At 46.3% G+C, this 282,621-nt stretch overlaps 7 protein-coding genes and 1 non-coding gene across 28 annotated transcripts; 3 read left to right on the plus strand and 5 right to left on the minus strand.

Moving 5' to 3' along the window:
* Positions 1–758: 758 nt before the first annotated feature.
* On the minus strand, positions 759–59,725 carry EFR3A (EFR3 homolog A). 8 transcript variants are annotated; one of them, XM_058176800.1, is made up of 26 exons: positions 59,656–59,723; positions 55,859–56,053; positions 52,633–52,703; positions 51,519–51,573; positions 43,295–43,371; positions 42,321–42,448; positions 41,520–41,670; positions 40,698–40,819; positions 35,830–35,979; positions 35,210–35,344; positions 34,462–34,540; positions 32,633–32,768; positions 27,060–27,224; positions 24,432–24,546; positions 23,356–23,407; positions 22,279–22,451; positions 20,419–20,494; positions 18,773–18,934; positions 18,447–18,578; positions 14,864–14,931; positions 10,388–10,515; positions 8,148–8,236; positions 7,253–7,301; positions 5,624–5,727; positions 3,842–3,891; positions 759–3,080 (listed from the first exon to the last, which is right to left on the minus strand). In XM_058176800.1, exons 4-26 carry the CDS (start codon positions 51,529–51,531, stop codon positions 2,975–2,977), a joined length of 2,460 nt encoding a protein of 819 aa, XP_058032783.1. In that variant the 5' UTR covers positions 51,532–51,573; positions 52,633–52,703; positions 55,859–56,053; positions 59,656–59,723; the 3' UTR covers positions 759–2,974. The 8 variants fall into 8 exon arrangements, with proteins under 8 accessions (XP_058032783.1, XP_058032780.1, XP_058032785.1 ...); XM_058176797.1 differs by lacking the exon at positions 52,633–52,703; XM_058176802.1 differs by lacking the exon at positions 55,859–56,053 and having other exon boundaries at positions 59,656–59,692.
* Positions 59,726–61,377: 1,652 nt separating this feature from the next.
* Positions 61,378–61,450, minus strand: TRNAR-CCG (transfer RNA arginine (anticodon CCG)). The gene has a single exon. It is a non-coding gene; the product is annotated as a tRNA-Arg (tRNA).
* A 34,603-nt stretch (positions 61,451–96,053) lies between these two features.
* Positions 96,054–136,599, plus strand: SLC39A4 (solute carrier family 39 member 4). Its single transcript, XM_058178181.1, has 12 exons — positions 96,054–96,438; positions 115,809–116,093; positions 121,268–121,472; positions 123,574–124,124; positions 124,638–124,809; positions 126,962–127,134; positions 128,466–128,630; positions 131,343–131,456; positions 132,471–132,528; positions 132,749–132,901; positions 133,633–133,820; positions 134,757–136,599. The coding sequence occupies exons 1-12, from the start codon at positions 96,238–96,240 to the stop codon at positions 134,883–134,885; spliced, it is 2,394 nt and encodes a 797-aa protein (XP_058034164.1). The 5' UTR covers positions 96,054–96,237; the 3' UTR covers positions 134,886–136,599.
* Positions 136,600–139,590: 2,991 nt separating this feature from the next.
* CPSF1 (cleavage and polyadenylation specific factor 1) lies at positions 139,591–177,133 on the plus strand. Of its 3 annotated transcripts, none has more exons than XM_058176520.1 (38): positions 139,591–139,664; positions 141,438–141,594; positions 142,736–142,763; positions 144,192–144,325; positions 145,078–145,158; positions 145,891–146,042; positions 147,809–147,955; positions 149,613–149,752; positions 150,039–150,149; positions 151,756–151,849; positions 152,392–152,479; positions 155,227–155,349; positions 156,248–156,299; positions 157,042–157,136; positions 157,534–157,608; positions 158,583–158,663; positions 159,037–159,132; positions 159,569–159,682; positions 160,696–160,837; positions 161,471–161,649; positions 162,918–163,054; positions 163,853–164,027; positions 164,832–165,038; positions 166,143–166,232; positions 166,434–166,577; positions 166,847–166,999; positions 167,254–167,370; positions 167,705–167,795; positions 168,584–168,668; positions 170,142–170,283; positions 171,492–171,644; positions 172,620–172,796; positions 172,901–172,967; positions 173,248–173,295; positions 174,290–174,445; positions 175,128–175,257; positions 175,370–175,508; positions 176,904–177,133. In XM_058176520.1, exons 2-38 carry the CDS (start codon positions 141,451–141,453, stop codon positions 176,949–176,951), a joined length of 4,335 nt encoding a protein of 1,444 aa, XP_058032503.1. In that variant the 5' UTR covers positions 139,591–139,664; positions 141,438–141,450; the 3' UTR covers positions 176,952–177,133. The 3 variants fall into 3 exon arrangements, with proteins under 3 accessions (XP_058032503.1, XP_058032504.1, XP_058032502.1); XM_058176521.1 differs by lacking the exon at positions 139,591–139,664 and adding an exon at positions 139,718–139,880 and having other exon boundaries at positions 144,195–144,325; XM_058176519.1 differs by lacking the exon at positions 139,591–139,664 and adding an exon at positions 139,719–139,880.
* A 1,433-nt stretch (positions 177,134–178,566) lies between these two features.
* ADCK5 (aarF domain containing kinase 5) lies at positions 178,567–206,792 on the minus strand. 3 transcript variants are annotated; one of them, XM_058176524.1, is made up of 15 exons: positions 206,741–206,792; positions 202,861–202,961; positions 201,970–202,119; positions 200,797–200,872; positions 195,457–195,657; positions 193,928–194,068; positions 193,198–193,311; positions 191,325–191,456; positions 188,711–188,794; positions 188,069–188,150; positions 184,888–184,966; positions 183,959–184,050; positions 181,801–182,059; positions 180,315–180,431; positions 178,567–179,330 (listed from the first exon to the last, which is right to left on the minus strand). In XM_058176524.1, exons 1-15 carry the CDS (start codon positions 206,756–206,758, stop codon positions 179,216–179,218), a joined length of 1,761 nt encoding a protein of 586 aa, XP_058032507.1. In that variant the 5' UTR covers positions 206,759–206,792; the 3' UTR covers positions 178,567–179,215. The 3 variants fall into 3 exon arrangements, with proteins under 3 accessions (XP_058032507.1, XP_058032508.1, XP_058032509.1); XM_058176525.1 differs by lacking the exon at positions 195,457–195,657; XM_058176526.1 differs by lacking the exons at positions 200,797–200,872; positions 201,970–202,119; positions 202,861–202,961; positions 206,741–206,792 and adding an exon at positions 200,631–200,758 and having other exon boundaries at positions 195,457–195,652.
* Positions 206,793–210,743: 3,951 nt separating this feature from the next.
* Positions 210,744–222,033, minus strand: MFSD3 (major facilitator superfamily domain containing 3). Of its 3 annotated transcripts, none has more exons than XM_058176539.1 (6): positions 221,289–222,033; positions 218,110–218,795; positions 214,459–214,564; positions 213,292–213,395; positions 212,172–212,281; positions 210,748–211,345 (listed from the first exon to the last, which is right to left on the minus strand). In XM_058176539.1, exons 2-6 carry the CDS (start codon positions 218,774–218,776, stop codon positions 211,193–211,195), a joined length of 1,140 nt encoding a protein of 379 aa, XP_058032522.1. In that variant the 5' UTR covers positions 218,777–218,795; positions 221,289–222,033; the 3' UTR covers positions 210,748–211,192. The 3 variants fall into 3 exon arrangements, with proteins under 3 accessions (XP_058032523.1, XP_058032522.1, XP_058032521.1); XM_058176538.1 differs by having other exon boundaries at positions 210,758–211,345; positions 214,459–214,606; positions 221,289–221,727; XM_058176540.1 differs by lacking the exon at positions 212,172–212,281 and having other exon boundaries at positions 210,744–211,345; positions 214,459–214,606; positions 221,289–221,737.
* Positions 222,034–225,234: 3,201 nt separating this feature from the next.
* RECQL4 (RecQ like helicase 4) lies at positions 225,235–260,914 on the minus strand. Of its 2 annotated transcripts, none has more exons than XM_058176523.1 (25): positions 260,866–260,914; positions 257,563–257,672; positions 257,369–257,402; positions 256,493–256,602; positions 253,734–253,877; positions 252,080–253,152; positions 251,847–251,946; positions 250,650–250,773; positions 248,992–249,114; positions 248,671–248,817; positions 247,413–247,505; positions 245,845–245,981; positions 242,952–243,035; positions 241,599–241,787; positions 240,358–240,540; positions 239,210–239,408; positions 238,255–238,532; positions 236,553–236,690; positions 235,242–235,398; positions 234,005–234,134; positions 230,450–230,622; positions 228,927–229,113; positions 227,802–227,961; positions 226,630–226,738; positions 225,235–226,222 (listed from the first exon to the last, which is right to left on the minus strand). In XM_058176523.1, the coding sequence occupies exons 2-25, from the start codon at positions 257,644–257,646 to the stop codon at positions 226,101–226,103; spliced, it is 4,278 nt and encodes a 1,425-aa protein (XP_058032506.1). In that variant the 5' UTR covers positions 257,647–257,672; positions 260,866–260,914; the 3' UTR covers positions 225,235–226,100. The 2 variants fall into 2 exon arrangements, with proteins under 2 accessions (XP_058032506.1, XP_058032505.1); XM_058176522.1 differs by having other exon boundaries at positions 250,644–250,773.
* A 121-nt stretch (positions 260,915–261,035) lies between these two features.
* LRRC14 (leucine rich repeat containing 14) lies at positions 261,036–277,997 on the plus strand. Of its 7 annotated transcripts, none has more exons than XM_058176529.1 (6): positions 261,546–261,915; positions 266,765–266,893; positions 271,491–271,779; positions 272,951–273,311; positions 274,804–275,439; positions 276,749–277,996. In XM_058176529.1, the coding sequence occupies exons 4-6, from the start codon at positions 272,989–272,991 to the stop codon at positions 277,317–277,319; spliced, it is 1,530 nt and encodes a 509-aa protein (XP_058032512.1). In that variant the 5' UTR covers positions 261,546–261,915; positions 266,765–266,893; positions 271,491–271,779; positions 272,951–272,988; the 3' UTR covers positions 277,320–277,996. The 7 variants fall into 7 exon arrangements, with proteins under 7 accessions (XP_058032515.1, XP_058032513.1, XP_058032516.1 ...); XM_058176527.1 differs by lacking the exon at positions 261,546–261,915 and adding an exon at positions 272,059–272,183 and having other exon boundaries at positions 261,938–266,893; positions 276,749–277,997; XM_058176528.1 differs by lacking the exon at positions 261,546–261,915 and adding an exon at positions 261,938–265,233 and having other exon boundaries at positions 265,338–266,893.
* The last annotated feature ends 4,624 nt before the right edge of the window (positions 277,998–282,621 follow it).

The raw sequence follows: 282,621 nt of genomic DNA on the forward strand, positions 1-282,621 counted from the left end.
TATTTTTTGAATTGCAGGCTGGGGTTGCTGAAAGCTGAGTGGGGCAACAAATCCTCTCCCTCCCTCCCTCCCTCCCTCCCACACACACACACACACACACACACACACACAACACACAGGTGCACTCCTCTTCTTGGCCTGCCCCCTGGTGGGGCTGTCCATGGTTTCTAGATCAAGAGTGATGGAAGTTGTCCAATGCCTCTGGTGGGTTTGGTACTGGGGCAAAGGGGACAAGAGAGAGTTCTGCCTTGTACAAATGTGGGGGGGTGGGCGTCTTTGAGGTCCACTGAGTTCACTCAGGTTGCCAGCAGTGGTCTCCCAGCAGGCTGAAAGAAACATGAAGTTCAAGAATTTGGATGTAAAACTGATATTGTGTCCAAGGGGTCGGTGGGCACCTTTTCTTGTGGCTGGAAACTTATTCACTCCATTTTTTTATGGCCAGTCAAGGCCATGTGGAGCAGAATAGCAAGCCCCACGGATGTGACTGGTGAAGGGACAAAATATACGACTTTTCCCCCTCAGGTTGGGTATTTTTAAAAGAGGAACATTAAGCAACTTTGAAGACCTTTGCAGACACTCAAAAAGGTCAGTGGGGGTGTAGGTTGCCCACCCCTCTTGCACTTTCCCTCTCAAAAGGCAAATGCTTCACTAGCACACTACTTAAATTGTTTGTCAATGATTTTCATTACCTAAATCATTATTTATTAAATGTCAACAAAAGCCTTAAAATAGGAGGAAAAAAAATCATATTTCATGACTCTTCCTTTATGTAAATTTTATTGCTTACAAGTGGATTTGCACAGTGTTCTTACATTTAACCGAACAGCTTGTTACAGAGTATGCAGAAATCTACCGATCTACTGAAGCGTCGGTGAAACAGACAATTCGGTGGTTAACGACAGTCTTCTGCAGTAGAGCAATTTTCATTTTTTTGCGTTAAAATGCCAACGGAAAGCTATACATTCTTTCAAAAGGAACAGCTGAAATGCTAAGGAACAGACTGGCCTACTTAAAACTACCAGCAGGACTTTCGAGGGACAAAAACATTCGAACGACACCAACACGGCCACGAGCACGGGTGATCAAGTACGCAGGCCTTTGTATCGGGTGTTTCTGAAGCGCGAGGGATTGTTACAGAATCAGCAACATGGCTTCGTGGACTTCCGCTTTTCCCCACCAGCATAATGCACCGCGTGAGGAATGTTTTCAGACCCAGGAGGCAGCCTGTCCTCTTTTTGCATGTTTTCCCCGCCCCGCTAAACGCTACACAAGAGCCACGAGAGTTGTGGAAATGTCGCAGTTCCACTGTGGACTATAACAACCAAAGATGGAGGCAGCCCAGCAGATGAGGCATGAAAGGCCAGGCGTCTGTTGCATGCAGAGCAGTGGGGGAAGCAGCTGGACGGACAGCAGGACCAGTCAGACTGCATGGGGTGAACATGGCAGAGCATTTGGCCTTCCCTTCAGGGCTGGCGCGTAAGCAGCCACACTTTGGAAAAAGACAGAGGGGCCTTCCCTTGGCTTTTTGCTCTTCAGGAAGACGCCCCTCGGATGACATCAGACGCCCATACAGCTTACCTTCCAAAACCAAAAAGGGGGAGCTAAGGGTGCCAAGGGAGGGGGGCGCGGGCGTCCTGCGAGGGGCGCTGCCTCTCGTCTGAGCAGGCCGGAGCAGCTGCAATCACAGGGGGATGCTGTACCAGAGAGGCGGTTTCGTCCTCCTCTAAGAGCTGTGATTGCGCTGTCAAACTGAAAAAAAGGCCTTGGTTACAGTGAGCACGTCCAGAGTTCGGCTCTTTTAACAGGCTGGCCAAAAAATCAAAAAATATATAAATTCCCTAGGACTTCTCCCCAATTTGTGTCCCCGGGCCACACGTATCAGTCACCCCCGTCAGCAAGCTGGCAACTACAGTACATGTTAAATTACCAAAGCTTGCCTGCTGTTTATTGAGCTTTTGAAGTTATTTGTGGGACAGGCTAAACATTTAAAATCCACCCCCCTTGTGCAATGGGTGTTAATGAAAAGGCGTCAGAAAATGGGAATATCTTGACTAGGAGGCCTCAGCCAGGGAAATGGCAGTTGGCAGATGAAAAAAAAGGAGCATGTACATTACATTAAAAATTCTAAGTTGCCTAGGGGCGCGATCCATATTTTTTGTTTTTCAGTTAATAAAATATCACTATCATCGCTATATTACAGAGAGAAATAGTTCATAGAATAACCAACTCTTCTATTACAATTTCAGAAATGTGTTTTTAAAAACCCTCTCATTTTAAAATGCCCTTAATATCTTGTGCTATACTAAATATATTTATATCCTCTATATACCGCTCTGCAGCAAAAATACACTTCCCCCAAAGTATGGGCTTTAAACTAGACATTTTTTTTAAGACGTGAAAAAATACTGCAGGCTTTAAAGCTCAAAATGAGGCTTTTTTTTATCAGAACAGTGCGTGTGACAACTATTTGCAGAAGCACAGAATTTTGAGAAAGCAAAACTATGGTTCAGATTAGCCATTGTGGGCACGTGCCAGTTTTTCAACGTGGCCTACTATTTAGCATCATCCTTCAGTTAATGATAGCAAAGTGCCCACCTCGTATTGTTTAAGGTGCTCAAGATTTACATTACGAAAAAGGTTTTGACGGGAAACGAGCCAGCCCAGAATTGGATAGTTAGCATTGTCACTTCTAGACAAAGTGGAAGAATAAACCTAGACACGCCCTTATTTCCAAATCGTAAAACCAGCTGCCCAAAAATAAATTGTTTTTCATTTTTCTTCGCAACAGCTTCGAGAACAGCGTGTACAAAATAAAGATATTTCGGGTGCAATCCCAGCCTAACTGCCCTTCATGTTCATGGCCGTTTTTGAAAACTCGATTAAATTGCGGCAAAGAGTGAAGAGAGCAAGGAACTCCTTCTGGACCTTACACAGTGTGTGCTCTAAGACTAAAATAATTCCCAGCAGAGGACCCTCAATACACACAAAGATCCGGAAACTTCATCTCATAGACAGGAACAGATTGGTAATGGGGGCAGCCGGCCGTGATGGTCAGGGTCCCCGAAGGACTGGGAGGGGGCCTGTAAAAAGAAAGACCTCGGGGTTACACACTGCAGACTTTCAGCTGGAGATTCTGCCTTTCGGGCTGGCTTGGGACCCCGACTTTAATCAAGTCAGATCCAAAACGGTTTCAATTGAGGAAATGTATTTCTTCCTATGTTGTCATTCTTATTGTCTTCTGATGGCTACTGGAGACAGTTTGCAAACTAATAATATTTGAACAGTAAAAAATACATGGTGGGAAAGCAATTGAAGCCAACAGAGACTAACACAAACTCTGGTTAATCCGGCAATCGTCACTGAGAATCAACTTGTCAGAACAAAATATTGCAGGTAGTCCTTGCTTAGTGACTGCAGTTGGGACTGGCGACTCCATTACTAAGTGAAACAGTTGTAAAGTGAAACATCCTGTGACTATGTTTGACTGATGAGTCTGCAGTTGTTAAATGAGCATGGTTTGTGACTTCCTGCTGGCTTCCCCAATGACCGCTTGTCAGAAAGTTGCAAATGTGACCAGCGAATTCTGCAACCATTGTAAATTCATACCAGTTGCTAAGCACCCAAATTGCGATGCCGCATCGGTCATGAGTGTGGAAAACCAGTCCTAAGTCACTTTTTTTCAGTCCTGTTGTAAGTTTGATCAATCACTAAACGAACTGTTGTAAATTGAGGACGTACTTGTATTGTCCTTTGGTCATCCCTGAATTTCCCACCCTTTCACCTCGTGACTCCCAAATTCCCACCCTCCAATATTCCCAGCCAAAATCCAACTAGTCCTTACCGAATGGTGAGCTCCAGTATCTGAGCCAGTCGGTCATGGAGGAGGTTTGCCTGGAGAGAGAAAAGAGATCGGGTGACAGTCAAGGCGAGATTCCTTTCGGTGGGACAACCTGCCTCACAGAGTTGTGGGGGCTCCAGCGCTGGAGGTCTTCAAGAATAGATTGGACAACTATTTTTTCAGGGATGTATGTATAAGGACTTGTGCTCTGGAAGGGGGTTGGACTAGAAGACCTCCAATGTCCCCCTTCCAGCTTTCGGATTCTGTTACTCTTAGAATTGTAATAATATAAGTCTAACAAAGAGAAGGGCCAGGGGACACATGACAGCAGTCTTCCAATATTTGAGGGGCTGCCCCAGAGAAGAAGGGGTCCACCTATTCGCCAAAGCCCCTGAGGGCAAGACAAGAAGCAACGGATGGAGATTAATCGAGCAGAGACGCAACCTGGAAGTAAGGAGAAACTTCCCGACAGTGAAGACAATCAGTGGAACTCCTTGCCTCCAGAAGTAGTATGAGCTCCATCACTGGAGGCTTTTAAGAAGAGACTGGACAGCCACTTGTCTGGAATGGGGTAGGGTCTCCTGATTGGAGGGTTGGACTAGAAGACCTCCAAGGTCCCTTCCAACTCTGTTATCCTGTATCCTATTCTGTATTCTCTTCTTGAGGCATCCCATATCCCAGATTATCCCCCACTGAAGGCCCCCGATAAAGCTGGAAAAATCCCCTCTGGGAGAAAAATGCTGTCACATGGCCGCCTTCTCTCTTCTTACGCCTCCCCAGGAGAAACGGAAGTGTTGGGTCACCAACTACAACCCCTTTCCTACCGTATCATCAAGCAGAAACCTTTCACAGGGAGTTTCCTTCCTCAGCCAGGGGTTTCAATCTGGTAGCCCTACTCTGGATGCCAGTTCCCATCCACAAGAGGGACAGTGAAAGGGGTCTGCTCCCACTCCCCACGCTTTGCCCACTCGTCTGCCCTGATCTCACACTTCATTACGCAGAGGAAAACACGGCAATGCAAAGTCTACTTTGCACCAGGTTGTTCCTCCCAACCCTCATAGGAGAAGGTGGGACCATGAGCAATGCAAGCGGAGAAGAGAGACCCCAGCTTAGCTTGTGCTGTAGACCCTCCAGCTGTTGTGTCTTGTCCGCTCTCACCGCAGCCAGGGTCTGCTTATCTGCTCCCGAACACGGAGGAATGTATGCCTCCCGGCTCCAGTTCTGGCTCCATGCCCAGACAAGCTGCAGAGGAGGGGGCACCTCCCGGTCCCAGCCCTGGCTCCATGCCCAAGCAGGCTGCAGAGGAGGGAGCACCCCCCGGCCCCAGCCCTGGCTCCATGCCCAGGCAAACGGAGCAGCTAGACCCCTCCCCCTCCTCCACAGCATGTGAGCCTGAGGAAGGTTTATTTCCAATAGCTGCTGATTGGAGTGATCCTCGCATCAGAAGATTGGATAGGCAGAGGCAACAGAAGGAAGGGAGGGGCAGGCCTTAATGAGTGCTGAGTCATGGAGCCACACCCCATGGCCTATATAAAGGATCTGCTTTCTGGCAGTCTCTGAGTCAGGCAAAGTCGAACTTATCTTGCTGAAGTCACTTTCTGGTCTCCTGCCTGCTCTGAGGACTTTGCTAGGACTTTGGGCAGAGCTGCAGAGGCAAGCCTGATTCGGATTTCCCTGACCCGGCCGTCAGCGGAGGAGTGGGACACGACACCAGCTGCGTTGCAAGGCTATCTGGGCATCACCAAGCAGGGGGCTGTTGTAGAAAATGTTGCTTGCTTGGCTCACCTTGGTCTCGCACTGTGCTGCGATCTCTTCAAAGGGGGCTTTCTGAAACTTCTCAATGACCAGGCGCCTCTTCTCCTTCTCCTGCTCTTCAAGGCCGGTATTATCTTGGGAAGTTGATATTTTTTTTAAAAAATGAAGAAAGAAAGAGAGAGGAAAGTAAAGGCCCCGTTCCCAAAACATGCGATGAGACGGCTTCCCCAAACGCCCTGGTTGAAGCCCTCGGCCTGGGACACCCTCTCAGCCTGGCTGTGGGCAGCTGGCTGGCTATGCCAGAGACTGCAAGGTCTCCGTGAGAGTAAAAGCATCGGTGGTCTCCCGGGGGGCTAGAGACCCCCCCCCCAAGAATTCTGTCCATTCGTATCTGAATAAATGGGCACTTCTGAATTACTCACTTTAGGCACTAGGCTGTATTTTGCTATGCCGTGTGAAATAAATGGCTTAGGACCTGGGTACTTACGGGACCGCCTGCTGTTACCATACGCCTCCCACCGACCCGTACGCTCCCACAGAGAGGGACTTCTCAGGGTGCCGTCCGCCAAACAATGTCGGCTGGCGGCCCCCAGGGGAAGATCCTTCTCTCTGGGGGCTCCTACCCTCTGGAACGAGCTTCCCCCGGGTTTACGCCAAATACCTGACCTTCGGACATTTCGTCGCGAACTCAAGACTCACCTTTTTATCCGCGCGGGGCTGGCTTAAATTGGGATTTTAATCTTAAATTTATTAATTTTAAATGGGGTTTTAGTAGGGTAAATTTTAATCATTGGGCTAATTTAAATAAGTTTTTTAAATCGTATTTTAAATTTGTATATTGTATTGCCGGTTTTTTATTATGCCTGTACACCGCCCTGAGTCCTTCGGGAGAAGGGCGGTATAAAAATCAAATAAAATAAATAAATAAATAAATAAATAATAATAATAAATAAAAACTTAAGAAGTGCAAAGCTTGTTTTTAGTTGGAGAAATATTAGTTCAGACTTTAGTGGATGGACCTGATCCAGTTTGGAGCCCAATTCGTCACATCATTAATATTAACTGAGCTATTAAACATGCAATCGTTATTTTCTCACCCCGATTGTCCCAAAGGTGCTTTTTCCAAAACACAACTAGACTTTCTTGGTTTTTTTTCCTTGAAAACGTTTTGCTTCTCATCCAAGAAGCTTCTTCAGTTCTTCGGAATATACTAGCCTGAATGTAGTTTTAAATTGGATTTTTAAAAAAGGGGGTTTAAATGAGGTTTTAAATTTGTATTTAAAAGTTAGAGCATTAATTGAATTTAACTATCTATTCTTTAGCTGTTTTTTATCTATTATATGTTTTCTGTTATTTTTTGTCTGTGAACATACAAATATACAAATATACAAATATAATAAATAATAATAATAATAATAATAATACAATTCCACTACTGCAGAACTGAAGAAGCTTCTTGGAGAAGCCCCTTTGGGAAAGCATGACCTGGATGACTGAGAATCTCCAGAGATATTCCTGGTTGTTTAACTGAGGAGAAACTATCCATAGTAGCAAGGATTATGATTACGTTTGGGGGGGGAATTCTGCTTATTAAGAGTACGATATAACAAGGAATGGGGGCAGGATACGTATTTTACTATATAATGTGATGCATTTTACCTATCGCCTTCTTCAGTGCTTCAAAGGTAATTTCCTCTGTGCTGTTAACCTGGGTGGGGAGGGGAGAAATATTTTGTTTAAATACACCAACAGTTGAACAAATAAAGAAAAGAAAATAATTTACTCTGTTTTGCAGCTGTAGTTTAACAAGAGGGAAAGAATGAATTGGCCACATAGAAGCCATTAGATGCTTGAAAGGAGAAGCCTGCAAGGAGGCTCAATAATATTTCTGAGTTACAGAATCTGCCAGAAAACGTGGGAAAACAACCCAAAAACCAAGATGAGAAAGCTGGTCAGAGGGGATGATATAAAGGGCTGATTAAAAGAACATCCAAGCTTTTGCACCTGCCATATTCATACTTCATTATGTTCAATCTGTCAACAGTTACACCTAATTGTATGTGGAGAGACAATCTGGTGTAATGGTGAGGGTGCTGGCCTAAAAACCAGGAGACTGGGAGTTCTAATCTTGCCTTAGGCACGAAAGCCCTCTGAGTGACTGGGCCTATCACCAGGAGACAGTGAGTTCTAGTCCCACATTTGGCATGAAAGCAGCTGGGTGACTTTGGGCCAATCAGCAGGAGGAAGTGAGTTCTAGTCCAGCCTTGAGCATGAAAGCTGATGGGGTGGCTTTGGCCAGGCGCAAATTGATGGAAGGATAGGTGCAACTGATAGGGTTAGGGTTAGGTGAGATTACTAAGGACAAGGCCTTCCAGGCTTGGCAACTTTAAGACTTCTGGACTTCAACTCCCAGAATTCTGGGCATTGCATCCCCCCCATTGAATTCTGGGAGTTGAAGTCCATAAATTGCCAAGTTTGGAGAGTCCTAGCCTTAAAGCGATGAGAAAGAAGAAAAGCTTTTCTGAAGCTGCACAATGTCCATGATCAAACTTACTTTATCTTCTGCGCCGTTTCCAGGAAGGAGGTCCACCTGAATGGACACAGTGTCCACGATACTCTTCCTTCGTGACAGCCGGTCCTCATCTGTATATGGAACATCAGAAAAGTTCATATTTCTCATTGTGGGTGATACAAATTATAGCATACAATATATCCCATTCTGGTAAGTTAGGCATGGATGGATGGGTAGCTAGACAGAAAGAAAAGAAAAGAAAAGAAAAGAAAAGAAGGAAGGAAGGAAGGAAGAAAGGAAGGAAGGAAGGAAAGAAAGAAAAAGAAAAAGAAATTGATATAGATTGATGATGGATGGATAGATAACATAGGTAGATAAGATAGATAGATAGATAGATAGATAGATAGATAGATAGATAGATAGATAGAAAGAAAGAAAGAAAGAAATAGATTGATGATAGGGATGGATGGATGGATAGATAGAGAGAAATAGATTGATAGAGATGGATGGATGGATAGATGATAAATTGATGATAATTAGAAATAGAATGATAGAGATGGATGGAGATAAATAGAAAGATAGAAAGAAAGAAAGAAAGAAAGAAAGAAAGAAAGAAAGAAAGAAAGAAAGAAAGAAAATAGATTGATGATATGGAAGGATAGAGAGAGAGAGAGAGAGGGAGAGAGAGAGAGATATATAGATGACAGTGTTAGGTGGATAGAAATAGATGAGAGAGAGATGGATGGATAGATGATATATACAGAGAGAGATGAGAGGTAGGTAGGAAGGTAGATAGATAGATAGATGGATAGATAGATAAATTGATTATAGGTTTCAGGAATTAGGAGAATGATCAAAACCTGTAGAGAATGCAGATAAGTCCTTGAATTACGACCGGTCACCTAGTGACCATTCAAAGTTCTGACAGACCTACCTGGGCAGTTCCTCATGGCCTGAATTTCAAGTTGTGCTGGTCACCCACATCCTCCAGTCACATGACTGCACTCCAGGCCCGTGGCAACCAGGCGCATTTATGGCCATTTGCAGTGTCCCGCGGATGCTAATTGTTGTAAAACTCCTGCATAGTATTTTACATTTCGTGGTCTGGTCTACTTAGAAGAACAAAGTTGGAAGGGACCCTGTAGGTCATCTAGTCCAACTCAGTGGAGCTGATCATAACAGACAGCTGGTCAAACGCAGGTGGAGGTATGAGAACTGTGACCCAAAGGGCCACGCGGTGCTTCTGGCCATCCCCCTTTCCACCATTTATGTGGTATAGTGCAGGGGTCTCCAACCTTGGTGGACTTCAATGCCCAGAATTCCCCAGCCAGCAAAGCCAGGGCTTCAAGTGGTCGAGGCTGGAGACCGCTGGTGGTCTCCTGGGAAAGCGGAACAGCCTGCTTCCTCTCAAAATGGCTGCCTGGGGGAAACGAAATCTGAAGGGACAGGTGTGTAGAAGAGAAGCAAGGAGTCCCTGGCTGCCCTCTGGAACAGCCCCCAAGGTATCTTCAAGAGGGCCGCAAGGATGGCGGCCTTAAAGCTCCAGGAGAGCCAGTGTCGTGTCCCACTCCTCCGCTGACGGCCGGGTCGGGGGAGTCCGTATCAGGCGTGCCGCTGCAGCTCTGCCAAAGTCCTATCAGCGTTCTCAAGGCAGGCAGGAGACCAGAAAGTGACTTCAACAATCCCAGTTAGACTTTGCCTGACTCAGAGAATGCCAGAAAGCAGATCCTTTATATAGGCCTTGGGGTGTGGCTCCATGACTCAGCACTTATCCAGGCCTGCCCCTCCCTTCATTCTGCTGACACCGCCTATCAATTCTCCGGAAGCGAGGATCTCTCCAGGCTCCAACTGTTGGCAATTCACATTCCTCAGGCTCACATGCTGTGGGGGAGGGGGAGGGGTCTAGTTGCTCCATTTGCCTGGGCATGGAGCCAGGGCTGGGGGCTGGAGGCACGTCAGGCCCTTCTTCTTGCTCGGCCTGTCTGGGCATGGTGCCAGGGCTGGGGCCTGGAGGCATGCCAGGACATTCCTCAGCGTTCGGAAGGAGATAAGAGGGGCCCAGCTGCGGGGAAAGCGAGCGAGACACAACAGCCAGGTGCTGTGGGAGTTGTAGTTCAGCAACATCACCGCTCAGCCATCATTGGCCGATCGCAAACGGAAGCGGTTTTATCCCACCTGTTCAACAATCCAGGTCCCCAAACCGAGCGGTTTCCTCTCTGGGCTGTTGCGGTCAACAATTGCCAGGCATGCGTCTGCTGGAAAGACTCCATCCAAAGACTCACCTGTCACCTGCGGCACGTAAGGGACCGACAGCCTTTCCACGCTGTAGCCGCTGCCGCCTAAGGATTCCACAATCTTGTGAGTCAGGAAGAACAAGCTCTTCTCGTCCTTATCGAAGTTCGAGGGAATGCTGTAAAAAAAAAAAAAAAACTTTGTTCGAAATAAAAATCAATGAGATTGTAAGCGGATCCCTAACAAAACAGAATCGAACAGAGCTGGAAGGGACCTTGGAGGTCTTCTAGTCCATCCCCCTGCCCAAGCAGGAGACCCTAGACCATTCTGGACAAGTGGCTGTCCGGTCTCTTTTTTAAAAATCTCCAGTTGTGGAGCAACTCCTGGAGGGAAGCCCTTCCAAAGATAAATCATTCTTACTTATTGCCTTAACAATATCCTTCAAATTTCCCCCTGAATTTTCAAAGTTCTCCTGTCCATCTTCTCAACTTCCTTCCTCTTGGCTGAAAGGGAATTTGGCTGAAATCTTTAATATGTGACACCTCTCCTGCGCGGTTTGCACTGGCTTCCGGTGGTTTTTCGGGTGCAATTCAAGGTGCTGGTTACCACCTTTAAAGCGCTCCATGGCTTAGGACCGGGCTATTTACGGGACCGCCTACTGCCACCAACAGCCTCCCATCGACCTGTGCGCTCCCACAGGGAGGGCCTCCTCGGGGTACCGTCAGTTAAACAATGTCGACTGGCGGCCCCCAGGGGGAGGGCCTTCTCTGTGGGGGCTCCTGCCCTCTGGAATGAGTTGCCTCCGGGGCTTCGTCAACTCCCCGACCTCTGGACCTTCCGCCGTGAGCTGAAGACTCTTTTATTCCATCGAGCAGGGCTAGCCTAAAAATGTAGTTTTAAATGGGGTTTTAGCTTTATTGTTATTGTTAGTTTTTAGTATTTTGGCCATAAATTATATTAATTTTATATTGTTTTTAACTTGCATTATATTGTGTTTTTAAACTGGCTGTTAACCGCCCTGAGTCCTTCGGGAGAAGGGCGGTATACAAATTCGATTATAAATAAATAAATAAATAAAATATCTTAAACTGTACTGAAATCTTGGTTGAGTTGGGTTTTTTTTAATTGATAATATCCTACGAGGCCCATCAAATCTAACCTCAGTTTTAGTAAAACTGCTGCAGGTTTCTCTTTTGGAATGCGACTGTAAAAATGAAACTGCTCTACTGCATCGCTGGGCTTTGAGCAATCAGGCCAGTGAGAATAAGACATTTCTCAAGAGAAACGGAAATGAATACAAGAAAAGATGGCAATACAGGCGCTTCACTGCTGAAATGTCCCTCTCCAGGAGGGCCTTTTACCAAGTTCGCTTGGTCCACCAGTTGCGCCCCTTCCTTGACCGGGATGCCTTATGCACGGTCACTCACGCTCTGGTTACGTCTAGGTTGGATTACTGCAATGCTCTCTACATGGGGCTGCCCTTGAGGTGCACCCGGAGGCTGCAGTTAGTCCAGAATGCGGCTGCGCGAGTAGTAACGGGAGCCGCTCGTAGCTCCCATGTGACACCACTGCTCCGTAGTCTGCACTGGCTTCCTGTGGTTTTTCAGGTGCGCTTCAAGATTTTGGTTACCATCTTTAAAGCGCTCCATGGCTTAGGACCCGGGTACTTACGAGACCGCCTGCTGTTACCCTTTGCCTCCCACCGACCTGTACGCTCTCACAGAGAGGGTCTCCTCAGGGTGCCGTCCGCCAAACAGTGTCGGCTGGCGGCCCCCAGGAGTAGGGCCTTCTCTGTGGGGGCAGTGACGCTCTGGAACGAACTTCCCCCTGGCCTGCGTCAAGTGCCTGATCTTCGGACCTTCCGTCGTGAGCTTAAAACATATTTATTCATTCAAGCGGGATTGGCATAATAGCGTTGAATTTTAATTGGGTTTCTTAACATTTCTTATTATTTTTAAAATTTAAAATTTAAATTTTTAACTATCAGCCTTTATAATTTGCTTTGTTTTAAATGTTGTTTTAATTGTATATATTCTGTTTTATTTTGGCTGTACACCGCCCTGAGTCCTTCGGGAGAAAGGCGGTATAAAAATTTAATAAAATAAATAAATAAATAAATAAATAAAGGGCCTTTTTTTCCAAAAAGCAACTGGATTTTCTTGGGTTTTTCTTTTCCTTTGAAAATGTTTCATTTCACATCCCAGAAGCTTCTTCAGTTCATGAAGAACTCAATGAAGACCTGAAGAAGCTTCTGGGATGAGAAGTGAAACGTTTTCAAAGAAAAAAACCCCCCAAGAAAGTCCAGTTGATTTTGGGGGTGGGGGGGCAACCACGACCTGGATGATCTCTGAGAATCCCCACAGATGCCGCTGAAATGGCTCTTGGGCGATACTTGGAGTCGCTTTGGTTTTGGGCATCTTTTCCCCACCGTTTCTGAAGAGGGTCCCTGTGGGATGTGTGGCCCTTTGCAAATGCATCATCAAAGTGTGTTAACAATATGCTTTTATTCTGTTTGCACGTCGATCAAATTCTTTTTTTCACACATCTTTCATCATTCGAAAGAGGGAGAGGGAGTTTTCCCCAAAATAAGACCTCCCTGATACTAAGCCCAATCGGGCTTTTGAGCGCATGGCAATAAGGCCAAGCGCTTATTTCAGGGCTCCAAAAAATATAAGACAGGATCTTATTTTCAGGGAAAGACGGTCCCGTGTATTATAAGTTGGGATCTTTCAGAGAAGAAATGTATCCTTGTAGGCTATGGAAGCATCCAAACTACGTGGGGACCAAGGACTTGGGCTTTGGCGATGATTATTCCCCTTGTCTCTCGGTTAATGAATGAGAGCGGGCTATAATGTTTAATTTCTGGGGTCCTGCGTGATCTCTGTCCTGAGACATTCTCTTGCAATTTTCTTGCAGATCAAGATGTTACCTCGTTCGGTCATAAAACATCCACAAGAAAACAAGCTCACAGAGTACCAAGGACCCCACAGTCCTCCTCTTCCTGCTCTCCGCAAACCCCACTAACACTGATGATGTTACCTCGCTGGGTGATGAAACATCTGCACGAAGACAACCAAGAGAGCACCAACAACCCGACAGTCCTCCTCCACTCCGCAAATCGTGTTCCCTCCCAGCACCCATGATGTTACCTATGGTAGCTGGGTATGTCAAACTATTATCTTTCTCACTTTTCCCATTACTTATTCTCTTAGCATCTTATCCTTATAATTTTGTTGTTTGTACCTTATGATTAATACTGATTGCTTTTATTTAGTATCCCGTGATTATTACCGAGTGTTGTATCTTATGATTTATGATGATGGTATTTTATGATTATAATCATGACTTATCATTTGTTTGTATGTTCACTGAGAGCTTCTCAGTGAACATACAGCGAATATGTAAACATACAACGAGCTCAGTGAACATACAGAACATACAAATTCCTTGTGTGTCCAATCATGCTTGGCCAATAAAGAATCTCCTCTCCTCTCCCTCCCTCCATCTTTTCTTTCCTTCATAACCCTATCTTCCTTCCTTCCTTCGTCCCTCCCTCCCTCCTTCCTTCCTCCTTCCTTTTTCCCTTCCTTCCTTCCTCCTTTTTATTTATTTATTTTATTTATTTATTTTGTTACAACATTATATACAAGCACATATATTGAAAGGAAACAATAGGACAGGAACAATAGGGTAGGCACTTTGTGCACTTATGCACGCCCCTTATTGTCCTCTTAGGAATGGGGTGAGGTCAATGGTAGATTTTGGTTAAAGCTTTTGGGATTATGGGAAGAGACCATAGAGTCAGGTAATGCGTTCCAAGCACTGTTACAGAAGTCATATTTTCTGCAATCAAGTTTGAAGCGGTTGACATTAAGTTTGAATCTATTGTTTGCTCTTATATTTTTATGATTGAAGCTGAAGTAGTCTTTAATAGGAAGGACATTGTAATAGATGATTCTGTGTGTTAAACACAGGTCTTGTCGGAGTCGGCGGAGTTCTAAATTTTCTAATCCCAGGATTTCAAGTCTGGTGGAATAAGATATTTTGTTGTTTACAGAAAAGTGGAGAACTCTTCTTGTAAAATACTTCTGGATTCGTTCCATTGTATTAATGTCAGAGATGTGGTATGGGTTCCAGACAGGTGAGCTATATTCAAGAATGGGTCTGGCAAATGTTTTGAATGCTCTGATTAGTAGTGTAGTTTTTTTGGAAAAGAAGCTACGCAAAATTAGGATTACAACTCTTAGAGCCTTTTTTGCTATGTAGTTGCAGTGGGCTTTGGCACTTAGATCATTAGATATGAAAACTCCATGGGGGGTCATCTGTTAGGTAATGTCCATTCCTTCCTTCCTTCCTTCTTCTCTCCATCCCATCCCATCCCATCCCATCCCATCCCATCCTATCCAACATCTGTAAGAAAGCCACCCAGCTCAAAGAGCGCCAAGGACCCCAAAGTTCAATGCTGAGTGACAAACCTTCTCTTCCAAAGTTTCGCTTCCTTTATCAGCCAAACCTGAGACATTTACCTGCACTTATCTCGAAGGATGGTTTCCGGCAAAAAGTAGGGAGCTTCCACGGTTCTGGTTTCAATCACCTGCGGAAACAGTGGCAGCAAAAAGCCCTTTTCAGAGCCCTGGTTAACCGAGCAGAATGAAATCTCTGGCTCACTTTCTTGGCAGAGAACATGAAGCTAAAATGCCCCGCTGGCAAATACAGCTGGATTACCACCTTGAGGAGCCTGGTTTCTGAGAATGTCCGTATCCCAACGATTCTCCCCTTGTTCCTGGAGCAGAGGGCTGGGTAAAATTTGGTGGCCCCTGAGCTCCAGGGCATCCTCTGGCTCTGTGACTCCTTGATAAACAGCCAGGGCCATCGGGGAGTGAGGTGAGGACTCCGGAGCCTCCAGAGGCTGACAGTAGTGAGGCAGAGGAACAGGAGGAGCCTGTTCCTAATGCACGCATGAGAAGAGCTGCCAGAAGGCAAGAGCAGCTCAAGCAGAGAGGACGACTCAGGAGTAAGGCCAGGAGATGATTGGCCCCTCCCATAAGGCTTAAAAGACCAGCAACGGCATTTGGGCTGTTTGTCAGAAAACAATGTTGATAGAATTGCTCCTTGTCTCGCTGCATTTATTTCTGCTTTTGAGCTTTTGCCAAGAAAAGCCTTTGGCAGTTTGCCTAATTAGAGCAAGGTTGGTGATAAGACTGAAGAATTGTGTTACGAAGGATTTGCTTTGATTTAGTTTGGACGACGCTGAGAATGAGTTAATTCTCAGCTGTTCTAATACAGTCTGTTTGTTTTTGAACTGATTGTGTCAACTACCACCTACTTGGGCCTGGGTCACAAAAATGCCCAAATGTGGGTGACGACCACACAGACGCCCTGGATGAGCTTTCAGAGGAACGGATTACAGGGAGTCCTCGGCTTACGACCCACAATGGAGCCCAGAATTTCTGTTGCTAAGTCAGTCATTTGTTAAGCGAGTTTTGCCCCGTTTTACGACTTTTCTTGCCACCGTTCTTAAGTGAATCACTGCCGTTAAGGTGGTCACACGGTTGTTAAGGGGTCCTGGCTTCCCCTTTGACTTTGCTTGTTAGAAGGTCACTAAGGGGGAATGACGTGACCCCCGGGACGCTGCGGCTGTCATAAATACGAGTCAATTGCCAAGTATCTGAATTTTGATCACATGACCGTGGGGATGCTGCAACGGCCATAACTGGGAAAAATGGTCCTAAGTCGCTTTTTTGAGTGTCGTCGTAACTTTGAATGGTCATTACTTGAACCGTTGTAAGTCAAGGACTTGCCTGTAACTCCTTTCTGAAAGCCCAGGAGAGTGGGGTCTGCCTCTCTTCCAAGGGGAGAATATTCCACAGGGCAGAGAAGGCTCTCTTCCTAGGGGGACACACACACACACCCTATCGGAGTTTTTTAACTGACAGGTTCTGCAAGATACACTCCCTACCTGACTGGGTGGGACAGGCTAAGGTGATGGGATGAAGACTTGCTATGTAGGTAGCCTGGCCCCATAGCATCTAGGGATATATATATACAGTAGTGGCCAAAATTGTGGGAACCTTTTTGGAAAAGTGTATTTTTGAGGTTTGATGGCTAATAAAACCACTGTTGTTTTTTTGAGTTTCAAGATAATCCTATTCCACTGCTGGAATGGCCTGGGAATAGCCCAGATCTTCACCCAATGGAAAATTTATGGGGCCGACTAAAGAAACTGGTTAGTCAGAAGCGACCCAGCAATAAAACCCAGTTCATAGAAGCCATCCTTCAGTCTTGGTTTCACATGATAACAGCTGCAGAACCGAAAGACTTGGTTCACTCCATGGGAAGACGTTGTAAGGCCGTAATTCATGCTAGAGGTTACCCAAGTAAGTATTCACTGACATGGGGATCATTTTTGTGTATCTTATTTTTTCTATGGTGATAATTTGTGTATATTTCCTTTTTTCTACATGTTTCGCTTTTCTTTTTTATACTGTAACTGCTATTCTAATAGCAAATCCTTCATAAAGGTTATTGCATGACATTCTTGATTAAATTATCTTTCCACTGATATATAATTTTATGGTACTACTCCCCCCAAAAAAGTGGTGTTATTAGCTACTTTTAGAAAATTTCCCAAAAGGTTTCCACAATTTTGGCCACTACTGTACATCCCAACCCACCCCTTGAATTAAACCCAGAAGGAAACTGGCACCCAATGCAGTTTGTGCATCAAAAAGTTTGTCCCAAAAGGGTTTTTTTTTTTCCCAAGAAGCAACTGAACTTTCTTGGTTTTTTTTTTTCTTTGAAGACAATTCACTTTTCATCCAAGAAACTTCTGCAGCTCTGACTGGATGGTGGGGAATGGAAATATTTATACTCCTTGTAGACACCTGGTACTTTGCATCCTTTGAGAGAATCACTGAGCCCACCTGGAGGCTTGTGTGTTTCTTCAGGGTCACCTGAGTGGTGCCAATGGGGGTGGAGCCTTCTCTACCGGGTTACTTACGGGACCACCTACTGCCACCGTTTGCCTCCCACCGACCCGTGCGCTCTCACAGAGAGGGACTCCTTAGGGTGCCGTCAGCCAAGCAATGTCGGCTGACAGCCCCCAGGGGAAGGGCCTTCTCTGTGGGGGCTCCCACCCTATGGAACGAACTTCCCCCTGGATTTCGACAACTTCCTGACCTTCGGACCTTTCGCCGCGAGCTTAAGACGTACCTATTTTTCCGCGCGGGACTGGCATAGAATTTTTAGATGTTTTTATGGGTTTTAATTTTTAATTAGTTTTTTGGGATTTTAAATGTATTTTAACTTTGGGCCAAATTTGAATAAGTTTTTTAGCTATTGTTTTTATCTGTATTGTGTGTATTTGATTGTTGTTTTTATTTGGCTGTTCACCGCCCTGAGTCCTTCGGGAGAAGGGTGGTATACAAATTAAAATATTATTATTATTATTATTATTATTATTATTATTATTATTATTATTATTATTATTATTATTATTATTATTTTTTTTTTTTTTTTTTGAACTGCTGAAACATCCTGCAGAAAGCCCAGCTCCACAACATAGTCCTCCTTTCAGCAGTTCCAAGAAGGCTCCACATCCATTGGCATCACTCAGGTGACCCTGAAGACACAGATAAACCTCCAGGTGGCCTCAAGGACTCTCTAAAACAGGGGTCTCCAACCTTGGCAACTTTAAGCCTGGAGGACTTCAACTCCCAGAATTCCCCAGCCAGCTTTGCTGGCTGGGGGATTCTGTGAGTTGAAGTCCACCAGGCTTAAAGTTGCCAAGGTTGGAGACCCCTGCTTTAAAAGGATGCAAGGAATATACACCCTTCCATTCCCCACCATCCAGTCAGAGCTGAAGAAGCTTCTTGGATGAGAAGCGAAACATCTTCAAAGAAAAAAACCAGAAAGTCCAGTTGCCTCTTGGAAAAAGCCCCTTTGGGACAGCCGTGACCTGGAGGACCGAGAATCTCCGTGGACCTCCAAAGGATGACATGGCCCTTCTTTGGGGCACCCAAAACGGCTCTCTGCCTGCTGCGTGGGCCCCCCAGCTCCGAAATGTTCCAAGGAAGAAGGGCCCCAAAAGGAATAAAGGGAGCTACCCACCTTGCTGATGTGCTGACAGAAAGCTGGGATCGCAATCATCTGGCTCAGGAAGTTGAGGTACGCGGCAACCAGCCCCATGAGGCTGCAGCGGTTGAACATCGGCAAATTGTCCTCGTTAAGAATGGCGATGTCCTTCCGGAGAAGACAATAAGATATTAGAACCAGACACACCAAAATATTTCCTTCCAGGCAGGCAGGTGTGCATCGTTGCCTGCGTTTTATTTTTCTTTCGCGGATATTCTTCTATGCCTCTCGTCGCCCCCTAAGTAGGCTCTTCCCCCTGCCCCCCCCAACCCCCTGGCCTTCCTCCCCCACCTCCCAGGTACCTGCAGGGCGATGGCCAGGCGGATGAGGTCGGTGACCACTTCTTCATTGGCCAGCTCAATGGTGATCAGGGCCAGCGACGTGTAGAGCAGCTCGAAATTCTTGTGGACGTTGTCCTCTTCTTTGCAGCCCAAGTAGACGTGTCGGTACAGCTGCTGGGCATGCTGCTCCAGGAGGAGGGAAGGGGACACAAGGCAGCGGAAGGATGGGATGTGTGAATGCCAAAACATGGGGGATTTATGCTTCCTCCCACCTCCCCTGCTCTGCTCTTTTCCTTCCTTCCTTCACTCCTTCCCACCCTGTTTCCATTCCTCCCTCCTGTTCTTCCTTCCTTTCTTCCCACTCTGCCTCCATTCTTCCCTCTTCTCAATTCCTCCTTCCCCTCCTCCTTCCTTTCCTTCTTCCCTCCACTCTCTTCTTCCCTCTCTCCCTCCATTCTTCCCCCTTCTCCTTCTTCTCCCTTCCTTCCTTCCCATCCTGCCTCGATTCCTCCCACTTCTCAATTCCTCCCTCCCGTCCTCCCTCCTTTTCCTTCCTTCTTCCCTTTCTCCTTCCCTCCTCTTCTTTCTTCCTACTCCCTCTCTCCCTTCTTCCCTTCCTTCCCACCCTGTCTCCATTTCTCCCTTTTCTCCCCCCCTTCCTCCCATTTCCTTCCCTCTCTCCCTCTTTTCTTCCTCCCTCCTCCCTCCCCTTCCTTCCTCCCTCCCTCTCTCCTTCCCTCCTCTTCTTTCTTCCTCCTCCATCTCTCCCTTCTTCCCTTCTTTCCTTCCCACCCTGTCTCCATTCCTCCCTTTTCTCCCCCCTTCCCTCCCATTTCCTTCCCTCCCTTCTTCCCTCCCTCTTTTCTTCCTCCCTCCTCCCTCTCCTTCCTTCCTCCCTCCCTCTCTCCTTCCCTTCTCTTCTTTCTTCCTCCTCCATCTCTCCCTTCTTCCCTTCTTTCCTTCCCACCCTGTCTCCATTCCTCCCTTTTCTCCCCCCTTCCCTCCCATTTCCTTCCCTCCCTTTTTCTACAGCCACCTATCTCAATCAATCACTTTGGGCAGCTTACAATTCCCAAAGTATAAAAACAATTAAAGCAATGCAAATCATTACAAAAACAATAAAGAAACATCCCTACACAGCAGCCAAGAGAGTTTGCCAGTCAAGCCAGGCAACAGTGAAGCCCGGATGCATTTGGGGCCCCAGGCTTTTTAAGCCTTGCCAAGTGCCCACCAGGGCAGAAGATTCCACCCAGGGGAGCCACTGCAGAGAAAAGGCCCCTCTTCCCCTGCCAGCCGACCCTGTTTGACCTGCAATGGGTAATCTGTTGGATCTCCACATGTGGCCACTTTAAGACTTTGTGGATGTGGTTAATTGGATTGGAAGGGAAAATTTTATTCTATGTTTGGTTTATGTATAACAATACCTTGTGATTGACCCGGAAGCCGAGAAAGGTTTTTTTTTTTTTGGGAGGGAGGGGCAAAAAAAGGGGGAAAAATGTTTTTGTTTTTTAAAACTCTTTCAATAAAAAAAAAAAAAGACTTTGTGGACGTCAGCTCCCAGAATTCAACTCCCGCAGGGGTTGAAGTCCACAAAGTCTTAAAGTGGCCACGTGTGGAGAGCCCTGCGCTAGACTGAATTTGAACGGGAGTCTTCTTCATAAATTTACCTTCTTCATAAAGCTCACGTCTTGCCGGGAAATTTTGTCTCGCTTTATCTTCAGATCAGACACGTCTGGGATGATTCTAGAAAGTGGGGGGAGGGGGGGGAAGGCTCGTTTCTTATGAAAACAAACAACAAGTGACAGCCACAACAAACAACTTGCAATCAAGGAAGCGCTTGGAGGAGAGTGGAAACTCTTTGCAAACTACACGGGCGTTGCACCTCCCGGCAAAGCTTGCTTTCCACTGCCATCAGTTGTACCAAAGCCTTAGACTTTGCTTCAGTCAGGAGGTCGCAAAAGGGGATCATGTGACCCCCGGGATACCGTGACTGTCATAAATACGAGTCAGTGGCCAAGCACCTGAAGCCCCTTTTTTCAGTGCCTCATCACTGTAAATAAATAAATAAATTTGACAGGTTCGATGCATGGGAGACTCTGCAGGAGAGCAAGGCTAATCTGTAGTTAATAACAGAGTTGGAAGGGACCTTATAGGTCATCTAGTCCAACCCCCCACCCAAGCAGGAGACCCTACACCATTTCTGACAGATGGCAGTCCTGTCTCTTCTTGAAAGCTTCCAGTGATGAAGCTCTCGCAACTTCTATCTATCTATCTATCTATTTATGTATCTATCTATCTATCTACCATCATCTATCTACTTATCTATCTATCTATCTATCTATCTATCTATCTATCTATCTATCTATCTACCATCATCTATCTATCTATCTATCTATCTATCTATCTATCTATCTACCACCAACTAACTATCTATCTATCTACCATCATCTATCTATTTATCTATCTATCTATCTATCTATCTATCTATCTATCTATCTATCTATCTATCTATCTATCTACCATCAACTATCTATCTATCTATCTATCTATCTATCTATCTATCTATCTATCTATCTATCTATCTATCTATCTATCTATCTATCTATCTATCTATCTATCTATCTATCTATCTATCTATCAACTATCTATCTATCTATCTATCTACTATCTATCTATCTACCATCATGTATCTACTTATCTATCTATCTATCTATCTATCTATCTATCTATCTATCTATCTATCTATCTATCTACCATCATTTATCTACTTCTATCTACCATCATCTATCTACTTATCTATCTATCTATATCTATCTATCTATCTATCTACCATCATCTATCTACTTATCTATCTATCTATCTATCTATCTATCTATCTATCTATCTATCTATCTATCTATCTATCTATCTATCTATCTATCTACCACCAACTAACTAACTATCTATCTATCTATCTATCTATCTATCTATCTATCTACCATCATCTATCTACTTATCTATCTATCTATCTATCTATCTATCTATCTATCTATCTATCTATCTATCTATCTATCTATCTACCATCATCTATCTCTCTATCTATCTACCATCATCTACCTATCTACCTATCTACCTATCTACCTATCTACCTATCTATCTATCTATCTACCATCATCTACCTACCTACCTACCTGCCTGCCTGCCTGCCTGCCTGCCTATTTCTCTCTCTCTCTCTCTTTCTCTCTCTCTCTCTCTCTCTATCTATCTATCTCTAACAGATTAACAGAAGGTCATCTAGTCCAACTCCCTACCCAAGCAGGAGACCCTACACCATTTCTGACAGAATTGGTTGGTTGTTCTCACTGTCAGAAAATTCCTCCTTATTTCCAGGTTGAATTTCCCCTTGGTCAGTTTCCGTCCATTGTTCCTTGTCTGGCCTTCGGGTGCCTTGGAGAATAGCTTGACCTCCCCCACCTCCTCTCTGTGGCAGCCCCTCAAATATAGTCCATTTCCCCGTTCCGGCTACCCAGAGGCCAGACCATCCTTACCGTATCCCTCGAAGCTTCGCTCGGTTGTCGTGCCGGTCAATCAGATTGTGTAGGATCTCCAAGACCAGCTGCCGCAGCTCGGAGTCCTCCATGAGGGAAGTGGACAGCAGAGGGTCCAGGAAGGGCGCCGAGAGGACCGAGGCGATGCTCTTCGCGTTGTAGCCGGAGGTCACCTGCCGAGGAGGCCGACAGAAAACAAGGCGTCCCCAATTGGTCTTGCATAGGCACGACTGGCAGCTGCTTGAATGGGCCAAAGGGCTCCTCAAGGCAGAGGATTCAAAGATACAGGGAGTCCTCGTCTTATGACCACAATTGAGCCCAAGATTTCCGTCGCTAAGCCAGACAGTTGTTAAGTGAGTTTGGCCCCATTTTGCAACCTTTCTCGCCACGGTCGTTAAGTGAATCTGCTTTTCCCTATTAACTTTACCTGGTCTAATGTTCGATATCTTTGTTTTTGGATTAGCCCTTGGGCCGTATCAAAGGGCAGAGTTCCAGAAACAAATTATTACTAAAATATGGGGAAAAAAGCAATTTAAAATGGAATTGGATAAAAATAGTGTAAGCCGCCCTGAGTCTTTGGAGAAGGGCGGGATATAAATGCAAATAATTTTAAAAAATGCAATTTAAAATGAAGTTGGAATAAAATGCAATTTAAAATGAAATAAAACACAATTTAAAATGAAATTGGAATAAAATACAATAATTTGAGATATAGGCAAAATATGATAAAATTATATTTCGGTGACACCCCTGCAAACTACCCCCAATCAGCCCCACGTAGGGGGGAAGGGAGGGGGGAAGGGGGTTTTCTGGGAGGGGGGGGAAGGGGGGAAAATTTGTTTTTTTAAAACTTTTTCAATAAAAAAAAAAAAGATGGGTCTTAAAACTCCCAGAATTCTTGTGATTCAATTTGTGAACTTCAACTCCCAGAATTCCCCAAGTCTTAAAGAGGCCAAGGTTGGAGATCCCTGCTCTTAATAAGACGGAATTCTTGCTATTAGGAATTAGGGGAGAAGCCACCCCTGAAATCTGGCATCTCATCCCACGCCCCCCTCCCATCCCAAAGTCCCTTTTTACCATCAGCAATGACCGCAGAAGCATGATCTGAATCCTCCTGGTTCCCAAATCCCTGCGAGAGCAGAAAGAGCAAAGAAAATATTATCTCCTGGAAGAAAACGGGGGGGAAACTCCAAGACTGTGGCTTGTCAATCAAGGCTGGGGCTGCCCACAAATCAAGCAGGATTCCTGGCTGGAAAACCATCCAGCGGGATAAGACACTGTCAATTTGGGGGCCCTGACCTCACCAGCCCCTCCCTCTCTCTCGCTCTCTCTCTCTCTCTCTCTCGCTCTCTCTCCCACTCTGGAAGACTTTTTAAAAAGGTCTCCAAGACAGAATTTGCAGAAGCAAAATACGCCCAGAAGGGACCTGCTTTCAAAAGCCATCTGTTAATATTTCAGAGCAGGGAGGGGAGGGGGTTGCAGAGAGGAGGAGGACTGTGGGGTTCCTGGTGGTCTCTGAAGTTTGGCTGTTTTCTTGCAGATGGTTCATGACCCAAACTAGGTAACATCATCGGTGCTAGACGGAAAGGAGGTTTGCACTTTGTAACACTGATGATGTTACCTAGTTGGGTCATGAAATGTCTGCAAGAAAACAACCAAGCTCAGAGGGGACCAAGGACCCCATAGTCCTCCTCCTCCTCTTCCTCTCCACAAACCCCACATCCTTGTAGTACTGATAACATTGCCTAGTTATGTCATGAAATGTCTGCAAAAAACCCTACCAAGCGCAGAGAGCACCGAGGACACCTCATTTCAACCCTGGCCTAAAAGATTCTCCTATATTAGTCAAGGCATCTTAATAATTCATATTAACAGCAGTGCCCTTAATAGCACTTAGACAGCTTCCCAGTGCTTCCCATCCCTCTCTAAACGGTTTGCAGAGTCAGCCTCTGGCCCCCAACAATCTGGGTCCTCATTTTACCTTGGAAGGACAGAAGGCTGAGTCAACCTGGAGCCTGGTGAGATTCGAACTCCCGGCAGTGGGCAGTGTCAGCCTTCAATGCTGCATTCTAACCACTGTGCCACCAGGGCTCCTCCTATTACTAATACCAGAGATTGCAGAAAGGCAAAGAGAACAGAATGAGGAGACGAACCCGAGCTCGCTGGTGTCCAAGGTGTGGGAGGTCACCCCAAAGACAGGGACTTTCCCCATGATGAACATCATGATCTCTGACCGCTGGTAGTCGGGCAAGTTGCTTCCGAAGAAACCTACGAGCAGAATGAAAAGCAAACGGAGGGTGAAACCTTTCCAGCTACCCCTAAAACAGGGAACAGCAATATAGACTTATATCCCGCTTCACAATCCTTTCCATCCCCCTCTGGGTCCTCATTTGACCCACCTCGGAAGGATGGACGGCTGAGTCAATCTTTAATGCAAGAATAATGGCAAGGAATTTTTCCACATCTTTTTTTTTAATTTGCATTTATATCTTATTTATATCTTATTTCATCTTATGAAATCATTGGACCACTTTTTAAAACTATCCCTTAAAAACAGTTCCTGAACCGTGGCCATTTTCAAATGGGTGGACTTCAACTCCCAGAACTCCCCTTTGCTGGGTGGGGAATTCTGGGAGTTGAGGTCCACCCATCTTAAAGTGTCCACGGTTGAGGAGACGTTGATTACCTTTTCAACAATTGCTTGAAAACCATGTCTTGGTTATTTATTTCATTCTGAGGATTCCTGCGTTATTTTTTATCCATTAGTTTAGTTTGTTAACCGAGGGTCTTGAAACTTTAATCCTGTCTTTCTTATTTGCATTGTTCTTCCTGTTCCATGTGCTCTAATATAGTACACAGCCGTTGGGCTAATAAATTGCAAATAGATTTAGCAGTTTAAAATTTGGGGGGGAGGGGGGTTGTTTCCCAAGGGGTGGGAAACGAATATTCCTTTAACATGTTAGAATAGAATAGAATAGAATAGAATAGAATAGAATAGAATAGAATAGAATAGAATAGAATAGAATTTTTTATTGGCCAAGTGTGATTGGACACACAAGGAATTTGTCTTGGTGCATATGCTCTCAGTGTACATAAAAGAAAAGATACGTTCATCAAGGATCATAAGGTACAACACTTAATTATAGTCAAAGAATAGAATAGAATAGAATAGAATAGAATAGAATAGAATAGAATAGAATAGAATAGAATAGAATAGAATTTTTATTGGCCAAGTGTGATTGGACACACAAGGAATTTGTCTTGGTGCAGATGCTGTCAGTGTACATAAAAGAAAAGATACGTTCATCAAGGTACAACATTTACAACACAATTGATGGTCAATATATCAATATAAATCATAAGGATTGCCAGCAACAAAGTTACAGTCATACAGTCATAAGTGGTAAGAGATTAATCAGTATTCAGCTAGGGGGAATAAGATGTCTGTCTGTGTTAGGGTTTTTTGTAATGCATTGTTCAAGGTCTTTTTTTACCTGTTTTTAAAAGTTTTGTATTTATATTTTAATTTTTTTTAACAAAATAAAAATTAGAAGGATGTGAATAAAAAAACCCCCTGTATTCCTCAACCTTGGCTAGGGAATTCTGGGAGTTGAAGTCCACCCATCTTAAAGCAGGCATGGTTGAGAAACACTCCTTAAAAAGCAGGAAATGAAGGCAAGGCCAACCCAGGACCCTTCCTAGTTCCCCCTAAATTGGAGTTACCCGCAAGAGCTAAGTTGCCTTAGAAAGAGTTTTTAAAAATCCAAATAAGAAACTAGAACCAGATTTTTAATTATAACAGGTATGCTTGATTTGCAAATAAATCAGAGATGCAAGTGATTCACTCTGTCAATCAAAATTTTTGTCAATCATCAGAACACAAAGTGGCCCGATTTTATGCTAGGAGAGGTGTATTCATGGTGGGGTGCAGAAGGAATTGGGGTGAGCTTTAAGGGGAAGGGGGGAGTGCTTGGATGACCTGGGGCACAGGCAGTTCAAACCGCCCTTTTAGTGCTCCAAATTTCTCCCACGTTTCTGGCAAGTCCCAGAGCAAAGTGATCTCTCTCCCACACACACACCTCAAGCAGCCTCTGGCTGCAAACAGTCCAGCCCGAGGCTGTGAGCACCGTGGCTGCAAAGCAAGAAATCCAGAAGGAATGCAAGGAATCCAAGACAGTTCAAAAGTCGGCACTCAGCACTCCAAGAATTCAGTGTTTGTTCCTGACAAATGCCCCACCCCACAGCGCCTCCTTAAGTGTCAGTCCCCAGGTGTGCCTTGTGAAGACGAGCGAGGCGCTCTCTTCCCAAATAGTTAGGTCAGTTTGTGCTGTTCTCGTCTTCTCTCCACTCTCCGTGCTCGAGGATCAGGAGGGGGCGGTCCTTGCTCATCACCTGAGCTCTATCTCTCATGTTGACTGCTTAGCCTCTCTTGGTCATCCTGCCCCGCTTCCTCCCTGCCTACAAGCCATCCCAATCCTGAAAGGCCCTGGCCTCACTCTGCCTGCTCTTCCCCAAATTCCTCCGAAGCCAACAAAGAAGCCGCCCCCCTCAATTTCCGTCAGCTCCAATTCCGGCTCGCCTTCCTCCCTTCTTTGTAGACCAGAAATATTTCAAGGTTGGGACACCATTTGCAGCCATAACATTCGTCGGTTTGACTCATTTATACAGCGGTCATAGAGAGGAAATACCGGAGGGGGAGGGGACCCTTATTTTGCACCAGGGACTGAAAAGGTACAAAAAGAAAATGCGACACCAGGTGAGATTCTACCCCGGACACTCACCGATGGTTTGAATGATGGCATTCTGGACGATGCGTTCGTCGTTGTCCTTAGAGGGGGCAGTGAGGGCAGCGTGGCCGTGATTGCCCCTCGTGTTGCCCAGTTCAAAATCCACACTCAGGCTCAGGTGCTTCAGCAGGGTGTTGAAAACCTCCAGGACGGTAGGTCCTGGCCAACGAAAGCGTGGTAAAAAAAATATATATATTTATTCATTTATATCCTGCCTTTATTGCTTTTACAAACAACTCAAAGTGACAAAACATATCCAGCACATTTTCTTCTTTCTTATTGTCCCTGTAACAACAACCCTGTGAGGTGGGTTGGGCTGGGAGAGGGCGACTGGCCCAGAATCACCTAGCTGTCTTTTATGCCTAAGGCGGAACTAGCACTCATCATCTCCTGGTAATTGGCCAAAAGTTACCCAGCTGGATTTCACGCCTAAGGCGCAACTAGAACTCACTGTCCCCTGGCGATTGACCCAAAGTCTAGTGGTTAAGGCACCAGGAAGAAAGCAGGAGGCTGTGTGTTCAAATCCTACCTTAGGCCCGAAAGCCAACTGGGTGACTTTGGGCCGATCACCAGGAGACGATGCATTCTAGCCCCATCTTAGGCTCGAGTGACTCTGGACCAGTCCCTCTCTCTCTCTCAGCCCAACCCACCTCCCTTCTTCGTAGCCAGCTTCCATGACAAAGGAAGGACTAGAACTCATGGTCTCCCACCTGTTAGCCTTGCGTTTTCACTCAAACCAAACGGAGGTCAGAGTCTCAAACCCCACTCCCTTCTAGCACTGATAATGTTCCCTAGTTGGGTCATGAAACATCTCCAAAAAAAACCCTGCCACACCAAACACAGAGAGCATCGAAGAAGCCACGTGTCTATGGAGATTCTCTAGTCATCCAGATCACCGTTGTCCCAAAAGGCAATTTTCTGGTTTTTCCTTGAAGACGTTTTGCTTCTCATCCAAGAAGCTTCTTCAGCTCTGATAAGAACAGAAACGTCTTCAAAGAAAAACCAGGAAGTCCAGTTGCCTCTTGGAAAATGCACCTTTATTTATTTATTTATTTATTATTTAAACTTATATACCGCCCTATCTCCCAAAGGATTCAGGGCGGTTTACAGGCATATAAAAAACATCAATATACAAATTAAAATAATCATTAAAAGACTTATTCTAATGCCAATAGTTAATAATACCAATTGTTAAAAATAGAAATATAAATATTAAAATATTTATAAATATAAATATTAAATTCTTTGGTAGAAAGAAGCCACAGTTCAACCCACAACCAGAAATATTTTCTTGGTAGCCTTCCGTTTTCCTGGCAATGTCTTCTGACATTTTCCCAAGGCTAAGAGAGGGGGACTGGCCCAAGGTCACCCAGTGGATTTTGTGCCTAACCCTGGAGGGAATTTCATCATTTCCCAAGCTCCTAATCTGGCTCTTAACCTCTAGCCCAGGCTGGCCTTCTGGACAAGCCCAGGCAGTTCTCCATTTCCAGAGGAGCATCGACTGTCCAGTGAAGGCTATTTTCAGAGCTTCACTGCTGCCACACTACAGCTGAGGGCTAGGGAGGGGGGAATAGGGATTGTAGCCAAAACAAAATATTTTCTCTTGGGAACCAAGGACATTCCCACAGGTGGTCGGAGAGAGGAGGAGCAAAGTTACCAGGCAACTGGAAGACACAATGATTGGACCATGTGACTGATTGTTTGGGAAAGGGGGAAAAAACTTTTATTTTTAATTAGGTGAAAACCGCGGGAATAGTCAGAGTCGGTTTTCACCAGCCTGTGCCAATACGATATAGCCAATAAACCAATTCTTTGAGGAATCTACCTGCCTCGGAGTTCTATTTATTACGGGTGAATTACTTGGAAGCCTGACATTGGTTTCTTCCTAGAACTGAAAGAAAGCTGACTCACCCAAATGGCCTTTTTGCCTAAGGCAGAACTCGTACTCGAGTCTTCCCATCCCACGTTTGGCACCTTACTCACTAGACAAACTGGCTCTGTAAGCTACAAGCCCCAAATCAAGCACCTCTTTACGTCATGACGGGTTCACCTGACCCAATCCATCACTGCCAAAATTCCTTATGATGGAACCTCTTTGTCTCCGCTTAGGAGAAAGTTCACTTGCTGACTTGTTATGAACCCAAAACGGTTCTTCTAACTTTAATAAGAAAAAGACGCTAGCAGTAGCGAGGTAGAAAATACAGGTGGTCCTCAATTTATAACCGTTCGTTCAGTGCCCGTTCGAAGCTACAATGGCACTGAAAAAAATAACTTATGATGGTGTTTCACACTTATGACCGTTGTACCATCCCTGCGGTTATGTGATCAAAATTCAGAGGCTTGGCGACGGACTCATATTTATGACGGTTGTGGTGTCCCGGGGTCAGGTGCGTATGTGACCCTTCACCTAAGCAAAGTCAAGGGGGAAACCAGATTCAGTCAACAACCACGTTACCAGTCTGACAACCGCGGTGATCCTCTTAACAATTGTGGCCATAAAAGTCATCAAGACTCAACCAATCTCTTGCTTAGCAACCTCCATTTTCAGGTCTATTGTGGTCATAAGTCTAGGACAAACCAAACGGACGCAGAATTTGTGATGGCATTTGAAAGAAACAAGGCAAGGAAATGCTGCTTAGAGGATGGTCAGATAATTCTCAGGCTGTAAAAGAGACAGCGGGAGATTTGCACTCTCAAACCTGAAAGATTCTGTTAACGTAGCCTTACAACAAAGTCGGGTTAGTTCATTTGGTTGTGTTTTCTGTCTGGTTTACCACTAACACAATGACAGCTCTCGGCTTTTTTAAAACAAAAAAAAAGATAAAAGAAAATGAGGGCCACGAAAGACCAACTTCACAACCGAGAATCTTTTTGCTTTCCGTAGGCGATCTCTTGCAACGAGGTCACCCCCAATTCAAAACGTCTCTGGAGATCCTCCGTCATCCAGTTCACGGCTGTTCCCAAAGGGGCTTTTATTTAAATATAAATTAAAATATTATATTATTATTATTATTATTATTATTATTATTATTATTTCAAGAGACAACTGGACTTTCTGGTTTTTCTTTGAAGACTTTTCACTTCTCTTCCAAGAAGCTTCTTCAGCTCTGACCGGATGGCGGTTGACAGTCCCTGACCAGCTGTCCTCAAGGAGTATCAATCCTTCCGTTCCCCCCAACCCCCATCCAGTCAGAGCTGAAGCAGCTTCTCGGATGAGAAGCGAAACATCTTCAAAAGAAAAACCAGAAAGTCCAGTTGCCTCTTGAAAAGAAAAAAAAAACATACCTTTGGGACCCAGTTAAAAATATTCCATGGAATAGTTAAGAGCAGAAGAATGTGAAATAATTCATACTTTAGAACCAGTTCTAATTTTTAAATAAAAGAAAGAACAAGGGGGTGGAAAAAACAAGTACATTTTCTGCCTTATCTAAGCGGGAACCACTGAACAAAACAATCTTTTGCTCTGGGAAAAATCCTCACCATCTGGATTTTCCCTCTTGACTTCCTGGCACCGTTTGCCATCCTGGGCTGCCATTTATGGCCCAATTCTGTTTTCTCCCAGCGCTTCTTCCTCTCCCAACGCTGCCTGTCCTTCTCAATTCAAGATCCTGCCGCCTCTCCACTGCCAGAAGTCAGCTAAGATGAGCCAGAAGTTCCCGGATCTCATCGCCAGCTCAATTATCCCTAATTAGCCTTTAATAACATGGTCCACATTCTTGCTTACTCAAGTGGTTCCCGTCTCAATTCCCTGACGATTGGAGTAACTTTAGCACCTGAATCCCCGCAGGGAGGATCATTTTATACCGGGAGGAACAGCAGACTGAGTCCTCGGCTTACGGCCACCACTGAGCCTAATAGTTCTGTTGCTAAGTGAGACACCCGGTAAAGTGAATTTTAACCCATTTCACGATCTTTCCTGCCACCGGTTGTTGAGCGAAATGACAGCAGTTCTCAATTTGGTGTGAAGTGAGCTGAAAACGCATTTATTTATTCAAGCGGGACTGGCTTAAAAGTTTTATTGAATTTTAATTGGGGCTATTTATGAATTTTAGGGTTTTAAATTGATTGTTTTAAATTTCGGCCATTTATGTAAATATGCTTGGTTTTAAGTTTCTGTTTTAATGTGTATATTGTGTGGTTTTATTATTTGGCTGAGTCCTTCGGGAGAAGGGCGGTATAAAAATCTAATAAAATAAATAAATAAATAAATAAATAAATAAATACATAAATAAATAAATAAATAAATAAGTCCCTCTGGCTTGCCCATTGGTCAGGAGGTCGGAAAAGGGGATCACGTGACCGTCATAAATGCGAGACAGACGTAAAGCATCCATATCTAAATCACTTGACCACAGGGATGCTGTGACCGTCATAAATGTGAGTCAGTTGTCCAATGTCTGAATTTTCATCACGTGGCTGTGGGGGATGCTGCAATGGTCGTAAGTGTGAAAAACGGTCATAAGTCTCTTTTTTCAGGGTCGTCGTAACTTTGGTCATTAAATAAACTGTTGTAAGTTGAGGATTGCCTGTAGATAGTCTTCAACTTAAGACCGTAAGTGAGCCCAACCTTTCCATTGCTAAGCAAGACAGTTGTTAAGTGAATCATGCGGTCATTAAGTGAATCCAGCTTTCCCTGTTCACTTTGCTTGTGAGAAGCCACCTAGGAAGGTCACACAAGTGGTGAGCCCAAGACAGTGCAACCATCATACAGGTAGTCCTCACCTTATGACCACAATTGAATATGACATTTCTGTTGCTAACCAAGACAGTTAAGTGAGTTTGGTTCCATTTTACGACTTTTCCTGCCACAAGGAATTTTTCACAAACCATCACAAGTTGGTAGTTTATACAGGTAGTCCTTCACTTACGACCACAACTGAGCCCAAAATTTAGGTTGCTAAGCGAGACTTTTGCTGAGTTTTGACCCATTTTATGACTTTTCAAGCAACCTAAAACCACGGTAAGAAGAAATTCCACGAGGACAATTAAACCAGTGGAACGACTTGCCACCAGAAGTTGTGGGAGCTCCATCACTGGAGGTTTTTAAGAAGGGATTGGCCAGCCATCTGTCTGAAATGGTATGGGGTCTCCTGCTTGAGCAGGGGGTTGGACTAGAAGACCTCCAAGGTCCCTTCCAGCTATATTGGGTTGGGTTGGGTAGCCTGTCTTATCCTGTCCTGTCCTGTGATTTAACCTGGTTGTTAAGTGAATCCGGCTTCCCCCATTGACTTTGCTTGTCAGGAGGTCATACAAGGGGATCACACGACCCTGGACCACTATACCATCATAAATATGAGTCCCTTGCCAAGTGTCTGAATTTTGATCATGGGACCCTAGGGATGCTACAACTGTTGTAAATGTAAAAAATGGTCATAAGTCACCTTTTTCAGTTCCGTTGTAACTGAAAAGTCAAACGGTCACTAAAAGAATGTTGTAAGTTGAGGACTACCTATCAACCGGAAGAAGCCACATGTCCGACTGCACATTCCTAACAACCAACCAGCCCTTTGTGTCCCTCTCTCAAAACTGCAATGCCAGCCGGGCGGGGCGGATCTGATTGGACTCACCGATGGATCCCTTGGCCGCGATGGCCACCGCCTCCAGCAGGACTTGGATGATCCCAGCTCGAACGCGGGGAGAGTCTCGCTTGCAGCTGTCCAGATGTGCCAGAATCTCCTGTATCACGTGGTGCGAGTATTGGGCCTTGGAAGGAAGCGGAAACAAAAGAACACAACATTGGCACCACTTCCGGGGTAGTAGTAGTGAAGTCACAGTTCTCCCCCCTCCAGGAAAGGCAAATGAAATTTTTGCGCCTCTGAGGCCAAATGAGAAACGGGAACAGTAGAACAGGTTTGGGGCATCCCAAAAAATGAAGAGGAACAGAATAATCTTGGAAAGTTAAAGGGATAATGTCTAAAACAGTGTTGGTCAACCTTGGAGACTTGAAAATGGGTGGACTTCAACTCCCAGAATTCCCCAACCAGCGTTGTTGGCTGGGGAATTCTGGGAATTGAAGTCCACCCATCTTTAAGTCTCCAAGGTTGACCAACACTGCTTTAAAAGTTGACCAACACTGCTTTAAAAGTTGACCAACACTGCTTTAAAGATTGACCAACACTGCTTTAAAAGTTGACCAACACTGCTTTAAAAGTTGATCAACATCGCTTTAAAAGTTGACGCACACTGCTTTAAAGATGCACAACCACAACTGAGCCCATCATTTAGAATAGAATAGAATAGAATTTTCTATTGGCCAAGTGTGATTGGACATACAAGGAATTTGTCTTGGTGCAGATGCTCTCAGTGCACATAAAAGAAAAGATACCTTCATCAAGAATCATAGGGTACAACGCAGAATAGAATAGAATAGAATAGAATAGAATAGAATAGAATTTTATTGGCCAAGTGTGATTGGACACACAAGGAATTTGTCTTGGTGCAGATGCTCTCAGTGTACATAATAGAATAGAATAGAATAGAATAGAATAGAATAGAATAGAATAGAATAGAATAGAATAGAATAGAATAGAATTTTATTGGCCAAGTGTGATTGGACACACAAGGAATTTGTCTTGGTGCAGATGCTCTCAGTGTACATAAAAGAAAAGATACGTTCATCAAGGTACAACATTTACAACACAATTGATGGTCAATATATCAATATAAATCATAAGGATTGCCAGCAACAAGTTATAGTCATACAGTCATAAGTGGAAAGAGATGGGTGACGGGAACTATGAGAAGATTAATAGTAGTGCAGATTCAGTAAATAGTTTGACAGTGTTTCTGTTTGTTAAGCGAAAGAAATTCATTGAGTTTTGTCCCATTTTACGACCTCTCTTCCACAGTTGTTAAGTGAATCCTTGATACAGTTATGTTACTAACAAGGTTGTTAAGTGAACCTGGCTTTCCCGCTGACTTGGCTTGTCAGAAGGTCGCAAAAGGGGATCACGTGACTCTGGGACCTCAACCGTCATAAGTACATGCCAGTTGCTAAGCATCTCAGTTTTGATCTGGTGACCATGGGGATGCAAGTGTGAAAAATGGTCGTAACACACTTTTTTCAGTGCCGCTGTAACTCAGAACAGTCACTCAACAAACTGTTGTAAGTCGAGGCATACTAGCTGTATGTCAAAGCATGGGAAAAAAGTCCCGTTTTCACTGGCTACTAAGAATGTGGCAAATAGGAAAGTTTTCAACTTTGTCCAAACTTTTAAAACAAAATTTCAGGCTTCAAGATGGCTGAACGTGTACACACACACACACACCCTAAAGATGACGTTAGCCAAAAGAAAAATTTCACACTGATGAAAATGCTCTCTGGTTCTGATGATATAAAAAAAGCACATCTGGCTGCGGAGGAGGTCTTACCTGGGTTTGAACAGGGCAGACTTACCTGGATGGAGTACATGATGATCTTAAAGCAATGGACGGCAAATTCATTTGGGTCCCATAGTTTGTGGTGGCCTAAATGTCTGTTAAAAACAAATGATTTTTCTCTCAGGGCTACGGTGTGTGCCGATGACGTTACCTAGTTGGGTCATGAAACATCTGTAACGAAACAAGCTCAGAGAGCACCAAGGACCCCTCAGTCTCCTCTCCCTTCCTCCTCCTCCTCCTCCTCCTCCCAAACTCCACCCCCTTCTAGCGATGATGTTACCTAGCTGAGTCATGAAACATCTGCAAGAAAACAGCCAAGCCCAGAGAGCACCAAGGACCCCCACAGTCATCCTCCTTGTCCCTCTCCTCCTCTTCCTCCTCCGCTCCACAAACTCCTTCCCTTCTAGCACTGATGATGTTACCTAGTCTGGGTAATGAAACCTCTGTGAGAAAACAGCCAATCTCAGAGAGCAACAAGGACCCTGCACTGTCCTTCCACGTCCCTTCCAGAGTTGATTCCAGAGGGAAAGTTAAGCAGCGAGGTGTGAGGCTGCCCAGTCTGTGGCCAGGCTCTCTCCACTACTCCACACCGCTTTTAGTTTTTTCTATGAGCCAGTCCAGTTTGCAAACATGGACCGACAAAGAATGAAGCAGAGATCAGAATGGCTCGGGAGGAGAACTTTGTTTCAGGAGCCGCAGCTGTCCTGCCTTGCTTATCTCATACTCCTAGCAAAACTCCAAAGATTCTGGAGGATCCCACTTACGCGAAGACTGGCCTGACGGCGTTGCTCATGTTCCCGTAGGTCGCACGGCCCAGCAGTTCTCGGAAGCAATTCTCGGCCAAGACAGCAGGGTTCTCCTCTTTCTCACCCGATGGAGAGGCTGGTGGTCCAATGCGACTGGAAGGGAAAGAGACGCTGCTGGGACAGGAATGCCAAGCCTGGCAGAGATGCTGAGAGTCACCAGCACTCCCAGAGGAGACATCGGGCTCCCCTGAGCATCTTTCCTTCTCGGCTGCCCCTTACTCATGGCTGCTGCCCCTTGGTTAACCAGGGAAACCTCACCCAGTGCTCAACATTGGTCAACATAGGACAAAAGAGGTTAACATTGGTCAACAGTGGTCAACATTGGTCAACAATGATCAACCAAAGTTAACATTGGTCAATGAAGGTCAACAGAGGTCAACCAAGGTCAGTAGTGATCAACCAAGGTCAACAGTGGTGAACATTGGTCAATTGACATGAAGAGAATTCAGTAGTGGTCAACATTAGTCAACTGAGGTCAACCAAGGTCAACAGAAGTCATGATTAATCAACATTGGTCAACTGAGATCAACCAAGGTCAAGGGGGGAAGAAGACATAGCCTTCTTCAAGGCAGACATACCCATCAGGGTCTTCTGTCTTCTGCATGTTGAAAAGCAGAGAGGGGACGATCTTGTCCATGTGCTGAGGCTCCCAGATGGTGGCCCGCAACTCATCATTCACAGTCTTCCGCACAACTCCCTGGATGCCCCTGATGCCAGCGATCCGGATCCTTATGGGAAGAGGAAGGGAAGGGGTGAATGTGTCACAATTGCCCTATAAGTCCTATTTCCAAATTAAATCCTTCTGTGCAGACAGACGGGACGGGGTCTAATGAAGTGATGTGGGGATGACAGACAGAAAACATGCCTACAAAAGTCAGCACACTGACTGCTCCCCAACCCACCTTTAGCAATACGTTACTAGCCCTCTGCTTTAAAGGTTGACCAACACTGCTTTAAAAGTTGTCCAACACTGCTTTAAAAGTTGACCAACACTGCTTTAAAAGTTGACCAACACTGCTTTAAAGGTTGACCAACACTGCTTTAAAGGTTGACCAACACTGCTTTAAAAGTTGACCAACACTGCTTTAAAGGTTGACCAACACTGCTTTAAAGGTTGACGCACACTGCTTTAAAAGTTGACCAACATCACTTTAAAGGTTGACCAACACTGCTTTAAAAGTTGACCAACACTGCTTTAAAAGTTGACCAACATCACTTTAAAGGTTGACCAACACTGCTTTAAAAGTTGTCCAACACTGCTTTAAAGGTTGACCAACACTGCTTTAAAGGTTGACCAACACTGCTTTAAAAGACTTTAAAGACTTTTAAAGACTTTAAAAGACTTTAAAGGTTGACCAACACTGCTTTAAAAGTTGACCAACACTGCTTTAAAGGTTGACCAACACTGCTTTAAAAGTTGACCAACACTGCTTTAAAAGTTGACCAACACTGCTTTAAAGGTTGACGCACACTGCTTTAAAAGTTGACCAACATCACTTTAAAGGTTGACCAACACTGCTTTAAAAGTTGACCAACACTGCTTTAAAAGTTGACCAACATCACTTTAAAGGTTGACCAACACTGCTTTAAAAGTTGTCCAACACTGCTTTAAAAGTTGACCAACACTGCTTTAAAGGTTGACCAACACTGCTTTAAAAGTTGACCAACATCACTTTAAAGGTTGACCAACACTGCTTTAAAAGTTGACCAACACTGCTTTAAAAGTTGACCAACACTGCTTTAAAGGTTGACCAACACTGCTTTAAAAGTTGACCAACACTGCTTTAAAAGTTGACCAACATCACTTTAAAGGTTGACCAACACTGCTTTAAAGATTCACAACCACAACTGAGCCCATCATTTAGAATAGAATAGAATAGAATTTTATTGGCCAAGTGTGATTGGACACACAAGGAATTTGTCTTGGTGCAGATGCTCTCAGTGTACATAAAAGAAAAGATACCTTCATCAAGGTACAACATTTACAACACAATTGATGGTCAATATATCAATATAAATCATAAGGATTGCCAGCAACAAAGTTGCAGTCATTCAGTCATAAGTGGAAAGAGATTGGTGATGGGAACTATGAGAAGATTAATAGTAGTGCAGATTCAGTAAATAGTCTGACAGTGTTTCTGTTTGTTAAGCGAAAGAAATTCATTGAGTTTTGTCCCATTTTACGACCTCTCTTCCACAGTTGTTAAGTGAATCCTTGATACAGTTATGTTACTAACAAGGTTGTTAAGTGAACCTGGCTTCCGTGCTGACTTGGCTTGTCAGAAGGTCGCAAAAGGGGATCACGTGACTCTGGGACCTCAACCGTCATAAGTACATGCCAGTTGCTAAGCATCTCAGTTTTGATCTGGTGACCATGGGGATGCAAGTGTGAAAAATGGTCGTAACACACTTTTGTTCAGTGCCGCTGTAACTCAGAACAGTCACTCAACAAACTGTTGTAAGTCGAGGCATACTAGCTGTATGTCAAAGCATGGAAAAAAAGTCCCGTTTTCACTGGCTAATAAGAAAGTGGCAAATAGGAAAGTTTTCAACTTTGTCCAAACTTTTAAAACAAAATTTCAGGCTTCAAGATGGCTGAACGTACAGACACACACACACCCTAAAGATGACGTTATCCAAAAGAAAAATTTCACACTGATGAAAATGCTCTCTGGTTCTGATAATATATAAAAAGCACATCTGGCTGCGGAGGAGGTCTTACCTGGGTTTGAACAGGGCAGACTTACCTGGATGGAGTACATGATGATCTTAAAGCAATGGACGGCAAATTCATTTGGGTCCCATAGTTTGTGGTGGCCTAAATGTCTGTTAAAAAGAAATGATTTTTCTGTCAGGGCTACGGTGCGTGCCGATGACGTTACCTAGTTGGGTCATGAAACATCTGTAACGAAACAAGCTCAGAGAGCACCAAGGACCCCCACAATCATCCTCCTTGTCCCTCTCCTCCTCTTCCTCCTCCGCTCCACAAGCTTCTTCCCTTTTAGCACTGATGATGTTACCTAGTCTGGGTAATGAAACCTCTGCAAGAAAACAGCCAATCTCAGAGAGCAACAAGGACCCTGCACTGTCCTTCCACGTCCTTCCAGAGTTGACTCCAGAGGGAAAGTTAAGCAGCGAGGTGCGAGGCTGCCCAGTCTGTGGCCAGGCTCTCTCCACTACTCCACACCGCTTTTAGTTTTTTCTATGAGCCAGTCCAGTTTGCAAACATGGATCGACAAAGAATGAAGCAGAGATCAGAATGGCTCGGGAGGAGAACTTTGTTTCAGGAGCCGCAGCTGTCCTGCCCCGCTTATCTCTTACTCCTAGCAAAACCCCAAAGATTCTGGAGGATCCCACTTACGCGAAGACTGGCCTGACGGCGTTGCTCATGTTCCCGTAGGTGGCACGGCCCAGCAGTTCTCGGAAGCAATTCTCGGCCAAGACAGCAGGGTTCTCCTCTTTCTCACCCGATGGAGAGGCTGGTGGTCCAATGCGGCTGGAAGGAAAAGAGACGCTGCTGGGACAGGAATGCCAAGCCTGGCAGAGATGCTGAGAGTCACCAGCACTCCCAGAGGAGACATCTGGCTCCCCTGAGCATCTTTCCTTCTCGGCTGCCCCTTACTAATGGCTGCTGCCCCTTTGTTAACCAGGGAAACCTCACCCAGTGCTCAACATTGGTCAACATAGGACAAAAGAGGTTAACATTGGTCAACAGTGGTCAACATTGGTCAACAATGATCAACCAAAGTTAACATTGGTCAATGAAGGTCAACAGAGGTCAACCAAGGTCAGTAGTGATCAACCAAGGTCAACAGTGGTGAACATTGGTCAATTGACATGAAGAGAATTCAGTAGTGGTCAACATTAGTCAACCGAGGTCAACCAAGGTCAACAGAAATCATGATTAATCAACATTGGTCAACTGAGATCAACCAAGGTCAAGGGGGGAAGAAGACATAGCCTTCTTCAAGGCAGACATACCCATCAGGGTCTTCTGTCTTCTGCATGTTGAAAAGCAGAGAGGGGACGATCTTGTCCATGTGCTGAGGCTCCCAGATGGTGGCCCGCAGCTCATCATTCACAGTCTTCCGCACAACTCCCTGGATGCCCCTGATGCCAGCGATCCGGATCCTTATGGGAAGAGGAAGGGAAGGGGTGAATGTGTCACAATTGCCCTATAAGTCCTATTTCCAAATTAAATCCTTCCGTGCAGACAGACGGGACGGGGTCTAATGAAGTGATGTGGGGATGACAGACAGAAAACATGCCTACAAAAGTCAGCACACTGACTGCTCCCCAACCCACCTTTAGCAATACGTTACTAGCCCTCTTCCTTTTTATTGCTGTAGCTGCCATTTACAGAATCCAAACTAAAAGGGTTGGAAGGGACATTGGAGGTCATCTAGTCCAACCCTCTGCTCAAACAGGAGCCCAAATGGCTGTCCAATCTTTTCTTAAAGGGCAATGGTGGCTCAGTGGTTAGAATGCAGTATTGCAAGCTAACTTTGCTTACATTGCCAGGAGTTCAATTCCCTCAGTCCTGACCGGCTCAAGACTGGCTCAGCCTTCTATGCTTCCAAGGTCAGTAAAATGAGGCCCCAGATTGTTGGGGCAAGAGGCTGACCCTATAGACCGCTTAGAGACGGCTGTGAAGCACTATGAAGTCGTATATAACTCCAAGTGCTATTGCGATTGCAATAATTTCCAGGTTGAATCTCTCCTTGATTGGTTTCCATCCGTTGCTTCTTCTCCTGCCTTCTGGTGCTTTGGAGAATAGCTTGACTCCCTCTTCTTTGGGGCAGCCCCTCAAATATTGGAAGACTGCTATCGTGTCCCCCCCATGTCCTTCTTTTCACCAAACTAGACCTACCCAGTTCATGGATTTAGCAGTCACAGCACAGCTAAACTTTTTCAGCTTCAGGTTTTGAAGCTGAGGAAAGGCTCCAGTGCAAACTAGATGCCTTGTAACATCAGGGGCTGTGGTGGAATGTGGCCTGGATTCCCGGGAAGGAGGGAGAGGTTGCATTCCAGAGGACCAAGAGTCAGAGAAGTTTAGTCCCTTAGATTTTGAAGCCATGATGTTCTTCTTCTGCCTGGACATTCTATTCTATTCTATTCTATTCTATTCTATTCTATTCTATTCTATTCTATTCTATTCTATTCTATTCTATTCTATTCTATTCTATTCTATTCTACTATACATGTATATATAAGTATATATACCATTTCTATATGTATGTGCACATATGTGTAGGGAGATATATATATATATATGTGTGTGTGTGTTCATTGGAAAAAGCGACGCTAAAGTTTATTTTATCTTAGAAAAAGAAAGACCACCGTGTTTGGCTGAGAGTCAGTGGAGAAGATTCTTGGTTCGCTAACTTAAGAAACAATTGGAAAGCTCACACTTGCTCTCACACACACTCCCGCACACACAACTTACTCGTTCCGTATTTCCGGATCGTCGTGGCAGGAGTGGCACATGGCACTGAAGCGGGACACGAAGAAGTCGTAGCGGCGGTGATAGGAGGGCGTGTCTTCCTCAATGTTTGCAAACTTGACAAACTGCAGGGAGGGGAAAGGAGGCGGCCGGACGCAAGATTAGGGGCAGAGCAATGACGAGCTCTGAAAAAGCACAGGGGGTCCCCACTTTACGACCAGGACTGAGCCCAGAATTTCTGCCTCCAAGCCAGACAGGCGTTCAGTGAGTTTTGCCCCGTTTTACGACCTTTCTTGCCACCGTTGCTAAGTGAATCACTGCAGTTGTTAAGTGAACAATGCGGTTGTTAAGGGAATCCGGCTTTCTCTCTTTCGGTCAGCTGAACCAAAGCAGAGTCAGGAAATCCTCGACTTACAACAGTTCATTTAGTGACCGTTCAAAGTTACAATGGCGAACTCAAAGCAACCTAGGAATGTTTTTCACATCTACGACCGGCCACAGGACCAAAATTCAGACGCTTGGCAACTGACTCATACTTATGACCGTTGCAGCGTCCTGGGGGACCATATGATCCCCTTTTGTGACCTTCTGACAAGCATGGTCAATGGGGAAGCCAAATTCACTTAACAACTGTGTGACTACCTTAATTGCAGTGATTCGCTTAACAACCGTGGCAAGAAAGATGGTAAATTGGGGGCAAAACCCACTTAACCCATGTCTCACTTAGCGACAGAGGTTTTGGCCTCAACGGTGGTCATTAAGTCAAGGACTATTTGTACACATCCCTGAATCAAATCCCCGAGGAAAAGCGGAGCGCTGACTTACGGAGTTGGTTCCTAGGACTTGCAGTTCGGGGTCTCCGGACTCCAGCAGTTTGGCCACCATGTGCAGGAAACTCTCCACGAAGGGCTTGATGCTCTGCGAGTGGCAGGCCATGAGCAGCTGGTCCAGGGCCTCCATTGCAATGAAGACGTACCTGGGTGGGAGGAGAGGAGAGGAGGAGAGATGCTCAGCGGAGGGGCTCCTCTGGACCCGTCTTGCACCCTGGCCAAGCAAGGGCCTCTTCCCCTGGGCCTGCCCTGCCCGTGGCTCCCTCTCTGCCAAAAGGACAGGCGCCCCTTTTACGAAAGTGGTCCCAAAAGATAAAGAGGAAAGGAGATATTTCGAAATTCTAAGGGCAAAGCAATAAGATTTTCTGCTCGGGCAGGGGGCTGGACCAAAAGACCTCCAAGGGCCCTTCCGGCCCTATGTTCCTAGGACTCTATGATCTTGGGGTTGGACTAGACGATCTCTAAGGTCTCTTCCAGCCCTAGGTTTCTACGATCTTGGGCAAGGGGATAGACTAGAAGATCTCTACGGACCCTTCCACTTCTAGGTTTCAATGGTCTTGGGTAAGGGGTTGGACTAGAGGATCTCTAAGGTCCCTTCCGGTCCTATGCTTCTATGATCTTGGGCAAAGGGTTGGACTAGAAGACCTCCATGGTCCCTTCAGGACCTAGGATTCTAGGAGCTTTCCAGCAGAAATTGGTGCTGAAACACACACACACAAAACACATAGACACCCCAGGAAGGATGCCAACGGTCACCCTTTGAGAAAGGGACCCGAGAAGCGCCGAGCCTTCTCACCCGTAGCGATGGCGGATGACATCCCGGCTCAGCCTTTCTGCCAAGTAGGCGCCAATCCGATCCAGCTTCTCTGGGGCAGAGACCGCGTAGAAGGTCAGCTTCTCCATGTCCGATTTGACCAGGCCATCCTGGGCAGCCAAGAGGACACGCGGGTTGGTCAAGAATCGATGGGGAGCTTTCCTCTTTTGGAGGCCTCAACACCCCCCCCCCCCAAAAGGGGCAACCATGCAAGGGACATGGACCTTTTTAAAAAGGGAGGGAGAGGAGGAGGAGGAGGAGGGAGGAAGATGGAGAGAGAGAGGAGGGAGGGAGGGGGGAAGGGGGAGGAAGAAAAAAGGAAGGAAGGGAAGGGGGAGGAGGAAGAGGGGAAGGGGGAGAGAGGGGAGGAGGGAGGGAAGGAAGGGAAGGAGGAAGAAGGAAGAGGGAAGGGGAGAGAGGGAAGGGGAGGGAGGCGGGAGAGAGGGAAGGAAGGGGAGGAAGAAAAAAGGAAGGAAGGGAAGGGGGAGGAGGAAGAGGGGAAGGGGGAGAGAGGGGAAGGAAGGAAGGAAGGGAAGGGGAAAGAAGGGAGGAAGAAAAGGAAGGGGGAGGGAGGGAGGAAGAGGGGAAGGGGGAGAGAGGGAGAAGGGAGGAGAGGGAGCCTTGCTACCTGTTCTAAAGAATCCTTCAAGGCTAAACACAGAAGAATGGAAAGGCAAAGACAGCTGTATGGCTGCCCACAAGTCACCTGGCCTTTGAAAAAAGACTGCAATTCCCAGCAGCCACAGCTCCAGCAAGAGGGGCCAAAGGGCTCAAGTCCTCCCAACGCAGCCAAGGTGAACAGCCCAGGCAGGGAATCAACCTGCCAAGCGCCCGTCTTGCCCAAAAGAAGGCAGGCAGGTCTCTGCGGATGCCCAGGTGTTTCCACGCCATCTCCCAACCACCTAGCAACAGAGCTGCAGATCGGGAGGTGTCCAGAGAGGGCCCCCCCCACTTACTTTGGGGTCCTCGGGGAAGATGTTATCCACCAGGCGCTTGTATCGCGGGCGCAGGGCGGCGCAGCAGCAGCAGACACCTGCGGAAAACACGGGCGGTGAGAAGGGGGATGGCAGGGAAAGAGACCTGCGTTGCCGAAGGAGGCGGTTCCGTCTGCAAACCGGAGAAGAGCCTCGCTCTCTTTGCAAGCTTACGGGGTGCAGAAAGGGCATCGGGACGGCCCTGCTTGGTATCTCCCCACAAGCCCCCCTAAGAGTCACTTCCAGACCATGAAATGGCAATTGGGCCACCATTTGGGATTGCAACCGGTTTACTGTGGGAAAGAGCTGCAGCCAGAGAGAGAGGGATAGAGATAGATAGATAGATAGATAGATAGATAGATAGATAGATAGATAGATAGAGATAGATAGATAGATAGATAGATAGATAGATAGATAGATAGATAGATAGATAGATAGATAGATAGATAGATGATGGAAGATAGATAGATGATAGACAGACAGATAGATTGGAAGATAGATAGATAGATAGATAGATAGATAGATAGATAGATAGATAGATAGATAGATAGATAGATAGATAGATAGATAGATAGATGATGGAAGATAGATAGATGATAGACACACAGATAGATTGGAAGATAGATAGATAGATAGATAGATAGATAGATAGATAGATAGATAGATAGATAGATAGATAGATAGATAGATAGATGATAAGATAAATAGATAGATAGATAGATGATGGAAGATAGATAGATGATAGACAGACAGACAGATAGATTGGAAGATAGATAGATAAATAGATTGGAAGAGATAGATAGATAGATAGATAGATAGATAGATAGATAGATAGATAGATAGAGATTTACTCTTCGTATACAATAAGTGCCTAGTGAACAGCCTACTGTCTGCGTCAGTTGGTTTACACAACAATATTAAACTGCTAATTTCTACCTCTATTTTTCAACCATTGATAAAACGAGTCCCAAGTTTGAAAATATTCTGTGTCTTCTTTTATCTTCATTGTTAATCTGTCCATTTCTGCACAGCCTCATTTTTTTTTAATTATCTCTTCTTCTGCAGGTTTTTTCCTCATTTTGCCAATATTGCACAAATACAATTCTTGCTGCTGACAAAACATGTAATATTAAATATACGTTCCCTTTATCATACTTTTCTGGTATTATGCCTAACAAAGATAATTCTGGATTGTAATCTATATGATGCCTTGGATCGTCTTCATGCTTAAGGAGGCTGGGCACATTTTAGTAACGTCCTACAAATGATGTGTCCCAGCAGCTGGTAGTCCCTGACTTATGACCGTAATGGAGCCCAACATTTCTGTCGCTGAGATGGCTGTTAAAGTCAGCTTTCTTAAGTCATAGGTCAATTTTTTCAATGTGTAAAACTTTGTTTTACACATTGTAACTTTGTTTTACAAATTGTAACTTTGAACAGTCACTAAATGAACTGTTGTAAGTCAAGGACTACTCGTACACGTGTACGTAGACCTTTAAACAGTGGTGGGATTCAGCCAGTTCGCACCTATTCGGGAGAACCGGTTATTAACTTTCTAAGCAGTTTGGAGAACCGGCTGTTGGAAGAAATCTTGTTTTGTTTTTTGCCCACTTTACAGGGCTAATCCTGTAAGGAAAGCAACATTCTGGTGGTGTTTCTAGCGTCATCTTTATTGCCCTGCTTACAGAAACTGCCTCTTGGGTTAACCCTTAGTACATTGTAACAGCTAAGGCGAAGCGCCCATCAAAGTGATGTTGAGTTGGCCACGCCCACAGGGTCACATGACCACCAAGCCACGCCTACCCAGCTGGTCATTAAGGCAGAGAACCAGTTGTTAAATTATTTGAATCCAACCACTGCCTTTAAATCACCCCAAGAATGAGATCTGATCCTGGCAGAGGGAGCAGGCATGAACTGGGAAGCCCCTGAGAATTGAGGGATGTTTTTTTTCTTAAATGAAAGATACTGTAGGGGAAACCGTGCAGACCTTCAAAGACTATCTAGTCAAACGGGGGGTGGGTGGAGGGGAATCCGCAAACAAGTTAAGGTGGCTTTGAAGGTTGAAGCCACCTTCAGACCAGCAGCATTTCCAGAAAATTTACACTAATCTCTGCTTGGCAGTGGATATTCCTAAGAGAAACATGGGTGAACATTCCTAAGGACGGCAATAAAATGCATGTCTGGCCCACAGCAGCTGCCAACAGCTGTCTCCAGATGTGTCTCACTAATAACTCAATTCCCTGGCAGCTATTGGGGTGAAAGGGGCCTCTGGTGGCTCAACAGACTAAGTCTGTCTGTTATTAATACAGCTGCCTGCAATTACTGCAGGTTCTAGTCCCACCAGGCCCAAGGTTGACTCAGCCTTCCATCCTTTATAAGGTAGGTAAAATGAGGACCCAGATTGTTGGGGGCAATAAGTTGACTTTGTATATAATATACAAATGGATGAAGACTATTGCTTGACACAGTGTAAGCCGCCCTGAGTCTTCGGAGAAGGGCGGGATATAAATGCAAATTAAAAAAAAACCAGATCAAATAAAGCTTTTTTTTTTTTAAAGAAAAAACTGGAGGTCTTTACGCTAACACCTAAACTCCTTCTTAATTCTCAAGAAATTCAGCGTCTGTCAATGAACTTGCAAAGGGAAAACATCTGGAGGAATTGTGAACTGCCTCCCCGAAAGTTTCAGCCTTTATCAATTCAATTATAATAGAAAAATGCAGAAAAAGCAAAGATTCTTCGAAGCACAGAGCGAATATACCAATATCCTAGATTAGAAGCAGCTGTTTTCGCTGCATTGGAGTATCTCCCCGCCAGGGACGCCTTTCCGTTACGTTGATCAGATTATTTTACGGTGCAGGGGGCGGGGAGGAGGAAGTTCTTGGGGGAATTTTATGCTCTTAGGTTCAGCGCCCGGAACGAAGTGATTGTGGAAGTATAAAAACCTCGTTAATATTTTTTTTCCGGATGTCGGAAAAAACACAAACCAATTTTATTTTATTTTGCAAATAAGCAAGCTGTTTCTGAACAGTTCTGCAAACAATAAGTCCAGGTGGCCCTGGGTGTATGTGGGCTGTCCTCTCCCCCAATTCCTGCCCCATTGCTTTATCTGGTCAGGGTGGGCCCGACTGGCTCGGGAATTCTGGGAGTTGAAGTCCACAGGTCGTCAAAGGGCCATTGTGGCCCATCCCAGATCTATGGGGTAAGCCCCACATTACCTTCCAGACTGCCGACAGGTTAGCTGCTTCTTGCACAACCACGACAAAAACAAAGAGGAAACTTCACAAAGTCCACATCCGTTTTGCGCGTCGCTGCTCTGACTTTGGAAGAATCTGATTTCCCATCAAGGGCTACCTACCAAAACACGAGCAGGGCCCCGGTTCCCAGGCGGGGTTGTAGTCGTAAGACCTGTCCGGATCGGCTACGGGAACAGCCGCATAGCTCTTCATCCTTGCCAGATTGTGTCACTCAGCCTTGCGGCTGCCTCTGACTCTTCCGCGGCCTTTCAGCATCGCTGAATTCGGACACCGGCGTTCAATCCGCAATAGATATCCACACCCAGGTTCCCCGGACACCAGAACAACGTGGCCACGTGTGCAATTCCATTAATAATGCAGGGCCCTGGAAAGAGGAGATCAACTGGCCGACCTCCCGTGGCCTCGTCCTTCTCGTGCGCTCGGAACCGTTTGCGCACTTCGCAGTGTGACTCGCGACTGGAGCCACAGAGTCTCTCCGGAGGAAAAAAACACGCTGGGATGCAGCGTTTATTCTGCGCAGCCGAGGACGAGCGGTAAACAACAAGCCCACCAACAAGTCGAAACACGTCCTGCGAACCGCTCGAGAAGAAAGATCACGGCTGCTCCCGAAACCTCTAATCATCATTAGAAGTTGTGCCAGCTCTGAAATGCGGCTTAGCTTTGCTGTGGCAACAGAGGTGAGTGCGATGCCTCCATGGGGATGCAAGCTTTCGGCCTTAAAGGGTCTGGATTTTCCATGGGCCGGCATTTTTCTCTTTATTTTTATTTATTTATTTATTTTGGCCAAGTGTGATTAGACGCACAAGGAATTTACACAGAAGCACTCAGTGTACTTGCAAAGCAACACAATATAATAATAATAATAATAATAATAATAATAATAATAATAATAATAATAATAATAATAATAATAATAATAATAATAATAATAGATCCTTGGGAAGTCGATAAATAAGAGAAATGCCAAATCCAATCTGAACATCTGGCTCACTGGATGAATAACAACAACTGGAGCACCACTTGAACATTCTTGGCATTGACAAATTCACCATCGGTCAATTGCAAAAGGCAGTTTCGCTCGGAACAGCTTCCATCCTGTGACGATACCTGCAAACACCCACACCTGCCTCTCCCAGGTCCTTTAGAAGGACTCAAGAGGTAGACAAAAATGCAAATCCAGTCTGAACATCTGGCTGACTGTGCAAAGAACCATAACAACAACATCTGGAGCACCACTTGAACACCAGCATGAGGCAGCTTTACTCGAACAGCTTACATCCTGTGATGAAATCTGTAACACCATCACATTTGCCTAATCCCAGGTCCTTAGAAGGGATTCGATAGCAATAGCACTTATATACCGCTTTACAGTGCTTTACAGTGTTTTACAGAGTCAGCCTCTTGCCCCCAACAATCTGGGTCCTCATTTTACCCACCTCGGAAAGACAGAAGGCTGAATCAATCTTGAGTCTCATCATGATTGAACTGCTGGCTGTGGGCACAGTTAATCCATTCGATAGCCGGATAAAAATGCCGAATCCAATCTGAGCATCTGCCGGACTGTGCAACCCATCACAACAGCAGCAACATACAAATGGTTGCTTTCATCCGTAGGAGGCCTACAGATTATTTTATTATTTTAGGGAGACTCTATATCATGAAGCTTCCTTGCCACGAAGCATCTGCAAGTCACCTTTAACCAAATCTCTCTTCACGAAAGCTTTGGGGACGACTCTGCTCTGACGCAAGAGATCTGAACCGAGCGCTCACATCCTGTCAGGAAGAGGGCCCTGCTGATAATGCAGAGGGACCCATGGCATCATGTAAGCCATCAACAAACTGGCCTCAACTCATGTAGATTGTCTCTCATCTGCATCTGACGCCCCACTGCCCTTCGGCTGCTCCGAAGGGTTCCAGCTCCTCCAAAGCAGAAGTCACATGGACCTATTTATTTATTTTATTTTTATTTTTCAGATTTATATACCGCCCTATCTCCCTAAGGACTCAGGGCGGTTCACAGGCAATTAAAAGCAAACATATAAATACAATTTAAAATAACACATAAAAAACTTATTCAATAGCCAAATTATTAAAACAATATAAATACTAAAAACCCCATTAAAACCAATAAATTTAAAACTAACCCAGCCCCGCAAATAAATAGGTGTGTTTTGAGCTCTTCACGAAAGCTTTGGGGACGACTCTTCTCTGACGCAAGAGATCTGAACCGAGCGCTCACATCCTGTCAGGAAGAGGGCCCTGCTGATAATGCAGAGGGACCCACGGCATCATGTAAGCCATCAACAAACTGACCTCAACTCATGTAGATTGTCTCTGATCTGCATCTGACACCCCACTGCCCTTCGGCTGCTCCGAAGGGTTCCAGCTCCTCCAAAGCAGAAGTCACATGGACCTATTTCAGTGTCCAAGGAAAGGAACCATCCTCTTTTAACGACCTCGTTATCCCTTGCGGGGTGGAGTCTGGGCAGCTGAATGGAGTGTTTACTGGCCGGATGCCTTTCCTGTTGCCAATGCGGAGTTTCATTCAGCAGATATATTCTCGTTGTGCCCAGAGAGAGAATTATCTGCCTCTACCTAGGATCGAACTCACAGCCTCCTGATTGTGAGGCGAGAGCTCCGCCTCTAGGCCACCGCACCGCTCCGTCCAAGGACAAGAATGCCTGTTTGATCAAAAGAAGCCAGTCCCTGGATCTCTAGTGGGAGCCAAGCAAGAGAGGCGACAAAAGGCCAGTGGAACCCATTCACACGAGACCCGGTATTGTAACGCTTCAAGCGGGATCCAAGTTTCATCCCCAGAAAACCTCTCGGGAAGACGGCGGTCCGAAGACTCAGGGCGGCTTACACTATGTCAAGCAATAGTCTCATCCTATTTGTATGTTTATATACAAAATCAACTTATTGCCCCAACAATCTGGGTCCTCATTTTACCCACCTCGGAAGACGGCGGTCCGAAGACTCAGGGCGGCTTACAGTGTGTAAGGCAATAGTCTCATTCTATTTGTATATTTACAAAGTCAACTTATTGCCCCAACAATCTGGGTCCTCATTTTACCCACCTCGGAAGGACGGAAGGATGAGTCAACCTTGAGTTTCATCATGATTGAACTGCTGGCTGTGGGCAGAGTTAATCCATTCGATAGCGGATAAAATGCCGAATCCAATCTGAACATCTGGCTGACTGTGCAAAGAACCATAACAACATCTGGAGCACCACTTGAACACCAGCATGAGGCAGCTTTACTCGAACAGCTTACATCCTGTGATGAAATCTGCAATCCATCACATTTGCCTAATCCCAGGTCCTTTGGAAGGACTCAAGAGGTAGACAAAAATGCAAATCCAGTCTGAACATCTGGCTGACTGTGCAAAGAACCATAACAACATCTGGAGCACCACTTGAACACCAGCATGAGGCAGCTTTACTCGGAACAGCTTACATCCTGCGATGAAATCTGCAATCCATCACATTTGCCTAATCCCAGGTCCTTAGGAGGGATTCGATAGCAATAGCACTTTGGTATATCACTTTGCAACCCTCTCTAAGCGTTTTACAGAGTCAGCCTCTTGCCCCCAACAATCTGGGTCCTCATTTTACCCACCTCGGAAGGACGGAAGGATGAGTCAACCTTGAGTTTCATCATGATTGAACTGCTGGCTGTGGGCAGAGTTAATCCATTCGATAGCGGATAAAATGCCGAATCCAATCTGAACATCTGGCTCACTGGATGAATAACAACAACTGGAGCACCACTTGAACACCAGCATGAGGCAGCTTTACTCGAACAGCTTACATCCTGTGATGAAATCTGTAACACCATCACATTTGCCTAATCCCAGGTCCTTAGAAGGATTCGATAGCAATAGCACTTATATCACTTTACAGTGCTTTACAGTGTTTTACAGAGTCAGCCTCTTGCCCCAACAATCTGGGTCCTCATTTTACCTACCTTATAAAGGATGGAAGGCTGAGTCAACCTTGGGCCTGGTTTATTTTATTTTACATTTATATCCCGCCTTCTCCAAAGACTCAGGGCGGCTTACACTATGTCAAGCAATAGTCTCATTCTATTTGTATATTTACAAAGTCAACTTATTGCCCCAACAATCTGGGTCCTCATTTTACCCACCTCGGAAGACGGCGGTCCGAAGACTCCGTGCCAAAGTCCCTCTGTGCCATTGCGAGGAGAGAAAAACAGCTACCGTTCCCATCAAACAATAATAATAATTGTTTTGGAAAAGAAAAGATGTTCGGAGACACTAAAAGCAAAAAAATACAGGCAATTCAGCTAAAATACCTGTTCCAAAGACTTTATACGATGAGCTCCTTCGCTGAAATTTTGAATTGGGCATCCGTTTTTGTCTTTTTTCCCCTTGGGTTTAAAGCAGGGGTCTCCAACCTTGGCAACTTTAAGACTTGTGGACTTCAACTCCCAGAGTCCACAAGTCTTAAAGTTGCCAAGGTTGGAGACCCCTGCTTTAAAGGGTGAAAATGTTTCTCAATCTCTTCTCCTTTTATCGAATGGAAAAAGGAGTCCCTGTATTTGAAGAATAAATATCCACATAATTCAACCACCATTCAGCCTATCAGCTTTCCCTGGAGCTGCAGAGAGACTGACCGCAAATTAAGGCAACCGTCACAATTCCCCTTCCTGATCGTTTTAACTGCCAAGCAAATAAAATTGTTAATATCTTTCCGGATAATAATTCTCTAGACTCTGGGGGGTTTCGGTGGATGTGAAGCCAGAAATTTATCTTCAGAAATAACCACCGAGTTTCCCGCATCACCACCATCACTTTTGCAAGGGGCTTAAAAGTCTCTGTGCACATAAATATTTAACAGATTTGATGGACAATAGTTTGTACATAAATATGATGTTGGAAAATGGAAATAAAAATTAAAAAAAAATATTTAACAGATTTCTGTACTCACGTCCTGGCATCATAAATCAGTCATTTGGTCTCTTTATTTCCCACAAGGTGATAATCTGCAAGAAAGAAAGACAGACAGACCACGTCAAGACTGTTCCACTGATAATTGAAAGCTTTACCACCAATTTTTATTTTTTTATTTTACATTTATATCCCGCCCGTCTCCGAAGACTCAGGGCGGCTTACAGTGTGTAAGGCAATAGTCTCATTCTATTTGTATATTTACAAAGTCAACTTATTGCCCCCCCAACAATCTGGGTCCTCATTTTACCTACCTTATAAAGGATGGAAGGCTGAGTCAACCTTGGGCCTGGTTTATTTTATTTTTATTTTATTTACATTTATATCCCGCCCTTCTCCAAAGACTCAGGGCGGCTTACACTATGTCAAGCAATAGTCTCATCCTATTTGTATGTTTATATACAAAATCAACTTATTGCCCCCAACAATCTGGGTCCTCATTTTACCTACCTTATAAAGGATGGAAGGCTGAGTCAACCTTGGGCCTGGTGGGACTAGAACCTGCAGTAATTGTAGGCTGCTGTGTTTTAATAACAGGCTTCTTACAGCCTGAGCCACACCGCGCGGCCCTGTGTGGACTTAATTATGTTAGTCCTCAACTTACAACTCTTTGCTTAGTGACCATTCAAAATTACAAAGTGACTTATGACCATTGCATCATCGCCATGGTCACGTGATCAGAATTCAGAGATGTTCGGCAACTGGCTCGTATTTATGACGGCTGCAGCGTCCTGGGGTCACGTGATCCCCTTTTGCGACCTTCTGACAAGCAACGTCCACGGGAAGCCAGATTCACTTAACAACCATGTCACGTGCTTGTTAAGTGAATCTGTTGACTTTGCTTGTCAGAAGGTCGCAAAAGGCGATCACGTGACCCCGGGACACTCAACCGTCGTAAGTACATGCCAGTTTCCAAGCATCTGAAGTTCGATCACGTGACTATGAGGTTGCCGCAGGTGTAAAAAACAGTCACAAGTCACTTTTTTCACTGTCGTTGCAACTTCGGTCACTAAACAAATTAATTGTATATTTGAGGACTGCTTAGGAAGCTTACTAATAACCGCATATTTAAAAATGAAAAAAATTATCCTCACAATTCTGTGAAATAGAACAATCTGAGACCTAAAGCGGGGAAGTCACGCGTCTCAAAGAGTAATTTTGCTGGCTAAAAATAAAGAAACAAAAGGAGAACATCAAAAGTAGGTTAGGAAACAGGTTAATTTCTACCTACCACTGCTTAAAGTAGAAACCTTCAAATTTCTGGGTTCTATCATATCGCAAGATCTCAAATGGACAGCTAACATCAAAAACATCATTAAAAAAGGACAACAAAGAATGTTCTTTCTGCGCCAACTCAGTAAGCTCAAACTGCCCAAGGAGCTGCTGATCCAATTCTACAGAGGAATTATTGAGTCTGTCATTTGCACCTCTATAACTGTCTGGTTCGGTTCTGCAACCCAACAAGAAAAACACAGACTTCAGAGGATAATTAGAACTGCAGAAAAAATAATTGCTACCAACTTGCTTTCCATTGAGGACCTGTATACTGCACGAATCAAGAAGAGGGCCGTGAAAATATTTGCAGATCCCTCGCATCCTGGACATAAACTGTTTCAACTCCTACCCTCAAAACGACGCTATAGAGCACTGCACACCAGAACAACTAGACACAAGAACAGTTTTTTCCCGAAGGCCATCACTCTGCTAAACAAATAATTCCCTCAACACTGTCAGACTATTTACTGAATCTGCACTACTATCAATCGTTTCATAGTTCCCATCACCAATCTCTTTCCACTTATGACTGTATGACTATAACTTGTTGCTGGCAATCCTTATGATTTATATTGATATATTGATCATCAATTGTGTTGTAAATGTTGTACCTTGATGAACGTATCTTTTCTTTTATGTACACTGAGAGCATCTGCACCAAGACAAATTCCTTGTGTGTCCAATCACACTTGGCCAATAAAAATTCTATTCTATTAAAGCAGGGGTCTTCAACCTTGGCAACTTGAAGACTTGTGGACTCCAACTCCCAGAGTTCCTCAGCCAGAAGTCCACAAGTCTTCAAGTTGCCAAGGTTGAAGACCCCTGGCTTAAAGCACCTTCAGTCAATACAGGAAGACCTCAACTTACACATGCTGGCTGGGGAATTCTGGGAGTTGAAGTCCACAGGTCTTAAAGGGGCAAGGTTGGACAGCCCTGAAGTGGACCGACACATTATGGTGACACAACTCACTTCTCAAAGATTGGCCAGGAAGAGAAAGGGAGGGTCACAACCAGGAAAAGAATCAGCAGTTCACAAACATCAGTTTCGTCGGAAAAATAGCATTTTTGCCCTGGGCAACCTTTCCACGTTGTTCCATGTAACTGAACAGGTGGGGATGTGGTGATTGATCTGCAAGGCGAATTCTTGCCCATTGGACAATCCAATATCAACCTGGCAACCGTATCTCGGTTAGTCCGCTCTGTTGCGTACCCCATGGCTATTTATGGCTGTGAAAGCCGGACCTTGAAAAAGCAAGACAGGAAGAAAATCGAGGGGTTTGAGGTGGGGTGTGGAAGGAGACCCTCCCTGGACAGCAAAGGTGACCAACAAACCAGTAATGGAGCAGGTGACACCAGACCTGTTCCTGGGAGGCAACAGTGCCATGGGGAGGAATTCACGGGAGAAAGCAATTAGGCTTGGAAGAATTAAGGCAGTCAAAGACGACGGGTGGCTGGACACCAAGAAACAGCACAAGATCAGAAGATGTAGAGAGACCACCTGGCCCTGAAGAATCGCCAAGAATCGGACTCAACTGAAGGGATCATCATTTTTTTCTCTCTTTTCTTTCTTTTCCTTTCCTTCCTTTCCTTTCCTTTCCTTTCCTTCACTCCATCTCCTCTCCTCTCCTTCCTTCCCCTCCCTCCCTCCCTCCCTCCCTCCATCTATATCTATCTATCTATCTATCTATCTATCTATCTATCTATCTATCTACCCTCTGGAATGAACTTCCCCCTGGTTTGCGTCAATTACCTGACCTTCGGACCTTTCGCCGTGAATTGAAAACGTACTTGTTCATCCAAGCGGGACTGGCTTAATTCTTAATTTTTAAATTTTGAATTTTTTGAATTTTAATAATTTTAAATTGGGGTATTCTGTTTTATCGGGTCAAATTTGACGGTTTTTAAAATTTTCGGCCATTATAGAATATGTTATTTTAATTTGTTGTTTTAAAATTGTATATTGTATTGTTTTAATCTGGCTGTACACTGCCCTGAGTCCTTCGGGAGAAGGGCGGTATAAAAATCTAAATAATAAAATAAATAAATAAATAAATAAATATCCTCTACCTACCCACCATCCACCCACTCATCTCCTTCCTTCCGTTACTATTAAGTTCCTTCCTTCCATTTCCTTCCTTCATTCCCTACCCTTTCCTTCCATCTCCTTCCTTCCTTCCTTCCTTCCTTCCTTCCTTCCTTCCTTCCTTCCATCCATCCATCCATCCATCTCTGAAAAAGGAAACCGGGCCACGAAAGAACACAAAGGCTGGAAACCATCAAAACTGAGGGTGGAAGTTCATTCTCAGAGCTTGTGGGGTGGATGTGTGTGTGTGTGTTCTGAATGCTTCATTTCCAGGCTAAGGAACCCCTTCAGCAGAATTTGGGGGTGTCCCTGGGGTTTTTTCTTCTGCTTACAAGGGCTTCATGTGATCTGATGGCCTGGTGATGGGTCTGGTGTGGGTTACGCCAGGTGAGGCTCTTCTGATGGGTCGGTCCATTCTGCTGAAGATGTTACCTAGCCTGGTACCAAAACCTTCAGAAACCAACCCACAAGCCTGGAGAACAAACCTCCAGCCTCATCATCCTACACCTGAGCTAGAGATATTCCCCACTATCTCAATCCATCAAAGCTGACACTAGCCAGGGCTTAGAATGACGCAAAGAAGAAGTGCAAGATGCCCAGAGAATCACCAAGAACCGGACACAACCGAATGGATCACCACCTCCTCCTCCTCCTCCTCCTCATCGCTCATCAATATCACCAGAGATTACTTGCAACAAAACAGAACGGAAACGGCAGGCGTGCAACGCGTAGAATTCAGGCCAGAGTCTCGTTTGAAAAGGATCTGCCTGCCTTCAATTTTTACTCACAAAAATTTTCCAGATTTAATTTAAAACATTCCCCCCCACCACACACACACAATCCGATGGGGGGAAAAAATACGCCATCCTATCATGATGGGGGCAAAAACGAGCAGAGCTTACGTTTGATTTCTCCCCCATGCGCCACGCAGCCAGGAGAAAGGCAGAAAGGAGCTTCTGTACCTTTGAAACTAGTCTCGTTCTTTAAAACGTGCAGAATAAACAGCTATGAGGGACCGATCAGTGGAGCCCTGGCATAAAAGACGGTTCTGCAAAACGAGCCATGGTTAACCTTGCTGCCTCAGGGTTGAATCTGGATCACCGAGTCCCTTTCAGGGAAGAGACGAAATTAGCTTCAGAAATTTGTCCTTTAACGTCCTAGGTAGAAAGAGGAGAGTTTCTCTCAAATACCAGCTGCTTGGGGACAGGCACGGATACTCCTTGAGCATTGCTGGCTCTGAACTCTCAAGAATGCTGTCATTTCTTTTAATTTTATTTATGTATTTTACATTCCTTTCAGCTTTCAGAATTACTGCTTGCAATTTATCTTTTCTACGCTGGTCTGTGACCATAAATAAGGATTTGATTCTTTAATGGGAACGACTAACAGCTGTTATCCTCAACTAGCTGTTTGCCAGTATGTTCCAAAACAGTTTCTTTCAGGAAACTGATAAAGGAGAATATCTGTAGGTCAGGGAAACCAGAAGGGACCTGGTTAATATTTCAGACCGGGGAGGGGCAGGGTGGTTGGAGGGAGGAGGAGGAGGAGGACTATGGGGCACTTGGTGGCCTCTGAGTTTGGTGGTTTTCTTGCAGACGTTTCATGACCCAAATTAAGTGACATCATCAGTGATAGATGGTGTTACCTAGTTCGGGTTATTGGAACTTCTGCAAGAAAACAACCAAGCTCAGAGAGAGGATGGATGGATGGATGGATGGAAGGAAGGAAGGAAGGAAGGAAGGAAGGAAGGAAGGAAGGAAGGAAGGAAGGAAGGAAGGAAGGAAGGAAGGAAGGAAGGAAGGAAGGAAGGAACAATGATAATGTTACCTAGTTGGGTAATGAAAGAAAACAACCAAGCTCAGAGAGAGGATGGATGGATGGATGGATGGAAGGAAGGAAGGAAGGAAGGAAGGAAGGAAGGAAGGAAGGAAGGAAGGAACAATGATAATGTTACCTACTTGGGTAATGAAATGTCTACAAGAAAACAACCAAGCTCAGAGAGGATGGATGGAAGGAAGGAAGGAAAGAAGGAAGGAAGGAAGGAAGGAAGGAAGGAAGGAAGGAAGGAAGGAAGGAAGGAAGGAAGGAAGGAAGGAACAATGATAATGTTACCTACTTGGGTAATGAAATGTCTACAAGAAAACAACCAAGCTCAGAGAGAGGATGGATGGATGGAAGGAAGGAAGGAAGGAAGGACGAAAGGGAGGGAGGGAGGGAGATCACTGGGGGCCATGAAACATCCCCAAGGGAAGAACGCAGCTCAGAGAGCCCCAAAGTTTCAGGAAAAGCTTGGCGTTCCGGTCTAAGGTATGCTTTGACCACAGATCCTCCCTGCAATTTCCGATGTGCTTCCTGAGGCGCTTTTTTGTGTCCTGATGTGCTTTTTGAGGAGAGTGTCACACTCAGCCCATCATGGAGTTGCTGCCTGGCGTCTCCCCCACCCCCCCGGCTGTGCCAGGATTGTATAAGGCACTTTATGGCGACCAGCCCTGACGAACCTTCCTGATGAACCATCCTCCAAGGGGGCGGGGGGGGGGGAAATGATGCTCTCAAGGAGAGGGTGTGGCAGGTTGCTGTTTCGCAGTCCTTTCATGACCCAGCTAGATGGGAGTGGGATTCGTGGAGAAGAGGAGGATGGGAGGAGGAAGACTATGGAGTCCTTTTTTCAGCTGGGTGGGGTTTTTTTTTGCAGACGTTTCATTACCAAACTAGATAACATCATCAGTGCTGGAAAGGAGGAGGAGGAGGAGAATGACTAGGACTGTGGGATCCTTGGGGCTCTCTAAGATTGGTGGTTTTCTTACAGTCCTTTAATGACCCAACCACGTAACATTCGGTTCTGCAACCCAACAAGAAAGACACAGACTTCAGAGGATAATTAGAACTGCAGAAAAAATAATTGCTACCAACCTGCCTTCCATTGAGGACCTGTATACTGCACGAATCAAGAAGAGGGCCGTGAAAATATTTGCAGATCCCTCGCATCCTGGACATAAACTGTTTCAACTCCTACCCTCAAAACGACGCTATAGAGCACTGCACACCAGAACAACTAGACACAAGAACAGTTTTTTCCCGAAGGCCATCACTCTGCTAAACAAATAATTCCATCAACACTGTCAGACTATTTACTGAATCTGCACTACTATTAATCGTTTCATAGTTCCCATCACCAATCTCTTTCCACTTATGACTGTATGACTGTAACTTGTTGCTGGCAATCCTTATGATTTATATTGATATATTGATCATCAATTGTGTTGTAAATGTTGTACCTTGATGAACGTATCTTTTCTTTTATGTACACTGAGAGCATCTGCACCAAGACAAATTTCTTGTGTGTCCAATCACACTTGGCCAATAAAATTCTATTCTATTCTATTCTATTCTATTCTATTCTAACATCATCAGCGCTAGAGGGGAGTGGGGTTTGCAAGGAGGAGGGGGAGGACTGTGGGGTCCTTGGTGCTCTTTGAGCTCAATGGTTTTCTGGAAGATGCTTCATAACCCAAACGAAGTCACATCGTCAGTGCACACGGTTACACTCTGCTTTCTAAGACTGATGAGGTTTCCTACTTGGGCAATGAACCGTCTGGAAGAAAAAACGAGAGCCTCATGGACCTGACAGTCCTTCCCCTCCTCTCCCCAAGCCCCTCTCCCTTCTAGCACTGATACTGTTACGGGGTTGGGACATGAAATGTCTGCAAGAAACCAGCCACGCTTAGAGAGCACCAAGACCTCCACCTCCTCCTCTCCACAAACCTCACAGCCTTCTAGCACTGATGCCCTTCCCTACTTGGGTCATAAAACGTCTGCAAGAAAACAGCCACGCTCAGAGAGCACCAAGGACCCCCCAGTTCAACCCGGAGCTACAAATACCATCACTTACTCCACACGCTGCCCAAGGGCTGCTTGTGAGGAGCAGGAGGGGGGGGGGCTGGGCCAGCCCCCTCCCTTCCAGAGTCCAGTTCTTCTGTTGGGTGGGGGAGAGAAGGAAATCCCAGGGGAGAGCCAAGATCCAAAGTCGGAGGGAAAATTCTTTTTCTTGGGATCCTACCCCCAGCCCCCAGTCTTCCCTCGATCTACCTGGTCCCTATCAGCTGGCCCGGACTGACTTCTGCCTGCTGCTGGGCTGCCTTGGGGGGGGGGAGGCAAAGAGAGCAGCAGCTGGTCCCCCTCCCGGGACCCTCCGGGAAGCCCCATTCATTGCATTTGATCCACCGATGCCATTTCTATGCCGCCCCCCAGTCCGGCCGAGAGGCGGCTTACGATCCGCAAAGGCAACAAAACGCTACAATGTTGCAATAAGCGACGCGTGAAAAATCCACACTCCGTATCTCTAAACGGCCCCGGGGAAAGGAATGGAGGGAGGGGCGGGGGGTGGGAGGGGAGGGCGGCTGGGCAACCGCCGTCCCGGGTCTGGGGCTCCGTTGGGACCCCCGGCTCCAACCCCCTCCCGCCCCCAGCCAGATCAGCCCCCAAGAGACCCCATTCCAGCCCAGCCAGGAGTGCAAACGGCCCCTCTGGTTGCTCCCCCCCCTCCCCTCCCCTCCCCCTTTTCTGCGGCAAGAGAAGCGGCCCGGGAGCCCCAGCGGAGCCTCTGCCGCCTTCGCCAACCGGGCGCCCTCCGGATTAGGGGGTCCCCTTAAACTGCTTGAGTGGGGGAGGGCGGCGGGGAGGGCCCCGTCTGTGGTGGTCCCGGGGGGCTCTTGGCTCTCGTTCCCCCCTCCTCCCCCTCCCCCCCCGTCCGCGGACTCACCCAGCGGCCGGACGCAGCGAGCGAAGCAGCCGCAGCTGCAGAGGCACCGCCGCCATCTTGGCCCTCCGCGCGGTGCATTGTGGGCGTGGTAGTTCTGCGCGCCTGCCTCCCCCTCCCTCTTTCCCTCCCCCCCAGTGGAGCGCGGAAGTGCGGGTTTGGAGCGTCGTGTGAACCCACCCGCGTGTTTAATGCGCTGCTTGACCTCCCGTCTCTGCCTCTCCCGGGAGTTTTTTTTGGGGGGGGCTTTCGGGGGTCTTTGTCCCGGTCCAGCCCTGCAGAAGTGCTGGGGACGGAGGGCGGGAGATGGGGGGAGTCCCGGAGGAGCCCCAGATTGCGAATCGGGGCTCTCTAGGGCAGGGCCTGGGGCCGTGCAGGAGCAGAGGTGGGGCATTCCCAGATCGCGGAGATCCCCGACCCAAATATTATTAATTTATTAAATTTATTTATTTATTAAATTTTTGATTGATGAAATTGATGATTCAATTTTTGATTGATGAATGAATTGATTGAATTATTAATTATTATTAATAATTCTATGGCTGACATTAATAATTTCATTATTGATAATGTAAGAACTCGGGTTCCCTGGGCAGATTGCAAAAGTATCTCGATTTTTAAAGAATAAATTGACGAAGGGGATGATTAAAAAAACCCATACAAATGGCTGAAATGGTCGGGGAGGAGAAAACGCTCATCCCGATGTTGCAAAGTACCTAAGCAACATTTCCTGGGCATCGTATGCTATATTTAGGATGACGCAGCTGTCCACGGGGGCTAAATGCATGCGGATAAGGGTTTCTGAGCATAAACAGAGCGTCTGCAAGAGGAAACTACGCAGAATCTCAAGGGGTAACTTCCAGTTATGACCACCAGGTGGGGCTGCTGCTCCGTGATAGGTTCCTTTGCCGTATGAATGACAGCTCCCATCATTTCCAGGGGGACTTTGGGGAGGGGACATTTGGAGACAATGGTGGGGGTCGGCAAACCCAGCTTTGTGTATTAAATTTTTATTTTATTTTTTATTTTGTCACAACAGTATACACAAACAATTGTCATAGATAAAACAACATGTATTGAAGAAAATATATAAGTAAAAATATGCATCAATAATATTAATTTGAAGGGAACAATAGGACAGGAATGGTAGGCACTATTGTGCTCTTGTGTTCTCTTACATTCTGCAAGGCCTGGGCCTGCTCTGCCCTGTCTCCTCTAGTTTGCAGGATTGGGGCCGAAAGTGATGCTCTCACCTGTGCCCAGGTGAGGGGAGGACTTCAACTCCCAGCATTCCCCAGCCAGCATGTTTTAAGGGGGGGGTTTCAAAATCCCAGAATTCTCCAACCAGCATGCTTCAAGAGGGGTGGACTTCAACTCCCAGAATTTCCTAGCCAGAATATTTTAAGGGGAGGGACTTCAACTCCCAGAATTCCCAGCATGCTTTAAAAGGAGGGGAGGACATCAATTCCAGGAATTCCCCAGTCGGCATGCTTTAAAAGGAAGGGAGGGGGCTTCAATTCTCAGAATAGCTGGCTGGGGAATTGAAGTCAAGTTCTCAAGCTTGGATACCCCTGGTAGAGGGTCTCCCGCTTGAGCAGGGGCAGGTTGGATTAGATTAGAAGATTTCCAAGGTCTCTTCCAACTCGATTCTTCTGTTCCTAGTCCCCTCTGGGGTTAAAGCCTCTTCTCAGTGCCTCTCCCTCCAATAATAAAATTGTGATTACGCGACCCAGGTGGGACTTGAACCCACAATCCCCAGCTCCGGAGGCTGATGCCTTATCCATTAGGCCACTGGGCCCCCTTCCTCAGCTCCTCTCTGCCACCGCTCCTGCAGCTAACAGCGGGGGTGGAGGGGGGGGGGCAGAGCCAGCTTTGGCACCGAAAGGGGATGCGTGGATGCCGTTGAATTCTCTGGTGGAGAGGAGAAGGCGGAAAAGCAGGGCTGGCACGCGGAGTGTGGAGGCTGCTACTGCAGTTGCTTTGATGACGTCATTGTGTGGATCTCAGGAGGTGAAGCCCGCTTGGGTTCTGCCTACCAAACAAGCTACGATGCCCATCTGGTCGTGAGCCAGCTTGCAAATCGGAATCCACCTCACCTGTTCAAGGGTTGCCAAGAGAAATCGCAGCCACAACGGTGGGAAATCAAAGCTCTTCCCTTTTTATCCGATGAGAGGCCATAAAAAAAAAACTGGCAGGCAAACCTCCTCTTCCAACGGTGTTCATTTAGTGACCATTTGGAGTTAACAACGGCACTACAAACAGCAACTTGGGACTGTTTTTCACACTTACGACCGTTGCAGAATCCCCGTGGTCACGTGGTTTATATTTGGAAGCTTGGCGACTGACTCACATTTATGACGGTGGCCACAACCCCCAGAGTCACGTGTTCATAATTCATACGCTTAGCCTATTTATGACGGCTGCAGTGTCCCTTGAATAGAATAGAATAGAATAGAATAGAATAGAATAGAATAGAATAGAATAGAATAGAATTTTTTTATTGGCCAAGTGTGATTGGACACACAAGGAATTTGTCTTGGTGCATAAGCTCTCAGTGTACATAAAAGAAATAGAATAGAATAGAATAGAATAGAATAGAATAGAATAGAATAGAATAGAATAGAATAGAATAGAATAGAATAGAATAGAATTTTTATTGGCCAAGTGTGATTGGACACACAAGGAATTTGTCTTGGTGCATAAGCTCTCAGTGTACATAAAAGAAATAGAATAGAATAGAATAGAATAGAATAGAATAGAATAGAATAGAATAGAATTTTTATTGGCCAAGTGTGATTGGACACACAAGGAATTTGTCTTGGTGCATATGCTCTCAGTGTACATAAAAGAAAATAGAATGGAATGGAATGGAATAGAATAGAATAGAATAGAATAGAATAGAATAGAATAGAATAGAATAGAATAGAATTCTTTATTGGCCAAGTATGATTGGACACACAAGGAATTTGTCTTGGTGCATACGCTCTCAGTGTACATAAAAGAAAAGGTACGTTCATCAAGGTACAATACAATTAATACAAGGTATTAATCCCCTTTTGCGAACTTTTGACAAACGAAGTTGACGGGGGAGCCGGATTCACTGAACAACCGTGTGACTCGTTTAACGACGGCAGGAATTCGCTTAACAAATGTGGCGAGAAAAATGTCATAAAATGGGGCAAACTCGCCAAGCAACTGTCTCGCGTAGTAACAAAAATTCTGCGCTCAGTTGCGGCCGTACGTCGAGGACCACCTGCGATGGATTGGGGGATGAGGAAATCAAGCTGGGATAGGAAACCATCACTATAGAAACCCACTGAGATACATCGTCCATCAGTTGTGGGTGATGCATGATGCTCTACTCAAAACCGTGTGATGTTCCACGGATTGATTGTCCTCATTGTCGGGAAATTCCTCCTTCGTCCCAGGTTGCTTCTCTCCTTGATACGTGTCCATCCGTGGCTTCTTCTCGTGCCTTCAGGTGCTTTGGAGAACAGAACAGAACTGAATAACAGAGTTGGAAGGGACCTTGGAGGTCTTCTAGTCCAACCCCTTGCTCAAGCAGGAGACCCTACACCATTCCAGACAAATGGTTGTTTAATCGCTTCGTAAAAGCCTCTGAAGCAAAGATCTCCAACCTTGGTCCCTTTAAGACTTGTGGACTTCAACTCCCAGAGTTCCTCAGCCAGCTTTGCTGGCTGAGGGACTCTGGGAGTTGAAGTCCACAAGTCTTAAAGGGACCAAGGTTGGAGACCCCTGCTCTGGAGATGGAGCACCCACAACTTCTGGTGGCAAGCTGTTCCTCTGATCAATTGTCCTCATTATCAGGAAACTTCTCCTTAATTCTAGGTTGGTTCTTTCCTTGGTTAGTTTCCATCCGTTGCTTCTTCAGGTGCTTTGGAGACCAGGTTGACCCCCCTCTCTTCTCTGTGCCAGCCCCCCAAATATTGATAGACTGCTATTGTGCCACCCCAGTCCCTTTCTTCATTAAAAACTAGACCAATTCCTGCAACCGTTCTTCATATGTTTTACCCTCCAGTCCAGTGGTGGGTTGCTTCCGTTTTGCACCGGATCGGGCAAAGCGGCAGCGGCAAAAGGCTCCACCCACCCACCCAGATACTTCTGCGCATGCGGAGAAGCGCCACGCGCAAACACACAAGAGCAAACCGGTAGCAATTTGGAACCCGCCCCTGCTCCAGCCCCCTAATCCTCTTGGTTGCTCTTCTCTGCACTCCTTCTCAAGTCTCAACATTTTGTTTTACAACATGGTGACCAAAATTGGATGCTGTATTCCAAGTGTGGCCTTACCAAGGCTTTGTAAAGTGGTATTAACACGTTGTGTGAAGCTTTATAAAGCTGTACTAGAACTTCACATGATCTTGATTCTTATTTATTTATTTATTTATTTATTTATTTATTTATTTTTGTCACACAGTATATATAAGCATAAGCATGAAATAACTGTACAATATATAAGCATATATATAAATATGGGTATGTAATAGAATAGAATAGAATTTTTTATTGGCCAAGTGTGATTGGACACACAAGGAATTTGTCTTGGTGCATATGCTCTCAGTGTACATAAAAGAAAAGATACCTTCATCAAGGTACAACATTTACAACACAATTGATGGTCAATATATCAATATAAATCATAAGGATTGCCAGCAACAAGTTATAGTCATACAGTCATAAGTGGAAAGAGATTGGTGATGGGAACTATGAGAAGATTAATAGTAGTGCAGATTCAGTAAATAGTCTGACAGTGTTGATGGAATTATTTGTTTAGCAGAGTGATGGCCTTCGGGAAAAAACTGTTCTTGTGTCTAGTTGTTCTGGTGTGCAGTGCTCTATAGCGTCGTTTTGAGAGTAGGAGTTGAAACAGTTTATGTCCAGGATGCGAGGGATCTGCAAATATTTTCATGGCCCTCTTCTTGATTCGTGCAGTATACAGGTCCTCAATGGAAGGCAGGTTGGTAGCAATTATTTTTTCTGCAGTTCTAATTATCCTCTGAAGTCTGTGTTTTTCTTGTTGGGTTGCAGAACCGAACCAGACAGTTATAGAGGTGCAAATGACAGACTCAGTAATTCCTCTGTAGAACTGAATCAGCAGCTCCTTGGGCAGTTTGAGCTTACTGAGTTGGCGCAGAAAGAACATTCTTTGTTGTCCTTTTTTAATGATGTTTTTGATGTTAGCTGTCCATTTTATTATTATTATTATTATTTATTAAATTTTTATACCGCCCTTCTCCCGAAGGACTCAGGGTGGTGTACAGCCAAAAAGATAAAAACTCAGTATATATACAATTAAAACAGAAATTTAAAACAAAGCATATTAGAAAAAAAAGGCCGATATTAAAAATTTAAAAATTTAAAAATTTAAAAAATTTAAAAATTTAAAAACCCTAACACAATAAAACTCCAATTAAAATTAATAAAAACTATTAAGCCAGTCCCGCTTAATAGTTTTTAGATTTTAGATCTTGCGATATGATAGAACCTAGAAATTTAAAGGTTTCTACTGTTGATACTGTGTTGTCTAGTATTGTGAGAAGTGGAAGTATGGAAGGGTTTCTCCTAAAGTCTACCACCATTTCTACAGTTTTGAGTGTGTTCAGTTCCAGATTGTTTTGGTTGCACCACAAGGCTAGTCGTTCGACCTCTCGTCTATATGCGGATTCGTCATTGTCTCGAATGAGACCAATGATTAAATTTTTTTTTTAATTTGCATTTATATCCCGCCCTTCTCCGAAGACTCAGGGCGGCTTACACTATGTTAGCAATAGTCTTCATTCTATTTGTATATTTATATACAAAGTCAACTTATTGCCCCCAACAATCTGGCTCCTCATTTTACCTACTATTAAATTAAATTAATAACTATATTAATTGAATATAACAAAAGGAAACAATAGGACAGGAATGGTAGGCACGCTTGTGCTCTTATGCGCGCCCCTTACAGACCTCTTAGAAATGGAGTGAGGTCAATAGTAGACAGTTTTTGGTTAAAGCTTTGGGGATTATGGGAAGAGGCCACAGAGTCAGGTAGTTTATTCCAAGCATTAACAACTCTGTTATTGAAGTCATATTTCTGCAATCAAGATTGGAGCGGTTCACATCAAGCTTAAGTCTATTGTGTGCTCGTGTATTATTGCAATTGAAGCTGAAGTAGTCTTCGACAGGAAGGACATTGTAATAGATGATTCTATGAGTTAAACTCAGGTCCTGTCGGAGGCGGCGGAGTTCTAAATTTTCTAAACCCAGGATTTCAAGTCTGGTGGCATAAGGTATTTTGTTGTATTCGGAGGAGCGGAGAACTCTTCTTGTAAAATATTTCTGGACACGTTCAATTGTATTGATGTCAGAAATGTGATCTGGGTTCCAGACAGTCGAGCTGCATTCAAGAATTGATGCAACCTAGGACTGCACTGGCTTTTTCCGCAGCTGCGGCACACCGATGTCTCATAGGTGTCCATTAGGGCACCTAGGAACCCCCTATTCATTCCAATAGACACACTTGTTGGGATGTCAATAGCTTTCCACGAACAATTCAAGAGGCTGCCTTTTACCCAGTAAAGTCCTTTGTGGCTTAGTTGGCACAGGGTACCTGTAAGACCATCGTCCTCAACCAGACTTGATGCATCCTAGATGTTCCTTCTGGAAGAAGATGCTCTACCTTCACGTACCAAGAAGGCCTGAAAAGGAAGCATTTCCCATTATGGCCCTAAAGCTCTGGAACAGCCTCTCCAAGGAAGTCAAACACATCCATTGTGTCACATCTTCACAAATTGGTGGCAACTGCGCTTCCGGAGGGCTGCAGGGGCAGATGGGGGATTGAGGGCTTGTAGTGTTCATTCTTTCTGGATTGTTTCCATTCTTTCTGGATTTCTTGATTTTTATCTCAGGTGCTTTAATTTATTTGTAATATTTTATGTGGTTACTACAATCGTTAGCCACTGGGATGGATCCAACACCATAGAAGTTCAGTAAAGAGGTAAGAAAAAACCAAATCCAATCTATTTTACACTTTTCAGAGAGAATAACAATTATTTATTTATCTGTATCCCACCTTTGTTATTTTTATAGATAACTTGAGGCAGCAAACATATCCATCCCACCTTCTTCCTCCTGTTTTCCCCATAACAACTGTCTGGGAGGTGGGTTGGGTTGAGACAGCAAAACTGGCCCACAGTCACCAGACTTTCATGTCTAGGGTGGGACTAGAACTCACCGTCTCCTGGTGGTTGGCCCAAACTCACCCAGCCAGCTTTCATGCCTAAAATGGAACTAGAACTCCCAGTCTCCTGGTCATCGGCCCAAAGTCACCCAGATAGTTTTCATGCCTAAGGCAAGATTAGAACTCACAACCTCCCGCTTTCTAGCCTGGTGCCTTCGCCTCTTCTAGACTAAACCGGCTCTCTTTCATGGAATAATGTCTATTTATCTTATTTTCATGCAAGACAAATTCTTGCATCATTGGCACATCTTTCGGTGCAAGTCATGGCTTAATTCTGTCTCGCCTCGAGTCCCAACACAAAGGCAAATATTTGTTTTCCAGACCAAGTGGGCCCGTTTGCTGACGTCTAAATTCCTGCGGTTACACCTGAGACGTTGTAGGAGGTCCGGCCGGCAGTGCGAGGTTTGGTTTGCGGTGGCAAAAGATTAGAAGGACCAGTTAGCACCGTTTCCCCAACTCACGCATTTCGTTTCAGGCTATCCTGCCAATCAGCCTTCGAATAAAGTTGCTGAGAGGAAAAATTGGCTCCCAGATTCCTTCGGATGCTTAGATCTTATATCCACACAGGTAAGTCCTCGATTTATGACCCACAGTCAAGCCCAAACATTCTGTTGTTCGTTAAGCGAGCTGGGCCCCATTTTGCAACCTTTTGCACCGCCGTTGTTAAGTGAATCACTGCTATTGGGTTGGACCTCCAAGGTCCCTCCAACTCTGTTATTCTGTTCTAATTGTTAAGGCAGTCACACACGGCCGTTAAGTGAATCTGGCTCCCCCCCTTGACCTTGCTTGTCAGAAGGTCACAAAAGACCCCTGGACGCATCACGTGATCATGGGCATGCTGCAACGGTCATAACTGTGAAAAATGGTCGTAACTCACCCTTTCGAGGGCCGTTGTAACTTTGAACGGCCACTAAATGAACTGCTGTAAATCGAGGAACTTCAACTCTCGATCCTAAGTGAGCCCAACCTTTCCATTGCTAACAAAAGTCAGTTGTTAAGTGAATCGTGCGGTCATTAAGTGAATCCGGCTTCCCCCGTGGACTTTGCTTGTCAGAAGCTGCCTGTGAAAAGTGTGAATTGACGGTGAAATCGTTGTGAAAAACGGTCGAACACTTTTTTCAGTGCCGTCGTAACTTTGAACGGTCACTAAACGAACGGTTGTAAGTGGAGGACTAGCTGTGCATTGTTCCTTTTGTGGACAGGTAGTCCTCGACTTCTGGCACTGAAAAAAGGGACTTACAACTGTTCCTCGCACTTACAACTGTTGCAGAACCCCTGTGGCCATGTGATCAAAATTTGGGCACTTGGCAACTGGCATGTACTTATGACCGTTTCCCTGTCCCGGGGTGACGTGATCCCCTTTTGCGACCGTTTGGGACCCCCAAGACCACTCTCACCCCAGGGAGCTACCGACGTCTGCAAAATGCCAATCTGGCAACAACCCAGGGACTCCTTTTGCGTCCAGGCTCAGAGCCTTCCAGAAGACCAGTTAATACAGGTAGTCCTTAACTTATCACAGTTTGCTTAGCGACCATTCAAAGTTAGCAACGGCACTGAAAAAAGGGACTTACGACCATTTTTCACACTTAGGACCACTGCAGCCTCCTCATGCTCATGTGATTTACATTCAGATACTCGACAGCTGACTCACATTTATGACGGTTGCACTGTTCCTGGGGTCACACGATCCTCTTTTGCGACCTTCTGACAAGCAAAGTCCACGGGTGAAGCCAGACCATGACCATGCTACTAATTTAACAACTGAAGGGATTCGCTTAACAACAGTGGCAAGAACGGCTGTAAAATGGGGCGGAACTCACTTAAATGAATGTCTCGCATAGCAGCAGAAATTTTGGGCTCCATTGTGATCATAAATCGAGGACTAGCTGTATTTATGACCGCCGCAGTGTCCCCAGAGGTCACACGATCCGTTTTTTTGCCACCTTTTGACCCGCCAAGTCAATGGTGAAACCGGATTCACTTAACGACCGTGTCACTAACTTAACAGCTGCAGTGATTCGCTTAACAACAGTGACAAGAAAGGCCGTAAAATGGGGCAAAACTCACTTAACAGATGTCTCCCTTAGCAACATAAATTTTGGGCTCCGTTGTGGTCGTAAGTCGAGGACCTTACCTGCATTTCTGCAGAAATAAGAGACGGAACGTCCCAGTCCGTTTCCCTGGGTCAATATTGGCTCAGATATTTATAGAAAAGGTGTCAACATGTCGATTTATATGCGGTTTCTTTCGCAAGTTTCGTTTTTACACTCCGGTTGACAAGGTTTGTTGTTTTCGGGGAAAGTTTACTTTTGTCAGATTCCGAAGTAATTTACTCACGGAGCCCCCCCCCCCTTGGGAAGCGTTCCTAATCTTATCGCCTTGCCAGAAATTTCCTGTGGCTTGTTTGTTCAGTTTCTCAAAGGGGAAGAGAGGCTTAGACCGTCCGGGGATCATTTAATCCCTTCTAAATCTGGGTGCCTTGTTACCACCTCGGTTGCTTCATTCCTGGCTGACTCGGTAGTTATTTATTTTCTGATAAATGGGATTCTTTTTCTATAGAACAGCGGCGTCCAATCTACCCGTCCAAAATGGTGTAGGGTTTCCTGCCTGGGCAGGGGGTTGGACTAGAAGACCTCCAAGGTCCCTTCCAACTCTGATATTATTATTACTATTATTATCTTGGCAACTTTAAGATTTGCGGACTTCAATTCCCAGAATCCCCCAGCCAGCATGTTTTAAAGGAGGGGAATTTCATCTCCCAGAATCCCCCAGCCAGCATGTTTTAAAGGAGGGGGACTTCAACTCCCAGAATTCTCCAGCCAGCATGTTTTAAAGGAGGGGAATTTCATCTCCCAGAATCCCCCAGCCAGCATGTTTTAAAGGAGGGGGACTTCAACTCCCAGAATTCTCCAGCCAGCATGCTTTAAGAGGAATAGACGCCAGCTCCCAGCATTCCCTGACTAGCATGCTTTAAGTGGGGTGGACTTCAACTCCCAGAATTCCCCAGCCGGCATGCTTTAAGAGGGGAGGAAACCTGAATTCCCAGAATGTCTGGCTGGGGAATTCTGGGAGTTGAAGTCCACAAGTCTTAAAGTTCCCACAGTTGCATTCCCCTGCTCTCTAGAACCGGGGTCTTCAACCTTGGCAACTTTAAGCCTGGTGGACTTCAACTCCCAGAATCCCCCAGCCAGCTGGCTGGGGAATTCTGGGAGTTGAATCCACAAGTCTTAAAGTTCCCACGGTTGTATTTCCCTGCTCTCTAGAAGTTATGGCTGTTGCTCTCTAGGATTTAAAGGGGACATTCCCTATTTCAGAATTCCAGTATTTTATATTCTTCAACTATCAGAGGGATTTTCTCCAGGCTGGCAGAAAAGGAGGGGAAGGCGATTCTTTCCTCCTCCTGGGTCTCTCAGAGGGGTGGGCAAAAAAAAAAACACAGAGGGGGGGGGCAAAAACAGTGGGAAATCATGCCCCCGCTCTTGATCACTCTCCCAGTCTCGTGGATCCAGGGCTTTTGACCATCTGGAGGTGCCTGGGTGGGAATTTCCAGATAAATCAGGATAATCCTTTTACTGGAAAGATCACACACACACACACACCCAGTCCCTGATCCGCGAAAGGGGGGGGGGCTGTGCCAAGTGGAGCAGAAGCAACTCATTGATTGCCCTTGCCAGAGGTCTGGACTGAGCTTTTGTGCCAGGACTGGCAACTAAACTGACCTGCTTGAAAACAGCCCCACCAACACTGACAGAGCAAGCCAAGCAAGGCTCATTCCTTGTAGCACTGATGATGTTACCTAGTTGGGTAGTGAAATGTCAGCAAGAAAGCAACTAAGTTCCTAGAACACCAAGGACTCCACAGTTGTCTCCTGTCTCCTTCCTCCTCCTCCTCCTCCTCCTCCTCCTCCTCCTCCTCCTCCTCCTCCTCCTCCTCCTCCTCTTCCTCTTCCTCCTTCTCCTTCTGATTCTGATTTTCCTTCTTCTTCTTCTTCTTCTTCTTCTTCTTCTTCTTCTTCTTCTTCTTCTTCCTCCTCCTCCTCCTCCTCTTCTTCTTCTTCTTCTTTTTCTTCTTCTTCTCGTCCTCCTCCTCCTCCCCCTCCTCCTCTTCTTCTTTTCTTCCTCTTCCTCTTCTTCTTCTTCTTCTTCTTCTTCTTCTCCTTCTCCTTCTCCTTCTCCTTCTTCTTCTTCTTCTTCTTCTTCTCCTTCTTCTTCTTCTTCATTCCAATTTAATTCTAATTTTTCTCCTCCTCCTCCTCCTCCTTATTCCTTTCTAGCACTCATGAAATTACTGAGTTAGGTAATAAAACGTCTGAAACAAAACTGCCAAGCTCAGAAAGGCCAAAGGCCCTACACAGTCCTCCTTTTCCTCCTCTTCCTCCCCCCCACTTTCTGTTTCTCCTCCTCTCCACAAACCCCACTCCCTTCTAGCACTGATGATGTTACCTAGATGGGTGATGGAACGTCTGCAAGAAAACGAGCTCAGACACCAAGGACGGCTCTCCTGCTTGAACAACGATGCTTTTAAAAAATATAATTAAAATTAGGTTTTATTTCCACCCAGCACTGAAGTGTCCAGTTGATACCGCACTATCATTACTGCTTCATTATCATCGCTAATGTACGACTGGTTCCCAACCCAACCTGGGTCTCCAGCGGAGGGGGCTGTGGCTTGGCTGCCCTTTGTGGCTTCCCTGCTTTGCTCCCCCCACCAAAAACCAGTGTTCTGTCCCCCTCGCCTCAGTCCGAGCGATGACTTAATTAGCCAGCAACTATCAGCTTCTGGCAGCAAACTAGCAAGCGTATGCCAAGTGTCTCCGTTATCTCTCTTGCTGCCTATAAGTCAACCAGGAACAAACAGTACTTCAGCTCTAGTTAAGCAGTTGATTGCCACGAAGGGGTATAGCAGCCCTCGCTGCCTTTATATCCTGTGGGGTGTGGCTCCATGACTCAGCACTTCCTAGGCCTGCCCCACCCTTGCTTCTGTTGTTCCCGCCTCTCCTGCCTAGGAACCTAGGGTCCAGCCAGGCCTGATTGCCATCAGCTGGGACTGAAGGTGTGGCCTGGGGGGAGGAAGAGTCAGGGGATGGAGGCCTCGTTATCTCCTCCACCTGACCTGCCTCTGGCTCCTGGAGCTGAGCCAGGGAAGCCGGTGCTCCCGAGGTAAGTCCTGATGGCCCTTCCCCCTCACTTTCCAAGTCACTTTCTGGCAGGGGCCCCGGCTCGGGGGGGGGGTGCAGACACAACAACCAGGCTCTTTCCTGAACGGTAAGTCCCACTACCCACCCCCCCACCAGGTGCTAAAACCTCTGCCAGGATCCAGCCTCAGCCTTTTTTTTATGATGCCTTATCAGTTCTTCTGGGATCAAGGGGCAATCGAGAGGCAGGGGGCAAAGGGCAAAGGGCTCCCAACTGGCAGAGGCAATGGCTTTAAGTTTATGGGGGTGGGTGGGTCAGAAGGAGATCTGCCCCCTCCCTGCAAGCAAACAACACCCAAGCAGGTTTCCTGTATTGTAGCAAAGGACAATATGTAGATTTCTTGCACTGTCAGCATAGAATCCTAGGGCTGGATGGGACCTTAGAGGTCTTCTAGTCCAGCCCCCAAGCAGGAGACCCTATACCATTCCCAACAAAAGGGTGTCCGGTCTCTTCTTGATGTCGAATGCTTGGTTAGTGTGAATTAATTAAGCTGGATGCTTAATGCTTGGAATGGAATCAATACAATGCGCCAGAGCTACAACTGAATGTGATTTGCAAGCTGAACTTAGAACAAGAATCCCAGATTCCCAGATTCCCAGGGCTGGAAGGGACCTTGGAGGTCCTCTAGTCCAACCCCTTGCCAAGGCAGAAGACTTATTGCATCGGGGACAAATCCTTGTCCAGTCTTATCTTGAAAACCTGCAGCAATGGAGCACGCACAACCTTCAGCAAACCCTACAACCACCGCCCCTAAATTTCTCCAGAGCCATGGTTCCCAACCTTTAAGGCGTGGGGACTTCAACTCCCAGAATTCCCCAATCACCCAGTGTTTCTGAAACCCAGCAACTTTTGAGATGCGTGGACTTCAACTCCCAGAATTCTGGGAATTGAAGTCCAGACACCTTAAAAACAGCCAAGGTTGAAAAACATGCCTCAGAATCTCCTTTGGTTTTGTTTTTTTAATTATTATTATTATTTTTGTCACAGCAGTATACACAAATATCGTCATAAATAAAAACAAGGTATCATGAAAGAAATGTATGTATATATAAATAAAAACATGCAACAGCTATGTTAATTTGATTTAATAAAGGGAATAATAGGACAGGAACGGTAGGCACTTTTGTGCTCTTATGCACACCCCTTATAGTCCTCTTAGGGTGAGGTCAATAGTAGACAGTTTTTGGTTGAAGATTTTGGGATTTTGAGTAGAGACTATGGAGTCAGGTAGTGAGTTCCAAGCGTTAACAACTCTGTTACAAAAGTCATATTTTCTGCAATCAAGTTTGAAGCGGTTGACATTAAGTCTGAATCTATTGTTTGCTCTTGTATTATTGCGATTGAAGCTGAAGTAGTCTTTAACAGGAAGGATATTGCAGTAGATGATTTTGTGTGTTAAACACGGGTCTTGTCGGAGTCGGCGGAGTTCTAAGTTTTCTAGTCCCAGGATTTCTAGCCTGTTGGAATAAGATATTTTGTTGTTTTCGGAGGAGCAAAGAACTCTTCTAGTAAAATATTTCTGGACGCGTTCGATTGTGTTTATGTCAGAGATGTGGTCTGGGTTCCAGACGGATGAGCTGTATTCAAGAATAGGTTGAACTCAGTTCCCAGTGGCTTCCCAACCAGATCCTCCTTTTTTTCTTTTTTCCTTGGAAAACAACAATTTTGCCAGCCTTGCACTTCTTCTTCTCGGCCGAGGGGATTCCCCCACATGGATGAATCAGTAATGAGACTTTGCGAACTCAGCTGCAGCCCAGCCAGAGTTTAGCTGCACAGGTCCTAACATTGATTGATTCTCAGGTGGGTTTTTCTCCCCTGCTTTTATTTTTTCCTGAAGGTAAAAGCGAAACGGGTGGTTGGTTTTTGATTTCCCCTTTTTGGCTTAAAGAAACAACTTGCAGCAGCCTGCAATTACTGCAGGTTCAAGTCCCACCAGGCCCAAGGTTGACTCAGCCTTCCATCCTTTATAAGGTAGGTAAAATGAGGACCCAGATTGTTGTTGGGGGCAATAAGTTGACTTTGTATATAATATACAAATGGATGAAGACTATTACTTAACACAATGTAAGCTGCCCTGAGTCTTCGGAGAAGGGCGGGATAGAAATGCAAATAAAAAAACAAAACACCCATTTTGCTTCCCCGACTCCCCCCCAAAAAGGGGAAAAGGCTGAAGGGGAAAAATGGCTTTTTCTGCCGTTTCCTTTCCCTGGAAATATTTTGGCGAGACCTTCGTCCTTGTGGCACAGGCAGCGTTCGACTTATGACCAAAACGGATGCCAGAACTTCTGTCACTAAGCGAGACGGTGGTTAAGTGAGTTTTGCCCCATGTTACGATCTTTCTTGCCGCCGTTGTTAAGTGAATCACTGCGGTTTTTCAGTTAGTACCACCGGTCATTAAATGAATCCGGCTTCCCTGCTGACTTTGCTTGTCGGAAGGTCACAAAAGGGGATCACGTGACTCCAGGACACTGAAACCGTCATAAGTACGAGTCAGTTGCCAAGTGTCCAAATGCTTATCATTTTTTTCAGTTGTAACTTCGAAGTTACCGACGGCCCTGAAAAAAGGGACTTATGACGCTTATTTTTCACACTTGCGACCGTTGCAACGTTCCCCAGGGTCGCATGATCAAAATTCAGACGCTCGGCAACCGATTCGTATTTATGACGGTCACAGAGTCCCAGGGTCACATGATCCCCTTTTGCCACCTTCTGCCCAGCCAGATTCACTAACGACCATGTGACTAACATAACAATTAACAACGGTGGCAAGAAAAGTCGTAAAAACGGGGCAAAGCTCACTTAATAAGTGTCTCGCTTAGCAGCAGAAATGTTTGGGCTCAGGTGTGGTCGTATGTCGAGGACTGCCCATCAATTCTCTTGCCTCGATTGGATCAGCCTGGAAGACGGGGAGCCTGGTGGTTTTCTTGTCTTGCTGAGGTGCTCCCAGGGGGGGCTGGCTGGAGGGCTGCAGGCCAAGGGACCCTCTGGGGCGGCTCGGCTTTCATGTAGAATCTCCCATCTATCTGTACAACAATTAAGCTGCAGGTGTCCCTCGTTTTCCTGCTGGGCGACATCTCCAGCTCCAGGTGAGGACAGCGGGGGACCCTTCCAAGGCTGGTCGCTGTCTCTGCAGGGGCTTCGTCCTGGCTGCTGGGATTTCCTCTGGTGGACGCCTTCCTCTCTCCTTGCCAACACAAAGACCCTGGAGTGCGGGAAGGCCTCGCGGCTGCCAAGGTTTCCCCATGTCTTCTGCCAGGAATTACGCTCTGTTCTACTCTAACGTCTCCCACGGACACCTATCACTCTCCAGGATGTGCAAAATCCTTCCTTCCTTCCCTCCCTCCCTCATTCCAATCTTCCTCCTTCCTTCCTTCCTTCCTTCCTTCCTTCCTTCCTTCCTTTTTTTCTCATTCCCATCTCCTTCCTTCCTTCCTCATTCCATCTCCTTCCTTCCTTCCTTCCTTCCTTCCTTTCTCATTCCCATCTCCTTCCTTCCTTCCTCATTCCATCTCCTTCCTTCCTTCCTTTCTCATTCCCATCTCCTTCCTTCCTTCCTCATTCCATCTCCTTCCTTCCTTCCTTTCTCATTCCCATCTCCTTCCTTCCTTCCTTCCTTCCTTCCTCATTCCCATCTCCTTCCTTCCTTCCTCATTCCATCTCCTTCCTTCCTTCCTTCCTTCCTCATTCCCATCTCCTTCCTTCCTTCCTTTCTCATTCCCATCTCCTTCCTTCCTTCCTTCCTTCCTTCCTGCCTGCCTGCCTGCCTGCCTGCCTCATTCCCATCTCCTTCCTTCCTTCCTCATTCCATCTCCTTCCTTCCTTCCTGCCTGCCTCATTCCCATCTCCTTCCTTCCTTTCTCATTCCATCTCCTTCCTTCCTTCCTTCCTTCCTTTCTTATTCCCATCTCCTTCCTTCCTTCCTTCCTTCCTTCCTTCCTTCCTTCCTTCCTCATTCCCATCTCCTTCCTTCCTTCCTCATTCCATCTGCTTCCTTCCTTCCTTCCTTCCTTTCTCATTCCCATCTCCTTTCTTCCTTCCTTCCTTCCTTTCTCATTCCCATCTCCTTCCTTCCTTCCTTTCTCATTCCCCTCTCCTTCCTTCCTTCCTTCCTTTCTCATTCCCATCTCCTTCCTTCCTTTCTCATTCCCATCTCCTTCCTTCCTTCCTTCCTTCCTTTCTCATTCCCATCTCCTTTCTTCCTTCCTTCCTTCCTTTCTCATTCCCATCTCCTTCCTTCCTTCCTTTCTCATTCCCATCTCCTTCCTTCCTTCCTTCCTTCCTTCCTTCCTTCCTTCCTTTCTCATTCCCATCTCCTTCCTTCCTTCCTTCTTCCTTCCTTCCTTCCTTCCTTCCTTCTTCCTTCCTTCCTTTCTCCTTCCTCCTCTCCCTCCTCTCCCTTCCTTCCTTCCTTCCTTCCTTCCTTCCTTCCTTCCTTCCTTCCTTCCTTCTTCCTCCCTCCCTTCCTTCTTTCTTTTCTCATTCCATCTCCTTCCTTCCTTCCTTTCTCATTCTCATCTCCTTTCTTCCTTCCTTCCTTTCTCATTCCCATCTCCTTCCTTCCTTCCTTTCTTCCTTCCTTCCTTTCTCATTCCCCTCTCCTTCCTTCCTCCTCCTCCCTCCCTCCCTCCCTCCCTTCTTCATTCCATCTCCTTCCTTCCTTCCTTCCTTCCTTCCTTCCTTCCTTCCTTCCCTCGCTCCCTCCCTCCCTCGCTCCCTCCCTTTCCATTTCCTAATCTTGGCCATGCACCTGGTGCTTGGCCTGGGCTTGGCCTCATTATGTTGTGGTGGTTGTTATCCACTAACATCACTTGAAAGATGTTCCTTGCCTCCTCAGAGCAGCTTCCTTTGAAGGCTCTTTCTACCGCTGTCCTTCCTCCTGCTTCCCTGACAGCCTGAAAGACGGAGGGACACTCAACCGAATCTCTTCCTGTCCTTTGTCCTCCTTTTCCATCAGGTCAAGAGGCCGCCGTCCTCACTGACTGGTTTCCCCCTGTAGCTCCAGAGGTGGAGCTGCCCTGATCCCCCACTCCCTCCGTCCTTCCCCCGGGCCTTTCTCTGCTCCCGAACAAGGCTGGATCCAGAACTGGACCTGCTGACCTGAAGGCTCAGAACAGTTGCTTTGTTCCTCAGAGCTTCATCTTCACTACTACAACCAGTCCTCGACGTGCGACCAGAATTGAGCCCAAAATTTCCATTGCTAAGTGAAGCATTTGTTAAACAAGTTTTTCCCTATTTTACGAGTTTTCTTGCCACCGTTTTTAAGTGAATCGCTTAGTCACAAAGTTGGTACGTGAATCCATCTTCCCTTTCAATGTTGCTTGTCAGAAGGTCGCAGAAGGGGATCACGTGATCCCAGGGACACTGCAAACGTCATAAATATGAATCAGTTGCCAAGCATGGCCAAGGGATGTGATCACGTGGCCAAGGGATGTGCAATGGTCATAAGTGTGAAAAACAGTCATAACTCCCTTTTTTCAGCACTGTTGTAACTTTTTGATGAACGTATCTTTTCGTTTATGTACACTGAGAGCATATGCACCAAGACAAATTCCTTGTGTGTCCAATCACACTTGACCAATAAAAAATTCTATTCTATTCTATTCTATTCTATTCTATTCTATTCTATTCTATTCTATTCTATTCTATTTATTGGCCATGAAATGAATAGTAAAACTAGAACCACCTATACAGTCCACCTGCTGAATGCCTGGGCTTTTAGAAGAGCTGCAGAGGCAATTTTTACTTAAAAGGTCTCTGTTTTTATGGCCCGCCTTGTGAGGTAGGTCAGCGTTATCCCGTAGCCCCATTTTGGGTCTCAGAAGGAACCGGAACAAATTGGCTTATTGTATCCAGCAACCTGTGAATTTGGAACTAGGACAGACTCAAAAGGACAATTTCTTCTTATTCCATTCACGTTCCTTGAATAAATATTTATTTATTCAAATACTTATTTGAATAAACATTTCCCCACTTTGAATAAACATTTGCCCTTCGAAGGATCAACATGAAACTTATCTTGCCACAAAAGAAAAATCTGAATGCTCAGTAAATCAAGCTTTACCTCAAAGGGTGGGTAATTATGACCCCTTTATGACCTGTGGACTTCAACTCCCAGAATTCCTGAGCTGGCCACAGCAATTTCACATATTCCTTCTTCTGCCCTCAGGTGCTTTGGAGAATAGGTGGACCCCCACTTCTTCTTTGTGGCAGCCACTCAAATATCAGAAAATTGCTATCATGTCACCCATAGTCCTTCTTTTCTTTAGACTAGACATACCCAATTCTTGCAACCGTTCTTCGTGTGATTTATCCTCCAGTCCCCTAATCATCTTTGTTGCTCTTCTCTGCACTCTTGGTAAAATCTCAACATCTTTTTTTTGTATTGTGGCAACCAAAACTGGACACAGTATTCCAAGTGTGGCCTTACCAAGGCTTCGTAAAGCAGTATTAACACCTTACCTGGTCTTGATTCTGTCCCTCTGTTGATGCAGCCTAGAATTGTATTGGCTTTATTGGCAGCCACTGTACACATCTGGCTCATATTTAAGTGATTTTCCAAGATCTCTCTCGCAGTTACTACTAGCTGAGCCAGGTTCCACCTATTCTATACCTATGCATTTGGCTGTCTTGTTAAGGTTGTAATGTCAAGCTTGTAATGTCAGGGTTAAATCCCGCCTGGACTACTGCAATGCTCTCTACATGGGGCTCCCCTTGAAGAGCACCCGGAAGCTCCAATTGGTCCAGAATGCGGCCGCGTGGGTAATAGAGGGAGCACCTCGTGGCTCCCATGTGACATCTCTCCTGCACTGGCTTCCGGTGGTCTTTCAGGTGCAATTCAAGGTGTTAGTTACCACCTTTAAAGCGCTCCATGGCTTAGGACCGGGCTATTTACGGGACCGCCTACTCCACAAACAGCCTCCCATCGACCTGTGCGCTCCCACAGGGAGGGCCTCCTCGGGGTACCGTCAGTTAAACAATGTCGACTGGCGGCCCCCAGGGGAAGGGCCTTCTCTGTGGGGGCTCCTGCCCTCTGGAATGAGTTGCCTCCGGGGCTTTGTCAACTCCCCGACCTCTGGATCTTCCGCCGCGAGCTGAAGACTCTTTTATTCCATCGAGCAGGGCTAGCCTAAAAATGTAGTTTTAAATGGGGTTTTAGTTTTATTGTTATTGTTAGTTTTTAGTATTTCAGCTATAAATTATATTAATTCTATAGTGTTTTTAACTTGTATTATATTGTGTTTTTTAAACTGGCTGTTAACCGCCCTGAGTCCTTCGGGAGAAGGGCGGTATACAAATTCGATTATAAATAAATAAAATAAATAAATAAAAAGGGTTCCAACTGACGACCCCAACCCTGACAGAGACGACCCAATCTCCTTGTGCAAAACTTTATTGAGTACATCATTTCAGCATCTTTGAAAAAAAACCCAGATCTAGCTGTTTCCCACGCAAGCCCATATAGTTAAAGTATAGATTCTCCCTCCCCCTATTAGACCAGGTCACATCCAGGGGTGGGTTGCTACTGTTTCACCCTGGTTCGGGTGAACCCGTAGTGACAGTGGCGTGAGGCTCCGCCCACATGCCCACTCACCCACTCACCCTGACGTCATCAAAAACACTCTGCACAGGAGGAGAACCTTCTGCACATGCGCATGAGTACCACATGCTCCCTATAACGAACTGGTAGTGCCAGGATTTGAATCCCACTACTGGTCACATTGTCCAATTGTTTTTCTTAATATTGTTATGAGAAAGTCTTCTTGGCTGTGGCAAACACCAGTTCGAGTGTCCTTGGTTCCCATGGCTGTTGTCTCATTGCTGGAAGTACACATTCCATTCTTTCTCTCCCTTTCCCCTCGGTTTGTTGGCAAGCTGAGAACCGAATACGGTTGAAACAGCAAAAGCAAATTTTGACAGATTCATACATGTTGATGCAACCCTGTTGGCTTTTTTTGGCTCACACTTAAGTGGTTGTCCACTAGGACACCAAGATCCCTCTCCAAATTATTACTGTTGAGCTTTGAACTCATGCCAAGAACCATGGGTGATTTCTTTATGATGACTTATTAGTACTTTTAAAAGCTTTCATCATTGTAATGGAATCTTAAAAGCTTTGAGGAGGACGACTGCTAAGTCCTATAAAAAAAAGTCAACCTGGACAGCAGCTGGAGACGTGGTTTCCTATGGCAACATCTGTCCGGCCGACTGAGCTTTGCTTGGCACCTCTTTGCCATGTGTCCTTGGCTGAGAGCCGTCTCTTAAGCCGCAACCTGATAAGGGCAAAAGGTGAGTGGAGAGGCTGGGAACATTTCCTCCCCCAGTGGCGATCCAAGCCCCTCTGGCGCACCACTCCCCGTCCCCTCCCAGGTGTTTGGAGAGGGGCTACGTCTTGGATGAGGTATCTCAGCTATGAGGAAGTGGGCAGGGGTGATGCCCTGGGGCAGCCCCCAAAGCCCAGGAGCACAATGGAAGGCGCCTACCTGCTGCCGAATATGGTGAATGTCTCACACTTAAGAGGCACAAATGATGCCAAAGTTTCTTTGCAACCTCTTGTAAATGGGAAGACTGACAAAGGAGGTTGATGGGAAGGGAAGGAGGCAGGTGCAGAACCAGGGCAGGTGGTTGGCTTTTTTTCCCCTTTCCTTTTCAATCTTTTTCTTTTTCTTTCTTTTATTATTTTATCATTATTTTATTTTACTTTATTATTTTACTTTCTTCCCCATTCCTCCCTCCCTCCCCATTCCCATCCTCTCCCTTCCTCCTTCCATCCTCTCCCCTCCTCCCCTCCCTCCCTCCTTTCTCCTTCCCCTCTACCATATCTCCCAATGACAAAATCCTTTTGAGTGGCGATGTCATATATCTTGAAGGTCATTTTGACTTTCCTCAAATATTTATGCAATCATCCCTAAATGTATAATGGTTTATTGTTGGTTGGCAGATAGAGTTAGGTATGAAAAGAGAATGGTGGGTGAAAGTATTGATTGGAAAAAGAACAACAGCCACTCCTACTCTGGGGTCCTTGTCTCTCTCTAAGCTTGGTGCTTTCCTTGCAGACATCTCATTACCCAACAAGGTAACATCATCAGTGCTAGAAAGGAATGATATTTACAGAGAGGAGATGGGGGAGAAGGATAGTGGGGTCCTTGGTGCTCTCTGAGCTTGGTTCTTGCAGACATTTCATGACCTATCTAGGGAACATTATCAATACTAGAAGGAAGTAGGGTTTGCAGAGAGGAGGGTGGGGTGGGAGAGGAGGACTATGAGGTCCTTTATATTCTCTGAACTTGATTGTTTTCTTGCAGACATCCAGTGCTAGAAGGGAGGAAGAGGAGGAGGAGGACTGTGGGTTCTTGGTATTGTCTGAAGTTGGTTGTTTTATTGAAGACATTTCATGATTCTTGTAGCCTTCTAGCACTGATGAAATTACCTAGTTGGGTCATGAAACGTCTGCAAGAAAACCTCCAAGCTCAGGGAGCACCAAGGACCCCACAGTCCTCCTCTTCTTCCTCCTTCCCTCCTCCTTCTCTTGATGATGTTACCCAGCTGGGTCATGAAACATCTGCAAGAAAACCCCCAGGCTCAGAGAGCCCCAAGGACCCCATAGGTCAACCCTAAGCTACAGATATTCTCGTCTGTGGGCCTCCAAGTCCTAACATCCCAACCAGATAACACTCTTGGACGGACCTGTGGGCAGGAGGAAATAAGCTTTCTGGAGGCCCAACTGGCAACGTCCAAACGGAGCGATCTTTCAGGGTGTCAGCATGCAAGAAAGGTTGTTTTGAACCCCAAGTCCGAGCTCTGAGGCTGGGAATGATGGGAGCCGGGAAACCAAAAGGGCCGGAGGATTGTCAACAGCGAACTCGCAGGGCAACAAAATGCAGGAAGTTCCGAAAGGATCGTGACTTGATTAAGAGGAATCTTTGATTTATCGTGGACGGTAAATAAAGGCACTCGCCCAGTTATGAGCCAATAAACCCCGATTGCCTCATTGTTTCCTAAAGAAAAACAAACTTTATCTCGGTTGATATCTTTATATTGGCAGCTCCTCTGGTGCTAAATAAGACAGGGGTGAAATCCAGGAATTGAGAGATAAAGTTGTAAACAACTCTGAACTTTAGGCTAAAATACCCGGCCCTTCATTTTTTTCTTCCTCTCAAGCCATTTTGGACCACCGTAGGTGTAATTATTCCCCATCTGGACCCACAGCGATGGGGTAGACTTGCACCAACTGACGGAGCAGGTCTATTAAGAATAGATTCCTCCTCCAGAGAGAAACCATCTTAAAAGCCCAGATTGTTTGAAGCAGAAAAACAAAATAATAATAATAATAATAATAATAATAATAATAATAATAATAATAATAATAATAATAATAATAATAATAATAATAATAATAATAGACAAATGCATACAAAGCCAGAATTGGGGAGGCAGCAACAGACAGTAAGTGCAACCTATGCAAAGAACCTGAGGAAACAATGGGCCACCTGGTAAACTGCTGCCAGAAGATCTCCCAGACTGACTACTAGCAGCGGCACAACCAAGTAGCAACAACGGTGCATTGGAAGATCTGCAAGAAATACGATTTGCCTGTAAGCAAAAACTGGAGGGACCATAAAATAGAGAAAGTCATAGAAAATGAAGACGTCAAATTGCTCTGGGACTTCAGAATCCAGACAGACAGGCACCTGCAACATAACACCCCGGACTTAACAGTTGTTGATAAGAAAGACAAAAAAGTCTGGAGAGTGGACGTGGCAGTGCCTGGAGACAGCAGAGTAGAAGAGAAAGAACTGGAGAAGATAACAAAATACAAAGACCTACAAATAGAGATAGAACGACTGTGGCAAAGATAAGCCAGGGTAGTACCAATAGTCGTAGGTGCCTTGGGCTCAATCCCGAAGCAACTGAAGCACCACTTGAACCCCATCATTGGCATTTGCAAATTCACCATCAGTCAATTGCAGAAGGCGGCTTTACTTGAAACAGCTTCCATCCTGCGAAGGTCCTTGGTAAGGACTTGACAGGTAGACAAAAATGCCAAACTCAGCCTGCACACCTGGCTGACTGTGTGAATATTCATGTCCAAAAATTTTACAAAATACATCAAGGAATTGCAGCTTCCTGCAATAACACCAGCAGAACTGCAAAAAACTGCGCTACTCGGAACATCATATATTTTAAGAAGATACTTGGTTGATACCTAGGACACTGGCAGCAACCCATATCAACCATTAGCACCAGTCAATGGTATTCATGACTCATTTTTAAATGTTCAGTTGACTGAGTTTCATGTTTAATGAATAAAATAGATAATAATAATAATAATAATAGTAATAATAATAATAATAGACATGACCGAGTTGCTAAATTAATCCAGTGGTCCTTATGTAAAAAATACGACTTGCCTGTATCCAAAAGGTCATGGGAACATAAAGTGGAAAAAGTTATAGAAAATGAGAAGGTGAAAATCTTGTGGGACTTTCGAATACAGACAGATCATCATTTGGAACACAACACACCAGATATCATAGTTGTTGAAAACTGAAACATACAATTTATTGACATCGCGGTGCCAGGAGATGCCAGAGTCGAAGAAAAAGAACTGGAAAAAAACCTGAAATATCGCAACCTGGCCACTGAAACTACGCAATTATGGATGAAACATGTAACAGTGATAACCATTGTCATCAGGGCACTTGGTACCATTTCCAAGAATTTTATAAGATACATCAACAAATTGCAGCTTCCTGCAATAACACCAGCAGAATTGCAAAAAAGTGCACTACTTGGAACATCGTATATCTTAAGAAGGTCCTTGGTTGATACCTAGGACGCTGGCAGCAACCCGTATCAACCATTAGCACCAGTCAATGGTATTTGTGATGCCTTTTTGAATGTTCAGTTGACTGAGTTTCATGTTTAATGAATAAAGATAATAATAATAATAATAATAATAATAATAATAATAATAATAATAATAATAATAATGATAATGATAATAATAATAATAGTTCTTGACTTAGGACCACAACACAGCCCGAAATATCCATTGCTAAGCAAGACGGTTGTTAAGTTAGAACGGAAGAAGCTTCTTGGATGAGAAGTGAAATGTTTTCAAAGGAATGAACCAAGAAAGTCCAGTTTTTAGAAAAAAAGCACCTTTGGTGACCTGGAATCTCCATAGACAGTTACTGAGTTTTGTCCCATTGTATGACCTTTCTTGCTGCAGTTCTTAAACGAATCACAGGAGAAGTTACGTTAGTCACACGGTCACTAAGCGAATCTGGCTTCCCCACTGCCTTTGCTTGTCAGATGGTCACAAAAGGGGATCACGTGATTCCACGGGACACTGCAACGGACTCATTTTTATGACAGCTGCAGTGTCCCGGGGTCATGTCATGTGATCCCCTTTGCGACCTTCTGAAAGGAAACTCAAGGGAGGATTCACTTAACAACCGTGTCACTAACTTCACCACTGCAATGTTTCGCTTAACAACGGTGGCAAGAATGATCGTAAAACGGGGGCAAAGCTCAACTGCTTCACGTAGCAACAGAGATTTGGAGCTTAATGGTGGTCGTAACTCGAGGACTGCCTGCATTAAAAGGTTGGAAGGCCATGCCCTTGGCCTTGTCGATGGCTGCATGGAAGCGCCATTGTGTTGGTTGTTGGCTTAGTTGGAAGGGAAAAGCTCCAGGGTGTATTGTGAGTTGGTGACATGCTTTGGATGGATGCCATCTTCCCAGGTGAGAAGTCCGAGGGCCGGGCTATATTGAATGGGGTTCTTGACCCTCCGTGGGGGACGGCAAGGATGGGTGATCAAAGTGAATTTTCCCACTTATTGTGGACTTGCGGTTGTGGTGACGAAAGCTGTTCTCCCAGCCTCAGGAGACAATAGATCCCGTCTGGGGAGCCTCCCTTCCTTGAACACACCTCCAGCTCAACCATTGATCTCTGAACAAAAGAGAATTCAGTGAGGGAACTGAGGCAAGCAGTTTGGAAAAGGATTTCTTGAGGAAACCGGAGTCAGTAGCCTCTTTTTTTATTTATTTATTTATTTATTTATTTATTTATTTATTTATTTATTTATTTATTTATTTATTTATTTATTTATTTATTTTGTCACAACAGTATATATAAGCATAAGCATGAAATAACTATACAATATATAAGCATGTATATAAGCATAAGTATGTAATAACTATATTAATTGGATATAGTAAAAGCACTTGTTTATCCAAGCGGAACTGGTTTAATTTTTTAAACTTTTGAATTTTAATAATTTTAATTGGGGTATTTTATGAATTTTATGGGTCAAATTTGACGGTTTTAAATTTTCGGCCATTTATAGAATATGTTATTTTAATTTTTGTTTTAATTTGTATATTGTACCGTTTTTTAATCTGGCTGTACACCGCCCTGAGTCCTTCGGGAGAAGGGCGGTATAAAAATCTAAATAATAAATAAAATAAAAATAAATAAAAGGAAACAATATTTTTTTTCTTAAAGAAAAAAAAACTATTTTCATACTATCGCTGAATTGTGACTGCGGGGCCGAAAAACAAACTACCCAACATAGAGTGCCAAAATACAGCCTATAAAGGAGATTTTGCTAATTTCGGGCTGTGACAAATGAAGCAAACATGTATATCTGTACAGTAAATTTGTGGAGTTGGAAGGAACCTCAGAGGTCTTCTAGTCCAACCCCCATTTCAGACAAGTGGCTGTCCAATTTCTGCTTAAAAACCTCCAGTGATGGAAGCACCCACAATTTCTGAATTTGTTCCAACTGGTTAGGTGTTCTCACTGTTAGGAATTTTCTCCTTAGTCCTGTTATCCGTAATCTAGACACACATTTAAAATATTTTACATTTTATATTTCATATGTTGTATTTTTATCTCTCATGTTTTCATAGAACTGTGATGTGAATGTGCCATATCATAAATAAATAAACATTAAAAGGCATATACGTATCATCCTCTTTTAACAACCCCATAATCCCTTTTGGGATGGAGTCAGGACAACTGAATGGAGCTAGCAGAGTGTTTTAATGGCTGGATGCCCTTCCTGTTGCCAATGCAGAGTTTTGTTCAGCAGATAATAGTCTCATTGTGCCCAGAGAGAGAAATATCTGCCTCTACCTAGGATCGAATTCACAGCCTCCTGATTGTGAGGCATATCCATGTGCTTAATGTTGGGAGCCACTGATATAATCATGATGTAATTATTCCATTTTCCCACTGGGTTCTATTGTGAAATGTTGCACAAATGAGAAATAATCTGAGCACCATAAATATATGCTTTGCTCTGGGATTGGAAATCTCCTGATGCAGCAACAGAGCCAAGTCAGGGAAGACCATCCATTAATTACAAATGGTCCTCACAAGCATTTGCTTAGTGACCGTTCAAAGTTACAATGGCAATGAAGAAAGTGATTTACGACTGTTTTTCACACTTAACAGATTAACAGAATTGGAAGGGATCCTATTGGTCATCTAGTCTAACCCCCTGTCCAAGCAGAAGACCCTACACCATTTCTGACAGATGGCTGTCCGGTCTCTTCTTGAAAGCTTCCAGGGATGAAGCTCCCACAACTTCTGAAGGCAACTTCTGTTCCATTGGTTGATTCTTCTCATTGTCAGAAAATTTCTCCTTATTTCCAGGTTGAATCTCTCCTTGATCAGTTTCCATCCATCATTTCTTGTCTGGCCTTCGGGTGCTTTGTAAAATAGCTTGACCCCCTTCTTCTCTGGGACAGCCCCTCAAATATTGGAAGATGCTCTCCTGTCTCCCCTGGTCCTTCTCTTCACTAGACTAGCCAGGCCCAGTTCCTGCAACCGTTCATCGTATGTTTTAGCCTCCAGTCCCCTCATCATCCTGGTTGCTCTTCTCTGCCCTCTTTCTCAACCTCTTTTTTTATAGTGTGGTGACCAAAACTGGATGCAAGATTCTAGGTGTGGTCTTACTAGGGCTTTAATTAGAGAGTGCTATTAGTACCTCCCTTGATCTTGATTGTATCCCTCTGTTAATGCAATTTAGGATCGCCTTTGTTTTTTTGGCTGCCACCGCACACAGCTGCCTCATATTTAACTGGTTGTCCACTAAGACTCCAAGATCCCTCTCACAGTTACTGCTGTTAAGAAACCTGGTTTCATTCAATCTATATGTGTACTTTTGGTTTTTCTTACCTAAGTGTAAGACGTGACTTTTCTCTCCATTGAATTTCATGTTGTTAGACAGGGCCCAGTGTTCAAGTCTGTCAAGATCCATCTGGATCTTCAGCCTATCTTCTAGGCGGTGTTGGTTATTCCTGCCAACTTAGTATCATCCGCAAATATGGTAAGTTCCCCTTCTCATCCCCCATGAGAATTCAGACATTTGAAAACTGGCATGTCCTTATGACGGCTGTAGTGTCCTGGAGTTGTATGATCCCCTTTTCCGACCTTTCTAACCAGCAAAGTCAGATTCACTGAACAGCCATGTTACTAACTTATCTGCAGTCATTCACTTAATAACTGTGGCAAGGAAGGTCACAAAACTGGCGCAAAACTTCCATAACAATTCTCTCTCTTAGCCACAGAAATTTTGGGTTCAGTTGTGATTGTAAATGGAAGCCTAACCGTCTTTGCAACTCTGCTAAAAGCCCAACAGGTGGACGATAACAGGTAGTCCTCGACTTACAACTATTTGTTTAGTGACCATTTAAAGTTACAACAGCACTCAAAAAACCGACATGGTTGTTTTTCATGCTCGCTTTGCAATGGCAATTTTGGGCTCCATTGTGGTCGTAAGTCGAGGACTCCCTGTCCGAATAAGAAAATAGCCCGAGTACCATCAACGTCTCAGCTCAGGAATTTCTTCAAGCTTTTTTAAAATTCAGCTCTGTAATTTAGGTGGAGAAGAGACTTCCTTCTCAAAGCGAATATGAAGAGAAAACCAGAAACTCTTCTTTTGGGTTTAATGGAAAAAGAACTTTGATCCTATATATGTTGATGGCAGTAAAGATGATTTTATGCACAAAAATGGATGGACGATTCAATCCCCACAATGGACAAATGGCTGCAGAAGTTGATGGAGTTAGCAGAAATGCTAAATGGCTAAATGGGCTGCTTTGATCAAAGACAGAAAAAAAACATAATCATTTTTGTTTCTGCTTGGAAAGTCCACTTCTGGACTTTGTGCTTAAGGTGGGGAAAAAAATGAAACTTTGATTGTGGGTTTTACTGATTAGATAGGTTTGTTGTTATAGAAATGGCTAGTTTATGCTACTATGTCAAAGTAAAAAAGTTCAGGTTTGATGTTATTATTTTATTCTTCTGCAATAAAAGGAGTCGGAAGTCAACACTTCTTTTTTCTTTTTCTCTTATTTTCTACATTTTCCCCTTCCTTTTTCCCTCCCCTATCTTTCCTACTATCTTCTTTTGTATTTCTATATCTTATAGTTTTAATACATAAAGAAATAAAACCTTGGTTGGAGAGAAGAGACTTCTATTGTTCTGGCCAAACAAAAATCAAGGATCCAACTGCAAATTACTCAGAAATTTAGTAGATCTGGGGATTATTATAAAGATACATTTTACTCTCAGCTGATTCAGTTCTACAGAGGAATTATTGAGTCTGTCATTTGCACCTCTATAACTGTCTGGTTCGGTTCTGCAACCCAACAAGAAAAACACAGACTTCAGAGGATAATTAGAACTGCAGAAAAAATAATTGCTACCAACCTGCCTTCCATTGAGGACCTGTATACTGCACGAATCAAGAAGAGGGCCGTGAAAATATTTGCAGATCCCTCGCATCCAGGACATAAACTGTTTCAACTCCTACCCTCAAAACGACGCTATAGAGCACTGCACACCAGAACAACTAGACACAAGAACAGTTTTTTCCCAAAGGCCATCACTCTGCTAAACAAATAATTCCCTCAACACTGTCAGACTATTTACTGAATCTGCACTACTATTAATCTTCTCATAGTTCCCATCACCAATCTCTTTCCACTTATGACTGTATGACTGTAACTTGTTGCTGGCAATCCTTATGATTTATATTGATATATTGACCATCAATTGTGTTGTAAATGTTGTACCTTGATGAACGTATCTTTTCTTTTATGTACACTGAGAGCATCTGCACCAAAGACAAATTCCTTGTGTGTCCAATCACACTTGGCCAATAAAAAAAAATTCTATTCTATTCTAGACTTATTCATTCATTTAATGACCGTTCACGCTAGAATGGCACTGAAAAAAGTGTCTTACAACCGTTTTTCACGCTTACGACCATTGTAGCATTCCTAAGGTCACGTGAACAAAATCAGACACGTGGCAACTGATTTCAGGTTTATGACGTGATCCCCTTTTGTAACCTTCTGACAAGCAACATCGATGGGGGAGCCGGGTTCACTTTACAACCGTGTGACTAACTTAACGACTGCGGCAAGAAAGTTCGTAAAATGGGGCAAAACTCACTTAACAACTGGCTTGCTTGGCAGGAGAAATTTTGGGCTCAATTGTGGTCATAAGTCGAGGACTACCTGTCCTATTACCAATAAGAAAAATAACCTGACCACCCTGAAGGAATTTCTTCAAGCTTTTTAAAATTCAGTTCTGTGATTTAGGCGGAGGCGAGACCTTCCTTTGTTCTGGCCAAACAGAAATCAAGAATCCAACTGCAAATCGCTCAGAGATTTACAAAAATCTGAAAGTTATTACAATGATTTGTTTTGCTCCCTGCTCCGAGATTAAAAATCCCCTTATGCAGCACCAGAGTCGAGTCAGTGAAACCTCACCCAACAATTACTGGCAGGATTAGGATTAGAAAAAGCTGCATTTTTGCAACGGGACGATTTCACAATCTCACCAAGCGACATAAAAAGAACTTCATTGTTGCGGGCCACGCAATCGAGAAAGGAGGAAAGCCCAGGAAAGTCCCAGAGATGATATTTGATGGAAAATATAAAGAGGGGCACTTCAAAAATTTTATATAGTCTGAGTTGAACAACCTGGCGGCGATAGTTTGGTTTGCAACCGATGCATGGATAGGTGACAGTTCATCGGTCCACAGAGGTCGTTCACCTTTATGGTGGCTATATATCAGAGGTCTTCAAACTTGGCAGCTTTAAGACTTGTGGACTTCAACTCCCAGAATTCTCCAGCCAGCATAGCACACAAGTCTTAAAGCTGCCAAGTTTGAAGACCTCTGATATATATTCATTGGGCGATTCCCATTTCCAGCGAGGAGGTGAAACGTATCAGAATAAGAGACTGAAGAATTCTCTTATCTCTTTGCAACCTGATAAATCTTGGAATGACTCTAAAAATCTTGTTTTTAATTATGCCCTTAAAAAACTATGCTTATTTACCAGTAATTACGTTCTATCCAGGGGTGGATTCTACTTACCTTTTTCTACCGGTTTGCAATGGGAGCACATGCTTCTGCGCATGTGCAGATCGTCAGTTATGTCATCTGGGCGGGTGGGTGGAGCCTCCTGCTGCTTTTACTACCGGTTCTAAAGAACCGGGCAGAACCAGGAGCAACCCACCACTGGTTCTATCACAGAGGTATTCCATGCTTGGCCACTTGAAGACCTGTGGATTTCAGCTCCCAGAATTCCCCAGCCAGCGATGGGAGTCGAAGTCCACAGGTCTTAAAATGGCCAAGCATGGAATACCTCTGTGCTAGGACATCGTATAGGGTTTCCTGCTTGAGTTGCGGGTTGATCTAGCAGACCTCCAAGGTCCCTTCCAACTCTGTTATAATGTATTCTGTAAAAGTTCAAAACTAGGGGTGACATGATAGCATTTTCCAATATTTGAGGGTCTGCCACAAAGAAGAGGGGGGGTTTCCACCTATTTTCCAAAGCATCTGAGGGCAGGACAAGAATCAGTGGATGGAAACTGATCAAGGAGAGAAGCAACCTGGAATTAAGGAGACACTTCCTAACAGTGAGACAATTAACCAGCGGAACATCTTGCCTCCAGAAGTTGTGGGTGCTCAATCACTGGAGATTTTCAAGAAGAGACTGGACAGCCATTTGTCTGAAACGGGATAGGTTCTCCTATTTGAGCATGAGATTGGACTAGAAGACCTCTAAGGTCCCTTCCAACTCTGGAGAATGACGTTCTGTTATTCAGTTCTGGTTATAAGTCAAGGATTACCTGCCCTTTCACTCTCTAAAGCCTAGCTATTAATTCATCTTCCAAGGAGATCAACTTTCTACTTACCTGTAAGTGAGAAGAGCCACACCTCCGTGCTTTCTTGATGCCCGGGTCGGGTCGGGCAGGAACAGTTTCTCCAAAAGATAATTATCTCAAGGGTGGGGCCCAATTATTAACCAGCTGAGCTGAATCGATTCTCTGTTTGTTGTCGGTGCTGCTGTATAAAAACCATAAAAATCAGGGGAAGTCCAAATGGGAGACTTAATCTTTGTGTCCGAGGTTTTTTTTTTTCCACTCAGGAAGGAGAGAGAAAAAACTTGGATTCCACCAGGTCATCGGAGAACCTTTGCAAAGTCAACACAACTTCTGGAGAACCTTTGCAGAGTCAACACAAACTCCAAGAGGATCTCAGAAAGGTCAAATCTGGATTTTTTTATAGGGACCTAGAGGTCATCGAGCCAACCTCCCTTAAGGCAGGAATCTAAATTATAGGTAGTCCTTGACTTATGACCACAATGGAGCCCCAAATTTTCATGGCGAAGCGAAAGAATTGGGAAGTGAGCCGTGTCCCATCTTATAACCTTTCCTGCCACAGTTGTTTGGCGAATCCCTGCGGCTGTTAAGCGAATCACACGGTCGTTAAGCAAATCTGGCTTCCTCCGTCGAATTTCCTTGTTGGAAACCAGCTGGGGAGATTACAAAGGTGACCCTAGGGACCCGGCAGCCGTCATAAGTGCAAGCATTCAATTTTTGACCACATGACCGGGGGGGAATTGGGGATGTTGCAATTGGGGCCAAAGTTTCCATCACTAAGCGTGGCGGTTGTTAAGCGAGTCACTCACACCCAATTTTGCCATGGCTGTTAAGTGAAACTGCAGTCCTTATGCGAATGTGAATCCCTGTGCTTGTTAAGTGTGCGTTTAGTCATTAAGTGAACCCAGCCACTCCCACATTGACTTTGCTTATCTTTGCCGGGAAGGTCATCAACAAGGATCACGTGACTGCAACCGTCGTAAATGCGGGTCACCAAGCCCCCGAATCTTGATCGTGTGTTCCTAGGGAGCACTGCGAGGGTCATAAGTGCGAGGACAGGTCATAAGTCGGGTTGTTTCCAGCGCCATTGTAGCTTCGGTCACTAAATGAACGGTTATGAGATCTGCCTGTTGATGGACTCTAGAGCCCATCACCCTGTGCTCTCCTCCCTCCCAGCCCCCCCCAACCTGCTGGAAAGGTCTCCGGGTGAGTCAAGAGGGATCGGGTTTCGCACCCAGAAGCCAAAAAATCTTGTGTCATCTTGTGGTTAAAACGGGAAGCAGCCCCCGGCTGAGTCAAATCCTCCCTCCCTTCGTCTCCTCCTGAGGAACCAAGGAAGGGAAAAACTCACATTGAGCAGACGTGAACCCAACGGCCGGCCGGCTCTGCGGTCATCCTCCCCACAACCAGTGATGGGTCCAGAGGGCCTCAAAGTTTCAGGAAAGTCCTCAACTTAAAACCGTTCGTTTAGCGACGGTTCGAAGTCACGAGGGCACTGAAAAAAAGTGACTTTGGACCGTTTTTCACATTTACAACCGTTGCCTCATCCACGCGGCCACCTGATTGGCCTGCAGGCGCTTGTCAACGGACTCATACTTACGACGATTGCAGAGTCCCAGGGTCACGGGATCCCCTTTTGCGACCATTCTGACAAGCAAAGTCAGTGGGGAAGCCGGATTCACTTAACAACCGTGTGACTAACTTAACAACGGCGGTGATTCACTTAACGAAGGCGGCAAGAAAAGTCGTAAAAATGGGGCAAAGCTCACTTAACAAATAGCACTTAGACTCGGGTCTCGCTTAGCAACATAAAACGCTGGGCTCCATTGTGGTCGTAACTAGCGGTAAAGCAGAAACAAACAAACAAAGCAAACTGACTCTGCCAAATTCTCCTTGAACCCGGATCTTGCAAGCTTTCTACCGTGCCCAGGGGAAGGGCCTTTTCTGTGGGGGCTCCCACCCTCTGGAACGAACTTCCCCCAGGACTTCGCCAACTTCCTGACCTTCGAACCTTTCACCGCGAGCTTAAGACACATCTATTTATCTGCGCAAGACTGGACTAGAATTTTAAATTTTAAATTTGGTTTTAACGGGGTTTTATTATTTTATTGTGGTTTTAATATTTGGCCGTATTTAATAAGTTTTTTAAATTGGGGTTTTAACTTGTATTTATATGTATGTTTTACTAGGCTGTAAACCACCCTGAGTCCCTTGGGAGATAGGGCGGTATAAAAATATAATTAAATAAATAAAAATAAATAATAAATAAAGACCTACATACAAACACCCGCGAAAACCTCAGAAAACATACATACATACATACATACATACATACATACATACATACATACATGTATGTATATATATATATATATATATATATGTAGATCTTTGGTTATTCGGGTTTTCTCCCGCGTAAAATTGGAAGTGTCTTGGCGACGTTTCGACGAAGTCTCATTCGTCATCTTCAGGCTTCAGCTTCGTGCTTCTGGGAGCAACTTTACGCGGGGGAAAACCTGAATAACCAAAGATCTACATACAAACACCATGAAAACCTCAGAAAACATATATATATATATATATATTTCTTCCTTTAACTGCTAGTGGGGTTTGAACTGATTGGGTGGGAGCTTGGCTGTGCTCTGATTGGCTGGGGGTTTTTCTGTGCTCTGATTGGCTGGGGGTGTGTCCTGTGTTGGTGGGGGCTTGGTTGTGCTCAGTCTAATCTGTGCTGCAGGGGGATTTGAGCAAGTAAATATATTTGTTTTCTGAGGTTTTCGCGGGTGTTTGTATGTAGGACTTTGGTTATTCGGGTTTTCTCCCACGTAAAATTGGAAGTGTCTTGACGAAGTTTTGATGAAGTCTCCTTCGTCATCTTCAGGTCGGTGCCTTCTGCTTCATGCCGATGTTCTTGGCTGGGTCTGCCACCCACTCTTGTCTCTCCGCCCTGCCACCCATGTGCGGGTGCTTGGGTGTGCATGGGACGGGGAGGGTCTGTGTCACAACGCTTTCACAAGCACCTTCCACACAACTTTTCCTGCCGGGCTCTTTTGCAAACGAAAAGTCAATCCTGCCTCAGAGTCTCTGGAGCAGGGGTCTCCAACCTTGGCCACTTTAAGACTTGTGGACTTCAACTCCCAGAATTCCCCAGCCAGCTTTGCTTCTCCCCAAAGGCAACTGGAATTTTTTGGGTTTTTTTTCTTTGAAAAGATTTTGCTTCTCCTCCAAGAAACTTCTTCAGTTCTCATGCAAGAAGCTTCTTCAGAACTGAGGAAGCTCCTTGGAGGAGAAGCGAAAAGTTTTCAAAGAAAAAAAACCCCAAAGAAAGTCCAGTTGCCTTTTTTTTTTTTTTTTTGGAAAAAAAAAACACCTTTGGGATGATCCTGCCTCAAATGTTTTTCTTTCATTTTTGGTGAACTTGTCTCCAAATCCTGGTATCCTTTGTTGTTCTCCTCTTTTGGGCATCGAAACGTCCTCGCTCTCAAAGATGCCCATGGTGGGAAGGATAATGGCTCTTTAAACATGGGCAGAGGCTATGCCACATCTGTCCCTCAGCTCAAGCAGAGGGGAGGATCAGCAATAACTGAATCAGAGAATGACAGAGTTGGAAGGGACCTTGTGAGGTCTTCTAGTCCAACCCCCTGCTAAAAGCAGGAGACCCTTACAGAATGACAGAATTGGAAGGGACCTTGGAGGTCTCTTCTAGGGCAGGAAGCCCTAGACCAGGGGTCTCCAACCTTGGCAACTTTGAGCCTGGCGGACTTCAACTCCCAGAATACCCCAGCCAGCTTTGCTTCTCCCCAAAGGCAACTGGAATTTTTTGGGTTTTTTTTTCTTTGAAAAGATTTTGCTTCTCCTCCAAGAAACTTCTTCAGTTCTCATGCAAGAAGCTTCTTCAGAACTGAGGAAGCTCCTTGGAGGAGAAGCGAAAAGTTTTCAAAGAAAAAAAAACCCAAAGAAAGTCCAGTTGCCTTTTTTTTTTTTTTTTGGAAAAAAAAACACCTTTGGGACGATCCTGCCTCAAATGTTTTTCTTTCATTTTTGGTGAATTTGTCTCCAAATCCTGGTATCCTTTGTTGTTCTCCTCTTTTGGGCATCGAAACGTCCTCGCTCTCAAAGATGCCCATGGTGGGAAGGATAATGGCTCTTTAAACATGGGCAGAGGCTATGCCACATCTGTCCCTCAGCTCAAGCAGAGGGGAGGATCAGCAATAACTGAATAAGAGAATGACAGAGTTGGAAGGGACCTTGCGAGGTCTTCTAGTCCAACCCCCTGCTAAAAGCAAAGCTGGCTGGGGAATTCTGGGAGTTGAAGTCCGCCAGGCTCAAAGTTGCCAAGGTTGGAGACCCCTGGTCTAGACCATTTCAGTCAAATGGCTGTTCAATCTCTTCTTAAAAGCTTCCAACGTTGGAACCCAGTTACTCTATAGTCCCTGAGCTGGTTCTCCCTCAGAACCGACCCCCGAATTTTGATGGGACCAGAATTCTTTTAGCGATCCAATAGTTCTTCTAAACCCCCATCCCCAAAGTGCACGACTGACTCAGCCAGGCTTGCCAAGGGATTTCCTTGCCCGCCCACAGCAAGTGGGGTTAGGTAAGAGCCCGGCCCGCACCCCCCGCCACCCCTCCCCACGGGATGAGCTCACAGGGTTAAGCAAGAATCTGGGCGCCTTCCCTTCCCTTCCCTTCCTCAAGGCTTGCTGGCCCAGCCGCCCAACCTCCTTCTCCTGGCCCTCCTGGCCCCACCTCGCCTGCTCCCCCTGGCCAAGACCTGCCCTCCAATCTGGGCTGGGGAATCTGTGGAGCCAGACAGGTTTTGTGGAATGGTTAACCTGGAGCAATTCCATCCTGAGCCAATCACCTGAGCCCAGCAGCAGCCGCACTCGGGCACCTGTTGCAAAGCTCCCAGGGCGAAGAAGATACCTTTGGCAGCAGCCGAGCCCTCCTGCCCAGCCATGAGCCTCACCCTTGGGACCCTGATGCTCCTCTGCCTCCTGGGGGCTGCCGCATCAGAAACCCCCCAGGAACCAGTGATGCAGGAACTCTGGACTCTCCTGTCTGGCAGCCGGGAAGGAGTTCTGCCCCGTCGCTCGGTGGATGCCCTGTTAAATATTGCAAGGTCCCGGGTGCAATGCTTGGCCGTGCCGTGTGAAAAGGTAGAGTGGGGGTAGCAGGCGGGCGGGCGGGGTCCTCCTGGCTGGCAGCTGGAAAGCCTGGGTCAAACTCCAGCATGGGTGCAAAGGGCTGGGGCGCCGGGCAGGAAGGTGACAGCGGCCACAGCATCGGCAGGAGCAGCAGCTGCTTGAGGTAGAGAAAGAGGCGAAGGAGAAGAGAAGTGGGGAGTGGGATTTTGGCAGGACTTTGCTGACACACACACAAAGACCCGGCAGCCCCCAATTTCTTAGCTTCTCCGACAGGCATGCCTGTGTAAGCCCAGGAACTGTAAGACTGCTATTCACCCGGGCAGAGGGGGTTCAAACCACCTCAACTGCTTGACAGTTCCAAAAGAATACAGAAGGACAGAGTCGGAAGGGACCTCGGAGGTCTTCTAGTCCAACCCCCAGTTCAGGCAGGAAACCCTACATTGTTTCAGAGAAACGCCTGTCGAATCTCTTCTTAAAAACCTCCAGTGTTGGGACGTTCACGACTTCTGGAGGCAAGCCGTTCCACTGGTTAATTGTTCCCACTGTTAAAGAAGTTTCTCCTTAAATTCCAAGTTGCTTCTCTCCTTGGTTAGTTTCCATGCGTTGTTTTTCTGTCCTGCCTTCTCGTGCTTTGGAGAATAGTTTGACCCTTCTTTCTTTTGGCAGCCCCTCAAATATTGAAACCCTGCCGTCCTGCTTTTCATTAAGCTAGACAGACACAATTTCTGCAATCATTCTTAACAGAATAACAGAGTTGGAAGGGACCTTGGAGGTCTTCTAGTCCAACCCCCTGCTCCAGCAGGAGACCCTCTACCATTTCAGACAAATGGCTGTCCAGTCTCTTCTTAAAAACCTCCAGTATTGGAGCACCCACAACTTCTGGTGGCAAGCTGTTCCACTGGTTAATTGTTCTCACTGTCAGGAAATTTCTCCTTATAGAAGATCCTATCGATATAGAACGAGCATAGTCTTAATCTGTGACGGGCCCAAACCTGGGGGGGGGGTCTGCTCACCCCTATCCGGGGCTACTCAATCGGCTTCACAGACAGCTTGTCCGGCTTCGCCAGAGGCACTGAGATGGAGGAAGCTGCGGCGCAGAGAAAGTTCTGCTTTTAAACGTTTTGGGGTTTGTTTGTTTTTTAAATGAGTTAGGTGGAAAAACTGTCACCAGATAAGGCCGGGAGGGGGCTTGGGGGCTGGCTGGGAGACCACAGAAGGAGGTTTCACTTAGAGAAAAGAAATGGGTTGGGGGCTGAAATCAAGAGGGGGCAGCCTGGGAGGGAGGAAGGGTCTCTCCTTCCCTCCCTCCCTCTCCCGTTAATTTATAATATAAAATACAAAAAATACAAAGGAAAAAAGTAGGAAAAATAGAGAAGAGAAAAGTGGGGGAAAGAAAAGGGAAAAAGGAAAGAAATGGCTTTGACTTCTGTCTCCCTTTCGTGCAGTAGAATAAGATAATTGTATCAAGGCTCATGTATTACATATTATAAAAAGATATTACATATATGTATAAACTAGCCATTTCTATAATACTAAACCTATCTCATCCATAGAACCCAAAATCAAAATTTCATTCCACTCCCCTCCACACTTTAAGTGCAAAGTCCAGAAGTGGTTTCCAGGTAGAAATAAAAATATGTTTTTTTTCCCTTTAGTCAAAGAAATCCATTTCTGCCAGCTCCATCAACTTTGGCAGCCATTCGGCCATTGCGGGAATCGAAATGTCCTTCCATTGTGCGCATAAAGTAACCCTGCGGTATGGGAGGGGGTCTCTAGAGGGTGTGATGGGGAGAGCAGGCTGTAGGGTGGGATCACACCTGGAGCCAGCCAGGACAAGCACAATGATGCCACAGGTAGTCCTTAGCTTATGACCACAATTGAGATGGAGACGAGGATTTCTGTTCTCAAGCAAGGCAGCTTTTAAGTGAGTCACGCCTGATTTTACAACCCATTTTGGCCACAGTTGTTAAGTGAATCATGCTGTTGTTAAGTGAATCTGGCTTCCCCCAATGACCTTGCTTGTTGGAATTTGGTGGGGAAAGTCACAAATAATGCTTAAGTCGGGGTTGGACTAGAAGACCTCCAGGGTTCCTTCCAACTATTCTATTCTATTCTATTCTATTCTATTCCCTATCGTCCCCTCCCCTCCCCTTCCATTATTCTATTCTATTCTATTCTATTCTATTCTATTCTATTCTATTCTATTCTATTCTATTCTATACTATTCTATACTATTCTATTCTATTCCATTCCATTCCCTATCCTTCCCTCCCCTCCCCTCTCCTTCCATTATTCTATTCTATTCTATTCTATTCTATTCTATTCTATTCTATTCTATTCCATTCCCTATCCTCCCCTCCCCTCCCCTCTCCTTCCATTATTCTATTCTATTCTATTCTATTCTATTCTATTCTATTCCATTCCATTCCCTATCCTCCCCTCCCCTCCCCTCCCATTATTCTATTCTATTCTATTCTATTCTATTCCATTCCATTCCCTATCCTCCCCTCCCCTCCCCTCCCATTATTCTATTCTATTCTATTCTATTCTATTCCTATCCTCCCTCCTCCCTCTCCTTCCATTATTCTATTCTATTCTATTCTATTCCCTATCCTCCCCTCCCCTCTCCTTCCATTATTCTATTCTATTCTATTCTATTCTATTCTATTCTATTCTATTCTATTCTATTCTATTCTATTCTATTCCATTCCATTTATTCCATTCCATTCCCTATCCTTCCCTCCCCTCCCCTCTCCTTCCATTATTCTATTCTATTCTATTCTATTCCATTCCCTATCCTCCCCTGCCCTCCCCTCTCCTTCCATTATTCTATTCTATTCTATTCTATTCTATTCTATTCTATTCTATTATATTCTATTCCCTATCCTCCCTTCCCCTCCCCTCCCATTATTCTATTCTATTCTATTCTATTCCTATCCTCCTCCTCTCCTTCCATTATTCTATTCTATTCTATTCTATTCTATTCTATTCTATTCCATTCCATTCCCTATCCTCCCCTCCCCTCCCCTCCCATTATTCTATTCTATTCTATTCTATTCTATTCTATTCTATTCCATTCCCTATCCTCCCCTCCCCTCCCCCCCCCCCCCTTTAATCTATTCTATTCTATTCTATTCTATTCTATTCCATTCCATTCCCTATCCTCCCCTCCCCTCCCCTCCCATTATTCTATTCTATTCTGTTCTATTCTATTCTATTCATTCCATTCCTATCCTCCTCCTCCCTTTCCTTCCATTATTCTATTCTATTCTATTCTATTCTATTCTATTCTATTCCATTCCCTATCCTCCCCTCCCCTCCCCTCCCCTTCCATTTTTCTATTCTATTCTATTCTATTCTTTTCTATTCTATTCTATTCTATTCTATTCTATTCTATTCTATTCCATTCATTCTATTCCATTCCATTCCATTCCTATCCTCCCTCCCTCCCTCCCATTATTCTATTCTATTCTATTCTATTCTATTCTATTCTATTCTATTCTATTCTATTCTATTCCATTCCATTCCCTATCCTCCCCTCCCCTCCCCTCCCATTATTCTATTCTATTCTATTTTATTTTTTTCTATTATATTCTTTTCTATTCCTATCCTCCTCCTCCTTCCATTCTATTCTATTCTATTCTATTCTATTCTATTCTATTCCATTCCCTATCCTCCCCTCCCCTCCCCTCCCCTTCCATTATTCTATTCTATTCTATTCCATTCTATTCTATTCTATTTCACTCTCTTCTATTCTACTCTATTCTATTCCATTCCACTTTTTCCATTCCATTTCATTCCTATCCTCCTCCTCCTCCCTTTCATTCCATTATTCTATTCTATTCTATTCTATTTCCTATCCTCCCCTCCCCTCCCCTTCCAGTATTCTATTCTATTCTATTCTATTCTATTCTATTCTATTCTATTCTATTCCATTCCATTCCATTCCATTCCCTATCCTCCCCTCCCCTCCCCTCCCCTCTCATTCCATTATTCTATTCTATTCTATTCTATTCTATTCTATTCTATTCTATTCTATTCTATTCTATTCCTATCCTCCTCCCTCCTTCCATTATTCTATTCTATTCTATTCTATTCTATTCTATTCTATTCTATTCTATTCTGTTCTATTCTATTCTATTCTATTCTATTCTATTCATTCCATTCTATTCTATTCCATTCCATTCCTATCCTCCTCCCTCCTCTCCTTCCATTATTCTATTCTATTCTATTCTATTCTATTCTATTCTATTCTATTCTGTTCTATTCTATTCTATTCTATTCTATTCTGTTCCATTCCTATCCTCCTCACCTCCTTCCATTATTCTATTCTATTCTATTCATTCTATTCTATTCTATTCTATTCTATTCTATTCTATTCTATTCCATTCCATTCTATCCTCCTCCTCCTCCATTATTCTATTCTATTCCATTCTATTCTGTTCTATTCTATTCTATTCTATTCTATTCTGTTCTATTCCATTCCTATCCTCCTCCTCTCCTTCCATTATTCTATTCTATTCTGTTCTATTCTATTCTATTCTATTCTGTTCCATTCCATTCCATTCCATTCCATTCTATCCTCCTCCTCCTCCTCCTTCCATTATTCTATTCTATTCTGTTCTATTCTATTCTATTCTGTTCTATTCCTATCCTCCCTCCTCTCCTTCCATTATTCTGTTCTGTTCTATTCTGTTCTATCCTCCTCCCTCTCCTTCCATTATTCTATTCTATTCTATTCTATTCTATTCTATTCTATTCTATTCTGTTCTATTCTATTCTATTCCATTCCATTCCTATCCTCCTCCCTCCTCCCTCCTTCCATTCTATTCTATTCTATTCTATTCCATTCTATTCTATTCTGTTCTGTTCTATTCTATTCATTCTGTTCTATTCTATTCTATTCTATTCTCTATTCTATCCTCCTCCTCTCCTTCCATTATTCTATTCTATTCTATTCTATTCTATTCTATTCTATTCTATTCTATTCTATTCTATTCTTCTATTCTATTCCATTCCTATCCTCCCTCCTTCCATTCTATTCTATTCTATTCTATTCTGTTCTATTCTATTCTGTTCTGTTCTATTCTATTCTATCCTCCTCCTCTCCTTCCATTCTATTCTATTCTGTTCTGTTCTATTCTATTCTATTCTATTCTATTCTGTTCTATTCTATTCTCTATCCTCCTCCTCCTTCCATTATTCTATTCTATTCTATTCTATTCTATTCTATTCTGTTCTATTCTATTCTATTCTATTCCATTCCATTCCCTATCCTCCCCTCACCTCACCTCTCCTTCCATTATTCTATTCTATTCCATTCCATTCCCTATCCTCCCCTCCCCTCTCCTTCCATTATTCTATTCTATTCTATTCTAATTCTATTCTATTCTATTCTATTCTATTCTATTCTATTCTGTTCTATCCTCCTCCTCCCCTTCCATTATTCTATTCTATTCTATTCTATTCTATTCTATTCTATTCTATTCTATTCCATTCCATTTATTCCATTCCATTCCATTCCCTATCCTCCCCTCCCCTCCTCCTCCTCCTCCTCCTTCCATTATTCTATTCTATTCTATTCTATTCTATTCTATTCTATTCCCTATCCTCCCCTCCCCTCCCCTCCCCTTCCATTATTCTATTCTATTCTATTCTATTCTATTCTATTCTATTCTATTCTATTCTATTCTATTCTATTCCATTCCATTCCATTTATTCCATTCCATTCCCTATCCTTCCCTCCCCTCCCCTCTCCTTCCATTATTCTATTCTATTCTATTCTATTCTATTCTATTCTATTCTATTCTATTCTATTCTATTCTATTCTATTCTATTCCATTTCCTATCCTCCCCTGCCCTCCCCTCTCCTTCCATTATTCTATTCTATTCTATTCTATTCTATTCTATTCTATTCTATTCTATTCTATTCTATTGTATTATATTCTGTTCTATTCATTCCATTCCCTCCTCCATTATTCTATTCTTCTATTCTGTTCTGTTCTGTTCTATTCTATTCTGTTCTATTCTGTTCATTCTATTCTGTTCTATTCTATTCTATTCTGTTCTGTTCATTCCATTCCATTCCATTCCATTCCATTCTATTCTGTTCTATTCTATTCTATTCTGTTCTATTCTGTTCTATTCTATTCTGTTCTGTTCTGTTCCATTCCTATCCTCCCTTCCCTCCCATTATTCTATTCTATTCTATTCTATTCTATTCTATTCTATTCTATTCTATTCTATTCTATTCTATTCTATTCCATTTCATTTATTCCATTCCATTCCATTCCCTATCCTCCCCTCCCCTCCCCTCCCCTCCCATTATTTAATTCTATTCTATTCTATTCTATTCTATTCTATTCTATTCTATTCTATTCTCTATTCTATTCCATTCTATTCTATTCTATTCTATTCCATTTCATTCCATTATTCTATTCTATTCTATTCTATTCTATTCTATTCTATTCCATTCCATTCCATTCCCTATCCTCCCTCCTCCCTCCCTCCCTCCTTCCATTATTCTATTCTATTCTATTCTATTCTATTCTATTCTATTCTATTCTATTCTATTCTATTCTATTCTATTCCCTATCCTCCCCTCCCCTCCCCTTCCAGTATTCTATTCTATTCTATTCTATTCTATTCTATTCTATTCTATTCCATTCCATTCCATTCCCTATCCTCCCCTCTCATTCCATTATTCTATTCTATTGTATTCTATTGTATTCTATTCTATTCTATTCTATTCTATTCTATTCTATTCCATTCCCTATCCTCCCCTCCCCTCCCCTCTCCTTCCATTATTCTATTCTATTCTATTCTATTCTATTCTATTCTATTCTATTCTATTCTATTCTATTCTATTCTATTCTATTCTATTCTATTCCCTATCCTCCCCTCCCCTCTCCTTCCATTATTCTATTCTATTCTATTCTATTCTATTCTATTCTATTCTATTCTATTCTATTCTATTCTATTCTATTCTATTCCATTCCATTCCATTCCCTATCCTCCCCTCCCCTCCCCTCCCCTCTCCTTCCATTATTCTATTCTATTCTATTCGATTCGATTCGATTCAATTCAATTCGATTCGATTCTATATAGGAGTCTCCCCCTGAGCTTACAAGACTTGTGGGCATTGTCACCCCACGTGCCTACAAATCAGGGAAGCTACCAAAAATCAGGAATTTTCCCAATAACATCTCTGGGATCAGTTAAAGAGAGAAGATGCAGAGTTTGCAAAAAGGTCTTTTTTTTATCATTTGGGCAAAGGCCCAGCCCGGTCTACCTTTTCCTCTGATTTTCTTTTGAAAAACACCCTGCGCTGAATACTGACATGTTTAGAAGAGGGTCTTCTTCTGGGTGGGGGGCAATTTAGGGAGGGTTGCGAGATAGAGAAAATAATTTCAAGGTAAGGAGTAGTGGAGGGTGGTTGGACTTTGCAGCCAGAAACAGCTCAAGCTAGCTCATTTCTGCCTATTGAATAATTTTGGGGAACTTTTAAGATTGAGTGGACTTCGATTCCCAGAATTTCCCAGGTGGGAATTCTGGGAGTCGAAGTCCACCCATCTTAAAGCGGGAAGGTTGGTGAAGCTTCCGTAAGGAAAGGCAGAAAAAGTTCTCAGGCCGTCTGGGAGAAACGGGAAATGTCACTTAGCGCGAGGGAAGCCTTCGGGAAAAGGCTCGGAGCTGCCCTGCCTTCCTAGGATCTTGGGTGCGAGAGGCCCTCGCCCAGACGGGTTCTACATGTTTGTGCCCAGGAAAGGAAGCTGTTTCGGTTGGGAGGAGGAAAAGGGAGAATGAGAGAATGGGAAGGAGGGAGGGAGGGAGCTCTCTTTCTTGCTTTGCTTCCCTTCCCTTCTGCATCCATTTCCTTCTCCTTCCCTTCCCTTTCCTTTTCCTTTTCTTTCTCTCTTTTTCTCCTTTCCTTCCTCTTCTTCTTTCCTTTTCCTCTTTCCTTTCCTTTCTCTATCTTTCCTTTCTCCCTTCCCTTCTCTTCCTCTTTTCCTTTCCTTCCTCTTCTTCTTTCTTCCTTTCCTTTCCTTTCTCCCTTCCCTCCTCCCATTATTCTATTCATTCTATTCTATTCATTCTATTCCATTATTCTATTCATTCCATTCCTCCTCCTTCCATTCCATTTATTCCATTCTATTCCTCCTCCTTCCATTATTCTATTCTATCTCATTCTATTCCTTCCATATTTCCTTCCCTTCTCTTCCTCTTTTCCTTTCCTTTCCTTTTGTTTCCTTCATCCATTTATTTTCTTCCTTTTCTTTTTCCTTTTTCCTTCCCTTTTTCATCCATTTACTCCCTTACCTTCCTCTTATCCCATTCCTTCCATATTCCATTCCATTCCATTCCATCTCCATTCCATTATTCTATTCTATTCTATTCTATTCTATTCTATTCTATTCTATTCTGCATTCCATTCCATTCCATTCTATTCCATTCTATTCCATTCCATTCCATTCCGTTCCATTCTATTCTATTCTATTCTATTCTATTCTATTCTATTCTATTCTATTCTATTCTATTCTATTCTATTCTATTCTATTCTATTCTATTCTATTCTATTCTATTCTATTCTATTCTATTCCATTCCATTTATTCCATTCCATTCCATTCCCTATCCTCCCCTCCCCTCCCCTCCCCTTCCATTATTCTATTCTATTCTATTCTATTCTATTCTATTCTATTCTATTCTATTCTATTCTATTCTATTCTATTCTATTCTATTCTATTCTATTCTATTCCATTCCCTATCCTCCCCTGCCCTCCCCTCTCCTTCCATTATTCTATTCTATTCTATTCTATTCTATTCTATTCTATTCTATTCTATTCTATTCTATTCCATTCCATTCCCTATCCTCCCCTCCCCTCCCCTCCCATTATTCTATTCTATTCTATTCTATTCTATTCTATTCTATTCTATTCTATTCTATTCTATTCCATTCCCTATCCTCCCCTCACCTCACCTCTCCTTCCATTATTCTATTCTATTCTATTCTATTCCCTATCCTCCCCTCCCCTCTCCTTCCATTATTCTATTCTATTCTATTCTATTCTATTCTATTCTATTCTTTTCCATTCCATTCCTCCTCCTTCCATTCCATTCCTATCCTCCTCCTTCCATTCTATTCTATTCTATTCTATTCTATTCTATTCTATTCTATTCTATTCTATTCCATTCATTCATTCCATTCCATTCCATTCCTATCCTCCTCCTCCTCCTTCCATTCTGTTCTATTCTATTCTGTTCTATTCTGTTCTATTCTATTCTGTTCTATTCTATTCTATTCTGTTCTATTCTATCTATTCTATTCCATTCCTATCCTCCTCTCCTTCCATTATTCTATTCTATTCTGTTCTATTCTATTCTATTCTATTCTATTCCTATCCTCCCTCCTCCATTCCATTCTATTCTATTCTATTCTATTCTGTTCTATTCTATTCTATTCTGTTCTATTCTATTCCATTCTATTCTATTCTATTCATTCCATTTATTCCATTCCATTCTATTCATTCCATTCCTCCTCTCCTTCCATTGTTCTATTCTATTCTGTTCTATTCTGTTCTATTCTATTCTATTCTATTCTATTCTGTTCTATTCCATTCCATTCATTCTATTCCTCCTCCTCTCCTTCCATTCTATTCTTCTATTCTATTCTGTTCTATTCTGTTCTATTCTATTCTATTCTATTCTGTTCTGTTCTGTTCTGTTCTATTCCTCCTCCTTCCATTCTGTTCTATTCTGTTCTATTCTATTCTATTCCATTCTATTCTATTCCATTCCATTCCATTCATTCTATTCCTCCCTCCTCCTCTCCTTCCATTCCATTCTATTCCATTCCATTCTATTCTGTTCTATTCTATTCTATTCTATTCTATTCTATTCTGTTCTATTCTGTTCATTCCATTCCATTCCATTCATTCCTATCCTCCTCCTCCTCCCTCCTTCCATTATTCTATTCTATTCTATTCTATTCTATTCTGTTCTATTCTGTTCTATTCTGTTCTGTTCCATTCCTATCCTCCCTCCTCCTTCCATTCTATTCTATTCTATTCTATTCTATTCTATTCTATTCTATTCATTCCATTCCATTTATTCCATTCCATTCTATCCTCCTCCCTCCTCCTCCTTCCATTATTCTATTCTATTCTGTTCTGTTCTATTCTATTCTATTCTATTCTGTTCTATTCTGTTCTTCTATTCTATTCTGTTCTATTCCATTCCATTCCTATCCTCCTCCCTCCTCTCCTTCCATTATTCTATTCTATTCTATTCTATTCTGTTCTGTTCTATTCTGTTCTGTTCTATTCTGTTCCATTCCATTCCATTCTATTCTCATTCCATTCTATTCTGTTCTATTCTATCTATTCTATTCTATTCCATTCCATTCCTATTCCATTCCATTCATTCTATTCTATTCTATTCTATTCTATTCTATTCTATTCCATTCCATTCCATTCTATTCCATTCTATTCCTCCTCCTCCATTATTCTGTTCTATTCTATTCCATTCTATTCCATTCTATTCTATTCTATTCTCATTCTATTCTATTCTATTCATTCTATTCCTATCCTCCTCCATTCCATTCCATCTCCATTCCATTATTCTATTCTATTCCATTCTATTCTATTCTATTCTATTCTATCTCTATTCTATTCTATCTATTCTATTCTATTCCATTCCATTCCATTCTATCCTCCCTCCTTCCATTCCATTCTATTCTATTCTATTCTATTCTCATTCTATTCTATTCTATTCTATTCATTCCATTCCATTCCATTCCATTCCATTCTATTCTATCTATCCTCCTCCTCCTTCCATTCTATTCTCTATTCTATTCATTCTATTCCATTCTATTCTATTCTGTTCTATTCTATTCTATTCTCATTCTATTCCATTCATTCTATTCTATCCTCCTCCTCCCTCCTTCCATTCCATTCATTCTATTCTATTCTTCTATTCTCATTCTATTCTATTCTATTCCATTCTATCCTCCTCCTCCTCTCCTTCCATTATTCTATTCTATTCTATTCTATTCTATTCCATTCTATTCTATTCTGTTCTATTCTGTTCTATTCTGTTCTATTCTATTCCTATCCTCCTCCTCTCCTTCCATTGTTCTATTCTGTTCTATTATTCTGTTCTATTCTATTCTGTTCTATTCTGTTCTATTCTATTCTATTCTCATTCTATTCTATTCTCTATTCTATTCTATTCTGTTCCATTCTATCCTCCTCCTCCTCTCCTTCCATTATTCTATTCTGTTCTATTCTATTCTATTCTATTCTATTCCATTCTATTCTATTCTATTCTATTCATTCCATTCATTCATTCCATTCCATTCCTATTCCTCCTCCCTCCTCCTCCTTCCATTGTTCTATTCTATTCTATTCTATTCTATTCTATTCTGTTCCATTCCATTATTCTATTCTATTCTATTCTATTCTATTCTATTCTATTCCATTCCATTCCATTCATTCCATTCCATTCTATTCCTCCTCTCCTTCCATTATTCTATTCTATTCTATTCTATTCTATTCTATTCTATTCTATTCCATTCCATTCCATTCCATTCCATTCCCTATCCTCCCCTCCCCTCCCCTCCCCCTCCTTCCATTATTCTATTCTATTCTATTCTATTCTATTCTATTCTATTCTATTCTATTCTATTCTATTCTATTCCATTCCCTATCCTCCCCTCACCTCACCTCTCCTTCCATTATTCTATTCTATTCTATTCTATTCCTATCCTCCTCCCTCTCCTTCCATTGTTCTATTCTGTTCTATTCTGTTCTGTTCTATTCTATTCTATTCCATTCCATTCCATTCCATTCTATCCTCCCTCTCCTTCCATTATTCTATTCTATTCCATTCTATTCCATTCTGTTCTGTTCTATTCTGTTCTGTTCTGTTCTGTTCTGTTCATTCTATTCTGTTCTATTCTATTCTGTTCCATTCCATTCCTATCCTCCTCCTCCATTATTCTGTTCTATTCTATTCTATTCTATTCTGTTCTATTCTATTCTATTCTATTCTATTCTATCCTCCTCCTCCATTATTCTATTCTGTTCTATTCTATTCTATTCTATTCTATTCTATTCTATTCTATTCTATTCTCTATTCTATTCCTCCCTCCTTCCATTGTTCTGTTCTATTCTATTCTATTCTATTCTATTCTATTCCATTCCTATCCTCCTCCTCCCTCTCATTCCATTATTCTGTTCTATTCCTATTCCATTCTATCTATTCTATTCTGTTCTATTCTATTCTATTCTATTCTGTTCTATTCCTATCCTCCTCCTTCCATTATTCTATTCTATTCTATTCTATTCTGTTCTATTCTATTCCTATTCTATTCCATTCCATTCTATTCTATTCTATTCTCTATTCTATCCTCCTCCTCCTCCTTCCAGTATTCTATTCTATTCTATTCTATTCTATTCTATTCTATTCTATTCTATTCTATTCTGTTCTATTCCATTCTATTCCATTCCATTCCTATCCTCCTCCTCCTCTCCTTCCATTATTCTATTCCATTCCATTCCTATCCTCCTCCCTCCTCCTCTCCTTCCATTCTATTCTATTCTGTTCTATTCTATTCTATTCTATTATTCTGTTCTATTCTTCTATTCTATCCTCCTCCTCCTTCCATTCTATTCTATTCTATTCTATTCTGTTCTATTCTATTCATTCCATTCCATTTATTCCATTCCATTCCTATCCTCCTCCTCCTCCCCTTCCATTATTCTATTCTATTCTATTCTATTCTATTCTATTCTATTCTATTCTATTCTATTCCATTCCATTCCCTATCCTCCCCTCCCCTTCCATTATTCTATTCTATTCTATTCTATTCTATTCTACTCTATTCTATTCCCTATCCTCCCCTCCCCTCCCCTTCCATTATTCTATTCTATTCTATTCTATTCTATTCTATTCTATTCTATTCTATTCTATTCTATTCTATTCCATTTCATTTATTCCATTCCATTCCATTCCCTATCCTCCCCTCCCCTCCCCTCTCCTTCCATTATTCTATTCTATTCTATTCTATTCTATTCTATTCTATTCTATTCTATTCTATTCTATTCTATTCCATTCCATTCCATTCCCTATCCTCCCCTCCCCTCCCCTCCCCTTCCATTATTCTATTCTATTCTATTCTATTCTATTCTATTCTATTCTATTCTATTCTATTCTATTCTATTCTATTCTATTCTATTCCCTATCCTCCCCTCCCCTCTCCTTCCATTATTCTATTCTATTCTATTCTATTCTATTCTATTCTATTCTATTCTATTCTATTCTATTCTATTCTATTCTATATAGGAGTCTCCCCCTGAGCTTACAAGACTTGTGGGCATTGTTACCCCACGTGCCTACAAATCAGGGAAGCTACCAAAAATCAGGAATTTTCCCAATAACATCTCTGGGATCAGTTAAAGAGAGAAGATGCAGAGTTTGCAAAAAGGTCTTTTTTTTATCATTTGGGCAAAGGCCCAGCCCGGTCTACCTTTTCCTCTGATTTTCTTTTGAAAAACGCCCTGCGCTTAATACTGACATGTTTAGAAGGGGGTCTTCTTCTGGGTGGGGGGCAATTTAGGGAGGGTTGCGAGATAGAGAAAATAATTTCAAGGTAAGGAGTAGTGGAGTGTGGTTGGACTTTGCAGCCAGAAACAGCTCAAGCTGGCTCATTTCTGCCTATTGAATAATTTTGGGGAACTTTTAAGATTGAGTGGACTTCGATTCCCAGAATTTCCCAGGTGGGAATTCTGGGAGTCGAAGTCCACCCATCTTAAAGCGGGAAGGTTGGTGAAGCTTCCGTAAGGAAAGGCAGAAAAAGTTCTCAGGCCGTCTGGGAGAAACGGGAAATGTCACTTAGCGCGAGGGAAGCCTTCGGGAAAAGGCTCGGAGCTGCCCTGCCTTCCTAGGATCTCGGGTGCGAGAGGCCCTCGCCCAGACGGGTTCTACATGTTTGTGCCCAGGAAAGGAAGCTGTTTCAGTTGGGAGGGAGGGAAAAGGCATCCATTTACTTCTCCTTCCCTTCCCTTTTCCTTTTCTTTCTCTCTTTTTCTCCTTTCCTTCCTCTTCTTCTTTCCTTTCCTTTCCTCTCATTTCCTTTCTCTATCTTTCCTTTCCTTTTCCTCCCCTTCTTCTTTCTTTCCTTTTCCTTTCCTTTCTTTTTTTCCTTTCCTCCCCCGCCCTTCCCTTGTTCATCCATTTATTGTATTTTCTTCCTTTTATATTTTTCCTTTCCCCGCTTCCCTTTTTATCCATTTACTCCTTACCTTCCTCTTATCCCATTCCTTCCATATTTCCTTCCTTTCCTTCCTCTTCTTCTTTCCTTTCTCCTTCCCTTTTCCTTTCCTTTCCTCTTTCCTTTCTCCTTCCCTTTTTCATCCATTTATTGTATTTTCTTCCTTTTATATTTTTCCTTTCTCCCCTTCCCTTTTTATCCATTTACTCCCTTACCTTCCTCTTATCCCATTCCCTTCCATATTTCCTTCCCTTCTCTTCCTCTTTTCCTTTCCTTTTGTTTCCCTTCATCCATTTATTTTCTTCCTTTTCTTTTTTCCTTTTTTCCCTTCCCTTTTTTCATCCATTTACTCCCTTCGCTTCCTCTCCTCCCATTCCCTTCCATATTCCCTTCCCTTTCTCTCTCTCTTTCTCATTTCCTTTCTCTTCCCTTTTTCTCCTTTCCTTTCCTCTTTGCTTTCTCCTTCCTTTCCTTCCTTTCCTTCCTTTTTCCTTCCTTTCTCTCTCTTTTCTCATTTCCTTTCTCTTCCTTTTCCTTTCTCCTTCCTTTCTCTCTCTCTCTTTTCTCATTTCCTTTCTCCTTCTCTTCATCCATTTATTTTCTTCCTTTTCTTTTTCCCTTTCTCCCCTTCGCTTCTCATCAAGTTACTTGCCTTTCCCTTCTCTCCTTTCCCCTCCCCTCCCCTGGTCTGGTCCTTCCTTTCTCTAGACTAGCCAAACCCAAATCCTGCAACCGTTCTTCTTCTCTTTTCTCCTTTCCTTCCTCTTCTTCTTTCCTTTCCTTTCCTCTCATTTCCTTTCTCTATCTTTCCTTTCCTTTCCTCCCTTCTTCTTTTCTTTCCTTTCCTTTTCTTTCCTTTCCTTTCCTTCCCTTCCCTTTTTCATCCATTTATTTTATTTTCTTCCTTTTATTTTTCCTTTCCTTCCTTCCCTTTTATCCATTTACTCCCTTACCTTCCTCTTATCCCATTCCTTCCATATTTCCTTCCCTTCTCTTCCTCTTTCCTTTCCTTTTGTTTCCTTCATCCATTTATTTTCTTCCTTTTCTTTCCTTTTTCCTTCCTTTTTCATCCATTTACTCCCTTACCTTCCTCTTATCCCATTCCTTCCATATTCCTTCCTTTCTCTCTCTTTCTCATTTCCTTTCTCTTCCCTTTTTCTCCTTTCCTTTCCTCTTTCCTTTCTCCTTCCCTCTCCCTTCTCTTCATCCATTTATTTTCTTCCTTTTCTTTTTCCCTTTCTCCCCTTCCCTTCTCATCAAGTTTCTTCCCTTTCCCTTCTCTCCTTTCCCCTCCCCTGGTCTGGTCCTTCCTTTCTCTAGACTAGCCAAACCCAAATCCTGCAACCGTTCTTCTTCTCTTTTAGTCTCTAAGAATTTCTAAGAATTTCTGCAACCCTCCAGTCAATTTTGACTCTGTGCAGCTGCCTGGACAAGTCCCTGCGGTTGGTTTTCTCTCCCAACGTCCACAGAGTGGTTTGCCCTGCTATTCCTTTTTCCTGGTATTAAGCATGAATCACTGGCCCAAACTCAGCCAGGATTCGTGCCTAAGGCAGGATTAGAACGCAGCTCTTCCAGGTCCTAGCCAGGTGCCTCTCACAGATAGTCCTCCACTCAAGAACCTTCTGTATCAGGGGTCTCCAACCTTAGTCCCTTTAAGACTTGTGGACTTCAACTCCCAGAGTTCCTCAGCCAGCTTTGCTGGGAGTTGAAGTCCACAAGTCTTAAAGGGACCAAGATTGGAGACCCCTGCTCTGTATAATGACCGTTCAAAGTTACAACGGCACTGAAAAAAGTGACTTACGGCTGTTTTTCGACACCTATGACCATTGCAGGGGCCCCCTCCCCACTTGGTGATGGGATGGAAATTCGAGCCCTTGGCAACTGGCATGTACTGATGACAGTTTACTGATTTATAAAATAATGAATACATAAATAGATAAATAAATAGATAAACAGATAGGTATAAAATAAAATAATAGAATAATAAAATAAAATAAATAGAATACAATAACAAATAAAATAAATAAAATGATAAATAAAAAATAAAAAATAAAGTAAAGTAAAATAAAATAAAATAATAAAAAATAAAATAAAGTAAACTAAAATAATAAAATAAAATAAAGCTTAAGGCACTTGCACTGTCCTGGGTCACGTGATCCCCCTTCGTAACCTTCCCAGCCGGCTTCTTCCAAGCCAGGTCAGTGAGGCAAGCTTGATTCTCTTAACGACCGCATGATTCACTTTAACAACTGCAGTGATTCGCTGAACCATCCTGGCCACAAAAAGGCCGTAAACCAGGATCAACCCTCACTGAACAGCTGCCTGGCTTAGCAACAAAGCCATTTGCTACTAGGTGGGCTAATAAAATACAACAGGTAAATAAGTCAGTGGAAATATTGGGCCCGATTGTTGGTCGTTAAGTCGAGGACTGGTGCTACCGCTGCTGCCAGCGTGAACGGCTTGTCTAAATTGCTTTGGGGGACCCAGGAGAAGGAAAGAGGGAGGGAGAAGGAGGGGGGCAGGAGATCCACAGCAAACCTTGGCAGCTTTCCTTGCCAGCTCAGAGGAGGGTTGGACTGTGTTTGGCTTTGCTGCAACCATGGTACTTTCTCTTAAGTGCCCTCACCCTTCCAAGCTATTTATACCTCCTGTTTAAAGGCAGACATCCAAAGCAGGTTTATTTTCCAGGCAGGGGCGGTTGTGTATTATTTGCACAAACTCTGTGTAAGCACTTCGAACTCACCAGGAATCCGGAGAACTTACCGTAATTGCTCTTCGGATTAGATCCAAGTGCGCTATTGTTCAATTCAATGTTTCTCAAGCTTTGCAACCTGAAGAGGGTTTGAACTTTGATTCCCAGGATTCCCCAGCCAGCAAAGCTCCACACTCAACAAGTTGCTGAGATTTTGAGCAGCGCTCACTGGATTTCTTGCAGTTCTCCCTCACGTTTATTCTTGTAAGATCCTGCTAGTATTCAGAATCGGAATAAGAGTTGGAAGGGACCTTGGAGGTCTTCTAGTCCAACCCCATGCTCAGGCAGGAGACCCTTTAGCAGGAGTCTCCAACCTTGGCAACCAGACCCTTTAGCAGGAATCTCCAACCTTGGCAACTTTCAGACTTGTGGACTTCAACTCCTAGAATTCCTCAGCCAGCAAAGCTGAGCCAGCAAAGCTTGTGGACTTCAACTCCCAGAATCTGAGCCAGCAAAGCTTGTGGTCTTCAACTCCCAGAATTCCTCAGCCAGCAAAGCTGGCTGAGGAATTCTAGGAGTTGAAGACCACAAGTCTTAAAGTTGCCAAGATTGGAGACCCCTGCCCTACAGTATACCATTTGAGACAAATGGCTGTCCAGTCTCTTCTTAAAAACCTCCAGTGATGAAGCAACCACAGCTTCTGGTGGCAGGTCGTTCCCCTGGTTAATTGTTCTCACTCTCAGGAAGTTTCTCTTTAATTCCAGGTTGCTTCTCTCCTTGATGAGTTTCCATCCATTGTTTCTTCTCTTTTCTCCACACTACTTGCTCACGATCCGAGTCCAATTCTCTGTATCTTCAGTCAAAAATGTACATTTTCTTCTTCCTTTCGATGGCTCACTTTTCCCAGCAGGATGGGGAAACCATGACAAAGAAGGACCAGGGGGGACATGATAACAGTCTTCCAATATTTGAGGGGCTGCCCCAAAGAAGAGGGAGTCAAGCTATTCTCCAGAGCACCTGAAGGCAGGACAAGAAGCAACAGGTGGAAACTCATCAAGGAGAGAAGCAAACCTGGAATTAAGGAGAAACTTCCTGACAGTGAGGACAATTAACCAGTGGAACAGCTTGCCACCCGAACCTGTGGGTGCTCCATGACTGGAGGCTTTTAAAAAGAGACTGGAACAGCCACTTGTTTGAAATGGTATAGGGTGTCCTGCCTTAGCAGGGGGCTGGACTAGAAGATCTCCAAGGTCCCTTCCAGCTCTATTCTGTATTGACTTGGACTTCATGCATCAATCTGATGTCCCTGCACCTTAATTTGTCTTAATTCCCTCCCTCCCTCAGAGTACATCTTCTGTTGGGTTTATTGTTTGTTTGTTTGTTTACTTATTTACTTACTTACTTATTTTGCTGGCTGGGGAATTCTGGGAGTTCAAGTCCACCCGCCTTTAAGTGGTCCAGGTCAGGGGTGAAATGCTCCCAGTTCGGACCGGATCGCCTGATCCGGTAGTGATGGCGGCGGGTGGTTCGGAGAACTGGTAGCCAAAATCCCTGCCCCCACCTCCCTCCCCACCCCAGCTGAGCCGTGCAATCATCAGAGGCTTTCTTTTTTACTTTTAAAAGCATTATTTCTTCCGCCGAAAAAATGCATTTAAAAGTAAAAAAAAAGTCTCTAATGATCTCACAGCTCAGCTGGGATCACTGGGATCGCTGGGATCGCTGGGATTGTCAGAACCCTTTAAAAGCCTTTTTCCCTCTGGCAATCCCAGCTGAGTTGCCTGATTTAAAAGTTAGGGAAAAAAGTTGGCCACGCCCACCCAGTCACATGACCCCCGCCACCACCAAGCCACGCCCACAGAACCGGTAGTAACAAATTTTACATTCCACCCCTGGTCCAGGTTGAGAAAGACCAGCTGGTTCTCCTTGGTGTTCATTCTTGTAAGGTCTTCTCCACAATACAGATAGTCCTCGACGTACAACAGTTCATTTAGTGGCCGTTTGAAGTTACGACGACACTGGCAAAAGGGATTTAGGACTGTTTTTCACACACAGCATCCTGGTGGCCACAAGATCAGAATTTGGATGCTTGGCAACTGGTTCATACTTATGACGGTTGCTGGGATCATGATGTGATCCCCTTTTGTGACCTTCTGACAAGCGAAGTCAATGGGGGAAGCCAGATTCACTTAACAACAGTGGCAAGAAAGGTCATGAAATGGGGACAAAGCCCACTTAATGTCTCACTTAGCAACATAAACTTTGGCCTCAACTGTGGTCGTAAGTCGAGGACCACCTGTAACCCCATCTCCACATTTTCCAGAGATGTTCACCCAAAAGGGTTGAAGCCCATTTTGGAGTAAACCTGGTGGACCCCATGTGGGCTGAGATGAAGGCAATGCCAACCTTCTTCTCTTCTGCAGTGCCTCTCGTCCGCAAACATCTTTGAACTAGTAGGGAAGACCACGTCTGGAGAGGTCAACCTCACGTCTGCGGAGCTGCTGACCTTCTCGGCAGGGCTGGTCTTCTACTTCTCTGACCCCGTGGACGCCTGCGAGGCCATGACCAAGAAACACTGGGTGCCCGAGGTCCACGATTTCCAAACCAAATTCTTCAATTGGAGCTCAGCGACTGGACCCAACCTGGAGAAAATTTCCCGGCAGATGGTTCTCATCCAGAAGAATACCAAGTCCGTCAAAAAAGAGGAGGTAAGGGGCCACTGGAGGGGCCATAGCTGGCATGGGAAGAGTCCTAAATGAGAAATGTTCCCATAGAGATATTGAGAGACTGCTTGAGTTGCAACCGACTCCAAAAAATTCTATTCTATTCTATTCTAAAGTCATAAAAATCAATAAGTCCTAACAGTCATAAAATCACCAAGCCTGTCTTATGAACCGATATAGAATAGAATAGAATAGAATAGAATAGAATAGAATAGAATAGAATAGAATAGAATAGAATTTTTATTGGCCAAGTGTGATTGGACACACAAGGAATTTGTCTTGGTGCATATGCTCTCAGTGTACATAAAAGAAAAGATACGTTCATCAAGGTACAACATTTACAACACAATTGATGGTCAATATATCAATATAAATCATAAGGATTGCCAGCAACAAAGTTACAGTCATACAGTCATAAGTGGAAAGAGATTGGTGATGGGAACGATGAGAAGATTAATAGTAGTGCAGATTTAGTAAATAGTTTGACAGTGTTAAGGGAATTATTTGTTTAGCAGAGTGATGGCCTTCGGGAAAAAACTGTTCTTGTGTCTAGTTGTTCTGGTGTGCAATGCTCTATAGCGCCGTTTTGAGGGTAGGAGTTGAAACAGTTTATGTCCAGGATGCGAGGGGTCTGTAAATATTTTCACGGCCCTCTTCTTGATTCGTGCAGTATACAGGTCCTCAATGGAAGGCAGGTTGGTAGCAATTATTTTTTCTGCAGTTCTAATGATCCTCTGAAGTCTGTGTTTTTCTTGTTGGGTTGCAGAACCGAACCAGATAGTTATAGAGGTGCAGATGACAGACTCAATAATTCCTCTGTAGAACTGGATCAGTAGCTCCTTGGGCAGTTTGAGCTTCCTGAGTTGGCGCAGAAAGAACATTCTTTGTTGTCCTTTTTTAATGATGTTTTTGATGTTAGCTGTCCATTTATAGTAACAGTGCAGATAGAACCCAGAATTTCCATAAAACCTACAAACTTCTCCAAATCCTGGAGAAACTACAAACTTCAGTTGGCCTTCAAAGGCCAGTGAAGTGAAGCCGGTGCAGATTTCCAAAGAAGAGACTGTTGGGTCAAGGTTTGAGAAGACAGACCTTCTCTGAGAAGGTGGGTTAGATACCATCAGCACCAGATGGGCTCATAACTGGCTGGCCCACCACACTGAGTCCATAATGGAACTGCATCTCCGTGGAGGGAAGGGAGCCATGGGGTACCCCAAGGCCTTGTTCTTAGGCCCAGGACTCTTCAATAGCTTCATAAAAAATTTAGATGAGGGAATAGAAAGGGAACTCATCGAATTTGCAGACGACACCAAGCTGGCAGGAATAGCCAATACCCCAGAAGATGGGCTCAAGATCCAGAAGGATTTCAACCAACTTGAACACTGAACCGTATCCAACAAAATGAAACTCAACATAGAGAAAAGTGAAGTGCTACACTTAGGCAAGAAAAACCAAACGCACAGGTTAGGTGAAATTTGGCTCAATAGCTGTGAGAGGGACCTTGGGGTCCTAGTGGATGATCCCTTAAATCAGGGGTCTCCAACCTTGGCAACTTTAAGACTTGTGGACTTCAACTCCTAGAGTTCTGGGAGTTAAAGTCCACAAGTCTTAAAGTTGCTGAAGTTGGAGACCCCTGCCTTAAATATGAGCCAATGCAGAACGGCTGGCTGGGGAATTCTGGGAATTGAAGCCTTTACGTTCCCCAGCTTGGACATCCCTGGTCTAGAGTCTCCTGCTTGAGCGGAGGGTTGGACTGGAAGACCTCTCAGGTGCCTTTATTCTGTCCCTCTTTCACCCTTTAAATATGAGAGAGAGACTTTTGCTCTTTAAACACAGCGAAACCAGCTTTTTACTTGTTCCCTTCTATGCCTACACTCATACAGGTACCGCCCTCGACTTACAAAAGTCCATTTAGTGACCATTGGAAGTTTTTTGTTTTGCAAGAAACCACTTCAGAACCTCCCCAGTCGACAAAGTATTTTAGGCTCAATGTATTCTTTTTTTTTTTTAAAGGAATTTGTCTAAATATTCAGTAGACCTTTGATTTCCCAGGACGTTAACGGTGGTGGGTGGATGGATGCATTAAAGTGAAATCTCTACTTGTGGTTTGCGTGGTTTTCTTTGATTTACAACATTGGCATAATTCTACAGATCTCTGCCTTTTTATATTGAGATACTCAGATATCCCAATGGGGTGTGATATAGCCTTGAAAAATACCACCAAAAAAGGAAGACGGAGGGAAGGAGAAGAGACGCACAAATACACATTTATTGGAAGGTCTCCCGCTTGATTAGGTGGCTGGACTAGAAGACCTCCAAGGTCCCTTTCAGCTTTATTCTATTCTAGTCTAGTCTAGTCTAGTCTAGTCTAGTCTATTCTTTCTATTCTACTCTACTCTATATTCTCTACTCTCTACTCTACTCTACTCTACTCTACTCTACTCTACTCTACTCTACTCTACTCTACTCTACTCTACTCTACTCTACTCTACTCTACTCTATCTTTGATAGGGCTAGACCAGGGCTCTGCAACCTTAAACACTCAAAGAGCCATTTAGATCCATTTTCCACAGAAAACAAAACCTGGGTGGGCGTGGCCAACTTGGGTCATTCACTCCCAGTCACATGAAGTACACGCGCGCGTGCACACACACACACACACATTGCCACGCCTACTCATGTTTTCTGGCTCCCGGTGTTTTCTTTTCTATGGGAAACAGGTATCTCTTTTTGTCTCTCTCTCTCTCTTTCTCTCTCTCTCTCTATATATATATATATATTCCCTCTCTCATTTCTGTTCTCTCTATATATCTCCCTCTCCCTCCTTCCCTCTCTTTCTCCCTTTCTCTCTCCCTCCCTCTCATCTCTTTCTCCCTCTCTCGTCTTTTTCTCTCTCTCATCTCTTCCTTTCTCTCCCTCCCTCTCCTCTTTCTCTCTCTATATCTATCTCCTCTCCTCCCTATTTCTCCCTCCTCTCATCTCTTTCTATCTCCTCCCTCTCATCTTTCTATTTCTCTCTCTCTCTCTCATTTGTTTCTGACTCTTCTCCTCTCTCTCATTCTTTCCTCCAGCTCTATATCATTTCTCTCTCCCCTTCTCTTTCTCTCAATTTTTCTCTTTTCCTCTCTCTCATTCTCTTCCTCCATCATTTTTCCATTTCTCTCCTTTCCTTCCCTCCCTTTGTCTCTCCTCCTCCTCCTCCTCCTCCCTTCTCTTTATTTCCTCCCTCCTCCTCCTTCCTCTCTTTCTCCCTCTCTCATTCTTTCCTCCAGCTCTATATCATTTCTCTCTCCCTCCTCTCATCTCTTTCTCCCTCTCTCGTCTTTTCTCTCTCTCTCTCTCTCTCTTTCTCTCTCTATATCTATCTCCTCTCCTCCCTATTTCTCCCTCCTCTCATCTCTTTCTATCTCCTCCTCTCATCTTTCTATTTCTCTCTCTCTCTCTCTCTCATTTGTTTCTGACTCTTCTCCCTCTCTCTCATTCTTTCCCTCCAGCTCTATATCATTTCTCTCTCCCCCCTTCTCTTTCTCTCAATTTTTTCTCTCTTTTTCCTCTCTCTCATTCTCTTCCTCCATCATTTTTCCATTTCTCTCCTTTCCTTCCCCCCTCCCTTTGTCTCTCCCTCCCTCCTCCTCCCTCCCTCCCTTCTCTTTATTTCCTCCCTCCCTCCCTCCTTCCCTCCCTCCTCTTTCTCTTCCTTCCTTCCTTCCCTCCCTTTGTTAAACAAACAAACAAGCAAACAAACCAACACTTTCCGAGTTCTACTAGTTGTGTTGCTGAAGCAACAGGAGCCACATGGCACCAACTCTGTCAGACCTCAAACGAAGGGCAGAAATCTATATTGTTCCCTTTCATTATAACAAGTTAACATGGTCGTTGCATACTTTTGCTTTTATATATATATATATATATATATATTTCTTTTATAATGTGTTGATTTTCTTATGTTGATGTTTGTGTATACTGCTGTGACAAAATGAAATAAAAAAAAAAAATCCTAGACTCTCGAGAGAGGCGACCCTCTTGGCCCCACAACCTCCGCTTGGGGCTTCTCTTTTTCTCCCCTTTTCTCTCTCATCTCTCATCTCTGTCTCGCGGCCAAGCGGGAGACCCATCCAGCGCCTGGATCACGAATCCCTCACCCACCCACCCACTGCCGCCAGTGCGCTGTGTCCTTCGCGGGCAGCTCAGCACCAGCCGCGGTCCCCTTCGTGTTGGCTCAGGAAGGAGGGGAATGCGGAGGAGCAGCTGCCCGCCACTGGATGCAAGAAGAGAAGACCACCCCCCTGCCCATTTCGGCCAACCCGCTGCCCAGCCTGCCCATCCCTCTGTGTAGCCCAGGAATCACCCAGCCCAGCCCAGCCCAACCCAGCATCCCCCTGCCCAGCCCAGGCTGCCCGCTGAGCAGGAGAGGGGTCAAAGAGTTGCATGCAGCTCTGGGGCCGCAGGTTGCCAACACCCAGGCTAGACGTACCTAGCACTCTCAACCATTAGTTCATGAATTGAATTTATTAGTCTTCATCTATAGCTGGAAAAAAAAAATCCTAGACTCTCGAGAGAGGCGACCCTCTTGGCCCCACAACCTCCGCTTGGGGCTTCTCTTTTTCTCCCCTTTTCTCTCTCTCTCATCTCTCATCTCTGTCTCGCGGCCAAGCGGGAGACCCATCCAGCGCCTGGATCACGAATCCCTCACCCACCCACCCACTGCCGCCAGTGCGCTGTGTCCTTCGCGGGCAGCTCAGCACCAGCCGCGGTCCCCTTCGTGTTGGCTCAGGAAGGAGGGGAATGCGGAGGAGCAGCTGCCCGCCACTGGATGCAAGAAGAGAAGACCACCCCCCTGCCCATTTCGGCCAACCCGCTGCCCAGCCTGCCCATCCCTCTGTGTAGCCCAGGAATCACCCAGCCCAGCCCAGCCCAACCCAGCATCCCCCTGCCCAGCCCAGGCTGCCCGCTGAGCAGGAGAGGGGTCAAAGAGTTGCATGCAGCTCTGGGGCCGCAGGTTGCCAACACCCAGGCTAGACGTACCTAGCACTCTCAACCATTAGTTCATGAATTGAATTTATTAGTCTTCATCTATAGCTGGAAAAAAAAATCATGGCTTGGCAGAAAAAGCGGGAAGACCAGCCTCAATTTCTAACCTGCTCTCCTCCGCTCACCAGCCCTGTGCAGAAATCGACCAGGTCCTTAAGAGCAGCACATCCGTTACCCACCACGTGGCATTGAACCCAGCCTGGAAGGTTTTGGCCTTCCTCTCCTACCACATCTTACGTGGGGGCTGCTTCCATGCGCTGCCCCACGAACACTACTTTTTGGACTACATTTTCCAACACTACAGCAATGGGACTCAGAACCTCACTCTGGCAGGTAAGTCTCCAAGCTGTGGCTTGCACACCTGGGTGGGAATTAGAGGAAGAGAGAGAGAGAGTGAGAGAGAGTGCCCAAGGATTTGTGAACGCCTGTCTTAAGAGACACCAATTCCCTACGATCTCCTTATTTTATTTTATTTTATTTTATTTTATTTTATTTTATTTTATTTTATTTTATTTTATTTTATTATTTTATTTTATTTTATTTTATTTTATTTTATTATTTTATTGATTTGATTTGATTTGATTTTTATTTTATTTTATTTTATTTTATTTTATTTTATTTTATTTTATTTTATTTTATTTTATTTTTATTATTTTATTTTATTTTATTTTATTTTATTTTATTTTATTTTTTATTTTTATTGATTTGATTTGATTTGATTTTTATTTTATTTTATTTTATTTTTTTTTATTTATTTTTTATTTTATTTTATTTTATTTTATTATTTTATTTATTTTATTTATTTTATTTTATTTTTTATTTTTTTATTTTATTTGATTTTATTATTATTTGATTTGATTTGATTTGATTTGATTTGATTTGATTTGATTTTATTGTATTGTATTTTATTTTATTTTATTTTATTGTTTTATTTTATTTTATTTTATTTTATTTTATTTTATTTTATTTTATTTTATTTGAACGGTTGCAGGATTTGGGTTTGGCCAGTCTAGAGAAAAGAAGGATTGGGGGATGGACGGACATGATAGCAGTCTTCTGGTATTTGAGGGGCTGCCATAAAGAAGAGAGGGGGGGAGTCAACTTATTCTCCAAAGCACCAAAGAAGGCAGGACAAGAAGCAACGGATGGAAACTCATCCAGGAGAGAAGCAACTTCGAAAGGAGGAGAAATTTCCTGACAGTGAGAACAATTAACCAGTGGAACAACTTGCCACCAGAAGTTGTGGGTGCTCTATCACTGGAGGTTTTTAAGAAGAGCCTGGCTAGCCGCTTGTCTGAAATGGTCTAGGGTCTCCTGCTTGAGCACGGGGTTGGACTAGAAGACCTCCAAGGTCCCTTCTAGCTCTATTCTGATTGACTGGTGCCTGCTCAGGATCCTTGGCTTAGGAAATTTGGCTTGAAGATATAACTTGCAACGTTAGGAGATTTTGCCCAGAATTTGGTATCTTTGGAAAGGGTGGAGACACCCCTGTCGTCCTCACTACTGGCTATTTAAAGATGTAGTAGAGTTACCATCATGATCTGCAACTCTTCAGAGCAGTCTTCTCTTCTGACAGAAGACAATATTTGTAGCTCAGGGTTGAATTGACCTATCTATCAACACTGATATTGCTACCGTGAAGGTCTGCAAGAAAACAACCAAACTCAGAGAGTAACAAGGACCTCACAGTCCTCCTCCTCCTCCTCCTCCTCCTCCTCCTCCTCCTCCTCCTCCTCCTCCTCCTCCTCCTCCTCCTCCTCCTCCTCCTCCTCCTCTTCTCTTCAGAGCCTCAAGAACTCCACAGTTCAACCCTCAGCTACAAAAATGATCTTCTACTAACCTTCTATTTATTTGACTATTTCATGACACCATCTATACTTGGGGGACAAAGCCGAGATATAAATAACAATAGGCCTGGGACACGCACACAGCCCTCCATCTATATCAGCCATGCCAATCTTGACAACGTGAAGACTTGTGGGCTTCAACTCTCAGAATTCCCCAGGCGACCATGTTAGGAGCTGAAGTCCACTGGTCTTAAAGGTGCCAAGGTTGGACACCCTGTTTTCCATCGTGACTGTGGTAGAAGAGCTAAAACAGACTTCTCCAACAGGGTGGCCTTGAGTTCTTCTGGCCTTCAACACTTCCTAGTCAACGTGGCCAAAGGTTCAGGAGACACAAATCCAGCTCATACGAGGCGATTGTTTGATGGGATTGTACGTCACCTTTGAGGGCATCTAAATAAAGAGGTTAGGACTGTCCTCCTAGATGGACTCAACTCCCATAATTCTTTGGGTCAGGCTACTTCAGATTTTGCAGGGTTGCTTTGTAGCCAACAGATTTAGAGGACCCCAAATTGAGATGATGAGTATAGAAGGACAGGTAGGATGGGAAGAATGTACAATGACCTCTGACCTTTCTGGATTTACAACAGGGTTGACCAAATTAATGGTAAAGTTGGAGGTCGGTCCTGGGAGAAAAGATGGCCATGACCATGGCCATGACCATGATGGCCATGACCACGGCGACCACGTACACGATGGAGACACACATGATGGCCATGACCACGGCGACCACGTACACGATGGAGACACACATGATGGCCATGACCACGGCAACCACGTACACGATGGACACACACATGATGGCCATGACCATGGTGACCATGTACATGATGGACACACGCATGATGGCCATGACCACAGTGACCACGTACATGACGGACACACGCATGATGACCATGATCATGAAAATGCCACACACGGTGGCCATGATCATGAAGATCACAAAGATCACTCAGACCATCACCATGGCAACGAAACAGGCCATCACCATGGCAACGGAACAGGCCATCACCATGGCAACGGAACAGGCCATCACCACATGGAGCCCCATGGAAACAGAAGTGAAAGTTCTCCGGTCCGCTCAAAACGAAGTCTTGCAGACTTGGAAGAACGAGACGTCCACCAGAACATCTGGGACACGGTGAGACATGTCCTTCTTTAACACTGCCAGAGGCGTACAGGTGAGCCCACCTGGAGGTTTATCTGCGTCCTCAGGGTCACCTGAGTAGTGCAAATGGATGTGGAGCCTTCTTGGAGCTGCTGAAAGCGTTGTAGACTAGAGATTGATGATATCGTAGCCCTTTGCACCACTCAGGTGACCCTGAGGACAGAGATAAACCTCCAAGTGGCCTTAAGGACCCCCTAAAAGGATGCAAATGACCAGATGTATTTAAGGAATATAAATCCTTCCCTTCTCTGCCATTCAGTCAGAGCTGAAGAAGCTTCTTGGATGAGAAGCGAAATGTCTTCAAAAAAAACCCCCAGAAAGTCCAGTTGCTTCTTGAAAAAAAGCACCTTTGTTACCCCACTATTAAGGATGGCGGGTCACTTCGGCCCCCCAAGCCAAGTGCCGGTCCCTCAAGGATCTTTCTTTCTTTCTTTCTTTCTTTCTTTCTTTCTTTCTTTCTTTCTTTCTTTCTTTCTTTCTTTCCAGGTCTGTCTCAGCCCCACTGATATCTTCAAGATTTATGAGATCGATGATGCCATCGGAATCAGCCGCCCAGATTTCACCCGCCTCAGCCCAGCTCTGGTGCAGCAGCAGCTCAGCAAGGCCTGCACGGCCCCGCGGAAGGTTCCAGAAGAAGGGCGCCTCACCACGGCTGAGAGTGAGTCCGTCCCTAGGAGACCCCATTTGCCCCAGCCCTCTCTAAACACGGAGTGTGGTCAACCTTGGCCACTTGAAGACTTGTGGACTTCAACTCCCAGAATTCCCCAGCCAGCGCATGCTGGCTGGGGAATTCTGGGAGTTGAAGTCCACAGGTCTTCAAGTGGCCAAGGTTGACCACCCTTGCTCTAAAGCCATCAGGAAAATGGTTCCTGCCAGAATCAAACCACCGCCTTGAAGGTCTCCCATGGAGAATCTCCCTTCTGTTATTCTACTGAGCTTCTACACCCCAGTCGCGACTGGTCGTTTCTGGGGTTTGAACCTCTAAAGTTTGAAGCAATGTGGAGGTGACTAGGATGCTGGTCCCACTAGGAACCTCTCAAGCCACCCAGGGCCTCGTGGAACGTAGGCACGTAGGAGGAGGACATCTCCTCGGAACGGCCACTGACCCGTTCTTGCACGGGGGTAAACTCTTTGGTCATGCACATACACACAAACACACACACACAACCTTGAATAACGTGTTTTGTAAGTGCACCGAGTGCATCTCCTGTACCGGAGACAATTTTCTTGTGTGGCTACCACACTTGGCCAGATAACGCTATATTTTAGTCTTTTCTGTTCTGTTTTCACTTATTCTGTTCTGTTTTGTTACATTCTGTTTTCGATATTGTGTCCTGTTATCTATATCGTATCCTGTTCTGTTTTCCATATTCTATTCTGTTCTGTTGTTTTCTATATCCTATTATGTTATGTTTTCTATATTCTAGGGTCTATTCTGTTTTTTAGATTCTGTTTTCCATATTCTTTTTTTAAAATTTAAATACTTTTTATTTTTTAAAAAATAACAAGACATAACAAACACTAACATAAAACATATACTACTTCTTTACATCAGCTTCGTATCGGTAATCCTCTATTATTTACATTTTCCCCTCTCGTTTTCTTTCATTATTTATTTATTTTATTTATTTATTTTATTTTATTAAATTTTTATACCGCCCTTCTCCCGAAGGACTCAGGGCGGTGTACAGCCAGAAATAAAATACAAGATATATACAATTAAAAGAAATTAAAATATAGCAATTACTAAACGGCTGATAGTTAAAAATGAATTTAAAATTTAAAATATTAATAAAACCCCAATATAAAATCAAAACTATTATACTTTTCTTTCTGTCCCATTATCCCTTATTTTTATATATATATATTCCATCATACCTGTCATTATAACAATACATTTTCTTTCATGCACTACCTCTTTTTTGTGACCTTTCCCCCTTTTTCGTCATTTACCATTTCTAATTTCTATCCAATTATACAATTTATTCGATACTATATAACAATGGTAGTCAACCTGCTCCCTACCGCCCACTAGTGGGCGTTCCAGCTTTCATGGTGGGCAGTAGGGGTTTTGTCCGATACTGAAGCACTTTCCATTTTTTTAATTTAATTGACTTTTTAAAAAAAAATTTCATAGCATTATTTAAAAACATTTTCATTAGGTTTTCATAAAATTCCCCGTGACAATTTAAATTTCGGAAAATATACTATTTGAATCGCCCACACATAAGTTTAGTTCACGTAAGTAAACTTACTTCTATGTAAGTGAAACTAAATGGCGCTATAGTGCGACCGCAAACAAAAGAGCCTCGTCCCAGACTAACTCGCGCATCTCCCCTCACACCATCCAGCTGTAACAGACAAGCAGAACTGGTAGCCGGCGCCCCCCCCCCCCAAACCCAATCCATGATGCGCGAGAGGCATGCTCAGACGACGATACACGGCGCATTACTGTGGAACCGGTGGGCGGTTAGAAAATTTTACTACTAACAGAGATACAAAAGTGGGCGGTAGGTATAAAAGGGTTGACTACCCCTGCTATATAATATTCCATATCTTCCTTTTCTTTGTTAATTTATCCATCCTCAGCACAATCCAGAATTTTCCTTATCGCTTCCTCGTCCAATGGTGTAGTTCTCATTTTTCAGTTCTGTGTATATTTTCTGTTCTGTTCTGTTTTCCATATTGTATTCTGCTCTGTTTTCTCTGTTCCGTTCTGTTCCGTTCTGTTCCATTCTGTTCTGTTCCAGTGTAGCCTAGCCTATTCTGCTTTTCTTGGGTTATTCCTCCCTCCCCTCCCTCTTTTCCAGAGTACATCTATGGCTCCCTGGCCACGTTGCTGGTCTGCGTCTGCGCCCTTTTCGGCATCGTGGTTCTGCTCTGCACCGCTTGCATCAGTGCCTACCAGTACGTCATCCAAACTTTTGTCAGCCTGGCCGTCGGATCGCTCACCGGCGACGCCCTGCTGCACCTCATCCCGAAGGTCCGTGCCGGTGGGGTAGGAGACTTGAAAAGGGGTCCCGAAGGTTTGGGGGAAGGTCACAGGTTGGGCACCCCCTGAGGTGCTGGGTTAGGTGGGGTTCTGCAGCCCGGTTGGTTCCTTCCATCCGAAGGTGGGAACTGTGGGCATGAGAATGAAAAGGGGCACAGGTACTCCTCGACTTACAACCGTTTGCTTGGTGACCGTTCGAGCACTGAAAAAAAGTGACTTATGACCCTGTTTCACACTTACGACCGTTGCCGCATTCCCCCATGGTCACGTGATTTACATCTGAATGCTGGGCAGCTGATTCATATTTATGATGATCCCAGCATACCCTAACCCAGGGGTCTCCAACCTTGGCAACTTTAAGCCTGGAGGACTTCAACTCCCAGAATCCCTCCTCCACGTACGCCCGTCATCCACTGAAGCCTTACCTTTTGGAGATCTCTGGATGTTTCTCGCTTAACGGAGGCCACGCCATGTGACCATAATGAGCAGGCTCCCTTCCGGTTGTTTTTCAAGGACTACCTTGCCCTACGCAGGTGTTCTGTTTCCCTTCCCCCAATACTCCCAGCAAAGAGTCAGTCAGAGGCCTCCTTTTCTGATTTATTTACATATATATAAATGTCCTGGCTACGTCTACCCACAGGCCTGCCAAGTTTCTGGAGATAACAAGGAAATTACAGATAAGGCCAGAATTACTCACAAATATATTCTTCCCTCCGTTGATACAGTTTGCCTGCGCAAATTCATTGCTTTGTCCAAGACAAAAAACCAGGAAGTCCCGCCTCCTATTTATAGTCTCTGCAGATGTCACTGCATGACAATTATGACTTGGCTTTATCCCAACTCTTCCGCTGCTGCGCACGCCGGTCATGCCTGCGTAGTCTTGCATCACTCCAAAACTGTTCTTGGGGCGTTGCCAAATCAGAAGGAGGCTCCATGGAATCAGGCTTTGCCGGCCCCTCCTCCTCCCTTTGAGTGGGTGCCAGGGAGGGAAAGGGCTCAAGAGAAGCAGGGCTGGCCAGGTCTTCTCCCTCACTTTCTGAATCATCCGAGTCCAGGAGTCCGGGTCCAGGAACCTGGGTCACAACAGCAGGGCAGAAACGTAATGGAAGTGTAACTAGTAGCTCGTCCAGATCCCACCTCTCATGGCTCCATTGCAGTAGTTTCTCAAGGACCATCTGCATTTGGGCCCTGCAGAAATGTAATGGAAGTGTAATTAGTAGCTCTACCAAACCCGACCTTCTCAGGCTGTACGACTGCTCTGAAAGACCTCTCTCCTTCTGCTCTGGGTTGCAATCACACCCGGACCCCTGCTCTCGTTTCAGTTCTTGGGCCTCCATTCTCACTCCCACAGTGAGGGCGATGCGCACCTCCACCATGGGCCCGAGGCCAATGACAAACTCTGGAAGCTGCTGGCTGTCCTTGGGGGTCTCTACCTCTTTTTCCTCCTGGAGAAATTCTTCACCCTCCTGGGACATTCGCACGAGGAGGTGAGTCAGCTATAATATAATATAATATAACAACAGAGTTGGAAGGGACCTTGGAGGCCTTCTAGTCCAACCCCCTGCCCAGGCAGGAAACCCTACACCATCTCAGTCAGATGGTTATCCAACATTTTCTTAAAAATTTCCAGTGTTGGAGCATTCACAACTTCTGCAGGCAAGTCGTTCCACTTATTAATTGTTCTCACTGTCAGGAAATTTCTCCTTAGTTCTAAGTTGCTTCTTTCTTTGATCTTTGATCAGTTTCCACCCATTGCTGCTTGTCCCGAGTTTCCCATCCCATGGCAACGGAATTGGGGGTGAGGGGTGGACAAGAAAACCTATCAAGGAGACCTCCAACCTAGAATTACGGAGGAGTTTCCTGACAGTGAGAACAATTAATCAGTGGAACGGCTTTGCTCTAGAAGTTGTGGGTGCTTCATCAGTGGAGGTCTTCGAGAAGAGATTGGACAGCCATTTCTCCAGAATGGTGTCGGGTCGTGATGGGAAACCTATGGCACGCGTGCCACAGGTGGCACACAGAGTCATATCAATGGGCATGCGAGCTCAGTTCCAGTGCACATGCGCATGCCGGCCAACTGATTTTTGGGCCTTCTGGGCCACCTGAAGTAGGAAAACAGGCTGTTTCTGGTCTCTGGAGGGCCTCCAGGGTGGGGAAGGCCGTTTTTGCCCTCCCCAGGCTCCTAGAGAAGCTCTGGAGACTGGAGAGAGCAAAAAAATGGGCCTACCAGGCCCACCGTTATTTTGTTTGTTATTCTGTAATTCCAAAATACCCAAAGGCAGGAGAAGCAACGGATGGAAACTCATCAAGGAGAGAAGCAACCTGAAATTTACTGACAGTGAGGACAATTAACCAGTGGAACAGCTTGCCACTGGAAGTAGTGGGTCGCTCCATCACTAGAGGTTTCCAAGAAGAGATAGGACAGCCATTTGTCTGAAATGATATATAGGGCAAGACTTGTGGACTTCAACTCCCAGAATTCCCCAATCACCATTCCCCAGCAATTCTGGGAGTTGAGCGCCAGAAGTCTTAAATTTCCCAAGTTTAGATACTTCTGGCATAGGGTCTCAATGGTGGTCCTAAATAGAGGATTACCTGAAGTCCTCTGAGCCCCTCTGCTGCCATCTGGTGGTCCTCCAAATATTTATTTATTTTTTTATTTTATTTTGTCACAACAATATATGTAGGAATCATACAAAAGATTATATAGTATATAAACATATATGAGTAAATATAAGGAGGTATAAGCATATATATAGAAAGAAGAAAAGAAAAACAATAGGACAGGAACGGTAGGCACATTTGTGCGCTTATGCACGCCCCTTATGGTCCTCTTAGGAATGGGGTGAGGTCAATAGTAGAAAGTTTTTGGATAAAGCTTTTAGGATTATGGGAAGAGACCACAGAGTCAGGTAAAGTATTCCAAGCACTGATGATTCTGTTACAGAAGTCATATTTTCTGCAATCTAGATTAAAGCGGTTGACATTAAGTTTAAATCTATTAGTTGCTCTAGTATTATTGCAATTAAAGCTGAAGTAGTCTTTAACAGGAAGGACATTACAATAGATGATTCTGTGAGTTAAGCTTAGGTCTTGTCGAAGGTGACGGAGTTCCAAGTTTTCTAAGCCTAGGATTTCGAGTCTGGTGGGATAGGGTATTTTATTGTTTTCAGAGGAATGGAGAACTCTTCTTGTAAAATATTTCTGGACACGTTCAATTGTATTGATGTCAGAGATGTGGTGAGGGTTCCAAACAGGCGAGCCCTATTCTAGAATTGGTCTAGCAAATGTTTTATATGCTCTGGTTAGTAGTGTGGCGTTTTTGGAAAAGAAGCTACGCAAGATTAGGTTTACAACTCTTAGAGCTTTTTTTGCTATGTAGTTGCAGTGGGCTTTGGCACTTAGATCATTTGACATTAAAACTCCGAGGTCTTTAACAGGATGGGGGTCGTCTGTAAGGTAATGTCCATCTAGTATGTACTTAGTTTTTGGGTTCTTTTTTCCTATATGTAAGACTGAGCATTTGCTGGTTGAAATTTGGAGCTGCCAATTTTTAGACCATATTGGCAATTTGAGTCTAATAATCCAATTACTAAAACTCTCCTCTCTGTCTGTCACCTTCAATCGCCCCCAATGGTACATCAAAACACACACAAAGAGTCAAGCCCACCCCCCCCACTCAATGTTTTAAATTAAGAAATGCACACAAAATGAGGATGCCACTATTTTTACGTACAGGCAGTTCTTGATTTACCGCTAGAACTATTCGTTCAGTGACAGTCGGAAGTTAAAAGGGCACTGAAGAAAATGACTTAGGACCATTTTCCACACATGACCACTGCAGCATCCCCAGGGTCATGTGATCAAAATTCAGCCGCTTGGCAACTGGTTTGTATTAATGACGGTCGCAGTGTCCCAGGGTCACGTGATCCCCTTTTGCAAACGTCCGACGAGCAAAGTCCCTGGGGAAGCCAGATTCACTTAATGACGGTGTTACTGACTTAACAAGTGCAGTGATTTGCTTAACAACTGTGGCAAGAAAGGTCGTAAAATTATCACTTAATAATTGTCGTCTTTAGCGACAGAAATTTGGGGCACGTTTGTGGTTGTAAGTCGAGGACTTTCTGTAAGTGAAATGGGCACTTTGGTGATGCGAAATGGACATTTTCTCTCCCTCCCCGCTCGCCTTCTCTTCCTAGGAGCCCTCTGAATCCAGCCAGGGCCACCAGTGTGACCACGGACTGTCCCTGCAGCTGTACCAGGATGAGATGAAGAGGAGAAAACAAGAGAAAGGAGCTTCAAATGCTGACCTGGTAAATCTCCATATCCGAGCCCTTCGACTTTCAAGAGGGGGTAGGGAGGAGGAGGAGGAGGAAGAAAAGAACTGTGGTTGCTCTCCGTTGACTGTTTTCATGCAGACGTTTCATGACCCAACTAGATAACATCATCAGTGCTAGAAGGAGTGGGGTGTGTGGAGAGGAGGAAGAGGAGGAGGAGGGGAAAGAAGAGCAGGAGGAAGAGGAGGAGGAGGAGGAGGAAGAAGAGCAGGAAGAGGAAGAGGAGGATTGTGGGGTCCTTGGTGCTCTCTGTCGTGTCCCACTCCTCCGCTGACGGCCGGGTCAGGGAAATCCGAATCAGGCGTGCCTCTGCAGCTCTGCCAAAGTCCTAGCAAAGTTCTCAAGGCAGGCAGGAGACCAGAAAGTGACTTCAGCAAGATAAGTTCGACTTTGCCTGACTCAGAGAATGCCAGAAAGCCGGTCCTTTATATAGGCCATGGGGTGTGGCTCCATGACTCAGCACTTATCCAGGCCTGCCCCTCCCTTCCTTCTGTTGCCTCCGCCTATCAATTCTTCTGAAGCGAGGGTCACTCCAGTCGGCAGCTGTTGGTAATAAACCTTCCTCAGGCTCACATGCTGTGGGGGAGGGGGAGGGGTCTAGTTGCTCCGTTTGCCTGGGCATGGAGCCAGGGCTGGGGCCGGGAGGTGCTTCCTCCTCTTCAGCCTGTCTGGGCATGGAGCCAGGGCTGGGACCGGGAGGCATGCTAGGACATTCTTCAGCGTTCGGAAGCAGATAAGAAGGCCCCGGCTGTGGTGGTGAGATCGGACGAGACACAACACTCTCTGAGCTTGGTTGTTTTCTTGCAGATGTTTCATCACCCAACTAGGTAACAGCATCAGTGCTAAAAGGAAGTGGGGTTTGCGGAGAGGAGGAGGAGGAGGACCCGCCAGGGGCTGGGGCAGGAGAGTGGCCTAGCAGTTGTCCGAGGCAATGGTGGACTCACCTTTTCTTAAAGTTTCTGAAGGGAATTCCTGCCATGTTTCCTTCAGGTGTCGGTGGAAGAAACGGATTTTGGCCGGAAGGTGCCGAAGACGGAACTCAGTCGGGGTGAGGAGAAGTCCTGGAACCCCCCCAAGGCTGGTCTCCAGCCTTAAACCCCCCCCCCCCGAGATGCTGGGCACCGAGACCCCCAGATTAAAGAACAACTCCCTGGGACCAAACCTCCAGCCTTCATATACCAGCCCCCCTCCCCACCGCCACTTTCCCATCCCCAAGCCGAGCCTGCCCCACACATTGCAACCCCCCTCCTTCCCTTCTCGCCCCACAGAACTCCGCATGCTGCCCTACATGATCACCATTGGGGACGCCATCCACAACTTCGCTGACGGCCTGGCCATGGGAGCGGCCTTCTCCTCCTCCTGGAAGACCGGGCTGGCCACTTCCCTGGCGGTCCTCTGCCACGAACTGCCCCACGAGCTAGGTGGGCTGCAAGAGGGGTCAGAGGTTGGCGGGTGGGTGGGTGATGGCACCCCTCCCCCACCCTGGGGCTGGAGGGCACCTGTAACGTCATCCATCCGTCCCCTTCCCCATCCACAATTTCCTTCCTTCTTTTCTCTTTCTCCCTCCTTCCCTTCCCTCCTTCACCCACAATTTCCTCCTTTCCTTCCTTCCTCCTTCCGTCTCTCCCTTCTCCATACTTCCCTTCCCTCTCCTCCCCTTTCCTTCCATCCTTTCTCTTTCTCCCTCCTTCCTTCCTCTTTCCGTCCCTCCTTCTCCATACTTCCTTCCTCCTCCTTCCTTCACCCACAATTTCCTCCTTTCCTTCCTTCCTCCTTCCGTCCCTCCCTTCTCCATACTTCCCTTCCCTCTCCTCCCCTTTCCTTCCATCCACATTCCCTTCCTCTCCCTCCTTCCCCTTTCTCTCTCCTTCTCTTCCTCCCCTCCCCTCCCATTCTTCATCCACAATTTCTTCCCTTCCTTCCTCCTGCCCTCTCCCTTTTTCTCTCCCTTTCTTCTTTGCCCGCATCCGCCTTCCTCCCTCGCTCCCGTCCTTCCCTGTGAGCCTGGCTCTTCCCTTGCAGACATTTCACCACCCAGCTAAGTAACATTATCAGTGTCCTGAATTCCAAGGACAGTGTGCAACCATCAGCCAGGGCCAAGCCTTGCCCCTTTTCTCACGGCTCCCCTTTCTGCCCCCACTCCCGCCCGCAGGAGACTTCGCGGCTCTGCTCCACGCCGGCCTCAGCGTCAAGCGGGCTCTGCTGCTCAACTTCGTGAGCGCCCTCACAGCCTTCGTCGGCCTCTACATCGCCCTGTCGGTCAGCACCGGGGAGGAGTTCGAGGCGTGGATCTTCACGGTGGCCACGGGCCTCTTCCTCTACGTGGCCTTGTGCGATATGGTAAGCGGCACCTCCTCCAGACCAGGGTCCCTGGGCCAGCCTTGCCCCGCCTCCGGCTCTGCGGAGGAACTGGGCTGGAAAGCCCGCAATGGCCAAGGCTGGGAGTTATGGAAGTTGGCATCCAAAAGGGTGGAAAAGGCATGAATCAGGATGACTAGAACGCCAATTTGGAGGATTCTCTGAAGGTTATTCCTTAACCCTCATAAACAGTAGCAATGAAAGAATGTACGAAAGAGGCAAGGATCCTCCAGTCTGCACTGGAAGAGCAGGGGAGAGGAAAGTATTTCTTTATATTCCACCTTTATTATTATTTATAAATAACTCAAAGCAGCGAACATGCCTACTACAGCCTTCTCTTTCTTTCCCCCCCACAACAACCCTGTGAGGTGGGTCAGACTGAAAAGGATTGGCCCAAAGTCACCCAGCCGGCTTTCATGCCTAAGGCAGAACTAGAACTCACCGTCTCCTGGTGATTGGCCCAAAGTCATCCAACTAGCTTTTATGTGTAAGACGGGACTAGAACTCACCATCCCCTGGTGATTGGCCCAAAGTCACCAAGTCGCCTTTCATGTCTAACATGGGACTAGAACTCACCGTCTCCTGGTGATTGGCCCGAAATCACCCAGAGGGCTTTCAGGCCTAAGGCAGGACTAGAACTCACCGTCTCCTGGTGATTGGCCCAAAATCACCCAGAGGGCTTTCATGCCTAAGGCAGGACTAGAACTCATCATCTCCTGGTGATTGGCCCAAAGTCACCAAGTCGCCTTTCATGTCTAACATGGGACTAGAACTCACCGTCTCCTAGTGATTAGCCCGAAGTCCATATTTGTCAGTGCTGTTGTAACTTTGAACTGTCACTAAAGGAACGGTTGTACGTTGAGGACTACCTCTAACCACGTATGACCACGGTTGCCTCTTACTCTGCTCTCCCTCCAGCTTCCAGCCCTGATGAACGCGAAGGACAAACGCCCCTGGCTACTTTTCGCCTTGCAAAACCTGGGTCTCCTGGCTGGCTGGGCCATCCTTCTGCTGCTCTCCCTCTTCGAGGACAATATCGCCATTTAACTGCAACGATCCTGCGGAGCAGCACCAGGCACCCCTCGCCTCCCCCTCCCGCCACCCCACCTCCCCGGCAGGCACGGCCAAATCAGGGACACGAAAGGGGGTGCGGCGTTTGGGGGGCAAACCCAGACCCAGGGCCAAGATGTCAGGGGAAGCATCCAGGGACGCCTGCCGGGCTTCACCTGAGGCTCCGCTGTCCATCTCACCTTTTCTACACATTGCCAAAATTTCCTCAGTTGGCTCTCAGGGTTCACCTGGCAGAGTCCTACTGTCCGAAAAGAAGGAAGCCACGGCCACCTGAAGACCCGTCCACTACAGCAGACAAAAATGAAAGCTCAGCCCAGGGTTCAAATTTTCTCCATCTGGCTGCCTGAATCAGTGGGCATTGGGTCATTTCCTCCTAGCCAGTTTCAATTTTTGCACCAGCAACCCTTAGAAGGCTGTTTATCCTGCCTTCACCTTCTATTTATTGTATTTATTAAATCCTTATTCTTATTCATACATACACTTATCCTCCTCCTCCTCCTCCTCCTCCTCTCTGCAAACCCCAATCCCTTCTGGCACGGATGATGTTCTCTAGCTGGGTCATGAAATGTCTGCAAGAAAACTACCAAGCTCAGAGTGGAGCAAGGACCCCCCCAGTCCTCCTTCTCCCCCCACCATTTTTCTGAAGGTGCAGAGTCCGTTTTTTTACAGATTTACACACATAAACACCCCTTCCGTGATACTTAAAAGACACCGGAATTTGGGCCAAACTGCACTCCTTCAAATTCTGCTTTTCCTTCAGAACCCCCCATTCCGGTGCAGCTTTTCGCCAAATGTCGGTGGAGAACTGAAAACGAGCCCTTTCTTTTCAATTCATCCAGAGGCATAAAATGTGGAAGAAACATCAGCCAGATAATTTGAATGCATCGTATTTGCAATGGAATGTTTTGGTATTGCAAAGAGAATTATACAAGGAAAGTGAATAACTTTCCTATAAATAAAAACCTGCTTATACGTACTGGGTATAATATAATATACCCAGAGAAATAAGTATGTTTAAACTAAATAAAGAGATGGACTAGGGGTGACACGATAGCAGTGTCCCAATATGTGGAAAGGGTCAACCTATTCTCCGAAACATCAGCAGCAACAGATGGAAACTAACCAAGGAGAAATTATTAGAATTAGAATTAAGGAGAAACTTCCTATTAGTGAGAACAATCAGTGGAACAGAAGTTGCCTTCAGAAGTTGTGGCTGCTCCAACGCTGGAGATTTTTAAGAAGAGACTGGACAGCCACCTGTCTCAAATGATCTAAGAACTCCTGCCTTGGGCAAGGGGTTGGACTGGAAGATCTCCTTCCAACCCTACGATTCTATGTTCTGCGTAGATTTGCTCATCCTTTGCACAACTGAAGAAGTTTATTAAAAAAAAAAAATCCCTCTGGAGATTTAGCTGGTGAAGACCAATATATGACTCTTTTGTGCAGTAGTGCCAGCGGTGTAAATTATACACCACACACACGCACACAGCTGAGAGGTAGCTACAGTAAAATCAGCCTTGCACCTCCAAGTATAAAAAGACTCAGCCAGCAGGAGTAAGGACAGATTGCACTCTTACAAGAGCTACCTCCACTTTAGTGCCTCCTAGGCAGGGGTGAAATGCTCCAGGTTCCGAGCGGATCGCCCAATCCAGTAGCGATGGCAGCGGATGGTTCGGAGAATCAATAGCAAAAATCCCTGCCCCCCCCATGCCCATCTGAGCTGCGTGATCATCAGAGGTATTGTTGGTTTTTTTACTTTTGAAAATATTTTTTTTCGGCCGAAAAAAATGCTTTTAAAAGTAAAAAAAAAAAGCCTCTGATGATCGCACGGCTCAGCTGGGATCGCCAGAGGAGCCTTTTAAAAGCATTTTTTTCTACAATCTCTTCGGTCGAAGAGGTTGTAGAAAAAATGTTTTTAAAAGGCTCTGACGATCCCAGTTGAGTTGCCTGATCGTCAGAGGCTTTTCTTTTCTTTTAAAGGCAAAAAAAAATGCTTTTAAAAGAAAAGAAAAGCCTCTGATGATCAGGCAATTCAGCTGGGATTGTCAACGGAGCCTTTTAAAAGCATTTTTTTACAACCTCTTTGGCCGAAGAGGTTGTAGAAAAAATGCTTTTAAAAGTAAAAAAGTTGGCCACGCCCATCCAGTCACATTACCCTCCCAAGCCCACAGAACCGGTAGTCACAAATTTTACATTTCACCCCTGCTCCTAGGGTTGTTGCAGCCCATGTCCAATATACCACCAGCTAGTTGGCATCGAGAGAGCAAGCTAGAAGTTGGCACTGATGGACAGTTTTGGCCATCTCAATGTTTCCTCACAAACATCTCCAGGGTCAGCTATTAAAGAGAGAGGCTGGATTACAAACCTAGTTCAGAGGTATAGAGGTAGATTCAGATTAACAGAGTTGGAAGGGACCTTGTAGGTCATCTAGTCCAACCCCCGCCCACCCGCCCAAGTGTTCTCGATTTGCAATCCTTTGTTTAGTGACCGTTTGAAGTCAGAGCTTATGACCGCTTTTCACGCTTAAAAACAGTTTGCAGCATCCCCATGGACACGTGACCAAAATTCAGACGATTGGCAACCGATTCATATTTATGACGGGTCACAGCATCCTGGGCCACACAAGATCCCCTTTTGCGACCTTCTGACAGCAAAGTCCATGGAGAAACCAAATTCACATAACAACCATGTACTTCACAACTGTACTGATTCTTTTAGCACCTGTGGCAAGGAAGGTCATAAAATGGAGCAAACCTCACCAACTGTTTTGCCGAACCACATGAATGTTGGGCTCAATTATGGTCGTAAGTCAAGAAGTACACAGTGCAATTTGGAGTGGATGAGGGGGGGCAGTTGTGGATATTCAGTGGTAGGAAAACACACACTACAAGTATTGTAGCACTCTTAACACTACTTCACTGGTACTGGGGTGGGTGGGGGGGGGTGGAATGACTGCAAGGGCTGCAGTCCTGGACAGATGGTGGGCTTCGGACTTCCATCTTGTGTAACTTTTACCACATCATGTCTCATCGTTGTTAAATAAAACCTATGGATTCTAAGCATTTCACACCAAAAAGTGCGTGTTTTGTTTGAACAGGGCAGGAACCTGGAAAAACAGTCAAGACAGACGTTTGAGAGAAGGTGGGCTATTTTCAAAAGATGGAGTCTAAAATTGAGAAGCCCCTCTTCCTCTCACAAACGGGTGGGGATGCAGATACAAGCTTTGTTGAACTGTCATGTGGGGTCCTCGGGGGGTCTCTGAGCTCGTTTTCTTGCAGCTACCTAGAAGAACTGATGACGTTACCTAGCTGGATCACGAAACGTCTGCAAGAAAACCACTAAGCTCAAAGAGCACCGAGGGCCTCACAGCGCTCCTCCTCCTCCTCCTCTTCTATTCTAGCGCAGATGATATTGCCCAGCTGGGTCACGAAACGTCTGCAAGAAAATCATTAAGAGAGCAAAATGGACGCCACAGTTGTCTTCCTCCTCGCCACAAACCCCCCTCTCTTCTAACACTGATGACGTTACCTAGTTAAGTAATGAAACATCTGCAAGAACATCTGCAAGCTTTTTCCTCCTCCTCCCCCCCCCAAACCCCCCTCTTCTAGGACTGCTAATGTTCCCTAGTTGGGTCATGAAACGTCTGCAAGAAAACCACCAAGCTCAGAGAGCACCAAGGACCCCACAGTCCTCCTCCTCCTTCTCCTCTCTAGCACTGATGCTGTTACCTAGTTGGGTAATAAAATACCTGCAAGAAAACAACCAAGCTCACAGAGCACCAGGGACCCTCAACAGCAGCATTTTAGCTTCCCTTGTGTAAATTTGTGTGGTTGCCATTTCTGTACCTTCTCCCTGTCGCCCAATTGTGGCTGCTTCCTTTGAGGGAGGCTCTGCCGCTGGTTGGCGGCTTTCCCCGATGCCCTCGGCAGCCTTGTGGGGAAAAGAGGACACCGGGACGGACATCCCAGGGTCTCATCCTGCATCCTATAACCGCCTGGCCCTCAATTTTGCAGGGGCCAAAGCAAAAACACTCTGCACGTGCTCAGAAGTACTTTAGGGGGTGACAATTATTACATAGAAATAAGCTTGGGAATGAAAGGAGAGCCATTTCTGGAGACGGGTGTCCTTCTCAGGGTCGAACTAACCCCATGGATAGAGTTGCTCCAGCTCCAGTGCTGCTTTTCAGGCAGGAGACTCGAACCCGCTTCCCAACCTGGCGCCTTCCTGCCTTCACTCCAAAGCAGGGGTGTCCAAACTTGACCATTTGAAGACTGTGGTGGACTTCAATTCCCAGAATTCCCCAGCCAGCATGAGCTATAAATATGAGCAAGTTGCTGGCTGGGGAATTCTGGGAGTTGGAGTCCACCACAGTCTTCAAGAAGAGGACAAGTTTGGACACCTCGGTTCTAAAACCTATTAGCCTTCTGCGTCACTGCACATGCGCGGCACGGCCTTTTGGAAGTTGAAGTCCTAGCACAGCGGCAATCGGCCATCACTATTGGACAGCTCTCCTTTCCCGCTGCCCAATCAGACGGAAGGAACCGAAGCAAAGCGGGAGCCTCATCTCATCCCTTCTCTGGTCCCTGCCGCCTGTTCTTCCCCTCCGGCTCGTGGCCACGCCTCTTCCCCTCGCTCCGCTCTAGCCTCCCATCTCGATGCCTCTTCATTGCTCCGCAGCCGCGCCGAGGGTTCCGGCGGGCGCAGTTTCCTCCCGGAGTGCTTTCCCCGCTGCTCCCGCCGGTGAGGGGCTCGGAGGTAAGCGCCGCGCCCGGTGGTTTTGGGGGGCTGAGGGCTCCGTCGTGGCCGGGCTGACAGAACTCCCTCTTTTCGGTCACATTTCTCCCCTCGGAGGCGGGTTTCTCCGGGATTTGGTGCTTGTGGGCAAGAAAAGGCACTCTGTACATGCTCTGAGGCGCCCTCGCGAGGGTTCTGCAAAGAAGGTTCCTGAAGGAACCCAGAGAGCTTCTATGGGTAAACCCGGGTATTAATTCATTGATGAACCCGGGTTTAAATACCCGCGATTAGCACGTGTGAACTAGGCCAGATATGGCTTTTTTTAGGCCGGTGGTTCGGCATGCAAACCGAGGCAGACTAGAAGCAATGGGTGGAAACTAATCAAGGAGAGAAGCAACTTAGAACTAAGGAGAAATTTCCTGACAGGGAGAACAATTAACCAGTGGAACGACTTGCCTCCAGAAGTTGTAAAGGCTCCAACACTGGAAGTTTTTAAGAAGAGATTTAATAACCATTTGTCTGAAATGGTGTAGGGTCTCCTTGCCTGGGCAGGGGGTTGGACTAGAAGACCTCCGAGGTCCCTTCCAACTCCGTTGTTGCTGCTGCTGCTGTTGTTGTTGTTATAGAATAGAAATAAATAGAAATAGAACAGAGCTGGGAAGGGACCTTGGAGGTCTTCTAGTCCAGCCCCCTGCTCAAGCAGGAGACCCTATACAGGAAGGATCATTTTATTACAATTTATCAGAATATTCAGATGAAAGGGATGTTCAAGTATTCAAAGAGGAACACATACAAACACACACACACACACACACACCATCCTTCGCTTACATGCCCTTTTAATATCACAAAGAAAAAATGAAAGAGGGAAGTTGGTAGGACTAGAGATAAAAGTTAACCCCTCCTTTTCACAGTCAGTCAACCGCAAAGGTGACACCAAGAGACTTTTTCTGATCGGGAGATAGAATCCTGCCATCCTTCTGTAACTTTTCAGTTTAGGGATGTTAGACGCTGTCCGATCAATCCATAGGGACACGGGGTTAAAACATTTTTCTACAATCCAGTCTAATGTCCCAAAGGTGCTTTTTCAAGAGGCAACTGGACTTTCTGGTTTTTTGTTGAAGGGTCTCTAAAAAGGATGCCAATGACCAACTGTCTGCAAGGAGTATAAATCCTTCCATTGCCTACCCTCCAGTCAGAGCTGAAGAAGCTTCGTGGAGGAAAAGCGAAACGTCTTCAAAGAAAAACCAGAAAGTCCAGTTGCCTCTGGACAAAGCACCTTTGGGACAACCATGACCTGGATGATTGAGGATGTCAATAGACATTTTGCACTGAGTTCAGTATCCAAGTGGCATTAAAGGCAGCCCCATGAAGAAGAAATTGCAGTAGTCCAGCTGGGTAGTGATCAGAACAAGCGCCACTGTCTTTTTTATTATTATTATTTGCATTTATATCCCGCCCTTCTCTGAAGACTCAGGGCGACTTACACTATGTCAAGCAATAGTCTTCATCCATTTGTATATTATATGCAAAGTCAACTTATTGCCCCCCCAACAATCTGGGTCCTCATTTTACCTACCTTATAAAGGATGGAAGGCTGAGTCAACCTTGGGCCTGGTGGGACTTGAACCTGCAGTAATTGCAAGCAGCTGCTGTTAATAACAGACTGTCTTAGCAGTCTGAGCCACCAGAGGCCCAGTCTCCAAAATTCCCCCAAGTGAGACCTTCCAGATGCATGGAGACTCCGTCCCTCTGTAGCTTCCTCTCCCTGAGCTGTGGTTTTCTTTTCTTTAGGGAGGGGGCCAAGATGTACGCCGTTTACAAGCAAGCCCACCCTCCCACCGGGCTGGAATTCTCCATGTACTGCAACTTCTTCTCTAACTCTGAGCGCAACTTGGTGGTGGCGGGAACCTCGCAGCTGTATGTTTACAGGCTCAACCATGACTCTGAGGTACTCCAAATCCCATGCTTATAGGGGTTAACTTGTTGGTTGAGGGAAGATTCATTGCCTCTGTGTATCCCCATTGTGTGAATGCCTTTTATGGTGTTGTGAAGTCCTCAAGCACACAGTGAACCTGGAACGGAAGTGGCCAAGCTGGGTGGTGTTGATGAGTGTTGGGATACGACTGGGGTGGGGAAGCTCTAGTCTAGGAAGCTTGTCTGCCTTATGGAACCTTGGTCTCTGGAGGGAGTCCTCACAGGTAGCTCCCAACTAACAGAGTTCATTTAGTGACTGTTTGAAGTTACAACAGTACTGAAAAAAGTTACTTCTAACCGTTTTTCATACTTTATGACCGTTCCAGCATCTTCACAGTCACATGTTCAAAATCTGAATGTTGGCAACTGGCTCGTATTTATGACGGTCGCAGTGCCCTGGGGTCACATGATCCCCTTTTGCAACCTTCTGGCAAGCAGAGTCAAAGGGGGAAGCCAGATTCACTTCACAGCTGTGTGACTAACTTCACAACTGCAGTAATTCAGTTAAGAACTGTAGCAAGAAAGGACATAAAATGGGGCCAAACTCACTTAACCACTGTCTTGCTTGGGCTCAATTGTGGCCGTAAGTCGAGGACTACCTGTACTGACCGCAATTGGGACCGGCAAGTCTGTTGTTAAGCAGTGTGGTTGCTAAGTGTGACATCACTTGAGTGCACCAGTTCCGACTGCAGTCATTAAACAATTTGCTGGGGATCTTTAAACACGATGTTAACATGACTTGTGACTTCCTGCTGGCTTCCCCAATGACCATGCAGATGGTGGTCACGTGGACCACAGGACACTGTCCTAAAGTGTGCTAGTTGCCCAGCACCTGGGTCACAATCACGTGGCTGGGGAACACTGCAACAGCCACAAATTCAAGGACCAGTTGTAAATCTCCTTTTTCAGCACTGTCGTAAGTTGGAATGCTTGCTAAACAGATAGTTGGTAAGCGAGGAATCTCTGTACAGTGAGATTTCCAGCTTTCTCCCTAACCAGTTAATGTCCCAATGAGGACGGGGCTGGACTGAGCCGTGGTGGGGAGGGAAGGCGGGAGGCTGATGTGGCTGAGGTTATGAGTCTGCAGCACTGATGATGCGTCTCTTCTCTTCTAGAGCACCACAAAAAGTGACAGGAACACAGGTGAGTGAGGAGGGGGAACCTGGGCTGCAGGCAGAGAATCCTGGGGAATGGGGTTGGGGGGGAGAAGCAGCTCTGAAGGACATTTTTCTGCCCAAGCTCTCCCTCCTTCTCCTCAGATTGTGTCCATACAGCTCGACGGATGCTCTTTCCAAAGCCCTTTGGGGATTTCCTTTTGGCACCAGCTGTGGGGGGGGGGATTGTGGGTCTGAGAGCACTTGGCTACCTCGGAGGCTCTCCTCCCTGCTGAAGCCACTGAGGAACTGTGGGGAATCCACATACAAGCAGCCAGTGCTTGTATGGACCCTGAACCCTTCAAAGCAAACGCCATCCCACTTCAGGGGATCTCGGGTGCAGCTGTGTGCATCACCCATTATCAGAAACCTCAGGATTGAAGCCACGGGGAGCAGAGCAGACAAGTCGGGGCAGCTGGCTAGAGGGGAAGACAGAGTCCTCATCACCCCTCCCCTCCCTGGGTCCTCTCCTGCCTTTAGCTCTGTGCTCTTAACACCCTGATATTGGAGCTAAACTGGAAGAGAGGGAAGCTTGGGGTTCGGCACCAGACGTCAAGGCAGGCCTAAGTCAAGAACTTTCCTTTACAGGTAGTCCTCGACTTATGACCAAAATAGACCCCCAAATTTTCATTGCTAAGCAAGACATTCGTTAAGTGAGTTTTGCCCCAGCTTACGACCTTTCTTGCCACGGTCGTTCAGTGAATCACCACCGTTGTTAAGTTATTCACACGGTTGTTAAGTGAATCTGGCTTCCTCATGGACTTTGCTCGTCAGAAGGTCGTAAAAGAGGATCACGTGACCCCGGGACAATGCAACCGTCATAAATAGGAATCGGTTGCCAAGCGTCTGAATTTTGATCATGGGGATGCTACAACGGTTGTAAGTGTGAAAAATGGCAATGAAAAAAGTCCCTTTTTTCATTGCCATCGTAAATTTAAATGGTCACTCTAATCTAGAGAAAAGGAGGACAAGGGGAGGCATGATAGCAGTCTTCCAATAATTGAGGGGCTGCAGCAAAGAAGAGGGGGTCGGGCTGTTCTCCAAAGTACCTGAAGGCAGGAGGAGGAGCCATGGGTGGAAACTCATCTAGGAGAGAAGCAACCTGGAATTAAGGAGAAACTTCCTGACAGGGAGGACAATGAACCCATAGAACAGAAGTTGTGGGAGCTCCATCGCTGGAGGTTTTCAAGAAGAGATTGAACAACCCTTTGCCTGAAAGGATACAAGGTCTCCTGCTTGACCAGGGGGTTGGACTAGAAGACCTCCGAGGTCCCTTCCAGCTCGATTCTGATTCTGGCTTTGAGATTTATTGACCCAATTTAGTGGCCTCCCATCATACCACAGGGGTAACCGTGGGTGGCTTGCAATATTAAACCTCCGGTTATCTTGTGGGGCTCTAATTCCTTTCCTTGCACAGAAGGCAGAGGCCACCGGGAGAAGCTGGAGCTGGTGGCCGCCTTCTCCTTCTTCGGGAACGTCATGTCCATGGCCAGCGTGCAGCTCGCAGGGGCCAAAAGAGATGCTCTCCTGCTCAGCTTCAAGGACGCCAAGGTCAGTTGCGGCTCTGTGTGTGTGTGTGTGTGTGTGTGTGTGTGTGTGTGTGTGTGTGTGAAAGAGAGAGAGAGAGAGAGAGAGAGAGAGTGTGTGTGTAGGGGAGGGGAAGACAGAAAAAAACAGGCTGTTGGGAGGCTGCTCCTTGTGGAAGAGGAAGGGATCAGCCCCAGGGCGCAAGAGTTCTTGCTCAGAAATGAATAGCAGTAGCCCTTAGACTTACATACTGCTTCACAGGGCTTTTACTGCTCTCTATAAGTGGTTTACAGAGTCAGCCTCTTGCCCCCAAACAATCTGGGTCCTCATTTTACCCATCTCAGAAGGATGGAAGGCTGAGTCCTTTCCTTGCACAGAAGGCAAGAATCACTTTGATTATCTATCTATCTATCTATCTATCTATCTATCTATCTATCTATCTATCTATCTATCTATCTATCTATCTGTCTGTCTGTCTGTCTGTCTGTCTGTCTGTCTGTCTGTCTGTCTATCTATCTATCTATCATCTATCTATCTATCATCTATCTATCTATCTATCTATCTATCTATCTATCTATCTATCTATCTATCTATCTATCTATCCATCCATCCATCCATCCATCCATCCATCCATCCATCGATCCATCCATCCATCCATCCATCCATCTATCTATCTATCTCATTAATTGTGGTGACTTTTGAAATTCTTACCTTGAAGGAAATGGAAAGAAAGATGGGGGGCCTGGGTCTTTAATTGTCTCTTTCCTGTCTCCCAGCTCTCGGTGGTTGAATACGATTCCGGCACCCACGACCTGAAGACCCTTTCCCTCCATTACTTTGAGGAGCCGGAATTGAAGGTATGGATTGTAATTTGATATCAAACGGCGAGGCTGCGTGGCTTAGAATTGTTAGGCCCCAGGAGGCTTTGTGGGGGGAGAAGCTGAACCTCTCCAACAAGAACTGACTCACATTTATGACGGTCTCAGTGTCCAGAGGTCACATGATTACCTTTTGAGAGCTTCTGACTAGCAAAGTCAATGGGGAAACGGGATTCACTTAACAACTGCAATGATTTACATAATAACTGCGGCAAGAAAGGTCGTAAAATAAGGCAAAGCTCCCTTAACAAATGTCTCACTTAGCAACATAATTTTTTTTTAAATTTGCATTTATACCCCGCCCTTCTCCGAAGACTCAGGGCGGCTTACACTATGTTAAGCAATAGTCTTCATCCATTTGTATATTTATATACAAAGTCAATTTATTGCCCCCAATAATCTGGGTCCTCATTTTACCGACCTTATAAAGGATGGAAGGCTGAGTCAACCTTGGGCCTGGTGGGGCTTGAACCTGCAGTAATTGCAGGCAGCTGCTGTTAATAACAGACAGACTTAGTCCGTTGAGCCACCAGAGGCCCCTAATTTTGGCCACAATTGTGGTCGTAAGTTGAGGACTATCCATATACTATGCACCAAGACAAATTCCTTGTGTGTCCAATCACACTTGGCCAATAAAATTATTCTATTCTATTCTATTCTATTCTAAATAAATAAATAAAGAAATTAGTGCTTGCTTGTTTCTTTCCTCAGGACGGCTTCGTGCAGAATGTCCACATTCCCAAAGTGCGGGTGGATCCAGACGGGCGCTGCGCCGTGATGCTCATCTACGGCACGCGGCTGGTGGTCCTGCCCTTCCGCAGAGACACCCTGACGGATGAGCACGAAGGAGTGGTGGGCGAAGGGTAAGGCGAGTAGGACCTCCTCGGTCATCCCAGTGGCCTCCCACATCAAATGGAAGAGGAAATCCAATAAAAAAGAAACGCTTTTTAATAGGAAATCTCCTCCTTAAGGTTTACTCCTCTTGAGAAAATCCTAACAGCACTAGCACTTAGACTTATATAGCGCTTCACGGTGCTTTCCAGCCCTCTCCAAGCGGTTTGCAGAGTCAGCCTCTTGCCCCCAACAATCTGGGTCCTCGTTTTACCCACCTCAGAAGGACGGAAGGCTGAATCGACCTTCAGCCTGGTGAGACTCGAACTGCCAAATTGCTGTCAGCCAGCAGTCAGCAGAAGTCGCCTGCAGTACTGCACTCTGACCACTGCGCCACCGTTGTTATTATAATATTGTGATGGCGATACAAATAGCAAGGGGGTAATTCCATTGGGGGCGGGATGGCTCAGTCGTGAAAGATGCTGAGCTGATCAGCTGGCAAGCTGCCATCCCGGTGTTCAAGATCCAAGCGCCCTGCGATGGGGTGAGCTCCCTTTCCTTTCTCCAGCTCCTGCAAACCTAGCGGCTCAAATGCACACGAATGCAAGTATGGTGGTCCTTTGGTGCTCGTCATTAACTGGTTCCTGTTCACACAATGAGTATCAAAAACGATAAGTACCAAACAGATTTTTCCCATAAGGAATAACTTAGTGCGTCACAAAGCAGCCGACATCGATAAGTTCTAGCTTGTGTGTCGAGTAGTAAACGAACAATGAGTACTGGAACCAAATTTTTTTGTCAAAATGCGCTGAGTACCAAATTGGATGAGTTTCAAACCAGTTGAGTATCAAGGGATCCATGCAGCTAAACAGGCGCCATTTCGGTGAGAAGGTAACAGCGTTCCGTGCACCTCAGTGTATAGTAATGCTGGCTACTTGACCACGGAAATGTCTTCAGACAATGCTGTCTCCTTCGGCCAAGAAACGGAGATGGGCATCGCGCCCTAGAGTCAAACACGACTGGCCAGGGGAAAGCTTTACATTTTTAATTCCCTAACTGTTAAGACTAGCCCATCCACCATGTTGTGTCCCACTCCTCCTCTGACGGCCGGGTCTGGGAAGTCTGTATCAAGCGTGGCCACGAAGCCTCTGCAGCTTTGCCAAATTCCTGTCAGAGTCCTCAGGGCAGGCAGGAGTCCAAAGTGTGACTTCAGCAATCCAGATTAGACTTTGCCTGACTCAAAGAATGCCAGAAAGCAGATCCTTTATATAGGCCATGGGGTGTGGCTCCATGACTCAGCACTTATCCAGGCCTGCCCCTCCTTTCCTTTTGCTGACGTCGGCTCTCCATTCTCCGGAAGCGGGGATCTGTCCACCCTCCAGCTGCCGGCAATTCTAGCTCGTGATTGGCTTCATGTTCCTCATGCTCACATGCTGGGGTGGTGGTGGTTTATTTGCTCAGTCTGTCCAGGCATGGTGCCAGGACTGGGGGCTGGAGGCATGCCAGGCCCTTTGTCTGCACTATCAGTCTCTGGCTGAGATAACAGGAGATGAGAGGGGCCCGGCTGCGGAGATGGGGGCGGGCGAGACACAACACACCAGGTTGCTTCCTTCTTTAAATCTGCTTTTCCATTTGGTTGTGGGTGATGGAATCCGGTGTCTCTTGAGGCTGGATGGAGAGAGGCTGAGTCTGGATGGCTGTATATGGTCTGCCTGGGGAGGAGGCCCCTTGTGTCCCGGGTGTTTCTGGCTCCTTGTGAATGGCTGCCCTCCCTCTTTCTCCCTCTCTGTCTCTGCAGCCAGAAGTCCAGCTTCCTGCCCAGCTACATCATCGACGTGAGGGAGCTGGACGAGAAGCTGCTGAATATCATCGACATGCAGTTCCTCTACGGCTACTACGAGCCCACCTTGCTCATCCTCTATGAGCCCAACCAGACCTGGCCGGGGTACGTTCTGTCCACCTTCTCCCTCTGCCCTTCCATGCTGCCGTGGCCAAGCTGTGCCTCTGGGCAAAGACAGAGTGCCTTGCAGCGTGGGGTGGGGTAGGGTGGGTGGGAATCCGTTGAAGGCTGCGGGATGAAAGATGCACCCATGTTTGTTTTGGTGGCCTGACACTTCAGGGGACAGTGGCCAAAGTTTCTGCTTCTGCCTGTTCCACAACAATCGCTCCTCCTTTCGTGAGTGTCTTTTCTGTCCCCCTCGCCTCCGTCCGAGCGATGACTTAATTAGCCGGCACTATCAGCTCTGGCAGCAGAATACGAGCGTCTGCCAAGTGTCTCTGTTATCTCCCTTGATGCCGATGAGTCAACAAACAGTACATCAGCTCTAGTTAAACAGTTGATCTGCCTGCTACGAAGAGGCATAACAGCCCTTGCTGCTTTTATATCCTGTGAGGTGTGGCTCCATGACTCAGCACTTCCTAGGCCTGCCCCACCCCTGCTTCTGTTGTTCCCTCCTCTCCTGCCTGTGAAACCTAGGGTCCAGCCAGGCCTGATTGCCATCAGCTGGGTCTGGAGGCGTGGCCTGGGGGGGGGAAGAGTCAGGGGACAGAGGCCTCATTATCTCCTCCACCTGGCCTGCCTCTGGCTCCTGAAGCTGAGCCAGGGAAGCCGGTGCTCCCGAGGTAAATCCTGATGGCCCTTCCCCCTCACTTTCCAAATCACTTTCTGGCAGGAGGCCCGGCTCGGGGGGCGCAGACACAACAGTGTCCATCACTCATTCAGTCCTCAACTTACAAACATTCTGTTCTGACCCAGCTCTCCAAACACGACAAACCCTCTGAAGTTAATTCGAAGATTCCTTTATTACGAGGACCAGCAGCCCTGGCAAAAAGTTTCTCTCTCATAGCAGGCTAATAAGTCTGACCAGCTGGGAGATGAATAGTTGTCTGCCACACCTATTCATCTCCGCCCCCTGCCTTTTATCCCCAGAGCTCGGGTGGGGCTTCGCAAGCAGCTCTGGCTCTTCTGTCCCAAGGACCGTCCCATAGATTTTCTCTGCTCTCCTCTCCTCTGACTTCTGCGCATCTGCACGTCAGGCACTGGACCCAGCTGTTCCTCTTCTTCCTCATCAGCCACCTCCAGACCTGGGGGCGGTTGACTCTCGATCAGAGGGCTGACAGACGGCCCAGACTTCGCCTCTGTCTCTCTTTCTCTCTAGTGGCAAGCGGTTGTTCTCACTGTCAGGAAATTTCTGCTTAGGTTGCTTCTCTCCTTGATGAGTTTCCACTCATTGCTTCTTGTCCTGCCTTCAGGTGCTTTGGAGAATAGCTTGTCCCCCTCTTTTTTGTGGCAGCCCCTCAGATATTGGAAGACTGCTATCATGTCCCCCCTAGTCCTTCTCTTCATTAAATCTTTATTCCAGATGAATCTTTCTTTCAAACCAGGCTTGACAGCATGAAAGGGAGAAGGCCAACTTTCGAGCATCGTGTTTGCCTGTACCGTTTATCTGTAAAATTAGCATATGATTCACCAACCTTCTTTTTTTAGTTTTTCAAACTGAGACCCCTCCCCAGCCCTTCCTCATTCTCTCCCCTCGCCCGGTCCATTGTGGCTCATTCCTCCTTTACATGGGAAGCGCTTCATCGTCTCTCCTTCCCCGCAGGCGGGTGGCTGTGCGCCAGGACACCTGCAGCATCGTGGCCATCTCCCTCAACATCATGCAGAAGGTCCATCCGGTCATCTGGTCCCTCTGCAACCTGCCCTTTGACTGCACGCAGGCCCTGGCGGTGCCCAAGCCCATTGGTGAGCGGAGTAGCCCTTCCTGGCTTCGGGGGAGCGGGGAAGGCTGGTGCGGAGGTTGGCATCTGGACGCATCTCAAACAGCCTCCCTCCAGATGTTCTGGGACTGCAGAGCCTCCTGGTTGGAAACGCCAGCTGTGGAGCACTGAAGAGTGATCGGGAATTGCAAACAGAAGCAGCTTTTTGGTGCAGGATTTTGAAGGGGAATCATGCTTATTGTTGTGGGATGTGTAAGAAGGGAGTTGTTTCCTCCCTCTCTCCCCTGCATCTGTTCTCCTCCCCCTTCCAGGAGGTGTTGTGATTTTCGCGGTGAACTCTTTGCTCTACCTGAACCAGAGTGTCCCCCCGTATGGCGTGTCACTCAACAGCCTCACCAATGGCACCACCGTCTTCCCGCTAAGTATGTCTCTCTGTCTCTCTCTCTCTCTCTCTCTCTCTCTCTCTCTGCTTTTCCTCCCGTAATGATCATGCATAGATGCTTCTGGGTGACTCTGGAGGTGGAACCCTTTGTGAAAAGTATCTCAAAAGGTTAAATCATAGCAACCGGACCAACAGTCTGCGGAGCTCCTCAACCATCCCGGAAGCTTCTTCAGCTCTGACTGGATGGTGGGGAATGGAAGGATTTATATTCCTTGCAGACAGCTGGTGATTGGTCTCCTTTTAGAATAGGGGTGTCAAACTCCATTTCATTGAGGGCAGCATCAGGGTTATGGTTGACCTTGGGGGCTGGGATGGGCGTGGCCATCTTGATATCACTCGTGTCAGGGGAGCCTGTGGTGACCTGAGTGCTCTGCCAGCAAAAACAGGCTCCTGAGCTCCGTTTTCAGCTGCAACGGTCTCTTGCAGCCCTCTGCCAGTGAAAAAGGAGCTCAGGTGGGCCACGCATGCCCCCCCCCCGGGCCCATTTTCGGCCACGACGGCCTCCTACAGCCCTCTGTCAGTGAAAACAGAGTTTCCTGTGCCGGTCCGTTGCTGTTTCCAGGGCGGCCCGTGGGCCAGACCTAAGCACCCCACGGGCCTTGAGTTGGACCCCCCCTGTTTTAGAGAATCCTTGAGGCTACTAGGAGGTTTATCTGTGTCGTCAGGGGCATCTAAATGGTGCCTCAAAGACTCTCAGTGGCCTCAATGACTCAGAAAGATGACCAGCTGCCTGCAAGGAGTATCAGTCCTTCCATTCCCCACCACTGGCCAGTCAGAGCTGAAGAAGCTTCTTGGAGGGTTGAGAAGCAAAATGTCTTCAAAAGAAAAAAACAAAGTCCAGTTGCCTCGTGAAAAAGCACCTTTGGGACAACCAGGACCAAAGTTTATTAAAACTGAGACATTTCGTTACTTATCCAAGGAACTTCCTTCAGTCAAAATGAGAATTTGGGTAGGCAGAGAATCAGAAAGTCATTGGAATGAACCCCAACTCTCACCCTACAGACTGCAGTCTGTGAAGATTCTTAATCATCTAGATCAGGGGTCTCCAACCTTAGCAACTTTAAGACTGGGGGACTTCAACGCTCAGAATTCCTCAGCCAGCAAAACAAAGCAAAGCTGGCTGAGGAATTCTGGAAGCTGAAGTCCCCCAGTCTTAAAGTTGCCAAGGTTGGAGACCCCTGATCTAGGCTGTGGTTGTCCCAAAGGTGTTTTTCCAGAAAGCAGCTGGACTTTCTCTTCCTTCTGTCTGAAGTGGCATTGGCCAGGTCTCCTGCCTGAACAGGGAGTTGAGCTACAAGTCTTCCAGCTCTGCTATTCTGAAAAGGTTTCCCTTTTTGAAGACGCTTCCTGGATGGGAAGCGAAACGTTTTCAAGAAAAAAACCAAAAGAGTCCAGTTCCTTTGGGACACGGAAAGTGGAGGGTTTGAGCTTCTTCGCTTCTGCCAGAGCCAGGAAACTAAATTTTTGTGGCAAACTTTAGAATCCGATGGGTTGTATTTACTTATATCTATGTTGTGTTTCTTAATGCCAGTCTCCCTTTGGAGAGGCGGTCAAAGGGAGCAGCATAACCACTCCTCTTCTTGCAGGGTTCCAAGAAGGAGTAAAAATCACTCTGGACTGTGCCCAGGCGACCTTCATCTCCTATGACAAGATGGTGATCTCGCTGAAAGGAGGGGAAATGTAAGGCCACAGCCAAAAGTCACTGCCCGGCCAATGGTGGTTTCAGACAGTTCATTACCTGACTAGATAACATCATCAGTGCTACTGATGATGATGATGTTGCCTCTTTGAGTAACATCCCAGCATTAAGGCCCCGAATGTCATTTTCTTCCTCCTCCTCCAACCCCTCCCCCCAGTTCTTGCACTGATAATGTTGCTTAGTTGGGTCATGAAATGTCTGCAAGAAAACATCCAAGCTCAGAGAGCCCCTAGGACCCCAGTGTCCTCCTCCTTCTTCCCCTCCCCCCTCCTCCTCCTTCCCTTCCCTGCAATCCCTGCTGCCTTCTAGCATTGGTGAAGTTATCTCGCTTAGAGAGCGCCAAGGATCCCATAACTGAGCCTCCTGTTTTCACACACACGCACACCCTCAACAGTGTCAAACCTAGCTGTATTTCTGCTCGCCACGCTCTTTTTCTGGTGGAGTGATGGGGCAGAAACTGTCCATTCTGCATTCTGCTCATGGACCAGCGGCTCCCATCATCATTTCCCGTTTCTTCCCCCAGCTACGTGTTGACCCTCATCACGGACGGCATGCGAAGTGTCCGCTCCTTCCATTTTGACAAGGCGGCAGCCAGTGTCCTCACCACCTGTGTAAGTGCCATTCAGCCCGGCAGTGACCATCTGGGCTGGGAGGGTGATTGGTGGATTGACTGATTTTTTTTAAATTTACATTTATATCCCTCCCTTCTCCAAAGACTCAGGGCGGCTTACACTGTGTAAGGCAATAGTCTCATTCTGTTTGTATATTTATATACAAAGTCAACTTATTGCCCCCAACAATCTGGGTCCTCATTTTACCTACCTTATAAAGGATGGAAGGCTGAGTCAACCTTGGGCCTGGTGGGACTAGAACCTGCAGTAATTGCAGGCAGCTGTTTAATAACAGGCTTCTTACAGCCTGAGCCACACCGTGGCCCGCGGTGATTGATCGTTAGGATTGATGTGCCACAGGATAAGCGGCTGTAGCATCTGAGCCCTTTCATTTTCCTGAGGCTGGTGCCTGATGGTCGTTTAGATCTTCCTTCCTTCCTTCCTTCCTTCCTTCCCCAACTTGTTCACAGTCCATCTCACCAGCGGCAACTCTAAGTGATTAACAGACATTGAATAAAATGCAATATAAAACACTAAAACAATAAAGACTTTAAATTTAAAAATTCAAAATAAGGCTAAGCGGGATGGAGAGGGAAGGATTGAAGTGCGCAGTGTTCTCTACTCCATCAGCCACTTCCCGCATGCCACACCCCCATTGGGGCCCCAGGCTAGTTGTCCCAGTCGTGTCTTCAAGGCCCTTTGGAAGGCCAAAAGGATGGGGGCAGACCTGGAGACAAGATGTTCCAGAGGGCTAGAGCTCCAGCAGAGAAGGCTCCTCTTCTGATCCCTGCCAGCTGGAATTCCTTGGCCACGAGGCCTGTCTGCCAGAGCAAGGGAGCTGATCTCTTCGGGGTGAGCCGGTTCCTCAGATGGATCTATGATAATTCGCCACAGGACAAGAGTCACACAAATATCAAAGAAATGGTGGAATAGAATCATTTAAAAAAAAAGATGCCAAAGGAGAGAGAATAAAATGTGAATGATAAAATTAATTTTTTTCCCCTTTACTTTAAATGATTAAATTGTTAAATTGTCCTGTGGCCAGTTGTCCCACAGGGAGTTGGCCGTGGTGAGTTGTCTCATTCTGCCTCAGATAGGCCTTCTGTCCTGGCCACTTTCTACAGAGGCACGATCGAGAGCATTTTAACAAACCGCATCCTTGTTTGGTTTGGTGGCAGCAGCGCCTCAGATAGAAAGTCCCTACAGAGGGTGGTGAGGACAGCCAAGAAGATCATAGGAAGCTCACTTCCTGTCATCCAGGATACTGCTTATAAGCACTGTGTGCTTAGAGTTCAAAGCATTGTTTGAGACCCCACCCCCCCCTTCACGGTCTGTTTCTGTTGCTCCCTTCCGGGAGGAGGTTTCAAAGTATTTCTAGCAGGACTTCCACATTCTGTAACCACTTTGTTCCCTGGGGCCTCCGTCTGGGAAACCTGCAAGATTGGTTTTTCTCCCCATGTACATGCGTACAACCCAACTAGACTGGGTTCTTTCTCTGTGTCATATAATATCTGTGGGTACATACATGATTTTGTATTTAGTTATTTATTCTGTCATGTTTAAGTAGTTTATATTGGAGGTGGAGACTTTTTGAGAGCCGTATGCAATGAAATTTCATTTTAATGTATGCTGATCAGTGTACATTCAAAGTTGTTGCAACTTAGTTAGCCATATGAATTCCATCTGAGAGATTGCCTACGTGCTAGATTAGCATGGGAATCCCCAGCTAATTGGATCACATAGGTAAAAACTTGTTTGATGTGAAAGTCACATCAAAGCAGCAGGATATTTACCCCTATAGTGTGAAAATGCATCCACAGTTTTTACATCCTTCTTCCTTCCCTGATAAGATCTTTCTCACAAAGATCTAAGAAGTTCCTTTTACACACAGTTATGTGAAGATCGATTAGTATGCAAGGTTAGGATGTCACAGGATGTAGAATAGAAGAAGAAGAAGAAGAATAGAATTTATTGGCCAAGTGTGATTGGACACACAAGGAATTTGTCTTGGTGCAGATGCTCTCAGTGTACCTAAAAGAAAAGATACGTTCATCAAGGTACGACATTTACAACACAAATGATGGTCAATATATCAATATAAATCATAAGGATTGCCAGCAACAAAGTTACAGTCATACAGTCATAAGTGGAAAGAGATTGGTGATGGGAACTATGAGAAGATTAATAGTAGTGCAGATTCAGTAAATAGTCTGACAGTGTTGATGGAATTATTTGTTTAGCAGAGTGATGGCCTTCGGGAAAAAACTGTTCTTGTGTCTAGTTGTTCTGGTGTGCAGTGCTCTATAGCGTCGTTTTGAGGGTAGGAGTTGAAACAGTTTATGTCCAGGATATGAGGGATCTGTAAATATTTTCACGGCCCTCTTCTTGATTCGTGCAGTATACAGGTCCTCAATGGAAGGCAGGTTGGTAGCCATTGTTTTTTCTGCAGTTCTAATTATCCTCTGAAGTCTGTGTCTTTCTTGTTGGGTTGCAGAACCGAACCAGACAGTTATAGAGGTGCAAATGACAGACCCAACAAGATTCTGTTTGATGTGTATGCTTTCTGATAGATTCTGTGACTCATTGCTTCACGAGAGACCGCCGCACAAAGTGACCATAAAGTTATTCTAAGTCTGTTCAAAGTCTAATAGCCTGGAGTCTGGACCCGAGTCGGTCATCTCTCCGTTCTAGTCTAGTCTGACTTTTCCTCCTCCTTGTCTCCCCCCCCCCACTTCTTTGGGTCTCAGATGATTACCTTGGAGCCCGGCTACCTGTTCCTGGGCTCTCGTCTGGGAAACTCCCTTCTCCTGAAATACACCGAAAAGCTCCAGGAGGCCCCGATGAGCATCGCTAAGGACTCTGCCGAGAAGGTGAGCGGAGCCTCTCCATCCTCCTCCACGCACAGAGCTGAGGCCGGCCCTTAAAGCCTCCCTCTTCAGCGTAGTCCAGGTAGTCCTCGACTTACAGCAGTTTGTTTAGCGACCTTTTGAAGTTACAACGGCACTGAAAAAAGGGATACGTCCAGTTTTCACGCTTACGGCCGTTGTAGCGTCCCCTTGGTCACGCGATCAGAATTCACAACGCTTGGCAACTGGCATGTACTTAGGACGGTTGCAGGGACCCAGGGTCACGTGATCCCCCTTTTGTGACCTTCCCAGCTGGCATCTGACAGACAAAGTCGATTGGAAAGCCAGGTTCACTTAACGACGGCATGATTCGCTTAACAGCTTCAGTGTTTCTCTTAGCAACTGGCAAAGAGTTGTAAAATGAGGCCCAACTCATTAAACTGGTTCATATTTATGACCGTTTCAGTGTCCTGGGGGGGTGTCATGCGAACCCCTTTTGCAGCCTTTTGAAAACCGAAGTCAATGGGGAAGCCAGATTCACTCAACAACCATGTTACTAACTGAGCAACTGGAGTGATTCACTTAACGGTGGCAAGAAAGGTCGTAAAAGGGTGCAAAACTCAACTTAACTAATATCTCATTTAGTTAGCAGCGTGAATTTTGGGCTCAGTCATGGTCATAAGTCGAGGATTCCCTGTACGTGCAGTCCTTACTTGCCCCAATTCCCTAGCCACATGCCTGCTGAGGAGTTCTGGGAGTTGAAGTCCACCGTTCTTAAAGTGGCCACGGTCGGAGAGTCCACTTTCCAGAATGGGGGCCTTTCCTGCTGAGGCAGACGGGGGCTTCTACCAGCAGCAGCGGAAGGGGACGTTGGGGGTCTCTTGCGTCTCCTTGCCAATGGACAGCTCTGTTTGGTTCACAGGAAGAACCCCCCTTGAAGAAGAAGCGTGTGGAGCAGTCCGCCAACTGGTCTGGTGGGTGTCCTGATTTGCAGCCAGGGGCCGGAGCCAGGCCCCCCACACTCCGTAGGGTCTCTGGTGGGGTGGGGGTGGGGGGGTGGAAAGAGCCCAGCCTTGTGTGCATGTTGCAAATGAACCGGTGGACTCGGCATGAGTGTTTTTGTTTCCCTGGTCAGTTTCCCAGTGGGGGGGCAGCCTCTCCTTCCCTCTCCCACCTCCAGGGGTTCTTCTTGTTGACAGATAGGGTGGACTTGGGGTCTTTCATCAGTCCACTCTGGGCCAATATCTGAGAGCTTTGTAAAAACTCTCTGCCATCAGGCTCTCTAGCCTGAAGGTCAGCTGCACTGCCCATCCTGTCTGTCTGTCTGTCTGTCTATCTATCTATCTATCTATCTATCTATCTATCTATCTATCTATCTATCTATCTATCTATCTATCTGCCTGATTTCTTTAGCCACCCATCTCAGCCAATGACTGGGCGGCTCACAATTCAAAACATATATTACAATTTAAATCTTAAAAACATTTTAAAACCATAACAATAACAGTAAAAACCACTAAAACACTAAAAAAAAAACCCAGTGAAACATCCAATCCATGATCCCTATTGGGGAGGGAAGCAAGTCAAATAACAAAGGAGGAAGAGGAAGTTTCTAAGGGAGAAGAGGGGGAGGGGCTTGTGGGAACGATGCTAAGAGGACGACGAGGCCATCCATCCGAGCCCATTGTTCCTTATTTCCCAATCTGTTGCTTGCAGGAGGGAAGTCGGCTCCGCAGGACGAAGTGGATGAGATCGAGGTGTATGGCAGTGAGGCCCAGTCCGGCACCCAGCTGACCACTTACTCATTTGAGGTAGGCCTGCCTCAGTTTCCCCAGGCTCTTTCTGTACCCAAAGGGCCACCCAGACATTCCCAAAACCAGACTGGCATTTGAGCCCAGAGCTTCCTACTGATGTTGCCAAAGGTTGCTTAGAACCAGTCCTCGGAGTTCCGGCCACCCCAGCCCCGCCATGCTCATGTGGTCGCAACCCAAGCGCTCCACAACCGGCCCCAATTCCTGTCCATTGCAACATCTTGCAAGGACGACCTCCAAAGAATTTGATTCCCAAAGGTCCCTTTTCTCTGACGTGTGCTGGAGATTTCCTCTGCGTTGAGGGCTGCCGGGGTCCCATGTTGCCCCTCTCCACCTCTTTTCTTGGGGAGTCAGAAATTTTCAGCCAATCTGATGCTTCTCTCTTCTCTTCCGGAAGGTCTGCGACAGTATCCTGAACATTGGGCCCTGCGCCAACGCTGCCATGGGGGAGCCAGCCTTTCTCTCTGAGGAGGTGAGTGCCCCGGTTTGCTCTCTCCCCCCCCCCCTTCAGCCCTTCAGCCTCACATGGATGCCCCCAATTTCCTTGGGAGGGAGAGGGGGACGCCATCTGGCCTCGGAAGAAAAGGTTGCTTGGGGAAGAAGAAGAAAAACAGAATAACAAAGTTGGAAGGGACCTCGGAGGTCTTCCAATCCAACCCCCTGCTCAGGAAGGAGACCCTATCCCATTTCAGACAAATAGCTGTCCAGTCTCTTCTTGAAAATCTCCAGTGATGGAGCACTCACAACTTCTGGAGGCAAGCTGTTCCACTGGTTAATTGTCCTCACTGTTAGGAAGTTTTTCCTTAGTTCTTAATTGTTTCTGTCCTTGATGAGTTCCCATCCACTGTTTATTTCCTGCCCTCAGCTGCTTTGGAAAATAAGCTGACCCCCTTCCTCCTCTCTGAGGCAGCCTCACAAATATTGGAAGACTGCTATCCTGTCTCCCTTGGTCCTTCTCTTCACTAGACTAGCCAGGCCCAGTTCCTGAAAACGTTCTTTATATGTTTTAGCCCCCTAATAATCTTTGTTGCTCTTCTCTGAACTCTTTAGAAATACCTTAGGAAAAAAAAAGAAATAAGGGGGGAAAAAAGGTTCATTGCACAGTCAGCCAGATATCCAGTCTGGATTTGGCATTTCGGTCTGCCTGTTGAGTCCTTCCAAAGGACCCGGGATAAACAAATTGGATGTTTGATGGTATTATTATTTATTAAATTTATATGCTGCCCATTGCATGGTTCTAGGCGACTCTGGGAGGCTTACATTATAATAAGAGGTATAAAAACAATGAGACATGTAAAAAAACCCATTCAAATTGCAAAAGATTACCTGTCCTTAAGATGAAATGTCCTTGAGAAAATTGCAGGGGGATTCTTGGAGAATTGAGGGGGTTTGCGGTGCAAAAGCTACAAGGGAGGCAGCCTGCTTAATGCAGCTTTCTTTTTCCAGTTCCAGAATAGTCCTGAACCTGATCTAGAAATTGTGGTGTGTTCCGGCTATGGCAAGAATGGTGCCCTCTCGGTCTTGCAGGTGAGGGGAGGGGCGCAGCTGGGGAGTCCCTGCAGACCTGTCCCAGGGAGGAGAGTCATGGGCCAGGCCCCATTAGCGGCACAGTCTAAGGCTGCTCCATTGAATATTGGAGCACTGATGGAATATTTTATAGCTTGGGGGTTGAACTGTGGGGTCCTTGGTACTCTCTGAGCTTTGTGGTTTTCTTGCAGACCTCTCCTTGCCCAACTAGGTAATACCATCAGGGCTAGGAGGTGTGAACCTCATTCCTTAAAGCCATGAATATCCTGAAACAAAATTTAAGAAGTTTCACTCCTGTGCAGGAGGCTTTTGCGAATGTTATGTTCTGGAGATGCTGAACCCCGACGTCTCTCTCTCTCTCCCTTCCTTGCAGAAAAGCATCCGTCCTCAGGTGGTTACGACTTTTGAACTTCCCGGCTGCTATGACATGTGGACGGTGATCTCGCCCCAGAAGGCAGAAGAAGCCACAGTATGTCCAACCTTTGCTTTTGGAGGCTTATAGATGGGCATGAAGTCATTGTCTCCTGTAGTTGATTGGCTCTCCTTCCCACTGCCAACTGAGGACAGAAGGCCCCCGCTATGTACAGGTTTCCCAGGACAGGAGGTGGCTTGCTGGCCCAGCCTTGGTCTGTCCTGGAGTGCTTTGCTAGACATATTTTGGGTTGTAGGCAGCTCATCCTTCAAGCCACAGAGAATATTCATGGTCCATCAGTCCTATTGTGTGTTGTTGAACCCGAAAAGATGGGAGAGGCTGGGCAGAGAGGCATTTTACCTCTCTTTGACTGCTTGGTTGCATAGTACAGTGACCTGAGCTGGTTGTCACCTCTGTCCATGTCAGTGAGGGGCTCCTTATTGATCTTGGGATGGAGTGTGGACCCTGACAGCATCCTCCATGATTTTTCTAGCAGGAAAAAGATACTCCGGAAGAAGGTACTGAGAAGGAACCTTCTCCACCTGAGCCAGCAGATGATGGGAAGCGACATGGGTTCCTCATCCTGAGCCGTGAAGACTCCACCATGGTGTGTGCTTCTCTGGGTCTTCCTTGGCTTGGTGTGGGTTGCATTGGATTAAATTAGATTGGGTTTGGATAGAGTGGGTTGGGTTGGGTTGGATTGGATTAGGTTTGAATGGGTTGGGTCGGAATGGATTGGCTTGAGTTGAATTGAGTTGGGTTGGATTGGATTGGGGTCGGTTAGGTTGGGTTGGAGTGGCTTTGTTGACTTGAGCTGAGTTAACTTGCCTTGGCTTGAGTTGGGTTGAGTTGAGTTTGGAATGACTTAGTTTGACTTGAGCTGTGTTCGTTGGCTTGGAATGGCTTGGCTTGGCTTGGCTTGAGTTGGCTTAGCTTGGCTTGACTTGGTTGAAATGGCTTGGTTTGAGTTGAGCTGAGACTTGGCCTAGAGTGGCCTGGCCTGGGTTGGGTTGGATTTGGATGGCTTGGCTTGCCTTGGTGGACATGAACTCTCTCAGATGTTACTGACATACTTTTTTTTGTTTTTGTTTACATTTATACCCCGCCCTTCTCCGAAGACTCAGGGCGGCTTACAGTGTATAAGGCAATAGTCTCATTCTATTTGTATATTTTTACAAAGTCAACTTATTGCCCCCCCAACAATCTGGGTCCTCATTTTACCTACCTTATAAAGGATGGAAGGCTGAGTCAACCTTGGGCCGGGCTTGAACCTGCAGTAATTGCAGGCTTTGTGTTCTTAATAACAGGCTTTACCAGCCTGAGCTATCCGGCCCTTTCATACTGAGCATTTCTCTTCCTCAAGAGATCCTTGGCAGTCCAAATCCCACCTTGGGCAAGTGAGGGGTGACTTAAGGATGTCAGCAGAAACATCGAACAGAGGACTGACTTGGGAGCGCATGAGGTGACTCTTGGCTGGCGGTGTGCTTTTGTGGAGAAGCCATCCCTGCCAGGGTCACTGAACATGTCCCTTCTCAGCAGAGACAATGGCTACCTCATCTGGCTGTCAGCTAGGAATATTTGCCCTCTGGTATTCTTCTCTCTCTCTCTCTCCTCCCTCAGATCTTGCAGACTGGCCAGGAGATAATGGAGCTGGACACTAGCGGCTTTGCCACTCAGGGCCCCACCGTATATTCCGGCAACATTGGCGAGAACCGCTACATTGTCCAAGTGTCCCCTCTGGGTATCCGGCTGCTGGAAGGAGGTGAGTGCAGAAACGCTACCTGGCTCACCTTCCTAGGTGTCCCATGTTGGAAGTTCAATAATTCAGTGGTAGAGGAGGAATTGTCTGCACCTGAGGTTCTCAGCCTTAGCAACATCAAGATGTCTGGACTTCAACTCCCAGAATTCCCCAGCCATTCATGCTGTGGCTGGGGAATTCTGGGAGTTGAAGTCCAGACATCTTAATGTTGCTATAGTTGAGAACATGGTGTAGACCAGGAGTGTCAGACACAAGGCCTGCAATCTGGTCGGATCCAGCCCAGGGGCCCTCGTGGAAAATGTAAGGGGTTGGCCCATGTCACTTTGGCCCGGTCTACCAAATGCGAAGAGGAAACATGCCAGCAGTTTGGGGAGTGGGATCAAGCTGGCTACTCCCACCCAGTTGGCCACGCCTGCCCAGCCCCCCAAGATCAACCAGAGCCCTGATGAAGCCCTCAGTGAAATTGAGTTTGACACCCTTGTGTAGGGTGTAGACAGTTCCACGCCCTACTTTAGATAGCACAAAATTGGCATGAGATGGGACAATTCAGAGTCCCTTAGAAGTGTGACATGTTCTCCTCAGGCTAAAACATCATAACCCACAAATTCCTTAGCTGTCCGTGCCTCTTTTCCTCAGTGAACCAGCTGCATTTTATCCCGGTGGACCTCGGCTCACCCATCGTGCACTGTGCCGTGGCTGACCCCTACGTGGTGATCATGAGCTCCGAAGGCCAGGTGACCATGTTCGTGCTGAAGAGCGACACTTACGGAGGCCGGACGCACCGCCTGACTTTACAGAAACCGCAGTTGCACCATGTGAGTGAGACTTAGATGGCCCCGGGAAGTTCTTCCGTTTGGCCTCGTGGCTCAAGTCCATTCATTCCAAGAGGGTTGAAAAGAAGTGGCCAAAGCAGCAGTGATGGATCAGTTTGGACACGCTGAAGAACATCTGGTCTTTGAGGGACCTCTTGAGTCCCTGTTGGCTGGCAGAAGCCACAGAAATTGTGCGCAGCTCAATCACATTTGCTTGGTTTCTATCAGGCGCCGGCAACCAGAGCCACTTGTAAATAGCTAGAGCAAACAGCTTTATTGTTTTCTGCCTAAGTTACAAGAATCTGCTTGCCTTCCCATGGGACTGAATAGATAAGGCTTCATGGGTCTAGAGGTCTTCAAACCTGCCCACTTTGTGGACCCAGAATGGCTGGCTAGGGAATTCTGGGAGTTGAAGTCCACCAGTCTTAAAGTAGCTAAGTTTGAAGAGGCCTGCTCTAGCGGGAGATCAAGCTTAAGCCTCTTGCAGCTGCATAAAGATTCCAAACTGAGTCCCTACTTGACGCCTCCTTCCAGCCTCTGGCAGCTTCCCAACAATTTCCTTATTTAGGCTTCTAAAGAAGCTGCCAGAGGCTGGAAGGCAGCTTCTTTAGATCTGAGGTGACTCACCTTTGGGAGGTGGGTTGTGGGAGCGGTCAGTCTTAATGATGGTTTGGATTAAGGTAACCAAGGCACTGGCAGATGTAGCCCAATTGGGAACAGGCTGGAGTTTTAAAAAGTAGAAAAGGAAGAAAGCAAAGGGCCTTGTCTTATATTTCATGTCATTCCATTCCATTCCATTCCATTCTATTCTATTCTATTCTATTCTATTCTGTATTCTGTATTTTCTACTCTACTCTACTCTATTTTTTCTGTCCTATCTTACCCTACCCTATCCTTCTATTTTCTATTCCATTCCATTTCATTCCATCTCATCTCATCTCATCTCTCTCCTCTCCTCTCCTCTCGTCTCCTCTCCTCTCCCTCCCCTCCCTTCCCTTCCCCTCCCTTCTCTTCTCTTCTCTCCTCTCCTCTCTGCTACGCTACTCTACTCTATTAATTTTACTTTATTTTAATTTTTTATTGTACTCTTTTATTATTTTATTTTGTTTAGTTTAGTTTCCAGTTTAGCGTAGTTTAGTTTAGTGACTGTACTTAAGAACTGCCAATCTCCCTCACAGAGGGGGAGAGATGGAGCTTCATCCCATTTTCCTGCTTGGGATTGGCCTTTCCTGGCTCTGACCCTCCTGCCCTCCTCTTGTCTCCCTTCCCAGCAATCGAGGGTCATCGCCCTGTGTGTCTACCGCGACGTTAGTGGCATGTTCACCACCGAGAGCCACTCATCCGGCTCTCGAGACGAGCTCTCCCTGCGGAGCCAGTCGGAATCAGAGGCGCCCATCCAGGACCTCAGGTGGGGCACCTTTGGAAGGACAGGGAGGGGGGCAAGGAGGCACCCACTCTCTTAAAAGCCCCTCTTGGGCTTGCGTCCCTCCCAGGTAGTCCTCGAGTTACAGCCATCTGCTTAGTGACTGAAGTTACAACGGCACTGAAAAAGTTACATACGACCGTTTTTCACACTTACCACCCTTATCGCATCCCCCGGGGTCACGTGATCAAAATTAAAATGCTTCGCAAATAACTCATACTTAGAACGGTCGCAGCGTCCTGGGGGTGTGTGTCTCGTGATCCCCCTTTTGCGACCTTCCAACAAGCCAAGTCAAGGGGGGACACCATGTTCCCTTAACGACCGTGTTAGTAGTAATTTAACAATTTCAGTGAGCCGCTTAACAGCTGTGGCAAGGAAGGTCGTAAAATGAGCCACTGCTCACCTAGCAGAAATGCTGGGCTCGATTGTGGTTGTAAGTCGAGGACTCTCTGTATCCAGTGCCCTCCCGTATCTTCAATGGCAGGGGTCTCCAACCTTGGCAACTTTAAGCCTGGCGGAATTCTGGGAGTTGAAGTCCGCCAGGCTTAAAGTTGCCAAGGTTGGAGACCCCTGTTCAATAGAGACAAGAAACTTAACAACCTTGAGACCTGGAGAGAGAGTGGATCTCCGGGGTGTTAGTGGAGGGGGGGGAGGGGAGAAGGGCAGGGGTCAAACTTTCCCCCCACAAACGAGCTTCTACTCCTCCTCCTCCTTCATCCACTTGAGGGTTACCTGGAGGTAAGATGGCCGTTCCTATAAATACCTAAAGTCCTCCCCCTGCAGCAACACGGTGGACGATGAAGAGGAAATGCTGTACGGCGACTCCAGCACCCTCTTCAGCCCCACCAAGGAGGAGCCCCGGCGCAGCAGCCTCCCCTCAGCCGACAAGGACGCCCACCAGTACAAGGCCGAGCCAACCCACTGGTGCATGCTGGTCCGGGAGAACGGCACCATGGAGGTAGGCCTGGTTCTCGGGCCAGGAGCAAGCAGCTCTCTACCGGCGTAACAGAGCTGGAAGGGACCTTGGAGGTCTTCTAGTCCGACCCCTTGCTCAAGTGAGCAGAAGACCCTATTCCATTTCAATCCAGTCTCTTCTTTGAAATCCTCCAGTGACGGAGCACCCACAACTTCTGGTGGCAAGCTGTTCCACTGGTTAATTGTTCTCCCTGCCAGGAAGTTTCTCCTTAATTCCAGGTTGCTTCTCTCTTTGTTCAGTTTCCATCCATTGTTTCTTGTCTCACCTTCTGGTGCTTTGGAGAATAGTTTGATCCCCTTCTTCTTTGTGCAGCCCCTGAGATATTGGAACCGCACTATCATGTCCCCCCCTAGACCTTCTTTTCTCTAGACTAGCCAAACCCAATTCCTGCAACTGTTCTTCATATGTCTACGGAGATTCTCGGTCAACCTGGTCATGGTTATCCCAAAGGTGCTTTTTCAAGAGGCAACTGGACTTTCTGCACCAAAAAGTCCAGTTGCCTCTTGAAAAAACACGTTCTTCATATGTTTTCGCCTCCAGTCCCCTCATCCTCTTTGTTGCTCCTCTCTATAATCTTTCTAGAGTCCCTACATCGTTTTTACATCATAGTGACCAAAACTGGATGCAGGATTCCAAGGGTGGTCTTATCAAGCCCTTATATTAACATTTCTTGTGATTTTTGATGCTGTCCCTCGGTTGATGCGTCCCAGGACTTGCATGGACTTTTGTGTCAACTCCACCAGGCAGTTGGTGATTCCTCCCAGTGTCATCTTGTCTTTCCCACAGATCTACCAGCTGCCCGACTGGCGCCTGGTCTTCCTGGTGAAGAATTTCCCCATGGGTCAGCGGGTGCTGGTGGACAGCTCCTTTGGGCAGCCCGCCAGCCAGGGGGAGACCAAGAAGGAGGAGGTCATGCGCCAGACGGAGATGCCACTGGTCAAGGAAGTCCTCCTCGTAGCCCTGGGGAATCGGCAAAGCCGGCCGTACCTCCTGGTGAGTCTTGAGGCTCAGCTGCCCCGAGGGATCCCAGCAGCGGTCAGGACCACGGGAGGTTTCACTTCTCCCATAAGAAGCCAAATTAAAGTTAGGCGCAGAAGATCAGGCAGCCGCTTCCTTGAAGGAGTGGTGCTGTCCAAAGCATGTGCAGTCAAGATGACCTTGACGGAGGGAGGCAATGAGGAGGTACACCTTGCAGAAGCTCAGAGGAGGGGAGGTTACCAAAACATTTCAGACAGGATGTCTGTGGAGAATTCTCCATCGTCCAGGTCACGGTTGTCCCAAAGTTGCTTTCTTGGACTTCAGTTCTGAAGAACTGAAGAAGCTTCTGGGATGAGAAGCGAAATGTCTTCAAGGAAAAAGAAACCAGTTGCCTTTTTGAAAAGCAGCTTTGGGGCATCTCAGACAGGAGATCAGAGGAGCAAAAACTTCTGATCACACTTAGAAATCCACTTGTTTTGTTCAAGGGTCCCGTTACGGCACCACCTGGCATTTAAAGCTTCCTTTTTTTTAATCTAAGAAGGCTTCTAGAAAGGGAAATAGGAAAGACTCTTCCTGTAGAGAGCCAGTGGAGAAGGATCCGGGATCTGTGGGGATCCCACAGACACATCGCTCGCTGGGGAACTTAGTCACTTTATTTAAGCTCTTTATTTCTATCTATCCACTTTTATTATTTTATTTATCATAGAATAGAATAGGAATAGAATAGAATAGAATAGAATAGAATAGAATAGAATAGAATAGAATAGAATAGAATAGAATAGAATAGAATAGAATAGAATAGAATAGAATAGAATAGAATAGAATTCTTTATTGGCCAAATGTGAGGGCTGTCTCCTGGGGATTGGCCCAAAGTCACCCAGCTGGCTTTTGTGCATATGACGGAACTAGAACTCACTGTCTCCTGGTTTCTAGCCTTCACCACTGGACCAAACTGGCTCTCACTGTAACTCGGTTCTCTTGGGAAGGGAGCTGAGGGAGGGAGGGAGGGAGGGTGAGGGCTCGTGCAGTTGGGTCACCAGGGCCTGCAGCCCCAGAGCTTTGCCCTGGGAGCCGCCGGGTTGGAGCGTCTCTCAGCTGGCTTCCCATTTCTCTTGCCAGGTTCACGTGGATCAAGAGCTGCTCATCTACGAGGCCTTTAATCATGACTCTCAGCTGGGCCAGGCCAACCTCAAAGTGCGATTCAAAAAGGTAACAACCTTCGCAGTTGTGACATTCCCACTTCAGCAAGGGGCAAAGAGTGCAGCCCCCCCCTTCCTCTGTGTCTCAGTGTTACCTTACCAGGGAAGGGGCAGACTGGAGGGGCAGCCAGCGAGGCCGCCATCCCACCTGTAGGCTGCCCTTCCGCTGTTCTTCCTTTCACACCTGCTCTCTTGGTTCTCCTCCAACCAGGTTCCCCACAACATCAACTTCCGGGAAAAGAAATCCCGGCCGTCCAAAAAGAAGTCCGAGAGCGCGGGGGGTGAGGAAGCAGGAGTCCCCCGAGGACGGGTCGCTCGCTTCCGCTACTTTGAAGACATCTACGGCTATTCGGGGGTAGGCGAAGAATTCCTGGGAGGGGGGCAGAGGGAGAAGCCAGGAGGGGCTTCCAGGTTTCTTTGAGGAGCAACTGAGACCAAAGTGTTGGGGGTCTCCTGGTGGAGAGGGTCAGGGAAGAGCCCCTTTGGGGCAACTGATGAATAGGACCCCAGAATCTGGGGGTGGGACTTCATGTACAGATCAGGAGGAGTCGAGAAGTCCAGTCTGGAGAACCAGGGCGACTCTCAAAAGTTCCTTGCGCAAGAAGCACCTGTGTTCCTTCTCAGGTGTTCATCTGTGGGCCCTCGCCCCATTGGCTGCTGGTGACATCTCGGGGAGCCCTGCGCTTGCACCCCATGACCATAGATGGCCCCATTGAGTCCTTTGCCCCCTTCCACAACGTCAACTGCCCCAAGGGCTTCCTCTACTTCAACCGGCAGGTAAGCCTTGTGCCCAGGGTTAGAACGAGGAAGGTCCCCCTGGTTGGAACACCTGCCCTGCTGCGTTCCTTAGAGCTGACCCAGAACCTGGTCGAGCAGGGGGCCTCCAAACCTGGCAACTTTAAGACTTGCGGGCTTCAACTTCATTGTGGCTGGCTGAGGAATTCTGGGAGCTGAAGTCCACAAGTCCTAAAAGTTGCCAAGTTTGGGGACCCCGGTGGTAGAGGGAGGTCTGACTGTGTTCTGCCCTGCAGGGGGAGCTGCGCATCAGCGTCTTGCCCGCCTATCTTTCTTATGACGCGCCGTGGCCTGTCCGGAAGATCCCGCTGCGTTGCACCGCCCACTACGTAGCCTATCACGTGGAGTCCAAGGTAGGACTGGGTGCTCTGGGTAATGCTAGATTGGCTTGGAAATTGAATTGCCCTCGTAACCCAAGGCAGCCTAGTTTCCTTCCTTCCCTCTCGATTCCTTCCTGCATTTGTTGTCACACGGGTTCAGATTACGCCCTTAAATGTTTCTTCAGTATCAAAAGGAGTTCGTTGCTCTTATGTGACAGCGTTCAGGTTGCGGATTTCTGGATCCTCAGCTCGCATAACGGCAAGCTTCACGGTTTCAACGGTTTCTGAGAGGGATCTCTCCCTTCTTTTGCGCCACGTATTCCCGTCTCTTCCCTGAGGCTGGAACAAACTTCCCCCTCCTCCCTAGGTGTACGCCGTGTCCACCAGCATCAACAACACTTGCACCCGCATCCCCCACATGACGGGAGAGGAGAAGGAGTTCGAGACCATTGAGAGAGGTGAGTGTGCTGGGGGGCAACATCCTCCACCCAGGGGGCTTCCTGCAGGAACTGAGGATGACCCCTGGAGCAGTTCTCCCCTGGTCCTGCCCAGGGGAGGGTCTTTGGGGCGAGGAGCAGAGAAGGAGCTTTACTGGACTGTCCACAGACCAGGATCCTTGAGCTGCTCGGTTAGGGTCCAGGGAGAGGAGCAGGGGATGGGCCCTTAAATGAGGCAGGAATGGCTGGCTTTCAATTAAGTGACTTTCTGGGCTGTATATTAATAACAGAATAACAGAGCACTACAGACTCCCCAGTCTTCCTCCTCCTCCTCTTGATGATGTTCCCTAGTAGGGTAAGGAAAGGCCTGCAACAAAATCACCAAGCTCAGAGAGATCCAAAGATCCAACCGTCTTTCTCCTCCTCCTCTTGTCCCCTCTTTTCCTCCTCCCCCACCCCACTCTCTTCTTGCACTGGTGATGTTCCTTAGATGGGTCATGAAACGTCTGCAAGAAGACCACCAAGCTTAGAGAACCCAAAGGACCTCACAGTCATCTTTTTCTCCTCCTCCTCCTCCTCTCCTTCCCCAGAAACCCCACTCCCTTCTTGCACTGATGATGTTCCCTAGTTGGTTAATGAAAACTCTGCAAGAAAACCTCCAAGCTCACAGAGCCCCTCATTTCAACCCTGAGCTACATTTCTGCCCCTTCATTGGTATCCAGCTCTGGAACTCCATCTCCCCCCATCCCCCACCTCTCTCTTGAAGTGGGGGCCAAATGCTGAACAGTCCTCTTTCTTCTCTTCCGCAGATGACCGCTACATGCACCCCCTGCAGGAAGCCTTTTCTATTCAGCTGATCTCGCCGGTCAGCTGGGAGACCATCCCCAACACCAGGTGAGAAGAGGGGAGACGGGAATCCTTGGGGTTTAACTCTGGGAAGCTTTCATGGGGAGGGAGGAAGGGGGCGTTCCATTGACAGAGCCCCAAAGGTAGGATCAGGCCATTGCCCCATCTGGTCCAGCCCTCTCCCCCCCAATCCCTTTTTTTGGGTTGTAGAGATCAGAGGCTCATGGTCAGGGTCCCAAGTAATAACTCCATAGCAAGCAAGTCCCTCAAAGAACAATTTTATTGGAGATACCATATTGGCACAAACTGGTGAAAACCGACTCTGAAGGTTCCTGTGATGATCTGGGGCACAGCAGAGAGATAACACAGGCAGCTGGCAGGTCAAACTGCCCCTTTATTGCTCCAAATTTCCCTCCAAACACTCCCACATTTCTGGCCAGTCCCAGAGCAAAGTGATGTCAACTCCCACCACACCTCAAGGAGCCTCTGGCTGCAAATAGTCCAGCCCAGCGCTGTGTCCACCAAGGCCGCACAACAATAAATCCAGCAGGGCAAAGCAAGGCGTTCAGGAAACAAAGGATCCAGTAATTAGTCCAGAAAGCCAGGAAGAATGCAAGGACTCTTGGGAAGTTCAAACGTCTGCACTCCACACTTCAGGAACTCAGCGTTTGTTCCTGACAAATGCCCCTCCCCACAGGATCTCCTTAAGTCTCATTCCCCAGGTGTGCCTTGTGAAGATGGGCGAGTCGTCGGGTCGGCCTGTGTTGTTCCCGCCTTCTCTCCACTCTCCATGCTCTCAGATCAGGAGGGGGTGGTCCTTGCTCCTTGCCTGAGCTCGGTCTCTCATGTTCATCCTGCCTCTGTTCCTCCTCCCTGTCGACAAGCCCTTCCAGTCCTGAAAGGCCCCGCCCTTCCCCATTTTCCTCCCCCTCCGTCTCTGTCCACTCAGGTTCCAGCTCATCTTTCCCAGCAGATTCAGGCTCCGACGGGCATGATGGTTCCCGCGGTTTTCACCCGATTAAAAAGTGGAAGTTCCCCCTTTCCCCAAACAGTCAGTCACATTGTCCAATCAAGGTGCTGTCTGGTCACCTGTTGGAATGACCTTGGTTCTCACAGGAAACTATTTTGTTTTAACTACAACCCTCCCCCCCACATCTAACTATGTTATGTTCCCCTCTCCCTCCTCCACAGTCGGACTCTGTGGTCGTGTGATCAAAATTCAGACACTCAGCAACTGACTCATATTTATGACGGTCATAGTGTCCCGGGGTCATGTTATCTATCCCCTTTTGCGACCTTCTGACGAGTAGTCTCAAATGGGGGAAGCAGGATTCACTTAACGACCGGGTTACTGACTTAACAGCTGCGGCGATTCACTTAGCGACTGTGGCAAGAAAGGTCACAAAAGGGGACAAAACTCGCTTAATAAATTTCTCGCTTAGCAACAGGCATTTTGGGCTCGGTTGTGGTCGTAAGCCCCCCCCCTCCCCCATCCCATCCTGCCCCTCCTCTGCTCTGCAGGATCGACCTGGAGGAGTGGGAGCACGTGACCTGCATGAAGACGGTCTCCCTGAAGAGCGAGGAAACGGTCTCCGGCCTCAAGGGCTACATCGCAGTCGGGACTTGCCTGATGCAGGGAGAAGAAGTCACCTGCAGGGGACGGGTGAGACACACACACACACTGTCGCGTCCCACTCCTCCGCTGACGGCCGGGTCAGGGAAATCCGAATCAGGCTTGCCTCTGCAGCCCTGCCCAAAGTCCTAGCAAAGTCCTCAGGGCAGGCAGGAGACCAGAAAGTGACTTCAGCAAGATAAGTTCGACTTTGCCTGACTCAGAGACTGCCAGAAAGCAGGTCCTTTATATAGGCCATGGGGTGTGGCTCCATGACTCAGCACTTATCCAGGCCTGCCCCTCCCTTCCTTCTGTTGCCTCCGTCTATCAAGTCTTCTGACGCGAGGGTCACTCCAATCAGCAGCTGTTGGTAATTGACCTTCCTCAGGCTCACATGCTGTGGAGGAGGGGGAGGGGTCTAGCTGCTCCGTTTGCCTGGGCATGGAGCCAGGGCTGGGGCCGGGAGGTGCCCCCTCCTCTGCAGCTTGTCTGGGCATGGAGCCAGGACTGGGGCCGGGAGGTGCCCCCTCCTCTGCAGCTTGTCTGGGCATGGAGCCAGGACTGGGGCCGGGAGGTGCCCCCTCCTCTGCAGCTTGTCTGGGCATGGAGCCAGGGCTGGGGCCGGGAGGCATACATTCCTCCGTGTTCGGGAGCAGATAAGAAGGCCCCGGCTGCTGTGAGAGCGGGCAAGACACAACACACACACACACAATACACGCACCCTCCCTCGCTGCTCTGTGCCGCTTTTCTTCCCTGCCTGTCACAACTCTGCTCCCTGCTCCAATCCCCAGTGGGTGTGTGTGTGTGTCCCACACACTCCGGAGGTTCGGCCAGTGAATGAGGGAGTTTGTGGAGGGGATCACGCAGGGATGGCTGACCTTTCCCGGATTGAGTGCCCAAAGCACACATATTGCATGTGGGAATGCAGGAATTCCCAAAATGCAATGCGTGCATGGCCCCCCTGGATGCGCCCTCCCCCCCCCCCGTGCATGCACACGCAGCCCCTCCCCTCGCCCATGTGCAGCAGAGGCCTGAAGACCCCCTGGTGGTGGGAGGTGCATGTGCATGCATGGCGGAGCTGAACTGGGGCGACAGCTCCTCTGCCCACAGGGAGGGCGCTGCGTGCCACCTGCATTCGCTGTCACAGATACGGGGTCGCCTGTTAGAGCCGGGGGTTGGACTAGAAGACCTCCGAGGTCCCTTCCAGCTCTCTTCTGATTCTGATTCCTCCTCCTCCCACATTGACCCTCTTCGTGCAGATCCTGATCATGGACATCATCGAGGTTGTTCCTGAGCCGGGCCAGCCCCTGACCAAGAACAAGTTCAAGGTCCTGTACGAGAAGGAGCAGAAGGGGCCGGTCACTGCCCTCTGCCACTGCAACGGCTACCTGGTGTCGGCCATCGGCCAGAAGGTCAGTCGCTCAGGGACCCAGAAGGAGGCGGAGGCCATGCAGCTGCTTCTTCCCGGCTAGGACTTGGTGGGCTTCGTGTAGACGTTTCCCTACCCAACTAGGTAACATCATCAGTGCTAGAAGAGAAGGTTTTTTTTTTTACCTGGTTGGGTGATGAAAACATCTGCAAGAAAACCACCAAGCTCAGAGAGCCCCAGGGACCCCTCAGTCCTCCTCCTCTTCCCCTCTACAAACCCCCCTTCCTTCCAGCACTGATGATGGCGCCTAGTTGGGTCATGAAACGTCTGCAAGAAAACCTCCCAGCTCTGGGACTTTGGGAACTGGGGCGACAAAGGGATGGCGGAGGAGGGCCTGTTACAGATGTTGGGGGTCGTTCGTACCGATGCCTGTTGTTAAGTGAGGCTTACCTCATTTTATGACCTTTCTAGCCAAAGACGTTAAGTGAATCACAGCAGTTGTTAAGTTAGTCACACGATTGTTAAGTGAATCTGGCTTCCCTGTTGACTTTGGCTATCAGAAGGTCGCAAAAGGGGATCACATCACACACACACACACAGGACACTGCAACCGCCCTGAGTCCCGGCCAGTTGCCAAGCGTTTGGATTTTGATCACGTGACCCTGGGGATGCCGCAAGGGTCCTAGAGGGTGAAAACCAGTCGCAGGTCCCTTTTTTCAGTGCCGTTGTCACCTCGAACGGTCACTAAACGAACGGTTGTAAGTCGAGGACTCCCTGTGTTGTAAACCATCCAGAGTTACCTGATGGTAAAATGGGGCAGTCCGTACAGTTAATCCTAAGGAAGAATGAATAGGTGAGCCCAGCCCGTGTGGGAGGTGGGGATCCCGCTGGGGGCCGGAAGGGGAGAGATGTTGACTCTGGGGGCCAAGGATGATGGAACAGGGGGTCCTGTGTGTGTCTGTGGATTCTAGAGAGCCAGGGCTGGCCTGCCCACCCACCCGCTTCTCCCCTGGTGCAGATTTTCCTCTGGAGCCTGAAGGACAACGACCTGACCGGGATGGCCTTCATCGACACCCAGCTCTACATCCACCAGATGATCAGCGTCAAGAACTTCATCTTGGCTGCCGACGTCATGAAGAGCATCTCGCTGCTGCGCTACCAGGAGGAGAGCAAGACCCTCTCGCTCGTCAGCCGGGTGGGGGCCCCGAGGACGGCGGGGAGGACTGTCTGCGCACACACCCACCCTCCAGCCCACGTCCTGGGCCTCTGCTGATCTCCCCACTTCTCTCTTGCCCACAGGACGCCAAGCCCCTGGAGGTCTACAGCGTGGACTTCATGGTGGACAACGCACAGCTGGGATTCCTTGGTGCGTCCCAGAGGGGGGAACTTGGGAAAAGGATGGGGGCTGGGCTCGGTTCGGCGGGGCGTGGTTCGCTCTGCACCCCGATGGTGGCCAAGGGATATTGGGGTGGCAAAGAATGAAGAAGGGGCTTTGGAGCAGGGATCGATCTGTAAGGAATGACTGGATTCACCAGGGAGCTGTGCAATCCCAGGAAGATAGCAACTGGTCCTCAACTGATAATGGTTCATTTAGTGACCATTCAGAGCTACGACGGCACTGGAAAAAAGTGACTTTTCTTTTGTAGTTTCCGACAGGGACCGGAACCTCCTGGTCTACATGTACCTGCCTGAAGGTGAGAAGAAGCAAAGGAATGTATTATTCATGAAATTCATCGTCCATCTGCCTCTCCCCCTGACTCTGGGGGAAGAGAGATGGGCTGAGATCCGTCTCTGTTTTAGGGAGATTTGGGTCAGTTTCATTTGTGTCTAAAGTTATTCTCCATCATCCAGGTCAGGCTTGTCCCAAAGGTTCTCTTTGCAAAAGGCAGTTGGACTTAAATCTTGATATATTTTTTTCCCTTGCAAACTTTTCGCTTTTCATCCAAGAAGCTTCTTTGGTTCTAACTGACCGGTGGGGAATGGAAGGATTTATATTCTTTGCAGCCATCTGGGTTGAGGAGAATAAAACAAAGAAAGAATATAAATTTTTTCGTTCCCCACCAATCAGAACTGAAGAAGCTTCTTGGATGAGAAGCGAAATGTTTTCAAAGGAAAAAAAAATCGAGAAAGTTGAATTGCCTTTTGGAAAAACCAACTTTGGGCCACTTTTGCTTCTTGTCTGCCAGCGATTGGCGGAAGGATGCTGAAGCTTCCCGCCAGCAGGGACTGGGAGGGGGAGCATTTGGGGAGGGGGGCTCCTCCCGTCAGCATCCAGTTTGAGCATCCACATAAAAGGATCATTTCAATTCCAAAAAGCTTCCTGTTTATTGAATATATCGCATAGGAATGGTGAGGTAAAACTGAACTCTGAACTTCAAAGGCAGCAGTTCACAGTATTAAAGGATGAATTTCCCAGCCCTGCCCCCACCCTCAGGCCTCCACCGAGGTCATATAAACAAGCTCTCTTTGTTATGGGAACCACCTGCCGCCTTCTGCACACCTGCTGATCTGACCTTGAACGGTTTCCAGAGTCTCCCAAGCTCCAGGGGAGTTTCTCTAAATTAACCCATCCGTAGTCAACATCCTTCCCCCCATTTAATGACAAGTTGAAACAAAGAGGGAAGGTAGCCACCCCTCCTAGTTCCCTCCCTCCCAGCAGCCCCCCGGGGCCTTTTGCTTCCCCTGCAGCGAAGGAGAGCTTTGGCGGGATGAGGCTCCTCCGCCGAGCGGACTTCCACGTGGGCGCCCACGTCAACGCTTTCTGGAGGACGCCCTGCCGGGGAGCCCTGGAAGGGCTGGCTAAGAAGACCAACGCCTGGGAGAACAAGCACATCACCTGGTTTGGTGAGCAAGGGGGTGTCGTGTCCCACTCCTTACTAGCACGGATGATGTTACCTAGTTGGGCAATGAAATGTCTACAAGGAAAGCACCAGGCTCAGAGAGCACCAAGGACCCCTCATTTCAACCCTGGGCAGCAGAGATTCTCCTTGATTGGTATCTGCATTAAGTCCAGTGCTTAATGGCTCTAATTTAGGACGAATTTTCGGTCACTAAGTCATGACAATTGTAAAACGGGTCACCACGGGACTGTCCTTGATTTTACAAGATTTTTTGCAGTGGTTAAGTGAATGTGACGGTCACAAAGCCGAGGATGCTGCTGTTAAGGGAACCCTTTGTTTGTTGCGGGGCGGGCTTTTTGGCCAGAAACCAGGAACAAACGCCAGTTTCTGGGAAAAACATCAAGAATAGAAAATAAGAATAATAGAATAGAAATAGGAATAGGAATAGAATAGAAAGAGAGTTGGAAGGGATCCTAATCACATGACTGCAGGGCCCTGTAAATGGCTGCAGATGCAGTCTGGCTGCGGAGCCCCCATGGATTTCCACGGTGAGGAGGGCCGAACGTTGGAACTTAAGATTCCAAGTCGCAAGCCCGTTTTTGGATCCATGGTAACTCCCAAACGGTTGCTAAGTGACAGGCCATCAATCAAGGATTACCCGGACGGGTGTGCTCTTCCTTCCGCAGCCACTCTGGACGGAGGCATCGGGCTGCTGCTGCCCATGCAGGAGAAGACCTACCGGCGGCTCCTGATGTTGCAGAACGCCCTCACCTCCATGCTGCCCCACCACGCTGGCCTCAACCCCCGGGCCTTCAGGTACTCCCAGGGGTGGAAGGGCAGGAGCCAGGCCCTGAAGGGAATAGTGGGGGCGGGTTGGGCATCCTTGGATCCCGGCCACGTCACCTCCCGCTGTCCATCCTCCGTCTAGGATGCTGCACGTGGACCGACGCATCCTGCAGAATGCCGTCCGTAACATCCTGGACGGGGAGCTGCTCAACCGCTACCTCTACTTGAGTACTATGGAGCGCAGCGAGCTGGCCAAGAAAATCGGCACCACACCGGACATTGTGAGCAACAGGGGCAGGCCTTGGGGGTGGGGTGGGGTGGGGGGAGGGAAGGAGGACCCCCATCTTGGGAGGGGGAAGTTGGATGAAACACAGCCGGACCGGGACAACTCGCCACAGCCAAATCGCTGCAGGACAACTCAGCACAAGATAACAAGCCACAATTATATCTCTGGAATATAATTCTTGAAATGGACAAAGGTCTTGAAAACGAACAGGTCAAGATCCTGTGGCACTTTGGGATCCAGACAGACACCTGACATTGTGGGAAAGAAGTCTGGTTCATTGACCCAAAGGGGCTTTTTTCAGGAGGCAACTGGACTTTCTGGTTTTTCTTTGAAGACGTTTCTCTTCTCATCCCGGAAGCTTCTTCAGCTCTGAGTGGATGGTGGGGAACGGAAAGATTTATATTCCTGGCAGAAAGCTGGTCATTTGCATCCTTTTTAAGAGAGTCGTTAAGGTCACCTGGAGGTAGATCTGTCATCAGGGTCACCTGAGTGGTGCAGATTTCCCCACCCTGAGGACAAATCTCCAGGCGGCCTCAACGACCCTCTAAAAGATGCAACTGGCCAGAATGCTGCCTGCAAGGAGTCTCAATCCCTCCGTTCTCCACCATCCAGTCAGAGCTGAAGAAGCTTCTGGGATGAGAAGGGAAACGTCTTCAAAGAAGAACCAGACAGTCCACTTGCCTCTTGGAAAAAAGCCCCTTTGGGACAACCCTGACCTGGAGGACGGAGGGTCTCCATGGACATCTGGTTCATTGACAGAGCAGTAATATCGGCTCATCCACGAACTGGGGAGAAACTGCTGGAAAAGCGAACGAAATATCGCCATTTGCAAAATTGAAGCTGAGCGATTGTGGAAGAAGAAATCCATGGTTCTACCGATGCAGGCACGTCCTCCACTTGCAACAGCTCATTTAGTGACCGTTCAAAGTTACAACGGCACTGAAAAAAAGTGACTTCTGGCCATTTTTCACACTTGCGACCGTTGCCGCCTCCCCAGTTCACGTGCTCAAAATTCAGACGCTGTGGCAACCGACTCGTATTGAGTCCTGGGGTCACGTGATCCCCTCTGGCGACCTTTTGATGGGCAAAATCAAGGGGGAAGCCAGATTCACTTAACAACCATGGCAAGAAAGGTTGTAAAATGGGGCCCCACTCAACAACATAAATTTCGGGCTCAATTGTAGTCACCTTGCATGAAGTTCTCCTGCAGCAAGTCGTCTGAATTCCTGGGATAAGGTGGCCACGCCCTGTCCCTGGGAAGAGCTGGGGGGGGGACCCCCACTTTCTCTCTCTCTCTCTACAAGGGGCATCTCTTACCCTAAGCTCAGCTTCCCCCCTTCCTGGCTTCTTTATGTTCCCATCTCCTCTTCTTTTTCCCCCCCTCCCACAGATCCTGGAAGATCTCCTGGAGATCGATCGAGTGACCGCCCATTTCTAGGGAGTGGGGATCCTCTCTTTGATGCAATGGAGGCAGTTCGAGGTCCCCCTCCTTCTCCCCAAGTTGCTGCATTGCTTGTTGTCTTGGTATTTTGTTTTTGATAAAAAAAAAAAAACCAAACTATAAATGTAAGATTTGTATAAAATGTTCCAGGATTTGTAAAGAAACAACAAAGTGGTGTCGACTGGTGTGCTGTTTGTGGGGTGAAGCAATTGCAGGAGGGCCCCCCCCCTCCCCGTGAATACTGCAGGGGCAGGCCAGTTTGTGGCTGGGGGAGGGGGGGGGAGTAACTGGGACCCCCACCCCCAGAACTAAATCTGCCCTTGAGGAAGAAATGGTTGCAGTTCCAGGAAGGAAACAGTCTCGACTCTGCCCCAAAGGTGCTTTTTCTCAAAAGAAAACTTGATTTTGCTTTTCCTTGAAGACGTTTCACTTCTCATCCAAGAAGCTTCCTCGCTTCCGACGGGTGGGGAACAGAAGGAATTTATAATCTTTGTATATTCATCCAGAACTGGAGAAGCTTCTTGGACGAGAAGCAAAACCTCTTCATGGACAAAAAATGAAGGGGGGGGGGGAAAGCACCTTTGAGACAACCAGAACCCAAATCTCCAGCTTCTGGTTTTCTTTCCCGTCATCCTAGAATGGAATTTTTCATTTGGAACACAGCAGTTGAGGGCTGGGGAATTCTGGGAGTTGAAGTGCACAGGTCTTAAAGGAGCCAAGGTTGGCCACTCCACTTATCCTATTGAGGTGCCCCACGGAAGGGGGCCAAATGTGGAACAGGCTGCCCTTTAAGGGGTCACAAAGGGGGGGGGTCGGAGCAAGGGCTCTGGTCTCTCAAAGAGTGGGCGTGGCAGGCCCTTCTTTCCAGAAAGTTCCCCCAGGAGCCAAGAGAAACGGCTGCAAGTAGAGCAAGGATGCAGCCAGTGCCTGGCACGCTACTTTTTTGGCCAGGCCAGGCAATGGCTCTTGGTCTCTTTTTTTTTTTCCAGAGCGGCTGTTGGGATGAAAGAAATTCCTTGTCGTTGGGCGAGGACGGGGGTCTGGGGGCAGCCACATCCATGGCCCACCTGCCCTCACCCTACAGGATCTGACCCCCTGCAGAAGCCACAATTGGATTGGCACCTTTGGCTCAGCTTGAAGCCCGTCCCATAAACCAGGCTGAGGCCTGGAATTGCCAGGTGGGGCCAATGTTGCAGGTTCCTTGGGGAAGGGCAGCCCCTCTGTGCAGTGGGTCTCTGGGGGGGGAGGGGGAGGCAGTGTCTGCTTTGGCTCCCATCATTTGTCCAAAAAACACAGAGGCAAAAGAGTTGGGAGGACGTGAGAGATTCTGGGTGCTCTCCGAGTCTGGTTGCTTCCTTGCAGGCATTTCATCACCCAAATTAAGTAACACATCATCAGTGCTAGAAAGTGCAAACCCCACTCCTTAGTAGCCCTGATGATGTTACCTAGTTGGGTAATGAAACGCCTGCAAAGAAACCACCAGGCTCAGAAAGCACCAAGGACCCCAGAAAGCCCTGCGCCCCCTATTCCCTTCTAGCACTGATGACACATTGCCTACATGGATAATGAAACACCTGCAAGGAGACCACCAAGGACCCCACAGTTCATCCCCGAGCTATAAATATTCTCCTTTATTGGCAGTTGCAGGACAGCAGGCAAAGAAGAGCTTTTAAGCATTTGTTTGATCCCAGCTACAAGAGGAATCTTTCCTGGGCCTTGTGGGACTCAGGAACCTAGCTAAGTACAGAGTTGATCCAGTGTCAGCCCTCCAGGTAGTTGTGGGGGCAACAGGGTTTATCCCCCAACAATCCCCCCCTGGAAGGGCCTCGTTGGGTACTTTGCTCCCTGTCCACCGGCCCTCCAAGAGCCCCAGAGTCCCATGTTTATAGCCCACCAACTGCCTCCTGCCATCCTTTAAACGCAGAACAAAATGGGCTGTGGGCTCCAGAGAAATCCCCCCTTCCACGTGGATTTGGGTGAAGAGGAAAGAAAAGAGACACCCCCCCACCCCACCTGACCCCCAATTGCTTAAACAGCATCATTTCTGGCTCACTGAGTTATTTTAAGTTAAATAAGGCGAGTTGCCCCTTATTCAAGTTTTTCTGAACTAATTAAAAAACCGCCCATCGATCAGGCTCTGCTCCAGAAAGAGGAGGGGGCTTCCTCGCACGTCCCGGTTTGGGATGCCCACCGACTGCGGGCATGACGGCCGTCTCTGTGCTTGCCCGCCTGGGCACCCGGGCATCTGCTGGGCCCTTCGCTCAGGCGTGCAGGAGCTGGTAGAGTCCCTCCTGCTCTTCGCTGGGCTTCAGGAAGCCGACATAAACCAGGAATTGGATCAAGGAGGTGGTCAGCTTCATGGAGGTGACCTGGACCCTGGGGAGGGGGACACAAGAGAGCATCAGGTGGGTGGGTGATGCTTTGGGAGGGAAGAGGGAGGTTAAAAGGTGGGGGAACCACCTCCACTTTGGCACATGCAGAAGTACAGCTAGTCCTCCACTTACGACCACTCAGTGACAATTCAAAGCTACGACAGACCGGAAAAGCACTTACAATCCAGGATTAGTAGCTCTTGGCGGTTTGCGTAGTCCAAAGTTACGACGTTACTGGAAAAAGTGACTTGCGACCGCTTTTCACGCTTATGACCGTTGCATTGTCGCATGATCAGAATTCAGACCCTTGGCAACTTGTCTCGTATTTATGACAATGGCAGCGTCCCGGGGTCACGTGATTCCCTTTTGTGACCTTCAGGCGAGCAAAGTCAATGGCGGAAGCCAAATTCACTTAATTGCAGTGTGACTAATGCAGTGATTCACTTAACAACAGTGGCAAGAAAGGCTGTAACACGGGGCAAAAGTCACTTAGCCCATGTTCCCCTTAGGCACAGAAATGTTGGGTTCTGTTCCAGTTGTAAGTTGAGGACTAACTATACCGAAGGCCTCATTTTTCTCCTCGCCACCATGGTCACGACGGCATTTTCAAGCACTGGGCAACCGTCCTCATTTTTAATTTAATTTAATTTTTATTTATTAAACTTACATACCCCCCATCTCACTGTTTGGGGTGACTCGTGCGTGCGCTGGCTGGGGAATTCTGGGAGCTGAAGTCCACCGGTCTTAAAGGGGCCACGTTTGGGCAGCCATGCTACCCCTGGTTGCAATTTATGACACTTTTTGCCAGAGACGGTCAAAAGCGATCCCCAGCCAGCAACACAGGTTCACTTAGTGATGGCTGTGAAAAACGTCGCAAAATCAGATCCGGTTATTTGGTGACTCGTTTCACGATTCGTAGGATAGGGCTGTTAACTGGCAGGCTCCGTTACGGTCGTAAGTCGAGGGCTACCTGTACTTTTACCCTTACCTGAGAGTGAGCTCGAACACAAGGCTGTCCCAAAAAGCCCGGATCCAACGGATGAGGAAGAAGTTGGCCAACATACCGGATCGCTGGCTGACTGTGCGGCTCCAGCATTTCACCGCACTGGGGAGACAGACAGACAGACGGACGGATGGATACTCTTGGTGTGGCTGGCACTGAGGGCACAAGGCCAGGAGACCCTCGTCCCTGACCCAGCCGGCTTCCTACCTCCTCATAGACAGGAGCCCTGCACCTGTAGCAGGGTTGCCACCAGAAGTGGTGGGTGCTCCATCAATGGAGGCTTTTAAGAGGAGACTGGACAGTCACTTGTTTGAAATTGCATATAGGGTGTCCTGCTTGAGCAGGGGGGTGGACTAGAAGACCTCCAGGGTCCCTTCCAATTCTGTTATTCTGTTCTGTGGGCAGTGTCAGAGTTTTCTTTGGCCTCTTTGCCCATAACTCCTGCAAGGGGTAGTAGCCCCTTCTATCCTTTGAGATAAGAGCGGATTTCAACCCTGGCTTCCCCCTCCGTGGTGATGCATGGCTGGCTGGGGGATTCTGGGAATGGAAGTCCACAGGTCTTAAAGTCGCCATGTTTGTCCAATCTCCGCTAACCTTGTCCAATGTGTCACTTTTCCCAAGCTGGTATTGGATTGATGAAATGCCTTCTGGGTATGGACAGTCCTCGAGTTATGACCGTAATTAAACCCCACAATTGTGGTTGTGACGGCTGTAGAGTGGGTCAGAACAGACCTGTTTTGGCTAACTTTTGCAGCAGCTTTTGCTGTGGGTCGTTCAACAAACGCATGGTTTGCTATGGGGCAGGTTTGACGAAACCGGAAGTAAGTTTGCCGGTTTGTAGCAAACGTGTTGTAAATCGGTGTCAGGTGATTGTGGGACCCTGCAAACAGCCGTAAATGCAGGTCAAGGGCCCGAGCACCCAAAATGGGATCACATGACCATAAGGGGAGGGAGAAGGTCGGACATTGGTACTTCCAAACCAGGTCCCAAGTAGCTTTTGAGGATTCTGTCGTAACTTTGAATTATCTCTAAGCGGCCCATCAAAAGTTGAGGACTACTTGTAATTCTATTTTACGATCTTGAATCTGTCCCAGAAGCCACTTCACCAAGAGAGGAACGGTTGACGTCTCACCTGCTGGTAGTAAGGATCCTTTCAAATGCAAAACTATGGAAAAATATTTCTCAACTTTGGGGAGGCTTTTTAAGATGGCTGGACTTCATCTCCCAGGATTCCCCAACCAGCGAGGGCTTACGAACGTTCAGAACAAGAACAGATGTGCCCGGAGTACTTGATCGCATTTTTTGCGACTTTCTTAAGGGAGAGTGGGAATGTGGGAGGTGTAATGTATGTTGACTTCAGCAAAGTGGTAAAAATAGTCAGCTGGGGAATTCTGGGAGTTGAAGTCCAGCCATCTTCAAGGCGCCAAGATTTGAGAAACGCAGCTTTGCCCACCGCTTATGGCTCACACACCTCCTGGCCATGATGTAGTAGCGGTCCACGGGGGCCCCCAGCGCCACGTTGATGCCACGCACAGTGTTGATGTTCCGGAAGACCAGCAGCATGGAGCGGGGCAGGTCCCTCAGCACCCGCATGATGCAGTCGAAGCGGTGCTTAGACATGTCACGCATGTAAGCGGTCTCCTCTTGGGTCAGCACATTCGAAAGCGCCAGCTCCGCCATGTTGATGGGCCGCTGTAGCAGGATCTCGCAGAAGAGGAAGTAATCCTGGGCTGGAAGGTGGGGGGGGGGAGAGAAAGGGGCAGTCAGGAACCGAGACCCACCCACCCACACACACACCAGGCCAGAAATGAAATGAGGGGCAATTGGAAATCCAGTTGCAAGCGAGGAGTTCTTGGTGCTCTCTGAGCTGGGTGGTTTTCTTGTAGATGTTTCATGACCCAACTAGGTTACATCATCAGTGCTAGAAGGGAGAGTTGAGAAGGAGGGGGAAGGAGGGGGAGGAAGAGTTCTGTGGGGTCCTTGGTGCTCTCTGAGCTGGGTGGTTTTCTTGCAGACGTTTCATGACCCAGCTAGGGAACATCATCAGTGTGTGTCCTTCCTTCCTTCCCTCCCTCCCTCCCTCTCACTGGTGCTCTCCAAGCTTGGTGGTTTTCTTGTAGATCAGTGGTTCCCAACCAGTGTGCCGCGGCACTAAGGGGTGCCGTGAGATCTTTTGAGGGTGCCGGGAACTTTTGAGCTACGGAGATTTTAAATATCTATTTCCTTATAAGGGTGCCGGGAACTTTTGAAAGGCTTTCCAAGGGTGCCTCAAACAAGAAAAGGTTGGGAACCACTGTTGTAGATGTTTCATTACCCAACCAGGGAACATTATCAATTATTTCCTTCCTTCCTTCCTTCCCTCCCTCCCACTTGTCTCTGAACTAGGTTGTTTTCTTGCAGTTGTTTTATTGCCAAACCAGGTAACACCATCAATGTGCTCTGAGAAGAAACTCCATTCATTACTAGTATTGATAATGTTACCTAGTTGGGTCATGCAACGTCTGCAAGAAAACAACCCAGCTCAGAGAGCACCAAGGATCCCACAATACTCCTCCTCTCTGCAAACCCCCTTCCTTCCCTTCTAGCGGTGCTGATGTTCCCGGGTTGGGTCAGGCAACGTCTGCAAGAAAACCACCAAGCTCAGAGGGCACCAAGGGCCCCTCATGTCAGCCCTGAGCTACCAATCTACTCCTCTGAGTTGCAAGCAGGGCGGCCAACTCAGCAGGGAGGCTGCCTGTATCCCTCCCGATTCAGCCAGAAAAATGGGAGTTGAGAAAAGGGGAAACGACGTTCCTAGAGAGGTGGAAGCAAACCAGGCCAGAGGCTTCCACGCTGACACTTTCCAGTGTGTGGGAAAGTAGGAGGGAGGATTTAGTAGAGGGGTTTTTTTTAATTTTTAATTTACATTTATATCCCGCCCTTCTCCGAAGACTCAGGGCGGCTTACAGTGTGTAAGGCAATAGTCTCATTCTATTTGTATATTTATATACAAAGTCAACTTATTGCCCCCCCAACAATCTGGGTCCTCATTTTACCTACCTTATAAAGGATGGAAGGCTGAGTCAACCTTGGGCCCGGTGGGACTAGAACCTGCAGTAATTGCAGGCAGCTGTGTTTTAATAACAGGCTATCTTACAGCCTGAGCCACACCACGGCCTTAGTCGGTTTGTTCTTAGACTTCATAGCATTCTTCCGGTTGGTCAAGGTCAGGCCGATCCTGCCTCTGGAGAAGGAGTGGCCGGAGTGCTTTCTCGAGATGGGACGGTTGGCGATTGGAGCATGTGAACGACTGAGGAGTCAGGGGATGGTTTTGGGGGGGGGGAGTGTTTGATTTCCTGGGGGAAAACGCGGACCTCTCAGATTCGGGTTTCCCCAGATGTGCCAGTTTACCTATCCTAGTAAATAGAACTTTGAAAGATGCTCGCTTCGGAGTCTTTACTTGGAGTTGAGGGGGTTTTCTGGAACGCTGATATTAATCCGAATCTGGGACATGTGGCTGGAGAGCAGCTTGATCTGAGTCGTAACGGGGCCGGGCTGGGGGAAGGTTTCTGTGTGGATCCAGCCAACTCCAGTTACTCAACCAACTGCAGCAAATCCCAGTTGCAACACGGCTCAAGGTCCTTCCTCACCTTTTACACCCAGCTGCTTGGAGTAGAGCTGCATGGAGGCGTTGTCCCGCAGGATAATGGCGCGCCAGAGCTTACACAGAGCTTCTCGGTCCCTGGGGGAGGGCAGAGAGGAGCCGTCAGCAGGGAGGGAAGCGGGGGGGGGGAATGCAGCTGCAGAGCCTCACTTGGCCCAGGAGGCAGCCACCGGAGGTAGTCCTCGAGTTACGACGGCCACCGGGAGTGGAATGTCCGCTAAAGGATACAACCTTACAGTAGGACGTCATGCGATCACACTCCTTAGCAATGGCAACCCTGTGTCGTGAAGAGCCACCACTTCCTCCAAGGGCCCAAGTCATTAGGGGAGCCGGCAGGAAGTCGCCACTCCCAGGTGGATGGGAGGCATCCTGGCAGGCAGGCTAAGTACAGGTAGTCCTCGACTTACCACCACAATTGAGCCCAAAATTTCTGGCACTAAGTAAGACCATTTTTAGGTGAGTTTTGGCCCGTTTTTCTTGCCACAGTTACTAAGTGAACCATGCCAGTTAGTAAGTTAGTAGACCGGCTGCTAAGCAAATCTGTCTTCCACATTAACTTTGCTCATCAGGTCGCCAAAGGGGATCGCGTGACCCTGGGACGCTGCGACCGTCGTAAGTATGAGTTGCCGAGCACCTGAATTTTGATTGTGTGAAGTGGTCGCGTGATCACTTATGACCATTTCCATATCCACAGGGATGCGGAAATGGTCGTTAAGGTGTGAAAAACGGGCGTAACTCCCTTTTCTCCGCGCCGTTGTTACTTCAAACGGTCACTAAGTGAACAGTTGTACGCCGAGGAGTACCTGTAGCTGCTGGTCACTGAGCAAGAGGCTGCCCCTGGGGGTGGGGGAGGGGTGCTTGTCTCCCAAAGGGGATCCTCCTCCCGCCCGGACACCTCCCCTCCCCCCCGCTTACTTCTCACGAAGGACCTCGTAGAGGCCATGATCCAGGAGAACCAGCTGCGCTTTCCCATCCGGGCCCTTCTGCACCAGCACTGCAAGGCAGGAACGGGGGAGGAGGGTAAGAGCAACTGCCAGGGGAGGAACCATCTCCCACCCACCCACCCCAGGAAATGCCCTTGAAAGCCCACCCTCCTTTGGGCCTGGCTCCCCATCCCCCTGGGCTCTTCAGAGGGAGCCAGGTCCATGCAGGGTCTCCCGTAGAATTCTCCATCCCTTCCCTTCCCACCATTCTCTTTCTCTTTGATTGACAGTCCTCTGGGGCCGACATCCCTTCACTGGAGGTTCAGGCAGTGAGGGGTGGGGGTGGGGGGAGGGGTTGCAGTCTTGAGGAATCTCACCATCTGCCTGGGCAGAGCGAGGGGTCCCGGCTGCTCTCTGAGCTTGGCGGTTTTCTTGCAGACGTTTCGTGACCCAACTAGACGACACCATCCATGCTACGAGGGGGAAGCCCTCTTCCTTTTAGCACTGATGATGTTATCCAGTTGGATAATGAAACGTTCACAAGAAAACATCTCCACAAAGAAGGGGGGGGGGGCTGGGGTCAAGGTATTCTCCAAAGCCCCTGAAGGCAGGACAAGAAGCAACAGATGGAAACTAATCAAGGAGAGAAGCAACCTGAAACTAAGGAGAAACTTATTTATTTATTTTATTTATTTATTTATTATTTAAATTTCTATACCGCCCTTCTCCCGAAGGACTCAGGGCGGTTTACAGCCAAAATAAAACAATCAATATAAAAGTTAAAACCAATTTAAAAGCAAAAATTCAAAGTTGGCTGGACCATTTAAAACCAATAAAAAACCCATTTAAAACCATTGGGCCAGTCCTGCGCGATGAAACAGAAATGTTTTCAGCTCGCGTCGATATCTTGATAGTTAGAATAATTAACCACAACCCTTTGTCAGAAATGGGAAGAAGGTTTCCTGCCTGAGAAGAGGGGGTTGGACTAGAAGACCTCCAAGGTCCCTTCCCCTGTCCTGTCCTCTTATTCTATTCCTATTCCATCCCATCCCTATTCATTACCACCCAGCTCAGAGAGCACCAAGGACTCCAAAGTTCAACCCTCAGCTACAAATCTCCTCCTTTATTGGAAGGTGAGCTCCTGCATTCAGCCGGGCCCATTCGCACAAGCGTCTCTACCAGGGAATCCCCAGATTCACACACCAAACCACCATCAGATTCCTGCCAGTGAGTGGATTCCCCCAACTGGGTCACCAGCTCCCAGCTCCACTCGGTCTCAGAGCCGCCACTGCTGCAGCCAAAGCTTTCCATTCAATCTTTGGTACTTCGTTTCCTTGGCTCTAAATATGAATTTAGGGGCCTAGTATCCCCCCCCCCCACCTTGGTGCGAGTGTGGGATCCCAACGTCAAACTGTAAATCACATCATGACCTGCTATAAGATGAGGGCATCTACTTGTTCAGGATCTGGGTTTTTTTTATATAAACAACGCTCATAAATGGTTAGACGGCCTAGGCCAGGGGTCTGCAAACTTGGCTCTTCTAAGACTTGTGGACTTCAACTCCCAGCTTTGCTGGCTGAGGAACTCTGGGAGTTGAAGTCCACAAGTCTTAAAAGAGCCAAGTTTGCAGACCACTGGCCTAGGGCATTGTTATCTGAATATACATCTTTATAACGTTCATATTTTATTGTGATTTTTTAAAATCTAGGTGAAATGCTAACATATATTGGGAGTCCACGTATGACATGCGATTAATATGCTAAAAAATATGCTAAAAAATAAAATAAAATAAAATAAAATATGCTGAGCTGCTGATTCAGTTCTACAGAGGAATTATTGAGTCTGTCATTTGCACTTCTACAACTGTCTGGTTCGGTTCTGCAACCCAACAAGAAAAACACAGACTTCAAGGAATAATTAGAACTGCAGAAAAAATAATTGCTACCAACCTGCCTTCCATTGAGGACCTGTATACTGCACGAATCAAGAAGAGGGCCGTGAAAATATTTGCAGATCCCTCGCATCCTGGACATAAACTGTTTCAACTCCTACCCTCAAAACGACGCTATAGAGCACTGCACACCAGAACAACTAGACACAAGAACAGTTTTTCCCCGAAGGCCATCACTCTGCTAAACAAATAATTCCCTCAACACTGTCAGACTATTTACTGAATCTGCACTACTATTAATCGTTTCATAGTTCCCATCACCCATCTCTTTCCACTTATGACTGTATGACTATAACTTGTTGCTGGCAATCCTTATGATTTATATTGATATATTGATCATCAATTGTGTTGTAAATGTTGTACCTTGATGAACGTATCTTTTCTTTTATGTACACTGAGAGCATATGCACCAAGACAAATTCCTTGTGTGTCCAATCACACTTGGCCAATAAAATTCTATTCTATTCTATTCTATTCTATATTGGGAGTCCACGTATGACATGCGATTAATATGCTAAAAAATATGCTAAAAAATAAAATAAAATAAAATATGCTGAGCTGCTGATTCAGTTCTACAGAGGAATTATTGAGTCTGTCATTTGCACCTCTATAACTGTCTGGTTCGGTTCTGCAACCCAACAAGAAAAACACAGACTTCAGAGGATAATTAGAACTGCAGAAAAAATAATTGCTACCAACCTGCCTTCCATTGAGGACCTGTATACTGCACGAATCAAGAAGAGGGCCGTGAAAATATTTAGAGATCCCTCACATCCAGGACATAAACTGTTTCAACTCCTACCCTCAAAACGACGCTATAGAGCACTGCACACCAGAACAACTAGACACAAGAACAGTTTTTCCCCGAAGGCCATCACTCTGCTAAACAAATAATTCCATCAACACTGTCAGACTATTTACTGAATCTGCACTACTATTAATTTTCTCATCGTTCCCATCACCAATCTCTTTCCACTTATGACTGTATGACTATAACTTGTTGCTGGCAATCCTTATGATTTATATTGATATACTGACCATCAATTGTGTTGTAAATGTTGTACCTTGATGAAGGTATCTTTTCTTTTATGTACACTGAGAGCATATGCACCAAGACAAATTCCTTGTGTGTCCAATCACACTTGGCCAATAAAATTCTATTCTATTCTATTCTATTCTATTCAAAATAAATCAATCCTTGGTCCTTGGCTGTGTCTCCTACCGTTTCCCGGGTGGGGGTCCGCGTGGATGAATCCGGTGAAGAAAATCTGCTCGGCAAACATCTTGATCAGTTTCTCTGCTGGCTGCCGGGAGAGAGGAAGGAAAGGGATCTCGGAGAGGGGAAGGAGAAGGCGAAGGCGGAAGAGGCAGTGGGCGTCCTCGGGGCTCTCTGAGCTTGGCCGCTTTCTTGCAGACGTTTCATGACCCAACTAAGTCACGTCATCAGTGATAGAAGGGAGTGGGGTGTGCAGAGAGGAGGAGGAGGAGGGAGGGAGGAAGAAGAGGGCAGTTGTGGGGTCCTTTGTGTTCTCTGAGCTGGGTGGTTTTCTTGCAGATGTTTCATGACAAAACTAGGTAACATCATCAGTGCTAGAAGGAGGTGGAGTTTGCAAGGAGAAGGAGGAGGCCTGTGGGATCCTTGGTGCTCTGTGAGCTGGGTGGTTTTCTTGCAGACGTTTCATAACCCAACTAGGCAACATCATCAGTGCTAGCCAGGAGAGAAGCGGCACAAGCAGGACTCATCTGAGCTGATGATGATCCCCAATGAGCATCCCAATGGCAGTCAGGACCCACGATGATCCCCCAACCTTCTCTGCCCTTCTCCACACTCCCCCCCTGCCCCCGGCTTCCCCCGGAGACTCACATCCTTGGGGTTCAGGCCCTGCCTCAGCAGCCCCTCCAGGTCGTTGATTTTGCAGGCCTCGTAGAAATCGGCGGTCAGGACCCGCTACGCCCAGAGAGAAAAAGAGGGGAGGTTAGAAAAGGCCCCGCGCACAAGGGGCCACACCAGAGCTTCTGTGACTGCAGTCGGTCACCACATCGATAAGTACCACACACGAATCCCGGGGCCCCAAATTGCAAAGCAGCCCCACAGCCGTATGAAATACAAGGAGTCCTTAACGGCCCCTTGCTTAGCGTCTGTTTGAAGTTCTGATGGATGGACTTTGGGGGGGGGTGGGGGGATTACTTATGACCCGGTTCTGAACTGTTTGGGTCCACTCAGCAACCGAGTTGCATTTGCAGTGTCCCAGGGTCACATGGCTGCAATCTACAAGAGAATTTTCTTCTGGTGTTTCAGCAAAATTCTAGCCATCAGGAGCCAGGGGTTCGTTTAACGGTGCCGGCAGCTGTTTTACCACTGTTGCAAAAAAAAAATGCCAACCGTCATACACGTGGGAGATTTGGGGAAGAGATTGAAATTGGGGTGTTTCCAGCCTTCCCAGAGAGGTCCTAAATTCCTGGGGTTTTGGGGTTTTTTTAGGAAGCTTTTAACACTCAGTTGCTCAAAAGGAATTTTAAGGGTTGAAACCACTGGGATTTGGAGAGAGATAACAAGGTTTTAAGATTTTTAGGGACAACTTTAAAAGGTTGCACAATGCAACTTCATTCCAGGCCATGGTCTGTTAGTTGCAAAATCCCTTACGACTCCCTTGGAGGAGTGGCAGTATAGAAAAGTAGGAGGGGGGGAAGGGAAGGAAGATCAGAAGAGGAGGAGGAGGAGGAGGAGAAACAATGACCAGGGAGTCCTTGGCGCTTTCTGAGTTTGGAGGTTTTCTTGCAGGCATTTCATTGCCAAACTAGATAACTTCATCAGTGCTAGAAGGGAGCGGGGCTCGGGGGGGACGTGGGGGGAGGACGGTGGAGTCCTTGGTGCCCTCTGAGCTTGGTTGTTTTCCTGCAGATCTTTCATGATCCAAACCAGGTAACATCATCAGGGCTAGAAAGTGCAAACCGCACTCCTTACTAGCACTGATGATATTATGTAGGTGGGCAATGAAACAACCAAACTCCCGAGAGCAACAAGAACAATCCTACAGTCCTTCTCCTCCTCCTCCTCCTCCTCCCCTCTGCAACCCCTCCTCCCTTCTAGCACTGAAGACGTTACCTAGCTTGGTAATGAAACATCCGCAGCAAAAACCAGCCGGCTCAGGGAGCACCCAGGACTCCCCAATCAAAGCGGACTCGGTGGTACATTGGTGGGCCACGGATTCATAATCCTTACACTGGACTTATATGGTCCCTGCTCCTGCCCCCCCCTTCCACTCCTCCCCCCCCCCGGTCACTGGGAGCTCCCTCCCAAGATGAAAGGAACCAAAGGAGCCAAAGCCAAGAGTGTAGGTAACGTTTCGCAGAGCGATCCAAGTCTTGGGTGTGAAAGTTCCGTAAGGCAGGGAAGGAAGCAACTCTCCTTCCACCCAAAAGGCCCCTTTCAGCTACTTCTTCTGCCCAGCGGAGGTGGGAGGAGATGCGAACACAGGACACGGAGTGTGCCACGCACAAACCTCCCCTTCCTATAACAACCAATCACAGGAATTCTTTTCTTTCTACGGATTATCCACTTAAAACTCCCAGGGAAGTCCTTGGCTTGCAACCCACTATTCATTTAGTGTCCCACCACTGGCTGGCCCCGCCCCACACCTGGTTTTTTCAGCCTGTTTTTTGACCCGTTTTCAGGGCATTTTTAGGCTGGAAAATAAGCCCCAAAACGAGCGGAGGCAGGTCGAGTCAGTGGTGGGATTCGCCGGTTCACCGAACTGCGCAGAATCTTAGCTACCGGTTCTCCCAAACCGGTGTGAACCGGCAGCAGCCCACTGCCTCATGTTAACTTTCCCCCCCACCCCTTCTTATCCTGATAGCGTCCAGGGAAAGCCTTGGATGGATGGCGATGAAAAAAATTATAATCAGATGGGAGATATCTATGGAGCTCTTTGCTTTGCCCTCTTCGGAGGGGCCTGTTGTGACTCCAGCCCCCGAACCTGGCCCCATGCCCGAAAGTGACTCCGAGAGTGAGTGGGAAGGGCCGGTAAGGCTTACCTCGGGAGCACCGATTCCTTTGGCCTGGCTCCAGGAGCCAGAACCAAACCAGTCGGAGGACGTAATGAGGCCGTCATCCCCTGATTCCTCCCTTCCTCAGGCTACGCCTTCAGACCAAGCTGATAATAATAATCCAGCTTGGCTTGACCCGCGCTTCAGAAGATTAGAGAGGCGGCATCATCAAAAGGAAGGGTGGGGCAGGAGCCCCACCCCACAGGATATATAAGGAGCTTTGGGACTGCTCTCACTCCACGGGAAGCAAAAGTTTAGCTGAATCGTTTCAAAAAGAGCTGAAAGTCTTGCTACGTGAGTCATTTGTTTGAACTTTGGCAGGCAGCTGCGATTTCTCTGCCAGGACTGATAAGAGCTGTGAATCCACTGGCTGAAGGCCAGCTCGTGGGTCTGAAGTGGGGAAAGACACAGAACAGGGGCCCCGGACCCACCTTGCTGCTTTTCTCCCAGTGGACGCGAGGAACCACCACGAACCGGAAGTGCTTCAGCTCCTGGGCGCAACGCTCCCCGTTGTGGCCTTCGATCTCAAAGTCCAGTTCCTGGGCCAGGGTGCCCTTCAGATCCTGGGAGGAGAGATGGGGGGAGAGAAGGCAGGAATGGGGGGTGGGGAGTCAGCCTGGCCTGTGCAGGAATACCCGGCAGGTAGGATTTAGGGTGCCAAGCACGCTGGGTACCACCTAGAGACCCATAAGCAAGGCATGGGGGCAGCATTTCTCTTCCTGGCGCATTCTGAAAACCGCCAAGGATCCTGGGCTGTAAGGCAGGCTTTGGCATCCAAGCAGGCTTTGGGGTTTGGAGGACAGTGAGGAGAGGGGCTGCTCTGCCAAGGGGTTGGGCTAGAACAGGGGTCTCCAACCTTGGTCCCTTTAAGACTTGTGGACTTCAACTCCCAGAGTCCCTCAGCCAGCAAAGCTGGCTGAGGAACTCTGGGAGTTGAAGTCCACAAGTCTTAAAGGGACCAAGGTTGGAGACCACTGGGCTAAAAGACCTCCAAGGTCCCTTCCAGCCTTCGGAGTCTATGATTCCTTTGGCAAAGGTCTCCAGTGCACAAGTACTGGAGGATGCGTCAAGGAGCAGCAGGCTGAACCGGGGGGGTTCAGTGGGGCTTCACTTCACCTCGAGTTCCTTTCCAAAGCCGAGGGGGGGGCATCTCCCCATAATCTCATCAATGCGTCCACCAAGATCCCCCCCCCCTTCTACTGCTTCCACCGGAGCCCAGCCTTTGCTGGAGGGGGGCAGGGCAGGGCAGGTTTCCAGGGTCCACTCTATTCTTCTTAGAACAGGGCACACTCACAGGACCACGGGAGTCGTTGAGGGAGCAAGCAACGGGCCTCTGGTGGCTCAGACTGGTAAGACAGTCTGTTATTAACACAGCTGCTTGCAATTACTGCAGGTTCAAGTCCCACCAGGCCCAAGGTTGACTCAGCCTTCCATCCTTTATAAGGTAGGTAAAATGAGGACCCAGATTGTTGGGGGGGCAATAAAAGTTGATTTTGTATATAATATACAAATGGATGAAGACTATTGCTTAACACAATGTAAGCCGCCCTGAGTCTTCGGAGAAGGGCGGGATATAAATGCAAATAAAAAAAAATAAAAAAATGGATGGATGGATTGGATGGAGGGTGGATGGGTGAATTGATAGGTGAATGAATTGCTGGAGGGATGGATGGATGGGCAGGTGGATGAACTGATGGATGGACAGATGGATGGATGGATGGATGGATGGAGGGCCTCTGATGGCTCAGCAGACTAAGCAGTCTGTTATTAACACAGCTGCTTGCAATTACTGCAGGTTCAAGTCCCACCAGGCCCAAGGTTGACTCAGCCTTCCATCCTTTATAAGGTAGGTAAAATGAGGACCCAGATTCTTGGGGGAAATAAAAGTTGACTTTGTATATAATATACAAATGGATAAAGACTATTGCTTAACACTGTGTAAGCCGCCCTGAGTCTTCGGAGAAGGGCGGGGTATAAATTCAAACTAAAAAAAAAAAGATGCAGGAAGGGGATCCTTTTTAAAAAAAAACCCCAGCGTGACCTTGTCCCTTAACCCTCAGCCCTCCCTCATCCCTTTGGCCAGCCCTGCTCTGAACAGGCTACATTCTCGGGTGGGAGATAAAGGGCCTCCTGGCTCAGATATGGGGCAGCCCCTAAGCCACCAGAACGGCAGGTCAGCAAATGAATTCAGGGTTGCTGCGGGGGGTGTGTGTGTCAAGGAAGCGGCTGAGAGCGGCTCTCTCGGGTCAGTGACGAGAGATGCCGGGGCTCCTCTCTCTGGGCTGAAGCCCCCCAAGATGATACCTGCAAGACCCAGCTGAAGCCGAAACTGGGGTGCATCTGCTCCACGATCCAGAGCAGGAATTCCAGGGTGCGGATGTCCCCGTCAAACCGGTCCCTCAGGTCGATGTACTGCACCTGCACAGGTGAGCAGGAGAGGGTGACCCCCTGGGAATTGGGGCGGCCCCGGAGGGAGACTCGTAGCTCAGAGCACCGGCATTGCCTTCCCCATCCCCCGAGGAAGGGAGTCTGGAGCCCCCAGAAGTCCAAAAGGAGGAAGGGAACCTGCAGCTCTCCAACTCCCAACATCAGGCTGGGAAGTGTAGTTCAGCCATTCCCACAGCCCTCTGTAGAGATTCTCCACCCTCCAGGTGTTGATTGTCCCAAAGGGGCTTTTTTTTCAGGAGGCAACTGGACTTTCTGGTTTTTTCTTTGAAGACGTTTCACTTCTCATCCAAGGAGCTTCTTCAGCTCTGACTGGATGGTGGGAATGGAAGGATTGATACTCCTTGAAGACAGCTGGACATCTGAATCCTCTTAGTGGCCTCCTAGTGGCCTCAAGGACTCTCTAAAAGGATGCAAATGACCAACTCTCTATCCTTCCCTTCCCCACCATCCAGTTCAGAGCTGAAGAAGCTTTTTGGATGAGAAGCAAAATGTCTTCAAAGAAAAAAACCCTGAATAAAAAAAGGCCATTTGGGACTTCAGGCTGGAGCATCCTCCCTTCGCCTGCCCTCTCCCTCTCCAGACCAACCTTTACGGCCACCGGGGTGCCATCGTGAAGCCGAGCCCGGTGCACCTGGGCCAAACTGGCCGCCGCAATGGGCTGGTAGTCGAACTCCAGGAAGAGCTGGTCCGCCCTGGCGCCAAAGTCCTCCAGAAAGAGATCGTCCACCTGCAGCCAGGAAGGGCCAGAAGAGACGGGGAGTCAGCAAGGGCCGTGGACGGAGGGGAGGAGTTTGTGAGCCAGCCCTCCTGTGGGAAGGAAAGGGAAACAGGGCGAAGCTACGAGGAGCCCTCAACTTATGTCCAGGGTCAGATGTCGCTTTATGCTTGCTGCGCTTCCGCTGTTAGGCAGTGAGAGGCTGCCGTGAACTGTCAGGATGGTGGATGCTTGGGAAATTGAAAGTAAATATTGTACCACCTTGAGAAGCTGCCTCAAGGTCATCCGGCTGGAAGGAGGAGGAGGGAGCCGCATACCAAGCTGGGCTTGGACATCTTGCCTGGACTTGATTGGCTGTAATGGGATGGGCAGCAAGGGAGTGGAGTGGAGCGGGGGGGGGGGAGCAGAACTTAAGGATTTGGGTGCGCAATTCCTCAGGTTTGGCTGTGCAATATTGGAATATGCTTGACTTTTAATAAAACTATTATAGCTTTCTCAACAAATGGAGCTAGGTAAAGGTAAAGGTTTCCCTCGCACATACATGCTAGTCGTTCCCGACTCTGGGGGGCAGTGCTCATCTCCATTTCAAAGCCGAAGAGCCAGCGCTGTCTGAAGACGTCTCCGTGGTCATGTGGCCAGCGTGACTCAACGCCAAAGGTGCACGGAACGCTGTTACCTTCCCACCAAAGGTGGTCCCTATTTTTTCTACTTGCATTTTTACATGTTTTTAAAACTGCTAGGTTGGCAGAAGCTGGGACAAGTCATGGGAACTCACCCTGTTACACGGCAGCACTAGGGATTCGAACCGCCGAACTGCCGACCTTTTGATCGACAAGCTCAGCTGTCTTAGCCCCTGAGCCACCACGTCCCTTAAATGGAGCTAAGGATGCTTCTATTTAGAGGTTTAAGTTGTGGCCACTTGCTCAGCAAGTGTTGAAAGTTAAGACAGACCTACCTGGAGGCTACAGGTAGTCCTCAACTTACAACCGCAATTGAGCCAAAAATGTCTTGTTGCCGAGGGAGAGAGTTTTGCCTCATTTTGTGACTTTTCTTGCCATAGCTGTTAAGTGAGTCATTAAGTTAGTAACCATGGTTGTTAAGTGAATCGGGCTCCCCACTGACTTTTGGAACATTTAAATCCAGCAACAAGATTCAAATCTAATACATGGCAAAAAGGAAACGAAAGAGCCGCAAGGAACTCCAGGAAGTTTTCCTGATAGAAGAAGAGAACCCACTTCTGTGGCTGCTAATGGAAAAACGGTCCCTTTCCTACTAAAGCTCAGCCCCCCCCCTCTTTGGGGCAGGCGACCCAAGGAAGAGCCCCTACCAGACCTGGCGACCCCCAAGATCCCCGAGTGCAGCAGAAACAGCCCTTAGCTGCCCCTCCCTGCCCCGCTCACCTCCGAGTATCCCCGCCTGAGCGCCTGGTCCTCCAAGGTGCGCAGCGTGTTGACGTACTCCTGGGGCAGGATGTGGTTGAGGGCACACAGGCCTTGGCCCAGCTTGATGTAGAGACCCCCGTTCTGGATGGCCCCGAAGACGATGCTCTCGGCCGAGCGCTGGTGGCACCTGGACACAGCGGCCACGTACTCCGGGCTGTTCTGACCACAGGGAAGATGGGCGAGGAAGAGCAGGTGGTTAGATCCTTCCCTGGGGATCTCACATCATCACATGACTGGCTGACCCCACCCTCTCCACCTCCACTCCCAAAAAGGGCTATCCTGGGAGATCTGTGATTTTCCAGAGACAGATTTCCGAACTGCCAACCTTCCCTGCCTGGATTACGACGGTCATAAGTCAGGGAGGGAGCCGGCTGGAGGTCTGCCTCTGAATGTGCAACTTGGGAGCAATTTCTCCTCCTCCTCCTCTTCCGTTGCTGTGCAAGACTCTTGTTGTGCCTTGTCCTCCCTCCTCTCCTCAGCCGGGCCCCTCTCATCTCCTACTATTTGGGTCAGAGTCTGATAATGAAGAGGAACGGCCTGGCATGCCTCCAGCCCCCAGCCCTGGCACCATGCCCGGACAGAATGTCAGGAATGAGCAAACAAACCTCTCTCCTACAGCGTGTGAGCATGAAGCCAGCCACGTGCTAGAATTGCCGGCAGCAGATCAGGAGGACGGAAAGTCACAGTGGACGGATCCCCGCTTCCGGAGAATGGCGAGGCGACGTCAGCAAAAGGAAGGGACGGGCAGGCCTGGATAAGTGCTGAGTCATGGAGCCACACCTCATGGCCTATATAAAGGATCTGCTTTTTGGCATTCCTTGAGTCAGGCAAAGTCTCATCTGGTTTGCTGAAGTCACACCTTGGATTCCTGCCTGCCCTGAGAACTCTGACAGGAATTTGGCACAGCTGCAGAGGCTTCGTGGCCACGCTTGATACAGAATTCCCAGACCCGGCCGTCGGAGTGGGAGTGGGACACGACACCTCTCCTCCTTTTTCTGCACTAAGCAAATAGGTGCCTAGACCAACACAGTGTTTTTTTTAAATTTGCATTTATATCCCGCCCTTCTCCGAAGACTCAGGGCGGCTTACACTATGTTAAGCAATAGTCTTCATCCATTTGTATATTATATACAAAGTCAACTTATTGCCCCCAACAATCTGGGTCCTCATGCTACACCATGAGGGGGTAAGCAACCACATTCCTCCTATAGGGCATTGCCCGGCCAACATCATGCAAGATATGTGAAGCACAAAGAGGGAAATTCTACCACCCCCCCACACACACACACACAAGAGAGCGTGGGTGGAAGTCCCACTGCAGCTCATAGAAAGGGTATAACGAAGAATAACAGAATAACGGAGTCGGAAGGGACCTTGGAGGTCTTCTAGTCCAACCCTCTGCTCAGGCAGGAGACCTGGCCTGTAACATTCTGGACAAATGGCTGCCCAGTCTTTTCTTAAAAGCCTCCCATGATGGAGCTCCCACAACTTCTGTAGGCAAGAAGTCTGCAGAGATTCTCAGTCCTCCAGGTCACGGTTGTCCCAAAGGTACTTTGGTTCAACTGGACTTTCTGTTTTTTCTTTTGAAGACGTTTCGCTTCTCCTCCAAGAAGCTTCTTCAGCTCTGACTGGAGGGTGGGCAATGGAAGGATTGATACTCCTTGCAGACGGATGGTCCTTTGCATCCTTTTAGAGGGTCACTGAGGCCACTTGGAGGTTTATCTGTGTCCTCAGGGTGCTCCTGGTTCTGCAATTTTTCCTCTAGAAATCCGTCCATACTCCCACACCATCCGAAGGGTTGTCATCCCAAATTGTATAGTTAAAAGTTGCCTACTGAAAAAGCACCTTTGGGATCAACCCTGATCTGGATCAGGGGTCTCCAACCTTGGTCCCTTTTAAGACTTGTGGACTTCAACTCCCAGAGTCCCTCAGCCAGCAAAGCTGGCTGAGGAACTCTGGGAGTTGAAGTCCACAAGTCTTAAAGGGACACCAAGGTTGGAGACCCCTGATCTGGATGACTGATAAATCTCCACAGACTTTTAGCTACACACCGTTCTTGACAAACGCTACTCAAGAGCAGGAAAGGAGTCAGGAACCACAGCAGAAAAGGCAACACAATTCTAGTTATCCCAATGTTTTGAATGGCCCTCAGCACTTTGTTCATCTTGAGAGCTTCTACACCAAACTCAAGGATCTGCTTTCTGCTTTTTAAACAGCTCCCTTCTCTCTTCTTCAGGACTTGGGCAGGTCCACCCAACCTCCTCCATGACGTGTCTTGTCCTCCTCCTTGAATTCTGCTGCAGTGGGACTATATGATTTATTGGGCTAGGGATTTTCTGTCTTCACTATGAGTTGTATTGTGTTGGGGTGTGTGTGTGGACTGAGGCAGCACAACCAATCTCATTTTACATACGTTGTGCACTGACAATAAGGATTTGAATTTGGCCGATTAATTTCCTTCCTGTTTGCTCTGCAGAACGAAGCCACTTTGACAGGCTCCTTTTATACCAGTTTTGTATTCCGGTTTCTCAACATTTCTCAAGAAACCACAACTTTTTGCTTTTCCATAATAACATAAACTAGCCATTTCTATAACAACAAATCAGTCTAATCGGTAAAACCCAAAATCAAAATTTTCTTCCCCCCCCCCCCAAGCACAAAGTCCAGAAGTGGTTTCCAAGTAGAAACAAAAGTACTTCTATTCTTTTCTTCTATCAAAACAGTTAATTTTAGCCATTTTTGTATTCAACTACACCCTCATTTACCCCTGAAGTAGCCCATTCACACATTATTCCTCTTGCTTGTGCATTTCTCCTCACATTCTGGACTCTCCCTTCAGTATAACAGCCGGGCAGAGGCTGTTATACTGCGAGAGATTTCTGCTGCGAGAGATTTCTGGGTTTTTTTCAACCTTCCTTCGGTTCTTCACAACTGACAATATCCCGTTCACTATATTTTTGCCTCCTAAAAATTCTTCATTTGCTTCCCATATTCTGTACTCAATTTGTTTCAGTTTGGAGCCATGTATGGGTAGTCCTTGACTTACGACCATTCGTTTAGTGACCATTGGAAGTTACAACAGCACTGAAAAAAGTGAGTTATGACTTTTTTCACAATTATGACCGTTGCATCATCCCCAGGGTCACGTGATCAAAATTCGGATCCTTGATAACTGACTCATATTTATGACAGTTGCAGTGTCCTGGGGGTCACGTGATCCCCTTTTACTCACTTTGTGACAAGAAAAGTCTTTCCACTTATGACTGTATGACTATAACTTGTTGCTGGCAATCCTTATGGTTTATATTGATATATTGACCATCATTTGTGTTGTAAATGTTGTACCTTGATGAACGTATCTTTTCTTTTATGTACACTGAGAGCATATGCACCAAGACAAATTCCTTGTGTGTCCAATCACACTTGGCCAATAAAAATTCTATTCTATTCTATTCTATTCTATTCTATTCTACTCTACTCTATTCTATTCTATTCTAAAAGTTGATGGGGAAGCCAGATTCACTTAACAACCAATGTTGTTATTCCAATCCATGGAATAGTACAGGTAGTCCTTGACTTACAACCGTTCGTTTAGTGATCGTTCGAAGTTACAATGTCACTAAAAAAAAGCTAGTTATGACCATTCTTTTCACAGGAGGGTCGCAGCTTTCCCCCCTCCGGGTCACATGATCATAATTAGGATATTTGGCAACTGGTTCATAATCCATATGACGGTCGCAGCGTCCTGGGGTCACGTGATCCCCTTCTGCGACCTCCTGGCAAGCAAAGTCGGTGTTAAGGTCTCATAACCAATGTTGTGGACTATTGAGCAGAGTATCCTTTGTGTCAAGTCTTCTTACCACTCGTAGACTCGCACAACAAAGCAGATCTTATTTAGGTTCGGCCGAGAACACAATTCAATACACAACAGTAAATATTAAAGAATCAGTAAATAGCCGTGATCAAGCCATGATCATGCCTAGAGCTCAAATATACAGTTGCAGCATATCAGCAGGTAACAATGGTGTAGTGTCCAAACAAACCATAATTCAGCTTTCCTTAAGTACATTGGGCCGCGGTGTGGCTCAGGCTGTAAGAAGCCTGTTATTAAAACACAGCTGCCTGCAATTACTGCAGGTTCTAGTCCCACCAGGCCCAAGGTTGACTCAGCCTTCCATCCTTTATCAGGTAGGTAAAATGAGGACCCAGATTGTTGGGGGGGCAATAAGTTGACTTTGTAAATATACAAATAGAATGAGACTATTGCCTTACACACTGTAAGCCGCCCTGAGTCTTCGGAGAAGGGCGGGGTATAAATGTAAATAAATAAATAAAATAAATAAATTGGCTACAGAGCTCAGCCAATCAGGATGCATGATGAGGCAAACACGGTTTTAAAGCCATATAATACCTTTCTTACTGCAAACGTACATAGTTGGTTTATATATTGCCTGACCAACTAGTTAGACAAATAACAATTTCCTAACAGGGAAACATGATTCATTTAATGACCATGTGACTCTTTCAACCACAAGCAGGGATTCACTTAACAAAGGTGGCAAGAAAATGGGGCAAAACTCAAGACACTTAACAAGTGTCTCGCTTAGCAATGGAAACTTGGGGGGGTTCAATTGTGGTCGTAAGTTGAGGACCACCTGTAAACTTAATTTGCACTCCTTCCTTTCCTTTTTCATGTCGTTGGCCTTTCCTACGTTAATAATGAGGTTCCTATTCTTTGTTGCCTCGTGTAATTCCTCGAAACCTTTTCGGCAAACAATTTCTTAGACAAAGAAAGAACGTAAGTACAGGTAGTCCTCAACTTATAGCAATTCGCTGAGTGACCGTTCAAACTCACAACAGCCCTGAAAAAAGTGACTTATGACCGTCGCAGCGTCTCCGGATTCACGCAATCAAAATTCAGACGCTTTGGCAACTGATTCATATTTATGACGGTTCACAGGGCCCTGATGGGGGGGGGTGTGTGTCACGTGATCCCCTTTTTGTGACCGTCCGACATGCAAAGTCGATGGGGAAACCTGACTCATTTAACGACCATGTGACTCATTCAACAACAGCAAGGACTCACTTTAACAAAGGTGGCAGGAAAAGTCGTAAAACGGGGCAAAACTCACTGAACAAATTTCTCACTTAGCAACATAAATCCTGGGCTCAGTTGCGGTCGTAAGTCGAGGACTATAAAGTACCCAGGTCTATTTCTGGCTTTGAACTACGCTGCAACCTGGATTGTTCTGCAGACTTTACAAGAGCGGTTTTCCAAAGGTTGACCATCAACTGTACCTCGTCCAGGCCTCTCAAGACGATGTGGTTGGTCCACCAGTAATCCAAGGAGATCTGGATTCCCAGCCGCAGGGACCTTGGGGAAGAGAGAATCCGGGCTGAGGACCCTCCCTCCAGTCCACCTGCTGAGTGCCCACCCCCCCGGGCCTTGGGGGGCAAAGCCGGGGGGTCTGGGTCAGGTCCAGAAAGCAGCTCCTTCTCCTTTCCATGCTCCAGGGAAGCCCCACAGTACATATGACTGTCACCTTCTTGCTGGTATCCTTACGATTTATATTGATATTGTTTCCTGATTGCTTATTTGCAGCCTATGACTAGCATTAAGTGTTGTACCCTATGATTCTTGACGAACGTATCTTGTCTTTTTATGTACACTGAGAGCCTATGCACCAAGAGAAATTTCTTGTGTGTCCAATCACACTTGGCCAATAAAGAATTCTATTCTATTCTATTCTATTCTGTTCTATTCTATTCTATTTCTATTCTATGTCGTACCTTATGATTCTTGATGAAGGTATCTTTTCTTTTATATACACTAAGAGCTTATGCACCAAGACAAATTCCTTGTGTGTCCAATCACACTTGGCCAATAAAGAATTCTATTCTATTCTATTCTGTTCTATTCTATTCTATTTCTATTCTATGTCGTACCTTATGATTCTTGATGAAGGTATCTTTTCTTTTATATACACTAAGAGCTTATGCACCAAGAGAAATTCCTTGTGTGTCCAATCACACTTGGCCAATAAAGAATTCTATTCCTATTCCTATTCCTATTCCTATTCCCTATTCTATTCTATTCTATTCTATTGAAACTGCCTGGGTCAGAGATGTCTGGGAGGCAGGAAGTCAGATCCAGAATGTTTCTGGCTTCCTTAGTACAGCTGGAGGAGTGAGTGGGTGGGTGTTGTTTCTCTAAACTTTCGGTTGATTGGCGGAGAAACAACCGAGGCCCGATTCGGGCTGCAGACGTGCAACAGGCCAGGGGCTCGTGGGGTGGGGGGGAACCCCTGCTCCAGACCTACCTGTTGCTGGTGGATCCAGAGAAAACCAGCAACGTCTTGCACTGATGGTTGGGCTGGCCTTTGTAAGGAGGGATTTGGGCCTCTCCTTTCTCCCCCTCACTTCCCGCCCCCCCAGGAAAGGGCCGGGGAGGCCTTCCAGCAGCCACCCCACCTGAAAAAGCGCACCACACCGCCAGCCAGCAACCGCATCTTCCTCTGGTCCTGTTTCTCTGCCAAGCTGTAGTAGATGCCCGTCGCCAGGGGAAGGGCCACCGCTGTTCCCAGGAGGGTCCTCTTCAGCAGCCCCCTCTGTCCGGTAGAGCTGCAGGGTGGGGGAGAAAGACGACTGTGAAATGAGCGGAGAGGGGACACATGCACCCCGCATCTCTTCCTGGCAGCCCCGAGCGTTCGAGACCCGAGGGCTGCTGTGTGTGAGAACACCCGTCCTTTGCTCCCGCTCCTGCCCACCTAGCAATCTGAAAAGGGTGCAAACTTTAAATAGGGACCACTTTGGTGGGTGCATTAATGGGGGATACGGAAGGAGACCCCCCCCCAACTGGGTGTCCCCTGGGTGACAGTGATGTCACCGGCTAATCCTTTCAACCAGGAAGTGGTTTGGTGCTTCCAACACGGGAAGTCCATGTAATACAGGTAGTCCTCGACTTACGACCACAATCAAGCCCAACATTTCCATTGCTAAGCGAGACATCTGCTAAGTGGGCTTTGCCCCGTTTTGTGACCTTTCTTGCCAAAGTGGTTAACTAAATCACAGCCGTCGGTAAGTTGGCAACCCGGTTGTTAAGTGAACCGGGCTTCCCCATTGACTTTGCTTGTCAGGAGGCCACAAAAGGGGATCATGTGACCCCACAATGGTCATTAATACGAGTCAGTTGCCAAGAGTCTGAATTTTGATCACCTGACCAAAGGCGGCAACTGTGAAAAAGGGTCCTTTTTCATTTGCTTTTGTGGCTTTGGACGGCCATTAAATGAAGTGCTGTAAGTCGAGGACCCAACCAGCCCCAAAGGCTCCCTGGGCCACGAGGAGGAAGCCAAGCCCAGCTACCTGGCCGACGGGGCCTCGGTGCGCCACCGGCAGGGCGGAGAGACCATCCAGGGGCTCCTCTTGCGCTGAAGCAGGTGCCGATGGAAGCAGCACACCTGGAGCTGCAGGAAAGCAGAAAGGGGCGTGGGGGGTGTGGAGGATCAGCCTGAAGGAAGGAGGTCCGCTTCCGGGAAGCTCAAGTGGCCGTCATGGTGGAGGAGAGCGGAGGTACTGAAGGTCACAACGTGGGGCGCTGTGGGTCAGCTCTCCCTGCCTCCCCCCCTTATGGAAGGGGGCAGAGCTGGGAAGGAGGAAGCACAGGTGCCAAGCAGAGGTTTCAGCAGCTCTTCCGAATGGGAATGAGAATAAGAGAAGAGAACAAGAACAGGGACTGGACTGGACTAGAATAAGAGTTACAGTAGAGTAGAGTAGAATAGACAATAGACAGAACAGAATTTAGAATAAAACAGAACAGAACAAATAAGAGAATAAGCAAGAGACTAAATAGAAGAGAATGGACTGGAGTAGACTAGAATAAGAGTTACAACAGAATAGAGTAGAGTAGACAATAGACAGAACAGAATTTAGAATAAAACAGAACAAAACAAATAAGAGAATAAGCAAGAGACTAAATAGAAGAGAATGGACTGGGGTAGACTAGAATAAGAGTTACAACAGAATAGAGTAGAGTAGAGAATAGACAGAATATAATTTAGAATAGAATTTAGAATAAAACAGAACAGAACAAATAAGAGAATAAGCAAGAGACTAAATAGAATGGATTGGAGTAGACTAGAATAAGAGTAACAACAGAATAGAGTAGAGAATAGACAGAATAGAATTTAGAATAAAACAGAACAGAACAAATAAGAGAATAAGCAAGAGACTAAATAGAAGAGAATGGACAGACGGACAGGACAGGAGGACTGAATACAGAAGACAGAGCAGAGAGCCTGGAATGGCCTGGGAGAGAGAACAGGTCAAAAGATGGTTAAACAAACAAGGAATTTGTCTCAGGTACTGAAGGTAGTGAAGTAATCAGGCGTACTTGCAAAGTAACAGAGAAAATCATAATAACAACAATATCAAAGCACGCTACCAGGAAAAGGGGGAAAGAAGGGATAAGAAAAGGATAAATAACATGGCAGCTCTCTCTGTGGGTTATCTGAGAACCTCTGCAGGTGTCCCCACCTCCCCTCTGCAATGGATGGAAGACACCCCGAGACACTGGAAGCCCCGAGAGGGGCAGGGGGGCCTGGAGAGCGGCCAAGCGGAGGGAAGAAATGAGGATATCATCCCAGCTCTGCCTCCAGCCCCCGGAGATGCCGTTCTCCTCCCTCCCTCCCCTTCCAATCCCACCCGAAGAGCTCCTGCAGCTGGCAGGCTGCAGGGCAGAGCCTTGACCCGCTGTTCCAGCCCAGAGGGGGCTGCCAAGGTCTTGGCGTGGGTGGGGGCCTTATCACGGAGGACATCTGCCGGACAGCTCCCCCCAGGAGCAGACGGGGTCAAGGAGGAAAGACTGCGGAACAACGTGGCTCCTTGCTGCCTGCAGAGCTTTTCTTACCCAAACTAGGTAACGTCAGAGCACTTTGGTCGGCCAGGAAACCATCAAGCTCAGAGAGCACCAAAGACCACCTCCTCCCTCCCTCCCTCCCCCGCTTCTCTTGTGGGGTCACCACACCCCACACCTTACTAACACTGACCTACTTGGGTCGTAAAACATTCTACAAGGAAAAAACCAAGCTCACAGAGCACCAAAGACCACACAGTCTTTCTTTCTTTCTTTTTCTTTCTCTCTCTTTCCTTTTTCTTTCTTTCTTCCTTCCTTCTTCCCTCCCTCCCTCCCTCTTGTGGGGTCACCACACCCCACTCCTTACTAACACTGACCTACTTGGGTCGTGAAACCTTCTATCGTTTGTGTTGTAAATGTTGTACCTTGATGAAGGTATCTTTTCTTTTATGTACCCTGAGCGCATAGGCACCAAGACAAATTCCTTGTGTGTCCGATCCCACTTGGCCAATAAAGAATTCTATTCTATTCTATTCTATTCTATTCTATTCTATTCTATTCTATTCTATTCTATTCTATTCTACAAGGAAAGAACCAATCTCAGAGAGCACCAAAGACCACACAGTCTTTCTTTCTTTCTTTCTTTTTCTTTCTCTCTCTCTTTCCTTTCTTTCTTTTTTCCTTCCTTCTTCCCTCCCTCCCTCCCTCAGCACACCCCACTCCTTACATCTGCAAGGAAACCACCCAGCTCAGAGAGCACCCAGGACCACCACCCCTCCTTTCAACCCTGAAATGCTATGGATCTTCTCTTGATAACCGCTCTTTCTTAGGAGGCAGCGCCTGAGGCCGAAGCAAGAAACACAGAGCCAGGTGCTCTTGGTAGAGCTCTGGAGAAGACACACCTGGCGACTGACAGCCCCCATCTGCCACTCTTGGGCAAAGGTTGGCCTGGAACAAGTTTCCAGAGCCCAGGAAAAGGCCCGGCTGCCCTTCTACGCTGAGGGAGCGTGCGAGAGGTCTGCTGCTGCTTCTAACTCCCACCACCCAAAGGAAAGGCCACGAGTATCTTCTCCAAAGCCCAGGCTGGGGATCCAGAAAGAGGAAGGGTCCCTCTGGGCCTCACTAGACCGACACACACACACACAATCACAATCACAACACTGCAATGGAAGGCCCCATGAGCTTCATGCCAGCCTGGGAAAGGAAGCTGGAAGAAGAGCTGGTCCAGAAGAAGCTACGGAAACTGGGGGGCAAGGAGAGTGGGGGGAGGGCTGCACAGCTATCCTTGGCTCAGGGCTGCCCAGGCTTTGTGCAAAAGGGGCTCAGAGACACACACCCCCATGGGAAAACCTTGCTGGGGGTGTGTGTCAAGCAGCTTCAATCTAATTATGTTAAATGGGCCACACACAGGGACACACGGCATGCTCATTCCAGAAGAGGAGGAGGGAAGGAAGGAAGGAAGGACGGGGTCTCCCACGGAGGGGGTGGGTGGGGGCGTTCCTGGCAGAGAGGAGGGGTCCAGGGGGCTCCATGCTCCGCACAGCCAAAGCCCGGCTGTCATAATCTGAACCCAAGCCAGCCCAGGCTCCTCCGGGTGGAAAGAGCAGCATGTGTGCGTGTGTGTCTCTTTTGGCTGCCAGCCTTGGCACCCAGGAAGCCCTGCCAGCCGTCCGCCCACCTACAAGGAGGGAAACCAGAGGGAGTGGATGATGGGCTGCAGGCTGAGGCACATTGGTTTCCCAATAGGCAACGCCCACCTTGGGCACCTGCGAGGGGGGAGGGAGAAGAGGGAACCCCCCCACAGGGGATGGACGTGTGGGCACAGGAAGAAGATTCCCCAGGGATGAATGGGAAGCCCAGCCCAGCCCTGGGGAGAGGGGAGGGGGAGACACCCCACTGGGCAAAGTGGGGGAGGGCAGCCCCAGATGGAGAGGATCCCAGAAAGTGGGGGAAGGAAGCCCCCCCCCAAGCAAGGAGGGTAAGGGAGGGGCAAGGAAGCCCCCTCCCCAGAGACCCACCCCACCCCCACCTCATTCTCAGCAATGGAGGGCGGAGCTGCTGAGGACCATTTCTGGGGGCAAGAGCCACCCACCACCCAGGCAGGAGGGGGGGAAGGATCCCCAGAGCCCCCCCCCCCCCCCGGAGCTCATTCCAGCAATGGGGGGGGGGGGGCTTCTCTGGGGAGCCAAGAACCCCATTGGGGGGGGGAGGGCCGGGAGGTCAGGACCTCCGGGAGGGGGGCGGGGGGCTCAGAGAAGAGCCTCCCCTCCCCACCGGGAGGAGCGGACCCCCCCCCTCCCGGAGCGCCCCAGGGGTGCTGCGGGGCTCCCGGGGGTCGCCTGGGGGAGAGGGTGGGGGGTCCGCGGGGAAGGAAACGGGCGAGGGTCTCACCGTCCGCCGCAGCTCCATCGCTTCTCCTCGCGCCCCGCAGCCCAGCCTGCATGCCCCGCCCCCCACCCCGCGCCCCGCCCTCCCGCGCGCCCGAGAGAGCGCCCCGATTGGTCGCCCGATCGGAGGCCCCACCCGCCCCGCCGCCTATTGGCCCGCCTCGCCACCCGTCGCGGGGAGCCTCGAGGGGAAGCCCCGCCTCCTGGGCAGCTCGGGTGGGGGGAGGGGCGGACGGCGAGTGCGGGGGGAGGGGGGTTCGTAGGGCCCTCCCCCCACCCCCCCACCCCCGGAGCAGGGCAGGAGCGGGAAAACCCCTTGGAGTCTCTGCCCCCCCCCGGCCCATTAACCTGGATCCGACTCCGATGCAGCGCTGGAAGACGGATGGACTTCAACTCCCAGAAATCCCCAGCCCAGTTTTGCTTCCAGGGGAATTCTGGGAGTTGAAGTCCGCCCCTCTTCTTTCTTGAAGACAAGGAGTCCTCGACTTACGACCACAATGGAGCCGGTTCCTTCTCTGAGAGATGTCAGGTGGAGGGTGGTGGTAAGGAGTTCCGCAGGCTGTCTGTGCTCCTGGGAGGAAGACAACCTTAAAAGCCTCCAGTGATGGAGCCCCCACAACTCCTGGTGGCAAGCTGTTCCACTGGTTAATTGTTCTGCCAGGAAGTTTCTCCTTAGTTCTAGGCTGCTTCTCTCTGGAAGTGGTGCTGAGGAAGCTTCCTGGATGAGAAGCGAAACGTCTTCAAAAGAAAAAAACCAGAAAGTCCAGTTGCCTCTTGGAAAAGAAAAAAAAAAAGGCACCTTTGGCACAACCTGGAAGACGGAGAATCTCCGTGGACTGTCCTTCCTTCCTTTCCATCCATTGTCGAAGTCAGGAAGGTCTATGAAATGGCTTCCCGTCTTCTGCCACCTAGAGCTTGTCCTGATTATAGGCAGTCCTCAAACTTACGACCGTTCATTTAGTGACCGGAGTCACAACAGCATCAAGGGAATCTAAAAGCGACATGACCGATTTGCACGCAGAGGACGTTGGCAGCATCCCCCTAGTTACGTGACCAAAATTCGGACAATTGATAACCGACTCATACTTACGACGGTTGCTGTGTCTGGCGGGGGTCACGTGATCCCCTTTCAGCAACTTTCTGACAAGCAAAGTCAATGGGGAAGCCGGATTGACTTAACAACCGGGTTACTAACTTAATGATTCACTTTAAGAAGCGTGGCAAAAAAAAGGTCTTAAAATGAGGCAAAACTTAACTGTCTTGCATAGCAATGGAAATTTCCGGCTCAATTGTGGCCCTGAGTCAAGGCCTACTTACCTATCCTACTTGGCGTGCATGCCAGTCAGAGCTTGGCCTGGCATTCTTTGCCTCTCAACAGAGGTCGGAAGAGAAAAGACTCCTATATTGAGGATGGCCTAGATCAGGGCTCTCCAACCTTGGCAACTTTAAGACTTGTGGACTTCAACTCCCAGAGTTCCTCAGCCAGCAAAGTCCACAAGTCTTAAAGTTGCCAAGGTTGGAGAGCCCTGGACTATATGATGAGCCAGGCAGTCAAAAAGATGTTGAGATTTTGGAAAAAGTGGAAAGAAGAGCAACGAAGATGGTTAAAGGCCTGGAGACTAAAACAGATGAAGAACATTTGAAGGTTATTTCTAGTCTACTGAACAGAAGGACTAGGGGGGACATGATAGCAGTCTTCCAGCATTTGAGGGGCTGCCCCAAGGAAGAGGGGGAGTCCTGCGATTCTCCAAAGCACCAGAAGGCAAAACAAGAAACGACGAGGGATGGAAACTAATCAAGGAGGGAATTAAGGAGAAACTTCCTAACAGGACAATTAACCAGTGGAACGGCTTGTCTCCAGAAGTTGTGGCTGCTCCATCATTTGAGGTTTTTAAGAAGAGACTGGACAGCCACTTGTCTGAAATGATATAGGACTAGAAGACCTCCAAGGTAACTTCCAGCTCTATTCTGATTCCAATTCTTTTTTGCCTTGAAGCCAATTTTCTCCATGGATCGGCTTTTAAGACCCTCTTTTTTCTTCCGTGCGTGTTTCTGTGTGTCACATACACACACACACACCCCTGCAAGTGTGTGCACACAGAAACGCAATGCAAGGATATGCCAAATAGCTGGATTATTGGCTGTCCATCCCCTGGAAGTTTTATATTCCAGCTGCTCCATTCCTGAACAGCTGCATCCAAAGCAGGGGTGAAATCCAGCAGGTTCTGACAGGTTCTGGAGAACCGGCAGCGGAAATTTTGAGCAGTTTGGAGAACCGGCAAATTCCACCTCTGGCTGGCCCCAGAGTGGGGCGGGAATGGAGATTTTGCAGTACCCTTCCTCTGCCATGCCCTCTAAGCCATGCCCACAGAACCGGTAGTAAAAAAAATTGGATTTCACCACTGATCCAAAGTCCAAAACGTTTTTTTGCAAAAGCCAGATCTTTCAAAGAGGCACGAAAAAATCAGTGATTCATCCAGATGTTGGTTCGGGGAAAAAACTCTCCCAATTTCCCAATTTTTCCAGCTGTGGCATGTGCGAGACAATTGGTTCTCCCTGACCTTGCTGAACATGTGGAAATGGCAGGAGCATTGAAGGAAAAGCAGCGTGTGTCGTTTTGATGATTGATTTTATTATTATTGCTGGCTGAGGAATCCTGGGAGTTGAAGTCCGCCAGTCGTCCAGGGGCCATCGTCGCTCACTCCTGTGCTGGCTACTGAAAGTGAGCTCAGCGTTGGGGAAGCTGGGAACCAGCAACGTGAAAAATACCAGAAGCCCAGATGTTGGTCCCAGTGATCGGAGGAATTCTATACCCCCAAAATCTAATGACAGTGCTGGGTTCCCCAGCTGTGGGGCAAAGCAGTAAAAGAAACAATAGGAAAAGCTAAAAGTCTGTAGAGATTCTTTGTCATCCAGGTCCTGGTTGTCCCAAAGGGGCTTTTTCAGGAGGCAACTGGACTTTCTTGGCTTTTTTCTTTGAAAACATTTCGCTTCTCATCCAAGAAGCTTCTTTTGGCTCTGACTGGATGTGGGGGAATGGAAGGAGTTATATTCGTTGCAGACAGCTGGACGTTTGCACTATCCTGTCAGAGCAGAAGAAGCTTCTTGGATGAGAAGCAAAACAACTTCAAAAAGAAAAACCAGAAAGTCCAGTTGCCTCCTAAAAAAGCAATTTTGGAATAGGAAAAGCTCTTTTTCATCTGGCAAACCTATTACCTGAGCGTAGAAGAGGAGAGAAATTCCATTGCAGAATACCCTCTCCACAGTAGGAAAGAACACACAGTTGCTGACGGCAAGCACAGTACAGACAGTCCTCGTTTAGCGGCTGTCTCCTTTAGCGACCATTTGCAGTCACAACAGCAATGGCAAAAGTTAACTTTACAGCCAGTTACCCTAACGAACTCTTCCAAACGTGTGGTTTTATTTTTCCCCAAAAGGCAACTGGACTTTCTTGATTATTTGTTTGAAAATGTTTCGCTTCTTGTCCATGAAACCTCTTCAGAACTGAAGAAGCTTCTTGGATGAGAAGCAAAACATTTTCAACAGGGAGAAAAAAAAACAAAGAACCAAGAAACTCCGGTTGCCTTTTGGGAAAAAAAAGCACCTTGGAGCGGATGATGGAGAATTCTCCACAGATCTTTACATTTACGACCTTCGTAGGTCAGAGAAACCCAGGGAAGGTCATAATCACCTTTGCGGTTTCACTTCATGACTGCTTTGTTTAATGACCAAGTTGCTAGTCCCTGTTGTGGCCACTAAATAGCAATAGCACTTAAGACTTACATACCACTTCCCAGTGCTTTCTAGTCCTTTCTAAGCAGTTTACAGAGTCAGCCTCTTGCCCCCAACAATCTGGGTCCTCATTTTACCCACCTTGGAAGGATGGAAAGCTCAGTCAACCCTGAGCTGGTCAGGATCGAACAGCTGGCAGTGGGCAGAGTTAGCCTGCAATTCTGCATTCTCACCATTGTGCCACCACACCCCTTCCTTCCTTTTTTCCCCCCTCTCCCTCTTTCTTAGTACTCTGTTCCTTCCTGCCCCCCTCCCTTCCCACTTAGCAATAGCCCTTAGACTTATATACCGCTTCACAGTCCTTTCTAGCCCTCTCTAAGCGGTTTACAGAGTCAGCCTCTTGCCCCCAACAATCTGGCTCCTCATTTTACCCACCTCGGAAGGGTGGAAGGTAACCTTGAACCCTGAACTTAGCACAGCAATCTCTGTTCCCCATCCAACCCTCTGACGTGGCTCCCGGGAGGGATACGGACTCCCTCCTCCCCGCCCCTCACCAAGGAACACTGGCCAGGAAGCAGCTGGGCGAGGCGGTTGCTTTAATGAGACGTCTGTGACTTCCATTGGCTTCTCTTTGAGGTAACCTCTCTCTCTCTCTCTCTCTCTCTCTCCCTTTGGCCAGCAACGCTGGACGGATCCTGGCAGAACGGCCGCTGCCCATCCTGGCTTAGACCATGTACAGCACGGAGGCGAAGGAGAGGGCGAGGAAGATGCCGAAGGTGTGTGGAAAGCCCAGCCAGTCCACCAGGCTACCTGCCACGGTGCTAAAAGCCACTTTACCGAGGACCTCGATAGCAGCCAGAAGGCTGTAGTGGGTGGCCTGTGGGGAGAAATTTGCCCTCTGTCAGAAATGGTGCTGTAGGGTCTCCTGCTTGGGCGGGGGGTTGGACTAGATCAGGGGTCTCCAACCTTGATCCCTTTAAGACTTGTGGGACTTCAACTCCCAGAGTTCCTCAGCCAGCTTTGCTGGCTGAGGGACTCTGGGAATTGAAGTCCACAAGTCTTAAAGGGACCAAGGTTGGAGACCCCTGGACTAGATGACCTTCCAACTCTGTCCCTTCCAACTCTGATAATCTGTAATAAGGGGTGGGAAGCAAGGAGAGCCCAGCAGAGCAGGAAGTTTGGACAGCCCTCCCCTCCAGCAGGGAGGGAGGGAGGGAGGATGGAGTCACTCCTGCCCTGGTCATCCCATGCTTGGACAACAGCTGGTCCTCTACTTACGACTGCAATTGAGCCTGCTGCTAAACGAGATGGTTAAATGAGTCCCCCCCCCCATCCCCGTTTTAGGGCCTTTCAGAATCAGACTCAGAATGAATGAACTGGAAAGGGACCTTGGAGGTCTTCTAGTCCAGTCCCCCTGCTCGAGCGTGATGGCGAACCTATGGCACGCGAGCCATCGCCCCAGCTCAGTTCCACTGCACATGCGCGCATGCCTCCCGCTTCAGGTTTCCGCTGAATTGGGGGGAAACTTTCACTTTTAACTAGGTAAAAACCGAGGGGCCCTTCAGAGTCGGTTTTCACCAGATCTCTGCCAATAGGACATTTCCAATCCACCTGCCTCGGAGTTCTTGCTTGCAATGGATCTATTCCTCGGAATCCTGCCATTCCATTGCGGGAAGGCCTGAGACCCCAGAAGTAGAACTCACCTGGATCTTCTCTGGGGCCTTCTGAGTGCACAGCATCATCTTGCTGAAGACCAGGGTGGTGATCAGGCCCCCGATGAAGTGCTGGATGCACATGCTCAGCACCGCGGCCACTGCAACGAGAGGCCACCCGGTCAGCCCAGGTGCAGCAACCAGGAGGAACTGAAGCTTTGAATCGGGAAATCCGGCGAGAAGACGGGGCAGCAATGCCAGGCCAGTTACGGGTTATGTTCTCAACCCATAGAATCCCAGGACTGGAAGGGATCTTGGAGGTCTTCTAGTCCAACCCTCTGCCCAAGGTACGTGTATGAACTGGGCTGTTAAGTTGCCTGACCCTGGTGGCCAGTAGATGCTGAGGGATTCCTGAGGGTGCTTAGGGCCTTCTTAGGAATCTAGCAAGTCTGGTGGATTGTTGGCATCAAGAAGTCATCCAGGTACTTGAAACAAAACATATGAAGAACGATTGCAGGAACTGGGTAGGTCTAGTCTAGAGAAAAGAAGGACTAGGGAGGACATGATAGCAGCCTTCCAATATTTGAGGGGCTGCCACAAAGAAGAGGGAGTCAAACTATTCTCCAAAGCACCTGAAGGCAGGACAAGAAGCAAGAGATGGAAACTCATCAAAGAGAAAAGCAACCAAGAACTAAGGGGAAATTTCCTGACAGTGGGAACAATTGATCAGTGGAACAGCTTCCCTCCAGAAGTTGTGGATGCTCCAACCCTGGAAGTTTTCAAGAAGAGATTGGACAGCCATTTGTCTGGGATAGAATAGGGTCCCTTGCCTGAGCAGGGGGTTGGACTAGAAGACCTCCAAAGCCCCTTCCAACTCTTGTCATTTGGTTATTCCCAATTTTGCTATCCATCCAATGCATCTCTACTGCCACAACCCCACAACCCTGAACGGAGGGCAAAGGTCAGACCCTGCCGGCATACCCCAGTGTCCTTTTTCCAGGCACTTGGTCATTCCAGTACAAACCAGGATGGCTACCACTTTCCTCCCCTCCCTCTTTCGGATCAAGCTCTCCAAGTTCCGCAAGGTCTTCTTCCCGAGTGGGACCCGGGGACTCCCGTTCTGGAGCCAGAGTGGGCCAACGGCTCCTGCTCTGGATGGGACCCGACTCACCTTCAAAGGCAGCTGCGTGGTCGGTGTAGGCGACCATCACCCAGGTCTGGAAGAGGAGGTTGCAAAAGCGAAGGATCAGCAAAGTTTGCAGAGACTCGGACTTCCTGATGGGAAGAAGCCAGAGAGGTCAGAATGGAACCAGAGGAGCATCCAAGGCACGGGTGAGATCCAGCAGGTTCTGGAGAACCGGTAGCGGAAATTTTGAGCAGTTTGGAGAACCGGCAAATACCACGACCTCTGGCTGGCCCCAGGAGCAGGGAGGGAATGGGGATTTTGCAGCATCCTTCCCCTGCCACACCCACCAAGCCATGCCCACAGAACGGGTAGTAAAAAAAAAATTGATTTCACCACTGATCCAAAGGCATCACAAGTTTCCTCAGGGGAAGGCCTAGGCCAGAGTTCATCAAATTTAACAGCTTTAAGACTTGTGGACTTCAATTCCCAGAATTCTGGGAGTTGATAGTCCACAAGTCTTAAAGCTGCCAAGTTTGAAGAGCTGTGGCCTAGGACAATTTGGCGGCTGTGGTGGGGGAAAGGAACCAATCCTTAGAAATTGCCTCCAGGGCACAAAAAGACCCTCCCTCTGGAGACCAGCAAGAAAGGTGGTGTCCCCAAACCCTGAAGCCGGAAGGGAAGTTGAGAGGTGGGTTTTAGGGGCTCCAAAGGACCAGGGCCACATGGTATTTGGGAGTGTTCGTCACAGCCCTGGGTTCAGCATTCATGTTCCCTGAATGAAGGGTTTTCAGACAAAAGGACTCTGGAGTTTGTAGTTATTCTGCTGGACTTTCAGAGCACCTTCATTCTTTTGGGTGAGGGGGGGGGAGGAAGCCAAGTCCCATCATTCTTAAAAGAGGGGTCCTGGGTGCTCTCTGAGCTTGGTGGTTTTCTTGCAGATGTTTCATGACCAAAACTAGCTAACATCATCAGTGCTAGAAGGGAATAGAGGGTGGAGAGGAGGGGGAGGGGGAGGGGGAGAATGACTATGGGGTCCTTGCTTCCGAGTTTGGTGATTTTCCTGCAGACGTTTGATTACTCAACTAGGTAACATCATCAGTGCTAGAAGGAGACCGATTCCACCCTCCTTCTGGGGATGCCGGATTCCAAATCCCACGATCCCAGGGAGAGATTGATTTCCAAGGAAGAGAGAACAGATTTTCCATCATTTACCTGCCGTTTGACATCAGTTGGCCCCCCAGGGAAGAGCCTGCAATGGAAAAGGCGGCGGCCACAACCCCGTTCCAGAAGCCCAGCTTCTGGGGAGAGAAGCTGTGATCTAGGAGGAAGAGGGGGAACATGGAAAGCGACCCCTGTTCACCTGCGGAGAGAACTGGGGTTCAGTTCCTGGCGAGGCACCCGAGGGCCAGACAAGGAACAACGGATGGAAACTGGCCAAGGAGAGATTCAACCTGGAAATAAGGAGAAATTTCCTGACAGTGAGAACAATAAACCATGGAACAGAACTTGCCTTTGGAAGTTGTGGGAGTTTCATCCCTGGAAGCTTTCAAAAAGAAACTGGACTGCCGTCTGTCAGAAAAGGTGTAGGGTCTCCTGCTAAGGCGGGGGGGGGGGTTGGACTAGATGACCTCCAAGGTCCCCTCCAACTCTGTTGATCTGACCAAAGTTAAAAAAAAACAAAGGAACCTGCAGTATGGAAACCACAGGCTCACAGAGAGATTACAGATATCTGGGCTTAAGCCCCTGAACCTCACCAAGGGGCCTATTAGCTTAGTAGGGGCAATGGCTCTTCTACCCGACTGCCTGAATCTTCCTCTTCTTAAACACAACTCTTTGCTTTAAGCCCCCCCACCCCAAAGTCCTCTGAAATGCTACCGCATCGGCCTGCCATTGCGCCTCAAGCTGAGCCAAGAGGCTGGAGCTGGGTGGGGTTGGACTAGAGACCTTGTAAGGTCCCTTCCAACTCTTGTTATTCTGAGGCACATGGGAAGGGATCTGGGGAGGGCAGCCCAGATGGGGGAGTCTGAGAAAGGCCAAGAGAAATTATGTCTTGAATATCAAGGTTTAGTTGGGTCTCATCAGACTGAGCAAAGTGCAGCGTAACTTAGCAAAGGTGTGTGAGCACAGCTCTTGCAGCTTGAGGGGTCCTTGGTGCCCTCTGAACTTGGTGGTTTTCTTGCAGACGTTTCACGACCCAGCTAGGGAAGATCATCAGAAGGGAGTGAGGTTTGCACCTTCTACCACTGATGATATTACCTAGTCTGATAACGAAACGTTTTCAAGAAAACCACCAAGCCCAGAGACCACCAAGGACCCCTCACGTTAACCCCGAGCAGCAAATATTCTCTTTTATTGGCTCTTGCAGTTTGGAAAATGTGGTTCATAGCATAAAATGGCCGAGGAAGGTAGACGATACGACTCTCTGCAGCCGGCTCTGTTCCAAAGGCATCTGGACTTTCTGGGTTTCTTTTTCTTTGGAAAGCTGTCACTTTCTCATCCAAGTAGTTCAGGTCTCAGTTCACCCAAAAGCTTCTTGGATGAGAAGCCAGATGTTTTCAAAGGGGGGGGGGGAAAAAGGCATCCCAAGGAAATCCAGTTGCCTTTTGAAAAAAAAAGCATTTTGGGGGCAAGAGTTATTTGGATGATTCAGAAGACTCAGCCGTGAGTCTTTTAGCCTCATGAAGGAACCAAGCCAGGCATATTTAACGTAGGTCTTCAAAATGGACTGTGATTTGTGTGTGTGTGTACATGTATGGGTGTGTGTGTGTGTGTGTTTATATAGAGAGGTAGTCCTCGACTTATAACTGTTCGTTTAGTGACCATTCAAAATCACAGCATCAAAGAAAACAGTGACTTATGACCGTTTTTCACAGTTATGACCGTTGCAGCATCCTCGTGGTCACGTGACCAAGATTTGGATGCTTGGCAACTGGTTCATATTTAAATATATATATTTATGACGGTTGCAGTATCCCGGGGTCACGTGATCCCCTTTTGCGACCTTCTGATACGCAAAGTCAAGGGGGAAGCCGGATTCACTCAACAACCGGGGGACTGTCTTTAACAACTGCAGTGATTCACTTAACAACGGTGGCAAGAAAAGGTCGCAAAACGGGGCCAAGCTCAGTTAACAAATGTCTCGCTTAGCAATGGAAACTTTGGGCTCCACTGTGGTCGTAAGTCAAGGACTGCCTGTATTCCCTCACCTGAAGGACGTCCGAGAGATGGGAAAAGTTTTCCCCACCAAATGCGCCCAGAAGTGAAATTCCTTATTGCAACATCTGGTCTGAAATTGTCGTGGCCAAATATTAATTCTTTTGATGAGACCTGCACAAGCTTGAACTGCTCACAGACCAGCAAGTAAACCACAAAAATCATTCATTCCTTGAAATTCAATATAAGAGGAACTGCAGGGTTGATTCTGACCCGTTAGATATTTTATATATATATTTTTCCCCCTCTTATATTGAATTTCAAGGAATGAATTATTAGCCACATCGAATAGGTTTTTTTAATTGGGTTTTATTGTATTGTACTGTATTGTATTTTATCTGGCTGTTAACCGCCCTGAGTCCTTTGGGAGAAGGGCGGTATAAAAATAAAATTATAATTATAATTATAATTATAATTATAATTATTATTATTATTATTATTATTATTATTATTATTATTATTATTATTATTATTATTATTATTATTATGGGTCCTTGAGTGGCGCAGACTGCTAAAACAGTCTGTTATTAACAGCAGCTGCTTGCAATTACTGCAGGTTCAAGTCCCACCAGGCCCAAGGTTGACTCAGCCTTCCATCCTTTATAAGGTAGGTAAAATGAGGACCCAGATTGTTGGGGGCAATAAGTTGACTTTGTATATAATATACAAATGGATGAAGACTATTGCTTAACATAGTGTAAGCCGCCCTGAGTCTTCGGAGAAGGGCAGGATATAAAAGGGCGGGCTGGGAAGTGGCTCACCAGGCTAATGCAGCCTGTTATTAACACACAGCTGCCTGCAATTACTGCAGGTTCAAGTCCCACCAGGCCCAAGGTTGACTCAGCCTTCCATCCTTTATAAGGTAGGTAAAATGAGGACCCAGATTGTTGGGGGCAATAAAGTTGACTTTGTATATAATATACAAATAGGATGAAGACTATTGCTTAACACAGTGTAAGCCGCCCTGAGTCTTCGGAGAAGGGCGGGATATAAATGTAAATAATAATAATAATAATAATAATAATAATAATAATAATAATTATTATTATTATTATTATTATTATTATTGTTGTTGTTGTTGTTGTTGTTGTTGTTCAATGATTTTTGTGGTTTACGTGCTGGTCTGTGAGCAAATAAAGATCTGATGATGATGATGATGATCTCCCAAACTAAACTGGCTTGCTATACAAATCCTCTTCCACAAAGAACAGACAGAGGCAGTCCTCGACTTGCAACAGTTCACTTAGTGACCGAAGTTACAACAGCACTGAAAAAGAGACTTAGGGCCGTTTTTTCACACTTATGACCGTTGCAGCATCCCCACGGTCACGTGATTTATGTTCGGATGCTTGACAACTAACTCACATTTATGACGGTCGTGGCGTGCCGGGGTCACGTGATCCCCTTTTGCGACCTTCCGACAAGCCAAGCCAACAGGGAAGCCTGATTCACTTAACAATCCGGTTACTCGCTTATCATCTGCGGTGGTTCACTTAACGAAGGCTGTAAAAGGGGGCAAACCTTAACGAGCGTGTCACTTAGCAGCAGAAATCTGGGGCTCTACCGTGGTCATAAGTCGAGGGACTAATTGTGCTAGCAAGGTTCTCCCGCAATTACTTCCTCCGTTCCTCGCTTTGGGGAAAGACTCACCCAACTTGTAGATGAGGACCAAGCCAGCGGTCCACAGCGTGTCCGGCACAAGGAGAAGCTCACGCAAGAAACCCAGAAGGCTTAAGTTGCCGTCCTTGGCCAGGCTGTCCTGAGGAGAGGCCTCGAGATGGAACCTGGAGGTGAACCCGATGGCCGCAGCGTATATGAGAGCCAGGTCGACGAAGAGGGCTCCCCAGCCCAGGTGATGGAGGAAAGTGAGCAGGCCGCCTCCCGCCAGGACGGAGCCCAGTTTGTAGGCCACGACCTGGATGCTGTTCCCGAAGCCCACCTCCTCTGCTCCCAACATCTGGATGGCGATCCCATCGGCCGCCACGTCCTGGACGGAAGCGAAGAGGTTCATGAGCAGCAGAGCGAAGGCCACTCCGAGGAAGTCGACCTCTGGGGTCAGGAAGGAGCAGGCCAGGCAGGCCAGGGCCAAGCCGCACATGGTGAAGATCAGCCAGGCCTTCTTGGAGAAATACCAGTCCACGAAGGGGGCCCAGAGCACCTTGAGGAACCATGGCAGATAAAGCAGTTTGGTCAGGCTGATCTTGGTGAAGGAGAGGCCCACAGTTCGGAAATAGATCGGCAGAAGCCCAGATTGCAGCCCGTAAGGAATTCCTTGCACGAAATACAGCAGGAAGAGCAACCAATATTTGAAGTTCATCCTTCGGTCCCGGTACACCCTGCAGAGAAAGAAAGAGGGGCAGGCTGAAAGCGGTCGACCATGGGAGCCTCTGGAAGGGTAGTCCTTGATTTACGACCATAAATTTACACCTACAATTTCTATCGCCAAGGGAGAGGGTTGTTAAGCGAATTTCCACGCCCCATCTGACAAACTTTCCTGCCGCACTTGTTAAGTGAATCTGGCTTCCGGAATCTGGCGTCGCGGCTGCGACGGCCGTAACTATGAGTCAGTTGCCAAGTGTCTGAATTTCGATCACGTGACCAGAGGATGCTGCAACGGTCTCAGATGTGAAAAACGGCTATAAGTCATTTTTTTCAGTGCTGTTGTAACTTTGAACAGTCGCTAAATGAACTGTTTTAAGTCGAGGACCTCTTAGCGAGGATAGCCTTGGGAAGGGAACCTGAGAAGAGCAAGAGTGATGGCATGCAGGAGGTTGGGGGGGAAACTGTTCCTGTGTCTAGTTGTTCCGTTTTGAGGGTAGAAGTTGAAACAATTTATGTCCTGGATGTGAGGGGTCTGTCTGTAGATATTTTCACAGCCCTCTTTTTGACTCCTGCAGTATACAATATACCTATATGTGAGTATATATGTATATGTATATTTATATACATGTGTGTGTATTGTGTCTATGTGTATTACGTATGCGTACACTTTTGAGAGCAGGCAACAGAATCTTATTTTTAATGTGTGCCAGTGTGCCCACAGTAAAAAAATGACAATAAAGGTTATCTTTAAATCTTTAAATGAAAATCCCGCCACTCCAGGAAGGAAAGATCGATGATTATGGGGTGGATGGACACCCTCCCTCCCCTCCATAGTTATCCATTTTTCCTTCCTGGAGTGGTGGGATTTTCATTTAAACATTTAAAGATAACTTTTATTTTCAAGAAAGAAAGCCTTCTCCTTTTACTCTACTGGCTCTCCCCCATTATTCTTATTATACAATCTAATGCCATCCTAAATAGTTTTCACTGTCTATAACTGTCTGGTTCGGTTCTGCAACCCAACAAGAAAAACACAGACTTCAGAGGATAATTAGAACTGCAGAAAAAATAATTGCTACCAACCTGCCTTCCATTGAGGACCTGTATACTGCACGAATCAAGAAGAGAGCCGTGAAAATATTTGCAGATCCCTCGCATCCTGGACATAAACTGTTTCAACTCCTACCCTCAAAACGACGCTATAGAGCACTGCACACCAGAACAACTAGACACAAGAACAGTTTTTTCCCGAAGGCCATCACTCTGCTAAACAAATAATTCCCTCAACACTGTCAGACTATTTACTGAATCTGCACTACTATTAATCGTCTCATAGTTCCCATCACCAATCTCTTTCCACTTATGACTGTATGACTATAACTTTGTTGCTGGCAATCCTTATGATTTATATTGATATATTGACCATCATTTGTGTTGTAAATGTTGTACCTTGATGAACGTATCTTTTCTTTTATGTACACTGAGAGCATATGCACCAAGACAAATTGCTTGTGTGTCCAATCACACTTGGCCAATAAAAATTCTATTCTATTCTATTCAACATCCCAGCAAATGGAAGGGGGGAAAAAAAAGACAGAAGTATTGTGAGAAGTGATTACATTATTGGAAGCCAGTTTCTCCGTATAATAATAATAATAATAATAACAGAGTTGGAAAGGGACCTTGGAGGTCTTCTAGTCCAACCCCCTGCCCAGGCAGGTATTGCAGGATTCCCTGTAAAAGAAGAATGGGGAGAAAAGACTAGCCAGCCACAAGACACCCCCTTTTCCCTTGACTGCATTCATTAAATTAAACGTATTTATTTTTATTTAATTTAAATTTAAATTTAATTTGTTTAACAAATAAAATAAATCAACAAAGCTGCCCTTTACAGGTAGACCTCAACTTACAACGGTTCTTTTAGCGCCCGTTCGAAGTGACAAAGGCACTGACGTAATGACCATTTTTTCACACTTATGACCGTCGCAGCACACCCCCGCCCCACCCCCGCAATCAAAATTCAGCCATTTGGCAAGTGACTCTCAGGTACGATGGTTTCAATGTCCTGGGGTCCACTGCGAACCCTTCTGACAGGTTATTGGCTTAACAGCTGCTGTGATTCGCTTAAGGACGGTGGCAAGAAAGGTCGAAAAAGGGGCCAATGATCAATTAACACGTGTCTCTCGCTTAGCAACATAAATGTTGGGCTCGATTGTGGTTGTTAAGCGGAGGACTGCCTGTGTTTCAAGACCAGAATTATTCAAACTGGGCCATTTGAAGAGGGGGGGGGACTTCAACTCCCAGAATTCCCCAGCCAGCTTTGCTGGCTGGGGAATTCTGGGAGTTGAAGTCCCCTCCCCTCTTCAAATGGCCCAGTTTGAAAACAATAAGTTTTAAACAATTCTGCCTGGTTTTTAATGAGCCCCCTGGGAGTCCCCAGTGCTGCCTCCTAGCCCCCTCCAACAAAACCGGGGTCGGGGTCGTGTTGAGCCTGCGGAACTCCTTACCACTGGAGGAGCCGTCCGCCCAGCTGACGTCTCCAAGGGAGGAGCCGGCCCCGCTGGGACAGAAAGGTCCTCAGGGACTGTTGCTCAGGGCGGGCCAAGCCAGTTTCCCCAACCTGGCGCCCCTTCCAAGGACCCCCATGCCCGCCGCCCCCCAGCGTTGCCACGGCAACTCCGCTCCAGGACACCTTCGGCGCTGCAACCGGCAGGGGGCGCTGGGCGGAGGAAAGCGGCCTTCTTGATCATAAAGAAACGGGAAGTGACGTAGGAGGAATCGCTGAGGCGGGCAGGCTGGAACGGAAAAGAGTTGGCCCTGCAGGCCGCCTGGGCCCTTAGAGACACAGACTGTCGCCCACGTTGATTCAATCCGCTTGGAAAGAAGGGCGCTCTGGGCTTCACCTCTCTGTGTTAAATGCCCCTTGGACTGCGAGGAGCACCGGAAGAGGCGGGCAGAAAGCCGGAAGACGGAAAGTCGTCCATCGCGGGCAGAGTAAAGATGCTAGGAAGACTCTTCGTTCCCTTTTCCGGCGGGGAATAATTCCGGGAATAATGGTTCCGGCTCAGCGCTTCCTTCCCTTGCTGGAGTCTGCGGTCTTTAAGCCCGGAGGGGAAGCCCGGAATCTCCTTTCTGAGTGGGGAGCGGGGCTTGCCAGGCTCCGCAACCGCACTTGGATACTCCGGGGACGCAGCTCCATTCCCAAGGGCAGGGCCGGAATACTTGTACTTGAATATAAACCGAGTCAAACCCCAGTAGAACTGATGATGTTATATAGCTGGGTAATGAAACGTCTGCAAGAACTATATAACTGCTGTTAGTTTTATACCCTGTATTCTTTTCTGGGAGGTCCCGGGGTGGGGAGGAAGGAGGAGAGGAGGGGGATGAGGGTAGAAAATGGATTGATAGTTGATTGAAAGATGATTGAAGATGTATAATCAATGTAAGATCGGAGCTGCCTGGCTACCATTTCAGAATGATGGGAAGGAGAAGAGAGAAGGAGGTAGGAAAGAGAAGAGGAGGAAGCGGAAAGGAAGGAAGAGGGATAGAAGAGGGAGAAGAAAGGAGTAGGGAGGAAGGAGGAGAGGAGGTAGATAAGAGAAGGGGAGGATGGTCGTGGAAAGTAGAAGAAGGTAGAGAGTTAAAGGAAGGGGGTGGTGACCGGGCAGGTCCGATTAATTGTATATGATGGTACACTAAATATGTTATTGGATATGAATGTTAAAATAAAACTTTTTTATAAAAAAAAAAGTCAAGAAAAACATTCTGAGACACCATAATTCTCTTTCCTCCCCACCACTCTTCCTCTGTGCAAACCCCACTCCGAGCACTGATAATGTTACCTAGCTGGGTAATGAAACATCTGGATGGGTGGGATGGTAGGTGGGTGGGTGGAAGGAAGATCACTGATGATGTCACCTAGTTGGGTAATGAAACTTCTGCAAGAAAATCAAGTTCAGAGAATGCCAAGAACCCATTTTAAAACCCTGAGCTAAAAAGGTTCTGCTTTTTATTGGCTTCTAACTTCCCTCGCTAACTCCACCTCTGGCTACGATAGCGGACTATTGTCCTCTGCCCCCTATCATCTCCCCCCAGATTTAGAAATCAGTAGAGGGAGCTTTTAACATACAGCCGCAATTGAGCCCAAAATTTTTATTGCTAAGCAAGAGAGTTAAGTGAGTTTTCTCCCGTTTTACCTTTCTTGTCCCAGTTATTCAGTTAAGTTAGCAACACGGTTGTTAAGTGAATCTGGTTTCCACATTAACTCTGCTTGTCAGGTTACAAAAGGGGATCACATGACCCCGGGGAAACTGCATCCAAAATTTGATCGCGTGACCATGGGGATGCTGTAATGGCTGCAATCACCCATCTTCTCCCACTTAGGACTGTATGACTGTAACCTTGTGGCTGGTATCCTTAAGATTTATATTGACTGTTTCCCTATGACTATCATTAAGTGTTGTACCTTATGATTCTTGATGAAGGTATCTTTTCTTTTTTGTACACTGAGAGCATATGCACCAGGACAAATTCCTTGTGTGTCCAATCACACTTGGCCAATAAAAAAAATTCTATTCTATTCTATTCTATTCTATTCTATTCTATTTCTTTTATGTACACTGAGAGCATATGCATCCAGACAAATTCCTTGTGTATCCAATCACACTTGACCAATAAAAAATTCTATTCTATTCTATTCTATTTCTTTTATGTACAGAGAGCATATGCATCCAGACAAATTCCTTGTGTGTCCAATCACACTTGACCAATAAAGAATTCTACTCTATTCTATTCTATTTCTTTTATGTACACTGAGAGCATATGCATCCAGACAAATTCCTTGTGTGTCCAATCACACTTGACCAATAAAAAATTCTATTCTATTCTATTTCTTTTATGTACACTGAGAGCATATGCATCCAGACAAATTCCTTGTATGTCCAATCATACTTGACCAATAAAGAATTCTACTCTATTCTATTCTATTCTATTTCTTTTATGTACACTGACAGCATATGCATCCAGACAAATTCCTTGTGTGTCCAATCATACTTGACCAATAAAGAATTCTACTCTATTCTATTCTATTCTATTTCTTTTATGTACACTGAGAGCATATGCATCCAGACAAATTCCTTGTATGTCCAATCATACTTGACCAATAAAAAATTCTATTCTATTTCTTTTATGTACACTGAGAGCATATGCATCCAGACAAATTCCTTGTGTGTCCAATCACACTTGACCAATAAAAAATTCTATTCTATTTCTTTTATGTACACTGAGAGCATATGCATCCAGACAAATTCCTTGTGTGTCCAATCACACTTGACCAATAAAAAATTCTATTCTATTCTATTCTATTCTATTCTATTTCTTTTATGTACACTGAGAGCATATGCATCCAGACAAATTCCTTGTGTGTCCAATCATACTTGACCAATAAAGAATTCTACTCTATTCTAAGTGTGAAAAACGGCCATGTCACTTTTTCAGTGATGTTGTAACTTAGAACAGTCACTAAATGAACTGCTGTAAGCTGAGAACTACCTATACCTTATTATAGCAAAACAGTTTGAAATTTCTGTTACCCATAATAACCATGCTTACCTTTGGCCCATTTTTTTATCGAGCACCATTCTGAATTAAGGGAAAACATCATCTGACCTTATTTATCCAAGATGTCTGTCTAGGTTTGCTCAAATACATCATTTTTTTCCCCATAGAGACCACCAATTAGAAATTTGGGGGAAAGGAGAAACAACGTCTTGTCAACTAACAAAAATTTCACGAAAGACCGACCCAGGCCTCTTCCTCTAGAATTTAAGATTGGCTTTCCACTGGACTTTCAAATCTGCATTGCTTGTTGCAAGGGTCTTGGGTGTTTTCTGTGAGGCTGGATGAGCCAGGCTGTTGCCTTGCAGGAAGCCCAGTCTGGGGTGGTTAAGGACAGGTAGCCCTTAACATCCTCACTGGGGTTATTGTGGAAAAGTCAACTTTAGGAACGACTTAACTGGAACATGTTTGACAGTGAAACCCATGGCTAAGGGGTGGGGAGGGGAGGGGGCTGTTTTAGAATAGAATAGAATAGAATATTTTATTGGTCAAGTGTGATTGGACACACAAGGAATTTGTCTTGGTGCAGATGCTCTCAGTGTACATAAAAGAAAAGATACCTTCAAGATACAACATTTACAACACAAATGATGGTCAATATATCAATATAAATCATAAGGATTGCCAGCAACAAAGTTGCAGTCATACAGTCATAAGTGGAAAGAGATTGGTGATGGGAACTATGAGAAGATTAATAGTAGTGCAGACTTAGTGAATAGTTTGACAGTGTTGAGGGAATTATTTGTTTAGCAGAGTGATGGCCTTCGGGGAAAAACTGTTCTTGTGTCTTGTTGTTCTGGTGTGCAGTACTCTATAGCGTCGTTTTGAGGGTAGGAGTTGAAACAGTTTATATCCAGAATGTGAGGGGTCTGTAAATATTTTCACTGATAAGGAATTAGGAATGCTTTAATTCCTGCATTGAGCAGGGGGCTGGGCTCCATGACCTCAAGGGCCCCTTCCAGCTCCAATTCTGTGATTCAGAGGATATATCAAGGAATGAGTCTCTTTACCCTCCCTCTCCCTCCTGGCACCGTTTTTATACATAACTTTAATGTCCCACTCAAATGAGAAAGATTAAATTTATTTTAAAACTTCGTGCTGTTTATATAGTAAAGAACAGAAGAAGCAAAAATGATTTGTTAGAGTAAGTAAAAAAAAATCTGTTTTATTCAAATCAAGTTCTGCCAGGGAAAATCCTGTAGTGCAGTAACAAAAACATTCCCCTTTTTCCTTGGTGTAGATAAGCAACGTGTGTTCATCGTCCAGTTCAAATCTCAGAAGGGAAATCAAGACTTCCAACTCTCCTCAGAAAGAGCAACGATCTGTTCAATATTGAAGATGATAAATCAACGCCTTCTCCACTCCCTAAACCCTCCGTCAATCCCCATCATTGCCAGAATTCTGGGAGGGAAAGCCATGAGGTGAAGGAATGCTCTTCAAGATTTTGCCAAATATGTAGGATTTCATATTTTTGGAGATTTATTTTTTTTTTTTAAAAAAGGACTCCCGACCGACGTCGGTTTAGGCCAGGAGAACTTTCTTCAGTTATTACTTTGTCAAAAGCTTGGACAATTGCCCAGAGAGAAATTTGGCTGCCAGAGATCTTCTGGAAATGTAATGCTTGCAGAGTGGCCAACAAGCAAGGGAGGGAATAAGCAGCTGTCCGATGGGGCTTCACCTCTCCAGATTCTGCCCGGCTCAATTCACTTCCAACGGATGATCTCCTCTGTAGCCAAGCGCATAATCTTATGGAAGTCAAAGTGAAGGTACTTTCTCCAGAAACGACAGTCTCGGCCATAAATCTGAGCTGGGTAGCATGGACTCCCTGTGCAGACAAAGCAACCTCAATGAAGCGAGCATGGCGACAGAAATTAACCCGGGATTTGCATTAGCAAAGCTATAGTAAAGATAGGTGAGCTTTTACTCTTAGCATTCTGTGCGCATCGGTGTATCGTTATACCAACCATCCCACTGCATTAAGACTCTGTCTTGCACTTCCAGGCAGAACACTTGCATTCCAGGGTTGCCTCCCAAACCTCCCTTACATGAGTTCATGAATCAAGAAAGATTGGTCCTTGATAGTCCTGGATTAAAAAAAACCTCAAAACCACCTTCATATCGTTGCCCAGAAAACCACACGCACGTGACTGTTTTGTCCTGGGACCCACTAAGAGATCTATGCATTTCTGTGTAATTCAGCAGAGTTCAGATTCACTATTAGAGGAACCTTACCAATGCCATGGAAAATCCTTGCCACAGCCCTGCCAGAGAATTTTTCGTCTTGACGGATGGAGAGGAAGTGGCGAATGTCAGCTCGGATTTGCTGCTCCCATTTCTGAAACTATAATTGGGAAGAAAATTCCAGGGAAAGTGAAATTAGCATTAAGGGGGCTCCGTAGCAAAGCACAATTTCAGACAAGGGCCATGTTTTCAGCTGTAGTGCAAATGCCGTTAAATTTTAAAAATAGGCAGCCAGGAACGAATGTTTCCTACCAAGTTCAACTTTATGCTGCTCCAATCAAACTAGGATGGCTTTTTACCGCCTGCATAATATCAGTGCCACTCTTTAAAATTTTATAGAGATGCATAAATATTAGTTTGAACTTTGACACTGCTTTACATCAAGTTAGCCTGCAGTTTTTGTAGCATGTTGGCCCACTCTGCTAACAGCTCGGCAGGATGTTAGAAAAAAGCCATGTTTGGCCACCTGCTCCCTAATCGTTTTAACCAGAAATTTCAAGGATTAAATCGATTACGTACTGACTTTAAGTACATAGCAGGAAAAGAAATCATTTTTTCCTCTGTCAAAATGTACTGTCTAATAAGAAAGTCCAAATATGTAAAAAAAACCAACGACCTTAAGATATAAAATTTAATAAAAGATCTAACAAGAGAGTCCAAAGATAGAAAAGGGAATGGCAATATTGGTGGTGCCTGATGACACACAGAAGGGTAATTAACCAGACTGAGGCGATGAAGTTTTGGAAGCTTTTCAGGACACGTACAAGACAAAGGCAGCGAATTTCCACAAATGATGCCAACTTGGGGCATAAAAAGCTCCCCTTTCAATCAGAGGTGTCCAACCTTGGCAAATTTGCAGACTTCAACTCTGTCCGAGTCCGTGGACTTCAACTCCCAGAATTCCCCAGTCAGCCATGCTGGCTAAAGAATTCTGGAAATTGAAATCCACAAGTTGTACAGCTGCCAAGATTGGACACCCCTGCGCTAAATAAATAAAACAGTTCTCTTGGATCACCCTCCACTCCCCGGAGCCCTCCATATGCCTTAGGAAACACACACACACCCCGCCCCTAGCAGAGCAACCAACCAGCAGAAGGCAAACCAGGACAGAACCACATTCGTGATTTGGAGCCAGCTGCAGACGAAAAGCGGGATTTTCTTACCTGAACATGCTGGAGATGATCAGCCCCACGCTCTGCACCCACCGAGGTTTCGTCCAGCACTGGCTGCTTCTCAAAATAAGCCACCAGCAGGGACTTCAGCTGGCTGCTCCTCTCCTGGTCTGCCTGGTCACAGCACGAGGCGTAAGTAGGGAAAGCCACCCTGAGGAAAAGCAGACACGCAAGGGGAGGTAAGGACAGGGGAGGTCCAGCAGTACATGTAATCCTCGACTTACAACCGTTCTTTTAGTGCCCGTTCAAAGTTACAAATGGCACTGAAAAAAGTGATTTGCAACCGGTGGTCATACTTATGACCATCCCCAGGGTCATACAACCAATATTCAGACCTTTTGGCAACTGATGGTTGCAGTGTCCAGAATTGTGATAGGATTCCCTTCTGACAAACAAAGTTGATGGGGAAGCTAGATTCGCTTAATAACCAGGTTACTAATTTAGCAACTGCAGTGATGCACTTAACAACTATGGTAAGAAAGGTCATAAAATGGGCCGCGGTGTGGCTCAGGCTGTAAGAAGCCTGTTATTAAACACAGCTGCTTGCAATTACTGCAGGCTCGAGTCCCACCAGGCCCAAGGTTGACTCAGCCTTCCATCCTTTATAAAGGTAGGTAAAATGAGGACCCAGATTGTTGGGGACAATAAAAGTTGACTTTGTATATAATATACAAATGGATGAAGACTGTTGCCTTACACAGTGTAAGCTGCCCTGAGTCTTCGGAGAAGGGCGGGATATAAATGCAAATTTAAATAAATAAATAAATAAAATAAAATGGGGCAAAATTCACTTTACAATTGTCTTGCTTAGCAACGGAAATGTTGAGTTCAATTGTGGTCATATATCAAGGACTACCTGTACTCTTGCCCATTGACCTGGCTTGTCAGAAGGTGTCGCAAAAGGAACACTGCAGCCGTCATAAATATGAATCAGTGGCAAAGCGTGTGAATTTTGATCACGTGACCATGGGGATGCTACAACGATCCTAAGTGTGAAAATGGTTATAGGTCACTTTTTTCAGTTCCGTTGTAACTTTGTTGTAGGTCGGTGTTTTGTCAGAATCCACCCAGCCTCCCGTGGGGTTTACAGGCCTGCCCTTCTTTGCAACTGCGCACCTCTGAAAAGCCTGGAAGCAGACTTGCAGCTGCCGGAGGGCTGCCTTTTCTCGGCTCGTGACTCGCTGGTGCAGGAAGTCACACACCCCGTCCAGCTCATCGTCACTGAGATCGCCGTAGGAGCGCAGGTGGAAGGAGAGCTCCCGGAACTCCACCAGGATCTCGCTCTTCCTGGAGCCTTGGGAACCTGAGCAGGGCGACAAGAAAACGGTGGACAATGTCTTGAAATCCCCAGATCCTCTAGCACGTTCTGAATCACTGCCTCTCAGTGGGGGAAGATCAGGGGTGAAATGCTCCCGGTTCGGACCGGATCACACGATCCGGTAGCGATGGGGGTGGGTAGTTCGGAGAACCGGTAGCAAAAATCCCTGCCCACCCCCCTACCACCCACGCTTCGTTGTTCAGCTAGTAGACCAGTGCCTCTATTCTTAAAGAAGGTAGACCGGTGCCTCCCAATTAAAGGCAATTGGTAGACTGGTGCCTCTATTTTTAAAGAAGGTAGAGCGGTGCGCTCCCAAGTTTTGTATACTTTATTATTTATTATTATTGGCCATGCCCATTCAGTCACGACCACCAAGCCACACCCACAGAACCGGTAGGGAAAATTTTTAGATTTCACCCCTGGGGAAGATGTTCCCTGAAACACAGCCAATTGCAAGTCCAAAAGGCAACTGGACTTTCTTGGGTTTCTCTTTGAAAACATTTCCCCTTCTCATCCAAGAAGCTTCTTTGGTTCCAACTGACTAGATGGAAGGGGATGGAAGGATTTATATTCTTTGCAGTCAACTGGTTGTTAGCACCCTAAGAGTCGTTGAGGCCACTTGGGGGTTTATCTGCATCTTCAGGGCCACCTGAATCAAGAGTGCAAATGGGTCTGGAACCTTCTTGGGACTCTGTTTGGTAACCAGGAGACAAAAGTGGTGTCCTATCCCTTGAGAGAGGGCGATCCAATTTTAACATAGATCAATTTTAACACAGAGAATTTTGAGGAGTGCTCGGTGCCCTCTGAGCTGGCTTCTTTTCTTGCAGATGTTTCATGACCCAACCCAGGTAATGAAATCATGCTAGCACGGATGATATCACCTAATTTGGGCCATGAAACATCTGCAAGAAAGCTCACAGAGCAACAAGGACTCCTCGTTTCAATCCTGAGCTACAAATATTCTCTTTTTTTATTGATAACATAATTTTAATACAGCCATTCCATTCCCCACCAGTCAGTCAGAACTAAAGCTTCTTGGATGAGAAGTGAAACGTTTCCGGACGAAAAAACGAAGGAAGTCCAGTTGAAAAAGCGCCTTTGGGACCGCCCTGTACTGGATGGAGAATCTCCACAGACATTTCACTGACTGCAAAGGAGACCTCTAGTGCTGAAGAGGTAAGGGATGAGTGACAAACCCTTCGCAGGAACTCTGCTTCTTTTCTGGGCCGTGACAGAGAACTAGCTCAGATTAAAAATCTCCCCACACAGCCCCCCACCACCCTCCCTGCACGCCAGCTGACCATGCTCCCCGCTGGCTTACCATTCTGCCATGTGGTGTTCCACTGCAACTGTCGTAGCGCGCGTTTGACTGGCAGAACCTCCCAGCCCATGGAATCGGCCAGTGCAATGACATCGAACTCCACAGAGCTGGCCTGGGTGGCTCTGACCCCTTTCAGGCGCTGCTGGGCCAAGCAGACCGCAAGCGGAGGGCATCTGGAGGCAGGGAGAGACAGCAAGGAAGGAAGGAAGGAAGGAGTCAACCCCCTGTGCTTACCAAGCAAATTTGACTGCAGGTGTTAACCCTGAAGCTGACCTGACCAAAGCCATCTTGGAGCTGAGGGATAGGGAAGGGGAATTAGAGATATCTGGGGTTTTACAGCCAAAACAAAATACTTTCTCTTGGGAACCATTTGACGTTCTCACACTTGGTCAGAGGAAGGAGGAGTGATGTTACCAGGCAACCGGACGGCACCTTGATTGGACCATATGACTGATTGTTTGGGGTTTATTTATTTATTTATTAAATTTGTATACCGCCCTTCTCCCGAAGGACTCAGGGCGGTTCACAGCCAATAAAACCACAATACATATAATACAGATTAAAAATAGTATAAAAAACTAATTCAATATATGGCCTAAAAAGTTTTAAATACAATTCAAAAACCCATTTAAAAACCCCAATTTAAAACTACATTTAAGCTAGTCCTGCACGTCGAAACAACAAAGTCTTCAGCTCGCGGCGGAAGGTCCGGAGGTCGGGGAGTTGACGGAGCCCCGGAGGCAGCTCATTCCAGAGGGCAGGAGCCCCAACAGAGAAGGCCCTCCCCCTGGAGGTCGCCAGCCGACATTGTCTGGCTGACGGTATCCGAAGGAGGTCCTCTCTGTGAGAGCGCACTGGTCGGTGGGAGGCTACCAGTGGCAGTAGGCGGTCCCGTAAATACCCCGGTCCTAAGCCATGGAGCGCTTTAAAGGTGATAACAAGCACCTTGAGTTGGACCCGGAAGATCACTGGGAGCCAGTGCAGACTGCGCAGGAGAGGTGTCACATGGGAGTCACGAGGTGCTCCCTCTATCACCCGCACAGCCACATTCTGGCCCAGTTGAAGCCTCTGGGTACCCTTCAAGGGGAGCCCCATGTAGAGAGCATTACAGTAGTCCAGGCGGGATGTAACAAGGGCATGAGTGACCATGCACAAGGAAGCCCGGTGAAGAAAGGGGCGCAACTGGCGTATCAGGCGAACCTGATAAAAAGCCCCCCTGGTTGAAGGAAAACTTTTGCTTTTAATTAGGTGAAAACTGCATGAACCTTCAGAGTCCGTTTTCTGTCTTGCTTAGCAACAGAAATTTTGGGCTCAATTGTGGTTGTAAGCTGAGGACTTCCTCTATTGGCCCATCTCAGTCTTGTGACACTGAGAGGCTCATAATGCCAGATATAAAGACACAAAAAATATACGACGATGTAGCAGCGAAGCTGAGGCTTCTAAAAACTACAATCCAATCAAAGCCTACCTGTGGACTGTACCCACTGCCTGGCCCTACCCCCGAGGAGAAAGCCAGGCTTCCTTTCAGGCCAAATCAGAGCCTTAAAAAGCAATGAAGAGGATACAGATAGAGGAGACTACTCTGCAGTACATCGGCTACTCTGAAGCCCAGCTGAGTAGGACTGGAAGGCAAGAAGAGTCCCATCTCACTGGCAGCTGCTCCTCACCAAGGGACCCAACGGTACATGCGTTATCCATGGGCTGCCTAATAGTGGCTCCTGAGCTACCCAGAGATCCCAAGTGTAGCATTCAGTGACCGAAGGCCCCACGTCCTGTGGGGTTTCAGGGTCCACGCTAAGATTGTCCCAGGAGCATGAGCAGGCTTCCTTTTGGCCTGGATCTGTACCCATGACACCTGCTCCCACACTTGCAGCAGAGGGCACAATGGATACGGCCTTTTATTTGGCTAATGCTGGTAATCTGAGATGCTGTTCTAGGTCAGCTGCCCACAACTTTTTGGGCACCACGGACCAGTTCCGTGGAGAGAAGTTTTTCTGCAGACCAGATGGGCGTGTGGTTTTGCGTGCTGTCTGCATCCTATGGATTTGGCTTCGCTTGTTTGCGCAACCAGGCTGCTGGTATGCCATGGACTGGTTCATGGACCAGGGGTTGGGGACCCCTGTCTTAGGTGATTCCATTGCCACAAATGGACAGCAATGGACCAAAGAGTCAGCTTTGACTGGAATGGCTTATAAGCCTCTAAAACAAATGATAAAAATGCTGCCAGGGTAGAGGAGAACTGGTTAAGTCTGACCTAGGTACCTTCTGCCTCCAGTTTGGTTGCATATTTACACACAACAGCAATATCATGTTCAAGCCCATTGTTCCAAAATGCCAACTGCAGCAAAATTCACTTCCCTCCTTTCTGGGTGCTCTGATGTTCTAGGAAGAGTCTAAAGCGTTTGCTTTTCATTATAGTTGTTTTTGTCCAGGTTGTTATGCTATGTGGTTGTTTTTAAGGGTTTTTAATTGCACACCGAGGTGTTTTAAGCCGTCTAGAATTTTTCTGGACTGGGGCAGCTACAACAAACCATCTTCATTCACATCCCGAACCTAGAATTGCAGGTGTGCTGAATTTTTGGCCTGTAAGATTAAATAAAAGCAATCCTCACACTTAACAACCATTCTGTGAAGCAGGGGTCTCCAACCTTGGTCCCTTTAAGACTTGTGTACTTCAACTCCCAAAGCTGGCTGAGGAACTCTGGGAGTTGAAGTCCACAAGTCTTAAAGGGACCAAGGTTGGAGACCCCTGCTGTGAAGGTTCCAACTAACGAACCCCAACGAGTCAGTGCCCTTGAGACTTTCAGCTTCCTCAAAGAACTGCTGCATTTCGGCACGGGTGATCCTAAAAGCAGCTCTGGCTATTCTCCACGCTTTCAGCATCATGAAAGATTGGACAGCTCCCTCTATCCTTGCCAGAGGCCCAGTTAGGTGTTCTGGCATCTCCTTGGACTCCTCTTCCGGTCTCTGACCGGCACCTGTTGGGATGACCTTGGTTCCCACGCGATAGTAGATCATTGATATCCGGTCTGACAGTTCAACTCTCTCTCCTACCCAACAGGTGTCTCAAGGTGAGAAACGGAGACAAATGGCTGCGATGGGCCTGATCCGTTTCAAAGTTGACAAATTCATTGAGTGACTCTTAAAAAAGCGATTTGTGACCATTGTTCACATTTATGACCATTGCAACATCTTGATGGTCACAAGATCAAAGCTTGCAATACTTGGCAACTGACTCCTATTTATGACGGTTGCAGTTTCCAGGGGGTCACGGGATCCCCTTTTGCAACCTTCTGACAACCGAAGTCAGTGGGGAAGCCAGGTTCACTTTAATGACGCAGGTTACTAACTTTGCAGCTGCAGTGATTCATTTAACAATTGTGGCAAAAAAAAAAGGTCGTAAAATGGGGCAAAACTCACTTAACCACCACCTTGCTTAGCAACAGAGATTTTGGGCTCCATTGTGGTTGTGAGCTGAAGACAACCTGGGCCATGGCTGTGAAAGAGCCTTGTTTCTGAATTTCCTGGCATCCTTTTCCTCCTTCCTTTCCTCACCTTCGAGAGACCGTCCGCAGCTGCTGAGGGCCTTTGTAGCACGAGACCCGGCATGAAGAGAGAGTGGGGTGCAGCAGCTCTACCCAGTGGCAGGGGTGCAGTTCCAGGTAGCACAGAAGCGTCTCTATGCCTGAAAACAAACCCACTTTTGGTTAAGTGGACCTAAGGCTTGCCAGGTCAACTTGAGAACATTCTTGCTTCTGGTGTTCTCCATTCATGTTTTGGAAACAGTCCCCGCCCCTCTCCTCAAAATCCAATTTCCACAATCAGACCTGCGCCATCTGTTGACAAAGGGCCTTAGACCAGGGGTCTCCAACCTTGGTCCCTTTAAGACTTGTGGACTTCAACTCCCACCCAGCTTTGCTGGTTGAGGGACTCTGGGAGTTGAAGTCCACAAGTCTTAAAGGGACCAAGGTTGGAGACCCCTGCCTTAGACAGTCTTTTGTTTTGCTCTAAAAATGTGCTCTTGATTTAAATCAAGCACTGGGAGACCTGCCCTCCTGCTGAAGATGGATTAAGATCCGGATGACTTGAGCTTCAGTTCAGGCTCTAAAGAATCCTGTGTTTGTTTGTTCGTTTAAGTCTTTTCCCAGGTTGCTTCTATTCCAAAACCAAGCTGGAAATCATTTTGGACTGATGCCAAAAGCTTAGGACAACGGAGAACCAGTTAAGATTTGAGAAGCCGCAATGTTTCCCGGTATCTTATTAAATACTGGCCAGTATTTATTCCAAATCCAATTTGGATTCTTTAGATAAGGAAGAAATTGAGGCAGCAGCAATGAACAGGGAAGATTCAGAAAACCTCCTCAACTCTTCCTTCTTCTCGAGCCATTCTGAACAGCCAGATGTTTTTTTGAAATTTTCTTTTTATTTTAGATTTCTTACCCGGGCTTTATTATTTTTATAAATAATTCAATATTTCCCAGAACAATCTTATAAGTGGGGGTTGGGCTAGGAGAGAGATGGACTGGCCCAAAGAACCCAGCTGGCTTTTGTGCCTAAGGAGGACTAGAACTCACAGCCTCCTGATGATTGGCTCAAAATCACCCAGCTGGCTTTCATGTCTAAGACGGACTAGAACTCCTGGCTTCCAGCCTGATGTGTTAATCACTAGACCCAACTAGCACACAACTCCCCCCCTCCCCCCCGCTTCCTTCTGATTAGTTTTATTTCATATTTAAAGCTTCAGGAAGACCGTTCTCAAGTTCTCTTGATTCCTAATGCCAGAGGCCCTCACCTTCTTCTCGGAGGTCCAGCGCTTCCACAGTGGGTTGAATAGGGACGGCTCTCTCGTGTTTATAGCATATTCGCGAGTGTTCCTGTTCTAGGTCAGGGGGCTTCTCTGAACTTCCTTCTAGGGCAGTCAGCATCTCTGCATCCTCCACTTCAGAGCCCTGGGGATTAAAAAATGTGGGGGGGGGGAGGAGAGAGGGAGAGGAAGAAGAATCAGCTGGCTGCCAAAGGGCTCATTAGTCCTGTGGGCTTAGGCCTTAGAAGCCGATGCTGCCTTGTCCCTCTTGGATCTCTTAACGTTTTTCCTTTGGGTCATGTGCCTGTTTTTGAAAGTCAGCTAAAGTCTACACTAAGATTCAGGAACACATACACAAAATTCTGGGGATGCTTGGAAAAAGAGATGGGATTCAAAAATGCAAGAAAATGAAGCGGTCCTTCATTACACAGCTCTTGAGTATCACAAGATAAAGTAGTCCTCGCTTAATGACCAGTTGCTTAGCAACTGCTCAAAGTTATGACACCTTAAGAATGGCTCCTTATGACCCATTCTGAAGGGTCTTAAGAATGTCCCCTCTGCCATCATGGGATCACTTTAGGGGTCCTTGGCACATCTACGGTCAGTTGCAGCATCCCAGAGTCACATGACCATAATTTTCAGCAGCTTTTGTCGGTTTCCAGCAAAATAAGTCATAACATTGAGCATGGACATGTGTTGACCTGCTTCATGATTGCCATGACTTACAACCGTAATTCCAGGTGCAATGACGATCGCAAGCTGAGGGCTACCTGCATATTTAACCATGCCGGTTCTCCTAAGGAACAGCTTTCAAAGTGGTCTCCAGCCAGTTGTCCTCTTCTACACCTGCTGGTTCCTCTTTCCTAATACTTCATGTGCTCTTGATACTACAATAGAATAACAGAGTTGGAAGGGACCTTGGAGGTCTTCTAGTCCAACCCCCTGCTCAGGCAGGAAACCCTACACCATTCCAGACAAATGACTGTCAGGTCTCTTCTTATAAACCTCCAGTGATGGAGCACTCACAATTTCTGAAGGCAACTTCTGTTCCACGGGTTAATTGTTCTCACTCTTAGGAAGTTTCTCCTTAGTACTAAGTTGCTTCTCTCCTTGATGCGTTTCCACCCATTGATTCTTGTCCTGCCCTCAGGTGCTTTGGAGAATAGCTTGACTCCCACTTCTTTGTGGCAGCCCCTCAAATTTTGGAAGACTGCTATCATGTCACCCCTGGTCCTTCTTTTCTTTATTTAGACTACCCAATTCCAGCAACTGTTTTTTACTTGTTTTAACAGTCCTCACCTTGTTGAGTTCCTGCTGCTTCTGATGAAGCTCTTGGCATTTGCAACCTGGGAAAACTGTCTGCACGAGCCTTTTGATGGTGAAGAAGTCAACCATATCTGCGTAAATATGGCGCCTCAGTTCATGCAAATCCTCACCCTGGCAAGGAGAAGGTCAGCTTTGTGAATGGCAGAAAAATGGGCGTTATTATTTATTACCTAGGCCTAGGCGTGACTGTATCATTTTCTCCTCCGTCCCTGAAATATATGAGTGCCTCCATTTATTTGTAGGAATTCCTCACATTATTTCTTGGAGGGAATTCCTCCAGTTAAAATAAATAAAATTTTATTTATTTTAAAATTTTAAATAATTTTTAAATTTTAAATTACAGTGCGACTTGATGATGGGTTTTGGGGCCCGGCATTTGATTCCACGAGATGCAGAACTACAAGTTCCATCCGCAAGCATGTTAAAGCATAACAGAAGTTGGAAGGGACCTTTGAGGTCTTCTAGTCCAACCCCTGCTCAGGCAGGAAACCCTACACCATTCCAGACAAATGACTGTCAGGTCTCTTCTTATAAACCTCCAGTGATGGAGCACTCACAACTTCTGAAGGCAACTTCTGTTCCACGGGTTAATTGTTCTCACTCTTAGGAAGTTTCTCCTTAGTACTAAGTTGCTTCTCTCCTTGATGAGTTTCCACCCATTGATTCTTGTCCTGCCCTCAGGTGCTTTGGAGAATAGCTTGACCCCCTCTTCTTTGTGGCAGCCCCTCAAATTTTGGAAGACTGCTATCCTGTCACCCCTGGTCCTTCTTTTCTTTATTTAGACTACCCAATTCCAGCAATTGTTTTTTACTTGTTTTAACAGTCCTCACCTTGTTGAGTTCCTGCTGCTTCTGATGAAGCTCTTGGCATTTGCAACCTGGGAAAACTGTCTGCACGAGCCTTTTGATGGTGAAGAAGTCAACCATGTCTGCGTAAATATGGCGCCTCAGTTCATGCAAATCCTCACCCTGGCAAGGAGAAGGTCAGCTTTGTGAATGGCAGAAAAATAGGCGTTATTATTTATTACCTAGGCCTAGGCGTGACTGTATCATTTTCTCCTCCGTCCCTGAAATATATGAGTGCCTCCATTTATTTGTAGGAATTCCTCACATTATTTCTTGGAGGGAATTCCTCCAGTTAAAATAAATAAAATTTTATTTATTTTAACATTTTAAATAATTTTTAAATTTTAAATTACAGTGCGACTTGATGATGGGTTTTGGGGCCCGGCATTTGATTCCACGAGATGCAGAACTACAAGTTCCATCCGCAAGCATGTTAAAGCATAACAGAAGTTGGAAGGGACCTTTGAGGTCTTCTAGTCCAACCCCCTGTTCAGGCAGGAAGCCCTATACCATTTCAGACAAACGGTTGTCCAATCTCTTTAGTGATGGAGCACCCACAACCTCTGAAGGCAATCTGTTCCATTGGCTAAGTGTTCTAACCGTCAGGAAGTTTCTCCTTAAATCCAGGTTGCTTCTCTCCTTGATTAGTTTCCATCCATTGTTTCTTGTCCTACCCTTTGGTACTTCAGAAAATAGGTTGACCTTCTTCTTTGTGTCAGCCCCTCAAATATTGGCAGCCCCCCAAAATATGTGATGCATACACATATGGCTGGTTTTCAGGCTAAAAGTTTTTCTCTGAATAAATCCCCCCAGAGCGAGCTGTACTTTACCTCTGGGTTGAGGAAGAGATGACACTGGGCGGGTTGGCCATCCCTCCCAGCCCGCCCAATCTCCTGCACGTAGCTCTCAAAGTTCTTGGGCATGTTGTAATGCACAACCCCGCGCACATCCGACTTGTCCAAGCCCATCCCGAAGGCCACCGTGGCCACCACCACGCGCAACTGGCCAGACATGAAGTTGTTCTGCACGCGGCGCCGTTCGTGGGCAGATAAGCCGGCATGGTAGGCATCGGCCATCCACTTCAGAGGGCGCCGGATGCTCTTTTTCGCTGTGGGGGAAATGAGAAGAGAACGAAGGGGAGGCTCACTGCAAGCCTGGGAGAAACACCAGCCACGTAACCCACAACTCGTTTCAAGGATTCAAAAGGGCTGGAAAAAAATCCTGGCTTGTTCCAGAAACAAAGATTTCATGTCTGTTTGGCTGTGCTTTAATTCTGGAAGGATCTTCTCTCTGAGACGCTGGGTGGGCTCGCGCCATGGCATCATTTGGGCAGTAGGCAAAGGTATACAGGTAGGCCTCGACTTATATCCACTCGTTTAGTGACCGTTTGAAGTTACAAGGGCCATTGCAGCATCCCTATGGTCACGTGATCAAAATTCGGATGCTTAGTAATTAACTCACACTTATGATGGTGTCCTGGGGTCACATGATCCCCTTTTTGCGACCTTCCGGCAAGCAAAGTCAGTGGGGAAGCCAGATTTATTTAACAACCTTGTGGCTCACTTAATAACTGCAGTGGCTCACTTAACAACTGTGGCAAGAAAGGTTGTAAGATGGGGCAAAACTCACTGTAACAACTGTCTTGCTTAGCAATGGAAAATGTTGACCTCAATGGTGGTCATAAACCAGGGACAAAAAGAACAATGGGGTTTCTGCCACATCACTTATTCCCTACCCAGCTGTTCCCCAGGTCAGTTCTGCCAATAATCCCCAGTCAACAACTACCTTTGGCTTTCTTCCTTTTCCCAGGGAGCTGGTCCTCCCCCTCTGGCTCTCCTTCACAGCGGGGATTTCTCAGCTCCACCCCTTGCAAACAGGTGCGGATGAAGGCTGCGATCCGCGCCGTCTCATCCCGGCGTGTGCAGTACACAATGATTGAGTCCAGGCTTCCAAATCTTTCCCCTTGCAGCAAACTTACGAGAGCCTGCAATAATTAGCATTTTTTTTCCCCAACAGAGATTCAGAACTGTTTTCTTGGATACCTTAGGAAAAGAGGCTACAGTTGTTTGCAAGAAAATAATACCCAGCAGGAAAACATTTCCTATCTAGGGGATTGTTTGTGGCATTTTCAGCCTGATTTTCTTCTCAGTTCTAGGAGATTGACCCCAAACAAATCCCAAAGGTGCTTTTTCAGCTCTTTTGAAGACAGCAAAGTCCGCATTTTGGACAGAGAGGGTGGCTGGTTTGAAAGAGGGATAAGAGGCCATCTATGTCATCGCTCTTCTCTCAACAGAGGGGGAGGAATATGACATCATCTATCTCCAGTCTACAACACAGCTCCTTTCAGCAGTTCCAAGAAGGCTCCACTCCCATTTACACCACTCAGATGACCCTGAAGACACAGATAAACCTCCAGGTGGCCTCAACATCCCTCTTAAAGGGTGCAAATGACCAGCTGTCTACAAGGAGTATCAATCCTTCCGTTCCCCACCATCCAGCCAGAACTGAAGAACCTTCTTGGAAGAGAAGTGAAACGTCTTCAAAGAAAAACCAGAAAGTCCAGTTGCCTCTTGGAAAAAGCACCTTTGGGACAACCATTACCTGGATGACGGAGGATCTACAGAGACACCCCAAACAAATTCTCCCAGAGCAGTGGATTTCTGAACCCAGACAGATCCATTCCAGAACTCTGGCTACTAATACTGGAAAAGCACTCGAAAGGTGTAGCAACTTTTGGATATGAAGTCAAAGCACAGCAGAGCCTGTTGATGGAGAAAACCAGTTTTCTTAGAAAAACCTTAAAATTCCATCTTATTGTGGGTTTCGGGAAGACAGGCTCAACATACACACCTGGCAAAGTTCTTAAAGAAGACTCCCACTCCCCTCCCAACCGCTCTCTTATATGGAAACATCTGGCTGGGCTCCAGACTTACCTGATCCTTGTCTCTGTCTGTAGAGACAGAGAGACACAAGTTCGGAGGAACTGCAACGGAACGCACAGCCAGCCCTTCGCCCTCCGGGATGCCCAAGTGATGGGCCACATCCTGTGCTGTTGAAATGGTGGCAGTGGCTGTCAGGCCTAACAAACACCGCACACCCAAGCGCTCTCGAAGAACCTGCCAGGAAAGAAACGGTGAGGTCATCTAATTTGGAAAGCACAAGAAGCCAACCCTCTTCCAGCCGTGGGCTTATCTGTGCCCAGCTGGAGAAATAGAAATGCTGCCCTCGCCTCAAACTTACACACACATTTGCACATTGTGTGTTGCTCTTCCCAATTGAAAGTGGAAAGTTTTGATGAGAGATAGAAGGAGGGAGGGAGGAAGAATGAGACAGAGAGGGAATGAAAGCGTGTGGGAGAGAGACAGAATGAGAAAGAATGATAGTGAGAAAGAGAAAATAAATGTGTAAGAGAGAATGAGAGAATAAAAATGTGAGAGAGATACAGAAAATGAGCGTGAGAGAAACAAAGACACAGAGAATAAGAGAAAGAGAATGAGAGTGTAAGAAAGAGTAAATGAGTGAGAGAGATTGAGGGAGATTTTAATCTGCTTCAAAGGGAATTACAAACCCCTTTTCCCATCCCTAGTGACAATAAGTGTCAGTAGGTCAGCCTTCCCAATGTTGGGGCATCATACTTAGATTATCACATGGGACCGTTTTAGAATTATTTTGTATTTTCATCCTAAAACACAAGGCCAGCACAGCCTCAAAGACCTACGTAAGAGTTACTATTATTTTGAGTCCTTTTCAAACAGAATTCCATTTCTGCTTATAGGGGGCTTTCTCAGGCAGAAGGTCTCCAAATACCAGGAGACTTATCATCTCCCCTAAAACTTCTACCCTTTTGAGTGGAGGTGCCACTGGCCACTGAGTTCCTTATTAACAGGGTTTCCCAACCTTGGCAATTTCCAAGTATATGGACTTCAGCTCCCAGAATTCCGCAGCCAGGATAGCCACTGCTGAGAATTGTAGGGATGGAAGTCCACTCACCTTCAATTTGCCAAGAAAAGGAAAGGCTGCTGTAGAAAAATGTTGAGGCTGACAGAGCACAAGAGGCCTACACCGGATGCTGGTGCTGATTGCTCAGGGTCTTCGATCCCAGAGGCCCCTCAAATGCCCCTCCTCCCTCCTCCCTGCACCCCCACCCCCACTTCTACTCATTCATCCTCAGTACCTTACAGAGCCGGAGGTAGCATGGGCGGAAGTTATGTGACCACTCGGACAGGCAGTGCACTTCATCGATGCAGGCAAAAGCCACGGGGGGCAGCTGGTCGGCAGGAGGGAGGCAGCTGCTGCTGGAGAGGCCCCCTCCAACCAAGGCCTCGGGGGAAAGCAGGAGCACCTGGACTTTCCCAGCCTTTACCTGCAAGCAGACAACCTCACTTGGTCAGGGACACAGGCTTCCATTAGAATCCTGTTGAGTGTTGGACATTCAACTGCAGCCTTGCTGCGCAGGGTAGATTACAGATAGTCCTCGACTTACAACCACAATTGAGCTCAAAATTCCTATTGCTAAGCAAGACAATTGTTAAGTGAGCTTTGCCCATTCTATGACTTTTCTTGCCACAGTTTGTTAAGCGGATCACTGCCATTGTTAAGCTAGTCACACGGTTGTTAAGTGAATCTGGCTTCCCCCTGGACTTTGCTCGTTAGAAGGACTTAAAAAGGAGATCACGTGGCCCTGGGACACTGGGACCGTCATATATACAAGTCGGTTGCTAAGCGCCTGAATTTTTAATCACATGACCATGGTGAGTAACAAGTAACAACAAGTAACAACAACAGAATTGGAAGGGACCTTGGAGGCCTTCTAGTCCAACCCCCTGCCCAGGCAGGAAACCCTACATCATCTCAGACAGATGGTTATCCAACATTTTCTTAAAAATTTCCAGTGTTGGAGCATTCACAACTTCTGCAGGCAAGTCGTTCCACTGATTAATTGTTCTAACTGTCAGGAAATTTATCCTCAGTTCTAAGTTGCTTCTTTCCTTGATTAGTTTCCACCCATTGCTTCTTGTTCTTCCCTCAGGTGCTTTGGAGAACAGCCCGACTCCCACTTCAATGGGCTTAAGTGGAATGGAAAAACAGCCGTTAAGTCACACTTTTCAGTGCTGTTGTAACTTTGCACAGTCACTAAATTATTTTAAGTCAAGGATCCCCCTTAAGTAACAACCGTGTTATTAACCTAACAATTACAGTGATTCACTTAACAACTGTGGCAAGAAAGGTCGTACAATAAGCAAAACTCATTTAACAATTGTCTCACTTAGTATCAGCAATGTTGGGCTCAGTTGTGGTCGTATGTCAAGGACTACCCATATTTACTGTGTAAGTCCAGAACTGGAGGCTGGAAGGACCCCAACACACCTGGCCCTACCCCCAACCGAGACTACAAATCCCACAATTCTTAGACCGCATGGGAGTTAGGGACTTTGCGGGGCAGTATGATTCTGGAGGATCCTAGTTAAGAGTCAGTGACCCCAAGGCGGCTTCGCCACCCCCCCACCCCACTACGCAGATGACTCACCCTCTCCATGGCAGCCTCCCTCTGAGCCTTCGACATGCCGGAGTGGACACAGACGGCTTTCAAGCGCTGAGGGAGGCCAGAGACCTGCAAGGAATAACCTCATTCAGAGTTAGGCAAACACGGAGCTACCAGCAAAGGAACAGGAGCCAAGTCCCTGCTGCTTTTCCTACTGCTGCAATTTTGGCTCCCCCCCCCCCACAAAAAAAACCCCGAATTGTGCATTTTGGCATTGGCCCATCCTACCTGTGCCAGCACAGGAACCATGGTGCAGGGGTCTAAGACAGAGGTGTCAAACTCAAGGCCCGTGAGCCAGATCCAGCCCGCGGGGTGCTTAGATCGGGCTGCCCTGGGGCCGCCCTGGAAACAGAGGGTTGCAGGAGGCCGTCGCAGCTAGAAATGGAGCTTGGGAGCCTGTTTGCGCTGACAGAGCACTCGGGCCACCACAGGTGCCCCCGAAATGAGTGACGTTGAGCTAGCCACCCCGGCCCCATGAGGTCAAACAAAACCCTGATGTGGCCCTCAATGAAATCGAGTTTGACACCCCTGGTCTAGGACAACTTGGCACGGCCAACAGGACTAAAGTTATACTAATATCAAACAAATGGTGGAATAGAATCATTAAAGAAAGGATGGCGAAGGAGGGACAAAATGAAATGTGAATGACAAATATTAAAATAATTTTTGATTAGGTTAAATATTTAAATTGAATTGTTGAATTATCCCGCAGCATATTATCCCATAGTAAGTTGGCCCCGGCAAGTTATCCTACCACAGTGAGTTGGCTGCACCAAGTTGTCCTATTCCATGCTGTGGGCCCCATCGCGTATTCTGGCTGGTGGAGAAGAGCCTTTGGAACATCTTGACACACACACTCTCCCGAGTGAGGTCAGCTCCCACCTCCTGACCTTCCGCAAGAGCATGGAGACCTGGCTCTGCCAGTTGGCTTGGGGCTCCAACGGACAGAGTTTCACACAGGGTCCGATGGATAGATTCACAACAGATCCAACCTCCTTCCTATCCTGCTCCTGCCCTCCCCACCTTTTAATTGGGATGCAGTATTTGGATCTTCATAGCATTTGATTTATGTCTTTGGGCTTTTGTATAGGTTTTTAAAAATCTTTTTAAGCCACCCAGAGTTCTCCTGTGGTAAGATGGGCGGCCAATACATTTTACAAATAAGAAAAAAATAAAAAAAGTTGTGTGAAGCTACAATGTCCCTGGCCTGCACTACTTCCCCGTAGCTTTCAGTGCCAATCTCTCTCCCTGTTATTTTTCTGCTCTTTCATCTTCTTTTTTCTCCCATCTGCCTTTTCTCCTCCTCCTCTTCCCAGCCCTTCCCCAAGCACAACCACTGCCTAATCAGCTGGTTTGGGGTTCGGTATCACCAGGATGGTTTTTGACCCAATCGATCAAGTGAGGCCGTAATGTTTTTGTCCCAGAGTCTGGAGGCTGTGTGGATTTGAATGAGGAGGAATACCATCTCAAATCCTACCAAGACCGAGTAGCTCTGGGTGTTTGGGCTGCCCAGATGAGGGGATCATCCATCTCTGAACTCGGATCGGGTGGCACGTCCATGTTATTATCATTTACTAAATTTATTTGCTGCCCATCTCATTTTGAAGCAACCCTGGCCTACTTACAGCAGAGTTCCCCAACTTTCCTGCTTTGCGGACCTGGGGGGGAGGGAGGGATGGTTCCACGTAAGCGTCGGGCAAGCACACACATGCGCAGCTCCATTTGCCTGACTGACAGGCATGTGCATCCAGTGCTCATGCAAATGGAGTGTGTACACACAAGCTCACTCACTGCTCGCACAAGTGGGGATGTGCATGTGTGTACATGCTCGCCTGCCACTTCCACGGCCCAGTTCCGAAAGGTTCAAGGTCCAGTAGTGTGTGACCCCAGCCCCCTGGCTTACAACATTAAAACTTTAAAAAAAAAAAAAGTATTTCTAAAAGACTGAAAATTACAATTACAATGAAAATTTAATTATAGTTTAAAAATGAGGAGGGAAGGAGCAGGATGCACGGGAGGGAGGTTGGCTCTTAATTCATCAACCACCTCCAGTGTGGTGCTCCCCCACTGGGGTCCCAGGCCATGGGGCAGAGCCAGCTCTTCAGGCCCTTACGGAAGGTCAGGAGGGTGAGAGTGGCCCTCCCTCCAGGGGGAAAAGATGTTCCAAAGGGCAGGTGGCCCAGCAGAGAAGGCTCTTCTCCTAGACCCTGCCAGCCACAATTCCTTGACTGATGGGGTCTGCAGCATGCCTCCTCTGCCAGTCCCAGCGGGTGAGACAGTTGCTCAAGTCACCTGGACCCATGCCAAGCAAGGCTTTAAAGCGGGTGCACAATTTGGGGGTTTTCCTGGCCTCGAAGCTCTTGTTCGAAGAGCAGGTGGCAGCTATGACCAGGAAGGCCTCCATCTGGTATGCCAGTTGTGCCTTTTCCTAGATTGGAGGCTCTTCAGACAGTCAGTTATGCCCAGGCCACCTCACAGCTCTCTACGTGGGGCTGCCCTTGAAGATCACCCAGAACAGGGGTGTCAAACTCAAGGCCCGTGGGCAGGATCCAGCCAGTGCGGTGCTTAGACCTGGAAACAGTGAAGGACTGGCCTAACCCTTCTGAGGGCTGCCATGAGTGATGTCGAGCTGGCCACGCCCCCTGGCCACACACACACACACACCCAGGCCAAACGCAACCCTGATGCATCCCTCAATAAAATCGGGTTTGACACCCCTGACCTAGAAGCTTCAACTGGTCCAGAATGTAGCACTGCATACAGTGATGTAAGACCTCTGCTCTCTGAAGTGCAGGGGTTGCTGAGTTGCTTCCGAGTACACGATTCCAGGTGTCGCCCTACAGGTTCCCTCCCAAGCCAAGGGCGTCTTCCAGCTTACTTGGTCGTCCATCAGCGACACCAAGGGAGAGATGACCAAAGCGATACACGGGCACCGCTTGCTGTACAGGTACGCAGGGAGCTGGTAGCAGAGAGATTTCCCCATTCCTGTTGACAAGACCACCAAGGTGGAGAGCCCTGCAAGAGAGTGGAGCCAGCAGAGTCAGCCTCAGAACCGGCAGCCATGGAAACCTTCCCTGGTGCCCGCACTCGCACAGAAATTGCAACTCTAGCCCGCCCCCTGCTGGGTGCAAGATTCACTACAACAGCTAGGACAGAGGATAGAATTTTATTGGCCCAGTGTGATTGGACACACAAGGAATTTGTCTTGGTGCATATGCTCTCAGTGTACATAAAAGAAAGAAAGGATCACTGAACTTCTATAGGAAAACCTTCGGGGAAAATCTCCCCGCTACACATGGCAGCCTGTTTCCCTGACTGACCGGTCATACTTTTAAACATGTATCCTGAATCTACATTGCTGAAGATCAGAAAGGGTTCCAAGAGATCTTGTGAATGCATGAAGAGGAAAATATTTCTCCAAATTGCCAGAAAACAAAACAAGAGAGCCAGGTGTCCTTTTCTGACAGGTCCAGAACACCTGCCAGTTCAAGTGTTGCTGACAGGGAACTGCCCGCAGTGATCCTACAGGGAAAGTCAGTCTAAAGAATTTTCCAAGAATCTCTAGCCATCCAATTTGATCCAGCAGATCCCATCAGCCAGAGTGTTGGCTGGCAGTGACTAGAAGAAGGGCCTTTTCTGCAGTGGGCCCCTCCACTGTGGAATATCCTCTCCTCAAGAGATTAGAATGACCCCCAACTCTGCTGGCCTTTTGCGAGGCTCTTAAAATCTGGCTGTATTCCCACAGCTGGGGCTCTGAATGTGTTTAGATCTCCGTTTCCTGACTTTACTGTTCACTGGCTAACTATCTGTATTTTGGATGTTTTTATTGTTATTAAAATGCTTTTTATTTTATTTTTTATAATTTTGGAATTGTAAGCCATCCAACTGACTGGGCAGCTATAGAAATTGAAAGAATGTATGAAAGTATGAATGAATGAGTTGAGATGCACAGTGCCTATTCACATACTAGAGCAGACATGGCAGGAAACAAATTTCACCAGATGTCTGCGTGGAAGGGATTGGGGAATACGGCCGGGTCTTGCTCAGAAAAGCAGAGGAGGTACCACACCACAATATATTTCTCCTTCCATTCATTTTTGCAATATGAAATCATGCTTCATAATAAATGTGCGTTTTCTCTAGGCCCACTGAAGAGGGTGCTCAATAGACAGGAGGGAGCTTCAGGGAAGATGGAGACTCACCATGGGGCAGACCTAACTTCTCTCATGTGTGGCGGCACAAGCATTCCAGGAAAAAAGAGAGGCGCTTTTAGTGCTTGCTACCCATCAGTGCCAATGTCCCAGCTCACCAGGCTCTGTCAGGAGACTAGGACAAACCGAGAGTCGCCTGCTTGTCCTTCGGAAATCAGGCTTACCAGAAATACCTGGCCACCACCACAACTGCAAAGATCCAAGTAAGCTAAATATTTGCTTCTTTATGCCTTACCTGAGAGTATCCTCATCACTGCTGTTTCCTGTCCTGGCCGGAAGGAAGTATAGCCCAGCTCAGCCAGTGCTTGGAACACTTCAGGAGGCGTATCTGGACAAGACACAGTGCATAACCAAAATTAGGAATGCCTGTCCTCAGGGAAGACTCAGCAGGACGAGCCGAAGGAAGAGACCTTCAATTGTACTCTGCTGCAGTTTCAGCTATAAAGATACAGACTCTGTACAAAAGATTTCAGATTCTGAAGAACTGACAGTTTAACACGGCAGGGCAACTAAGAACTTTAAAGCTGCCTCAATTAGCATACATTTCTTTTATGTTTCTCAGAATAATAACAGAATAACAGAGTTGGAAGGGACTTTAGTCTTCTAATCCAACCCGCCGCTCAAGCAGGAGACCCTATACCATTTCAAACAAATGGTTGTCCAATCTCTTCTTGAAAACCTCCAGTGTTGGAACACACACATCTTCTAGAGGCAAGCCATTCCACTAATTAATTGTTCTCACTGTCAGGAAATTTCTCCTTAACTCAAGGTTGCTTCTCTCCTTGATTAGTTTCCATCCCTTGCTTCTTGTCCTGTTTTGGAAAATAGGTTGGCCCCCTCTTCTTTGGGGCAGCCCCTCAAATAATGGAACACTGCTGTCATGTCTCCCCTAGTCCTTCTTTTCATTAGACTAGCCATGCCCAGTTCCTGTAACTGTTGTTCATATGTTTTAGCCTCCGGTCCCCTACTTATTCTTGTTGCTCTTCATTCATTCAAGACTCTCAACATCTTTTTTGTATCTTGGCCACCAAAACTGGACAGAATTCCAGAATCAGAACCAGAATCAAGCTGGAAGGGATCTTGGAGGTCTTCTGGTCCAGCCCTGTGCTCAAGCAAGAGACTCCATACCATTTCAGACAAATGATCATCTCGTCTTAAGAAAACCTCCCATGTTGGAGTACCCACAACTTCTGGTGGCAAGCTGTTCCACTGGTTAATTGTTCTTACTGTTAGGAAGTTTCTCCTTAATTCCAGGTTGCTTCTCTCCTTTATAGGTTTCCATCCATTGCTTCTTGTTCTGCCCTCTGGTGCTTTGGAGGATAGTTTGACCCCCTCCTCTTTGTGGCAGCCCCTCAAATACTGCAATACTGCTCTCATGTCATCCCTGGCCCTTCTTTTCACTAGACTGGCCATACTCAATTCCTGCAACCTTTCATCATAGAGTTTTCATCTTCCTCCACACCTCTAGAATTTTCCTCACAACTGAGTCTTACCTCTCACCTTCTTATCTGGCCCCAATTTGTAGAAAGGCTCTGTCGGTGCAGGTGGAGTGAACATTTCGGGTACAGGCCTTCCTATTTGCAAGTAACTTTGTTCCTGAGCAGACCGCTCCAGGGTTTCTTGGCTGTTCTCACTCTTTGCTGAGAAAGGAGAATTGACATAGCAATTTTTTTCAGAGAAAGCACTGTTTATTAATAACCTTAATAGCAACCCAACCCAACCTCATGCTTTGTCTCATCTCCTGGATCGAGACAACCCAGAAACAATCTAGACGCAGATGCTCTGGCACGGCGGACGTAGCTCTTGTCGCTTACTTGCAATTTTTGTGTAAGTCGTATTGGTCATCTGAGCCACTTCCTCCAGAGTCAACAAGGGTACGTCCTCTTCGTCAGCACAGCTCTTGTCCTCCAGCTGGGCATCGGTAGCAGGGAGTCGATCTGCATGGAATGCAAAGGAATGCAAATAAAGCTTTCTGTTACTGTAGCTTGGAGATTGTAAGTCTCAGTGCTGCCATCCTGCTTTGCCCCACTGATGCTTCCCTGATGCCAGACTACCATGAACCACGGAGGAGGAGGGGAGGAAAGAGCTGGGGGGGGGGGAGAGACAAGAAAAGGAAACCACTTCAAGGGAGACATTGGCTGACCGACCCCAAGGCCAGAAGCCTGGGGATGGAATGCGGACCACTGGCGAGCCCACCAAGCACCAGAACCGTTACCAAAACAATATGTTAGAATTCTACTGGACACCAGGGACGTAACGGGGAAGGAGCTGGGAAACGGGGAAGTAAGCAGGCAGCTTTCACGGAGAAAACCTCAGATCTGGCTTTTTCTATTTTGTAACCACTTGGCTGTGGTTTTTTTTACTATATTTTAGTAAAAATATACCTTTCACTACAAATGCAATCGAAGGCTCCTCTTTTTCTAAATGACCAAGTCAGGACAAGCCCGACAGCATGCTTCTGTTATGTTTATTTTGGTTTTGATAATTCTATCAATGCTTTTTTTAATGCCTCTGCTTCTGATGAAGCCTAATTAAAACTTGGAAATTGACCTTGAGAAATATTTGATCTATGTAGAGGGACGGCTCTCTCTTCAGCTAATATGTTCGGAACAATTTGATTATTCTTTGAAATGCATTGATCAGCAGAATCAGGAAAGAAAAATGGGAAATTATTGGCTCACACTAAAGCAAGAAAAGCAATACGGTTTTACATCTGGAATTCAAGCCAACAATAGTCAGTTATGTAATGAGGCAGAGGTTATTAATTACCAATTTAATTATTTTAATGCTCAGTTACATTAAGATAAGACATGTGTAACTGAATAGTAAATAATTAATTTACTGGGAAATGCTGAATTGGAAGAAATCTCTCAGGAAGATTTAAAAACGCATGACAGAACCAATTATACTGCCAGAAATAATAGTAGAAATTTAACAATAAAACAATAAAATCTATGAAACTTGTGAAAGCGCTGGTCGCAGTAAATTCAGTTGAATGGTATAGAACTTAAGATAGATGTAAGTGGTTTATGATTAATCATTTATTTATGTAAGATACTCCTTAATTCCAGGTTGCTTCTCTCTTTGATTAATTAAGCATAAGGACTTAATTAATTCTGTACTGTTACTGAGTTGACAGAATATAGGTTTTTTTCCTTAATCATTTTATTCTTTTTTGTCATTGTTTATTTTAATCACCACCAATGTATATAGATATTTTTTTTTCTCATTAGGTAACCATTGCTGTGCTCTTTCTGTTGGTGGCGGTGTTTATATTCCACTATAAACAAGATAAGGAAGGTTCTTGTAGCTTTTTTACCGTTTCTTTGGCAGCAGAGACCACACGGCCTCAATTTCAGAAGGGTCTTTTCAGGTCTGGGACTTCAAGACAACCTTGGGTAACTGACCTGGATTCCGCCACCAGACTTCCCAGTTTGATAACGTCAGCCAGCCAGAGTAGACCCACCTTCACCTTTGCACTGGGAAGACCAATGACCACGTCCTCCACATTTGAAGCAAGTGTCGGAACTTCGGTCCACGAGCCTGCCACCTCCACCAAACTCATGCCCCTTTTTCTGCCACTTCTGCTTCCACACCTAGGCAGGACCAAAATTACAGATGCGGCAAAGAGGGCCTGGTTCTTCCTTCCCTACGTAGCTGGTGACTTCAGGGAATTACCCGAGGAGCCGTCTCGCCCCAATGGGACTCGACCACCCCACTTGTTCCAGCAGAAAAGGCTTCTGCAGACCCCCATCGGCCAAGGAATTCTGGCTGGCAGACTCAAAGAGTCGGTCCTATGGAACATCCTGCCGCTGGACATGAAAACTGCTCCCAGACTTCTGGCCATCCGGAAGGATATCAAAACCTGGTTTTGCCACATGGTTTGGGGCCCCAAGAGGGGCACCTTCTGCTGGAGGTGGTTGATGGGGTAAGAAGACCTCAACCCCTGCCATCCATTTCCTTAGTTCTAGTTTTTATATAGCATTGTAATTGTAATTGCTTTTATGTTGATCTTTTTTAAGGCTTGTAAGCTGCCCTTATCAGTGTAAGGAGCAGCGTAGAACTTTAACAAATAAACAAATTAAACAGAAGAGAAATTGGGCTAATCTTGCTTGCTCTTTCAGTAAGACCTGTGGTTTTAACTTCTAATACAGCTAGTCCTCATCTTGCAACCATTCATTTAGTGATTGTCTGAAGTTACAATGGCACTGTAAAAAAGAGACTGATGACCGTTTTTCACACGACCATTGCAGCCTCCTCAAGGTCACCCGATCAAAATTCGGATGCCTGGCAACTGGCACGTACTTATGACAGTTTCAGTGTCCCGGGGTCATGTGGTCCCCTCCTTTTGCAACCTTCTGACAAGCAAAGTTAATGGGGAACGCAGATTCACTTAATAACTGTGTTGCTAACTTAACAATTGCAGCGATTCACTTAATAACTGCTGCAAGCGAGGTTGTAAAATGGGACAAAACTCACTTAACAACTGCCTTGCTTAGCAATGGAAATTTTGGGCTCAATTGTGGTCGTAAGTCGAGGACTACCTCCAGCAATTCTCCAGCATGGGAGGGGGAGGGGGGGAAAGATGATCAAGCATGAAATCTGAGAACCAGCTAAAAGCTCTTAAATGTGCTGATCCACCTTGGAGGTTGGCCATAAGGCAACCTACCTGCTTGCGAAGGTGTTTCCCCTTCAAGGCGTAGCTCTTTACATGGGATTTTGTTTTCATATTGAGACGGACAAAATTGCCACATTTCTTTGGTGGCAGCCTGGGGGGAAAAAACTCGTATCAGTGCAAAGCAGGAATCTCCAACCTTGGCAACTTTAAGACTTGAGGACTTCAACTCCCAGAATTCCCCAGCCAGTTCCCCCCACCAGGAAAAGGTGAGGGAGGGTAGATACCTGCAGCTTGGCATGCTGGGCTTCCCAGTCTTCTTAGGACAATTTTCCTCAACAAGGTCCCCAAGTATATTTTCAGAAAGAAGTGGAACCGTCTCCTTCTTCTTTTCTCGCTCTTGGGCAGGGTCTTGGTCAAAGTCGTATTCATCCTTTCCTGGCTTTTGACGGACAGGGTGCAGTTTTTTGACGTGGCTGCCCTCAACCAGTTCTTTAGTCCTTTGGCGCTTTCTACCAATGCCATGTTTAGAAATGCCCGGAGCAGCTTCATTGTCAGTTGCAGGATCCAGACGCCTTTTCTTGCTTGGCATTTTCCCTTTCTTGGTGAGGGGAAGCTGCCCGCTGTGCCCATCACACAGAGCACCACTCAGCCTGGAGGAAGCTCCTTGCAGAAGACGCTCCTCTGTTTTCTGGCTGCCGTCTTTTCTGCCAGTCTCCAGGTTCCGTATCTGCTCAGTAGCGGGAATTTCTGCACTGGTTTCACTGAATGTTCCACTTATCCTTCCTTTGTCTGGATCTGGATTATCCCGTGTGCTCCAGGTATTCAGGCCTTCTGGACTTTGGACCACGGGCTGCCTCTCTAACATGTCCTGCTGACAATTCTCCTGGGGAGACTGGCAATCTTTCTCCCGTTTTCTTTTCCCAGGTTGGAAAAACGGAGTCTGTGTTTGGAAGGAAATGCTTTCTGGCAATCCTCGGCATGGCCCTGCCCCATTAGCTGGGTTCGAACTACAATCTTTTATTTGTTCCTCTCCAGTTTCCAATTTTGTCCCTTGGCACCTGTCTAGCCACCCAGCATCCAAACTGCTCAGGCGTTTCGTGACTGTCTGCTTTTGCCATTGAAACCGATCTGATGTTGACAGCCTTGGTTTCGGACCAGGAAAACGGAATGAAGAAGGAAGGAGAGCTGTAAATTCCTTGGAATTAGAACCAGGCAAATCACTGGGATTAGTTTTTAACAAAGGAACTTCAGGCGATAGGAAAGGCACAACTTTTTCAATTTGAGCTCCATCCTTCTGTGCTAATTGAACTGGTTTCCTTTTAGGAGGGAGGGATCTCCTTAAAGTTATAGGACATTCCTGGGATCAAAAGTTTTTTTTAAAAAAAACACACAATTAGTAGAATCAGATGGATATCAGTGCTGAAAACTAATAATCTAATTAACTCAAAATAAGATGCAATGTTTTGTGTTTGTTGACAACAGAACATTGATAAGAAAGAAATTTTTAAAGAGAATTGGTCCCTTTGATTCTTCAATGACTTTAATCCTTCAGAAATTAAGCTACAGAATTCCACATTCTAAACTACAATATTTTCCACAATATATAATTGCATTGCATTGTATCATCATCTTCATTTAACAACCTCATAATCCCATTTGGGGTGGAGTCTGGGCAAGTGAATGGAGCTAGCAGTGTTCTACTGGCCGGATGCCCTTCCTGTTGCCAATGAGGAGTTTTGTTCATCTGATATATTCTCAGTGTACCCAGAGAGAGAAATATCTGCTTCTACCTAGGATTGAACTCACAGCCTCCTGATTGTGAGGCGAGAGCTCCATCTCTAGGCCACCGCACCACCCTATATAATTGCATTGTATGAACTCAGAAAGTACAACTATATAGCAACTATAAACTTCTCAACAATCACAAACTTTTCAGACCTTAATTTTTGCACCTAAGTTACATTTCAGCTTCATCCCAAAATGCTGTGCAGAGGCTTGCAAGGCTTCTGGATTCTGCTGGGTCAGTTTAGGAATTTTCTGTGCTCGATTCAGGTGTGATCCCCAGGAACCGAAATCAGGTGCCTTAGAAAAGAGACCCAAGAAGAGAGAGGACAGAAAGACAACTCGGTTATTAATATCAATACCAAAAAGACTTTTCAAAAAGACCCAGGCGGAGTCACATACTTGACAAATATTTTTTTGGTTGCCCTCTTGTGTGAATGCAGTGGGTGTGATTAATTGTTTACACCAGGGGTGAAATGCTCCCGGTTCACACCGGATCGCCCGATCTGGTAGCAATGGTGACGGGTGTTTCAGAGAACCAGTAGGAAAATATCCCTCCCCCCCGCCCATGCCCAGCTGAACCATGCGATTGTCAGAGCCTTTTTTTTTTTACTTTTAAAAGCATTTTTCAGTAAAAAATGTTTTTAAAAGTAAAAAAAGATTGCGCACCACAGCTGATCACCCCCCAGGTACTGTTCTTACCGCATGCCTCCTTTTGCCGTGCACTGCGTGCAGGCACCTCACATTTGGTGCATGTTGCGCTCTGCGCATGCATGTGCTGCGCAGATGCGTAGCCAGTGAACCAGTAGTAAACCGGTTCAGATTTCACCACTGGCTTATACTATGCAAATCATGACAGTTGGGTTAAATTGTTACATTAAATGATTAGGTAAACAACGGTTCGTATATTGTGCAAACACAACCAGTGAGTTTTGGATGCTATGTATAAAACGAGTGAAGGAAATGTTAACTCACCATAAGAAATTTCAGGAAAACTGATTATTGTGTTCCTATAATTCACTTAACAAGCCAATTAAAGATCTGGTGGCCACATTCACAAGGTACTGTGAGATTTAAAACCCAAATTTGATACTCACAACTCCAAGACAAGTCTGATTAACAAAATCAAAGATTTATTGTAAAAAAATATGAAAATAAAATAAAATAAAAAAAAGCGGTTGCAAGCGCGGCCTCTTAGACTCTTCCCATTTGGATTGAGTTCAAAGAGCGCAAGAAGCAGTTTTCAAGCTACACATTTTATACTCCTACACAATGCACGCCACGCCTAAGAAATTCCCCCCTTACCCACTTTGTCCTTTTAGTTGTTTTACACCTTTAAGGGTCATCTTGGCAATTTCCATTCATTCTCTGATATCTTTTCTTATTTACTTATAATTTTCACCTTGGGCCGATGTTCCTGTCTCCTGATAGGATTTTTGGCTCAGGTGTAAGTTTCTGTCTCTGGGGAACTCTTATCAAGTCATAATACATTGTCTCCACAATTGATTACATTACCAATTGTAGTCACTTTGCATAGTCAGAAAACAGCAAACAGATAGTCTCACACTTTGGTATTATATTTGTTACAATTTATAAAAGAATAACCTTTATTTATTTCCTTTAGTACGTAAGTGTATTGTATTAATGTGAACCCATAAACTTTGGTATTACATTTGTTACAATTTATAAAAGAATAACATTTATTTATTTCCTTTAATCCTTTAAAGCAAAACTTGCTTAAACATCACCAAACATATTGTAGTAACTGGGTTTAGCATATTGTACAAACCCTGAGATGTTGGTGATGTTTAAGCAAGTTTTGCTTTAAAGGATTAAAGGAAATAAATAAATGTTATTCTTTTATAAATTGTAACAAATGTAATACCAAAGTGTGAGACTATCTGTCTGCTGTTTCCTGACTATGCAAAGTGACTTCAAATGGTAATCAGTGGAGACAATGTATTATGACTGGATAAGAGCTCCGCAGGAGACAGGAATTTACGCCTGGGGCAAAAATCCTATCAGGAGACAGGAACATCGGCCAATATGACCCTTTAAAGTGTAAAACAACTAAAAGGATGACCTAAGGGGAATTGGGAGGGCTTCTTAGGCGTGGCGTGCATTGTGAAGGTGTATAAAATGTATAGCTTGAAAACTGTTTTTGTGCTCTTTGAACTCAATCCATTTGGGAAGAGTCTAAGAGGCCATGCTTGCAACCACTTTTTTTTATTTTCATATTTTTCTACAATAAATCTTTGATTTTGTTAATCAGACTTGTCTTGGAGTTGTATCAAATTTGGGGATTTTAAATCTCACAGGATGTAGGAAGTTAGCACCCACCCCTCTCCTAGAAGAATGAAATATTTTAGGAAATATTAAAAAGGGCAGAATATTGTATTTCCCTGGATGAGAAATGGAGAAATATGTTTTAAGGACAAAGCAGCTCCCTGCAGCTTCCAGCCTCCCCCCACCTTTGTCAATGGGCCATCATCTGCAAACACAATAGGACCCATCTAGCAACAAAAGCTTACCATATGGTAAGACTCAAGCAAGCTTGAGACAACCTACAGAGTTAGCTAAGACTCCTAGATCACCTGGGAGTCTGACAACCAATCAGGGTACTCTTCCTGTGCCCCAGGAAGTTCAAAGCTCAGAGAGGGCATAAAACCAAGGCATGCTCAGCATCTTGTCCCTTTTCTGCTCAGGAACTCATACCATGTGACCCTGTCCACCATTAAACAATCTTTCCAAGCAGTCTCCATGTTTCCAGTGTCTTTCCCCCCGCTTGGAACTGAACCCAGATGGACATTTCTTCCAACAAGGAAGAAGGTCCAATGATTCCCCCCACCTCACCTTTCAGGATCAAGACTCAGATAGAACGACATATTTGCAAAACATGGTGGCTCTTTCAATACCTTTTCTGGTGCTACAAGTTCCTGATTTTCTTGTTGGCAGGTCATGAGAGATTCAGGAGGATCATGATGGCCCTTGGATTCTTTTAGTGCCTTGTATTGTCTGTACAGTTCTGTGCACAAATGAGATTTTTGAGCAGAAAATCATGTAGCCAAATTAATTCTGTAGTCCCTCAAATGTACAATCTTCTTTACGTAGGTTATCCAATTGTTCACTTTGCACTCAAAAACAGTTTCACAGTCAAAACATGAGGACAAGGGACAGGAGGTTTGCGAAACGTTGCGCTCAGAATAAAATGTTTGGCACATCCCAAACAGTTGAAGAATCTCTTACTAAACCACTGAAGCGTGTTCAGTTACAACTCAAAAGAAGTCACAGTTGCTAGAAATCGAGAAGGAAAGATTTAGCTATTGCTCTTCTAAATGTGAATGAAACTTTAGCTTCAATCCGTAAGGAAAAAAAATATCAGATTTCCAAATTTGTGACAATGTTTGAGCTGAGAGGGACTGGCTAAGGGTGAAACAGAACAACAGTTTGTTTGATGCTAGTCACCACAGTGTCCTTATATTATACCACGACTCCTTGATGCCATTCACATTTTGGCTTTTCTGATAGTAAAAACTCAAAAGAGTAAGAAGTGATTTTTTACAAAAAATTTTATTGTAAAAATCATTGCAATTAGCATCTAATTAAAAAGTTTTAGATACAAATTTCTTGTCTTCCTTACCTTTCTGATGAGAAAGTGACCAAAATATAGCATTTTAAATGTTTGCAAATAACTATCATTTTCCACTAATCAAAACTGATGTTCTATCACATCTACTTCTGTACCTCCATACATGGGACTATAATGCATTGTAGAGAAAAATCATGCTTACTTTTTATTTTTTCAGGAGCATCCAGGACATCTGCCTGGAAAACAAACACAAAGAAATAATTTCAGAAATCTGCTTGGTTTCAATTGTGTTGAAAATGGTTTAATCAGCCTAAACAATTTAACAATGAAAACTAAAAAAAAAAGAAAAAGAAAAGAAAACTATTATAAACTGATACTAAATTACATTCAAAATACCTTGCTGGGCTTCCTCTGCTGCTCCTGAAAAAAAGAAGTCTCCCATTTTTTCAGTAGGACCTTAATGTTGTCCAAAGGGTCCATAGTTCCATTTGGCAATTTCCTGAAAACTGTATGAAAAGACAGAATGTCAGGTTAATTAGCCCCAAGAAAACTCCATCAGAAGATTTAGCAAGAAACACCATGACAGAACACAGTACAAACAGGACACAAACATCAATCGTCATACAATATTCTCATTCAGATTTCGATAGACAACTCCGCAACTTTAAAATTCCACTCTGAAATATTTTATTCATTGTCCTACAATTGAAGCAAGATACAGAATTATATTTAAAAATATATACTCTTAATGTGAAACTGAAGATCCTTTACAGAACTGATATAATGGCTGAGGTGGCTTTGTTATTTGAGAGTCTGCCCCATCAAAGCTACGACAAGCTACCATTTCTTTTTTTCAACATGCTGGTGTTTAATAAATTGTTTTCCTTGCAATCAGTCAGATGTTCAGACTGGATTTGGCCTTTTTGTCCACCTCTCAAGTCCTTCCCAAGGACCGGGGAGAGGCTGGTCTGGATGTTTGACAGTTAGAGGTACTTATCATTGCAGGTTGTAAGCTGTTCTGAGTAAAGCTGACTTCTGCAATTTACTGAAGGCAAATTTGTCAATACCAAAGGTATTCAAATAATGCTCCTGATGTTTTGAGATTGCACTCAAGGCAATCCAATCCTGCCACTATTGGTACTACCTTTGTTTTCTTTAATAAATCAACGTATGAATGAACGTATCTTTCTTTTATGTACACTGAGAGCATATGCACTAAGACAAATTCCTTGTGTGTCCAATCACACTTGGCCAATAAAATTCTATTCTATTCTATTCTATTCTATCATCATCATCATGGCTTTATCAGGAAGATACAATAGGGGGTTTATAAGAACCCACAGATCCTTTGCAGCATTTTTGTCTTTTGATTCGAGAAAGGAAAGTGCAGACGTAGAAGCAGGAGGAAAAGACAAAAAAAGATGGCAAGAAGGGAAGCTTTCTTCCATTTGGTACAGAGGCCTAGTGTGCAAATCTTGAGGTGGTCAAAATAACTATTTATAAAGTAATCAAATCAATAATCCCTCTTACTTTCTATAAATTGAATGAATGAATAAGACCCCTCCTTGCTTTTCAGCAGTGGATGGATATGAATGGATGGAAAGATAGATAGATAGATCGATAGATAGATAGATAGATAGATAGATTAAACAAATAAAACCCCTTGCTTTCCAATAAATAAATAAGTGGGAGAGCCCCTTGCTTTTCAACAGTGGGTAAATAAAAACCCCTTGCTTCCAAAAAATAAATAAAAGACACCGCCCCCCCTTGCTTTTCAGCAATGGATGGATGGATGGACAGATACGAGAGAGAGAGAGAGAGAGAGAGAGAGAGAGAGAGAGAGAGAGAGAGCGATGGAAAGAGATGAGATGATATAGATTGATAGATGAGATAGATAGATGAGATAGATAGAGAGATAGAGGTAGATGCTTTATTTTTATTTATTTTGTCAAGCATGTATTAGATAACAGATATAAGTATAAACATAATTATGAATACATGAAATGGATACGAATAAAAGGCAACATTAGGACAGGGAGGGTAGGCACGCTGGTGCGCTTATGCACGCCCAGTGGTAGGATTCAGCCAGTTCGCACCACTTCAGGAGAACCGTTTGTTAACTTTCTCAGCAGTTTGGTGAACTGGTTGTTGGAAGAAGTCATTGGGGCAAAGAACCGGTTGTTAAATTACTTGAATCCCACCACTGTGCACGCCCCTTACAGACCACTTAGGAATGGGGTGAGGTCAGTAAACAGTCTAAGGTAGAGATAGAGATAGATAGATAGATAGATAGATAGATAGATAGATAGATAGATAGATAGATAGATAGATAGATAGATAGAGGCAGATGATTTATTTTTATTTATTTCGTCAAGCATGTATTAGATAACAGATATAAGTATAAACATAATTATGAATACATGAAATGGATACAAATAAAAGGGAACATTAGGACAGGGAGGGTAGGCACGCTGGTGCGCTTATGCACGCCCCTTACAGACCTCTTAGGAATGGGGTGAGGTCAGTAAACCTCTAAAATGGGGTGAGGTCAGGTTTATTGTTTATTTTTATCTTGGCTGTACACCGCCCTGAGTCCTTTGGGAGAAGGGCGATCTAGAAATCTAATAAAATAAAATAAATAAAATAAACAGTCTAAGAATAGAATAGAATATTTTTATTTATAGACCGCCCTTCTCCCAAAGGACTCAGAGCGGTGTACAGCCAAGAATAAAATACAGAAAGAAAACAACAATACAAAACTAAAAACAACCCTTAAAAAACCTATTTGAAATGGCTACTTATAGATAAAATATTACCCTCTAAAATTTACAAAAAATTTAAAACCCATAAAATCAATTTGATAATTTAAAATTTAAGCGAGTCCAGCTTAAGGTAGGTAGATAGGTAGATAGGTAGATAGGTAGATAGATAGATAGATAGATAGATAGATAGATAGATAGATAGATAGATAGATAGATAGATAGAATAGAGAGAGAGACAGATAGATACAGATAGATGATAGAGATAGATAGATAGATGATAGATAGATAGATAGATAGATACAGATAGATAGATAGATGATAAATAGATAGATAGATACAGATAGATAGATAGATGATAGATAGATAGATAGATACAGAAAGATAGATGTTAGAGATAGATAGATAGATAGATAGATAGATAGATAGATAGATAGATGATAGATAGATGTAGATGATAGATAGATACCGTGTTTCCCCAAAAATAAGACCCTTATATTTTTTTGAACTCTGAAATAAATGCTTGGCCTTATTGCCAAGCGCTCAAAAGCCCGATTGGGCTTATTATCAGGGGTGTCTGATTTTGGAAGAAACAGGATAAAGAGAGAGGGATTGATAGAGATAGATGGCGGGAGGGAGGGAGAGGTAGACAGACGTACAGACAGACGTGATGGGACGGAAGCTCAGGGAAGGCGGCTCTGAGGGGGGGGCTGGGGGGAGCGTCGCCCCACGGAAGAATTGTGCAAAACCGGCTCCAAAATCTCCCCAATTCCAGGATTGGGATCCTGCGCCCCCCCCCGCTACCCCCGACCCCCACGCCGCGAAACTGTGACTGCCAAAATGGCTTGACTGGGCCGGAGCCTCCCGAGGAAGGTGACACGCGAAGAGGAGAAAGAAGAAGAAGCCGGGCTCCCGCCTTCCCCGCGCTGGATAAACCTACAGGAAAGCTCGCCGTCCGAGGCCGCCGCCGAGCCTGACAGGATTTCCCGCTCCCCGAAGCGCCGACCAATAAGGGAAGCGCACGTGCCCAGCCTAGCCAATCAGCGCCCACCTCCCGTCCGGCCTTCCCCATAGAAACGAGGGCCCGCGGAGGCGGAGTGGGCTTTTGCGCTTGCGCGTCGAAGTACGGAGGCCGCCGCGGGACCTTCTTGTCCGGTCGGAGCAGGGCGGGGGGCGGAAGGCGGGGAGAAGCTCGGGAATGGGCTTCTTTGGGGGGAAAAAAAAGCGCGGGGCTGACGGAGCGAGGCGCGGGTAAGGGCCGAGGGACGGGTCGCGGGCGGGATCGGGCCTCGTTGCCATGGAAACAGCCCCCTCAGCATCTGAGGAGCGTCGTGAAGAGCGGCCCCGAGCGGAACAAGGCCCCAAACCCCGCGTCCCGGTAGCTGCTGAGGGGCTTTTCTCGGGCGCTGCCTGCGAAGGAGGGGCGCTTGGCAGCCGTTAGGCCGGCACGGGCCGCGGTTCCATGTGTGGGAGGACTCCCATTTTCTCTTTTATCGTATGGGGGTTTTCCTAGGTTTCGGGGTGGGGGGCGCCCAACAATTTGGGAGGGACGCTGAGGGAAAATTAGGGTCTCTCAGATGATACTCATGGGGGGGGGCGACGAAGTTGGCAGATTTGAACGGGGGGGGGTGTCAACGGGGGAGGCCGTTAAAAATATCCACCCTAAATAGGTGGTCCTCGATTTACGACCACGATGGACACCCCACCCCACCCCAAATTTTCCATGGCTAAGACGAAGTGAGCTTTTGCCCCATTTTGTGACTTTTTTTGTTACGGCTGTTAAGTGAATCCCTGCGGTGTTAAATTAATAACGTGGTCGTTAAGTGAATCTGGCTTTCCCATTGACTTTTGTTTGTCAGAAGGTTGCAAAAGAGGATCACGTGACACCACCACCACCCTTCCCCCCGGATGCTGCGACTGTCGTAAATATGAGTTGGTTACCGAGCCTCTGAATTTTGATCAGGGGACCCATGGGGTATCTGCAATGGTCGTAAGTGTGAAAAATGGTCATAAGTCACTTTTTTTTAAAGTGCCGTAAGTTCAAATGGTCACTAAATGAATGGCTTTTAAGAAGAGACTGGACAACCACCTGTCCGAAATGGTCTGGGGTCTCCTGCTTTTAAGCAGGGACTTGGACTAGAACAGGGGTCTCCAACCTTGGCAGTTTTAAGACTTGTGGACTTCAACTCCCAGAATCTCTCAGCCAGCTTTGCTCAGCTTTGTTGAAGTCCACAAGTCTTAAAGTTGCCAAGATTGGAGACCCCTGGACTAGAAAACCTCCAGGGTCCTTTCCAACTTGATTATTCTGTTCCACTGTAGATTCTGTTCTGTATGGCTGCAAGTTAAGGATACCTGTATTTCTTTGCAAGTTTCTCTGGCCTTTTTTCCATGCCTGCAGGATTGGTTCGTTGCAAGTTTATTTTTTGTTTTTTCTATTTTAATTTATTTCTTTTAATTTATCAAATCCCCCACCTCCCTCATAGCGGGAAAAGCATTAATTCAGGTTCATAGCCTGTGGATTGTGCATTATTTTACCGCCACATTGTGCCAGGTTTAAATGCACCTCTGTAGTAAGTTTGATAAAAACCTGAAGCATATGCAGATTGTCCTTGACTTGCAACCTCCAATGAGCCCAAAATTTCTATTGCTAACCGAGACAGTTGTTAAGTGAGTTTTGCCCCATTTTATGACCTTTTTTGCCGGAGTTGTTGAGTGACTGCAGTGAGTTGTTATGTGACACAGTTGTTAAGTGAATCTGGCTTGCCCATTGACTTTGCTTGTCAGAAGATCACAGAAGGGGATCATGTGACCCGGGGACAGCCATCATAAATATGAATCAGTTGCCAAGTGTCTGAATTTTGATCACTCAACCATGGGGTTAAAAAAGTGACTTAATTACCATTTTTCACACTTACGATCCTTCCAGGATCCCCATGGTCCCTAAATCAAAATTCAGGTGCTTAGCAACTGACTCACACTTATGACAGTTGAAGTGTCCCAGAGACATATAATCACTGAACAGCTGTCTCGCTTAGCAACAGAAATTTTGGGCTCAGTTGTGGTCCTCAGTTGAGGACTACCCATAGTTTTTACTTTTATGTCACTGCGGTTGTTAGGTGGATCACATGGTTGTTAAGCAAATCCAACATATTCAATGAGCATTTGCTGATTTCTGCAGAGTGAGGAATGTAATACAGGATCCTTCTTTGTAAATGTTGAGGGGACTGGAGGGGAATCAATGCCAGCCCTTTGTTCCTTGTTCCTTTGCTCAGGCTTTGATGGAGCCATTCTTAGGATAATTTTTTTTAAAAATTTAATAAAAAGTTTTTTTATTTTGAACACATTAAAACACAAGACAAATATACAACATTTATATACATATCGCTGCTTCTTATCCGCTATTCAAAACGGTCCTTTCTTACTATTTATACATATTTTAATTCTATCTTATTCTACTTTTATATTATCTATTTTCCTTTATTTCATCTACATTTCATCTACATTTTCTTTATTTCATCTACATACAGATTTTACCCTGTTGTTCAATTTTCATTATCTTTCCTATTTTCTAACCATTCATACCATCTACACCAGACCTTATAATATATTTTATCCTCTTTTTCTTTGATTTCTTTGATGGGCCTCTGGTGGCTCAACAGGCTAATGCAGTCTGTTATTAACAGCAGCTGCTTGCAATTATTGCAGGTTCAAGTCCCACCAGGCCCAAGGTTGACTCAGCCTTCCATCCTTTATAAGGTAGGTAAAATGAGGACCCAGATTGTTGGGGGCAATAAGTTGACTTTGTATATAATATACAAATGGAAGAAGACTATTGCTTGACATAGTGTAAGCCGCCCTGAGTCTTCGGAGAAGGGCGGGATATAAATGCAAATAAATAAATAAATAAATAAATTTCTTTTGTGAGTTTATCCATCTCTGCATGTATGATTTTCTTAATTAAATCTTCTGTTGGTGGGTTCTCCTTCCAATTTTGCACGTAAGCTCTACGTGCTGCAGTTAATATGTGTACTATTAAGTATTGTGTATCATTTGTATAGTTTTCTGTTGGAATCCCTAATAAGAATTGTTCTGGCTCTCCCTTTATTGATTCCTGTATTATCTCTTCTAATCACTTTTTGATTTTGGCCCAGAATTGTTTTGCCACCGGATAGGTCCACCAGAGATGATAATATGTTTCATAGTTACTCTTACATTTCCAACACTTTGGTGAGTTACTAGGGAACATCTTTGCTATTATAGCTGGCGGAAGATGCCATCTGTGAAACATCTTCATCTGGTTTTCCTTGTATGCTGTCGATATTGTCAACTTCATGTTTGTTCTCCACATCTTTTCCCACTTCTCTAGTTCTTATGATTAAAGTTTCTTGCCCATTTAATCATAGTATCTTTGACTATTTCCTCTTCCATTTTATACCGTAACAAGAAATTATATGTTTTACTAATTAATTTTTGGTCCTTCCCATATATTATTTTATCCAATTCACTTTGCTCCAATTAGTCTTTGTATCTTCTATATATTTTGATCTAATTTGGAAGTACGTCCACCATTAGACTTCCCTATTCAAATCCTGTTCCAATTCTTGTTTTGTTTTTAATTTTCCCAATTCATTTGATATATCCTTGTACCTAATTATTTTGGTCCAATCTATTAAATTTGGATGTGTTAGTGTTTCTTTGGGGGAAATCCAAGATGGTATATTCATATAGCGTTTTTTTTAAATTTTATTCCAAATTATTAATAATGAATTCCTAATTATGTGTCTTCTAAAATACTCATGGGTTTTGTACTTTTCACCTCACAAGAATGCATGCCATCCTATCTGTAGGGCGTGGCCTTCTATTGTTAAAATTCTTTTGTTCCCCAACTTCATCCATTCCTTTATGAGCCATTCTTAGGATAATTAGTTGACAATTAGGCACTTAAGTTTGGCTCTGATTTGAAGCAGATAACTCAGACTCACTCATAAGGAAATGGATCTGGTTCCTCTTTCTGGCATAGTTATTTTTTTTCTTATTTCCTGTGAGGATCTGCTTAAGGCTGGTTGGTTGTGTGTCTGGTGTGGTTGCAATCTATTAATAATGCATTTGAATGCCTCGGGCTGTGTGAATTTCTAGGTGTCAGTAATGGTGTTAGGTTATTCTGTTTCTGTGGCTTGTCTTTTAATAGGTCCTCTCTAGGAATAGATCTGACTCTGTTGATTTGTCTCTTGATTGCACTGGGTGTATAGGTCAGTCTTCTGAATGCCTCCCGAATGCCTGGATTCCATCAGTTCAGTATCTCTGTCAGGTTGGTCAGAATATACAGCTAGTCCTCAATTTATAACCACAATTGTTAAGTGAGACATTAGCTAAAGGAGTCTTGCCCTCATTTTACACCCTTTCTTGCCACAGTTGTTAAGTGAATCTGGCTTCCCCATTGACTTTGCTGGTTAGAAGGTCGCATAAGCTGATCACGGGATCTTGGGACACAGCAACGGACATAAGTATGAACTGGTCGCTACGCTTCTGAATTTTGATCATATGACCATGGGGATGCTGCAATGGTTGTAAATGTGAAAAACTGTTATAAGTCACTTTTTTCAGTTCCATTGTAACTTTGAACGGTCACTAAATGAAGTGTTATAAGTCAAGGACTACCTGTATATGAGCCTAGTAGTAGATGATAGATATGATGATGTGTTCCTGATGGAAGCTGCAAACATGCAATGTGCAGATTTATCATACTCTATAATATTTTCATATACCTGAGTAATTTTACCAAAACATCAAGGAAGTGGACCTCTCTTTCCATCAGAGGTGTCCAACTTCAGCAACTTTAAGACCTGTGGACTTCAGAATTCCCCAGCCAGCAGGGACTTTTAAAGGACACCTTTGCAAACCACGTTTCTAACCACGAATTTTCACAAAAATAGCTCATTAATTACTTCTAAGTTGACTGGCTGGGGAATTCTGAGAGTTGAAGTCCACAACTCCTATAAAGTTGCCATTACTTTACATAGTCTTGTTGGAAGAAATGTCCATTTGGGTTCAATTCCAAGCGGGGGGAAAAGACACTGGAAACATGGAGACTGCTTGGAAAGATGTTTTAATGGTGGACAGGATCACATGGTTTGAGTTCCTGAACAGAAAAATGAGCGAGATGCTGAGCATGCCTTGGTTTTATGCCCCCTCTGAGCTTTGAACTTGTGGGGCACAGGAAGAGTACCCTGATTGGCTGTCAGACTCCCAGGGGGTGGGGGTCTTAGCTAGCCTTGCTGGCTGATGTAATCTTCCCAGGTGCCATGTGGTGAGTTTCAGTTGCTAGATGGGTCCTATTGTGTTGCAGATGATGGTCCATTAGCAAAGGTGGGGAGGGGGAATTGGGTTTCTGCCTCTGGCCCATTGACAAAGGGAGGGGGGAGGCAGGAAGGTGGCAGCTGCTTTGTCTTATAAAACATGTTTCTGCATTTCTAATCCAGGGAAATATATTCTGCCTTTTAAATATTTCCTAAAATATTTCATTGTTCTAGGAGAGGGGTGGGTGCTAATTTCCTACAGTCTGATGGCAGGGAAGAAATTGCTGAAGACATGATGGAATTTGATCTTTTTTTTATCATCAGTGAATTTCATGTAAAGGAGGAATTTTGGATGATGGGAATTGAGAAAGCTGTTGTTCTAAGTCACTCTTGAAAATACTGGCATATTCTCTTATGCCAGGCATGAAAGTCAGCTAGGTGACTTTGGGCCAGTACTCCTCTCTCAGTGTTGTGAGGAAAATAGGAGCAGGCATCTTTGATATCTTTGCATTATAAGGGGCTGAATATACCACTGATTTATAGGTGCATGTTATTGCCAAAGGTGAAGTAATGGCTTCTGGAGGAGGTATGGAAAACAGAAGACAGATCTGATGACCATGGCAAAAAGACCAAGGAACTAATGAGACGACCAGTTCTTTGGCACCTCTCCAGGTAAGGAGATGAGAGGAGACCACAGGACGAGAGTGTTTTCTGGGTCTGAGCACTGGGAGAAATGGAATTGGCCGTCTTGCTCACAACCACACAAGGGCCTTATAAAAGGCACATTTGCAAACCTCAATTTCTAATCACTGATCAATAGAAATAGCTCATTAATTACTTTTAAATTATTAGGGATCTTTGGCATGACAGGTATGAAAATATGAGACTCCCATCTTTAATCCTGATTGAAAGAAAACTTTATTTATAAGCTTAAGATTTTTTTAAAATCTGACATAAACAGCAGAAAGCTAAATAAGATTTTTGATCTTAAAAGGTGGAGTAAGGGTACAGGTAAAGTTGAAACTTAATTTGAAAAAATATTTTTGGAATCAATTATAAAGTACAAAGCATTTCTTGTTCTGTTTTGGTTTTTACAAAGCACAACATGGAGATATAATTTTAAGATTTTAAAAATGTGATACTAGGGGAAGTAAAGATTTTAGGTACTGGTAGAGGAAAATGCACAAGCCTGCAACATTTTACAACAATAAAAATACTGAAGACGACTTTTGAAGAACTAAATCAGGGAATAATAGTCATGGTATCAACAATCTCAGTAATGATATCTGTTTCTATGGTTAGGCTATTTCCAAAATATGGCATTAAAGAAATGTCAGATATAGAACAAATTTGATCTGGCAAGATAGAGGTGGTATCAAAAGTGGATTTACAGCTGACAGGCCAAGCATGATTGACCTAGGTAATTTGAACCTAATGGATTTACAAAAGAGACTTGATATCAGCCTTCGCATGCTGCTTTTATTGTTTTATTGTTCAATTAATTGTTTTATTGCTGTCTTTAGTGCTAGGCATTGGAAAGTGGTAATGTAACTTTTTAGGGAAGTGGGGGCTAGGACGTTTAACTTGTCGATGGAAAGGTCAGCAGCTCAGCGGTTCGAATCCCTAGTGCTGCCGTGTAACGGGGGTGAGCTCCTGTAACTTGTCCCAGCAGTTAGCAGTTTCGAAAGCACGTAAAAATGCAAGTAGAAAAAATAGGGACCACCTTTGGTGGGAAGGTAACAGCGTTCCGTGCGACTTTGGCATTGAGTCATGCTGGCCACATGACTACGGAGACGTAGTCTTTACCTTTACCTTAATGTATCTTTAATTACGGGCCAGCTGCCTCGGCTGCCATAGGGGGGAGGGAGAGAAACGAAACTAAGAAGCCAACGGTTTGTGCATAGCAGAGAAACGAAACCATCTGAAGATGACCTCCACCTGACGCCTGAGGGAGAAGAGGATTGGACACAACTGTCTGACCTTTGGAGGGAGGAGGGATTTATGTGGGAATATGTATGTGTAAGACACACCTATTATTCAGAACTTGCTTTACTTTTGTTGCAATCAGTTCATTTTCAGTAAAAGATACCTTTCTCTACAAACCATGGAGTTGGGGTTGGAATCTTGGAATGTCTTGTCAGTTCCAAAGTCTTGGAATGCTCTGTGTGATGGGACAAAGAAGAAATGAAGAGAAATAAAATACAGTGGCACTATTTGAACAAATATTAAGAATGTAAGAAGTAAAAGGAAGGAATATAAAGATTGGAAGTCATTCTATATCTTTTTCCTTATTCTTTCCACTTTTTCTTTTTCTTTTTTTCTTTTTTTTGCACTTTTTGCTTCTATTTTTCCCCCTTTAAGTTTAGTTTGAATTAGATTTTACTGTTATAATCAAAATTCTTAACAACACTGAAGCAGTTCCCATCAGCAAATAGAAACTCGGTCACCATACTAACTCACACAAGCCATACTTGTGTTGACATTAATGATGTTTATCCTGACAGCTTATTTGTGAGAACCTTGTTGTATGACACTACACCGTCCATGGCAGCTAAATGATGTTATCACAGGAGTTTCTAGTCTTAGGGAGTCTGTGGTGTCTCTTATGGGAGTGCTGGTGACATAAGATCTGGGCAGAGTTGTTTGGCCTCAGCTTGTTTGATTATGATGTCATTGTGAGTCTCTTGAGGCCTTGGATGGCATCCGGCTCTGCTCTGCTGTGTAAGAACTTTTTTTCCATTGGCGATTGTGTCTTGAGGTTTCTGGCAAAAGCATTCTGTATCGAAATCAGTTCACTGTTACATCTATTGGGATGGGGTCCACAATTTTTTAGGATTTGATGTGCTCTGCAGTTGTGTGTTGTCACAGATTATGATTGCTATATTTCTGAACCTTGTTTCTTTTGTTAAAAAGTATTCTTTTAGTCACACATTTCCTGGTCCCCAGAGAATTGCATATTTTTGGTGAGTTGGGAGGAGGAGAGAGATAAATGTCATCCACGAACAGACCCTTCAGCTTGGTGGGGTCTGTAGCTGAATGGGTTCACAATATTTGGGGTTAAGTCTGTGGAGCCCCCCAATTGCAGTGAGTGAATGCATATAGAAACTTGGACTGCTTGTTTTCTTTCACCCATAGACTAACACTGCTGTCCAGCTACAACTTAAACTAAGAAGAGATTTCAATTTAATAATCAGGGTAGGGAAATATATGATGAATCTTTTGTGAAGTCGCTGGTGCTCTCTGAGCTTGGCTGTGTTCCCCCAGACATTTCATTACCCAACTAGGTAATATCATCAGTGCTAGTAAGGACTGTAATCTATTTATACGCTACTGGCTTGCCCTGTCAGTGTTGGTATTTCCTTGATTAGGCTGTTTACTATTGACTTGTTTGTCTTGGTAGTACCTTGATTGGGGTATTGTTTCCTGCTTGTTTGTTGACCTCCTGTTAATCTTGGTGCTAACCTGCTCATATAGCTGCTGATTGCTGGTGGGGAAGTAGTTTTGTTCTTTTTGTTCCATTTTTTTTGGCTTGTTGATAGCCTCTTTTACATAGTATGTAGATATTGTTTGTGTCTATTTATCTGTTGATGGTTAATTTCTCAGAGGGTTAGGCTTCTGGAAATTCTTTAGCATTTTTGGACTTGGCTTATGGTCACAGTTTCCCAGTTAAAACTATGATTATGTCTGTCCATAGGTTGTGAAATTAAAGACTTTTCATCATGTCTTCTGACTGCTAGTTGGTGCTCATTTCATCAAGGTAGAAATAAAAGGGAACAGCAGAAGAATTGAGTAGAGGCCTTTCTTGTCCTTCCTAATTCAGACTAGCAGTTTAAGCAGTGATAATGCTTTATGAAATAATTATATTCATTTTATGAGAATAAGATTGCATTTTGGCTTGTTGAAAATCTTTAGTCAAATTTAATAAGTTTTATATGTTCAACCTGTGCATTCCAAAGTAAACTCCTTTGGTTAAATAGAACTTTCTCTGAGGTAAGAGTAAGGGGTGACTCCTGTTTGCCCTTCCTGCCTCTCCCAGAAGGACCATCCTCTCAATTCAGTGGGAATAATGGGAGTCACTTAATAACCCAATCCAATTTCCCATCCCCCACCCAGACTGTTCTTTATCATTATGGGGGATAGGTAGGTAGATTTATATTCTGCCTATTCTCAAGCAAACTGCAAAATGCTGTGTGAGATCACAGGTCCCTTTGACTGAAATTGTCTCTCCCTCCCCTTTGGACAAGACCAGGGTCTTTTTAGGCCCCTGAGCGAAAAATACTTGTTGCTTCATGAGGTATCCAGCCATGGGCTGAAAAATTTATGGAGCCCAGTCAAATTTGTTTGAGATAAAGTTGCACCTCTTTAAGGCTAAAATTCTTTGGGAGTTTTATGCACAAGCTACATGTCATTAAAATAAAGAATAAAAACCTTTTGCCGATCAAGATACTCTCTTACACAACTACAAAGACCTTAAATGTTCCAACATTAGTCATTCCAATAGTAGCAATTCAGAGGCAGCTTAATGCTGCAGCAACACTTTCTGAAGATCAAAATGGCCTTAGAGGAGCTCTTAAGAAGGCTAGCCATCATCTACCACTTCAAAGGAATAAAGCATAATTGGAACTGTGTTACAATGGTATACAGATTGTTCTCTTGAAACCACTCACTGTATTGGCAGCTGAAGAAATGCTTCCCTCCTGAACCATTTAAAATAGTTCCTGATATTCCTTTTTCCCCCCCTTATAGCTATACTTCTGGACACGCAAGTATCTACAAAATACAGGTAGTCCTTGACTTACACCCATTCATTTAGTGACCGTTCCAAGATACAATGGCACTGAAAAAAGTGACTTATGATCATTTTTCACACTTATGACCATTGCGGCATCCCCATGGTCACGTGATCAAAATCTGGACGCTTGGCAACTGACTCGTACTTATGACGGTTGTCGTGCCCCAGGGTCACATGATCACCTTTTGCGACCATTTGACAAGCAAAATCAAGGGGGAAGCCAGATTTTGTTACTAGAGTAACAACGGCAGTGATTCACTTAACAACTATGGCAAGAAAGGCCATAAAATGGGACAAACCCATTTAACAACTGTCTGTCTTAGCCACAGAAATTTTGGAGCCAATTCTAATTGTGAGCAGAGGATTACCTGTATGCCTATGGAGATTCCCGAGACATACCTGCTGTCTTACCTGTATGCCTCCTCCATCAAAAACTCCATTGATTCGTTAATTATGCTCTTTGTTTTTCTGCCTCAGTTTTAGCCATGGAGGAATCCGAAGAGAAGCATTTTGAAGAGGATACAGTATAGAAAAGCTACTGTTCCTGAGAAAGCCGACTCATTTTGGATAACTCTGCTGACCAAGTCAGAAGCAGCAGCATCAGAAATCCTTAAGAGTTGGAAGTGCTGAATCTACTCTTTGGATACCGTGGGAGTCCTTGAGGTCACCTCTCCCCAAAGAGAGATTAGCGTGTCATCAGAGCAGCTGTCTGTGGAGAAAAAAAATCCTCCTCTCATCCCAGGACGTCGGGAAACTTCCAGGTCCTGTAAGTCTGTAAAAGGGGATCATCTATCATAGAGTTTCATCTCTTGGAGGACCCAAAAGGCATGCAATCCAAATTTAACTAGGCAGGGATTTCATGTGCTTTTCTTCTGTTGCGGTCAGTGAAATGCGATTGAAATGTGGGATTGAAGCCCTTTCTTAACTTCCAACAAGAGTGAGGCTGGTGGCCCTTTCAGGATTGATTATTTATGTGCCATCAAGTCGTTGTCAACTTTCAATGTGCCCATAGTTGTTCTCCGTGACGATCTGTCCCTAACTGTAGGAGAAGGCGTGGCAGAACCTGGAGGCGGCGTGTAAAGAGGGATCAGCCTAGAATCCCTACGTAGCCCCAAGCGGACTCAATCCAACCTTTTTTGACGGCCGTTGACCGTTATCTCACTTCAGCAGGTACTCGCCATTAGTTGACAATATTCCTGTGCTGTTTAGCAGTCAATTTAATTGGACCCTCACCGTGGGCTTCTTGGCCTTTCGTGCCTGACGTTAATCTGCACCTTCAGCATAGACTTTAACAGACTGCAGAACATTGACTTGGATCCATGCATTTGATGAAGTAAACAGTAGTCCTAAAAATTGATGCAATAATCCATTTACTAGTTTTTAAGGTACTTTAAGTTGTTGGGGGGTTTTTTTGGGGACTGGAATTGACAAATAATAGTCGTTAACATAGAATAACAGGGCTGGAAAGGACTTTGGAGGTCTTCTAGTCCAGCCTCCTGCTCAAGCAGGAGACCCTCTCCTATTCCAGACAAATGGCTGTCCAATCTCTTTTTAAAAGCCTCCAGTGATGGGACACCCACAACTTCTGAAGTCAAAACTGCTCCACTGGTGAATTGTTCTCACTGTTAGAAAGTTTCTCCTTTGTTCTAGTTTGGTTCTCTCCTTGATTAGTCTTCCCCCCCACCCCCCCACCCACCCCCTTATTTCTTGTCCTGCCCTCTGGTACTTTGGAAAATAGGTTGACACCCACCCACCCCTTCTTTATGAATTCTTTGCAGGAATGTTGTGTTTTTTGTTTATAAAGTGCATTATGCATGTCAATTTCTCATTAAATATTTCTTGAAACTGAACTCACTAGGAAGGTTTGAACACTTAGGTGGAAGCTTTTTGAGGTAGACTGGAGAGAAAGTATCTAATAATAATTTTTTTTTCCATAGTAACCTTCTGGCTGCGCCCCCCCCATCCACTTGCTGCCATGTATTCCCTGGTCTTCCTCTGTGCCCAGAAGGTTGTGTCTCACTACACAACCTTGCAAGATGCCCTGGGTTTCCTCCCGAAGGAGCTGTATCCCGTCCTGTTCAAGGCCGCCTTCATGGATAAGAGAACTCCGGCGCTCCAGCAATTGGTGCAGACCTGGCCATTCCCCGTCCTCAGTTTCCAGAAACTCTTGCGCAAATGTCAGCATTGTGAACGGGCCCTGATCCGGGAGAAACCGAACAAGTTGTGTGTTCAGGCCATTATTTTGGGGGTGGTGACATATCTCATGAAGATGCTGGAGGATCGAACTTGTAGTAAGAGGTATGTGTACCCCTTCCTTCTATTCTATTGTCAGCGGCGCTTCACTTAGGAAGATACAGAATGTGCGTCTCCACCGAGGCCAGAAAAATACAGGTAGTCCTTGATTTACAACAGCTCAGTTAGTGGCCATTCGAAATTACAACGGCACAGGAAAAACTGACTTACGACCTTTTGTCCACACTTACGACCGTGGCAACCACCCGACGCTCAATTCAGACATTTGGCAACTGACTCGTGACAGTTGCAACGTCTGACAAGCCAGATTCACTTAACAACCGTGTTACTAACTTAACAACTGCTGTGATTCACTTAACAACTGTGGCAAGAAAGGTTGTAAAATGGGGCAAAACTCACTTAACAACTGTCTCGCTTAGCAACAGAAATGTTGGACTCGATTGTGGTCCTAAGTCAAGGACTACCCATATTAAAACCAGGATTCCCTAAAATTTCTAATTTGTGGTGCATCTCACCTGGCTTTTTCATTTTACGTTGTAATTCTATCCCACACTTCTCTCCAGCCTTTTTAAGGCCGTGACCCTCTATCTCTCAGGAAGATCATTTTTCATTACTTGTGATTCCTACACATGGTGTTAGAATCTTTGCATGTGAAGATAAAGGTTGGATTCATTTTATTTGCCCAATTGGATCCTTTGCCTAAGATGCTGAGAATACCAAGCTGTACATAATACGGCAATCCAGTGGCAAAGCTATTTTCTTCCAGGGATGCTGGAAAAAGTTTAGCAAAGATCACAGTGAACGCAAAGGAATCCTATGTTGTTTCTAGTCCTATCAGAACACTATTATTTAGGCTTGTGCAAAGGGTGACCTCTAGGAAGGCCGGCCAGCCGACTCCATGGTCAGCTGGAGGAATGCTGATAGACATTCTTCCTGCTGCTGCTGCTGCTGCTTTTACTGTTTTGCTGGTTTCAGGTGTGGCTTGGTATAAAGAGTCCAGGTATTTACCTCAATAAGCTTTACACGTTTATTCAGCTGAATAAAGACAAGCCTCCCTTAGCAAAGGAGAACCCTGAACACACTTTGACACTTCTGTTTATACGTTTGCTACCTTGCCCACTTCTCCCCCCAGAAGCACTGGCATACCCCACCCAGGCAAACTGGCACACTCTAGAGCAGGGATCTCCAACCTGGGCAATTTTAAGACTTGTGGACTCCAACTTCCAGAATTCCTCAGCCAGCATGGCTGGCTGAGGAATTCTGGGAGTTGGAGTCCACAAGTCTTAAAAAGTTGCCAAGGTTGGAGATTCCTGCTCAAGATAGGATAAAGAAGTCACAGAAATAGCCACCCACCACCCTCGGAGGTCCTCCAAGGACACTGGGTGTCATCTCAGGGACTGAGGCACCTTCCATGACCTCGAAGGCCTGCAGAGGCAACAGTGACTTCGGCACCTATGCTCCTCCCTCAAGACTTTCAATAGAACACCTTAGACTCCTGGTCAACCTAACGGCTTTCCTTTTTTGCTCCTCTGGCCAGCAAGGGGCAGCGCTTGAAGATCCTCGACATGACAGGCCTCCAGGACGAAGGGCACGGCCCAGAGAGCATGAGCCTGTGGTCCAGGACAGTCACACTAGCCAAGGCTAGCCTGGACATCTCCAAGCAACAGAGCAAGTGCCTGAAGCGTTCCTCCAAGCGGAGGAAGGGCCCCTACAGTAGCTCCGTGGCCCTGCCGGCACCGCAGCCCGTGTCTGTGGATGTCTGGGTGGACCTTTTTGTCAACAGCACCTCCTATGTGGTGCTGAAGGACGCCCTGCAGATCAACAGCGGCAATGCCCTGCGCCTGCGCTGCCGGGATTTCCGGGCGGAGGAGCTCTCTATCGCCAGCACCGTGGGGCTGCTGGAGTTCCTAGACCCTGCTGGGGTCCGGCAGGTGGACCTGCGGTTCAACAACCTCGGGCTCTCCGGCCTCAGGGTGGTCCTGCCACACCTGACGAAGTTCACCAACCTGGCCAGCCTGAAGCTGCCCTATAGCAACATCGATGTCCGGCGCCTAACAGTGGGCATGGAAGGGAGCCTGCAGTACTTCGCCACCCAGCTCAGCCGCCTGACCTGCCTCAAAGAGCTGAACCTGGGCTCCTCCAGGCTTTCGGGGAAGCTGCGGCAACTCCTGGGGTAAGAGAGCAACTTAGATCAGCTGTCCCCAACCTCTAAGGGCTCTGCAGCCCGATTTGGCGGGGGGCCAGAAAAGAGAAACCAGGCCACATAAATGACAGCCCAGCACGCACACACAACGCCACTCGCACGAGTGGAGCTGCACATGTAACAGCCCACCTCTCATGCGGCCCGGTTCCAAATAGATCACGGCCCAATAATGGACTGCAGCCCAGGGGTTGGGGACCCCTGACCTAGATCTAGGGAGGAATTTCCTGACAGGAGAATTGAACCAGTGGGATAGCTTGCCACCAGAAGTTATGGGTGCTCCATCACGGGAGGCTTTTAAGAAGAGACTGGACAGCCATTTGTCTGAAATGCTGTAGGCTTCCCTGCCTGAGCAGAGGGTTGGACTAGAAGACCTCCAAGGTCCCTTCCAACTCTTGTTATTCTCTTATTCTGCATAGATCCTGGAAGGGCGGGGTGTGCATGGGGCAGAGAACAAAAGTGCAGATTTCCTTATTCTAGCCAAGGGGCCACACTCCCGTTCAGAAGTCCAAATTGCTGCCTATTTTTTTTCCTGATAATTTTATTAATTTGTCAAAATAAATACAAAAAGGAAAATAAGGAAGGAGGGAAAAAAGCCTGGCTAAAAGGGAAAAGAAAAAGGGCTGGAGTTTGCGTGATGCCAGGTGTTTATGAGCTTCCAATGTAGTTTTGTCTTGCTTTTTGTTTGTTTAATTCTCTCCTCTACCACCTTTCACTTCTTAAAAGACCCGTTAAATTGGCAAAGCACCATCTCAGGCCTCGGCATAGATTCAGCCCTTGAGAATGTTCAGTGAAGACCCAGGACGTGTTTTGAATTCTGATTTTCAAGATGGCCAAAAACGGGTTGCGGGTGGTGGTGGAAGCGATTCATGGTTTAATTCATTACTTATAACCTCTTAAGCACATATCCCTGATTAAGTGAAATAAATCAAATTTTATTTTGGATCCATTTTTATTTATTTTCATTTTATTAGTTAGGGTCGAGCATTTATCTTTTCTTATTATTTAGTTCATGTTGCGTGTAAGTTTTGTTAAATTTTATCCTTTTGATATTGTGGTGAACTCTGGTAAGATGGGTGACCAATACCTTTAATAATAGATAAATAACAAATAATTAACACCTGCAACTTTTTGCAGTGTATCCCTGGTGCTCGAAGGGCAGGCCAAGGGTGCTTCTCCTCCAGAAACTACCACACAACTCTTGTGTCCCGGCACAAGGACCGGGGAGAGGGAGGGGGCCTTGCCAGTCCTTAAGCGGCCTTCTCTTTTGCCGTATCTGCAGGGACCTGCGAAGCCCTTTGGAGAGCCTGGAGCTGGCCTTTTGCTACCTGCTGCCCAACGACTTCGCCTACCTCTCCCAAAGCCTTCACACCTCGGCCCTGAAGAAGCTCGACCTGAGCGGCAACAACCTGTCCGACAACCTCCTCCAGCCTCTGCAGGGCCTGCTGACCGAGGCCGCCTCCACTTTGCTCCACCTGGACATCATGGAATGCCGGCTGATGGACAGCCACCTGAACCTGCTCCTGCCCGCCCTCTGCCGCTGCACCAGCCTCCGCTACCTGGGCGTCTTCGGCAACCCCATCTCGGCCAAGGGGGTGAAGAACCTGCTCCACAAGACGGTGGGCCTCTTGGACTTGCGGCTGGTCATCTACCCCTACCCCGTGGACTGCTACGGAGACGACCTGCCCTGGCCCCCCACCTCTTCCAACCTGCTCAACGGATCCGTGGACGAGGAGAAGTTCTCCCGGGTCAGCAACGAACTCCAGCAGATGCTGCTGAGCGCCAACCGGGGAGACGCCATCTGGACCACGAACCTCTGTCGCCACAACAGCCTCGACTATTTCAGTTTATAGCCCCGTTGGGCACCGGTACTCTTCTACTCCTAAATCTGGAATAAAGCCCCTCCTCTTCCTCTCTTGTCAGTGATCTGAGCCCGCCTGGCAGTCCCAGCAGGTGTAAGCCGGAAGCCATGCCCGGGGTAACCCTGCAGCAGCTGACTAAGAGCCTGCAGGGAGGTTTTCCTGAAACCTGGAAACACGCTCTGCCAGCTGTGCTGGGCCCTCAAGGAGCCAGTGAACAGGAGCTGCCTCGCAGGGATGGGGAAGGGGGCACACAGCTGGGGCAGATTGTTGGCATTTGCTCTTTTCATCCCTGCTGAAGAGGGATGCCAGCCCAGAATGTCTGTCCCAACCTTGGTTGTTTTTTCCCCCCCTTCAATTGCAGACCATTTCCAGTGCATGTAGCAATGGGAGGGGGGTCATTTTCCTGGTTGTTTGACTATTATTTTTTTTACTTCTATACATCAGAATGTAGCATTGTGTTGTTGTGGGGTCTGAGATAAAGAGGGTGCAGGTGGGCGCTTTTCACCTGTGTCATTTGCCCTCTCGCATTGTCGGATAAGGTGGGAGCAGGCAGGTTGTGGATCTGGAGTTTAGAGGGAAACCTCGTTTTACAGTGGGCAGCGGGAGGGGGAAGATGACACAACAGCTTTTATCTTGAAATAAAAGACGATGCCTTTCAAAGCAAACTACTAGTACCTGTCATTTACTTGTGGGAAGGGCTGGATTCTGACTGCGACGCGAGCTGTTTCCAGAGCATCTTGAATTAAGTTCAGGTCAAAGTTGAATTAGAGAGGAGTATAGACAAAATTTAAAATTGAGAGCAGTGTGGTACAGTAGTGTGAGCTAACACTGTTCACTCCAGGGTGGTCAATCCTGAGCGGCTCACGGTTGAGTTAGCCTTCCGTCTTTCCAAGGTTGGTAAAATGAAGACCCAGATTGTTGGGGGGCAAGATGCTGATCTGTAAACTGCTTAGAGGGGGCTATAAAGCACTGTGAAGCGGGATATAAATCTCAGTACTATTGCTATATTAATGGGACGGTTGTCCCAAAGGTGTTTTTTCCAAAAGGCAACTGGACTTCCTTGGTTTTTTCCTTTGAAAATATTTCAGAGAGAAACAATGAGAAGTGAAATGTTTTCAAAGGAAAACGCCAAGAAAGTCAGCTGCCTTTTGGGAAAAGACTCTTTGGAACAACTGTATGGGATGGTAAGAAGAAGAAGAAGGAAAAAACATTGTGACTTTTCTGACTCAGTAGCTGCCCTTTTACCGTCCCAAATTCCCAGCTATCATTGCTTACACCGGTGTTTCTCGGTGCCCTTCTCGGCAGCTTCAAGATGTGTGGACTTTTAATTCCTCAATTTCCCCAGTCCAAAAAAATTGCCCAGGTTAAGAAACGCTGGCTTAAGACTATGGCTTGCTAGGTTATCAAACAGGAGACAAGTAGGCAGGTCATTCTTCTGACATGCTTCAAAGAAGCCTCTGAGCATTGGTCCCCATCTAACCCAGGAGTCCCCAACCTCCTGTCGGTGGACCAGCACTGGGCCACGGCATGCCAGGAACCAGGCCATGCATGCAAGCAAAGCCCCATCCGTGGGACGCAGGCAGCACACAAAACAGCCCCCTCCCCCCAGGCCATGGGAAAAACTCAATCCACGGAACTGGTCCCTGATCTAACCCATAAATGGAATGGGGAGAAGACAACTGAGTGAAAAGCCCCTGTGGGTGGTTTCCTTACCATGGCACAACATGGCCACTCTGAAGTTTTCGGTGACAAATCGGTATACAGATAGTTAGGGAATGTTCAAAGTTAAAACGGCACTGAAAAAAGTGACTTATCACTGTTTTTCATACTTATGACCTTTGTGGCATCCCCATGGTCACGTGATCAAAATTCAGACAGTCTTAATTGACTCATATTTATGACGTTCACAATGTCCTGGGCTCAAGTGATCCCCTTGGCAAATTTCTGATGAGAAGTTCTAACCTTCAAACTTCTAAACTCCCCCTGGGGAGCCAGAATCACTTAACAACCATGTTACTAACTGAGCAACTGCAGTGACTCCCTTAACAACTGTGGCACGAAAGGTAGCAAAATGGGGCACAACTTACTTAACAACAGAAATTTTGTGCTCAATTATGGTCGCACATCAAGGACTACCTGTAATAGGATTTCCCCCCCCCCCCTTTCTTAGCAGAGGAGCAGTCTCGGCACGAGGGAGCCAATCAAAACTAAGGATGGCCATGAAGTTGAAAGTGGTATCCTCTGAATCCTTAGAGAAGGGCAGGAGAGAAATCTCAGCACACGGAGAATGTGAGGCCAAGTACTTCCCAGGGGCCCAATCCTTTGCCGCCTTCCGAGGCTGTCCTGCGACAGCCCTGTGTAGAACGGGAGTCTCCAGACTTGGCAGATTTAAGACTGGTGGACTTCAACTCCCAGAATACCCAGTTGGCTTTCACGCCTAAGGGGGGACTAGAACTCAACAGCCTCCTGGTGATTGGTCCAAACCTACCCAGGTGGCTTTCATGCCCAATGAGGGACTGGAACTCAGCCTCTCCTGGTGATTGGCACCAAGTCATCTAGTTGGTTTTTGTGCCTGAAGTGGGACTAGAACTCCCCGTCTTCTGCCGATTGGGCCAAAGCCACCCAGCCAGTTCTCATGCCAAAAGTGAGACTAGAACTCACCGTCTTCTTGTGATAAAAGTAGAGGATCTACCATATATATATATATATATATATAAAATGTGATAAGCCCAAACATAAGCTCATATATATAGGAATCTCTGCTATAAATCATTTCGGCTTATCACATTACATATACAGTAGATGACCTGCAACAGCCCATAAACTGAGATTATCATGTAAAGTGATATATTGATATAGATACACTATATTGCACTTGTGAAACCACACCTGAATCCTGCGTCCAGTTCTGGTCACCATGATACAAAAAATGATGTTGAGACCTTAGAAGGCGTGCAGAGAAGGTCAGGGGGTCTTCAGGATAAATTGTAGAAGGAAAGGTTAGGGAACTGACGACAGAATAGCACTCTTCCAATAGGTGCACCTGTTTTCCAAAGTACCTGAAGGCAGGACAAGAAGCAACAGATGGAAGCCAATCAAGGAGAGAAGCAACCTAGAACTAAGGAGGAATTTCCTGACAGTGAGGGGAATTAACCAGTGGAATGAGTTGTGGATGCTCCATCATTGGAAGTTTTCAAGAAGAGACTGAACAGCCATTTGTCCGGAATGGTAGAGGGTCTCCTGCTTGGGCAGAGGGGTTGGACTAGAACAGGGGTCTCCAACCTTGGTCCCTTTAAGACTTGTGGACTTCAGCTCCCAGAGTTCCTCAGCCAGCTTTGCTGGCTGAGGGACTCTGGGAGTTGAAGTCCACAAGTCTTAAAAGGGACCAAAGTTGGAGACCCCTGGACTAGAAGACCACCAAGCCCCCCCCTCCAACCCTATGATTCTACGTACTGTGAGGAGTATCCTTATTTGAGCTGTGTGGTTGAGTAGAGACTCAAAACGAGGCCCAGCATCCTGTCTACTAATCGGCTTGACATCATACCTGTGAAACGTACAACAAAGATGAGTTCTCCATTCCAAATATCAGCTGCCCCGATGTTCCCCCAGCAACTCATACTTGGCTATGCATAGGCCATGATGCCACAATTGCGGTGACATCACACCTTGAGGTTCACGGCTGGCCAGAATTCTCGGTCTAAGAAAGAATTGGCTGGAAGGCCTTACAGGCAGAAACAGAATAGGGTCTGTGCAAGTATGCCCGCTGGGGACCGATACGGTGTTCGGTTGGCTTTGCCAACGATGCAGGAGCCTTCCAGAGGGCACAGGGGGCACCATCCGCTGCCCACTCACCCTCTTCTTTTCTTTCCGCCAGGTCACAGACCAACACGTAGCAACGCAGCTCAACCTTTCAGAGATCAGCCAAAGAGAAAACCATCAAGGTAGTAGCCCGTCCTCCAGGTTTGCGCATCGTATCAACCGGCGTGGCTTTTGACATTTCCAGTAGGTTTGGCTGAAGACAAAGGGCGCTGATCTTAGACTAACCCGGGTTAAACCCTCACTGAAACAAGTCTCAGCTTCTTCAAACATGGCTACTTTCGAAAAAGTAGCCTCGGTGTGAGGTTTCGAGTCTAGTCCTCAGAACAGGACAATGAGGTCTATTTCTTAGCTAAAGTAGGTCCATAGAACTATCTCAGGTTTCATCTGTTCTAATTCTTGCAAAGATGCATTTAAGGAAATAAAAGCTCTGGGGATACAAGAGTTGAAGGGAAGGTTTAAAACTTTTCTCCTCCTTGACCAAGATAAGAACCGTTTGCAAGAAAATCAATGTGAGGTGAGGTCATCAGTGGTTTCGGGGTGAGTTATCATCTGTACGCTGATGATACTCAGCTGTACTTTTCCACCCCGAACTACCCCAACGAAGCTGTCGAAGTGCTGTCCCGGTGTCTGGAAGCTGTACGGGTCTGGATGGGGAGAAACAGACTCAGGCTCAATCCCTCCAAGACGGAGTGGCTGTGGATGCCGGCACCCCGGTACAGTCAGCTGCAGCTGCAGCTGGCTGGGGGGGGCGAGTTATTGGCCCCAACGGAGAGGGTGCGCAACTTGGGTGTCCTCTTGGATGGGCGACTGTCGTTTGACGATCATTTGGTGGCCGTCTCCAAGAGGGCCTTCCACCAAGTGCGCTTGGTGCGCCAGGTGCGCCCCTTCCTTGACCGGGATGCCTTATGCACGGTCACTCATGCCCTTGTCACTTCCCGCTTGGACTATTGCAATGCTCTCTACATGGCATTGGGCCGGGTTACTTACGGGACTGCCTACTGCTATCGAATATCTCTCACCGACCCGTGCGCTCTCACAGAGAGGGTCTCCTCAGGGTGCCGTCAGCGCGGCAATGTCGTCTGGCGACGCCCAGGGGAAGGGCCTTCTCTGTGGGGGCCCCCACCCTCTGGAATGAACTACCCCCCGGACTTCGTCAGCTTTCGGACCTCCGGACCTTCCGCCGCGGGCTTAAAACATATTTATTTAATTGTGCAGGACTGAGCTAGATTTTAAATTACTGGTTTTAAATTGGGTTTTATTCTATTTTTAATTTTAAATTAACGGGCTTCTTAGAATAAGTTTTTTAACTGTTTTTTATAGTGTATTTATGTGTTTTTTAAATGCCTGTACACCGCCCTGAGTCCTTCGGGAGATAGGGCGGTATATAAATTTGATCAATAAATAAATAAATAATAAATGGGGCTGCCCTTGAAGTGCACCCGGAGGCTGCAGCTAGTCCAGAATGCAGCTGCGC

The sequence above is a fragment of the Ahaetulla prasina genome, chromosome 3, assembly GCF_028640845.1.
Source record: "Ahaetulla prasina isolate Xishuangbanna chromosome 3, ASM2864084v1, whole genome shotgun sequence".
In the NCBI taxonomy this organism is placed as follows: domain Eukaryota; kingdom Metazoa; phylum Chordata; class Lepidosauria; order Squamata; family Colubridae; genus Ahaetulla; species Ahaetulla prasina.

Excerpts from the sequence above, each read along its gene's own strand:
- EFR3A (XM_058176804.1), bottom strand. The coding sequence starts at position 46,759 with ATGAAGAGCTATGCGGCTGTTCCCGTAGCCGATCCGGACAGGTCTTAC. Across the intron at positions 22,452-23,355 it reads TTCTGCGGTCATTGCTGATG|GTGACCTCCGGCTACAACGC; the intron begins GTAAAAAGGGAC and ends CCTCCTCGGCAG. Across the intron at positions 7,302-8,147 it reads GAAACGGCGCAGAAGATAAA|GTTAACAGCACAGAGGAAAT; the intron begins GTAAGTTTGATC and ends CTCCCCACCCAG.
- SLC39A4 (XM_058178181.1), top strand. The coding sequence starts at position 96,238 with ATGAGCCTCACCCTTGGGACCCTGATGCTCCTCTGCCTCCTGGGGGCT. Across the intron at positions 116,094-121,267 it reads AGTCCGTCAAAAAAGAGGAG|CCCTGTGCAGAAATCGACCA; the intron begins GTAAGGGGCCAC and ends TCCGCTCACCAG. Across the intron at positions 131,457-132,470 it reads GAGCTTCAAATGCTGACCTG|GTGTCGGTGGAAGAAACGGA; the intron begins GTAAATCTCCAT and ends TGTTTCCTTCAG.
- RECQL4 (XM_058176522.1), bottom strand. The coding sequence starts at position 257,646 with ATGGACCCTTTGGACAACATTAAGGTCCTACTGAAAAAATGGGAGACT. Across the intron at positions 256,603-257,368 it reads TGCTCCTGAAAAAATAAAAA|AACTGTACAGACAATACAAG; the intron begins GTAAGCATGATT and ends ATTTGTGCACAG. Across the intron at positions 253,878-256,492 it reads AACTTGTAGCACCAGAAAAG|GCACCTGATTTCGGTTCCTG; the intron begins GTATTGAAAGAG and ends CTCTTTTCTAAG.
- MFSD3 (XM_058176538.1), bottom strand. The coding sequence starts at position 218,776 with ATGAACTTCAAATATTGGTTGCTCTTCCTGCTGTATTTCGTGCAAGGA. Across the intron at positions 214,607-218,109 it reads GGTCCTCATCTACAAGTTGG|GTGAACAGGGGTCGCTTTCC; the intron begins GTGAGTCTTTCC and ends TTCTCTCCGCAG. Across the intron at positions 211,346-212,171 it reads AGGCCCCAGAGAAGATCCAG|GCCACCCACTACAGCCTTCT; the intron begins GTGAGTTCTACT and ends TTCTCCCCACAG.
- CPSF1 (XM_058176520.1), top strand. The coding sequence starts at position 141,451 with ATGTACGCCGTTTACAAGCAAGCCCACCCTCCCACCGGGCTGGAATTC. Across the intron at positions 141,595-142,735 it reads GGCTCAACCATGACTCTGAG|AGCACCACAAAAAGTGACAG; the intron begins GTACTCCAAATC and ends CTTCTCTTCTAG. Across the intron at positions 171,645-172,619 it reads TGTCGGCCATCGGCCAGAAG|ATTTTCCTCTGGAGCCTGAA; the intron begins GTCAGTCGCTCA and ends CCCCTGGTGCAG.
- ADCK5 (XM_058176524.1), bottom strand. Across the intron at positions 194,069-195,456 it reads TCAGGCGGGGATACTCGGAG|GTGGACGATCTCTTTCTGGA; the intron begins GTGAGCGGGGCA and ends TCCTGGCTGCAG. Across the intron at positions 188,795-191,324 it reads ACTGGGAGAAAAGCAGCAAG|CGGGTCCTGACCGCCGATTT; the intron begins GTGGGTCCGGGG and ends CTCTGGGCGTAG.
- LRRC14 (XM_058176532.1), top strand. The coding sequence starts at position 272,989 with ATGTATTCCCTGGTCTTCCTCTGTGCCCAGAAGGTTGTGTCTCACTAC. Across the intron at positions 273,312-274,803 it reads GATCGAACTTGTAGTAAGAG|CAAGGGGCAGCGCTTGAAGA; the intron begins GTATGTGTACCC and ends TCCTCTGGCCAG. Across the intron at positions 275,440-276,748 it reads AAGCTGCGGCAACTCCTGGG|GGACCTGCGAAGCCCTTTGG; the intron begins GTAAGAGAGCAA and ends CCGTATCTGCAG.